At 35.6% G+C, this 217500-nt stretch overlaps 8 protein-coding genes and 2 non-coding genes across 11 annotated transcripts; 5 read left to right on the top strand and 5 right to left on the bottom strand.

Moving 5' to 3' along the window:
• Window positions 1-23321: 23321 nt before the first annotated feature.
• LOC144435182 (uncharacterized) lies at window positions 23322-46611 on the bottom strand. Its single transcript, XM_078123754.1, has 17 exons — window positions 45473-46611; window positions 44244-44323; window positions 36828-36930; window positions 35492-35566; window positions 34910-34998; window positions 32446-32519; window positions 31672-31742; window positions 30668-30751; window positions 29898-30049; window positions 29338-29398; window positions 28844-28919; window positions 27860-28065; window positions 27356-27434; window positions 26714-26793; window positions 26465-26539; window positions 25744-25878; window positions 23322-25523 (listed from the first exon to the last, which is right to left on the bottom strand). The coding sequence occupies exons 1-17, from the start codon at window positions 46283-46285 to the stop codon at window positions 25380-25382; spliced, it is 2397 nt and encodes a 798-aa protein (XP_077979880.1). The 5' UTR covers window positions 46286-46611; the 3' UTR covers window positions 23322-25379.
• A 34606-nt stretch (window positions 46612-81217) lies between these two features.
• LOC144435243 (eukaryotic elongation factor 2 kinase-like) lies at window positions 81218-116755 on the bottom strand. 2 transcript variants are annotated; one of them, XM_078123829.1, is made up of 13 exons: window positions 116566-116755; window positions 115046-115654; window positions 101368-101405; window positions 97477-97648; window positions 96137-96286; window positions 93854-93914; window positions 87961-88163; window positions 87180-87434; window positions 85533-85655; window positions 84514-84705; window positions 84068-84192; window positions 83344-83522; window positions 81218-82515 (listed from the first exon to the last, which is right to left on the bottom strand). In XM_078123829.1, exons 2-13 carry the CDS (start codon window positions 115583-115585, stop codon window positions 82385-82387), a joined length of 2169 nt encoding a protein of 722 aa, XP_077979955.1. In that variant the 5' UTR covers window positions 115586-115654; window positions 116566-116755; the 3' UTR covers window positions 81218-82384. The 2 variants fall into 2 exon arrangements, with proteins under 2 accessions (XP_077979955.1, XP_077979954.1); XM_078123828.1 differs by having other exon boundaries at window positions 87018-87434.
• Window positions 116756-117028: 273 nt separating this feature from the next.
• Trnal-uag (transfer RNA leucine (anticodon UAG)) lies at window positions 117029-117110 on the top strand. The gene has a single exon. It is a non-coding gene; the product is annotated as a tRNA-Leu (tRNA).
• Window positions 117111-122783: 5673 nt separating this feature from the next.
• Window positions 122784-133452, top strand: LOC144435813 (cerebellar degeneration-related protein 2-like). Its single transcript, XM_078124439.1, has 4 exons — window positions 122784-122917; window positions 128526-128638; window positions 130283-130431; window positions 132335-133452. The coding sequence occupies exons 1-4, from the start codon at window positions 122791-122793 to the stop codon at window positions 133245-133247; spliced, it is 1302 nt and encodes a 433-aa protein (XP_077980565.1). The 5' UTR covers window positions 122784-122790; the 3' UTR covers window positions 133248-133452.
• An 8800-nt stretch (window positions 133453-142252) lies between these two features.
• On the bottom strand, window positions 142253-157813 carry LOC144435393 (H(+)/Cl(-) exchange transporter 7-like). The gene is made up of 22 exons (XM_078123989.1): window positions 157715-157813; window positions 157412-157540; window positions 154983-155042; window positions 154436-154501; window positions 153681-153839; window positions 153119-153193; window positions 152479-152622; window positions 151788-151871; window positions 150991-151149; window positions 150062-150172; window positions 149529-149644; window positions 148837-148975; window positions 148283-148376; window positions 147415-147581; window positions 146973-147024; window positions 146528-146655; window positions 145156-145241; window positions 144807-144930; window positions 144274-144345; window positions 143041-143217; window positions 142731-142811; window positions 142253-142402 (listed from the first exon to the last, which is right to left on the bottom strand). Exons 1-22 carry the CDS (start codon window positions 157811-157813, stop codon window positions 142298-142300), a joined length of 2427 nt encoding a protein of 808 aa, XP_077980115.1. The 3' UTR covers window positions 142253-142297.
• Window positions 157814-158093: 280 nt separating this feature from the next.
• Window positions 158094-163588, top strand: LOC144435277 (large ribosomal subunit protein bL12m-like). The gene is made up of 5 exons (XM_078123865.1): window positions 158094-158206; window positions 159024-159201; window positions 159742-159816; window positions 160029-160169; window positions 160902-163588. Exons 1-5 carry the CDS (start codon window positions 158148-158150, stop codon window positions 161016-161018), a joined length of 570 nt encoding a protein of 189 aa, XP_077979991.1. The 5' UTR covers window positions 158094-158147; the 3' UTR covers window positions 161019-163588.
• Window positions 163589-169176: 5588 nt separating this feature from the next.
• Window positions 169177-187677, bottom strand: LOC144435042 (DNA-directed RNA polymerase III subunit RPC5-like). Its single transcript, XM_078123583.1, has 19 exons — window positions 187533-187677; window positions 187194-187288; window positions 185421-185471; window positions 185051-185128; window positions 184253-184368; window positions 183661-183743; window positions 183070-183180; window positions 179944-180107; window positions 178905-178987; window positions 178270-178406; window positions 177535-177655; window positions 176827-176908; window positions 176187-176246; window positions 175178-175335; window positions 173619-173689; window positions 172658-173073; window positions 171865-171936; window positions 171122-171250; window positions 169177-170538 (listed from the first exon to the last, which is right to left on the bottom strand). The coding sequence occupies exons 2-19, from the start codon at window positions 187242-187244 to the stop codon at window positions 170479-170481; spliced, it is 2043 nt and encodes a 680-aa protein (XP_077979709.1). The 5' UTR covers window positions 187245-187288; window positions 187533-187677; the 3' UTR covers window positions 169177-170478.
• Trnal-aag (transfer RNA leucine (anticodon AAG)) lies at window positions 187386-187467 on the bottom strand. Its single transcript has one exon. It is a non-coding gene; the product is annotated as a tRNA-Leu (tRNA).
• A 308-nt stretch (window positions 187678-187985) lies between the features above and the next one.
• Window positions 187986-191529, top strand: LOC144435043 (large ribosomal subunit protein mL62-like). Its single transcript, XM_078123585.1, has 6 exons — window positions 187986-188162; window positions 188954-188990; window positions 189347-189406; window positions 190048-190130; window positions 190616-190785; window positions 190992-191529. The coding sequence occupies exons 1-6, from the start codon at window positions 187989-187991 to the stop codon at window positions 191074-191076; spliced, it is 609 nt and encodes a 202-aa protein (XP_077979711.1). The 5' UTR covers window positions 187986-187988; the 3' UTR covers window positions 191077-191529.
• A 1161-nt stretch (window positions 191530-192690) lies between these two features.
• Window positions 192691-194327, top strand: LOC144435395 (testis-specific serine/threonine-protein kinase 4-like). Its single transcript, XM_078123990.1, has 2 exons — window positions 192691-192987; window positions 194184-194327. The coding sequence occupies exons 1-2, from the start codon at window positions 192691-192693 to the stop codon at window positions 194325-194327; spliced, it is 441 nt and encodes a 146-aa protein (XP_077980116.1).
• The last annotated feature ends 23173 nt before the right edge of the window (window positions 194328-217500 follow it).

Genomic DNA, 217500 nt, shown 5'->3' on the forward strand with positions numbered 1-217500 from the left:
AGAAAGGTATACGGGTATGTGCCTCCCAAAATGGGTAGCACATAAGAAAATTGATAGAGTGCCACCTTTTAGAAAACGGAATCGGTGGAGGGTCACATTATACGCACAGACTGGGCTCGATTTTTCAATCCCGGCCCACCATCACCCCTCTTGTTATTACTCGAAGGCTCCTTTATCACTAACCGCTATACTGTGTTATCCAAAGATTGCCTTGTTGCAGAAGAATATTGTATCAATACACGTACTTATTCTCCACATTAAGATATTTGTTATTATCATGACGTAGCAGTTTTAACACGTGACCTTCACGCGTGACTTGCATAATGGTGTCAATTACTACGTGACCATTTATTGTGTATGATACGGTTCATTTCATATGCTAGCGTAAAGCTCAGATCACTAATTCTTGCAGTGGTCTGAGCGTAAATTGATTGGTTCTACACTAAACCAACGTTCTTAGTTAAGTACACGAGTCCGATATAAAAAAATATTCGATATACAACAGAAACTTTCTCTTTAATTTACTATCTCCTGCCTCATTTGTCTTTCCGTTACTTCGTTTTTATCATCTTACTAGTAAGTTTGCGGTCTCATCTTATTTCTATGAGCCCCTTTTCTTGTGTTTTCATATACACATGTACATGAAAGTGTAACAAAATAAGTTTCTGCCATAATTATATTATTTTTTTTACTGTGGGGAAAATGCTTCACATAAAAACTAGATTAAAAACTAACGCTACAGCTATGCAGATTGTCGACGATATTACAGTTAAAATGATGTAGGCTTGCTTGGTGTTTCACTCATGGGACATTATAGCTAAATGATGTAAGCTTGGTGTTTCATTCATGGGACATTATATAGCTAAAATGATGTAGGCTTGGTGTTTCACTCATGGGACATAACGTTTTTGACACAGACATAGACATATTTCAACTCTAGACTAACAACAGAGACACAATAAACACAGTAGGATCCTTTGCCCAATCACATTGGACACATATAAGCTTTGCTATTCTTTCACAGTGCACTGAGTAAAACAGGCTTCTAATGAAAACATTACACTTGGACCTGATGATTTTAACGGCTGCAATTGTTTATTTTCTAACTGATAATCAACATTTCAACTTGACTACTTCTACATCCCCACTGTGTACGGCACCTATGTAATTGTTTCTTTTGCATTTAGATTAGAAGTTGTCTGAGGATGTGTATTAAATGTCATGTCACATGAGTGAAACACCAAGCCTACATCATTTTAGCTGTAAAACCCGTCTTCTGGCGTTGTTTAACAGCATGTAGTTGATGCATGGTGGCGCTCATAATTGGGATTTCGTCGACATTTTAGAATATAGTATATTGTATAGACTAAATTATATCATCGATTCGTGTAAGTTCACGTGTTATGCATGAATACGAGGTTGGAGCTCTACCAAATAGCACGTAGTGGTCAAGTATGCGTCGGTTAGTAGAATATCTCGACGGACGCATATGCTCCGTTAATTATTTCTATCATATTTTGTCTTTGTAGTTTGAGTTTAGTCTCTAACTTTAATTTTTGTAATCAAATAGTCTGCGATATAGTCACCCGCCTCCCTCCCCTTAACCCTTATCTCTCTGTCGCTGTCTCTCTGTCTCTCTGTCTGTCTCCGAGCTTTGCCTGTCTCTCGCTGTCTCTGTCTCTCTGTCTCTGTGTCTCTCTATCTATGTCTGTCTGTCTGTCTGTCTGTCTGTCTGTCTGTCTGTCTGTATGTCTGTCTGTCTCTGTCTGTCTCTGTCTGTCTCTGTCTGTCACTCTCTCTCCCTCCCTCTCTCTCTCTCTCTCTCTCTCTCTCTCTCTCTCTCTCTCTCTCTCTCTCTCTCTCTCTCTCTCTCTCTCTCTCTCTCTCTCTCTCTCTCTCTCTCTCTCTCTCTCTCTCTCTCTCTCTCTCTCTCTCTCTCTCTCTCTCTTTTTCTCTAATGGCGACCATCATGCTTTCAAACATACACCATGAGCACTAGGCTGAAAGGTTCAGTCGTTGTTTCCTTCTATGTATTATATAGTAAGTGGCGAGTGGTTAGGGGTGGACCATTTGATATCCTGGGGGGGCTTGGAAGATTCGGGAAAAAAAGATGCCAAATGGATTTGCTTGAAAAAAAATCCGATGGACCACTGCTGCTATAAAAAATGTCTTGGCAGGGTGATGATGCACAGGTTCGAGTATACTGTTCAACCTGCTCGTACCTCTCCAACCAGGACACTTGTCAAATCATGACAAACCGTTTCAAACACATGTCAGGGACCAGTCAGTTTTGTTAGCCTGTGGTACATATATATATTAATTTTGTTCTTGTCTCTGTTTCTTTCATAGATGGTTTAAATATTACTTCATGTAAGGGTTCAAACATAACTATACATAAAATTATACGTATAATACATGTATTACCTAGCTACCACACTAGTTACAGAACATGCCATGTAAGTGTTTGGCTGTTTCACAATCAGTGCTTCACTTATCTTGCACTTTGGGGCAAAAGGGAACTTGAAGGTTTTGTAATGGTAATCTTCCTACAATTAGATAGTTTATAAAAGAACTTAATCTAAATTGTTCTAGTCTCTTCAGTATGAATTTGTCAGAATGGATGCTATACTTCCTATTTCATACACTACATGTATCGACACCACAACTCAAATTCAAGTTTCTATTGTACACTAGGTATGACCTCCTAAAGTGCTCTAACACATCAGTAACTTTACTATACATGCAATATCAATGCCCCTATATCAATGTTACAGGCCCACTTTGGCCCACTTTTATAACATGGAAAACTTATTTAAAAAGTTATATTTACTTTAGCTTTTCGATGCTTGGCAATATATATCTCAGAGGCTACGAATAACCTAAAAATTGCCTAAATAGAAACAAAAAACTGCAGATCTGGCGGGGGGGGGTGGCCTTGGACTCCATCACCCCAGAGGCCACTCATTCGTTAAACCAACAATAAGATTCACCAAAATTGGTAAATAAAACTTGAAAAGCTTCTAGGGGAGACCCCTAGGACCCCCCCCCCTCTTACTGTCAAGATGCTATGAAACTTTATTTCAAAAATGTTTCAACCATGTGTAGTTGCTTTTTACAATTGTTAGAGCTGTCTTGTAAAGCTTGCAAATTATCGTCTGAAAGTGTCTGTTAATAGCCTGAAATTGCTTTAGGAGTAAAAATCCTCCAGGGCTTCTAGGGGACACCCTTAGAATCCCCTCCCCCATAAGAGGTAGACATGTTCCAGTTTCAAATCAAAATTCTTTCCTCCACCTCTTAGTGTCAAGATGCTATGGAACTTTATTTCAAACATGTTTCAACCTTATGTAGTAGTAACTGTTGCTTTTTACATGTCAGAGCTCTCTTATAAAGTTGTAAATTATTGTCTGAAAGTGTCTGTGAATAGCCCAAAACATTGCCTTTAGAAATAAAAAACTCCAGGGCTTCTAGGGGGAGACCAATGGAAAAAACACTGACATACCCCCAAGCTGGAGAAACTGACCGGTCTATCTGAATGTTTGAGCTCATGAATCAAGTTTCCGATTTGTATTTTCAGTGTGTCACCATACCATGGCATAAAAACTGTCAACGATGTTTATTTAATTGAAAATCAAACATGTATGAAATATGTAGTTTTCTAAATATAATCTGTGTGTGATAGAACAACACTTTTTTACTCTCTGTATTACCATGTGCGAAAACCAAACAGAAAATTGTGGCAACAAAAGTAGGTGTTCAACATTGATGTAAAAAAAAATCCGGATATCTCAAAGAAGCAAAGAAAAAAAAGTTGCCAGCATAGGCGAAGGAGAAAAAAAAATAATTCTCAGGCAAGCAGGTGGGAAAAAAAATAATGACTCTCCACCAATCTTCCAAGCCCTCCCCAGGATATCGAATGGTCTACCCCTTACATAAGCGGACAAACGACTGAACTATTTCAGACAACATCAGCACCATCATTTTCACTCTACGGATTCAGTAGAAATTTATAGTCTCGTTAACAATAATACTATACATTCTGAAGTGTACAGCTGTACTCCGGATCCACTGCTTGGTATAGATAGCCACAAAACAGGTGCAACTGCTCACTACGATTTTCGTCGCAATTTTTTTAAACACCAGAAACGTCCATGTTTTAGGTTTTCTGTTGTTTATGGCTTCCCATGATCTAACATACGTTGTTTTGCTGACAGTGTTGTTGAGTTCCAAGTATATAGCGAAAAGGGAGACGGGGTGATGAACTGTCTTACCCAAGATTTAATCTATTTAAAACATTGGCCTTTGTTTCCAATCCATACTAAAATACAGCAGATCGGATTATATTTACATGACAATCAAATTGTGCATGTATGTGTATCCCCCCTCCCCCCTCTCTCTCTCTCTCTCTCTCTCTCTCTCTCTCTCTCTCTCTCTCTCTCTCTCTCTCTCTCTCTCTCTCTCTCTCTCTCTCTCTCTCTCTCTCTCTCTCTCTCTCTCTCTCTCTCTCTCTCTCTCTCTCTCTCTCTCTCTCTCCAACTGACCCTAGTTAAAAATAAGCCTCCGACCCTAAACATTGTCTACATGCAAAAAGGTAAAATGGTGACATTTTACTTCTATTTCCCTGTAGATTTTCTTGCCAAAATATTTTTGGTTATTTTTTAAAAATCATATCCCCGAGAGGAATGATGTCATTTCGGTCTATAACAACACAGTCTGTATATTGTGTTTGTCTACTCCTGGATCACATAATTGTCTTCATTTACAATGGATAACACTGATCATGAAGTAAAACAAACTCGTTTATAGCATTCATATTACAACTAGCAACACTGAAGTAAAGCACTTTCTCTATGTGCTACACTCCTTTATGGCATTCATATTACAACTAGCAACACTGAAGTAAAGCACTTTCTCTATGTGCTACACTCCTTTATGGCATTCATATTACAATGGGTAACACTGAAGTAAAGCACTTTCTCTATGTGCTACACTCCTTTATGGCATTCATATTACAATGGGTAACACTGAAGTAAAGCACTTTCTCTATGTGCTACACTCCTTTATAACATTCATATCAAGTGTAAAAGTATACTGTTGCAATTCATTGATTTGTGTTGTCGGCATGTGGCCTTTCTAATGTGGTCAATTAGCAAATTAAATAGTATTACCTTTTTGCACTTGATATGGGTGTTATAAACGATTGTGGTACAAACAGAAAATGCTTTTTTTGTTATGGGTTGTAGTTCTTTACACCTCATCAACGGTTACGGAAGTATTGTGACCAACGAGTATCTTTAAATTAAAAGAAAAGTAAAATAAATAAAATCCGTACCTACCTGTCCTATTTTCTGAAGTCCTAATATCGGAAACAAACTTTTGTTTTTATTTTTGCCTTTTAATAGCATTTCAACGAAAACCATTATTTATTTCTCCTTTCATATCTCATGGATTTTTCTGTCAATGTATCAAAGACTACGTGAAAGTAAGTAAACTGAAAAGATGGGTCCGAGCGCGCGATCCAGATGTATACTGTCAACAACATAAGCTTACTATAAGAGACACTTGGAAACCTCAGAATTGACTATAAAATATGTTGTTTAATGTTCAAATGTCATCGGAATGAGGCAGCGGACTATTTAATATCTCCTTTAATTCCTTCCAAGGTCAAGCGCGCCAGACTGAGGTTAAGTAGTACTTTGGAGAGCTCCTACGAAGTTCCTAGAACCATAAACCCTACACGTGTACAGGGTATATGCTAGAACGGTCACGTGTAAAATTTGGGGACAAGGTATATTTAGTGTCCCCGGTCCATGCAGTCAACAAAGCTGTTTTTGCGAAAAAGCTGTACTTACGCAAGTTTCTGTGGGCGGGTAATTATTTTCGATCGGTAGGAGGGGAGCTAACACAAATAATTGCAGTACTGTAGCCTGCGGGGGGCGGGGTGCAGCTGCCCCCTGAGATTTTTTGTGGGAAAGAAAGAAAAAAACTACTTTTTGAATACATGGCGATGTTATTACAATCGTTATTTACATGAAGATTCCTAGCATTCGCGATTTGAATTGATGGTTCACTAAAGTCAAAAGTGACTGTACTTTGATACACTGACTCCTCGCTAATATGTATCTTATATCTCTATTGTAAGCTGGCTTAGCTTTGAATAAAAATGTGTCCAGTTAAAAATTATAACATTTTCAAGTGTAGCAAATTAAAAATTCTTAGTGCGGGGAAGTACAAAAGAAGTGCGCACATGCACTGTACATTTTCCGCAAGTAACAGTAGTCTTGAAAGTCTCCTTCATTTGAAGATAGTAAGTCGCAATAATGTCAGAGAGTGAAACTCCAAAAAAAAGACGGAAAAAGTCGTTCAACGTGAGGTCGCCTGCTGCATGCAGTGACTCCGAACATGTGCTCGATTTCATAACATCTTGTTCCTTATATTAAAACATTTACTGATAAAACGGCAGATCTCTTTTTGGAATATTTGGTGGCCCTGAAAAAAAACTATTAAACTAGGTACACAGTTTAAGATCCACTCTTTGAAGATCCGCTTTCTATTGTGTTCAACGTTGTCTTTGCTTAAAATGTTGTTTGATATAATTATCTCATTGCACTGACACTAGCGTTATTCCGCAATTCATTTTGAAGCGACAATTTGCTATTGAAAGAATGATCCTGAATTTGTAAAGACAGCTGTACCTTCGACATCAAAATTCAAACTTTAATTTCCATTTTAATGATAATGACAAGGAGAATCCACTGAGTTCACCTTGGGTTCCGACATAAAGGAGGGCCATAACAGTTTTAGTTTATAGGAGTACTAGTTGGGTAAAGAAAAGGATTATTTTGTTGTGTTACTTTAGTTGAGAAAGTACCATCCATTTTCTTTTTTATTTAAAAGTTGTTGTTTTTTCACTTTGAATGTGACGTCTTTTCGGCAACTACTTTGAAAGATGCCACATTAGGCCAGAAAAAATGAAAAAGCTGTTCAACCTACCCATACATTTCTTTGGTGATTGGCAATATATTCTCATGCGGGCTTCGCATGTCAGTAAAATGCACACTTTGTTTCAAAATCATGTTAAGGACATTTCTTTATATTTTCTGAATAGTACATGTAACAATATACATTTGAGTCTATTCCAAATTATATAATATCTTATACAGTGGTTTACTTGGCTCTGATGATGCATACAAGCATGAATTGAGATTAAATTAAATTGTTGCATATCCAATTTGCACTAAATTGAATCGAGCAAAAGTTTACGACCATGGGAGTGGGCCGAGTAGTCAGGGGTGGCTAAAATAATGCTTAAGTTTCATTTGGCGGGGCTTAACATTTTTTGAGAAGAGAGGGTGAGAGGAGCTACAACATTTCTTTAACCGTAAATTGTGTACATTTCCTAACTGTAGCTATCCAGACAAATTGCATGAGATAGTATCATGATGACTGAGTAAGTTCTATCTAAACTCGACCTGAAATATTTTGCTATCATTATATATGGTTTGTTTTATCCTGGTCAAGCATTGTGAAAAAATGAAATCGACCTACCTACCCAATGTGATGGGTTAGGTTGTCTGTTGAACAGTTTTTTTAAATTTTTTTCTGGCCTTACATATGATATTTAAATGCTTATGCTAAAATAGATATTATGTAAATTGCATGCAAAGTTATGTAAATTAGCCACCTTTCTAAATTTTAAATACATGATTGTACCAAGACAAAGGTCTGAAACAACATATACTTAATACAACCTGAGCTGATATACAACCCACAAATATGCCCGTTGGCTACACTTGAGTGTACTACAAGGTCAAAAAAATAATGAACGTCCCCCCCCCCCCCCCTCCCCAAAGAAAATCTTGCAATTTTTTAGTTTTTTTCGATTTTTTTTGTTAGGTACAATAACTTACTCGTAGAATCTGGCATCGTGAACCGTATTGCATCACCTGTGGGTAAACGTATTTTTTTCTGTAGGTACAGTATATACAAAATAAAATGCATCCAAAAATCAGCGCATGCACGATTTCAACCTGTTTCTGTACTGCTTGTTGATAATATATCGGCCACTGATTATTGGTATTGTAACAACTTTCAGTGAAAATGTTTTGGTTGTCTGATCGAAAAATGATACTTCAGTTACAACTAACACAGTTTTATTATGGTGACAGGGTCTGATTCAAAACTTAGATGTTACTCGAGTTTTAAACTTGCCACTACACTACCTACAGATAATTAACAGATACAATGTCTTTTTTAATAAGGTAAATGACCAATTTTTAGGGAATATATCTTTGTTTATTTGATGAAAAAAACTGTCCCAGTTACAGATAGTGCAGGTTTAAACACACACACTGTGTCATTTAACGCCTCAGTATATTAAACATTTGTTAGCACGTGTCTTGTTTACAATACTAGTGATATTCAAATAGATAAAAAGGACCGATCAGTAGAAACCAATACCACGTAATTTATCTGTTATCTTGTTAGACAACTGTATTGTTGATTGATCTGAGGAACACGACCTGACCCGACTCATAAACTAAACGTAGGGTCTCCAGTATTCTATGGGATAAGTGTATGCTGCGCTGTTTTGTTTTCCCTTTTCTGGCTGTGCCAGCAGTGTCTGGCGCTATAAAGCATGCGAGCGCCTTCACCGCTGCGGTGGTTCAAATGCTGTCATAAGTCGTAAATATCTACGAACACGGCTATTTAGCTGTTGAGACGGTCTTTCATACTCGTGGCAACACATACATGTAACACTCGCCGTGAAGTGACCATCGACAAAACGCGTACACGTGGTATTCGCAATGTATAAATCACTACATGGAGCTTGGATGTTCTAGTACCCGATTTACAGTGGAAAATGTTTCGACCAAAATATTTTCTCCTCAGGCCGACGACCCGCTGCCATAAACTCAGCTCGTTCCCTGAACAGTGTACAATATACCCATATATATACCCCATGCATGCATGCAAAATTATAAGTATTGCTCTGTTGTAGTTCTGAACACAATGCATTTTGGATGAATATAATAATCTGTACCTATCCACCTATCTCGTATGTTCAATTCGAGGAAAGCCTTCCGTAAAATTTGATTCACACCTGTTACAAAAGTATACTAGTAATTTGTTATGAAGTTTGAATAAAAGCAGACGGGTTTTTTCGTTATGATTAAACTAAAGACCTTGTCCTCATTTATGGAACACAAATTTAAAAGAACAATATTGTGTACGTGAACCGAGAGAGAGAGAGGGAGAGAGAGATTGTGTGTATGTGTGTGTGTGTGTGTGTGTGTGTGTGTGTGTGTGTGTGTGTGTGTGTGTCCAAGCCCAAAACTCAAAGCTCAGAGTTGCGGAAGGGTAGAATGAATGCCTCTCTCAGTTCTTGAACTGGGGAATTCAGAGGTGTTAAAGAACATGAAAGATCATCTTTGTAATAGGGAACTTGCAAACCCGCCAAGTTCCCTATTGTTGACCAGCGTCACAGGATATTCGTCAGTACTATTCAATCATGCAAACATGTACTGTTGTTTAATTTTGCATTCCAACAGTGTGTGTAGGCCCAAAAATCTATGGTTTTGCCTTATAGTACAGGAGGCATTCATGTTAGAATTGTTTTTTCTTTCACATACATTTGTTATTTACTTTTCTGCTGGTTGATTGTGCTTTCTTTTCTTATTCTTTAATTTAAGGAAAATAAAATTTCATCAGTCTTTCATTCAAAAATTTAATCAGACACAGACAGACAGACAGACAGACAGACAGACAGACAGACAGACAGACAGACAGTTGAATATCCTCAAGATTCAATATATGCCTCTCAAAGTATTATTTGGCTTCGCTTGCGTTTCACATTTGTTGTTTACCATGGCTCATCGAAATTTCTTCCCCTTTCTTTTCTCTGGAAGTAAAATGTTAGGCATTCCTTCAATCATGTAATTCATTCAATCATGCATTCATTCATTCATTCATTCATTCATTCATTCATTCATTCATTCATTCATTCATTTTGAATAGCCTCTTGATATTTTGCAGACATGATTCATTTAGATTCTACTACAACGGAAATCAAACGTTGAAACAAAACGTCGCCTGGCTCCAAAAAATCTCACTAACATTGCAACAGGTTTTTGACTGGATAAACCAACTATCTCTATGATGCTGTAAATCTTCTCGTCTGGCTCGACAAAAATCTAATTAATATTTGCACATGTTATCGTCTGGCGCAATAAGAACTGAATTACAATTGATACATTTTAGTCAATTGACTGTAGTCTCAAAAATATCAAAGAATTCGAACGCGTCAACCTTTAAGGTTTACCACGAACGTATGAATTAAATTTGGCGATGATCTCCTATAAGATAATGGTAGCTCACGCAAAGAAAATGTAACAATAATGGTAAAGATGTTTGTAATGTCTGACGATTGACGAAACGCTGTTGATAAGATTTTTGTCTAGCCAGACGATACAATGTTGCAATGTTAATGGGGGATTTTTTTTCAAGCCAGACGACGTTTTGTTTCAGGGTTTATGATTTTCGTGTAGGGTTTTACCACCAAAACCGTTAATTAAGGTCGAGAAGCAAACTTTTTAAAAGGAGAACGTGAGACAAACATACAGATGATATCGTAACAGATGTGCGGGTGTGAACTCACAATACAACATGCATGCTCAATAAATACCATCTAAGAGTTCGATACAAAGTGACAGACAGTTGGTAACAATGTAGCAAAGTGCCCCTGATTGTATTGGTTATATTGTAGCAAGTTAGACCTGTAATTAGTTACATTGTTACAAAGTGGTAACATTGAACAACACACTGTAATAGTAAGGGTTACTGAAGTTCTGGCCATTTCTTAGGTAATTGACACAAGAGGGCGCACCAGATTTTGCAAAGTGAGGGCTAAATCTTGATGTGTGTCTATAGCCACTGGTTGCATGAAAGAGTGAATGAAATGTGTGTGAAATTAAAGAACTCTATCTGAATGTCCATAACTGAATATTACAGTAGTAGTTAGGCATGTGTTGATTACTGGTAGTCACTAATAAAATAGTACTGTGGAAATAACACAGATAAATAAGAGAATGTGTGATAACTAATTCAAGTTTAATAGTGCCTGCTGTCTTTACGATGCCACAATTATATTCTACACTAATCTGGCCCTCACTTCCTGCCAAAAAATGGCTTGCCAAAAGCACTCCTAGTGGCTAAACCATGATTTTTTTTTATCTTTCCTATAATTGGAGAACTGTGGTATATAGAACTGCTTGATATAAATTACATAGCTTGCAAATGAACTCTGGCAAACGACATATATATATATATATATATATATATATATATATATATATATATATATATATATATATATATATATATATATATATATATATATATATATATATATATATATATATATATAGGAAGTCAGTGGTAAGATTATATATATATATATATATATATATATATATATATATATATATATATATATATATATATATATATATATATATATATATATATATATATATATATATCCTCCGTTTCGGGGGGGGGTGAGTGCTAATTACAACCTTTCTGACTAACTTTCACAATTCAATTAATGGTTATCCACCATTTGATTTTCCTAAATCAACACACACACACACACACACACACACACACACACACACACACACACACACACACACACATATATATATATATATGACAAATTGTGGATTCGTTGTTAGAATGATTGTCTGATAACTATAACTATAACTATATATATATATATATAAATATATATATATATATATATATATGTATATATTTTATATATATTATATATATAAAAAAAATATATATATATGTATATATATATATATATATATATATATATATATATATATATATATATATATATATATATATATATATATATAGTTATCAGACAATCATTCTAACAACGAATCCACAATTTGTCATGGATTAAGTGGTGAGATCAATAGCTCAATGTAGGATAAAACCAAAAACACTAAAATTCTTATATTAGGCCTCAGACCACCCCCACCCAACCCCACCCCACCCCACACACACTCCCACATCTAACTAAATTGGCCAAAATTGAAAATTGCTTCAAACCACACAATCAATTTCAAATCAGCATTTACTGAAGCAAAAATTCTTCCTTTTCTCAATTTGACATTTTCAACCCACCCACCCCTAAAGTTATAGAATTTAGTTAGAATTTAGAATCATACATTGAACTATTGATCTTGTCCCTAAGAAAGTTATCAGTTGATTTATAGCTTAATGCCTTCTGGAATAAAAAAAAAAGTCGATCGACATCTCAGTCAATTAAAGTGATGGATTTTACTCAAATCTAAAGTTGAGTACGTTTTTTGACTGTCACAGTTAACTACTTGCAGTGTTGGCTTATAGTAACACGGTGATCTGTAGTGTGGACCGTGGATAGTAGACAATAGTATCGAGGACTTGAATTGCACTATATTGTGACAAATTACTGTAAAATGAATGTAGTCATGAATTCAGTTGTCAAAATCATCGGCGTAGAACATTTTCCCGCCGTTTTTTCTGACAAATTTATGAACTTTTCATTTTTCTTCTTTAAACAACGTTTCTTTAGAGTGGAATTGTAACTTTTGTTCCTTACTTATTATTCGATGTCAAAACCTTTCCACATGGGTGTTCAGATTTTCCTCGTCTAGTCAACTAAATAATAATTATGTAAGTTCGTCTCCACTCCAGTGACCATGTCGTCATGATATAACCACAAGGCCGGATGACTTCAACTTAACAAGTCATATGTACCGAACTTTCCATTCATCACACTACTTTTTGTGTTTCTGTAGTGGTTTTGGTTTTGAGGGGCCGTTTTGTATTGTAGCTTTGTCGATTCAAATGCTACATTTCGCCAATTCATTACACACCCGTATAGAGTCTACAAACAGGAATGATTTGATAAGCTAAAAACCAACTCCCTGAACTTTTCATTCAATGCAATCTCAAACGGATGCAAATACAATAAACACTTATATAAACGGCATTGTAAGTGCAGCACACGAGTGTGTACGATAACATACATTCCGTATCACGTTCGTTTCCCGCCAAAACATGTGAACACCAGATGTAAACTGAATGCCTTCCATGGGGACTGTTAGTTGTATAGCCTTTGTTGTTATCAATGTATATACCAACTTAATTTTATGAAACTGGAAGTGTGAATTGTTAAGGATTTTTAGGACACAATCGTTGTCATTGTCAATGTATGCACCAAGTCATATAAAATTTGCATTAGATTTGCATACATTAGGATATTGCCTAATTACCCAAAAATATTGGTAATGCAAACGACTAATTGAAATTATACAGGTATACAGGTATACAGGTACAATTCTGATTATAGGCCTTATTTAGGCCTCTGATATCAGATCTGAGTTAACTATAATCGTATCAGTGCGTATGCTTGCATAGTCTTCAATTTAAATTTCATTTGCAAGTCCTTCCCAGTGTCTATCTAAACGTCTCTCAATGTATGTAATACCACATCATCATATGATATGTATGTATGTATGTATGTATGTATGTATGTATGTATGTATGTATGTGTGTGTGTGTATGTATGTATGTATGTATGTATGTATGTATGTATGTATGTATGTATGTATGTATGTATGTATGTATGTGTGCATGTATGTATGTGCTAAATTATATAAAATTTGAAGCTTGTATTCTTATGATATTGCCTAATTAACGGAATCACTATAATAGCTTACATGTATATAGTGTAGTGCCAAATATCCAAAGTTAAACAATGTTCAGGGGCGCTTAGAGTTACAATGAAAATGCTCTCTGCAAGATATAAGTTTTTAAGCGTCTTTTGAAAATGTTAACATTGGGAGAGGTTTTCATATCCAAGGGTAAGGAGTTCCAATGCACAGGAGCTCCTGAAGAGAAGAAGCGGTGACTGTAGGAAGCCAGATTCCATCTGGGTGTGTGCAGAAGGCATTTATCCGATGAGCGAAGAGTGCGTGATGAAGAAAGAGGTGTAATTAAGTTCCTGAGATATTGAGGAGAGAGTCCATTGAGGACTTGATAAGTGATGAGCAAAAGTTTGAACACAATACAATGGGGTACTGGAAGCCAATGAAGTTGTTTTAGAATAGGGGTAATTTCTAGTGTGGGTAACAATCCAGACATCAACTTAAACAGACAATATAAAACTGTTCTCCAATCTGTAATGGCCGTACATCTGATGGGAAGAAACCAATAACACAGAGACCATATAGAAAACAACCGAAAAAATGACTACCTGGACTAGACACTCACAAAAATATAAATCTACCTATCTCACCTATTCTAAAATTGAGAGTAATCGGAACCACACATTTGTTTTTTGTAGGCCTTAGCTAGCTTTGGAAAGACAGTTAGTGCCTCAGTAAGTGTAAATTCGTAACCATAAACCAAAGACACAAAGATGACAAAGTGTATAATTACGAATCCAAAGAATGATTCAAAAAATCGATAGAGTCGATTGCATCTAGGGTGATATCGAGGATTTTCGTATCTGTCAAAGGGCCACTGAAGGACACTTCGTTGGGCATATGTGTACGACTTTCGACTACGCGTCTACTATCTGCTGCTAGGCGTGAATAGATCAACCGTTGATTTTGTTTCAGAAGTTAGTTCAACCACCATTGTGTAACTCAAAATGTGTATCAGAAACTCTTTATTATTCAAAACGTGTATTTATCAGGATAGCCTTGAAATCTAACAAATATTTTTTTTTTAAAAACTAACAACTAAGCTAACTGAATTACCCCCTTCACATATCGACTTCCCATAACAACATAATAGACATCCATCTAGTTTTATCAAGTGAAAAGCGGGATATGAATCAGAAGTCGCTGATTGAGTAAATATTCAGAAAACTTACAATTCAAGAAGGGAGTACAACTGTGTGAATTACAGCAAACGGCAATACTGAACACATTCTACCTCCGTCACCTTGTAGCCTTCCGTCGATGTTTGCCATTATTAAATCACTGCCATGTGTTGGCCTTTGCCAGTTTACACCGTACAGTTCAAAATCGATTGCCCTTTCGTCACTTATTTTTACGTTAGCATTTTTTAAAAGACTTGCAGCGCGCCCCTCTTCATAATTCAATTTAGGTTATAATTAGAGTTGAATACACGTGAGGCCAGAGTGCATGCACTATGATAAACCAAAGCCGATAAATCAACTGCTCTTGTTTCGCCTTTTTGTTATCTTTAAGAGAATACATACCCCCCCCCCCAATAATTGCCGACATGTCTTCGTATAGCAACGTTGATATGAAGAACGGAGAAATGAAACGGGTGATCAATCATCGGTCGGCCGACGAGCATCCGTTCGTGTTTTATTGAAAGGACGTTAGGACAATTAACAAACGGCTCCTACACAGACCAATAGTAAAATTTGGAACATCGACCGTTATATATTATGCGTAAAGGCTGCACGCGGGGAAAACACAGACGATAGCATATGAAATATGGTTTTTCACTCTAGGGAAAAATGCTGTGAGGGTACGTACGGATGAAAACCCGACTATATTTAAATTAAAATACGATACACCGCAAAAGATGTTGTTGCGATATTGTGTTCAATTACGCCGTACAATCTAGGTTCCATCAAGCGAGCTAATCCGTGTATTAGAGCACACTCGTGGCTTCTCACGCAAGCTGAGCTATCTGAAAGGGACATGATAGTGTAACAAGTCGACAAGGCGAAAACAACAATGATCGCATTTCACGTGGAATGAAACATTTTTATCTGAAACAGGTGTTTTAGAAATCCACACTATCTGTAAGAAAACTAGTAATAATTGTTGTTGTTGAAATAAACATAATCCTGCCATTGATACGGGAATGTAATATACGTCGTCTTCGTGACCACAACTTGGGGTCGACCTAAACCGAAATTTAATAATTAAATTCTGAGTTTGCGTTTGTGGGAAACTTACAATGTGTGCTCAATGCCCGCTATGTATATTCAGTTTTAATTGTCTATTTGAATGAATTCGGCTGAATATGGTTGTATGCCATAAAGTTTAACCACTCCATCGCCTAGCACTCATACCATCTACATTATCTGATGGAAATTCTTGTGTATTTACTTGGGTTATTAAACCTAATGTACGTATGATGGGTTTGTAGATACGTCAAAACCATGGTACTATAGCAATATTTCAAACCATTCCCGTAAAAACTGAGTGTCAATACAATTTTAATATATGAACAAATTGAATAGCGTCACTAATTAGGTCCTCAGTCTACCAAAGTAATCGCCATACAGAATCTTTCGTGGTCGACATGATCACAATTTCCTATCTTTGCTGACACTTGATTTTCCGTTCTTTTTTTTTTTTAGAGAGAAACGCCTTCGTTATGCTGACAATGTCGAAGCAGTTCACTTTAACCTAGATGTTAGATGTGGGTGTGGCAACAAATTCTATGATCGCCACACATGACGAGAAAATTACGAACGTCGATATCGCTCGTTTTAATTTGGCGGGAAAATGGTTGGTAAATAAACATTAAGAGGTTAATTATGTAATTTATTTCAAGTTTCGAATATTTATTTTGGAACAATTTCTGTACACATTGGGGTTGCCGCCGCTCACGTTGATTATACATATAACAAGCCAGGCTGTTTAGATTTCGTTGAGCATGATGTAAGCTTACCGGTGCAGGATAAAGATGGCTGCGGTACATGTACTAACAGTACATTGCATACAATGTCATTGGCGTTTGGCAATTTGAGCACACATGTTAAATATATTTAGGTAAAGGGTTTGAGTACAACTTGATGAAGAAGTGTCATTTTTTAAAACTAAAAAAAAAACAAGGAAATACGATGACTGATTAACCGAAATAAGGTACCGGTGCTTGCTCAGTACCTGTACGGTTGCTCACTTTACGAGTATAACACGGCTAGCCCACTTAACCAATCAGGGGCCTGGATTAGCAGCGACTTATCTATAGTTGGACACACGCACTCTTGCTCAGCCATAAACAATTGCTAATTTAGATACAGTAACATTTTTAAGCAACCTTGTTTATTCCTGCAAATTTTGTAAAATTAATAAAACGCGTAAAACGCATTTCAACATTTTGTAAACCGGGGTGACCGTTCCAATAATTACTATATTGATACTACATTGTATAAACCCCATACGTCGGAATATACGACAAGAGAAATGTATATTGACAACAATATCAAACATTGAAGATATCGAGGCCTATCATGGCCGCCTGTTCATTATTACTCAGAGTTATAAATGTATTAAGGATGTTTTAAAACATATTTCTTTAAAAAAAAGCTGAGTTGTGCTTATATGCGATGTGCGTTGTTTCTAAACAGGAGAAGTGAACCTGAATGTGGTTCTTTTGGCAGACGACATTTTTCAGGACCTGTCAATAATTGACAGTAACGCTTTAATTGCAGCTGGTGTAGTACTTTCTTCAGTTCCCGCTCTTTTTTACTAGTTGTTTTTTGTTTTGTTGTGACTGGGTTTTTTTCTTTAGTTTGTTTTTGTTGTGTTTTTGTTTCATTGGCATATGACTTTTTTATTAAAAAAATACAATAAATTTTAATTTACTAGAGTTTGTAGGCTAAACCAACATTATAAGCTTATGTATGTCAGTGGGTTTTCAAAACGTCATTTTCCCCATTGTGGTTTTCTTTCTGAGGGGAGGGGAAATCATACATTTCATTTCATTGATTAAAGATAGCAATTGTTACGGATGAGAGAATACAACTTTTTAATATTCGCTAAGTTTTGATGTTTTGCGAGGTCACCGTGAACTCTCAGCTGTCATGAATTAATACTTAGAACAAATGTTTGCATATCGCGAATAGTACTCTTCTAAGGTGACAACATTAAGTTATTATAAGATCAACAGTGTCAAATAATGACTGATTACAGACAGTTGGAAGAACAATGACGTGATCACATTGTTTAGCTAGTTTTCATATTTGTCAATATCATTTGCATTGACTTAAGGCGACGGCAATACTTCCGTTTTAGTCATTTATGGTGCTGATTACTTTATCACCCAATCATTTGAGTATTGTATATTTTATGTTTAATAAGAATTTAATGGAATAATAAAATTATGGATTCACTTTTTGGAAGAGACGGTCTGAGGTCAGGAGCTTCGATCTGCTCCGTGGTCACTTCTAAATGATCCAGGTTAACCATGAACATTGTGTGTAGTTTGAGCTAATTCCCTAAAAGTCCAAGTCGATCCCGTGTACAGAGTGGAGAGATAGAGAGTAGCATTGAAGGGGGTTGCGTTAACAGTAGAGTTAACCCTCTCCAATTTGTTACACAACCAAAACATTTTTTTTTCGTAGCTAGGAGAAACTTACTACTACTACGTACAATTTCTTTCGTTGACATATTGTGTTGAGTACGAATTCATCCAATAAACGCCCTATGGCAAAATTAACTTCATAATTTGTTGATCGTCATGATTCACTCAGGGAAGCACAGAAAGACAAATGAAAGTCTAGCTACAAATAGCCGTTAGATACACTGCTGAATATGTACTGGTTTGTTGACATTTAGATTAATATTGGGTAGGGTAATTATAAAGAACTATTTTTGTTGTTGACAGGGGAGGGGGGGGGACTCGGAGTTTTGTCTCCACAGACACTCCTAGGTGGTGCCGGTGGACGCGTTCAAAATATCTGTCTGTCGGTTAAATTTTATTTTTGAGGATATTATTCGTTTATCTTGACAGAATGAGCCTGAAATTTGATTTTGAGAGTTAATTCACCAAAAGACCAACAACTCATAGTAGAAATCAAACAAAACATGTGCGTAGGGATGCATCAGTTTTTCGTTTAATCTCGGACCACTAACGTCAACCTAGGAGTGTCGACGTCTGTGTAGTGGTCTGAGGTTTAATCAGTGGAAACGACAAACAGTCTAGCAAAAGTAAAATACTGTAATACTATGAGAAAATGAGAACAACATGTGTGAATTGGTTAAAATCTTATTAATACCATTGTTTTTCAAATTGATTGTTATCATAAATGGAAGCTATGGTTGTATTGATATATATATATGATAGCTATTTTAACCCAACCCCATGGCCACTTCATCCCCATCCCCTCCACCCCCACCCCCACCCCCACCCAACTCTTTTCCCTTCTATACCCCTTCCCCGTACGAGATATATACAAAGAAATGTATAGAAGTGACTCTCATCTTAAACATTTATAGAAATGAGCAATTCTGCGATGAAAATCATTTTGTTTGTTGCCCCCAGAATAAAGTAAGGGAGAATAGCATTCGATAAATGGTGACGACATGCTGGATGAGTTATTACCGTCCTTTCTCTTCCTATCAGCGTGATATTGTGTGTAACTTCGGCTTGACCAGTTTATTGCCCCCTTTTTTTATTTTTTCGAAGGTTTCATTTTGACCACTTGACTTACTCGTACATGTCTAGACCATATGCATGTCGTAAAAGTGACGGCTGGTTCTATGTCCGACGTCTGGATTCGTTGTCAAGTGCAAACACTAAGGATTAGTATATAGTTGTACCCAAGTAAAAGTGTTTTCATAATCGGGAATATCTACTTGAATTTGTGTATACTCTCAGTTCAATAAATGGCTTCAAACGAACGACTACAAAGAGTTCGCATTTATGGGTGCTTCGTCGGGGACTTAACAACCGACAGTAAACGTGCGTGCAAAGTAAGAGGGTGGTCACGTAACACAAAGACCGTGGCACTGTTGCACACACAACAGCAATAGCCGGAGCAATAGACTTCATTCAAATTTCATCGCCTGCTCGATTATAAACTCATTAACGCTTACATAGCTTGTAAAATAAAATAAAGGTATAATTTAGTCAAATGAAATAGCTTTTCATAGAGTTAGAGGTGAAGAAGTACATGTTTCAGTACACGTATTCAAATTTAATTGACCCTACTCAGTGTTGTGTGCGCCAAACTTCCGCTGATGTACAGTCCGTTTCCAGTTACCGTTAACTGGCTCTGTTTGATCCAACCACTTATACAAAATCGTAACTTCTTGCTACATTTTGTCTAAATGAAATAAACAATTTAAACGTATTGCAACTAGACGCAGACACGCCGACGAAAATATGTTGATGTCTGCATTTGATGTTTGTGCATTGTGGTAGTTAGTTCATTTCATTTTAGATAAAATGTTGCCATCAAAGTGTAGCATGTGCAGTTTCTTCTTGGTTTCTGCGTAGTTGTATCAAACAGAACCGGTGAACGGTAACTTAAAATGTGCTATATTCATAATACATATGACGTTCAGGAAATAAAGATCTATTTTTCAGTTATAGATAATATACTTCTGCAACTTAAAGACTCTCAAATATTTTACTGAGATCGACACGAAATTTACCAGGCTACAACTGCTTTAAAAGTATTTTTAACAGGTTGTCGCGTGCCGTTATTTCAATATTTTAAAGAGCAAGCGATATTAGAAACTACAATATGACAAAGCTTTTGTGATTATTAATAAGGAGAGTATGTTAGTATGGCCGCTTTGACTGCTTTAAAACACCAATCTGAACAAAATTCCCGAGATTGTATTATCAGTACACCGTACAATAACATCATGATCAACGACAAATAACTTTTAAAAAACACGATAAATTCCACTCCAAGTTTTTTCAATTGTTCCTATGCAGCTTTTTTTCTACGCTCGGGCTCTTCAATGGGGCATCATGTTTCGTTCAAAATCAGAAATGACACAAAAATCAGGCTACTGTTAAATATACTACTGTGTGTAGGCAGTTACGATTTAGACGGGCATGGCAATCCCGCCCAGGAGTCTGGACGGTTTGGTGTCCTCGTAAACAGCTTAGAACGCGAACTGACATCAACCACTGCCACCCCCCCCCCCCCCCACGGTCTGTCGTCCTGGCGAAGGAGACCAACGGGGTTGTGTTCTGAAACCGTCCCAATCTCTGGGAGATACACGGAAGGTCACACCTTTAGAACTTCAACAGGGGTCTCCTGAATCCATCCACGGGAAAACTTCCTGGCTGATGTAGGAGCTCTACGGTAGAGGAGCACCTAAGCTGCATGTAGAATATTGACGTGTAAACGGAGCCCACAATTTAGCCCCCTGAAAAATAAGGCGGCGTTAAGCTTACACAAGCTATCATCTCACAAAGAGTTTAGATGTATAGGCCGAGTTAATAGTATGGTTACTAAAGCGAAACGACTTACATACTTAACATAGTTTAGCTATTCCATAGTTCCTAGTAGTTCTACCAGACAGTGGAGTTTAGCATCTTGATGATGGCCGGTAGACCTAGAACTTCTACTTGCCGAATCAAACTTGGGCTATTTTGCCAACTTTTACGTGATCGAACTCCCCTGACCGCGACAAGTTATACACTTAGCCGCCGATGGAAGCTTGTCATTGATCGTTTAAATAAAAGTAACACATACAGAGTTTATAAGATCTTTTACCAAACTGAAAGTATTGACAGGAACCTCTATTAAATACTCTACTATAATGTTAATTCTTCTGTGACATTACAATTATATTCTTGCTTTGTTAATTAAAAATAGTTGATTTCTTCGACATTTTATACGTAAAAAATACTATTATAATAAATGACATCATCGGATCGTTTTAATGCAGGATTTGAGTTCAGTCATTTGCAAGTGATGGTTTATACATGCATGTGTTTAAAGTGATGTTTGTGAGTAGAACTGTGACTAGCATTTTGAATATCACAAAAATGTTCACTATTACAAAAATTACGCCCCCATAGGCTATAGCGTAGACCCTTTTTATTCCGTACCTTCAAATTGTAGAACAACTTGCAGCGAGTACAGAGTTCTCTCGAATATTGCTAATGCATACACACGTAAAAAACAGCAACAGCAGCAACAACAACAACAACAACAACAACAACAACATAATTAAACAAAGACGAAAATCTAACAGAAATTTGAAGAAAGGAAATGCTCGAATCGAAAAACCAATTAAATAACATATTGAAACTGTCCAATCTTAATTATACAACCAACTTATGGCCTGTCGGATATAATTTTAATATCACTAAATTAATATTTCAAATTAATTATAAGGCGTTGGGATTTATTTACCACTTGCCTTGCCATGTTGGTGAATAAAGCTTATTTTTAAAGTTTTTTTCCCTGCAAAAGAGGATAAAAACAAAACACATTGTTCCCTTTCCATTTCATGATTATGGTAAACTCATACAACCACCTTATGGCCTGTCGGGTACAATGAACCATCTGTTTTACGATCATCTATTAAAAACATTAACCGCTATAATTCAAATTTAATGTTCACCAGTCTAGTCTTATTTGTGCGACATGTTCCTTTATTCCACATTTTTTAACAGGCCGATGATTAAATTATTTATCGTAAACTTTTTAAGTTGTGAAGTATGATGGTGCAAGACAAGACTACGTGGCATTGCTCGAGTAGCCATCTTGAGATTTATCTGGTTCTTTAGCCCGTGCCGTTTTTTGTTCTGGCATGGCTAAAGTCAACGGGCAAGACCTTACCCACGATTGTGCTTCAATCAATCCAGCTGTATACGGTGGACCTGGTAGGATATAGGTCGCTATACGCCCCAGTCCACACAGCCATACAATTGGGGACCTGGTAGGATAGTGGTCGCGATATGTGCGCCCCAGTCCACACAGTCGTATAATTGGGGACCTGGTAGGATAGAGGTCGTTATACGCCTCGGCCAGTCCACACAGCCGTATAATTGGGGACCTGGTAGGATAGTGGTCGCGATATGTGCGCCCCAGTCCACACAGCTGTATAATTGGGGATCTGGTAGGATAGAAGTCGATTGATGCCCCAGTCCACACAGTCGTATCATAATTTGGACCCTTGTAGGATAGAGGTTGTTATAAGCCTCAGTCCACACAGCTGTATAATTTGGGGCCTGGTAGGATAGAGGTTGATATTTGAATGCTTTATTTAATCCTAAGAAGGCTTTCAGCGATTTAAATGGACTGTATGCTTTCCGGGGAGTTGAGGATGTTATGTAAGGCCGCTGTACCGATATAGGTCTGTGTCATGGTAATAATTGTACAGGGCTGTGATCATAATATATTTTATGGAAGGCGCTTTAAAATATATACTGTAAGTATTATGATGAGATTATAAGCTTAGGATTTGTGATCGTACATTTTACACTGAGTTTAACTCACACTACGTCTCGTGATAGTCTTCCATAAAAAAATCAAGAAGTTTTATTTTCAAAATATGAAAATATACATTATATATTCATTTTAAGAACAATATCAAAGTTATTATGTATACATAACTTTGATTATGCGTAGGTCAAATTAACATTCGTTATTTATAATTGTCTCCACGGAATTCAAATACATATATAACGAGATACATAGTACCGCGTTACTCTAGTTATCGCCTTCTAGCGGTGGGTACTACAAAGGCAGCCAGAACTGTTGCAGTTAACTCGTCTAGTTACAATTTTGATTGTCTGATTGGCATATTGCATTCAAAATAAATACATTTTTTTTTAAAAACGAAGACTTGTGATTGTAGGCTATATACATTTACAAACTAATAACCATATAGATATATATCAACAACAAAATTCAAAATCACATGAGGTACCTTCAAGTAAACAAAGCTACCCTTCCAATTGTACGATAAGGCACTTACAGACATGATTCGCACTAAATACTGTGTATAGCGAAAACATCACATCACGTGCACGTATTATGTCAACGTCGACGTTTTCTCGCTGCAAGATAAACCAATGCTTTGGTGATGTTTACGTTCGCTTACAATAGCAAAGGATGATTAAGTATGCTTCAGTAAGTAAAACACTAAAAGTAACTCTTACTGTGCAACAAAATCATTTTAAAAAATCTATAAATTCCACTTTTAAGGTAGACTGCACCCTCGGAAATAAAATCTTTAAGCGTTTGTTGTTACTTTGTTCAAGAAAACCCAAAACCCCATTCTCTCAGTTAAAATTAAGAAAGCAATAATAAGGGGTCGCCGTACAAAAATGTGTCCAAAATTAGTTTTAAAATCATCCATTATAGACGAATACAGTGTTAACTCTCTAGGGAAGTGAGATTGTCGAAATCCTTGCAAACCAGGCGGTGAAACCTTATTTTTGTTATTACAGTTTCAAAAGGGACCAGGAGCAAGCCTTCATTTGGCAAAAATTTGAGAGATTTGATTTCGATCGATTTTCAAGGAAATTTGTCAATGAGGTGTATATCTACTCTTAATGTATATTAATACCACTGTTGATCCCCCTACGCCCAAATGTTCACAACTTAATTTCTTTGTGAGTTTGAATTTTTTTCTAAAGATACCGAAAATTGAGTATTTATGTCATTATAAGTATGTGTATTGGCATGTCTTGAAAATTGACATTAAATTTTGCGTTACTATTTTTGAAAACATCGCATCTTCGAAATGGACTCCGTGTACACTATTGATAGTGACGTAACTAGTTTTTTTCAAGACGTATGAAACAAAAACTGCAAGCCTGGCAGTTCAATTTCTAAGAAAGACTTTTATAGAACTCCTAACAAAATGATACCTTGAGTATACATCGATTTTGCCTTCAGATTATTTAGATGAAGAAATCCAAATCTAAAATCCAACTTTTTAGCATTGATTGATCGGATGTGGTACCTGACTCTAATAACGTACTCTATCAACCACCTTCCCGCCAAAATTAAGAGCATAAAGACATTTTTTAAATAATTTGTTGGCAAATCTTGACTTAATTCAAGGTAGTGAAATTCACTAACTTATACATATCTGAGATTACAATCACAGATGGGAACATGGCAACAGGAGAGTGTAAGTTACAATAGCGCCACCAACGACTTTATCTTACAATCTAATTTACATTTACAAATTCTCGAAGTTGTGGCTCCGAGTCAAAATGTGTTCACCTATGTCTATAATCTAGATGAGGTTACGGTCTTCCAGGAACATATCGCTATAGCTATCTGTCACATACATGAACAAAATCAAGAGTCAAGTTCAAACGCTCATGGATAAGTGTTCATAATTCGTGTCCAATTGACCCTGCATTTATGTTACTAGGCTGTTGCGAAACATTTCTTAAGTTCCTGAGTGAAGCCGAAAAATATTTCAACTGTGATTGTCCTTGGAATGGTTTCAGCTAATGAATGTATATCCCATTGCATTCTTGTTTCATTTCTTGCACCCATCCTATAATGTATGGTGGCTTGCATTTGGAAGAAGTGAAGGAATCAATCCGTTGTCACGGTGACAATGCTCTTTGCTGTCTCTCAGGGAATCTGTCACGTGACGGTAAACTCATCTGTGAAAAGTTTGACGTAAAAGTCTATTTGCACTAACTGTTCCCACGGTACTCGTCAATGTCTGATATTTAAATTCACCCCAATTCATGTAGTCTTGTAAACTCTTCTGTAATTCATCGTTGGATGGATATGGTTGCACCTGAAATTTGACAAAATAATGAGAAGATAATCAATACCTTTGTAAGCTTTAAAATTGTTCATAAAGAGGATACGTGCTCATTTTTCAATTTGAAATCTACCACAAATGTTAAAATGGATACGAGTAGATAAAATAAAGCGACACAGTCTGGATTAGAAAGGCTTTGCTATGTAACTATGAAAAGTAGATGATTGAAAACAAAAGATGCATGGTAACTTACGTGTCGCCGTAGATGGCGTCTGATATCTTCGGTGGTATAGTCCATGTAGAATTTCTTACGCATCATAATACACTCTGCGCCATTGCTAACAAGACTTAGACTGGGTTGATCAAAGAAGACCAATGGCGCCAAACCCTGAATATGACATTTTAAAGAGAAAGTTGTTGTTTCATTACAATTTAATGCTACGTATTATTATCATCAAATTCTTCCCCTTTTTGATTGGACGGAAGAAACTCAGAGAATGTCACGTAAAATCCCCATGTGTAACTTAAATGATGGTAACCCCAAATTGTGAAACAGCGACGCCAGATCTGTTTATGCATAGACGTTAGAGAGAGGGTTAATGTTACTTTCAATTTCAAGGAACTTAAACAAACTTAAAAGTTATCTTTCAGGAAGATATTTGTGTAAAATTTTTCGGAAAGAGACACAAATAATAAATACCCAGATCTGATTTTTGTGCAGATCTCACGGATAGGTGGCGCTATTTATCAAGTTAACGCGAAAGCAAATGGGGTTTAAGGTTAATATCCTTGTAATTGTGTACATATATAACACTGATTTGGTTGTATTTCCTTATTTTGAAACTGCGTTTTTATGTCATTTTTTTTTGGGGGGGGAGGGCTGGGTGGGCTGTCAGTTCAACTCTTACACAACGCAATATTAGTAGCCTCGTCGACCCTTTCTTGATATATTGTCTCATGACGCTGGTACTTACAAAAATCCCGCCTTTTTCAAGAGTCTGCAAGACCACAAATTCTGGATTTTTATCCGCTTCGGTGAGTTCTTGAGGCTGGTGAGATAATAAGACAACATGGTGTAAATTTCAAATTTTGTTTATGATACACGGTAACTTACAGCGGATCATTCCAAGACTTAGCCGGACGAGTTTATAATGATTTGTTATTGGAAAACACGGAATAAAGCTTTGAAGAAGGTATTATTTGAGAAAACATTCAAGACTTACCCTCTTTGCGTTATCTAAGTCTGACGCCAGTGTCCTCTTTTCTTGTACAAAGTTTTCCGGAATCGGTGCTTCATCTTCAGCTGTTAATATATTAGGAGATACATGTAGGTATTTATTTAAAAGAATGCACTAAAACAATACCAAAAAAACATCTACGTACAGAGTTGCGTGATCAGCAATATAGGAGTTTGGATAAGTAAGACAATTTGACATACATACATACATACATACATACATACATACATACATACATACATACATACATATATACATATATACATACACACATACATACACACATACATACATACATACATACATACATACATACATACATACATACATACATACATACATACATACATACATACATACATACATACATACATACATACATACATACATTGTACATACATACATACATACATACATACATACATACATACATACATACATACATACATACATACATACATACATACATACATACATACATACATACATACATACATACATACATACATACATGCATGCAGGCAGGCAGGCAGGCAGACAGACAGACAGACAGACAGACACACACACACACACACACACACACAATACGTTTATTTCATTTCCACAGGTTGAATTGTGCGCACTTACCTTTCTTTTTGTAGCCTTTTCCCTTTTCTTTCTTTTTCTTATCTTTCTTGTCATTTATTGTTGTTGATAGATATACACCCTGTAATAAACAAATGTACCACATATTGTTAGACCTGAAAACGTCCATTTGAATGGAATGTTGTAATGTGCAAGACTACAATTATTATCTTGCACATTACAATATTATTAATACTGTCTTCTGAGTGTTCTTCTTTAAATTTATTTATTTATGGTCATTGGACAGTTTTGAACTTTCATCTCAATTCCATGTATGATTGCGAAGTGTAATGAGTAAAGCACCATTACTATCATTATTCTGTGCTCATTGCACCTGTATGAGATAATCTCGGTTACACAGACTCTGGCCATTGGGGGCGCCATACTTTCGCCCGCCAACCGACGCTGCAGTGTAATGAAAACATATTACATCATCGGGTAATCTTGAAGCTCAAGACTACCGTACTCTCAGGAAATAGATCAAACAATTTGTATGTTTATTGATACCTTTGTAGTCGACGTTAGTCTTCTTTTCCTTGTTGTAAGTTCAGAGTTACTAAGGTAACCGTTTCTAGGCGACTCCTGTGACGTTTCAGCTTCATTGCTATCGTTCGACGACGAGTGTTCATCTTCTTCCCTGATGGTATCGGGTAGTGACTTAGTTTTGTTGTTTTCTCTGTGTGTATTGATGTCTTCTAGTAATCCTAAAACGCCTGCAGCATTTGAAGACAGATTTAAAGTTAGTTAAAGTTAGTTTTAAGTGATTCGTAACAAAAAAAAAACTTGTGGTAGTTGTAAAAAAAAAATCACCGTGCCCTCTAATTGAAACTCTAAAGTGACTTAATTTTGGTAGTAAGGAATAGTAAGGTACTAAGGAATACTTTTTTTCAAATATGGGGATCTGTTATTATCATTCTTTCTGCAAAAGCTGGGAAACTATTCGGAAAAAAATATGTATATGGCACAGAGTCCGTAAAATAAATCACAAGTACTAGTAACTGTACGTAAAAGAGTTCAACTTCGTAAAAGTATTGACTAGTCCTGGTCGATTATTTCTTTTGATAAAATATTACATCAGAAAAGGAAATGTTGGGTTAGTTGGGTTGTATTAGATCTAGAGATGAATTGAAAGTTGCTCGGAACTGAAGCATGATCCGTCGACTGTAAAATGCGGCCGTTGGTGGCGCTCATCACTTGGGGCCAACAACGACATCCTTTACTTGTCTAGAGTCGTGTGTAGATAAGTAAGTCACCATGTAACTACCATGTTTGCAACGAGTTTGTGTATCCCGTGACTTCGGCACAGAAAACCTCACACGATTGTTCGGCGGACGTTGTGAATAATCAAGCACAAGACGAAGTGAATCAATAGAGGTGTTAGTTTACTGGCTAATTCAGATGTTTATATAAGCTTTAAAAAGACAAATTTTTATTCTTAAAGGACAATGTTTTCACTGAGAACACGTGTATTTCATACTACATTCCCCTTACCGTTGTCGTCGCCGCATAATCTCTTTCTAATGTACGGCTTTACTTTCTTCAATTTCTTTAACACACAACAACTTCCCTATAAATGGAATCCAAATAAAAAATATATCTAATATAACTAATGTCATAGCAACAACACAAAACAATTGATGCATATTGATATTTGGTGAAATGTCCATCATTCATCAGACCACTATAGTAATATATTACCGATATTGATAATTTTTTATGATGCGTCATATCGAATGTCAAAAATATTATAGATTCATACTTGAGACGACGCGCTTTTAGAGAGAGAGAGAGAGAGAGAGAGAGAGAGAGAGAGAGAGAGAGAGAGAGAGAGAGAGAGAGAGAGAGAGAGAGAGAGAGAGAGAGGGGGGGGAGGGGGGCAGGCAGGCAGACAGACAGACAGACAGACAGACAGACAGACAGACAGACAGACAGACAGACAGACAGACAAACAGACAGACAGAGATATGGATTATTACAATACTCACCGACTTTACGATGTATATCCAATCGGAATAATTGCTATCTTTAACAAGGACATCACCTCGTCTATAAAATAAGACACAACCACAGTTAATATGGTATCAATTGGTCATAAATAATCTTTTCAATGCCGAGCACATTCTAACAAAATCAAACGAACGACAATTCATGTCTTTCTGCAAGTACATGTATGCTCGGACCACCAAACATTTGGTGGGTCTGACGTGTACGTAGAGGCAATAGATGTAAGATTAGCGTCCTAAAGTTGGCTAAACATCTTCACATACAAGAACATTTCTGTATCCTCACAGGCAAAAAAAATATCTCACCAAAAACAGACAAATTGTATGGCCACATTACTGCAACGTGACCAAAGTACATCCATCTGTAATTCGCAACGACAGTGAATTTGAATGTAATTCCAAATCTTTGGGCTCTGTTCAATTACTGTCATCGTGAAACTTGACGATTCGAATATTTCAAAAACACGTATAGAACTAAAATAACATTAAACTCATGTTTGCAAACAAAACAATTATACGCCATCCATCAGACTTTTCCTTACTTGAAGAAGTTGAATACACATTCCTTGGGATGCTTTTCCAGTAGTTCTATTGGCCAGTCTTTTAGGAAAAATAATGAATCCAGGAACTCGTGGTGATCTGGGTCATTGACATTTTTGACGCCACCTTGACACATAAAGATATCTTCAAAATCCTGTCGAAATTCCAAAAAAAAAGTATAAGTTTAAAGGTCATTTGCTGACAAAAGTTTCAGTCGTTTTTTTTTAAAACTGGAGGTCAAAATGTAATAATCAAACGATTAAGAATCCAATGGGTCCCAAAATACTGTGTTAACTTTATGGGGAAAAACAGATTGACAATTTCCTTGAAAACAAGATCAGATACCCAAATGAAATTAGTTTATTGTACGTTACTGACGTAATTCTTTATTACTCTTTGTTATGTTATTGGTACTGTTCGAGTGTGCGTATGTCTCTGTTAGTTTGTTAGTTAGTGTGTTAGTTAGTTAGTTAGTTAGTAAGTTAGTTGGTTGGTTGGTTGTTTGGTTGGTTGGTTGGTTGGTTGGTTGGTTAGTTAGTTAGTTAGTTACTATAATAGTTAGTTAGTTAGATAGTTAGTTAGTTAGTCAGTTAGTTCGTTAGTTAGTTAGTTAGTTAGTTAGTTAGTTAGTTAGTTAGTTAGTTAGACTAAAGTTTGTTTGTTTGTTTGTTTGTTTGATGTTTGTTTGTTTGTTTGTTTGTTTGTTTGTTTGGTATTTACTTCCCACTATGTCTTTGAGTTGATAACTATTCTTGAAGCTAGTTCAACTCACCGATGTTGATATTGATAAAAGTTCAACACAGTCCCTCGATATAACTGTTGATGCACGCTTGGTGTTGTTAAGAATGCCAAGTTCCTGCAAGAAAAATAGTTGAAATGAGAAGAATCCCTTGGGCAAGCTTAAGGTAGCCCAGATCTTGCGTTTACGAACATTGTTTCCACACCAAGACTCGACCGACAGAGTGCTAGCTAGATGATTAATGTAAAATACATACATGTATGTATAGAAATAATAGAGTCACAAAAGAACGTAGCATTAGCCAATCAGCAGTCTCTTGACTGTGAACTGGGGGTGATGCTAGTGAGGGGGCAAGGATTAACATCCATGTAGGCTTATTGTGAATTCCCAAGTTGTTTTAATTCATTTTGTGTTTATCACAAACATCACTGTTTAGCACGCCCCCACACGGCAACAAATGTCATTCTCTTAAAGCTTGAACTTACGGACCGATCAGAAAAGTCCTTTTATACCAGGTATGACAAAGGCTGAATACTTTGAATTCAATCAGTTTTTCTTATTTTTTTGCAAATGAAAACAAAATAATATTATGAAGTACAACTTTTTTTCTCGAACTGTCTTCCTATAGTTGTTATTGTTTGTATCAACGTTAATGTTAATGTTTATGAACTTTGCATTGAATAGTTCATCGTTAATCCGAAAACAAACTAAACGACCATTCCTCGTCTATCCCTATCATACACATTCTTAGACCATACTAATGGTAACTATCCACATTATCAGTATATCAGCTGGCAATGATTTACTGTTTAACAGGTGATGATGATCCCAAAGAGTTCAACAACGCGTAGTAAATTAGCGTTATAACTGATGCACTGGCAATAATGAGATCGGAGATTAACTGAGAGTGTACAAAGTTCATAAACACTGATAAAACAATGCCAACGGTAGAAGGAACCAGAGGCAGACAGATCGAGAAATAAGCTTTGTTCAGGTACAGATTGTGTTCGACAGCACAGTTCAATCTACAAACTCACCCCAAAACTTTCTCCTCTTTTCAGGAAGCAGACAACACGACTGTTCTCGCCATCGTTTACCGTTACCATGACTACAAAAGAAGGAATGCATTTGTTTAATTTAGGCACGACATATCCAGATAGTAAGCAGACTGAATGCCAAATGAAATGAAACACGATTCAATGATAAGAAAGTTTATCAAAAATCATTTACGGAGAGCATAATTATGATTTTGCATGGCATGATCAAAATACTGATTGGACATATGTATAAGAAATATCATATTATTATTATTTGTTGATTGAAGTTATTGTTCCAACATATTGGTAAGGTGGATTTTTGCAAATATTTTATTTTGCATTGGCTTCCACAGCTGCATTACTTTCTACTGTTCAATTTACTTCGGGTGAATTTTTTTTCTGACAAACGCAGGTAACCGAAAAAAAAACTATGCATATTTTCAAATTATCTTTAAATTTCACAATGAGCATGGCTGCGACAATATGACATCGTGGGTGGCAATAGCATATATGTAACAAGTTTGAACACGTTCTCCAATCAAAATTGTTGGTTGCATGATGTCATGCGCAGTGACGAAAGAAAGTTTTTTTTTTTCGTTTGTGTGTCCGTCTGTCTGTGTGTGTGTTTTGGATTGCTGTGGTCAGTTTGAAGATGAATGTGTATTTGAAGATGTATGGATGTTATGCAAATATACATAAATAAATTGCTTATTGAATTTTGATAAATCAATCAACATACATACAGTACTAGATAGATTAAAAGAGCTACTCTACCTGTCCCTGAAAGTATGATGTAAAATCCGTGTGCGATGTGCCCCTGTCGAATAATGCAACGATTTGGTTCGAACCTGTTGAGATAAAACAAAATCAGACTATTAATTTGGTAACTCAGGCTGAAATAGATCACTGTGGGCCAAACAATCATACCGTACTCTTGGATGTCTGGATATCCCTGGCTGCCAATCCATAATTCACTTAGATACATGGGGAGGGACGAATCATGTAGAGATAGTGCATTGGGACGAGTTCTCAGCATGCAATGGATGGTACTACCAAATTAGAGCGGGTATAGAATTTCAAATAAGCAACATAATGTCTTTTCAAAGTTTACACTCACACATTTGTTGTTACATGTTCCATAAACAAATACAGATCTAGACACTAATAGCCCGCGCACACAATGAAATGTTACATTTTATCTCACTATACACCTTGTCCGATAAAAGTTTTTTTTGTTTGAATCTTTCTTGTCTCAACAGACACTGATGTTGATTTGTGTTCACATTGAGATAAACTTTATCATATATTTTGCTAGTGCGCTATCAGTGTCTGCATTTTGTTTATGTAATTTGTAACAAAAAACTTGCGTGCGACTTAAAAATTAAAACATTGTGCTACTTAATTGAAAATGTATACTTTCTCTAGTTTGGTAGTATCACTTCTCGGACTACTTATTAATCTCATGGAGGTAACATTAGAGCGCCATGTACTGGTGTCAACTTATACACGGCACGTTATGCGGCTCTCTATCTACATGACATGTACCTATATCACTTTTGAAACATCGTTAATTAGTAAGCAGCAAATTAAATTGGGATAATTATTGAATGACAGAATGTAGATCTGCTTGGTTAACATTTTTAGATCATCTTATCTCCTCGAAGAAGACGGCAGCTTTATTTAGTTTCTCTATGCAATCATTACTTTAGCTGTATACCAAATTCAGATGTATTCACTCCATGTAGACTGCAATAGTGTTCTGGTATCTCGAGTGTTGGATCACGTGTTCAACAACGACATTAAAACTTAATGTCGTTGGGTAATAAAAAAGCAACAACTTCCCAACGGTCCCTTCCCAACAAGTCGATCAATAAAAAAATACGACAAGCATAATTCCGGATGGGAATTATGGAGGCGTTTCATTTATATTACTTATAACACTACATTGACAACTTACTAAATTTTAATCGCGTGTATTTGAAAATTTAACGAGAGAATTTGACACAAGTTGATTAAGTTGTGATCGACCTTCAATTAGTGAAGGTCGCCATTAAACACTACGATTGAATTAGAATTCCATGAACTGACTTTAAGTGAGCTAACGCAGAGAATTTACTTCCTTGATCGGTTTGCACAAGTCCATAAAAGAAACTACCTTTCAATTGTTGCTTACAGGACATTTACCATGAGCGTGCAGTTTGGATTACACACGTTACCAAGTTCAGTGAGACTGGCTACAATGTTTTATGTCGAAATAAACACAATAATATTATCACACAATCACTCTTCCAAAGTGTCTGCTTTGTATTAGGATAATGATGTGAACAGTAACAACATACACACATACACACTAGCTACTACATACCATTTCAACTTATCAATCACTGGCTCTGTTTGATACAACCACACAGAAACCAATACGAACTGTGCATTCCTAATTTTCTAGTTATATTTTGTCTATATGAAATAAACAATTTAAAAACATACTGCATTCTACAGCTAGAAACAGACTTGCAGGAGTCAATGTTTCGATGTCTGCATGGCGGCACATCGTTTAGTTCATTTAATTTAGAAAATGTTACAAAAATTGTATTCATTCAATCTTAATATTTTAAAGTGTAGCATGTGCAGTTTCTTATTGGTTTACGTGTGGCTGTCTCAAACAGAGCTAGTAGACACTAACATGAAACGGGCAGTCATGCTTATTTAATGTAGACACATAGTAAACTTGCATGGATTGTTCATGTGTCCACATCCAAATATCCAACTTAGCCATAGCGAGAGTCTCTGCTATCTTCATTATGTTTATCCTAAAAACCTAGTGGTCAGTCTCACTAAAATTGATACCTACTCCAAACTGCATGTACGTGGTAAATGCCCTGTAAGTTCTCAGTCGTTGCTTGACACGACTTCCCTAATTGTGTATTGAACAAGTCCATTCCTGCTCACGCCTCCAGTCAATTTTGGCATTGTAGTTTTATCTCAAGGAATACAAATTGGATGTAATTATAGTAAAGTGGTCATGTATAGTCAAGTCAAGATAAACGACAATGAAGTGTCAGGTGTGCGGCTTTTTATTGTTGGAAAATCGACTCTAAAACTTTATAAAACGCCGACACTTTACTGTTTTTGATTGTCGACCTCAGTTGTGGATCTTGAAGAAATACGTCATGTACCCAACGTGCGCTTTTCGCCTTGTTTGTGTAGGTGTTGGCATGTAATCATTATGTCTACTCACGCTTCAAGCCAGCCAACTTTACATAACTTTTGCTGCATTCTTACTGGATATTCGGCAAATGATTGGATATTCCGAAGGGCAATTTGTACCTGTGAAGAAGAGGTCATGTTTGTAAGCTGTCGACGAGAAATGTTAGTACACATGTTTTAATCCGCCTAAAATTATCAATAACTTCAAAAATGATAAGTTAACAAAAATGGCGAATGCTCCCATACTGCTACATTGCTAAATATTATCGTCTGACTGGACAAAAATTCTTACAAACGTTGCTACATTTTATCATATGACTCGACACAAATCTGACTAACTTTGCTACATTATATCGTCTGGGTCTACAGTGAATTTTAATACTAACAATGATACATGTTATTTGTCCGACTCAATTAAAATCTTACTAACATTGATACATTTTATCGTCCAACTCGACAAAACAATCTCACACAATGTAGCAATGTCGGCAAGATTTCTGCCGCGCCAGACGATGAAAGGTATCTGAGTACATGTACTGGTTTTAGAAGTCAAGTCACATTCTGTATCAGGTTAACTGACTTGCATTGTATTATAGTATATGACAGTACTTACATATCTGATATCAAATTCGGTACGGTGACAACTCTTGGTCGTAAGAATTCTTTTGGCGTCTTCTGATAACCTTTGCTGTAAAAGGAATTAACGTAATAATACTAAATCAATTTCGCTGTAATGTTGCTATGGTAACGCTACTATGAATCTCAAATTCTTATAAACTATGTTTTTTAAAGGAATTTCCTTACAAAAGAAATTAATATACTAGTAGAACTGACATTATTTAATTTCATAGCGTAACATTTTCGCATATTTTGTGTGTCACAAGTTTCCAAAATCATTTTTTTTTATAAAATAAGACGTACACATACAGATGGTTTCATAGTACGCGCCGTTTTGGAAAGACTACAATTTACGTGTACTGCTCAGGCTTTTTTGATTGATAGACTCTCAAAGCGAAGACCGTGTCATCTTTTTCCTACGGTAAACAAAACTGACAATGTGTAAAAATGAATGTACATGCCTGACGAAACTTGTCGACGTTATATTTCACAATCTGAACATATCTACGCTTTGTCGTTGTGGTACTAGTATGCTATCGTTACGATAAAAAAATGTCATTATTTGGAAGTTGGCAAAAATAGTAAAATTTGATATATCAGTTCACCCCAAAACGCCCAAAACCTTGTACCAGATATATCTTTACATTACAGAGCGGAGCAGCAAGGCGTTATCTATCTTAGATGTTGAGATAATTATAAATCTACTAATGCTGAGTTAATTGGAATTATCTCTAGTAGCTAACGATTATCAACTGTTTTTGTTCTTCTCCCTTTTCCATTTCCACAATCTATATATGACGTGACCAATGATGCTATCTATTACAATTGTCTGGAAGAAAGGTCGTTTCATAATTAACTTATATATTTAGATTTTGATGATGTAATTTATTTACTGTTCTTATCTTAGAATCGTACCTTGGGATGGAATATACAGTTGAATAAAAAACCAGAGGAGAGCGATATCCGTAGTTCTGTTCTGGATTTCTGTCTTGTGTTGAATCTAGCAATGTTTCGCGTGCACTAACACTATGATCACCGTTCTATATTGGTTCATGGTTTGACTAAATTGATGTATGCCGTTTTTCTCTGTGAGCAAGGGAGTAATTCTATCGAGTGAGACTGGTTAATTATACAAGCCCGACCGGAGATCCCGTACCTCGGTAGACAGTTTGAGTGGAGAATCATTTAAAGTTACGCTGATCGTCACAAAGCTCAGAGTGTAAGACTATGTCTTAGGACAACACATCAGTTTGAATCGAACTCTAAAGCCCAATACAATTATGATGAAGAATTTATGAGAGTCGGAGGCTTCAAAAAGTAGTCACACTCACCTGTCGGTTTGCTTTAAAGAAAGATGGGTTAAATGCCAATCCACCAAAGCCTTCGTTTTCTTTCGTCAGATTTTTGAAAGGGTTTATTGTCTCTCTCTGAGTTCTGAAATAGAAAATGTACAATTCGGATGAATACAGTCTGCTACCTGGCTTTACATTTCGTTTGTATTGGCGCGATGCTGATTTTATTCACCATACAATAGACACTGGTGGTACAGGGATTTATAGGAACACAGAGGTCGATGTTGTTACCGAGCATTTTTGGTGTTCAGCCTCGTAAAAAGAAAAGATACGAGAAACCTCGGAGACCGTACCTGAAAAACTCGAATTCGCAGTATAACTTCGTTATATAGTGCGCGCCTCCTTGCCAATTTAATGGTATAACGAGGACTCAAGTTGATATTGTCTGAAGTGAAAAACAGACGTTTGCCCGAAATTTTACTTCTAGAGCCATTAAACCGAAAACGAAGCCATACTATAATATTTGTAATTTTACCATAACTGTAAACTTTGAACAAAAAGTCACCGAAAATTGTAGTCTCGCTTAAAATATAATCGTGTGCTGCTCCGAGATCCTATTTGAAGTCATCTTCGATAAGTTCTTTTTTTACAGTACACATTCTAACTTTGTTTCACAGCAAAAAAAATATAAGCATTTACATTTTATGAAATGTATGTATGTAGCTTACAATAATCGGAATTAAAATACTTTCGCAAATAAGAACCAAAATATGGTCGCCAAAGCCCAGACAACAATACATAGACAACAAACAAACAAACCAGTTATGTTAGTTGTGTGAGCCATACAGAAGAATTACCCACTGATGACATATTTAAGTTAAACCTCGTTCAACGGAAATTTTAACATTAATGGTTTGAGCGCCGATTTGAAATAACATCACCTCAAACCTGGATGTTTCAGTCCCAAATTTTACTTCAAAGTAAAATTGGTCGACGTCGGCGTTGTACCAAAGGATATGGGTTAGTCTAACCTGTCTACATCGCGAACTGTGATAATAATTCCCTGTTTACTAACTGTTAGTGAGAAGCGAAGCAAATCTAAATCACAGATCGCGGTGTAGACAGGCTACGATGAGACTGACATATTTTTAGTCATATTGTAAAAGTTTAAAAACTTGCTTGCATTTACTACCAAACCAGAGTGTCTATCGAATTTAAATTAAGCGGTACGATGCTTTTTTACTTCTCATACAAGATAAGCTTGTTACAAATTACAACAACATACAGACACTGATAGCGCGCAAGCATATAAAAGATACACTTTTCCCACTGTGAACAAAAATCAACATCAACACCGGATATACCAAGGAAGTTCAAACACAAAAATGTAACGTTTTCGTGTACTGCATGCGCGTTATCAGTGCCTGTATTTTTGTAGTGCAATTTTGTAGCAAAACACCTTATGTGAGATGTGAAAAAGAAACATCGTATCGCTTAATTGAAACTCTATGGACACTCTGGTTTGGTAGTACTTCAGTGATTGTGGAGGAATTTTAATAGGCGTTTGTTATAAAGAGATTTCTTCGAGGATACCGGTAATTAGTAGTAATCTACCTTTCACTATAAAAATATACCCCGTTGTATTTATGTGTTTTGCCAGTACATTGTATGTAAGGGTTTGGACCTTGCCCATTCATCGTCACGTTGTTATTTCAAGTTTTTTTAATAGACTATAGCATTCATCAAGCTGTACGACTTCAACGTTCACATAATAAAGTTCACACACATTTCAGTATCGATATACACAGACATACCGATACCATGACTAAGACACGGTACTTTCCAAACCATATATGGTTCATTGTTTTCGATTTGTAGTCATGAAGATTCTCCTTACTACCACATAAAACAAGTTTTTTGGTTCCGGTTACCCGACTCCACCTAATTTTTCACGCGAACCCTAAATTTTTTCTACATATTCGAGAGAAAAAAATAAGAAAATCGCGTGAGTGTTACATTGTAACATTCTGTCTGTACCAAATAAACCATGTCTGTGAGTGTTACATTGTAACATTCCGTCTGTACCTAATAAACCATGTCAGATGTACAGCCATTACAGATTGGAAGAACAGTTTTATTTTGTCTTTTTTAAGTTGATGTCAGTTTCTGCATCCACTATTTCTTGTGAGACTTCAAAATTTTCGCGATTTTATTATTTTTTTCTCGAATACGTAAAAAAAATTTAGGGTCGGCAGTGAAAAGCTAGGTGGGGTCGGGTAACCGGAACCAAACAATTATTTGTTTAGGCCTTTTAATTGAACCCATTGTCATTTTTTCCCTTTGACTCTGCCGCTTAATTAATAGTGGAATTGAACCGTCATTGCAAATGTATGCAACATATAACAATGATAGTTGTAATAGGTACAGACAATGTAACACTCACAGACATGGTTTATTAGGTACAGACGGAATGTTACAATGTAACACTCACAGACATGGTTTATTAGGTACAGACGGAATGTTACAATGTAACACTCACAGACATGGTTTATTTGGTACAGACAGAATGTTACAATGTAACACTCACAGACAAGGTTTATTAGGTACAGACAGAATGTTACAATGTAACACTCACAGACATGGTTTATTTGGTACAGACAGAATGTTACAATGTAACACTCACAGACATAGTTTATTTGGTACAGGCAGAATGTTACAATGTAACACTCACCGACATGGTTTATTGGTGGAGACATTGTTTTGAATAAAATTCTCAGATATTGTGTTCGTTGTCTGAGATAACATCAACCCTTTCTGATGTTGAAAATGTTATGTCTGGTAACTCTGATTGATTTCACTTTTGTGAAACATTGTTGCAATTACTACCAACTCGTGAAAGGGCACTTCTCACTGAGCGACATATTCAAACGGAAATAAATTGATCATTGGTTCAATTATAATTATGTACTGTAGACTGTACTTTCCATGCGACTTTGATCTTGGTTGTAAGTTGGCAAAATTCGATGTGGCAATCCCAGCATACCGAGAAAATACATAGTATGCAAGTAGATGTTCCAACAATGCTAGAAGACAATTGTAAGGATATTGGGAGGCATGTATCGATATACTAACTGAGGTAAAAAATTATGTATTTTCACTTGAGTAAAAAGCTTACAATTATGACTAGTGCCAATTTAATGTGGCGCTCCGCAAGAAACTTTCATCGACAGCTAAGTGTATAATTTGTGTGGCGATCAGGGGAAATCCAACCACGTTGGCAAAGTATTAAAAAGAAACGAGTTGCAATCATGGACTACCCAGGTCGTCAGCGAGATGCTGAACTCCGTTAGTAAAACTATTAAGAAAGGTTAAGTTGGTAATGTTGTAAGACCTGTCAAACGGAGAGGGTTGTTTACATACAACGTTCAATCATTGTAACCCAGTATAGTCAAACAACAAGTGGAATGTCCCTACGTGACAAAGTTTTGAAATCAAAATGACACTTTATATGCAGAGAAACAATAAACCACTTTGTATGTAATTTGGAGGGATTTTGTTTGCAGTTTGTTATTAGAGTAATCAAAACAACACACTATATCTGAATAGGTGTCAATTACTGGATTGTCTAAATGTTGGTGTTGTTAGCCCAAAATGATAGTAGAAATTTGAAGTAGAGGATTTGTCCACGACAACAACTACCGGAATAGAAAAAACATCACCTCATCCATGCAATCAAAGTATGTTCATTTGACTGTACTTAGCGTAAACAACCAAAAATTACTTTTCTTCAAAATAGTGGCCTACTTTCCGAGATTCTCTTGAGTATGTCTTTTGTTACCCAATCAAATGCTGGGTATTTTCCTTCCAACTTTCTTTAATGTTGCAACTTTATTTTGAGTTGAAGTAGTTCACATGCATGTGTCTTTGAATGTGACTGAAAGGTTTCCTTTGCAGGCATCATCATCATAATACATATGAAGAAAATGGACGAACGGAATTTATTTTCGAGTTATTTGTCTATTGATTTCAGGGGTTCCAATGAAAGGCATACCGTATCAGTACACTTATATTTTATTTTGCAAATCAATGAATGGAATTGTTGTCTTTTATACGGTGTTAAATAACAGACGTAGTGTTAAATCTGCTGCAACGTTTTATGTCAGACACTAATTAACTGAACTTATAGAAAATGACCAATCCATTGCATGTTATAAGTCCAAATATTTTGGCAAAACAGTAGCCGATAATAAACTTTCTTTGTTGACATCCATGTATATAGCACGGTCCCCAGCGCAACCTATCCACAGAGAAATTTCAGATTAGGACCCCAGAGTATAGACAGTGACTCTCAGCATATCATTAGCCCCATCAGGCCTAAATAGTTCCTAGCATTCATCCCGGTTGCCTTGCAGCAGAGTGCTCCCCGTTCCTAAAAGTTCCTAAAAGTGCAAACAAACTTACAAGAGATCCTTTTTGTTCTATACGTCGATAAACATACTAAGGGTTTGCCGTTTCTATTTCATCAAAAATCCATGTGTTTACTTTGCTCAAGGAGTCCCCAGAGCATCTTATTATGAACAAAAAACTCTTTTATTTTATTTTTCCCCGTGTACTTTGTGAATACAGAATACCAAGATTAGTTTGTGTGTGTTTAAATTTGACCTACCAAGGCAAAGAACGATAGAGGTCGTGAGTTGGGTGGAGAAACAAACATCTTATGCTAAAAGAGTTGCTCTCAATGTGGGCTTTTGTTCAAACATTTCGTCTGCGTTATAAAAGTTGAAGAGTTCGCGCCTAAAAAGCTGACGACGGCACGAATTTCGGCTGTCAATATTTCACTATGATGAACCACGTGCGTCATTTTGTAGTCACGTTCATCGTCCCTTTTCAATGACAAATTGTTCATTTTCTGAAACAAAACAAGAAATTCCCCCGCTTGTTTTGCACAATCGCACAAATTAACAGCAAAGAATTCTACAACTGTTCTAAATTTGTTTTGCGCTGGATCAATTTCAGATATTTGATCCAAAAATGCTTGTTGGAGGATCGCACTTCATAGAATATCGCATAACACGATACACAATGCATACCAGATTTTTTGTTGTGAAGAGAATGACTCCAGGCTACACTTAGTTCAATGTTATTATTAGCTTTTAAGCGTGTTTTTCTGTCGTCACAGGTGACTTTTTGTCTAAAAGGGTACTATTTGAGATGACACCTACACGACAACAGAGCTAATACTAGGTTCGGGGTTGGTTAAAGGTCTAACACTGTTGTGGCAGCCTAGCTCCAATCAACTTTTTAAAATTTACTCACTGTTATGATTCACAACGTCATATGATGGAAGATGAAAAATTATGTTTTTGGGCCTAACAGATGTCTCATGTATTTTACAATAAACGGTCATGTATGTATGTATGTATGTATGTATGTATGTATGTATGTATGTATGTATGTATGTATGTATGTATGTATGCATGCATGCATGCATGCATGTGTGTGTTTGTGTGTATGTATGTAGGTATGTATATGTATGTATATGTATGTATGTATGTATGTATGTATGTATGTATGTACGTACGCCATGTATGTTATCATGTATCTACCCATTTATATATTATGTATATCGATATATTATAAACTTTGTATTCTAAGACTTTCATTCCCTCTTAAGACTTCTTCCAACCTGAAACCCTTTAGACTTATGTCGACAAGTTCGTTGTTAATTATTCTTGCCAATTACCATCATCCGTTGTCATCGAGAAATGTCCTAAAGTCAAAGACAGTTGTCCGCTAGCATTCACAAATCAACAACTTTACTTGATCAATATATCGACGAAGGATGGCAATGGTGCGGTGTGTGACTGGGTGTAGGCGGATTAGTATCCAGGTCGCCGCTCTAGGCCACCTTAGCCCCTAGAATGAAGCTAAGAATGCCCAATAGCTAGTGATCTTTTAAAATCTTTCAGTCTACGCTACGCATGCATAATGTCGTCCATTCTGTTTACACGTCTGGATTTGAACACAATGGAAATACTCGAAATGACATATCGAAATACATCAAACTGATGTCAAAATGCGTCAGCAATACAACATATGTACAATACATCCGCTCATCTGGTTTAACACCTTTGACCATTAAACATTATTACAGAGTATGATATTCCACGTAAAAAGGGATAAACAAACACAATGCCCCCACTGAAATACAGAGATACGTGCATCCCTAAGTTGCCAAGGAAGTGTAATTGATCCACAGAACAATATATAAATTCCATTCAGCTTGACTCAGCTATCATTTCATCACTTGAAAAGGGGTCTAGAAAATTGTAAAAACGTGAGAAGTTTGTCATATTTGTTGTCATATACATTAACAATTCGTGTGGTTGTACATGCGAATTAAACAGAAGTGCTATTGCACTCCTCGTGTTCCACTGCTGTACTCGTTGTTCGGACTGACACTATTTGTTATGTATCACTCTTCGTAAATACCCTTGGCTACAACATTCTTGTATCAACGCTGCCGAAAAACTGTGCTGACTACATTTTGTGTATTTTGTGTAAACTTTACCAACATCTGTCATCTCAATATAATGTACAACCAGCTGCAATTGTTTTCTTCTCACAACTTGAATTTTGATCGTAAGGTTACTACTGTACCATTTATTTCAAAATTTAATAGGAAAACTAAGATAATTCCCCCGTTTCATGTTAATGTTCACAGTGACAAGGAAAAAATCTCCGTGGTGTTCACTGGCTCTGTTTGATACAGTCACTCAGAGATCAGTAAGAAATGTACCTGCTACATTTTTAAGATAGCAAGATTGAACGAATGCAGTTTCTTGCTACATTTTGTATAAATGAAATGAACTTACATGCCACCATGCAGACATCAAATGCAGACGTCAAAACATTGGCCCCTATGTGTCTGCATCTAGTTGCAGTATGATAAAATGTTGTTGTTTTTCATTTAGACAAAACGTAGCAAAAATTGCAATCTTGCTATCTTAAAGTCAACTGTCTTATTGGTTCCTGCGTGGTTGTATCAAACATAGCAATGAACATTAACATGAAACGGCCAGTAATACGTGTATTCAGCGAAAAGGGTAATTAGAAACTAATATCTAAGATTGTACAAAACATAGTCCCAATTTGTGTGTTGTATTGTGTGTAAAATGATTGGCAATTTTAACAAGGAAAGCCTTGTTGGACTTTCCAGGGACGTAAATGTTTGTAGTGCTGGGTTGTCAGTATAATTAGCAATTATGTTTGGCCATCTTAAATGTACAGCTAAAATGTAACCTTTTCTCTCTCTTCACCTTGAATATGTTTGTCAAGGTCAAAGGACATGATCTTATTAGAAAGCTCACCATTGATAATGTGTGGGTAGACATGAACAATGAAAGTTTAGATGGGGCGAGAAACATTCAAGTTGAAGATGACGGAGGTACGTACCTTTGGCCTCCTCTCTTGGCCAGTACAACACACACATACACTATATTGGCTGCACGTCGAAACCGGTCAATAAGTGGAATCTGTAAAATGGAGGGGAAAAGGAATAAATAATTATTTTAAAGTCAATTTGAAGATGTGAAGCGGTCAATAAAACTTAAGTATTGTGTGGTTATATTAACTGCAGTCCTGATTTAAAGAGAGACGCGAAACTACGGACTATAAATAGTTGTATGTCGGCGTGTAACTTTTACAGATGTGCGAATACGTGCTAAACCTCTTGAATTTTTACGTCGTGACATATCCGGTGTTTGAAAATACATAGTTTCACACTTCATCTCATTATCCGTTGTGAAAATAGCGTCTTTCGATTTACTTTTGTGGAAATCCGAACGCTAGTCTCGTCGGTATTAGAGAGATACACGGGTTAAAAACATATTGCTTCCGCCCAAAATTGGTTTGATTAAATTTGGATTTTCGATTCATTTAGGTAAATCTTGACTTAATTTTGAACCCTTTTCTTAGATATTAAACCTCCTCAGAGTTGTGGGTTAGAATCGAAGTTACAAAATTGATTTGGTCAATGATTTTTGGCTAATTTTATACGCAGTATTTCGGTTAGTACAAAGACCTTTACATTTATTAATATTATGTAACTTCTACATTCAGTTTTAGTATTTGATATAATCAAAGAAAAAACATACAACATATTCTCGAGTGACAACAAATCTTTGTGAAAATGGGACTCGACGAATACTTTTAAACACCGAATGAATACCATGACGTACTAAAGAATGGTTTATAACGCCAACAAAATGAACAGACAGTCGCCCCAGGTTGTGTATTCAGTTTTCAGACAAAAACATGATTAGTTGTTACGACAATCCGAGGGCATACCGTGTGTCCACTTTGCCAATGGACGTGAAAACTTTGAATTGAATTTTCAAAAAGTAGTCGGGAGGAGACTTCACCCTGATGGAGTAGATATGTTAGGGATACGTGTTGTGAAAGGAACGTAAAGAGTCAAGGTGACCGCTGACTATTCCATGACCACTATATTTAGGTTGCAGGTGTAACTTGAATTGAAATGTAATCACTTCAAACAAAATAGGTACAAGAATTCGATCCAGACGGCCCACTTTTACTGGAAAATGTCATTCCATCAACCAACCATCTAGTTGGACAAGATACATTATTATCAAAAAGTATATCATTTTGTTTCAAAAACCAACCTCGGAAGTTTCGTTGACGGAATCCATTTGTGCGGCAACACTAGCAGACGCTACGGGTGTAGATTCGGGCATTCTGGACCGTCGTCTGCGTAATCGCATAAGTCTGGTGGGGAGTTCAAGGCCTGATGTCACCCGGCGACGATCTGGTGATATGGCTTCTAGTCTGTCCGGCAGAAGGTCTAGAATACTGGGTCCCTTTGGACCTCGACCAGCATAAAATGAAGTACGTCGTTCAATGGGTGATTTGGACGGACTACTCTTCCCATTTGCCGGAGACAGTCTTTCTTGGGAAGGTGGACGGTACGATCCTCTTCGTACAGGGGATATAGAACCAGTACTGTTGCTACGACTCTGAGAAGGTGTGGGAGTTGGTGAAAGCGAATCTGATCTCGAATCGTCGGATTTTGCCGGGCTACACAGTCGATTTGTCGAGTCTTTCAAAGTTGTCGCCCTGTTATTAGTCCGAACAGTGCGAGGCATCGGTACATTTTCATCGGGTACCTTAATGTCCGGTATACTTCCATAACCCGACGTTCGATTATCTGTATGCGGGTCCGAATCTTTCCTACTCGTTCCTTTTCCGCTGTCCGATTCTCTTGTCGCTCTATCTGATGATTTTCGTCTCGTCGATAAATATGCCTCACTAGTTGGACTCTGTGAACCATCCATGGTAACATCAGTGGTGCAATATCGCCGGTACATATGATTAGCTGGTATTGAAGATGAAAAATTAAACACGGGTGAGCGAACCCGCTTAGTACTTGCAGTTTGTCGATCAGACCCGTGATTCGGAGCAACACTCACTCCTGGCATCCTGTGTAGCAGTTTGTTGAATAATACACAGTGATTATGGGTTCTTGTATTCACAGGTATGTCCAACGGTAGCTTCAACTGAGTAACAATACACTGACTTCAGTCATAGCTGTTAGGGTAATCCCTCCTGTTGCCTCGCTTGTATCACAGGGCGACAGTCAATGTAAGCTACAGCGTGTAGTTATGTCCCCCCACAATCATTCACCATTGTCCGCATTGTGTCTTGTACACTTCGCTATAAAAAAGCCTTATACCCACAAAACAATTAGTTAACATATCACCTCATAAAATGTAGAAATGGTACAACACAGTCTTGTTATGGTCAATTATATCGTCACAGTCAATTATCAGTAGATAGACCGTGCAATGATTAAGTTTATTCCGGACGAGTCCATTTTTATTGAGAGAGGGGGCAACATGACACTCGTAACATTTGAAATATCCCGACTTGAAATACAAGAACTGACGTAATCAATGTATCATTAGCGGGATATTGTTACAAAGATAAAAGCAAACACGCAATATTCAAGAAATAATTACCCTGCCTTGTTAATTAGGCAAAAGTATTTCCTATCTTACTTTTTTTAATATCGACTGAACGAACATTTGTATATGACAAGTTTTAAAGACACCTAGCTAGTTATTGACTCCGTGTAAATATTTTTCTAGCCGTGTATTCAACTCTGAATGGTAACGGTAGGAGCAATCATTTGACTAGTACATAACACAAGTGGCTGCTTAATTAAATCGCAATTGAAAACCAAGAGTGTGTGAAAGAACCGTTTATTGTCTTAACTTCTATTAAGATTTCCTTTTGCATACAAGGCAGGGCAGTGTTTACTGTTTTTTAACATTCTTAGCCCATCGAGTCTGTTTCCATGCTGTTGCTAATACACAGAGAGGGCAATGAGTTCACTCCACCCATATCGCGGAAGACAAGTAGCACAATTGGTAATATAATCGTAAATTTTTTACATAAGCTTATGTACCCTCTTATGGAAGAAAAATATATCTTTCTTAACAGTCGACGTCTATCAGTCTATTCTATGTTATATACACACGTGTATGCATATATATATATATATATATATATATATATATATATATATACACATACACACACACATACATACATACATACATACATACATACATACATACATACATACATACATACATACATACATACATACATACATACATACATACATACATACATAAAAATGAAAGAAGATGAGTATGATATTACATTATTTTATTACGAGACGTCTTCTTTCATTTTTATGTATGAAATGCTCTCCAAGGTGATTGAGCACTCTACTTGGCGAAAGAAGAATGAAACTCTGTGTGTGTGTGTGTGTGTGTGTGTGTGTGTGTGTGTGTGTGTGTGTGTGTGTGTGTGTGTGTGTGTGTGTGTGTGTACAGTATTTGAATTAATACATGTTTACAGACATATTCAACTTATCATCAAAAACTTAACACTATCAGTACAGTTGCAATCTAACCGTGTAAGCACAGGTGGTTAAATAAGTTCCATACCCAATCATTCATGTCCCGTTTAAATTTTAATTGGTTGCGGCTGAATACAACGCAGCTCCCCTTTCTAAACAGTGCCCACAAGCATCACATGTGTTATGTTATATAATACACGTACGATAAACTATATACAAACACTGCACGTTGCAACACAAACATTTCTAGGACAACAGCTTAGAGAAAACAATGCAATCGGTAAACTGTGCGGTTAACAGTTACAATAGCAGTAACCCGCATGTACGTGTCTGTCTGGGTTTCCACAACACTGAGCATATTAGTCGCAGAAACAATGTGTGAATGACAACTTATTGAAACGGTTCATTGATTGAGTATGATACTTGTAATAATCATGCATCGTATAATACTAGTATACTCGTTATCGATAAAGTTTCTGCGTGGCCATAGAGGGCGCTATCAATTGAAAAGCCGCCACATCCAACAGTTCCACTTCCTCATTGGGGTGGTTAGAAGAATAGAAACAAATGTTTATTTTGACAACTACTCCGAAAAATTGAATAAGAATCGTTGTAATAATAAATAGTTTTTAATAATCACAGCGGTAATGGACGAGAAATCCCTGACCGGAGAGTTTCTTTTGTGTCCGGACACGTCTGTTTTCTTCGGGGCAATATAAACAAATGCAACTCGCAAAAGAAGCTTTGTCGTTCCTGTCAAAAGCCTAACCACAATTATAGTGTGGTACGTGCTATACTCGTCAATTCAACGAACATTTGGTATTATTATGAACATAACAATGCTCAGATTTGTCAGGTAAATTAATTGTAAAATTTATATTCGACGCCGTACTTCTTTCAACTAATCACAATGAACAACATTTTACATAGTATATGCTATGAATAAATACTTAGCTGCTACTCATACAAGAAAGACAACATTCCGCTATTGAAAAAACAACACGGATATGGCAATGTGTCGTGCACCCCTGTTCTAAAGAGAAATGTGACAAACTACAAAATGTATGCTAATAATACATCAAATAAAAAGATTGACGACAATATGAATATCAAATTGCGTCCCAGTACAGTTTATCTTTTTGATGTCAAAGCAAGGTAAACCCACCCCTTCTCATGTCATTAACTATTAAATACGGAACACTTTCCACGTGTCAGCTTCCAATGCTGTGTATTTGTTTGTGTAAATGAATCAGTGCCAGAATTTTCTGGGTCTCACTTTTCCAAGGCCTGTCAGCTTCAACTTGAATGTCAGCATGCGAGACTACGCTATCCATTGGGCAACACGTCCTCAAGAACCGACGCATGCGTAATGGTGACTGACCTGCACTAGATGCAACGGAGATATTCACTAGAAATTGGTCATTTACTTATAAAACAACATTGTATATTTCAATTAGTGGTCAGTATTAACTGTAGGTAATGTAGGGGCAAGTTTGAATCTTCAGCGAAAGCTCGCTTTTGAATTTATCACCATATTAAAACTATACTAGTTGTAACTACAATGTCATTTTTTCGATCAGACAACACCACAATATATATTCACTGAAAATGGTTAAAGTATCAATAATCATACAGTGTTAACAAGTGGTCGATATTATCCATAAAGCAGTACATTAGAGAAACGTGTTGAGATCGTGATGGTCGTTGAGGGCGCTGATTTTTGGGTGTGGACTTGATCATTGTAGTGTATACAGCTACAAAATACTTTCACCCACAGGTATGTGATGCAATACTGCTCACGGTGTACGATATTACGAGTAAGTTATTGTAAGTAGCAAAACATTTTTTTTGAAACCGTTCCAGTTCCAGTTGCAGGTAGTGCAGATTTAAAATTTACCAATAAAGCTGAAAGTGTTTTACAGTTACAGTATTACCTTTAGTACGAACCGATAAGGACACATCGCCTTATATACTTCCTCAAATCCCTGGGGAGTATATACATATGATACCTGTGCAATTTTGTGTGTTCAACGTAAGACCTATATATATTATGTTACCACGTCCTGCTAATAACACCCTCTGTTTAATTCCAAAAAAAACAGAAAACGTAAAAACATATGTATGTGTTTCTATTTGTGGTATTGTTTTTTGTAACACTTTTAACCAGTCCACCAATCTTATTGAAGATATCGGTGTCACAAGTTCGACTATCAAGTTTACAGCAACGTACTTCTCTAAGCTTTATACATTTACTTAACCCTTGTATGGTAAATGAGTTCAATTTACAGTTAGGAACCGGAAAAAACAATCCCGCGATTAAAGTACACATGCGATGCAGAAGTTGAACAATTTATAGTTAAAACTTTATAAGTAAACATTAAATGAGCTGCCAAATAACATGTATTCATGTACTAGTGGCCACCTGTTTTCTTTTGACCTTCACTGAAGTAGAGCTAAGCAAATTCGATTGTGATTCTGTTTGTTCTGAGGTGTATTCACTGCTGACGAAACATACGCCCCCATGCGACGGTATGTCAATGTTTTGTAACAAACGTTCTAAATATCAAGAATGTGCACTTCTAAGGTTTAGCTTTGTCTCCTCTTGTTATCACAGATATACGACTGATTAAAGTCGTATGACAAGGGGCTATGAGGAGTCAACCGTCAGTCTAATAAACTAATAGTGTGAATATTGCACGTTGAACAGGACACGTCAACGTCCCCATTTGTAGATTGGGTTGAAAAGTTCGGAATTTAAAAAGAACACAACATGTTAGTTGTACCAAGGTTACATATAGTTGTTGACGACAGGCGCTCTCTCTCTCTCTCTCTCTCTCTCTCTCTCTCTCTCTCTCTCTCTCTCTCTCTCTCTCTCTCTCTCTCTCTCTCTCTCTCTCTCTCTCTCTCTCTCTCTCTCTCTCTCTCTCTCTCTCTCTCTCTCTCTCTCTCTCTCTCTCTCTCTACGATAAAGGTGCGCGTGCTTTGACCCCGCCCCCGCGATGAATATAATTTGCATGACCACAACATCAACAATAAGATTTGTCCACGGCCTTTTCTAGAAAATCGTCTCCATTCGAATTCGTTGCTGAATGTTTAATGTTGATAGTTAATTCAAGAAAATGTAGCAGTTGAAGTAAGATGTTAGTTGTGCCAGGCGATTACATTTTTGTCACGGCAGATCATGAAATGCAGTGTTGTCGGGCTAGACTACATTTTGTTTCAGGCCGCGTGATTTTCATGGTAAAGTCTTGCGGTATCAAGTCCTTCAGTCTTCCCTAGGAAACCCTAGTTTCATTTAAATTTGTAATACAGTATCTCAAATTTATTATCGAAACAAGTAGAACACTGTCCACCCAACATGCCCAATGAGAAGAATAAACTATAGATGTGCTAGGGGGTCTAAACCTATTTCTACCCTTTAAGCTCCTACAGCCTGGATACAAAACTTCGAAAGCTGTCGGTCTACTGACTATTACCTTAGAATGGGTTCATGATAGAAACATCTCTTTAATAGCAACAAATGAGTAACTAACTGTCGTTTTAGAATAAATTCACAATTTAATACTAAAGATGATAGTCGATTGGATAGAAGGGGGAGGAGTATACATATTTTTTGCTATTAACCAAATCTGTCATGCTATACTTTATTGTTTAGCATATCTTTTCTCTATCTCAGTTGATATAGTGTATCAACTTGTGTCAATCGTTTTGTAATTAATTTTAACTAGTAGGACTGTTTGTATTGATGATTGTCTTTGAGTGGGGTCGAAAGATCGAGGACACGTGTTTTAAGGACACGTGGTAATGACCATTATATGTACTAGATACTTCCATAGGTCATCGCGAGAGACTGAGCTTTAGGGTAGAATACGCCTCGGGATGGAGTTTTACTGAAAATCTCTCCAAATGTTGCCATATGGAAGCTTGCTTCCAGTCCTTTTCGGAGAATAAAAGAAATTAGGGATTCTACCGTTTTGTTTTCAAGGAAATCTACAATATTTTATTTTCTCACTGAATATTCGGCGGCCATATTGGATTCTCAAATGGCTTAATTTTGATAACATACTGACCTCTATTTTAAGAAATTTTATGGCGACCCATGGTTTTTCCCCTTCATTTTAAATCATGACAATCGATTGGAGTATTCTTGAACAAAGTAGCAAAAAAAAGTTGAAACAATTTATTTCCAAGGCGCATTTCACTTTAAAAAACATTAAGAATTGTATAAAAATTATAGACCCATCTTTGTAAATTACAGGCCTCTTTACTGCACCATCGATCTAAGACTTGCCCCCATTTTTTTCATTGCGTCAGCAGGAAAATTTGTTCAGGCCCGCGAGAATATATGGACTCGGCCTTTAAATGTCAAACAGCCTGCATTGTTGATAAAGACACAATAGTCCTTCAGATAGGCAACGTGGGGCGATGATGATGATGATGATGATGATGATGATGATGATGATGATGATGATGATGATGATGATATAGTTATAAAAAGATCAGGCTATCATCAAACATCAGGTTCATACACACTATTAAGTAATTGGATTGTACAAAACAAGTAGTTACACTTGTGAGATAAGATTCGATTCAAGGATGGCCCTAGTAGAAAAACAGTCGCGTTAATATTAGCTTTTTTAGCGAATATTCAGAAAGTGTCGACTCCGGCCACTACATTCCAAGGTAGAGGTTTAAATAATTATAAGAATTTAAAGTTGATTTTAAAAAAAAGACATAGTTCAGTTATTTTGGGTACATTTATCGAACTGATTATACACACACCATGTATGCACATGTGCCAACAATCGCCAATCACCAACAACTTATCAATTACCCTATAGGACTAAACACGTCTTGTTTACAGATCCCACAATTGGTTATCAGTTGGGTTTTTTTTTTATCTCAAAATAGCCTTGTCAGAATAACAACCGATATTATCATTATATATGTCGTTGATTTCCAAGGTTACAAAATAAAGTATTTCATCACACCTAGGCCTCTGAACACTATGAGGTCAAACTATACAGGGATAAAGAGTTGTTTGTATGAAAAATAAGAAATATAATTACAGGTTTATTCTTAATATACAAATTCGAGTATGTATGTCGAAAGTTTGTCATCATGTGTTGGTGTACTTTCAACCAGTGTATTAATTTTTTATCAAAGGAGTTAGAAGGTTACACTTGAACTCAGCTTTCCATTATTCATACTTGCATAGCGATACATTTATGGCCAACCCTGTCAGTAATTCATATAATCATTCCATTCTTACCTATAACTGAGCCATATTGATGTGATTCGTCATTTGTTTTTTCCTTACCTCGTCTACTGCCTGGCAGCACTTTCTGAATCATAAGTGAACGATTTAAAGGGGGAACAAAGTTTAGCTAATCAGCTCTTGAAACAAGTTTGTTCGTCTACTTGTTTTGTTTGTTTGTTTGTTTGTTTGTTTGTTTATTTGTTTGTTTGTTTGTTTTTGTTTCTTCTATTCAACAGAATTAAAAGTAAAATAATAAATAAAACCACCTACAGCATCAAAATCGTGTATTTGGATAACATTGTTAAGTTGGAAGACTTATTTTCCACTGTAGTCCCGTTAAGCCAAAAACCTCAACAATGTTAGAATAACAGCCTCAACCCAGTCTACACAGAACATACCTCGTCTGAGCAACATTACCCATTTGTATATCAAACTATGCTTTAGAAAAGTCACGCTATGTAGAATTAGTGAAAGTGACTTTTCTGGGTGTCCTAAGCATAATGAATTGAAATGCAGCTAAAATCAAATCAGTCTTGCCTTTGTAATAATACTGTAACAATGGAAAGAATGTGATGCCTCGAGTACTTTGTGTCGATGAAGAAAATAAACGCTACATTAGTAATACTTTTTAGAAGCACTATAGAGGGAAAAGGGTTTACGATTTTGATTTATAAGTTATTCGCGTAGATTCCCGTTTTGTTTTCAAATGATACACATTTCAACGTTGTGCTCGAGTTTAGTATACACTACGAATGTCTATGATCGATGATTTTAGCGGCAATCGGTTAGATGTATATCCAGTTCAAATTTCTATTTGCGACGACATTCATACAAATATTTGGAGCATAGTTACTACCAATGCACATGACATATATTAAGTGTGTTACAACATTTAGTAAATACATAAATAACAGTGCATTATCGGTTGTTTGTTTGTTTGGTTGCCTTCTATTTCAGATCACACTTGCTCTAGCATACATAAAATATCTTACCCCCTGTCCGTTTAGAAGTCGCTCTGAGTTCCTTTTCATACCATAATATATGTAGCGATATGGGTCATTTTTTGTCCAACAGAAATTCATACGAGCCGTTATCAGCGAGTGTAACTCGAGGGTCCGACTATTTCGTCGCCGCCGACGATATGGTACAACTTGTATAGCCAACATCGTATCGTAGAGTATACGAAAAAAATAACTTATGAAGTATGTGAAAACGTAATACAGGATGTGCACATAAAGAAATGAAGAATGGGCGTTCGCCTTCAGGCCGCGGTAGACCCTTCGGGAGATTTCGTATCATCTTACAAGACTGTTACATAATACATACATGCTAACAATGTAATCTGTACATTATACGAGTGTTTACCAGTCTCAGCTACACCGAGGATCTCCTCAAAATCGAACATGGTTATCTATTTTTCGAAATTATATAACTCATAGACGCAATAGTCACCAGTTTTTATCACTCTTTAGGGATGAAAACTATGAAACTACAGTATGCAACATTTCGCAATTATTTTTCAGTATGTGTGTTCTACCTTGAAGTTCTATAAATAAATAGACGGCTGTACTTCAATGCTGTTCAGAAGCTGAAATCGCTCGGTGGTTGAGTCCTCCTAGCCTGGAATCCATGAGGATTGGATTGGATTGGATTGGATTTTTTTAATGTAAGAAATCCAATCCGCATGGATTCCAGGCTAGAGTCCTCCATAAAGCCTACGCGTTTACTAACAAGAGTGATGTCATTTTGCAATGAAAACAAATTTAGACCATATTAAAGACCATTATATTAATAGTATAGGTTAAAAATCTCATGCGAATGTGTGAATGGGGGAGGGGGTAGTTTTACACTATATTTAGCGGTATGATATTTTGTAGTTAATTATTCATATGTGGCAACCAAGACCTTGTGAACCTGTAGCTTGTATAGTTCCAGCACCTGTTGATTTTAATGCAGACCCTGGGAATCTGTCGACCGGAACAACGTAGATCGCGTGCACTCAAATTTAGTACATCATAGCTTTCACAATGTTGGAAGAAAACGACTGCCTGTATCATTCACGAGGAGTTGTAAATAAACCATTGGTAGGATAAATATAGTTATAAACAAACACGATAAACTGATAAATTCATTTCGAAATACCAGGTAAGGATTATGCAGGGATTTGTAAGCCAGATTGACAGTGTCCACAATCGAAAACAACACACTTACTACCCGATGTACCCAGCACACTATACTGCAATGTATGTGTGTGAGGGGGGGGGGGGGGGGTATGTATAATTAATTCTTGAATATTCATCATTTTTAACTAGTATGGTAGAATTAATCAAATTCCGAACTTTCACGTGTGAATGGGCATAAATATGACAGATTCGTATGTACATGCTCTTAGTTCGTGATATCCGGTTTACGACAAAACTGCAGTAATCCAATGACAGGTTTGAATTGTAAATCACATGACCTCCAACACAACACAACAGACAGGTGTGATTGTGTCATCACTTCGATTAGAATGTAGCAAACAAGGCAATCATATACACATATCGGGTGATGTTTGTGATATCTTAAACCCGACAATTCTTCAAATCCCGGGTTCACAATTCAAACAAAATGAACACAAGATTTGACCATGAGTAGATAAGGGACTCCGATATATGCGCCATAATATATTATTTACAGTTTCGGTTGACGGCGATGGTACATTTTAATAATCCCCTATGTAGCGATAACTAGCCTGCCTGTTAGCCTAGTCTTGAATTTAGGACTAACTCTACTTCGGTATTTTAGTTCGTCCTTCCAAGCGAAAATTCAAACGACAGCTTATATGATAGTTGAACTAATGTTGTAGCGTTAGTCCTTCAAAACTACAGGTAGGCTAAACAAAAGATGGACCAAGACAGATTTTACATGTTATTTGTATATTTATTTAACTTCTTCCTATTCCATGAGTTTCCAGCTTGAATATAGATCTTCCTAGGTAGAACCAAAGAGTCTGAAATTTATGGCGAGGTTTGGGAATTACTTTTACTGATTACGAACTGATATTTAGGATTCTAAAACATGTCGAAACAAGGTCTAACAATTTGACTTTCGTGGGGCTCAGGTATCCAACACTGTCCATCTGTCTGTCTGTCTGTCTGTCTGTCTGTATGTCTGTCTGTCTGTCTGTCTGTCTGTCTGTGTATGTGTATGTATGTATGTATGTATGTATGTATGTATGTATGTATGTATGTATGTATGTATGTATGTCAGTCTGCCTGTCTGCCTTTCTGTTTGTCTGCCTGTCCGCCTATCTATCAATCAATCTGTTTTTCTGTCTCTGTCTGTTCGTGTGTTTGGTTGTCTCTGTTTGTTTTTGCAGGGTAATAAAACATTATGATTACGAATACGTATGTAATGCGTTTCATTGTGAACACGAATAATCTCAGTAAGTACTCGGTTTACAGGTCGGTGAATTAGATGTGATTTACAAGTCTTTGGAATCGAAATGCTTCAATTAGTGAAAACATTCAATCGACCTCGGACAAAGAGATGTATTATTTGGGAAATTACATCATTATGTTATCTACAATCTTCTGTTAATTGTTGCAAAAAAACTCATTTTATCATCATTTTTCTTGTCGATTATACTGCTACAAATACAAGTATCATTGATTTAGAATATGAAATTGCCACAGAAGTGGATAAACAATGCAATAGACACACTGTCGTAACTGGTTTGACATACTATAGAGAGTTTACAATTGGAACCAGGTAAAAACATCGACAGGTATTGTGTCTTACGTAAACTGGTCATACTCTGGGTTTTTTTAAAGGCAGGAACAAGAGACAACAACTACTTTGCATAAAAAAACAACAGTTCGTAAGTGCATGCATCTCAATAACAGAACCATGGTGCATGGTACATTTTGTCTAACTTGCAAACAGAAACCCGCTATCACAAGAGATCGGTAAAAAGCGTTCCGCTTAGAGTTCCAGAACAATGCAAAGACAATTATTTGGCCATGTATATGGAGATTTCATTGATAGCATTGAAAGTGAAACTCCAACGCGATTACAAGTTGGGTGGAGGGTTAATCCAGGCACATAATGCTATCAGACTGGACAATGTCTATTGAGACATAGCCCATCAAAAGGGGGTCATTTGTGGTGATTAGTTCATTCAGGCTCGTTCAAGCATTAATTATTAGTTAGCGTTTTAAAAGACATCGAACAACAATTCCAGACAACGCGGACAATCAACTCGGGCCTCCATACTGTTTGAATAAAATAGCTGTTATTTGGTTTGTTTCATTGGAAAATTACACCACCCGGTTTGATAACAACCGCAGCACCACTATACGACGGTAAATTGTTACTATTTAAGAAATACTGTAACATGCCAGTTGATATCAATAGTGATCAATCAACGCCTTTCTTTCCTATTTGATTGTCTATACGTTTTTGGTATTGTTATTGTTTCTTTCATTGTTTGTTTAGTTTTGTGTTTAGTGAGATACTGGTTGGTTGGTTGGTGGGTGGGTGGGTGGGTTGGTTCGTTGGTTGGTTGGTTGGTTGGTTGGTTGGTTGATTGGTTGGTTGGTTGGTTGGTTGGTTGGTTACAATTGGTTGTTTGGTTGGTTGGTTGGTGGGTTGGTTGGTTGGTGGGTGGGTGGGTTGGTTGGTTGGTGGGTTGGTTGGTTGTTTGGTGGGTTGGTTGGTTGGTTGGTTGGTTGGTTGGCAGGTAATTGGCGAGGGCCTGATGTTGGTTGAGTTGGTGGGGGGTTGGATGGATGGATAGATGGATGGATGATGGATGTGAGGTTGGTTTGGTTGGTTGGTTGGTTGGTTGGTTGGTTGGTTGGTTCTGCTGGTGTTTGGTTGGATGGATGGATGGTTGCTTGGTTGGTTGATGGTGGTGGTGGTGGTGGTGGTGGTGGTGGTGGTGGTGGTGGTGGTGGTGGTGGTGGTGGTGGTGGTGGTGTTAAAACTGACATTCCGATAGACAGATAATTTTAAAATGACCAAGTGCTGCTTCCGATTCTAAAATATGCCCGAGGATTTTATCGATTCGTACAATTCTACAGTGACATAGCCAACCTTTCACGATAACACAACGTTACGTCATGTACGCTTGCGACCACGAATATGACTTGTACACATACAGTAAGAAACAACAGTAGTACATTCGCATATAATGGAAACCAGCTAAGTTGAAACAAATCGTCGACTGACTCGACAAAAGGTTTACAAACACATATTGACTGACTCCACAAAAATCTTATCAACATTAAGATTCCAGATGACAAGAACTTGAACTGTTAGTGAGCCATCATTTGTGCAGGACGATAGTTTGTAGATATGTTAGTAAGATTTTTGTCAGCAAGACGATGACATGTAGCAATGTTAGTAAGAGTTTCAAGCCAGACGATAATTTGTAGCACTGTTAGTAAGATCTTTGTTGAGCTAGACGACGTTTCTTTCAATATCTTTCAACTCAAGTGGCTTCCATTGTGACAGAAACAGAGAACACCCAAGAGTAAAAAACTCTTCGGAATGTAAAATGTAAGACAAATCGGACGGGGGAGAAAGAAGGTTTCATTACCCGAATTGTCCTTTTAATCTCACTTCAAGTAAATTTTTATCTTTTAAAGGACGATGGAATTATGTTTACTGCTTACAGTAAACCCGTGTCGGAATTAATGACTTCGAAGCACTTTTGTTTTCTTTGTTTACATGTTCTTGAGTCATTTTAGCAAAACAACTTGATCATTTCCTGGGACAATTAAGTTGTAAGTGTTTCTTTGTTTTTTAGTTAATTATGTCGATACAGAGAACGAAACTTACTTAGAGTGTCTTACAGTAGGGGGTAGGGGGTAGGGGGCGAATTAAGATGCGTAAAACTTGAAAGAAATTGTTCAACTTTTTTTAAAAGCCAAAAGCCTACCTACTAGGTTGACTACGCACACCATAGCCGCGATGTAAGATCCATACAAATGAAAAGAACAGTAACTCTGAAATGAATCGAACCTACAGAAACAGTCACCATAACAACAGACTGAAATTTACAGATACACGATGGCTTTCATTGGTTTTCGAAATGCTGACCTATTTTTTAAAAAATTGTCTAGTCATGGTGGTCACGTAGTACAAAGTTATGAAATGGACATTGATCTTAGAGAGGAGGGAATATTCCCTGTTAATAGGACGATTTCTGGTTGGTCTAAAAAGTACATGGTTGGTGGACAGTTCTCGTTGGCAACGTATTGTTTTATCCACAAGACACATGCATCTTGAATTAACGTCTGAGTAAAACAGATTGATAGCTTTAAATTTTCAACAAAGCTACGGCTGTGGGAGATGGAAATGTATTCATAAGTCTGCATAGCGTGTACAATATATTAATTCTGCTGTGGAAAACTGATAACTTCAAAAAAAAAATAAGCTGGATTTTGTTCAGTAAATATTTTTGACTCGAGACACTATTATGGTAGTCAAGTTTCCTATACGCATTACGATCGCTACAATCATATGGAGTCGAGAGGACAGTGACCGTCAACAGGTATAGAATCTTCGGAAGCATGTGACGTGTTTGAGTACACTTCTGCCACGTATTAATCAACGCTGTAAAAGCATCAACACTGGGAAAAGATTTACAGGACAGGTGTGCTTCAGAAAATACAACATTTACATTGAATTACTGACGTTTCCTTTCATTTGACACTGGTGTGTACAAAATAGGCGTTCCAGACCGTTATACCGACACAGACAAGGAACTTATCAGTGATACTATACCGACAATGACGTTTTACAAGTAGACCAAGGGATGGTGTACTCTTCGTTATCACAGTATAGGTGATTGGCAAACAAATTGTCTTAATCTAAGTTTCCCTGTCAATCTCGTAGCTGTTGTGTGGTTGGAGGAACGGTTGAAAGGAATGAAGTTAGTGACACCAAACTGTTGATGGAAAACTAAGTACTAGCATAGATGTTTGAGAGCCCCAACGTCTATGGTATTAAATACGTTAAAGACAGGACATGATCACACCATCGTGGCAAGCATACAACATACTATGTAACCTATGTTTTTGTTATCTTCAATCAATGATTTTTTATCAACTCAAACGACTTCTGTCTTTACAAGTCAGTGATGTGCCGTTGTACCCGGCGGTCCAAATATGATAACCGGATGACGTTATTGCCGATACTTTAATTCATTACATTAAGTTTCTTCTCGAATTTTTCTTTTTTGTTTTCTTACTTTGTTTTCTTATTTTTCGTGCCCCCTTTCTCTTGAATTTTCTTTTCTTTTTTATTTAATTCCATTCCATTCTTTCTTTTTTTATAACCCTTCTTTTCGGTTCTGTTCTGTTCTGTTCTGTTCTGTACTGTGATGTTCTTTTCTGTTCGTTTCGTTTCGTTTCGTTTAGTTTCGTTGCGTTTCGTATCTTGGGACGCCACGTTTAACCCTAGCCTGGTTACCAGTAAGAACACGAACTGTTGGGTTCTTTATTGTCGAAAGATTAGACCGAGTACGATTATTGTGACGTCAATGTTTATTGTAGTGATTGCAAGTTGAAATAAGCACATGTATATTTTGCTACTGGAAGAATGAAACTTGGCTATAGTTCAATACTGTACTAATAAGCTAGGCGGCATACTCTTTGGGTGAATGTGTTACTACAAATCATTGGACCAAATCAATGATCAAGACTCGATTTTGGTTAATTCAACCAATCACAACTTACATGTATGTTCCATTATAAAATATTCATATAAAGAATAATTTTCCAACAGATCGCCAGCAGTTGTATTGCGCTATTATGATTGCCATGGTAACCAATGTGAGACATCTTTGAGGTGAATAAATCATTCAACGGTTATAAAATTCACGGTGTCGGGTCGATCGTTAATAAATTTACAGCACAATATCGATCGTTGACCGTACAGTTGTTAAGAACGCGTGATATCGTGATATCGGTCTGTCAGTTGGTAAATGTTTAGACCCATAGTAAACAGCGCCAGACAACCTGTCAATACTGTGATGTTTGTGCGACATTATGACATGATTCTTTTAGAAGATTGACTGAAGACTTGGATAATGATTCCTTCACGTGAGTTGTTATTTCGATGACTTGTATCGCCGTTTAATCAAATCTATCACCACCTATCATTATCGCGGCTATGTTTGACATGTTGATATCGACAGGCCATATATAACTCACCACCAACATTCATTTAATGATCATTCTATACTCTAATAAAGCTGCATGCACTGGCTGCAACTAAAACATTTTTTTTGGAAAATGTTTTGTTATAATATCATACACTCTAACCAGTATTGACTCACGTGTACGTAAAAATATTTGTGTAGCAGTACACATCGTATATGGTGGACTATATCCAAACCAAGTTGGTTTTTTGGGTCCGCACTCAAAAATCAGCTTCTCGAATGAATTATGATTTCAACTTATTACTATACTACTTATAGATAAAAACAGACTTCTAAGGCCTAAAACAATTGTTTGGTTCCGGTTACCCGCCCCCACCTAGTTTTTCACTGTCGACCCTAAACTTTTGTTTTACGAATTCGAGAAAAAAAAATATGTCTCACAAGAAATAGTAGATGTAGAAACTAACATCAACTTAAAAAGACACTATAAAATGTTCTTCCAATCTGTAATTACTGTACATCTGATGAGAAGAAGAAACCAATAACATATATATAACATATATATATATATATATATATATATATATATATATATATATATATATATATATATATATATATATATATATATATATAACTCGTTTAGTATCAATCTGCTAAGACAGTGCTCTATACCGCAGTGGCAGAGCGTATGTATATATATATATATATATATATATATACGGGTTTATATTAATTTATAATACAGTCAACCTACCTCCGGTTCAGCAGGTTCGCCTGGTAAAAACTTTCGTCGCCGCAAACCTCGTGAGAAGGCTCCGAGCAAAGAAATCTTTTTCGAGATCGACCGAAAGCTTCTTTTTCGCTTCAATTGGGTGACTATATCTTTTTGCATAACCGCGGTCGAACTTCTTCTTCTTTCGTCGAGTCGTTTGTTTTCGTTTTGTCGCCATCTAAGATCGAGAAGTGCTTGTGTTGTAAGAGGCGTACTTTTCCGTCGATTTTCTGTCTTCCACTGGTCGTTTTTCCGATGGTGTTCTCGGTACCAGCTGTCGAGTGAACCATTTCTTTGGCTGGTTATTCGCTTTCTCCAGGCTTCATCGCTACTATCTGGGCGATTTTGAACGATTTTGGATGTGTTGAGGTAAACACTCGTGGTGCTTGTCAAGTTAGTACGCCGAGTTTGCAGATTCATCGGAACTCTCTCCAGTTTGGGTAATGTGCCGTGCGTTAACAAATGCTTTTCGTGGGTTGGTATGATACTGTTCATTATGTACAGCAACAGTTGTTACATGTAGGTTCTACGTCATTCGTTGAACCGATGCCAGTACTTGATAACTCTAACACATTGGAAAGATTGGTGATAATTGTCCACTACAATCCGGGGAGCTTTCCGAGGACATAATCGTAGACGATGTTCGCTTGTTGTTGACCAGTAACACGGGTTCGAATCTTATCCTCCTGACGGTAATCACAATCAGAAACACCGTATGGTCCAAACAAGTTTGACGATGTAACCTACTCTTTGCCAAGTGTTTTCTCATTCACTAAGCAAACGTGTTGCATATGCATTACAAGTTCTGTTAAATGGCCCGCCTTCAATCAACTCCAAAGCAGAACAATGCCCCTAGGGCACGGGACATTTGGAGGACAAGCTAAAGCTTATGACAGATGGGTTGTGTCAACACCAATAGCTTGTTCCTTTTGTATCGAAATCACCCGATGGGTTTTTTTAACAGTTGGACGGTTAAGATCTTTTCCTTTCTAAATTGGCTTTTAGCGGGCACCAAATTAGCTCCTAACGGTTGGGCATCGTACGTAGAAACGAGAACGCGTCCACCTACACCGGGGGTTGCCATGTATGTATTGATATTGTTGTAATTCATAGCATGTGTGGAGAAGAAACAGTAACGATTTGGTGTCAGGAACATTTCTAAAAGTCTAAAAATAGTTCCTATCTCAAGTGTTTGCTTTGCGATGATGCAAAACTGTATTTGTCCGCGTCCGAGTAAAGGAAATCACAGTCTGTACACCAGCCCTATTGTAAAGTAACAACAAAAGGAACGCAAAGTGTATCGTTGTATAGTTTGTAGTTAATACTTATGTAACACTACTCATGGAGAAAAGTTTGTCTTTTTTTCCAATTATATTGACTGTTATGGCTGGGGGAAGAACCTTCCCCGTGGGTATGGAATACACGAATAATGGAATAATTGGGCGAACCGTAAATTTCATTTTAACATGTAGGTGTAAATATTGGTAGCACTTTAAGTAATTGATCGCGATAAGATAACAAGAAAGTTGCGCCCAGGCTCGAAAGATGTCAGTTTCAAAACAACAGCATAGTTTTGACGTAAACGTTTTTGAAATATACAAACTGAGTGAAACATACAATTTGCTCTGAAAACTGGGAAACCCACCCAGATATATGTATGACGTCACAGAGGTGTATATTGATATATGTTGATCTTTTTTCATCACAAGGTATAGATAATGAGGTTCAGTAACCTACCAACTAAGAGTTAATTGTTCGTGCTTGTTTAAGGTACCTGTTCATTTCGCAGTCAAATATGTGGATACGGACCACTGTAATTGTGAATGGGATGATTTAGAATGACTTTGACAAGTAAACACAAGGTAAAGGACACATATCACTCTCTTGTTTCACAAAGTATCTCGTCAACCTTAAAGCAATGTACAATTCCTGTTTAATTGCAATTCCATGTACCGTTCATTAACCACTATTGATCGTTAGTAGATGCTAGACCACCTGACAAAGGATCTAGGAAGTTGATTCTAGGGTGGTTTGATACACGGCGCATAATATTTGAATTTAGAGAATGTGGAAGTAGTCAAGTGTTTGTTTTTTGAAACAATTGTTGTCGTTTACGTAATTGGACTTGAAGTTCATCAGCGGCCAGATACTATAGTACAAGAGGTGGGGTAAACTGAGGGGGCACGGAAGTGGAGGAGTGCAAAGCTTTACTGAGGAAATGAAGTGTCAATAAATAACAAACTGCAGGATAACAACCCTTCTATAAATTTACGCCTTTAAGAAGCTTATTCTTTTAATTACTGTCAACATACATAATCTTTTCTTTTTTAAAGAAAAAAACCAAACGATGGTCATCGACATTTCAGTAAATTTGGTAAATTTCTATTACGTACAAACAGAAATAGCACTTTTACATTTATAAATGCATCACATAGAAAATGAAATTTCGCTGTTTGGCCTCATTCGTTGTAAAAGGAAAGAAGTTGTCCCTTCTTTGCCACGCAATTTCCCCCTTAAAGTCCAACCAACAAATTCAATGCATTCTGTAAATTCTCGGTCACGGTATTGAACTTACTTTCTTAGATTTGAATCACAGAGAAAGTCATCATTGGAACTTTACTAAATTAAAAGACACATTATCTTTAATAATTATTTGGGTTTTCAATATCCCAGTTATGCATCTCTTGAAATCGAGACATTTCATTATTCAAGATGTTAGTTAGTATTAAGGAGAAAATGTTGCTACTTTGACTGTGTGTTGATCGGCCTGTTTTGATCAGAGACCACAGACCTTCAGACCAATTATACCATAGGGTGTTGTAATCTCAATTACTGTTTAATAAAATTTAATTTGACTCTGGGGTTACTTATAATTTCATCTTTTAACCTTGTAGGTAGGAGACTTTTACTAATCTCTGTGTGTTGTCAATGTTGACATTTCCTCTCTTTGTTAAATGCGTTTGTTATCTTTGTTTTGAGATGTTAATTTAGTTTTTAACCTCTGTTTTTAACTATAAAACTTCGTCATGCCGTCGGAAACTTGAAGGCTTTGTTGGCATTTTAATTGGCCCACGTCAATCACTGAAGAACACTTCTAATACATACCAATTATCCACTAGACCATCGTTGAGTGGCGCCTTTGGGTCAAGTTGGAAGAATGTTTAAGAGAAATCTATTATTTCGCCCGCTATTACGACCTCAATCAAGGGGAAGAATCACGATGTCTGATGACATTTGATAATCTTATAATTACGATCCCAAAATACCTCTCATGTTTAATTTTTACTTAGACCTTCAGTAATTACAAGGTGGGGGGGGGAATAACGCCTGGTCTGTGACCCTCCCCATAGTCCGTTGTGCTAAAAAGTAATTTCTTTTTCCCCCGTAAAATATGACCCTCCCCCTGTTCAAACATTTCAATGAAAAACATTTTTAACACCGCCCCTATGGCGTAGTTGTTAGAGCTCAAGATTAGTAGTCAGGAGGTTCTCGGTTCGAATCCCACTATAGACAGGTAATGTTTCTGTAGTAAGATTCCACTACACTGATAGTTTATAAAGGCATTTGTTGTTTCTCACTATTACCGCAGTGAGTTATTGTTTGTATTAAAGTGGTCATATGGATGAGAATTTGGTATTTATTTTGGATTTTTATTTGATAAAACAACTTCACTATGTTTTTATACTTGAAAAAATAATGCGAAAGAGCATATACCAAGTCAATGTTCATAACTCAATACATTACAAAAAGATGGAAAAAGTGTAAAAAGTTTGTTATTGTACGTACAATAACAAACATTTTATACATTGTTTAATGTTTTGCAGTTTATTGAGTTATGAACATAGACTTAGTATATCATATTTCACATTATTTTTTCAAGTAAAAAAACATGGTGAAGCTGTTTTATCAAATAAAAAGCCAAAATAAATACCAAATTCTCATCCATATGGCCACTTTAAATCAATGCCTGCGTTTGGATGTATTGGCTGAGCTGATGGCCAGAACTCCCAATGAGATGAGCGCAAAACTGACGACCTCGGGGCCGAGGTCAACATCTCCACTCATCACATTATCCCCAATATCTTGCCAGGCTTTCGCCCTTTACTACTGTGAGACCCGCTCCCCTCCTCACACCACAAATAAAGTTAATACACTACATTTCACTAATATGTTATGACATTACTACTTTACAATTGTGGCAGTGGTGGGATGTGGTAGCAATATGAATTGGAGCTGGTGGTAGCGGTGGGATCATGCCAAAATCACAAAAATAATGCAAAGTTAGATAAAAAGAATGAGTCAAAGCACTTCTCTAATTTCCATTTTCTAAAATATGGCGCCCTCCCCGAGGACCGATTTGTTAAAAGTGACCCGCCCTAATTCCCCCACCCCCACCCCACCCCATCTTGTAATGCAAAACAATGGGATACAATAAAATACAATTCACTACAGCACAGTGTAGCACAGCGTAACATAGCACAGCACAGCACAGCACAGCACAACACTACACAACACAACACAACACAACAAAACACATCACAGCAGAGCGCATCGCACAACACAACATAACACAACACAACACAACACAACACAACACAACACAACACAACACAACACAACACAGCACAACACAGCACAGCACAGCACAACTCAACCGAGGATCTATGGCTTTGAAAGTCGGAAATTAGCTCACACATTGCAAAAAACACACCATATTCGGACAGTCTGTGCCCTTAGAACTCAGTTACGGTTATAAGAATCATTGTGATATATTTTGCTATCGCCTACACACTTTCAGAAACTGTACCAATCAAATTATATATAGATTGTAGGGGAAAAGTCAATAATCGATCAGACAACAGAGAGAGAGAGAGAGAGAGAGAGAGAGAGAGAGAGAGAGAGAGAGAGAGAGAGAGAGAGAGAGAGAGAGAGAGAGAGAGAGAGAGAGAGAGAGAGAGAGAGAGAGAGAGAGAGAGGAGAGAGAGAGGAGAGAGAAGGGGAGGGAGGGAGGGTAGGGAGGGAGGGAGAGAGGGAGAAGAGGTGGCGGAGTAAAAATTCAAACAGAATTAAGGCAAGACATACAAATATTGCCAGTGTTCAATAATACGAACGATAAAGTAAATTACTGTATGTAAAGAAAGTTTTGAATAATTCATTTATCATACATTGTAAGAAAGTCCGCTTTTAAATTTGCTCTAACTTTAGAAAACAGTTTTTTTCGTATAGCAAATAAGACACACAGGAATATCGAAAATCGTAGACACTTTTTTGGAATGTAAAATATAATGATATTTCACCGGTAATAGCAGAGGTGTGATAATAAAATTATTCCTAAACTTATAATCTACTTACAAAGCACACGTCGAATAGAACGAGAAGAGTTTTACATTTAAGAAATTTGATTTTATTCAATATAACATATCTTTTGAAAAGGGGAAATATGCAACAGTCAATTTACCGTTCGGCTGCTAAAGTACTCGACTCTTTCATGGAGAATTATATACAATACATTTTGGAAGGTATGTATTAAAAAAATGTTTTCTCCATATTCTTTTCCTCTGACTATAGAGTGAATATAACCGTATGTTTAAGTGGCGCAATTTCATAATTTTTACTCCACTGAAAATATGTTTTGTATAAAACCTCTATTATTAAACAATTCTTAGACTAGTGTAATGTTAATGTTGATGTATGCCTTGAATGACATTAAAATCATCTTCTGTGGTTGTTAGCACAGTGAACGCCATAATGCGTGGGGGTTTCCTCAACATCAACATAACTATGCGTATGATGAATCATCTTATGGAGTCGCTATACAGGTATTTGTAACTGGTTTAGAGTTGTGCCAATAGAAAATATTGATAGTGATGAAATATGTTTTTGCTGTAAGTCGAATACTACTAACCAAATACATATTTACACACAGTAAAAATCGCCCCACAATAGATAGAAAATAAAATAAAACAAAACAAAGGAGTGACTTGAAATGAAACAAGACGCTCGACGAGACGATAGAATACCATCTTTCTGTCAGATCCAGTTGAGGCACTGAAGAATGAGGGATTTTTACGAAACATGTTTGTTTCTTTACCAAAAGTGGGAGAAGAGAAGAGAATTTATGTATTCAATATTGATTCATATCTAAAGTGAATTTCACAATACTGTTCAACTTTTCTGTTTGATACAACCACGCACAAACCAACAACAAGCAACTGGACATGCTACACTTATATAATAGCAAGATTGAATGAGTACAGTTTTGCTAGTTTGTCTAAGTGAAATGAACTACACATGCCACCATACAGACATCAAATAAAGACACCAGAGGGCATTTTACGTGCCCTCCATCGGGTGCTTGATGATAAGAAAAACATTGGCGCCCAAATGTCTGCATGGAGTTGCAATACATTTAAAAAGTTTATTTCATTTAGACTAAATGTAGCAAAAATTGTGATCTTGCTATTAAAGTATAGCATACGCACTTTCTTGTTGGTTTCTGAGTGATTGTATCAAACAGAAAAGCTGCACGGCATTGTGAAATTCACTGTAACAGCTGATAAAATTCTCTTCAAGAATTCAGATGTGTTATAAAAAATATGACTACTTTTTTGGTGCAAAAACAAAACTGAAAACACGATAATGATAGTAAACAGCTGCAGAGCAACTGTATGCACAGTATTACTGAAGTACCGCTATTACAGTACCAATGCCAATATACTCTAATTTGTAAACTTGGCTTCGGTTGAAATTAAGGCCTCGATTATACTATAAGCTGTGTCACTTTCACTTGGTTAAATACAGTATATTGAGTGCATCATTTCATGGAATTCACCTTGTCGAAATGTACAGTTTTAACTAAACTAATTGAAGCATACACACTTTAACAATCTGTGCAATAGAACTTTATCAACGTCACGTACGTATAATACATTCAATTTGTTACTATAGCAACTGAAATTTGTACACGTGCAGTGTAAATAGCATCGTTATGTATTTGATGTTCATTTCTAGTTTTCTCTTTAGCAACTAATTGTCATTTTATCTCTAAAAATGTCATCACAATTACTGACGAGTTCATTTCATAGACAAGGGTAATTAATTATTGTTAATTTCTTCCCTCGTAACTTGAACACGCATCGTGTTTGTTTCAATAAAATTGTGTATTTTGTTTGAAAAGACCTAAAAATAGTTTGATTGACAGATTGCTATTTTTCGATCGATGATTCAATTTCACTGATTTACTTAACATTATCTAGTTATAGTTTTGTGGAAGAAAAGCGTTCCAATATTTGTCTAGATTTGGAATGGCAAGGTTAGTTATAACGTCACCAGAAGATGCACGTATCTTCATAAATCAGCCATCGAATAAACCCATGTATGACGTCACTCTTTATAAGCTTCCACACACAATTACAACTATATAGTCCACTGTGTGTCGAATTTGACTCGAACTCCACTGAAATATCAAGTTGCCTATGATTGCTACGTTAGGCTATTATCTTTTTAAAGCTAGTGAGGTAAATTGATATGGACTGAAACGTCAACAATTACAATATATACAGCAATTGCTGGTATCTTTTACTAGCGGTTCATTTGGAAAACAGAATTCTATACCTCATATGTGCAATTCTACATCCGGGCAAGTTGATTCATCCTTGTTTTCATCAACCCAAACCCTGCAAGATGCTGATCTCACTCTGCTAGTTGTCATACCGACTAAACCTTACCATGTCTGGATCAGAGACTGGTGGTGATATCGGGGCAGAGACTGGTGGCACTGTCTTTAGCACAGGTAGCATCATCACAACTATTTCACTGTGTTTGGTGACACTCCTCACAATAGTCTGCAACGTCAGTGTGTTAGTCGCATTCGGATCATCCGATAAATTACGTTCACGCCCGTCTGCTATCTTCATCGCTAACCTAGCGATCTCTGATCTTCTCGTTGGGTCCTTGGTGATGCCGTTTGCTGCAGTGAGAGAAGCGACCAAGCGATGGATCTTCGGGCGTATTTTTTGTGGTATTTGGGTGTCCTTCGATATTCTTTCATGTATATCTACTTTATGCCTATTGGTTGCAAACAGTATTGATCGCTACCTGCTCGCCAAAAGACCGTTGTTTTATAAGACAAAAGTACGACGGAATCACTACTTAGTTGTGGTTGCTATAATCTGGACGATAGCTTTTATTTTTGCGTTCGGGATCAAGAATACGGGAATCATGGACTTAGACGAGCCACTGCCGGACGGTGTCTGTTTCCCAATAACAAACAAATCTTTCACATTCGTTATTACCTTTGCGATATATCTAATCCCCCTCATCACCATTCTTGTTGTCAATGTGCAAGTATTTGCAGTGGTTCGCTATCGATCTCGCACCACCGTTCAACCAATGCCAAACGTGAAATTTGAGGCTGGGAGCGCATCCACAGATCGCGGTGATCAACACGATCGAAGTACTAATGTTACGACTGTCAGCAACAACGTGAAGACCGGAAGACGGACATCGACTTCGGGCTCCATGGCAACCCTCACGAAATCAGAAATCAAAGCCATTCGGACAATCGGACTTGTGGTTTTGGCTTTTGCTATCATGTGGACACCTTTGTTTGCTACCATTTCTGGGGATGCTATCTGTGATTGTGTCTCCCTTGAAATCAAAATCTTTGTTATGTGGTTGGCTTATTCGAATTCCGTCGTCAACCCTTTCGTATATTCGTACGATCAACAGTTCAGACAGGCGTATCGAAAAATATTTAATAGACTGTTTTTCTGTAAATAATTATATTCAATTTGTTAAACTCAATCTATATGCAAAAATACGGCATGTAACATGCTACTATGACACGTAATGAAGGCTAACAGTCATATCGTTAATGATGTATTAATATAATTACAGTAAACCTGAAACAAAATGCTGTGTGGCTCGACAAAAATCGATTCTGACGATGTTCCTAAACACTAAAAGAAAAGAGAGGGTTATATTGTCCGACTCAACTTCTGACTTAGTATATTGACAAGATCAATTATAAAAACAATTTACTTGCGGGAGGGTGGAGGGGAAGCTATTTTACGTTTCATCCTGCAAAATTAATTTTACATTTAATGGAATCTGTTTTGTATCCTTAAATACAAATATTGCTTAAAAAAATGTCATCAAATTGAGAAGTGGATGAATTTTCACCATAGTAAATGTTTGGCACTAAAATACAGTGACGCGTCAAAGAGCTATTTTCCCTCCCGACCGTACCAGCTTTGTATTCATAACATTAATAGTACATAGTATAACGTACTAACATTGAACTATTTGATCTCACCCCTTAATACCCGTAATACCCTGTCTGCAAGCAGGACTACGTCCGGCTCAACAACATACCAAAAGAGATATTTTGTTGAACAAGATGATAAAATGTAACAAATATTAGTATTGATTGTTGTTGAGCAAGACGATACAATATAGCAGCTTTAGTAACATTTTTGTCGACCCAGACGATATTTTGTTCCAGGTTTTAATAGTGATTTGAAATGTATACTTTAGAAATCGTTTTAATATTAATCTGAAACAGATTATCTGCCTTGGCAAAAGTCTGAAACATTGTTACATCTGTCTGTCTGGACAAAAACTTACTACCTTGCTACATTTCATCTTTGGCTCAACAAAATGTAACCAAATTTTTGTTACATTTTAATCCATTTTAGGGTATACGAATAATCGTTAGTGATTGTTTTTCGTATATGATATAAAATAGTATACGTTGTGGTATTGTTAATATACTTTAGCAACGATCAGCTTTTAAAAAAAAAATAGGATACCACGTCAAGAAAATATTAAATGTAGCAATGTTCCTTAGTAAGATTTTTTATGACGTTGTGTTTCAGATCAATTGGTTTTTATTTTATTGGAAGGTACCAGAACAGTTCGTACCATTTATCTGTCTGACAGACTCGAAAAGTAACCTATTTTTATCTTTATTGTTAATTCATTATTTTGATCCTTGGCAAATTATGTCATAACGTTAAAGTGGCCATATGGCTGAGGATTGGGTATCTATTTTGGATTTTTAATTCATAAAACAATTTTACCATGGCTTCATACTTGAAAAGTTAATGTGAAACAACATTGACTAAGTCTGTGTTTGTAACTCAATACGTTGCAAAAAGCTAAAAACTAAAAAATAGTGTGAAATGTTTGTTATTGTGCATACAATAAGAAACATTTATTTATGTGGTTTTTTTTTCAATTTATTGAGTTACAAAAAAAGGACTTGGAATATGTTGTTCCACACTGATTTTTCAAGAAGGAAGCACTGTCACCACCACCACCCCACCCCAACCTCTGGTCACCAGGACCACCACTGTCGTACATTTATGAACATTGTAATTGTACAGAAACAAAATATTCCAGAGATGAGTATTTTTTCCTGTGTTGTATTCCAAACACTATTGATTCATAGTCTTCACACTGCATGACATGATTTCCAGACCAAGCATTACTTTGTGTACAATTCACTATCTGGACTTGACATCTCAGTATTTTTACAGCCGTTTGTACAATCTCGGGTTTGTAACTATACAATGGTACTTTTCATTGAATATTTGGTTGTTTTTTTTGAAAACTGTAGAGATGAGAGACATCCTCTATTCTTGGGAACAGTTATTGTAGTACATTAAAATAAAGAAAAAACACATTCAAAGTCACTTTCACTGACTTGCAGTTCTTTATTCAGTTCAGATCGGAGAGAAATTATTATACATAAGCTAAAGTTGAAACCAACAAATACATCACCGATTAATATAATAACGAGTTCGAACAAACCCGAAGTGCCCTCCTAAATCATAGATACATTTGGCATTAATCACGTCTTTTCGGCCAATAAAACCATTTCCTACCGCTAGATGGCGCCACACATTGGCATTGCTGGAAAACAATGACTGCATATCTGGAAATCGAACAGAATTTCGACTAAAATACTGTCAGCTTTGTCTTTCCGGTAAAATGCCACCTAGTGTGCATCAGCTAAGGTAGGAACATGGCCCATTGCAAGTAAAAATATCACCAAAACTGTTCAAACATATCAAGAAAGATGGCACATTGTTAGTCCAGTTATAGAAAGATTCAAGTGACGTCCAGATTACAGCTGGTGACACAAATTCTAAGGTATAGTTTTTTTGTGTCACAAAGATTACAGAACAGTTGGGCACCTCATGTCTACCAATACACAAGGTAGATTATAAACAGACCTCACTGGCAACTATCCCGATACAGAATGATGTATTCTCCAAATCAAATTTGACAATTATATTAAATCTGAAATTTACACCATAGTCAAGTTTTGGTCATGAAGCTCAAATTCTTCTAATACAGGCAAACATACTTATAATGTTATGCCTTATTTTCTAACCAAAAGTTTACACAATCACTAGAGTATTCTGTGTATTTTACAGAATCTAGAAATTGGAACTCTGAAAAACAGATTGCATTAAAAAGTTGAAGCGACACAAGCCGAGTTTTAATTTTATAACTTTTTTTTCAAACTCAAGTGGTTCACAAAAGATCCACAAATCAAACAGACCTAGTAAATCTAGTACAAGTGAATGTCAATACATTCCTTTGATGGTATAAAAATCATCAAATCATAACACTGTTGATGGCATAAGTGTTTTTGTTCACTTTTAAAATATATACCATTGGACTGTGTTTGTATTATACTAGGTTTGGGTTCTGCCAATAGGAAGTGATGGTGAAATATTCTTCAGTAAGTAGAATAGAACAACAGCAAACATTGCTCCCCAAGCAAAATCTAGAAACTCGGCTTGTGTCCCTTCATGTATTAAATATATCATGACAACTCTTGTCTTGTTATGTAATAGTTCTGTGGGCAGACAGAGTATGGGACTCGATTCTGACATCATCCCTACACAATATCAAAGGGAAAATATACAGAAAGGGACATGGTCAGAATTGAGTTCCGATTCACTGCATCTGTAAGCAGGACATGGTATGTAATATTCAGTCAGAAACTACACAAGTATGGAGCATCATATTTTTCTAGTATAGGCAGTATATTTGAGAGTGGCTAGCCTGTTAATACTACACTGTTGAGATACATCATTACCTGGTTGAGATTGATACGAGGGCTAGGAGACATCGACCAGCCAATGATGTATCTTGACAGTGCAGTAAGCCAGCTAGAGAGTGACATGCATTCTTCCCAAGGCTTGTTTATGTGGTTTTACTTCATAAATCACAGTGTTTCATAGAATTCGGTATACACTTCCATAAACAACTTGGGGTTGCACTGCTTTTGAAAGCATGATTAAGTGAATTTTCCCTGAATTAGGCAAGTGCTGACTTACAACACTACACATAGTGATGCCACCCACTCTCATATAACACACTGCCTGTGTACAATTTGACATTAATAGTATCAGCAGACAATGATGTTGAATCAAAGTTGAAAAAAAAACTTGCTTGTTTCCTAAACAAGGTCAATGTTATTTGCCTGCCCGACTTGCTATCACCCCTCTCAATGGATACAACCAAAACACTTACAAACGTACATCTCAGTTGTTATCATGTCATCGGATTGATCCATTCTACTAATAGGGGTGATTAGACTGCATAAAAAGATTGCTAAAATTTAGGATGTGTATGTTACCATGACAACTGTTGGAAGAATTGCGATTACAAGTAAAACTGGTACATACAATGAGCTGTGAAATGATTCCTGAAATACTAATATCGGAGCTGTACATTTCAAATTTCAATGAAATAAATTATGAATTACAATATTACAATTATCAATCGAAGAGTATTCGAGATATTCAAAACAACAGATATATCAATCATATCTAACCCAAAATCCTTGGCATATCTGTTCACCCCTATAGCTTGTTAATCAAATACTCAACCCCACCTGACAACAATGGGACAAACTATGTAGTAGTTGAAAGATGGGGGTGACCAGCATGCTTGATGGTGCACAGTCCATCAATTTTTGTTGTTGATTTGTAGCATCATCACAACGAAATGTGAAGTATACTCGCAATTAAAACCAAAACATAGCTTTCACTCCCAGTAGGCACATTTTTATTCCTTGGTCTGCAAAGGATAGAAGAATGGGTTGTCTTTCCACAGGGCACTCAGACTCAGTTAGTTTTGTTTACGAAAACCCCCAAACAAACAAACAAACAAACAAACAAACAAACAAACACATAAATTAACAAATACTGTCAACCATCAACAATAGAGTAATAACAAATCAGTAGCAATAATAATGAATGTTTCGCAGTATCAAGAATTAGTATTATGTTTTCCTATATGCAGAACAGTCACAATGGGGTAATGTGGAATTATGACTATTTCGCATATAGGAAAACATATATTAAATCTTGATACTGCTAAACATTCATTATTGTTGATACTGATTTGTGATTACTCTCTTGTTTATGGTTGTCAGTATTTATTTATTTACCTTTGTTTGGTTTTGTAAACAAAACTAAGTGAGCTTTAGTGCCTTGTGGTGTTTCAAGACAACTTTGCACAGCCAAAAAATATCTCGTTTTGACACTGTGCATGTAATTTTAGACTGCTTCAAGATTGGTAATACATGTAAGGTGGCTTATGATGAATATGTTAGATTGGCAGGGTGAACAGACTCCAGTACATGTCATTCAATACTCTATATACTGAAAACATTGCAACAACAGTTAAAACCAGACAGCGTAGTTATGCAACAGTATTAAAGGTCCCTGTAGCTGCAATTTCTATTTTTTGAGTATTTGAAGTGATGTATTTACACATGACTGCCTAGTGATCCAACTCTTTCAGCTTTCCACAAAACTTACAACTATCTATATGTAAACATGACTCTTTACAAATGGACATCAAGCTAGGGTAAACATCTAGTAAGGAGGTAAATCAGTTGATCAGAATAATTGCACCATCTGTAAAAGATTTGGTGAGTTTTTGATCAACTGGGCAAAAATAAACAAAAAATAACTCCAAAAATGCAGCTAGTGGGGCTTTAATACATAGTACTTCAAAACAGAGTTTACAAGAAAGCTTTACCACCAAATTTAAGAGAGGTAAATTGTAATTACTGATTACATTAGATTATAATTGTATAGTTTTTAAGACTTGAGGTAACACTGGTTTTTTTTTACTGTGTAGGCTTCGTATACGACTACAAAAATCTATCGTAGTCTTTGAATATACTAATACTTGTATTTCGATACTTGGAAAGCTAAAAGCAATTTTTTGGGATTTTTTAGAACAAGATGAACATGACCTGGAGTTCTAGAAAACCTTTTCTTTTCCTGGTATATGGTGTTACTATAGTAACAGTGAACCTGAATAAGGTCACGGATATATAACACAAAGAAGTTGTAAGTTTCACTATTCATAACTTTTTGTCATTTATTCACTGTAGATTGTGAAATGCTGACTGTGGTGGCGCTCTCATAGTCTATGCTACACACATGCCTTGTAAGCGACCATTTTTTCATTTCGCACTCATGTCAGTGGGATTGTACCGTTGTGTGTGAAGACTATGATAGTGCCATCAACGATATTTTACAACCTACAACTCCTTTTATCACGCTTCATTGTATCTTTTGCTGCAAATTTTCCTTTGACGTCAATGCAATGAACAATAGCATAAACAGCTCATCTGAAATGTCGCCCTCATATGATAAAAACTACCATGAAAACTCCAATCATTAAACAAGTCTGAAATAACACGTCAAAATGCAAATTCAACAAAACAAGTCCCCAATCAAATCCTGTACATAATACACAAACTTTATAACTCTCCTTCTGTTCTGATTTTTTCAACAATTTGAAGTGAAATATAAGATTAAAAGAAAGCGTAAGATTTTTAGAAAAGATAGAGTTAGTCTAGCTTAATAGTCTAGCCTAATATTATAGAAAATATGAAACAGCACACTAGGTCTGTTTTAGAGCTTAGATTTTGTACAGAAGTGTATTTACAGTTATTAGTTATAATCGTGAGTTGCCAAAACTTTTACTAAATCACAGTACACACTTTGAGGTACGATATCACCCAAAGAAGAATGAGCTTACTGCTTTCTTAAAATAACTTTCAGAGATATATAATGACAAAAATCTAGTCCTGAATTACACATAGAAATCATCATGTAACCAGAAGATAGCCTGTAAGATATGCTGTGTTGTGCCACCCCATTAGTTATCATAATTGGTATCTTACAGACCACCAAAAGGTGGAAAATCATAACGTTTTAATATGAGATCAAAGTGAGTCAGTTGAAAACAATGTATCGTATATTAGCTAAAATGGATTCAACAACCGGAACTATATCCCAACTTAAAATCACACAGGAAAACGTAACATATGGGGTTTGGGGTTTATGCAGTGTAGTCCTCATGTGGTGATTTTGATTATCATCTCCCCTCACACCTAGCTTTTCTCGAACTTCTTCTCTTTTTTTTTTACATTGTGAAGCCTCGGCCAAAAAGCCAGCACAAATTCTAACTGGGTTATTAAAATTTCCTGCTGTGTGATGATATCAGTAACGTCACCATTTGATTAAAAATCAGTGACGAGGCAAGGAGCAGTACTGGTACCATGTAAACTTGATTAACATATCTTCAAATGAAAATTCATCTGTGTTCGTAAACCATAGTATCAAATTAAACGTTCGATCCAAACACAAACTTGAAAATTGTACCTTAAATTTACGACCACACACTTCAGTCTTTGTCAACAGATTCAAGCATATGTAATGAATAATGATTAATCTGATGACAAAGACTGGAGTGTGCAGTCGACAATTTTAGGCATAATATTCAAATTTGTGTTTGGAACAAAAGTTCAATTCAATGATTACCATATTATGATTGTTGCTGTGTCTGAGTTTATAAGTCTGAATATACAACCATTAGGGAAATGCTAGACATGAGGGAAGGCAATAGTCAAAGTCTCCACATGACTTGACGCTAGGCTAGGCTTAGTGTTAGAGTCATAACACATGTCACAAATGGGTAACAGGTCTGTGTTTGGAGTTCACAAAATAAAAGCCCAGAAGCTTAGATATCCAACGGAATATCATTGTCCTAAAACACAGGCCTCTGTATCAGAGATGAAATTCACATATTTCCTATAGCATCAATGGAATAAAATGCGATGGCTTGAAAGAATTTGCAGAATATTCAGGCCAAACAATACGGTCACGCTAAATAGCCAAGTTTCCGGACTAATGAAACATGAATTACTGTCCTATTTCAGTAATTTACAATCTCAGATTACAAAACTCCTGTATAGATAGAAATGCTATGAATATAACACACACACACAACACTGGGTTCAATACCACCACAACACGTAATACACAAAACTACAAAACAATTCTTTGTCTCATTCGATAAAGTTACAAAAAAAATATTTATCATCTGACATGAATAAAGGGTAAGTATATTTCTATTAAATTACAATCTCACTACAAGAATAAATTCTCTTGACAAAAACATTTTGTGGTTCACACAAAAAAAGTCAAATAAAATGAAGCACATAGTCTAGAGTATCCTGTATGTAACATACTGTCCTTGCAAGGTCAGGGAGGAAATCAACTGATAGTACTTGGTTTATGAGGAATCTACTGCCCCTGTCATGTTAGTGTTCACTGGCTCTGTTTGATACAACCACGCAGAAACCAATCAGCAGAAGCACATTCTACATTTTAAGATAGCAAGATTGAATGAATAGTTTTCTGTGCCATTTTGTCTTGAACTTGCCACCACCATGCAGACATCAGGTGCCGACATCAAAACACTGGTGCCTGCATGTCTGTGTCTAGTTACAGTATACTTACATGATTTATTTCATTTAGACAAGATGTCGCCAAGAAATAGTGATCTTGCTATCTTAGACTGTAAAATGCACAGTTTCTTACTGGTTTCTATGTGGTTTTATATACATATGAAACAGAGTAAAGAAAACTGTCGATAAGACTCGATTTACATCGCATCTTCTTGTTTGAAGTAAATCTGTGCAATCATAAGTTGTATGTGTATGACAATTTTTAGTACAAACGTTCATAGTACCAGTATGTTTTATGCAGATTTGTGAAAATTTTTTCAACAAATCTTTGTTAGCAAAATTCAAGTTATTACAAAAATCACAAATTAAGTATTAAAAGTATTGTCAAACACTCCAGACTTAACATTCCTAAATACGTCATATTTCTTGTTAATATCCAAATTTCACTCACATCAACACCTTTGACCTGAAGGTCAATGACCTCACTGACCCTTGACATATGCCACCAAATTATGCATGCAAAATGCAGAATAACATGTTTCTCCATGACAACACTCCTATGGGCTACACTTTCAATTCACTGTTCAATAGATGTGAGATACTCTAGAAACTGTGCAAAAAATGAACTCTTTCAATATTTGTACTGGTGTATTTACTTCATTTTTTTAGATAAGTAGTTATTCCTGGAACAGGGGCATAGTGATAAGATACATGTCACTCCTAGAAAATACATCCAATTTCATTAAAATGCACCCTTCACTAGTGAATACTATGAGAGTTGGCAAAAACTTTGAACACAGAAACAGTAAATTAGTTTTTTTTTGTTTTATTTTCCTTTCTCTTTTATCTTGTTTTTTGTTTTACAATATTTTTCGAAGCATTTTCGAAGATGTAATTAAAACAAAGAGAAGAATGAAACTCCGGCTATCTCTACAAAATATGTAAATGATCATTTTATTATCAACTCTGATCGAGAAAAATATTTTATTTATCTGAGCAACACATCCCAGTGTGGTATGTAACTGGCTACACAACAGTAACACGTTACGTTCGATTTTATACATTCAATCATTCTAGTCCTGGCAGTTACTTTAGCGTTTAAAAAAAAAAACACACTCGCATCAAAAGCAGTATTCTAAACTAAAAACCTACAAAAATTATTAGGAACAAAAATAAAATATTAATCAGATAAAAGTATCACTTGTTCAGTATTAAGTGTGGTATTTCTTTCAAACATTTTGATTGGACATGTATATATATTGACAGCCAATCAGAAACCTCAGATGATATCATTCAACGAATCAGAGACATGATACTATCATTAAATTGGGAAATGCTTCCTACATTACAAGAATATTAAGTTTAAAACTTTATCCAATGTTGTTAAGTTGATCTTAAAGTGTTGCGATCACAAATAAAAGTACAACATGTGTGTACTATAAATCGCATCTGAAATTCTTAGCAAATCACCAAATTTGACAACAGCTAGCGATAATACATCACAATATTAAAATCCTACGTAGTCATGAAACTAGTTGGAAATTCAATTTTTTTTTGTACTCTTGTTAAATCAGAATTTTAAAATAAGTCAAACCTGTCCATAGTAACTGTTAAATCACTTAATTCTTAGCTTATTTCACTTGTACATCTCAGATGCTAATTTTTTGTTGAGTGCATTTCATCAAATACAACAACTTTACCACTCATTCAAAGCCATCAACGCCGACTATATCGAATAGAGAAAATATATCATAGAACACAAATGAAAAAAAAACCCATAGAATGTAAATTGACCATAGTAAAATGTAATGTGTGAACAAGTACAGCATGCTAACAATTAGCCTCCATCACAGCAAAATAGAAAATCACAGTAACTTTTCAAAACTATTCATGTTTGTTGCCATCTACTTTTAACAAATTTATGATTCTAAGACATCCCCCACCAATCCCAATTTGATTAAAATTCGATGTACACGTCACAATTTCTTTTTGGTTGTTACGTTTACTGTCATTTGTTCTTTTGTAACCACTCGTTGCATACAATACCATAGGTTTTACAGAGACACATGAGAGCACTGAGTGAATTCACTCAACAAATGAGAACATATACCGAAATATACAGGTATATATACTACAGAGCGCTCTGTTCAAAAAGAGCTCGAGCACAGAACGCAGACAACAATGTTATTGTTTTGGTTGGTCGTTTTCTTTCTTTCAATTTCGAACGTTGAGTGCTATAAAGTAAGACAGATTCTGGTTGGATACTTGTAAGTACAAGATTGGGTTCGTGAAACCTATGCTATGGTCAGATGTATGTAACGAGTGCTCACAAAAGAACAAACAACAGTAAACGTAATATCCAAAAAGAAAGCAACTACTTTCATCATTTTCTAACACAAAGAAGTGTACTTTATTTCTTTTCTGCTTTTCAATCTGTGGAAGAATAAACAATACAAAATGTTTACAAATAATTCTCATGACCCACAATGCCAATGCCAACCCCCCCCCCCCCCCCCCTGTCCGACCAGCACAAACACTTTCCCGTAGAGCGTGCAATGTATCTTAGAATCTGCATAACAGCTAACTTAAAAAACCAAAAATTCAAAATAATCATGGAAGTAGAAATCCTTCTTCCGCCATGATATAATATGATATAATATATTGATCACAGAGGTACCGGTATGTACAAGAACAACATACACACACAATATGACTAGACACAACAAACAACATACGGCAATAGTTGGTTTCAATATGCATTGTGCGAGACGACGTTGCTTTATGTTGTTACATTTAGGCTTGTTTTGTCTTTCATTACATTTGAAATAACATTTTCAACATGAAATGACGACAAGACAGATTGACCTCTTTGATTTTATAGAAGTTAGAACAAAGACTAAAGGCCATCAACGACGGCAGAGAGAATTTACAGGTGAACCCAGGGTACAGTCAGGTGACAACCATCCCCCTGAGTAACACATGTAGAACACCCCCCATCCACCCCAGCATTATAAAGAACACAAGGCATTGTTTGGAGCGATGCACAATACGTCTTAAAACCAACAACTGGTCTAAGCGCTGGCTATAAACATCAACACACACATAGTGCGGCTATCACTAAGCAACACGATAACAAAAATAGACAAAGTACAAACATACCAATGTATCAAAATTAGAAGTAAATTCACCTCTTAATCTATTCTGAATAAAAAATAAGAATTCAACAACTCTATTTACAATAAAGTAAAGTTTCACTTTTTTACATTTTTCTTGAGTTTGGAAAATAAGTTTTTTTCTTGTTTTTTTCTTGAGTTTTCTTAGTTGATCAGAGGAGCAACTATTTGGCATAAGCGTATAAGCGTTAGTAGGTAATATATACTGACCATACCCAACTTTGACAGACGCAAAGTTAAATAATTAATAATCACCTATCACTGTACCACACACATTACACGATTCAATAAGATGGTAAGAGTGAGCAAATGTTTTAAAATGTACTCCATTCACAAAATATTTTTTTAAGAGTTTCACATGATGCTGATAAAACTTTTTTTTTTCAGAGATGACATTTCATATTCTTCACATCATGACAGTGTTTCCATGGTAGTCACTCTTCTTTCATGTCATAACTTCCTCACATTCCTGATAGCATTGCCATGGTAATTACTCCCCATCTACATCTTCATCTTCATCCATCTCTCCATAGCATTCCTCGGCCAACATGTAGTATTTGTTGGCAAGTCTTCCCTTCATGGCAGCCATGGCTTCCTCAGCTGCGTCATTGTACAACTCACCTATGAAGATACAGGATGAAACATTTTGTCTACAAAAACTGACACTGTAAAGGACAGGAGTACAACAATACATACATAGGAATGAAAATATGACAGACCACATCACACACAGCACTAAACATACCACATCCTTATACCACACCCCTTCCATGGCATCCTTACCGATCCCAATCAAACACAGCACTAAACATACCACATCCTTATACCACACCCCTTCCATGGCATCCTTACCGATCCCAATCAAACACAGTGCTCAACGTACCACATCCTTATACCACACCCCTTCCATGGCATCCTTACCGATCCCAATCAAACACAGTGCTCAACGTACCCCATCCTTATACCACACCCCTTCCATGGCATCCTTACCAATCCCAATCATACACAGCGCTAAACATACCCCATCCATATACCACACCCCTTCATGGCATCCTTACCTATCCCAATCGTACACAGTGTTCAACGTACCCCATCCATATACCACACCCCTCCATGACATCCTTACTGATCCCAATTATACACAACATTCAACGTACCCCATCCATATACGTCTATGTCACAACAACACGTGTCTACATCACTGGTTCTGCTGTGTTCGAAATATGAGTCAAAACGTTCACAATTGCCCTTATTTTCCCCCAATTTTCCTATGATATTACTGCCGCTGATACAATTATGTTATTCTCCAATATTGCTCCTCATTCAGCCAGAAAGTACAAGTGACCTAAGGGTTATCGTGACAAAGGCCCCTTAGGTCACTCATATTTTCCTTGGCTGAATGAAGAAAACTGTTGGGGAATAATAACATCTAAACGTTGTAAAACTCACCTGCTTTCTGTGCATCTTTGATTAAATTAAATCCTCCTTCTCTAAACATCTCAGCTTGTCTGGCTATTAATTGATGGTTAGGATTATCCATGGTTGCATTGTATTCTCCGCTTTCATCCTCTGTTGCCATGCTAACAGCAGACTCATACCAGTGTAAGGCTTCGGTCCAACTTTTCTCTCTGTAAAGTTTTGGACAATTGCGAATAATAAAATAGAATGCTGATGTTACGACTAGCAAAAGTGATAGGATAATTTGCTATAGTCATAATGATTTGAAATTGTGACAGAAGAAGCTAGATAACTGTTATCTGCATGTATTTTACTTAGTTTTATAGTTTTGTGGAACTTGGGATAGATGCCATTCACTTTCCATGGCCACACATTACATTCTGCTTTATCCATTCATTTAGTTATAATGAATCACCTTGCACATAAACCTGTAGGGGAAGGAAGGAGGGAGGGAGGGAGGGAGGGAGGGAGGGACAGAAAGAGACAGAGACAGAAACAGACACAGACACAGCAAGGTGGTCCATTAGAGCACGAGAGAGACAACAGACAGAGCAAGAGAGACAGATGGACAGCGAGACAGTACATGTATATTACAGACAGACAGACAGACAGACAGACAGACAGACAGACATACAGACAGACAGACAGACACAGAAAAAAGTTCAATATCAATGGCAAGGAGGGATGATGAGTGACAGACAGTGGCTTAAATTACCTGTTAGTTCCCAGACCTAGACCAGTATCATAGGCTCTAGCCATATGTATCATTGATGCTCTATCACCAGCCTCAGCTGCCATCTCCATATAATCTACACCATCATTCGTATTATCTTCAGATGGCTAGATAAAAATAACAACATTTTTAAAGTTGAAGAGAGGAGAATTCAAGAATTAGGACATTGGGGTTGTTCACAAATTATTGAATTATCAATAACTCTATGTGGATTAAACGTATGACATTATTTCATTCTTACATATATCTACACCCATATCAGCCATTCTTGATGAAAATTAATATCAGGACATTTAGAGATTTTATATCACTTGTCAGTCTCACTATACATAATGGCATCACAGTGACCCCTGTACACATACATGTACCCTCACCCCATCCACCCCCACACCCAACATAATCAACTCAACAGAGCACGATAGAATTACCTGTATCTTGACATCTGGTAGGACATCATTTGGCATCTGTAGATAGATGTGCGCCATAGCAACAATAGCTTCTAGGACCCCACAGTTGGCAGCTTGTGTTAAATGAAACATAGCCGATTCCAAATCCCTGCTGTCTATATCTTTGTCGCTGAACCTACCAAGATGATGATACTTGGCCATCTCACTGTGTACCTGATAACAAATATCACAGAAAACAATAAATTTGTACCAAAAGATGTATGAATGGTGTCACTTCTATACCTGTCACTTCACACATGATGTATATGGAGGACAAGCCAGTAAGGCAATTCTTACGAGGTATGGTAAAGTACTTGGCTGACAGAACTATGCAAGAAATATGCTTTAAGTTAAAGGGGAATGCCACTCGAGGTAATAAAGGTATTTTCATAAACTGCAGGTTCTGGAGAGACATTTTATGATCCCACATCACATAATTTTGTTTTGGTACACCTTTATTGTATCTATCGTGGTCCACTGTTACCCCATAGAACATATTAGTTGAACACTGAATACTCATGACTCCTAAGTGTTTATTTCCTTCAGTTACATAGCCATGAATATGTATTGTTTATCCAATAAATATTCATGTCTGCTGAGACCCACGAGCCATTAGTGTACCACTGAAAGCATTTAGAAGTGAAAGGGTGTCAATTTGAAGTTTCTTGGCAACTGGTCAAAACCTATGTAATATATGAAATAACTCGCATGAACCCAAAGTCTATAAAAAATATCGTTATTTCCGGGAGTGGTAATCCCCTTTAGGGGGCTATGTTTCAATCCCTGGTTATCACATAACTGTTATCTTATCAGTGAAGCCATGAGGAGTACACAGGATTATTCTTTTGCTCTGAACTAACTTTTTTTTCTATATCTCTGCCAGGCAACCGTTTTTCATCCCTGAATTTTAATCCCAACCTGAATTGGGCGGCCTTTAATATTTTATCTTGCTTGATCTGAAAACACTACAACATGTGAAATTTAAAAGAGATATTTCTTACCAAGCCAAGGATAGAACCACCTGTTTTTCTTTTCTGGTTCAATAACTCACGCAGCTGAAGTTCAATGTCAACACAAGATGGTCGATGTACTTGGTTGGCTAAGAATGCTGCTCTTTCTTCTTCCTGTAAATAAACAACACATGTAAAGTGGTAAGTATGTATTCTGCCTTTAACATGCTCTTTTGACAGAAAACATGTTGTTGTTGTTTTTTTCATTGTCACAAAAAGTAAATATACTTGCCATGCTTTTGCAAAAATTGAAATGCTGGCTGCGACTACAAGTGAGCAAAGATCTGTTAGAGTATACTGTTTTGTTACTTATTTTGAAAAATATTTGTGCTCAACCCTTTAAAAGGGTGATACCCTAATATAGGGTGTAATTACATAGAGTTGCAGAAAGCAAGTCATTAAAGTAACCATATGGATGAGAATTGGGTATTCATTTTGGATTTCTAATTTATAAAACAACTTTACTATGTTTTTCTACTCAACAAAAAAAGTGAAATAACATATACAAAGTCCTTGTTTGCAACTCAATTAATTGCAAAAAGATGCAAAAAGTTACATATATTTTCAATGTTTTGCAATTTATTGAGTTACAAATAAGGACTTGGTATATGTTATATCACAGTGTTTTTTCAAATAGAAATCCGAAATAAATACCCAATTCTCATTCATATGGTCACTTTAAAAGGGTTAAGCAATAAAATCTCAGCTCAGATTACTATCATACATGTACATGTATGTTGACTTTCTATCATACTATTTTCGACCACACATAACTTTTTCTTTTTACAGAAAGTTTTTGTGTTATTCTTACTAAAGGACAAGGCAGAATATGATTACATACACAATTATGAATATGAATACATGATTATGAATATGATTACATACATGATTATGAATATGAATACATGATTATGAATATGATTACATACATGATTATGAATATGATTACATACATGATTGTGAATATGAATATGATTATGAATATGAATATGAATATGACTGAATAATGAAACCTTTGCCATACATAATTACTTCTTAATTTGTTTCTCCTTTTTCCGCTTACAACAGCCAATTTAAGTAACAAATTCCATGCTAAACATCTTAACTTCTGTAAAATAATTTCAAATTTTATGCAATACACTCTTGAACCTGCGAATTTAAATTAAAAAGTCCATGCTAAACACTTTAAAATCTGTAAATTTAAACAGCAGATCATTTTTACATGATGAGTCTATGATACAAATTAATATTCCAATGAATTTCAATGTGAAAATTCCAAGCTAAACATTTGAAATTAAAGTCAATTTTTAAGTGCATTTCAAATAGTTATCATACTCTTAAAGTGAATTTTAAGTTCAAATTCCATGCGAAACACCCCAAAGCTGTGAAAGTCTGAGATATGTTGTTAATTTTCCATTTGTTAAACAAACTTTTATCAGGTTAGTCGTTGAATCATGTAAACATTTTCATCCTTACTTTTTCAGGCAACCCATCCTCCTCATCTTTCCACCTAACTCCATCACCTCTTCGTTTCTCAATGACGTTACCTCCGTGCATGTAATCACTAAAGTTACTAAAATCATGGTGAACAGAAGGTGACTGAGAATGAAGATGTGAATCGCTGCGACAGGCGCTCACCTTAGTGATAGTTCCACTATCACTGTCATGCCGCATACGACCACGCCATGAAAACGGACTCGGTGGTGGTGAATCCATGTCGACGTCATTTGGGCTCTCGGGTGATATCGGGCTTAGAGGAGATCCGGGGGAACCAGTGGAGGTCTGCGACAAGGTGCGTTGACGACTGATGTAAGCAGTAATATCGACAGACCCTCTCACTTGTGGACTTGTGCACAGTTCTTCGGATCCTCTTACGACTGTGGATGCAGATTGCTGAAAATGACACAAAATTTATCGATGTAATCTCTATGTATTAGAACATCACCATGGTAACAGTAACACCATGCTTCCTGCATCAGAGCACAGAAATTACTTAAAAGGGTCACAAGCATGGCATTTATAGTATTCACTTACAAGAATCTCCAATAAATAGGACAGCATCAGATTAAATCAGTGTTAACACTGAACAGGTGTGGACGCCTCAACAACATATGTTAACAACTGTGCCAGGCCATATAAGTTAACACTACATAATATATACATGATGTAGGCAAGCTTGGCACTAACACCTGGTTAGCAATAATGCCTGAATTGCAACTGTTAGCAACTGGAACAGTTAATGCCTGCACCAGTTCTAGTACCACAAGACTAGTCCCATGTTAACATTGGTCTAACAAATTACAAAGCTGTACTGATGAAAGGATATGCAAGATGAAGGTAGACTGAATTTCTCACACTTGGGCATAGTAGACGACATCAACACATAGCATACAATTTTTACACTAAAACACTAACTTACCTGGATATGAGAACTGAAACTAAACTGATCTTGTTTTTCTGTTGGGGACATATCAAACGGCATCAGTCCTAAACTCTCACAGATGCTGTTACAGACATGGGAATGGAAAAACAGAGCCATTCCCTTGGCTCCTAAGTTACCATCATTGTACTCTGTTCCTTTCTCTGTATGGATCTGAGGATCAGTGTACAAGTCTCCAACTCCTGCAAGGAAAGTGATGTACAGAACAAGAGGTGAGTACATTATCAATGATGACATTTTAAAGTTGTTGCAGCATGTAGCAAGAGGTAGGAGAAGGAGTATGGGAGGAGGGGGGGGGAGGGGGGGGGGGTGTGGAGGGGGACTGAGCAATTTTACTATAAACCATGAGTAAATAAAGGCTAAGGAACCTTAGAAATCTCACACCACAGTACTAGTTTGGTGTTTGGTGATGAACCTAGAACACCTTTGAAATGTGAAATTAAATCATATAATGTACAGTACTTTACTTAATACTGCCGTATCAAAAATGCTTGTTAATTTTGAAAAGTGTGGTTCATAAAATGGCAAGTTTATTAAAACACACAGACACACACACACACACAGACACACACACACACACACACAGACATGCACACGCACACACACGCACACACACACACACAGACACACACAGACACAGACACACACACACACACACACACACAGACACGCGCACACACACACACACACACACACACACACACACACACACACACACACACACACACACAAACACACACACACACACTTTACCATACCTATAACACCACTGAACCTCAATTGATCTAGTTGTGCTAAAAATGATCCGATTCCCTAAGGGCTGCCATACATGTAATGTGTAAAGATAACGTAGAGTAAAATCAGAATATGGTCATCAGGAACTAGACTATGTAATTACCTAGTGCAATTACAAATATGTGTCATATTTCAATTATCCACATGTCATCAACTCGAAAAGCCGTCAATGTCTGACTTGGCTATGATCCAATAAGCCCTAGAAGCCACTATTGGCTACAAGTCAAAAACATGACATCTAAAGTTACTAATTGAGAGTTCAAACAGCAGGAATGTCCGTGAATATTGTGTGAGTCCATATTTAGAATTAGAATATAGGTTTTCAGGATATTAGCAGTAGGGAAATACAGCACATGTAAACAACAGAATATTATGACAGACCCCCATGACACATGAGTGCAAGTGTGGCGGTACTCTGGGTATTTGCATGAGCTTATCATGTGAAAGTGCAGAAAACATTGCAAAAACATGAGTGCAAAAGCCCCCTGAGTACCCACACTTGCACTTGTGCATCATCGGGTTCTGTTATTATTACATAAGTTTATCCGAAACAACAAATTTCGGGGGGAAATTGACACAGTGATCACACACTTTTTTGTGTTGAACGAAATATCACATCCACATTTGTATATCATTTGCATGCAGGTATGCAATAATATGACAGAACCCCATGGCCTCGCAATGGACGGTAGGGCGTACAGAAGTTATTTTCACGAGTGATTCGGTTTATTCTGCCGCGTATTTTCACGAGCGATAGCGAGTGAAAATACAGCAGAATAAACCGAATCACGAGTGAAAATAACTTCTGTATGCCCTGCCGTCCATTGCGAGGCCATGGGGTTCTGTTATTATTACATATGTACACCAAAAACGCAATAAAATGCAGGTGGGGAAGGGCGAACAACATATTCGCATGAATATGTATCAGGTCACCAGCTCATGTCATTCAGGTCAGGCAGAGGTCACAGACGTGAATTATGAGCGATGATTGGTTGTCAACAACAATAAGTATTGATATGCAAATTACGTGTTGACCTGCTCTCGCTAGCTAGCTCCGCTGTGATTCATTCACAAAACCGATCAGAAGAAATGCATACACGATTATTTTAGTAGTAGAAACAGATACAATTCAACAGCGTGGTATTCTTAGTGTCCTATATAATAGTACTTCAGTAAAATCTTTCAAAATGTACAATATTATAAAAGTTAGTCTTCATCAGAATCGGAAAAGATTACGGATTGTCTGCAGCGTTTTATAATGTAAACACACTGACAAGAACTTTGACAGAGGTGTCTCCGGCGACATGAAATGTGAAATTGAAAGATCCACCGCTAATACGGGTATTTTCAAAACATTCCGCATAACTGTGGGAATTGATTGACTGCGTTCTGGCTGGTTGATGGTCCTGAGGATTGTGTTGCACGATCTCCCATCGGCTGCATTTGTTGGGCGTTGTTGATGTGTACGAAGCATCGGTGGCCGTAGTCGCTGGGCGCGTGCCTCGGGTCAGCTTTATTTTGTTGTTGATCATAATAAAATTCACTCTCAGAAAGTTCAAAATAATTCAAATTAAACAAATCGTTATGTTCAGAATCCACCGAAATATCTTCCATTTGTAAAGTAGTGGTCGCCGGCAATATTTACAAACATAAAGTAGTTCGAAAGGTTGTTTACTCATTTGCATAATGAACAGTGAAAATATCTAACTAATTTGCATAGTTATTTGATAGGTAAGGCACTAATTTGCATAGTTATTTGATACCCCAGAACTTGCGATGGTCGAGAAAAATAGTGAAATACATTATGAACCAACAAAAAATTGTTCAAAAAGTGTGTAACAACAGGAAAGACACATATGTGCATTTAAAAAAATGCATTTATTTGCTTATTTTCATCGGGAATTGGTTTTACTTTTGGATCTATTTTATCTCATTTTATCTCATTTGCATAGCCACCAGTGAAAATACCGGTTTTATTTTTGACTGTACACCAACGTACACAATGGTACATATGTAATAATGTTTTCTACTGTGCGTGCACACCAGTGCAAGTAATCTCTGGTACATAATGTTAATCAGGTTTTGATATGGAGATAGTGTCAGGAAAATTTTCATTTTTATCCTCTAATAAAAATGTTATCCTTTCTCTTCATTCATGAAAATTATTACTTTTATTCGCGTAAATTTTCCTTCATTTTTTTTTATTTGTTAAATCTAGATAAATTTTATCTTTTTCACATCAGACTGAATACTTATATTTTTATTAGGTCAAGAATCAATATTAAACTATTATAAGTCTGGTGAATTCAGTCAATTTCTTATTTTTTTAAACTGTCAGATTAATCAATCTAAAATCTTATATGCAAGGGAAGATATTATTTCTGAGTTATTTCATTTTTTTCCCTTAAACTGAAAGTTGGCGTTTTGCACATGAAGCTCACATTTTCTATAGATTTTAGAGGTAAAGATATCTATTTCACTGGAAAAAACAAACAAAAAATAAGTAGTGACTAAAATGCCTTTTTGTACATGAACACAATGTACCAATTTGGTAATTAGTAGAAATAAATCTGAAGATTAAAATCACAAAATTTTCTAATGTGGTGAAAATGTATCAACATTTACAGCTAGCATACAGCAGGTCAAGATAAACCTGTGTTACCTTAGGGTCAAAATATACATACATGTACATCAGATAACTATACATAACAATGTGGGAGAAAATGTTGAATTCAAAATAAGTATTCCACACTATGTAGACAGACAGACAGATAAACAAACAAACAGACAGACAGAGACAAATAGACAGATGGACAGACAAACACAGACAAACAGACAGGCAGACAGACAGACAGACAGACAGACAGACAGGCAGGCAAGCAGGCAGGCAGGCAGGCAGGCAGACAGACAGACAGATAGACAGACAGACAGACAGGCAGGCAGGCACGCACGCAGACACAAACAGCCAGAGTAATAACAATGTTGGAGAGGAATTCCACTGGACAATACATATTCCACACTATATGTATCTCAAAATGTGGATATGTGACTTCAATTAGTATCAAATATAATCTTTCAAAATATATTAGATTTGCCCTATTTTAAAAATACTACTCTGGCAATTGAGGTCTCAGTTTACAGATGGTATCCATAATCTGTGTTTGGGGACTTCCAAATTTGTCTACACCATTTTGATGATAGGGTGATTTGATCTGCACAACAGAGGCATAGCTATCACACACTTACGTATCTACCACATTGAACAACAACAGCTTTTAGTTTGTGTCTATTTTAGTAAAACCAGGACCTCATTTGCCAGAGTAGTATTTTATTTACATATTAAAATTATACCAATAATATATAGAATGTTTGTCACAACAGACAGTCATTTGCATTGACTATTTCAATTACACCGTGAGAGTTTCTCTATACCCACCAGATGACTATGTGTGTCATTGCCCTACACTTGTCTTTTCAACATCAAGGTCACATACTCAAGTATTTGTTACACTGTGTCAATGCCCAGTGGTTGAACCTTTAATGTCAAGGTCAGTTCACTGCTTGTAGTAGTCTGTCAAAAGTGTTTACAGAATACTAGTAATACATTTTTTAAGCATTTTTCTTTCAATTTGGTACCTTATATGATTTTCCTATACCTTGAATTGAACTTTTTTCATTGGGTAGTTAGATTTATTAGCTATGTGACTGTTTCAGCCACAATTTTTGTATTGATTTCTAATGGTCTAAAAGACTACCATTTTATAAAATCTAGACACAATATTTTAATTACCAGTAGTGGTCTAAGTGACCTCGACAATAGTCTATCAGCTAGCCCTCGGATGTTCTTCCGATAAAATATGACACACAGCTGAACAACGCTATCAAGGATGGAACATCCGAGGTCTAGCGAATGTCATCAGGATATAAATAACTGCCAATCAGAGAACCGTATTAGTGACAAGCACAAACAGAGGACAATAGCTAAATTTTCATGCATATTCATCTTAAGGAGGGGCTTGTATAAATAACCACCAATGCGTTAACTGAAATGTGTGAATGACAACGTCTACACACTCATCAAATTCACAATTACCATAAACCCATAAGCCATAGTAATGACGTAAATGTGTTTGTCAACACTTGCATGCAGAGATTCCCCGAGGTCATAGGTTATTGAATATATTAAAGTATATATATGCATAGATGGCCCAACCCACCGCTCAATGTAATCTCAATGGAATGTCCGGTCTGACAATGACATTCGCTAGACTGTTCGGGCAAGCCCTCACATGCGAACTTCGTTCGCTTATAGTTATAGCAACGAAAGAAAGCCCGAATGTCTAGCAGCAAGACTACCTCGACAACTGCTAATTTGGTAGTCTAGATACAATATTTAGTAGTTTATGTACCCTGGACTACTGCTAATTTGGTGTCTAGATACAATATGTAGTAGTTTATGTACCCTGGACTACTGCTAATTTGGTAGTCTAGATACACTGTTTAGTAGTCTATGTACCCTGGACTACTGCTAATTTGGTAGTCTAGATACACTGTTTAGTAGTCTATGTACCCTGGACTACTGCTAATTTGGTAGTCTAGATACACTGTTTAGTAGTCTATGTACCCTGGACTACTGCTAATTTGGTAGTCTAGATACACTGTTTAGTAGTCTATGTACCCTGGACTACTGCTAATTTGGTAGTCTAGATACACTGTTTAGTAGTCTATGTACCCTGGACTACTGCTAATTTGGTAGTCTAGATACACTGTTTAGTAGTCTATGTACCCTGGACTACTGCTAATTTGGTAGTCTAGATACAATATTTAGTAGTTTATGTACCCTGGACTACTGCTAATTTGGTAGTCTAGATACTGTAACAGTATTTAATAATCTATTCACCCTGGACAACATAGCTAATTTCAAGCCCTGAACAGGTACACAGTGTACATGTACAGTATATCAATGTAACACCACCTGACACTGCCGTTAGATTACATCAACTAACACTGCACATCACATACATGTAGACATCTGACAAACAAAATAAATTCAATAAAATAGATTTCAGTCTATTACCTTGGATATCAACAACAATCAGCTTGTGACTAGACCTCTCAAATGTGAAGTGACTGAATGCCTGTAACATAAAAGAGAACGAGATGAGACAATGAACATGCAAGGTTTTATTAAGTAAAATTACAACGGTTTCTCCTCTTTTTTATCATTTTGCTTAATTTCCCATTTCCACTAACGGAAGTACTTGAATGCCAGCAAAATGCGTAAAGGGAGAAAGATCACCATCCGTTTTAGACAGAGACATGCTGACTTGATTTTAAAATAGCAATCACATGCTATCCATTCCGTTTGATGGAGAGTTGGGCTAATTACAAATTCAATATGCGGATGTTCCTTTCAGCTAACGCTTAGATTTTGAGATGTCTAAAACTAAATAAGAGTCCGTGCAATGGCATCTGATAACGTAATGATACAGGGGCGTTTGTCTAAATGATGACGCTTAAAATGCATACATGTACAGGTCTATTTGAGCAGAAGATGATACACAGTTAGACTGACTGATGCTATGAGCATTTCAGTTATAACAAAATCACACATGTGGATTATCCTATGCCTGGTTCACATCATCTCTCCTCGCCTACTTAACTTCGTCTTTCAAGTCATATTTAAATCAACCAAGACCGATCAACTACCAAATCATAGCTAGAAATTTGATGTCAACTGTGTGTCAGTAGTGTTATGGAACCATATCACCAAAGATAATCATTCCAATGAGAAGCAGATTTCAAGTGGTTAGCAAAGATTGCATTTTCACAATATATATTTTCTATATCATGCATAGTCTTCCACACAGAATTGACCACTTTACATTGTCAATATTTCTACATTTATCACTTCAACGAGAACAGATTTCAATATTTTTTTCTAAATCATGTATCCTGAACCCATGAGGGATGGCCGTCACTGGACTTCTTGGGAGACAAGTGTTTATATGCTTAAAGAATTATCCAGTATACAATGTAAATAAAGATTATTATTATACCAGTAGTCTTCCACACAGCATTGACCTATTTTACATCGTGTATACATGTGTAACGGCAATGAAATCAACATATTTCTGAACCAATCTACTCTCATGAAATTAGCATATTAAATTTAAAGTAGCTATCAAATATTTCCAACTACGTGTTCTATGAATCATACACTCATTACATCTGATGGACGACCATCTTAAATTTACATAGCTTTCAAGTGATTGAATAAGTGTCTTGCAGCCAATCTCCAGTCTCACCGAAATTACCATTTTATACATGTATGAGCATAAATTCAAAGTGGCTATCAAATGTAACTATTACCAAATAAGTATTTCAGTCACAAAGTGTAACATATGATAGCTGACAAATCTGAAATTTGCTTATCCCATTTATAGTGTGATTGAAGTACTTCCAAGCCAATCCATAATCTCTGAGAAATGACTACTTTTGGTGTACACAAATTCAGATTGCCTGTAAATCACTGTACATTTATTTTTTAAGAGTGGCACATAAAGGCAGTCATTGATATTAATGGACCCTATGGTACAACTCCTAGTCAGACTAGTTGAGATACAAGTCTTCATAGTATTACATGTACATGGCGTTGTCAAAGACTTTGATTTATAGTCTTACACCTGCTACAAATACATGACATTGTTTTGGTACATGTAATAGTTCAAACACTATCTTTCTTCAACTACTAAATTTGAATATTTTTCAAATATCATACCTTGCTGTTGCAAATTTTAAAACAATAATTGTTATTTCTTTATTTGTACATGTATATATCAATAGATCTTAAATATTATCATTTTATTTAAAACGAATATTGATCAGCATTTGGAATCTTGGTTGATTACAATGTACAACTACTGAATTTGAATGTTTTTCAAATATCACTCCTTACTGTTGCAACTTTTTCAGAAAGTAATTGTTATTTCTTTATTCATACATATATATTAATAAAATAAAATGTTATAATTTTAAATGAAATTGATCAGCATTTGGAAACTTGGTCAATTACGCTACGACTTTTAATAATTCTGCAGTAAATGAGTACAAAATCGACTTGAATGTTTGTACCTCAGTGAGCTTGTTTAGTTTTATTAATAACAATATAACATTCACGGCAAACAAGCAGAAAAAAAATTCTGCAATTTCTTTTTTCCTAATTACCTATTTACAAATTAACAAAAATGATAACACATGGGACGGCTGTTATAAGTTATAACTGAACACTATTCAAAATAACTGTATCTGTCATTAGTGACGGCAAAAACAGTAAACACACTGATGTGATGATACTAACCTGGGGAGTGCAGCGGACATTCTCATCACGTACAAATCCTGAGTTAGAGTTGTACTTAATGTAGTTGCCTTCTATCAAATGCTCAAGGTGATACAGTGGTTTGCCGGGACGGTCTGTGAATTCCAATACGCTCATTTGAATAATATCCACCTGCAAATCAAAGTCTATATATAAGTGTGTGTTTCCTTGACATAATAATTGGCATGGTTTCAAATTCTACAAGTAGAACTTTAATTTACTAGATATTAAGGAACATATGTAGACATTTTAAACGAAGTATTAAATGTTCTCTCTCTCTCTCTCTCTCTCTCTCTCTCTCTCTCTCTCTCTCTCTCTCTCTCTCTCTCTCTCTCTCTCTCTCTCTCTCTCTCTCTCTCTTCTCTCTCTCTCTCTCTCTCTCTCTCTCTCTCTCTCTCTCTCTCTCTCTCTCTCTCTCTCTCTCTCTCTCTCTCTCTCTCTCTCTCTCTCTCTCTCTCTCTCTCTCTCTCTCTCTCTCTCTCTCTCTCTCTCTCTTCTCTCTCTCTCTCTTTTTATGGCTACTGAGTAGTGTTATAGTCCTGTAAAGGAAACTATTTGAAGGAAATACAAGACTTTACAAGACATCCTCCTTCTCTAGAATTGTTCATATACTTGCATGATTGTCACAGAACAAGCTGATACAATGTTATTGTTAGTGAGAGAGTGTGTGCCTTACTTGTATTTGATATCTAGATTGTAAAAGTGTTGTGGGTCGCCCCCCCGCCCCCCATCCCAAAAAATGGGGGACAGGGGGGGGGGGGGGGGGGGGGGGGGGGGGGGTGGTTTCCAGGAAGATACATGTATCTTGTTTTGAGTTGTGTTGAATTAGTTTTTGTTGTGTTGTGTTGTGTTGTGTTGTGTTGTGTTGCGTTGTGTTGTTGTGTTCCGATGAGTTGAGTTCTGTTCTGATGTGTTGTGTTTTGTTGTGATGTGTTGTGTTGTATTGTGTTGTGTTGTGTTGTGTTGTCTTGTGATATGTGGTGTGATGTGTTTTTAGGTCACGTTGAGAAGTGTTGTGTACAGTTCAGTTGTGTTTTATGGTATTGAATAGTGAGGTATCACATTACATTGAAATGTTTTCTACTGCATTTATATTATATTATTTTCCATTACATTATATTGTATTGTATTACATTACATTACATTACATTACATTACAATACATTACATTACATTACATTACATTACAGTATACTATTCTGAATTGGATTGTATCCACATTGCATTGTTAATTTACACACATATGTACATGTAGTAATTCCAGATTACAATCACCCAATTCACAGAGAAACAGAATCAAAAGAGAAAGTGACTAAATTTACCTTCTTAGGAGGATTATGTCTGTTGTATTCTTCTCCCCATATCTTGGCATCCATCTGTAGTTTCACATCCTCAAAATACACATCTCTCTCCACCTCATCAATATAGTGCTTAGCAACGTAATTAGATGCCTGTTTCCAATTATCATTCTTGGCAAAGTTAGACAATTTCTTCCTGTTTATGAATACATGAAATATGAGTTATAGGAAATTAATTTTTACAAATTTTTACACTGATGTTGCTATAGTGGCCTGTAGATGACACCAAAGTATTGCTACATAAATTAGATTATTCATTGAGATTGAAAATTTGCATAAATTATGCTAATATTATATTCATTGGAGTTGAAACTTTGCATAAATTATGCTAATGTTTTACAGAGCACTGTGACATACATACAATATTACATGTATGTAGTATTTTGTTGCTTGATTATCATATACATAAATTCAGTTTTGAATTAAATCGACTGTGTTGGATTTTACCCCATCTTAAATCGTTTTCATTTACAATGTGATAACAAATTGTGAGATTTGGTATATATTATGAGCTTATCATTTCATTGTTTGAATATTGTCACACCACATTTGGTAAAGTGTTCAGTCACACTGACTACGTTGGATTTCAATCATACTCACTTACAATGTAATACCATAAATAATAGTACTGTATCTTTACCAATAGTTGATTTTTCAGTTTCAAGATGCACTGTGTGATATTTTTTTTTAATGTTGTTACATTAAGGCTTGTTAAGTCTTTCTTACATTTTAAACAACATTTTCATAATGAAATGATATAAAGACATGATGACCCTCTTGCATTATGTGATTTCATACAAGAAAGACTAAGTGAAAGAGACGGATTTTATGGGTAAAGTCAGTGTACAGTCAGGTGACAATCATTCCCTAAAGTAAGCATGTGTTACTCCCCTGCATTATGCATAGTTAGAGAATACATGTACATGACGCTGTATGGGAAGATGTCTGATGCATCTTGGAATAAGGAACAGGTCTATTAAAATAACAGCGAGGGTAGCACAGCTCTGGTTTTCATTACACATTACTTAGTTGACTCTTTATGTATCTTTGCTTGAATTGTCACGCCACAATTGATGATATTTCATTTTTGACATCAAATCGACTATGCTGAATTTCATCTCATTTTTTTAATGTTCATTGTCCAAGTTATAGAAAACAGTAATTGTCTCTGACAATTTTAAAATTGCAAGATTGTCATCAGAATAGTAGAGCCGTCAATATGACTGTCATTGTCAATGTGTCATCACACAGCTGACAAACAATAACATTTCCTTCCCTTGAATATAACCATGCCACACTTGCTGAAAGTTCAGTTTTGATTCAAGTCGACCACATGTATTGAATTTCGTCTCGTTTCTTAATCATGTCAGTTTACAATGTAATACCATCTTTGACAGCTGCAGAGATCAAATTAGTGAGGTTGTCAAATAAGGAATAACACAGTAATCTGTCAAGTAAACACAAAACATCACATGCAATTGGTGTATCAATCACTGACAATATGACAGATTAAGTAAACCACTATAATATTATATTTATTGCTGGTTATAACAACCAAATATGATACATCACAGCGATTTTATCATTTTTATACTGCACTAGCTGACTGACTGCTGTAAACTGTACAATGAACGTTACAATCAAGCTTGTTGATCGATGCACAACAAAGTAACTTTTTTAATGTCTAAAAATGTACTAACATCATTCTAATTATTTTGCATTCCAACCTTACTAGCTCGTTGTAAGGAGGCAGACTACAATTTTTTCTTGGATTTTCAAAGAGGAATTGCTACGTTGTTCATGGTATGTATGTATTCAAATTTGAAAATAACCTCCACAAAGTTAGGCGGCTATACAACAGGCTTTCAAATTTGCATTAAACTGCATAATTAATTTCAAGCATACATGTATATTACAAATGCTTGTAGAATTTGACAGGTTGCAATAAACATTCAACTACTCTTTAATTTAAAACTGCCACATAGTGATGGATTTTTTTAATGATGAATTCTTAATATAAATGCAGCATATGTACAGTCATGTGGTATAATGTGAGGGACAGGTGATAAAAAGGACTGATTTACAACCCATAACACCAAAAGTAAAGAATTTTCTTTATATACCACAATCATTTATAGCAGCCATATCAGGTGTAAAAAGTATACTGTTTCATTTGCTAATTGACCACATTAGCAAGGCCACATGCCAGGCTTGTAAATAAACCAATTGAAAACTATACTTTTACACTTGATATGAATGCTATAAACATTACAAGGGTAGGACTGTACATGTATGATGTAGAGAAAGTGCTTTACTTCAGTGTTACTTGTTGTATATGTGAATGGACAGTGAACTACACCTACTATACTGTTACCATGATTACAAACTCTGTGTGCATGTGTATTGGATATACATGTATGACCCCATATACAAATGTACATGTATCTTGCTACATAGTATGTTGATTACCACTATCTATGCTGGATCAGGCCTATATTTTCTAATTTGTTGTGATAAAGTCACAAGAACATGTACTGTGTTATGTCAAGTTATTGGAAAAAACATACAAATCTCTTTCATTTTTAACATTATTTCCATTCACCAAATTATCGTTTATATTTCTCATCTTAAGTTATTTTTTAATCATAAGCTGGACAATTTAAATTACCATTTGAAACAAAAGGGCAAAAAATGATAATGTTATTTATACTGCCCCTTTTCAGTGTGCTATACATATTTAATATTTAATTTAGCCAACATCAATGAACTGATGTATTACCAAGTATCATATTACAGTGTATCATCACTTCTGAAGTCTGTGAAAATAACATTTCTATTACACCACAAAGTCCACTATTATTAATTCAAATGAACAATCTTTGATAACATTCAGCATTGCCTGTGATACCCTTCAGATTTACGAGAGAGATACATGTAGGCATACCCTGGATGTGCTAATTTTAAATCACTGAATAAATACGTGCTAGTCCAGTGACGCATGAACAAAATAATATATTTTCAGTTCAATTTGGAAAATCTGCTTTACTGATTTAGTCTTATTCCTGAAGAGTCATATTTGCCTATGTAGTATTATTATTATTATTACATGTATGTGTTTTGTGGTCTCTAGTTGATCTGTAACGTCAAAGTTGAGTTAGCATTCTTCCATATTATATGGATAAATCTCCCTAAGGGATATTGGCATCCCTGGACTAGCAGCGTCACTGATAATCAAAGACGAGATACCTTAATCTGCTCACTATCATTTCAACTATTAATGTATAGTTATATACAGACTATACATTACAGTCAATTTCACAATACCATGCAGCTTTTTCTGTTTGATACAATTATGCAGAAACCAACAAGAAACTGGACATACCACACTTTAATAACAAGATCTCATTTTTTGCTACATTTAGTCTAAATGAAATAAGCCATTTAAATGTATTGCATCTCCATGCAGACATTCGGGCGCCAATGTTTTTCTTTGCATCAAACACCCGATGACGGGCGCATAAAATGTCCTTTGCGGTGTTCATTTGATGTCTGTATAGTGGTATGTGTAGTTCATTTCACTTAGACAAAATGTAGCAGGAAACTGTACTCATTCAATCTTGCTACTGTCTGTAGCATGTCCAGTTTCTTATTGGTTTCTGCATGGCTGTATCAAACACAGAAAAGCTGAACAGTATTTTGAAATTGACTGTACAGGAGTCTGATTCAGCGTTGAAAGGGTTTTATAACAATAATAATGAAGGGTATTTATAATGTCTGTCTATTCTTCACAAAGTGGAGCCCTAGGCCTAGATATATGATTGTAAATGGAACCACACAAACTGTGCATATACTTACATTCTGTAGCACTGCCTCATAGCACCAGCAGCAAAACTCTGGAAAGAAACATAACATATAGTGATATTACAATTCACATTACATCTCAATTATCTGACTGTTCAGAATTGACTTCTGAAAAAATCTTCCTGCGGAAAAAAACAAACACATTTAGATAACGATGAAACTCCATTAAGTGGTACAATACTTTTAAAACTATTGCTCAAAGTAGTACACTTGGACAAAATTGCGAATGGGGTCAGAAATGTTCTACAGGCATGAAAAAATGAAAAGACACTAGTATCAGAGAGTTTATACAAATTACAAATAAATTAGAATGCATCCAGCTTGACAGCTTTCATCAACAGAGTATTTGAAATCTCATAGTCTACAGGCTTCAGTATTCGTGGCTATGAATCATTCAAAGGCTATAGATAGCCACCAATCTGATTAAAAATTCGATGTAGTGTACACCTCATGATTTCTTTTTTGGCTGTTATGTTTATTGTTGTTTGTTTGTTGGTTAGCTCCCGATACCTACATCTGACACAATGCCATAGGTTTTCCAAGCCAAATGAGTGCGTCAAGTGAATTCACCCAACCAATGAAAATGTGCAATGCGCCGAAACATATGGGTACAATACTTCAGAACACTCTGTTCGAAAAGAGCATGCACACAGAACATACAATGTAATGATGTTATCGTTTTGTTTGATGGTTCTCTTTCTTTCAATTTCAAACATTCAATGTTATATTGTAAAATGGATTTGGGTTGGCTACTCGTAAGTACGAGATTGGGTTTGGAAAAACCTATGGTATTGTGTCAGATGTATATAAAGAGTGCTCACAAAAGAACAAACGACAATAAACGTAACACTACATTGGATTTTAATCAGATTGGATAGCCTCTAGACTACATGTAGAACTTGGAACCCTAGAATATAAGAACACAAAAAATCAAAACTATTAAAATCAAAATTACTTCTGAGCTTATTCACTCATGAATAACTAAAGACATTGTTTTATCAGAAAACACATTTTTACATGTTCTCCTGGAGAACGTCTGTTTAGGGGTGATGCAAACACGTCAAAGCAATGCATACGCTATTATCACAGTCTCTCAAATCCATCTACATAGCCATTAGTCTGTAAGATACAGACATTCGTGCCACACTCACGCTGAACAACACGATGTACCTTCCAGTCTACATAACCATCTACACATTTAGGAATAATTCTCTATTCAAACAAGCCCTGAAAATAACATTTTAGACCAATATTAAGTTATAGCTATTTTTAGATATTCTTAAATGAAATGCTTTCTGAGTAATTGCATATAGTGCTTGTCAGACCAATCTGGTCATAACCAGCCGTAAAAAAGGGTTTTGAGTACAAGTAGTCAAAATAGAAACCTGACGTCATGTGATTGCATTGGATAAAAGCCAAATATACTGTATTGTGTTCTAAATAATGAAATAAACTTAATCATGATGTGTTTTACTGATGTGTGTACTGCAGTCATGGTAAAGAAATCATATTTAAGTTCACAGAGTATAAATGTACATAATATACACATTAAATATAAACACATATCGTAATCCAAACATAACTTGCATATTTCAACCATGGTGTCACTTTAAATGTTGTTTTACTATGTGTACTTTAGTCATGATAAGGTAATTACATTAAACTTTACAGTTCATTATGTACAAATATATGTCCACACTAAACATAAATATACATGTATGACCAAAACATAACTTGCATTATATTTCAACCAATGATACAAGAAGGAACGTTTATGGATTCTGGGTTCATAGTATCAAATAAACATTTCTACTCACAGAGTACAAATTTTTTTGGAAGTATAAAATCGTAAATTTTTTGCTGACATCTCGTCAGCATTGTTAGAGGTGTACTATGATTTGTATGTTTCATTTATGTCTTGCAAATGCATAAGTATGTACTTTTGATGTAACCTAGCCTGAATGACCTTATTTTATGACATATCTATTATTCAGACTCCTTTCAAACTTCAATATATCAAATCAATATATCAATATATCAAATCAATAAAATATTGTCAACTACATGTACCAGTGAACACTGCAACAGTTCTAACTAGATCAATCTTCTACGGAGTCTTGTTACATACAGTTACTTACCCTTGAACGTGAAATTTGCATATCTACCATACTTCAGTATAGTTACATGTTTTATCCTCATACAATGCTATAACATATTAAAATAGTTGCATGTAATATCTCCTACTATGCAAGGACCAACAATTTTTTTCAAGTAACTTGTGTGCAAAGTACATGTACATGTACATGATGTATGTGTACACATTATGACGATAAGGCATAAACATGATAAAAAAAATACTTGTGGGTGTGCAACCTATATTTAATATTATACCATATTTTAAGATGTCATTCTTCATAACTTGTACATGTATGTGTACAGCTTGGGTTGTCGGTGGCTGATTGGTTAAACCACTGTTATGTTGCATCTAGAGTAATTGATCGTACTAACTACATGTACATACTGATAAAATCTAAAAATCTACAATAAAATATTGACAGATATGAGTAACTGAAGGAAAAAGTACAGGTGTTTTATTGAAATGTTTCTTAATATTGTCATCAAAATCGCTACAATATTTCCTGTGACCTAAATACGCTTAAAAAGATGTACATGTATGCAATCAATTATCGCTCTTTTATATACTATATCTTGGAATATCCTGATAAAAATTCTTGATATCATATCAATTTAAAATACAACATTTCAAAAAAAGCTCAGTTACGTATCAATTTCAAAGAAATTAGCTCTAAATTTGAGCACAAAAAAAAATTGAGTTTAGCAACATCACACAAAAACAGATGAATCTAGAGCAATACATGTCCGTGTAAAACGTACATGCCCACTTGGAATAATTTATGCAAGCTACGATACAAGCTGGATAGTAAAGTTGACGCTAAGAGTTGGAGTCTAAGAGGATTTAATTTTCACTGATATGGCCATATGATTTCCTGGATTTACTAGAAATTTATTGCAGCTATTGTATTAAATCACTGCAGATTATTTGCAACATTCATAATATATTAAAACTGTTACGAATGTCAATATGAGACAATTTTTTAGCATCCTGTGATGTACAATGTACAATGTCACTAATGTAATTCATAGAATTGCTGCAGAATAATCTAAATCAACCACAGGGGAAATTGTGTTATGTGCTATCTATCTATTCCTTGTGCTTTGAATAAACAAGAAATTGTGACAAAATGTTGTGTAAGAATCAGATATTCATTTCACTGAACACATCCACTGAACACGCGCATGTATGCACGCACGCACACACGCACATGCACACACACACACACACACACACACACACACACACACACACACACACACACACGCACACAGTCATTATGGAAGGCATTTTACAAATTGCCTGTACTACTACTATCATTCACCCGATGTGAACCCGCATCCCCACTACCCCACCCAACCCTCCAAATTGATGCCTCCTTAGCAAAAATCTGGAATTACATTTACTAAATCCATTCTGTTGTACTGTGAGCAGAAATTTCATTTATAACAATTACAAAACATAATGTTTATAATTATATTCCTAAATTAATACATTCATAACTTCAAACTACATGTATTCAGTTTTCTTCGATGTAAGAAATATATGTGAAACAATATACCATTGCAATTTAAAACCCATACGATGTATGGGCGGCATGTCCAGAGTTTGTTGTTTTCCACATGGAATCATTCATCAAAATCTGCCTGAAGGCTAAATGGCTAATAATCCAACTTTAAGCCTTGAGTACATGGCAAGGAGATCATACTTATTACACTGATTATGAATACACTTACAATGTACTTGACAATCTTCTCAGCCATTTTACCACCTGATGCTATGTATACCTTATACTCAACAACACACCGGACAATCTAGCAATTTACCTCATCATAGTCATAGTCATTCTCAATGTATAATATTTTTTGGTGGTGAGGATTTTTAACTCTGTGTGAATTTAGCCTGGAATCCATGTGTTTGAATTTATTTTCGCATCAAATCAAAACTCAAAATCTTCCATTCACTTGGATTTTAGGCTAATGTGAATTATGTTTTGTATGTATTATAAATTATAATTTGACACTGACAGTACAATGTATTAATTATTTACTGCTTGACATGGTGAACAGGGTGAAAGTTAACCAGAAAGTTTGGAAACCTTTTGAGCTGAGTTATGATGAGACCAGCCACTTTTCATTTCGGTTATTGTAATTTCAAATATACATGTACCTGTTTTCTAAGTTGAAGTTGCAAGTTGAAGTTGCACATACAAAAACATTGTATACAATACTTCTTCCCCTCCCCTTTTTTGTTGGGGGTGGGGGTGGGGTGGGGGGTTAATTCTGTGTGACTTATTTTTTTCTTTCTTTTTCAAAATGTACATATTTAAAGAAAATGAAACACGTGATTTATGTTTGTATACATTCTAATTTCAAACAAACACATCTTTTTCAAAGATTTGAAGTTTCATTACATGTATGTATACATTGTTTTACACAATCTTCTCTTTTTGGAGGGGGGGAACTTAAGGGGTTAACTCTGTATGGATCATCTTTCGATATGAAAGTTTCTAAAACGTAGTCATATGGTCAATTTTCTATTTCTTCACCTTTCTGACTGTATATTTCATGAATAGATTGTGTTCCCATTGTTCATACCAAATTAGCTTACATCATGTACAGTTGAAAGTCAGAAAATGTTGGATTTTTTCCCCTCATAATTTGAACATCTGAAATTTAACATTTCAAAACTGAATATTCCTTTATATCAACCATGATATTCTTTCAAAAGACACCTCATTTTGAAACTAACAAAGGTACAATGAATATTGGCTTATGAGACACAGATGTGAATTTTCACGTGTGGAAAAAATACATGTAATCTATCAACAAACATGTATATCAGATCTCCATGTTATTTCCCCAGTTGAAAATGAGATATAAAATAGTTCAACAATTTAATATCATAGTAAACAAATAACATGGTTGTCATTCTTTTCTTTTCAAAAATTTCACATCCATTGCTCACCTTCATCAGAATAATATCCCTTCAGTCATAATCTGATCTTTTTTTTTTTAAATTGTAGGATTGATGGTCAATAAAAAGACTGAAATTAACGATAACAATCAAAATACATTACTGTGCTCATATCACCATCTGGTAAAGTACATGCACTTTGTTATTGCCACGCATTTTTTAATATCTCTAATCTTTTATAATTTATGCAAATGACATGGAATGACATCATGCTATCACAGTACTATGTGCAGGTAGGATGAGATACATGTGATAATATTGTATCATCTTGAATTGAAACAGTTACAATTTATGGAATGTTATTCTAACAATGTTAAAATCCTGTTTTTTCCCAACTTGTAGGAACTTGTGTGTAAACAATTAACCCCCCCCCCACACACACACACACCCCCACCTACCCCGTTACAAAGAGAACTCTAATGCAAAAATATACAAAATATAGCAGTGAGAGGGATATCTGGTATTAAAATTGTCATCATTTTCGTATTCAAATTTTGGAAGGAAAATGTAGCTGAAAACCGGAAGAATTAGGTGCATTTTAACTGTTCACTGCTTAAGATAACAACACTGGGATACCAATAATACCCCTGGTATACATGTAATGAAAATGTATGCTGCTGTGTATTCAGAGCCAACAGCACTTGTTTATCTCCCACTTTTGAAATATTAACAATTTATATGCATAGCCTTCACAGCATTTGCACAGAATGACAAAAATTCAAAAGTATCCTTGCACGGATAAAATGCGTAACTAGGTAATATTTTCAATTTACTCTGGTATGTATAGATATCTCAGGCTTTTGTGTGACGAACAATTCACAAAATTACGTTTTTGCTACAAATGTAATAACAACAAACGTTTGTATAGTACGCCAGACTCAGAGTGCTCATGGGCATGTCACAGAAATGATAAAGTGGAGTGTTTATCTCAACCAAAAGAGACAAGATGAAACTGCATGAAAGACTCGATAATATTGAAATAGGTCGACTAAAATTTAAACACCAATGGCAATTTTACAATGAAAATGTCTCGAGCATGCTTGATGCCGGTTCTGTCACGCTGAATCTAAATTTAACATTATTTGGAAGGCAGGCCAAGAATCTCAATTGGGGAGATTTTTGAGAAACGATGGTAGGGACTGAATATTACATGTATGTGAAGTATCATTGAAATGTTATTGAGAAAGACATGCCCTCAAATTACAACAATGGCATGACAAACACTCTGAACATTAGTATGTGTGGTCTGATAAATTTAACAGCTGTATCTAACAGGTTATTTTTATGATACATAGAGAGGGGGAAATTACCATGACCACTTTGTATAACATTATACATAACACATGTATTTGATGGTATAATTTGTCAAGATTTAATGGAAGTACATAGATGTATTATATATAAGCAGCTAGTTGAAGTCGTAAGCATTGATTCATTTTGTAAATTGTTATTCTGTACCTAGCCCTGTACAATATGCTGCTACCCTGGATGGAGTAGGCAAATACATATTTACTTCCAATGCACCATATTGTTACATACAATTCTAAATGTAAAAGTGATTTTTTTAGTGTTTCGTTTTTTCCTGGCGTATCCGTGCAAAATGGCGAGTTATTTTAATTCATTCTTTCTAGCGAAAACGGAAATACGACATGACAAATTTTTTTTTTTTTTTTGCAAAAGAGAAATGATGAGAGCTATTTTGATGCTGATCAGGGCTAAAAATCAGCAGGCACCAATGTTACATTGACTATTACACATCATATCTTACATTGTAACTACCAGATTTATAGGGTGGTAGTATGTTTATAGACCATCATTATGGAAATCAATAGAAAATTGTAGCTGAAACAGTTTACTTGGCTATTAAACAAGATTGTCAAGTGTGAAAGTTAAAATTGGAGCGCTGGCAATTTGGGTACATTTATAAGTAAAAGAACCATGTTGTGAATAATGCAGAATTATATGCAAAAATTTAAAAGCCTCATCATGATTCTTCCTTTCCTTCGCTACTTTCTACCTTACTATTTTTCTTCTAATTTATCTACCATTTCTGGTAACAGGTATTGAGAAAGCTAGCAAAAATGGCAGCTTATAATCCTCTTGAGATGTACATTTGTACCCTCCTGGTACTGACAGAGGATTATGTGACCATGAATTATTTAGCTGTTAAGTGGTTAAATTGCATGAACAATTTGATACAGCTAAAATGGTGTAGGTTTGGTGTTTCACTCATGGGACATTACGTTTTTTGACACAAAGATAGACATATTTCAACTCTAGACTAACAATAACAGAGACACAATAAACACAGCAGGATCCTTTGTGCAATCACACTGAACACTGATAAGCATTGCCACTCTTTCACAGTACCATAAAAATAAGCTTCTAATGATAACATTACACATGGACTTAATGGCTGCTATTGTTTATTTTCTAACTGATAATTAACAATTTAAACTTGACTACTTCTACATCCCCACTGTGCACGATACCTATACATTTGTTTCTTTTGCATTATAAGTTATCTGAGGGTGTGTACATTTGTATCATGTTACCTGAGAGAAACACCAAGCCTACACCATTTTAACTATAAGTAACTATAAGTAATGGTAAGAAAATCAAAATGCAATTCAATTCCTGTAATTGGAATCCATCTGGTATTTTGTTGCAACCACTTCCAGATATCACTGACATATTTTGTACAAAATGTAGTTCATACAGGGGACGGTTATCACTGACCGACAAAGTCCAGAAGGTCGTTTCTGGTTTATCACACTACACACCTACTTGTTTTCAAAACAATACTGGGAGAGTATGAAACTAACTTCCTAAAATAGTCATACTTATTGCATGATAGTTATGACGTCAACCGAGACTTTCCCATACAAACACTCCCTGATGTATCCATTTCACAAACAAGTCACTTATTCTGTTGTTTTTTTTCAGTTTGGCAAAATCGTATCAAATCTGGTGTTATAGCCCACTTGACAGAACTGTCTGAGAAACAGGTAAACTGCTAAGTCAGCACAAAGAAGTGTCTCATAAAACTGACCTGGCCCTACATCTACGTGCAAACTACAACGAAATATATCATTTAATGTCAGAGAATTGGAACAATGCCAGAACATACTAACTGGTGTGTAACATACTGTGACAGCTATGAATATCCTACTATAGGTTATTTTTGTCTGGAATTATTTACAAACTTGTATCAATTCACCACAGTATCTATAAATACATGGTCTTTTAGACATTTGGTGAACATTCTAAACTACATTGTATATCTTCACACTGATTTCTGCTTTTACTTTTAATTTCCACTTTTAATCTGCAGTGTGTTTTACTTATATTCGCATAAAATGTTCCTCACAGTTTGTCAGTTATGATGCAACTTGACTATTTATTTCAAAATTCACAGATCATTTGTTGGATCACATTCACTACATGTACAAATGTATTAGCTTGTGTTAAACTCTGACAAAGCTGTACTCATTCAAAACAAACACAGCACTGTACGTAATATACCTGTGTTTTTGTTTTGTTGTAAACACGGCAACACACTGCTATGACATAAATACTATATTTATACTAAGATTACAAAGCAGATGGCACCCACTAAGTACTACATTGAACAGGCCAACCAACCCTTTGGCAGCATAGTTTTAGTCAGATTTCAATGCAGCATATCAACACTTTTACTTTAATTTAACTGACCTTAACATACATACACACTTTCAAATTCATTGACTGGTCAGTTGTGACCTTTGACCGAAGTGAACTTATAAGTTACATGAACTGTCTACGGTATGACCTTGATTGACCCTGACCTCATTTTTTGATAAGGACAAGTGCCTGTACATGTTTATGCATCAAAACAGTACCAACTGTGATCAGAAGTATTTCAGTATTGAATATACAACACAGTTGCATGTACATTGTACAAATATAACAGAATAATACAAATCTTCCCACGTGTATACTTGTATATTCAACACAGAGTATATCTGACAAAACTTTATGATTGCAATTTTAGTCACACATATGATTATGAACAACACTATACATGTATAGTATATTTCAGTTTGTTCATGCTTTGAAATTTCTTAATTTTTAAAAAAGATGATTCCTTGATTTTTGTTCGCAGATTTATGGTTTCGATTAGTTTTATGTACAACTTTTACGGGCACCAAAACTCATATTTCAAATTATTTCCATGAGTATAAAGCAATGACTATGTATTTAAATAAATAACAGAATTCCTGTTCAGACTTTAGGATTCTTCTAATTTGTCGTTTCCATAATTTTGAAACAAAGCGTACACTCAACTTCTACCTTTTACAGAAACATCTTCATGTGCGTGTACATAATTTTGTAATTAAGGTATGTTATTAGTCCAATCTCATGACTACCTTCCCCATGTTTATTTACACCGATCACATCATCACATCGCTACAGGGTACAAAAGTTCACCTTATCAGACACAAGGGGAAAGGGCTGCACAGTAAGCAAACAATGACACCAACAAAAACATCATGATCAGCTAATCATGTGACACGGCTCTGTATTACTAGTATTTGTTCATGGCATACACAGGTTATTCATAGCTGAGCTATTGTCTGAACCCAAATAACCCTGGCCCCGATGACGCATGAAAACAAGGTGACATTTTTGTTGTCTGCAAAACACAGTCTACGACAAAAGGGCCAAGGACATCACGTCCTTGGACTTAAATTCTTGTTCTCAAAGACTGCGAAAAATGTCACCATCTCTTTCCATGGAATTTTTTTATATAAATTGTAAATTTTCCTATTCATTTCTTAACCGTGTTAGTATTAAACTTTACATACGTGTATAGCATGGCAACATTAAAAAATAACTGCTTTACAAATCAAATCAAATCAGAACATTTCCAAAATACATGTTATAATTTACGTGTTTTCCCCAGATTAGTATTTCGGATAACATTCAACAATATGGACCTAATGATATTGCGTACTGTACTATATTCGTCTATTTTATACTTTCCCTGTTTTTCTGTCAATATACATTTCTGGTTAACATCAACCAAAGTGACAAAATTTCACCAAAATTTTCTAAAGTATCTAATCAGTCAAAATACAATCGATGCAAAGTAGGTAACAACACTTTGGGAAATCAACTACATGTACTATGATAAAAAACAGTCTACTGTATTTTACCATAATTCCTCTCCTAAAATGTCATAAGAGAGAAAAACAGAGATGACAGTGCTGACAAAATCTATTCTGGTCATGTTTTTTTTTTTAAAACCTACTTAACAGTGTTTGGATAGATTTTTGCTAAGCAATTACTCATAAAAAGTAACACAGTACTTTGTCATATCAGGTGAATGTAATCAATCTGTAGTTCAGTCAAACAGAGTTCTTCCTTTCACAGATGAAGCATTGCATTTAATCTCTTCCTATGAAAACAAAGCAATTTGTTACGTATACAACTCTACTGTGACTAAAAGCTTGCCCTTTGTAGTATCAGTGCCTTTGTCATTAAAACCATGTTTTTCCCAACTTGTAGTTTTTTGTGTACAAACAAATACCCCCACCCCCCACCCCCACCCCCATCTCGAGATATCATAAAGAAGGTATATCCCTAGAAGTATATTTCTGGTATTCCCATCAAATTTATGGTACAAGTCATTTGTCAAGATATGGATTTATTAATACTAAAGTACTAGGTTTCTCAAACTTGAACAAAACCACTGTACATTTTATCTCGCAAGTCGTCTAGGTCTATCTTTCTGACAGGAATTCAAGTATGCACAACTGATCACTTCTAGCCTCTTGACAGCACTTGTATAGCATGAAATAATCAAAACATCCACTTGTACAAAGTTGTATCTACACATTAGAGAGTTTTAGGCACACGTCAGACTTACTTACTATGCAATTCATAAGAGAAATACATCTCCAAAACAAGACATTGCCATATCATATTACTTCACACAGGCTTATCACTTTTTTGAATTCCAACTGAGCAATACATTTTGTGGTGACAACCTCCGGGGTAAAATATTTCTAACTTGGAATCCGATTTCATCCGATTACTATTTCATAAGCACTCTCCTGACATCAGCTTTCATACAGTGATTCACTCTAGGTTTAATCCTGCTTTTGTTGCCTGTTTTCAGTAAAAGACTTCCAGTGTGAAGATTTCCAAAATATATTTTTTGGTAACAAATGAACGATAACTCACTCAAATTTATTTTCATATGTGATTATTGAATTGTGAATTCAAATTTAATGTGTACGTAAATTTTTGAAAGATAATTTTTCCTGTCATAGATTTTACGCACTACAGCAGGAATTTACTACAACTTTATGAAAATTTTATCTACACAAATTCATGTATTTTTACAATTTATTCAGGCACTGTAGTAAACATCATCTCAATTCTCCATATGGTGACATCAAATTCTGAGCTTCAGGTACATTGTAGCAGCGTCCTACTTTTTCACAAACTACCAGTATGCCCTCTAAGCTAATTTGACATGCATGCCACTGACGCACACAATTTCTATTGACGCACAAACATTTGGTGTTCCCCTAACTCTTAGTGTACTATGTGGTGACTCATAAAAAATCACGGTTTTTCTCATTTTGACTCAGCAACAACAAAATTTGGCTATCATTTAGAGGGCACACTGTTGAAACAACCCCAGGTTAAGTCAACAAAAACTGATATCTCTATACATGTCTTAAAAATAATTATGTAATCATTTTCACAGCATGTTGATCTCATCGGAGTCATATTTGGCAAACCTGACCTACAGTACCATTTTTAAACTTACATTTTCAATAAGCGATGCTATGGGGGTGAACATGTTTTCTGTAAATTCTATTAAATACCTGGATGTTCTACAGTTGGGAATACCCTTAGGCTATCTTTGGGCAACTTGCCCTACAGACAGTCTTGTTCTATCTATCCATTGCTGTGTCCAGCGACTGTACATTAGAGGACATTCTTCATTATTGGTCACCAATACCCATCCTGGACTGAAACAACACCTAGAGGCTAAAGTACTCTGGCAATTAAGGTCTCAGTTTACTAAGATAGACAAAGACTAAAACTATTGTTAAGGACATGTTGTCAACATGTCTGTAAGTAACAATAGTTTTGTTGACATACATTTTGTACATGTACATTTAACATTTGGATGGGAGTTGATTAACTCTACTACTCACAGTAGTTAGTAGGGTGCCATTTTTGATGACTTCCATGATTTTAGAATACATTTTAGGGACTTCCTCTCTTTTTTTTCTTTTCTTTTTTCTTTGGCAAAAAAATATTCGGAAAACCACAAACTAAAACAGATATACATGTACAACATGACAACTATCACATTCGCAGGAAAGACAAGACAGATACATCACTGAATACCTTTTCTGAGGATGACGCCAAAAAATTTTAACAACTTATTTCCACTGTGGTCCTCACACATAAAATATCACACAAAGTAAAATATTCTATGTTTACAATACATTTATCTTGATCACAGACAGGGTGATTACATGTAGATTTGCACAAGAAGCACAGTATCAACCTATTTGTGTATGCTAGCTACACATCAAACAATAATCGTTTTAGTTCATGCTATCTTAGGAAACTAAGACCTCATATTGCCAGAGTAGTATGTTGTATGTTACCTGGGTATTCTACCATATGTGCAAATACATGTACAAATTACAAATCCATTGCCAATTTCAAAATCTCAGTCGCATCGACATCTGCCAAATACAAGGTCAATTTTATAACACACACATGTATGTAACTTACTTGCACATGTGACTTTGAAGGTAATCTTTATTTATTGGTCATTTACTTTATAATCAATATAATTATACTGAAGTGTGTGGCAGACAGAAACATTCGTTTATTAGTGCCTTGAAGGACACGTCAATACAGGTACCAAATTATGTCAATGAAATTACACAACTTGTAGAACGAGATAATTCAAATTGTTAGGTCTGTCTACATGACATCTTAGATAGCAGAAACCCAGGTTTACAAAATTCCCCTTCAAAACATTATACTCTGTGATTTTATAATATTCTAAATGCCTTCCTACTCTTGCTCTCTCTGACCTTACTGATTGCGCAGTACTACACAAGGAGTGTGTAATTGCTGTTGACAATAAACATCCCCTTAATGCATATTTTGATATTCTCCCATCTGGGTGAAGATAGTCTAGTTCCTATACTGTACAGTATCGTTATGATCCAGACTAGGGTGAAGATATTGTTGCTCCAAAGTTCGACAGAGAAAGAGTTTTGTCCAATCAGATCCATACTAAGTTGTATTAGTGTATTTGTCTTTGTTTTTACTCACATATAATTTAGTATATATTGTTTTTATTTATTCAGTAGTTGTGAACTGTAATCTATGTATCCTTTGACTCGAGGACTAATAAATGAATAATATAATAACAATAATAAATACTGAAAGTTGAAGAAAATGCTAAGTCTTCAGTTTGGGATTAATATTTTCTTCAAGATAAGGGAAAGTACTTGGCAAGTTAAGAATGCTTACCTCTGGTTCTATCTTGACTCTGACTGTATCAATAACCCATTGTTTGGAGACAGCATTGTAGCGGTGTCTCATAGCTACCTCTGTGTCTAGCGAATCAATATGGTACTCAGCCCATGGATCTTTATAACTACCACCCATAATTTTGAAGAACGCTTTCTTCCACTTTTTGGGTATTGGGTCAGTACGTGTGGTGATTCTCACTGGACAGGAGCTTGGTCTGAGTTCGTCGTCATTCCGTGTTGACTGACGAGATCGTGATTCAATCTTCATCGGCAGGCTAACCTTCAGGTTGGGACGAGGGGCTCGCTTATGATATCCTCCCTTGAAGTTATCCAACCCAAACTCCACATTGCTAAACTGGACGGCTTTACGCTGGTTTTCAATACGTTTTCCATCCTGTACATCTTCTTCATTGTTAAAGTTGTCATTATCATCATCAAAACCAAAATCAGTCAGCAAGGGGAGGAGATCAATATCATCAAATTCCTCATCTTCTTCTTCATCAATAGATGGCTGATTATCAACTCTGATATCGGACATATTGATACTTTAATAATAGCAATCGTGGAAACTTGGAGGGCGTAATCTTGACTTTTGAGTTAACAACACCTGAAAAAATAATCAAAACAATAACAAAAATTCAAATTCGAAATATTTTATACAGAATAACAAAAAGTTATATCTATCAAATTTAAATACTTCATTACTAATTTAGTTTTGCTTTTCTGCATACTATTACCACCAACGTTCAGGAGCCTGAGGCTACATTTTTGGACTATATTAATTCACGGGTCAAAAATGGGTCAACTTCAAATAACGATTGTTTACATTTAATTTTTAAATACTATCGGTGAATTCACAATGTCTGCAAAATATGGCGGCGTAGTATTTTCCCTCGCTCACTTCTCATGAGTTAATATGCTCTGGCAGTTCTCTAATCTCGCGTACAAAATTAGCAAATGCGAAATTTTCTCACGGAAAAATTGAATTGCTCGTTGTAAAGCGAGGTCACACATGTATTCAAATTACTCACGCTCACATGAACCGCCGACACACGTATGTCGGTACGTACGCGGCGTTTACAGTTTAATTCATCAAATAACTTCCGCACGTACATTTGCTTCATAATAATATTTGTACATATATGTCGACTTCCCCGTCGATTTTATGCATAAATCGCATGTTTTTGACACGTAAAAATGGAGACATCAAATTATATTATAACGGTATCACTCCATTTATCATTTTATGAAGATTCGTAAACATTCCGCGTGTATCTCAGTATTGTTGGGACGGTGACTGAAACTTCCGCTGAAAACTTGCACATTTTCCCACGACATAAACACTCTTCTAGCTATTGCTATGAGTATAGGGCTACCTCAAGAAGGCAACATCGCATCGACTAAGTTTACTAGATACCACGTGAAGGACTGAAAACGTGTAAAACCAGGCACCCCATTTTCTAAGATGCGAAAAATCCCTGCACTGTTTGCAAGCGATATATATGAACTAAAGCTTACCTGGAATCTACACTCTGCCCACTTCTTCAACTTAGTGAGCACCCAGTTCCTTCAGTGTAAATGAATTCACGTGTAGGAAGCGATGTTCAAACTTAGAAGAAACAGTGGACTCGATATTTCTGTTATTCGTCTAGACGACTCGAACACGTCGCGGGATCAGTCACACTTGGCACAGCTCGCTGCAGTGTTGTGTTCAATGTGTGTTTGAATGACGTATCTTATTTCGTATGCAAATTATGACGTCGCGCACGTACGCCTTCATTTACATACCAAAACAAATATTACAAACTTTTAAGGTTCATTTTCTATCAATGCTACAAAAGACAGAATTGTGATTTATATAGTTGTGCGTTAAATAGCTAAGGTGGGTTTTCATATGTATATACTTAAAAAAATTTAATACATTATTGTTGGCGTACGGTTTTGGGACTAAGTCCCTATGAATCATCTGATTCTAAATCGAGGTAGCGTGGCCGAGTGGTCTAAGGCGCTGGTTTTAGGCACCAGTCATTTCGATGGCGTGGGTTCGAATCCCACCGCTGCCATAACTTTTCTCTTTCTCGCTTAAAATTTCTACACATACAGACTTGTGTGTTTTCATCAGCTTTCAAAGTCAAGGTCATAACAACATTCTATGACGTCATTACAAGCCAATCAACTATAAGAAAGTGAGGGTGTGTCATGACAGGCAGGGAGGGCGACCATTTTAGAGATGATGTCACTCATCGCATATCTGTAAACAAGCTGCACCAAGAATTCTGGGCCAATGAAAGATAAGAACAAAGTGGCGTGTCTGGAGGTGTGTCCGGAAAATGAGTCACATGTCATATTTGGAAACACCCAATGTGTTCATTTTGTTCCCCCTATTTTTAGACCCGTGTAACAAGGGCTCTGACAGGAACTCAGATTTATAAAGCGCCAACAATGTTATATTTGGTCCTTAACGTAGCTTTACAACTACTGTAATTTACTCTACTTTACAACATTGTCACAATGTAAATGAATAAAAAGAGGCGAATATTTCAATCAGAGAGAACACAATAGTTCAATGCAGGATAAAAAACTAAATTCTTTGTGGGGGGGGGGTAGCGCCATTTTAGTTCTCTCAAAGGTTAGGGGAGAACCATTTGATTTCTGGGGGGGGGGTATGGAGGAAGTAGGTATGGGAGCAAATTTTTTTTCCAGTCATAGTGACAGCAATTTTTTTTCCTACTGTCAGTCCTGCATCAATTTTTTTTTTCAAATGGAGTAGCAGTGCAAATTTTTTTTAATTAGTCATTAAGTTTGTAATGCGTTGTTCATACCTATACCACGTCACAATGCTTCACAACTGTACCTCTAAATAACTTGTTCTGTGCAAGTAGAAGAATTAGCAGTTAGTATGAAAGACGTCTGTCTACCAACCATACTTCTGCTACTTAAATCTGTATGTACAAAAGATGACTGGTAAAATATCCCTGAGGAGCTGACTGATCTGGGGAGTGCTGTACTCCTGACCCCTGTGAATTGCTTTCCTTTAAGCCATCATAGTACTATTAGTAGTACCAGGAACCAGAAGAAAATATCTTGCATGTGTAATGTGACACTAGTTTATTGACTCCTGTCTTGTTTTTAAATTGTCTTAATTTACAGAAGTCCGAAATAGTCCCCTTCAGATATTGACTGTGTCATTGAGATATTGCAACAAAAATCCTGAAATATGTTTTCTTGGGTCAGAAAAGGAAAGGAAAACTTTGTGTGCACTTGGGTTTAAAGCAGAGCTATAGTGCATGCTTTAATGATAAGTGCTGGAAAAAAACAGGAATTTATACTTGTATTAAAAACATTTGCGCTGCCTATGGCGCCGCGCCGTCAAAGAATACATGAGAATAAGGTTTCCAAATTTGCTCATTTCTGGTGCATTGTGACAAATTTTTTTTTCACTTCTGTCTGTTATGACAATTTTTTTTCTCAAGCCATTACAGTATCAAATATTTTTTTTCTGGTTCACCTGGAAACAATTTTTTCTCTCTCAAAATCCTCCATACCCCCCCCCAGAAATCAAATGGTTCTCCCCTTACTTTTAATGGATGTTCTGTACTATACAAAAATATCAAATTGAGAAATGGAAAAATGTTATTGTAAATGCATGAAACTAAAATAAAGTTGGCTTTATAAATTATATTCATAGCACTACATACTACTACATACTGATTTGAAATTGAAGCCATTTTCAATTTCGGCCCAGGGGTGGGGCCGGGGTGGGGTGGGGTCTGAGGACTAAGTATAAGAATTTAGTTTTTTATCCTACAATGAACTATTGATTTCACCGTGGCTATCTCAGATCATTTGAGATAGAAGGAAAACAAGTTTGAAATTACTGTATCAATATGAAAATGGTTGATATGTGCAGGAATATTAAAGAGAGTGTTACCCGAAATATTTAATATGGACTTTATGTGGTATCATGACGTCATTAATTTGTTAAAAATTGGCAAAATTTGGAGTTACGTAAGTAAGGTTACACTGAGTGAACTTCTTTTCATTTAAAGTTGGTGCAAAGTGGTTGTAACTCATATTATAAAGTCACTATTAAACACAAGTCTGTGTTCTTCAAGTTATGAACAGTCGGGTGAACACTAAGTCCGTAGCCTTGGGAGACTACTAGTATTAAATTGGACATTTTTCTTCACAAAACTGAAAATGAATGACAAACTCAAAAATCTCCCGAGGGACTAGTGCCTGGGTCTAGGTGTTTCCGGTCGGTCTATTATATCTAGTAAACACATAAAAACGCATTAAAAACGAATATGATATTATTGATTTTTAACGTTTTATTCAAACACCTAAACTGAAAATGAATAATAAACTCAACAAGCCTTCAGTCGAAAATATGATTACAATTTTGGCAGTTTAACACTGAAATGCTTTGTTGGACTTTCAAGGAATGCAAAATTCTGTAGTGTTGGGTGTATTACACGTAGAAGGTTTACGATGAACAATATGAAAGATAACAACAAAAGTTGAAATATGGCCGACATTCGGCTATATTTGATTCATTCACAAAATAAAGTGACATGCATTGTGACAAGTTTGGTTGAATTTTAAATCGGAAATATGAGGGTGAACGCATGTGCGGATGATGTAATCAGTCACCTCCAGGCAGTTCCCGTTGAGGATAAAACCTCCCTAGGAACTAGTCTGGTGCCAGCCTAGGTGTTTCCGTGTAAACGGTGATGAAAAACGATTGTCGGTCTATTGTATCGCCCTCAGGCTATGTCGGTTTTTTATCGTGTAAACACATTAAAGTGCATTAAAATTACTATGATATTATTGATTTTAAGTTATTGAACGGTTTCAGTCAGCAATATTTGACTGACAGATATAACATCGATTGATTATACAATATTGCAAAGTTTAATGAAAGAATAGATTTTTTTCTAACCTGGATCACTAGCCTACAGTCTACATTACATGTATTAACGCTGAACCTATCACTGACCTATCGATAGCATGATTTTATGGTGAAATTTAAGTACTAATATTTACAATATATTTCTTTATTTTGCCACAGACTGGTAAAATTGAAGAATATTGTTTTCATTGTCAGTCCGTGAACGGAGTCATGGGTCCGTTTTGTGTACATATATATATACATGTGTCAGTTTACAATTTCGTCAACGATCGATATCACATAATTCTTTGGGTGACGATTCCGAATAAAAAAATAAAACAATCTAAAACCAAAAGATTTTTTACAAATTTCATTTGGTTTCTCAGTGGTCACAAATTTTCAGACACATTGATGAGTATTTCAAGAAAATTAAAAAAAAAATTGTGTTCCGGCCCAGCTTTCCTCTAGATTGACTGAACTAAAAAGGGGTGCATAGTGTTAATGCTTATGAGATTCACATATAGACAATCATTCGACTGATAAACCATTATAATATTCTGCTATTTTTATTTTCTTCATATTTGAAGACGTAATATGATGTTATTGTCTAGTGCAGGACATATGTAACAAGTGATTGACGACAACATTGCACTGGAAGAATGAGTTATGTCTGCATTGCATTATGGGTTTTACATGTTTTATATAAATTTCAAATTCAATATACATATTTCAATCTAGCGAGGTGGGACAATTCGGTGCAATTCGGTACTTTGCTAGTAATTTCAATTCTTTTTTGTTCAAAACTGAAAATGAAAACTCAGCCTCTACCCCCCCCCTCCGAAATCAAATGGTTTACCCCTACTAGTGCAGTCAGTATAAGATCCTTGACGTTTCGAATGACAATTCTTTGACAAAAAGCATACCCAACGAATACCTCTTTTTAAATATAATATTCGAAGTTTACGTACTTTAATCTGCAAGATTCCCCCCCCCCCCGACATTTCCACTGCTGTGCATGCTCTGGCCGCGGCTTACTTCAAATTCTTCGCATCTCCGCTCATGCATCTCCACCATGGTTCTTCGCTCACTTTTCTAACAGCGCGCCCTCTCAGCTCTTACATGTAAGCTTGTGACTCATTCAGCCTGGGAATGGTCACGTTTTCCTGCGTGTTCACAGCAGACCTCCGGTCAGTACGCCAGTGTCAGTGATGAACGTTTGGGTATAAACGGTCATAAACACATAGAATTGGATACAGAAAACCTTTCCTATATAATTCATCGTCTTTACATAAGTTTGGAAACTGAGTAAGTTAAGAGAACTGTCTTGTAACTTACGTTTTACATAGGCCTAGCCTAGTGTAGCTCATATCAGGATAAATTTATCATTAATTCATCAAGGCCATGAACAAAAACAAAACAAAAAAACACATATAATTATGCAATTTATGTCATTGAAGTTCTAACTATTATCAAGCTGGGGATCGTAGGATAAGGCTTATATGTTGGACGTAGAGGTCCCCGGCCTTAAACCTAATACAACTCAGATGCTAATAGCATACATATTTCCTTGATTTCCATTACATGTAACTTAGAATGGTTGTAAAAATGGGAAAATAAATGCCACATGAGTGAGAGCTCTCATACAATAAAATTGTGGTATATCAGAGATTTCGAAAAGGGTTTATTTTTTGCTCAGCTTCAATTCCTATCTAAGAAAACATTTTTTGCAGTGTTTGTGATCATGACATAATACGACTTTCCGTTTTTTTTTCTTTAAAAAGGCCGATCCCTGTATATAAAGTATGGTATACAGTCATTTCTACATCAAAAGAAATATATCAACAAATTGTCTTGAAAAATAATTGGTGATTCATTAAATAATATATGCAATTGACTTTGCCTTTGCAAAGCTGAATTAGCTTAGATATATTTGAACTGAGTCACCACAGCATCTCAAGTGGGACTTTCCAAATGCAAGTTACCAAAGTTGGCCTTTTCAAAGTGGTTAATAATATGATTTTTACGGCATCGATTATTTTTGCCATATTGTGACGCCAACCTTTTGTTCTTAGACAGGCAACTTTAAGAAAATCCCCCAGCCCATCCCTTGAAATCAAAACCCTTCCCACCATATGCCCATTAAATTCTAGGATAGGTAACGGGAAGGGAACGGGAAAGAAAATGGGAAAGGAAGGGCAAAGAGGAAGTGTTATGACCATCTGTTTACGATTTAAAATAGACCCCCGCTAGTAATGCCCACTTGTCACATCACGATGTCTTTATTTGAAAATATACGTGTAAATTTAAAGACAGGAAGGAATTGTTATCGCAGACTGTTTCCTCGAGCGCGTGTATAGAAATGCATATTTTGGATCCGACGCCCATTTTAGATAAACATTACATTTGTATTTAAAATACCAACTTCATTCACCGTTAAAAAAAGTGAAATGCATATTCCTTCAAAACATCTATCATCTCCTAGTAGGTAGGTGGCGCTATATCACGCAAACGGACAATGCGTACAGTGACTTCCGAGCATGCGGTCATCGCCAAGGCAGTCCTATTTATCAGGAGGTATGATAGTTATATCAGTAAATTTGATGACTGAGATTTTCACCATACACTCGTGATGTGTGTATTGAAAATACTTAAAACATTTATTCAAAAGATAACTATATATTTCTGACACCTTGAAAATTGCACAAAGTGGTTTCTCCCTCAGCTACACAGTGGAAATAAAGACCTATTTGGACCATTCCATTTTCCGCCTGCCACGTAATAATATTGACCCATGTGTCTGTCACTGTCAACTGGTCCGCAGCTGATGCGATCTAACGTCCAGTGATCGCTTGATGGCTTGTCGCGTATATCAAAACACAATGCCGGTAGACCAGGGGTCTTCGGAAGAGGAACATATCGGAGAGGGTGAACACAGCGTTTCAAAAGACGGAGACATGACCGATGACTGGTACAGTAACGGTAAGTGACAGCCAAGTCCATATGGCCTCATCCCGTTGAAAGGAAAAGGAAATGGTCTATGCGATGGGTGGATAAAAATATACTGTGTGAGGAATGCGACTGCGGATGCGGCTATATGCCAATCTGTGTAGACGGGGTTAAAAACCAAACCGAAACAACTGTAGAAAGGTCATTTGCCCCGATAGCGTAGTAGAGAACATGTCAAAGTGTAATGTTTTGCAGTATATATTCCCCATTGCGGCGTTCACACAGAGAAGAACATCGGTGGGTAAAATGTCAACACCGTCCAAGGTCGATCTAGATCTGCCAGTGCACCACCACACCACAGTACACTGATTTATCACATTTCGGAACATGATACAAAACGATCGTTTTACAGTGATATCAAATATCATAAACGGTTCGTAGAAAAAGAAAACCGTTACACACACTGTAGTAAAATTGACACAAAGGTCAATATTTCCGTTGCAAAAGTGTACATACAATTTGTCAACCTTGAACAATGGCTATTGTTATGGAAATATAATAATTGTAAAATATTCCATAATTATAATATTGTCAATAATATAAGTGGAATTAATCGACATTCCCTATACCATGAATTTCCATGAATAATTTAAACTTTATTGTGATGTATCGCCTGGTGAGGATTAACAACTCACATCATATTTTTCATATTTTTTGTCTAGTTCGTATTACGATCACTACAATCATCTCCAGAGGTAGGGAATGTCGACAAGTTTACAGTGCTGTAAGATCTAGGCTATTCTTTCAGAATGGTTCAGTAATGTTTATATGTTTTCTTTGTTTTTTTTTTAAATGAAAAACTCAGAATTGTTAGTAATAAAGTAATCTTAGTTCCAATAAAAAAAATAACTAGTGTTTAATATTGCAATTATATAAAAAATTATTAATTTGTAAATGACTCATAACATGTGCCATTTTACTCATATTTATTCCCTGATATAAATATTAAATTTGGTATGTATTATTCAGGATCATATTATATATATATATATAATTATCACCCGATGATCCTTCTGGTGAAATGGTCCGTAGTGTAATTCCACAATGTAATATCAGACTCGTCTTCTTTCATTTATATATATATATATATATATATATATATAATATATATATATATATATATATATATATATATATATATATATATATATATATATATATATATATATATATATATATATATATATATATATATATATATATATATAATTACTGTACAATGGAAATCTATGCAAATTTTAAAAGATTTGCCTCCTCTGTTACCATGGTTCCCAAAAGTTCGCAAAACACTGACAAGTGAAGACTGAAACAATAGTAGTTATCAAAATTTAATACAGTTACATATCACGGCCTATAGTAGTAATGTCATTAATTAGCATGTCTGCTCTTGCCTAGCTTAGTCTTGAAGGACTAACATACACTACTATGCTGTTTCAGCTATCCTGCTCTTTTGATTTTTTGATTTTTTTTTTGGTGGGGGGGGGGGGGGAATGAGCAAAAAGTCTAAATTGCATATAGGATAGCTTAAATATAGTAGCATTAGTCCTTCAAGACTACAGGTATAAATGATTGCACCATGGAAAACTACATATATGTTATGTGTATATATACATATATGTGTATATGTTATGTTAACTATACTGAGGGTGTTATACATATGTAGCCTAAAGTCAAGTTATGTGGAGATTTTTGACTTAATTATCTATACTAATTCCCACAAGACTTGACCTGTAGGCAAATATGGCTGCTAGTGTGTGTATAGCCTTGAAATTTCTGAGTTACCCAGATCAATATGTCATCAGAACATAAAGTATATAGAATTATATAATTTGTTCTGTTTACATCATGTATATTATCTTGGGTTGTCTAAGAGATAACTTATCTCCTGGAAACCAGACTTCCATATCATTGAAGTGCTTACTCAGTAAAATTTCAACAGTCCTGTGCAAATTTCTTTCTGTTGGTACTCATTAGCACAAACTATACATAGCCTGAAAGATTCCTTGTTGGGGGTATTCTTTACAATCACAGTTAACAAAATGCAAAATATGAATGATTAACAGAGATGCCAGCAATGAGGAATCATTCACAGTTAGTATGAATACAAACTCTTCCCTAGACTCTGTCACCATCCTCGGGAGCATCGCTATTAGCTGTTTTGTATGTACTGATAACTGGGGATGGGGGTGGGGGGGGTGTCACAATAACACAGAGCATCTAGTAACATGTCAACAAATGATTAGCCCTATGTAGTCAATGAGGGCCCACAGTACAAGGATATTCTAGTACAATTATGCGGTAAATATCTGTACATACAAAACAGCTGCTCTCGAGGACCGGTGAGAGAGTCTTAAACTCTTCCCAAATAAAACATCAGATGTAGAATCATTCCTTCTTAAGAAGTACCTATCTGTATCAGCTGTATAAATACGTCCAATGACCGTGACAGATAACTGGTGTATGATGGATCTATTATATATACATGCATATATACATTGGCTTCAATTTAGTATTGATATCTCTACTTGGGCTGAGGAACACTTAAAATATATATTGTGTAGAAGATTGGTTTGAATCTAAAAATCACTTTAACACCCCCCCCCACCCAAAAAAAATGAAAAAAGAAGATCTTCAGATTCACACCCAATGGCTAGCCTCTAGACTAATGCCTACAAAAATTGAGATAGAGTTTTTATGTCTGTGACTATTATAGTTATTGAGTACAGTAATCCTGTGTGGTAGAGTGAGGTTAAATAGATGCAGTTACATTCAAATTACATACATGTTATTGTAAGATAGTCAGGTTGTGTTAATAGGGAGCCTTAAGCCCTTGCAATGTTCTGTGCCTCAAATATTCACAAATTACAAGGGAGTATTGTTTGTGAGTATTTATACATGGAGGAGGGTTCAGGGCAAGGTGTTGAATAGTGACCATGCATGTGTTGTTGATTGACCTTACGAATCATGCCAGGTTTATTACTGGGGTCTGTTAATCCTTAATTCTATCAGTAATTAAAGGGCCATGTTTCAATCCCAGGTCATTGCATTAGTGCTATCTTAATAATTAGGATTACATTGATCATTCTTTTGTACTGGACTAACTTTATTGTATAGGTCTGCCTAAGAACCATTTTTCATCACTTAGAGATTTTAATCCTAATGACGATGTGAAGTGTGCCTTTTAAACCCACCCTAGCTATAAACTCCATCGCTTGGACAGTTTGGTATATCTTTTGTGTATAGACCAGTACACCACATTCTTATGCTGGTTGTGGCAAATTTCTTCATAGATAGAGGAATACACTTAGCTGACTCATGATTTTGGAAAAAAAGTGATTATTGATAAATATATACATACAGTACTGTTTGTTTTTTTAATTTTCCATCAATTGTTTTCAAAGGAAAACAAAGTAAAGGATTGGGAGAGGACACAGAGGAGGGTAGGGAAGGGGGAGTCATGGGGGAATAGACGATTTTGCATTACACATGTTATTAGTTTGTCAGTAGAGTTAGAGTTTAAGTGACCGTGTGTGGGTGATGGAATAATTAGTGTGTTTTGTTGTTTGGACTTTGCTATATATGTGTCATGAGATGACCTACTTCTGTTAATTATCAGTTTGATCCCATCATTTTAAAAGGTGACAGACCACCATGATGAGTACTGAGTATGTGTACATATCATGTTACTGTGTCTGTTTACCAACCACAATACAGTTAAGTGTGTTATCAAACACAGATGACTCATATATATACATATCAATCATATCAAGTCAAGGGCTACCTGACTTTATTATATTACAAATTATTAAACTGATCATTGACATTTCAGTTTTTCAGACGAAGACCTAAATTATCTCCGTTTGACTGACCCGACAATGATGCAACCTAGTTTCTCATCGAATACTTTGTTACACTCATTGTTTCTGTGAGAAGCTCCCACTGGTCAGAAACAGGATCAAGAATTGTCTGTAAGATAACCATTGCCTGCATAAATAGAGACTGAAGTTGATAATTACAGTAACATGGTCTACTGCACATTGACATCATTTCAACTAGTGTGCGTAATTAATTAACTTAAGTGATCATCAGTTCCGCTAAATAAAATAATATATGCCCCATTTTCTTTCTTCATGAGTACAGTCATACAGAGGAAATAAAATAAATACTTAAAATATGCTGGACCCAAAAATATGCAAATTATACCTCCATGTTTAAAGGCCCAGATAATATTAGGAGTAAAATTTAGGTGTGAAAAACTTTTGTCAGGCAGAGCTAAAAAGTTAATTGAAAACAAAAGAATGATTCTATGTAATTAGAAAATCCTTAAATGTGAACTCAGCTTCACTGATAGATAACATTTATGTGATGATCTGGGATTGGAATATGGCCCTTTAAAGAAACTGTTACTGCTAATACCCTAGACTCCCAGTCTGCTTGCTTTAAATAGTTGGGGTTGTCATTTGACCAATTAGCTGTTATGTAGGTTTTGCATAATTAGGTTCATAACATGTGCCTATAAAGTGACTCACCCATTTTTGATTAGTCTAACTGCTGACTGACAAACCTGTGGACAACTGACATCACAGATTAGGAACATTTTATGAACTTTGTAGATGCTACTGCTTTGACCAAGTTAAATTAATTTGACTATTCAGCAAAAGTAGTGAACTGAGAGTGGGTCCCCCCCCCCCGCCCCCCTTCCCATCCCTATCTCCATGCACTCCCCTCTGCACTCCTGTGGTTTGTATCTTGTAAAATTCTCCAGTCACCTAATGTACAAGGCAGGGCTAATTAGCATTCATATATGTAAATTATGTTATGAGTATTGCTCCCATATGCTAACCACACAGTGCTCATTGCTGGCTCTTACAGATCAGACACTGCAGCAGAAAAAAGACTTATTCCCAGATGTTTAAAACCATAGAAAGTACATCTAAAGTAAAACATATTTTTTCCAGAAATTGTTTTGCAAATTTCCAAGGGAATTATAACAGTCTAACCCAGTGATGATTCCTCACACAAGAGTAATAATCTGTCAAAACATGTTTTTTTTGACCAAAATATTTGAATGAAAAGTACTTGAAATCCTGCTGACCAATGGGATATCGATACAGATACATGTTAGGTTGACCAACAGTAATTTATTTGTACACAAATACAAAAAAAAACCAAAATGATTATGATAATTTCTGATTCAAAATAGTGAGTTGATGAAGTTGACAATTTGTCAGTATTGTTGTGTTAATCAGTGACATATTCTGATACAGTAAACACAACAGCACCACCCTGTATAATGACAGATTAATCCTTGGATATTTGCATAAGTATAGAGAGTGATTACATGCACGTAAAGTCCTCTTGTTAACGACCATTTTGGGTTTTGAACTGTGTGCAGACACCTCTGTTTGTGGAAGGACGGCTATGACAGACATTATTGGTGGTTATACTCATTGCTGATTCCATATAGTTTGATATCAAAAGTGACGACTAAAAACAAGATAGCAGAATTGAATAGTTCAAACTATCAGGTGATGTGATGTTTATTTTTGTATATTTTTTTTTTTCAAATGATTTATTATAGATTTACAGCTGGCTGCTGAGTTGGGAAAGACATTGCTGGAACGAAATCGAGAGTTGGAATCGAGTCTGATACAGGCCCAACATTTGAATGATGAACACACACAACATGTCCAGGTATTGTAAGGTGTAATATTTGTGCATACATACATGTAGTGTCAACAAAATGAATCAAAATATGTGAGAATTTGTCACTCTTTCCAATTTTTTTTTATCAAAAATTTGTATAAAATATTCAAGGTTTAAGTATTTTGAAAGCCTGAACGTTAATGTGTTCATTTGGAAGGTAGTAAGTAAGATTGTCTGAGTTGACCGCATGGTTACATTTATAACATATTGGGATAAATTTGAAATGTAAAATTACCAACTATTGAAATAGCAGCCATTGAAAGTATACAGAGCAGACAAGCAGTTTGGCTTTCTGCCATGAAAATCGGAACACCTGTTGCATATAGTGCAGTGCCTAGTATAGTATTACCAGAGTTTATCCTGTCATAGCAAGTCCTTACTAAAAATGTACATGTGTATTCATGTATGATTATTTTCATTTTGTTTTGTTCCCTGATTCATACATACAGAGACTGTTGTGTTTGTAAGTTTAAACAAAAGAAATGTCTATTTGTCATAAGGTGAAATTAATGGACTGAAACATGTTCTTGAATAAATTATGTAAATTAGATTACAATTAGAATTTTGCACAAGGTGAAATAGTTCCACATATGGTTGATATTTTCAGTCCATTTTGCCATATTTATGTGCAAAATCAGTAGACTTTTAAAAATTTAAATTTAAAAAAAGTTTTACATGATTCAGTTTTCAATATGCTATTTCTAGTTTGTCCTTGCTTATAACAATGATGGCAGCCATGATAACATTTGTCACACCATATGGACCGAACTCAAAAATTTGACTTTTTTTTCAGAATAAAATTTTCATGTGTTCTCACTAGCGGCCCATACTTGATTCTATGTTTCTTATCGTAACACCTTACAATGATGGGTCAGTCGGTCGGTAAAAATAAATACAATTTTTAAAAAAAAAGTGAAAAAAGTAAATGCATGTATACATGTTGGTGGTACTTTCATTTCATAGTCATACTTCAACAGTCTGAAAGACTTACACAATTAAAAGTTAGAAGGAAACTTTGAACCGTTCATTTTATTAAACTTCTCAAATTTTAACAATAATTTTCACTCAGATATTATTACTGTAAGATATACCAATCTTTATGGCCGAGATATGGGTTTTGTGGACTGAGATTGTATGGCAGAAGGGGTCCACAAAATCCATATCTGGGTTGTAAAGGTTTTATCATATACTCCATGTAGTGGCATGGAAACATAATTTTAATCACATAATCACATAAATTGGTACTGAAATATTATTTTATTCATAGAAACGTCAAAATAGTGAAGAAATTAACAAAACCAATCACTGAGCGAATGGATATCGATGAGTGTGCCACTTGCCATATTTTGGGCAAAGTGTGCAAGGGCCGTGATACGGAAAATTATTGCCCATGTTCAACTTCAGTGTGCTTGTTCTCCATTGAATTGCGTTGGAATTGATACTGGGTATATGATAATGTGTTGTACAGCCCTAATTCTCATTCAGATCATAGGATGGTATATACCTTGTTGTATATCTTACATACTAAATTCTAAATTGCCAGTACCGTACACAATTTTTGACCATACAACTTTCCGCGTACGATGAGTGATATACTCTAACTAAAATATGATTTCATTTTCCCACTTTCAGCATTTGGAGAGACAACTCGGTATACTAAGGGAAGCGTCAGAGAGTAAAGCAAGATTATACGAACAGTTGGACTACAACATACAAGAAATGGATAAGACTAATCATAAACTAGTACATGAATCTAAAACAGATAAACAGAAAATACAAAGGTACGTATCTCTTACACTTATCAGTCAAAGTAAATACTATGTGTTGTCGCAGTATCTTGACCCTACCTAATTTGTCTCTGTGTACCCTAAACTTCTGCAGACACTCAAATGTCACCAGAGAATATTGGATGATGAAATTTTTTTTGCAAAAACTTAAATGTGAAATGTAATGATATGAATACTTATACTTTGAATCTAGAGTGTTTGTTGTGCTGTTCTTCATTTTGATACCATGAAGGAAAATGACAGGCCAATAAATGTGCATACATTTTTGTCTCAAACAATATGACTTAATTACTGTCACATATGCACATGTAGTTGACAAAGCTGTTCTCATATTACAGTACTTGTTGGAACCTAGAATTATATCCAAATGATCAAACCCTATCAGCACCCAACAAAATGTTGAAAACTGTATTTGCGTGTGTTATTTACACATGGACATCAAGCCAGTGTATACTGTAAATCATTGATTAATAGACAGGTACTTCAACCTGATCAGAAGGATTGAACTGTTTCCAGCAAATGTTTTATGAACTTTTCAACGGTTTAAAATGATAACAAGGTAGTGAAAAGTCACAGTCACTAAGGCTTTCAAGTTTCATTACAACAGTGTATTTGAAGATACCATAGACAATTGAGAAGGTAGAATGATATACAGAAAGAAACAATATTCAAGCCATCTACACTACGGAGAATATACTGTTTATGGTTCCACTAATCTATAGGACACTAAAATATAGTTACTTTAATTGGAATGGTAAATTTTCTATTTACCTTTGTAAAGTGTCTATATATTACTGTCCTGTTAACTAAGTTTCGAAAAGTATGCTTGTATGTAACCGTATAAACTATTTCAAATGGCCTGATGAATAGGTGATCTATATGTGTAGCAATACAAGATATGTACTTGTAAAGGTTGTCCTAGTATCTGTTTGACCTTTACTGTGTTTGTGTATACTGGAAATAGGACCAGTCAATCTGATCAAATCTGATAGGAGGTGGGGATCAACTTGCTCTAGTTACTCAGGTTTCACATCTACACAGAATACCTCTGTAAGAGTCTTTGTTCTTTGTGCAGTGTTTTTGGTATTAGGTGTTCAAAACGTAGTAATTGGGTTGTGAGTAGTTTGATTTTAATGGACTAAATGAACAAAATGGAGTGGCTCCAGTAACTGATTTACAAGAGGCGCCCTCACACATCATTGCATCAGTCAAAACCTCAGGAGAGAGGAGATCAGTGAGGGTAGTTTCCTTGTTCAAAATGATGTGAATTTGGAGAAAAAGCTTCAAATTAAGTGAAGGTTGGAAAAGTAAAACACGTACCTTGTTTTCTCATGCTGACCCAAAAAGTTTTTATATAGTTTTAGGAAAATATTACAACCTGAAAATCAGAAATCTAAAAATAAAGATACCGGGTACCATAAAAAAATGAAAAAAAATGATGATGTCAGGACCCTCCAGATATCAATAAGATGATTTGTCATTAGAACCCCAATATTTATTTTATTTCACTTTATCAAGGCGATGAATATTTTTCCTCACCGTGTAGAGTTGTGGAGTCTTTATTGTCGAATGGTGAGAGTCTCAGATTAGAAACTCTGAAGTCTTTTGGTAAACTTTGAAACACCCTTGTAGCTCAGTTGATTCGGCTGTATAAATGGGTACCAAATAGGGTAGAGTTAGCTTTGTGATGGATTTTGTCCCATGCACTTACAGGGGGCTGCACTGGATTGTACAGTATGCTCCCATGGTCTGGGAGTTGGGGATATCTTGTTGTCGTATGTGTATGTGTTGCAACAGGGATAAAGCGCTTTGAGCACAGTGTGTGAAAGCACTGCATAAAAACATACATTTAATTTATTATTATTTATTGTATTATATTTTTGTATTTTTATGTTAGATTGACTGAAACAATTGATGCACTGGAGGCAAAAGTTGAGGAACAACAAAACATAATGCAGGAGATGAAGTTGGTGGAGAGAGAACGAGCTCGCGAACGACGAAAGAGTCGAAGCCTACCGAGGGAAATGAATCTTTTTCAGTTACGGCGGTACTATAGTACTAATAACTTAGAAGAGAAAGATTCTAAACAGAACGAGGAAATTATCCAGTTGAAAAGTACCGTAAGATATATCAAGTCACAACTCAGCGCTGAGAGACGAAAAAATGACGAACTGGAAATTGAGATCTCGGTACTCTGTCAGGAGAATGAAACCATGCGAGACCATATTAGGGAGTTGGAGTCGCGGATTGAAGATGCGAGATTAGATGACGAAATAGATGCTGTTTCTCCGCGAGCACATAGTAGTCCAAGTGTTTGCAAACTGTGTCATAAAATGCTGAACAGAAGCGACGACCGAAGCCGAAGCTTTGAAGATTCTGATAATTCTGACGACGAATCGGACATCATTGAATGGGACACGTTTGTCCCAGTTCATCAGAGTCATTCAGAACCACTTCCGGTGAATTCCTCGGAAAAAGACCAAACTGCCGGAATGTCATTGTTTGGAGAGCTTGATGCACAATACCATGACTTAATGGAAAAGTACAATAATCTGCTAACGAATAGTAAAAAAGCAACTCCACCACCACAGGAGGGCGCTGCTGGTGCAAATGGTGATGTACGTAACACAGCAGTACAAACAACACCAATGCAGGAGAAGCGAAGATCTCTTATCCTGGATATTGCAAAACTTAAAGAACAAGAATCGGCAGCGGAAGATAAAAACTTGGGAAGAATGTCTCCTCCAGAATATAAGAAATTATTCAAGGAGATATTTGAAGTCTTACAGAAATCAAAAATAGCAAAGTGAATGATGAAAACCATGGATACATTTTACCGAATAAAAATTTTTGAGTGGCTTTTTCTGAAGTCGACTCATACAAAGGTAGTGACAACACAACTTTTTATGAATTTCTAGATTAATGAAATTGAATTGTGTTACCATGGAAACGTTTCATCCACTTGAAGTATTATAATGAATTTTCTGAAATCTTTCTGTAATAAGGAAAAATTTGATGACAGCAAACGGAAATAGGATATCAGTTTATGTTTGATTGAATGATGTAACCATAGAAACAACTACTCACATGAAATATACAAGTCTAATTATTTTCTGAGGCTTTTTAATAATGATCATGTTTTGACACAAATCTTCACTTTATTGTAAGAATTTATCAAAGTATATTTTGTGTTACATACTTATTTGTAATCATCTTTGCAAAGACTCACTGGGGATAACTTGAAAATTGATCGCAAGTTCAAAAAATGGGAAAAAAGGTCATTTCTTTGAGCAGGAAATCAAATCTACTTTAATTACAAAATAATCAAATTTTAAACTTATCATTTTTTATTTACTGCAATACTGAAATGTGCATTATAGTATTCCGTAACACTATCTATAAAAGTGGTCATATGGATGAGGATTGGGTAGTTATTTTTGGATTTTGGATTTATAAAACAATTTTATCATAGCTTTAATTTCCTACTTAAAAAATTAATGTGAAACAACATATACCAAGTCCTTGTTTGTAACTCGATAAGTTGCAAAAATTACTAAATGTGTAAAATGTTTGTTATTATATGTACAATAACAAACTTTTTACACATTTTTTTTTAGCTTTTAGGAATTTATGGAGTTACAAAACACAGACTTTATCTATGGTGATCCACATTGATTTTTCAAGTATGAAGCCATGATAAAATTGTTTTATAAATTAAAAACCTAAAATATATACCCGATCCTCATCCATATGACCACTTTAAAGAGGATGTTGCTGGGATGGCAACAACTACTAACAACATGTAAATATTTTCCACTTGCTACCCTATTTTAGGAAAATTAATATTCGTAGCACTTGATTTATACTTTTTAAAACTCAAAAATTTATTTCAATATTTACAGCAAATAGGAAAGATTCCTGGAATGGAATAAAAACCAACTCAATTTTTTTCTTCAGATTTTCGATGAAATTGTAATTTGACCTGCATGAATTTTCTTTTTTTTTTAAATTATGTGTTTAACTCATTTTTGATAATTTTGAACCTCATTATCAACGCAAACTGATGAAATAACTAAAACTCCAAACTTAGAACTCACACTTTAACTCTGCAATTATGATATGAATTATTAATTATGATAAATAGCTATATGGTAGATATAAGTAGTAACTTTGAATTTTAATATAATAACAGTTGATTTATTAATTCATATATAATGCTTGATGCAGATATATTCATATGAATAATTTAAATGCTTTTGTGCAATAGCTCAAGTTAAGTCTAGTGTGTATCCTCTGATAAAAGACAAAATGTTGTTCACAATCAAAATAACGTTAACAGAATTTTCTTGTGAGCCAATGCATAGTAAGAGATAGGGGAACATTAAATCATTTAGTGGGTGACTGATAACTAAGGTCTGTTAGAGTGCACATTGCTACACAACAGATTTGATAGAATCTTATCAGAAAATGCTTTTAATTGTTGTCACTGTAAACAGCCGTATAGAAGGGCTGGTCGGCAGTTGACAGAAGTGCTGGATGGCAGTCGATATTCATGAGCGTGGCTTTTCTTAATATGCAAATCAACAGAAAGTATATTTATATTAAGTTCAAATGTGTGATTGACATAAATGATGAGATATGTTAGAAAGAAGTGTGAGGATTATTTTCGGTGTCACGGTTGGCACTGACCAGTACTTACCGACATGAGGAGAACTCTGAATGAATTTATCCTTCTCCTTTTCGTATTCTTGTCATAATCCTTTCTGTAACTTGACTCAGCCACTACCAGGTTGAAAGATTATATAAACTTATTTTTATCGAAATATTTTTGGAAGGGGTCACAAATACATCAAAATTTTGATAACAGTTGACAAACGGGGACATCCTCCATGGTCTCAATCTAAAATAAAGTGGAGATTTACAAAAAAAAACTTTCAGAATTACAAAAATTTGTTCACAAATAATTTTGGCAGGAAAATACATATTTTAGAATAGTTACATGCAACTAACCATTGTATTGTAGCTCTTACTTTCCAGTTGGAAAGACTTGGCACATAATGTTTTTTGAGTTGTAGGATTCATTATTACAGAAACCCTGCAGGTTTTAGATTCAAGGATCCTTTATGCACATACACACTACATGGTAGAAAGCAAAAAGAAATATTCTTAGCTTCCATATATTCACTTTCCACTCCTATAACACATTTTTGACCTCACCAGTGGCATTAAATTAAAGATCAAATCATTTTAATATGGAGAAGGAAAGTAAATAAATGACCTCAATTATAGTTATTACAATGATGACAGATTGTATAGGAAAAATACTGAAACATATGGTACATTCTTGTAATTTTAAAAAGCATAATGGTGTCGTATGTAAATTACCAATATGCATATAGTCTTGTCCATATATGGAATATTGTTATGATTTACACCTACACTGTTTAGAGACCACCTTGGCATCCACACTAATACATACAGTGCTGAGACTACCATTATCACAAAAATTTAAAGTCAAATTGAATTTATCAGCAAAGTTCAGGTGATATTGTTTACTTTAGTACCAAAATGGATGCATTTGTTCTAAAAAAAAAATGTGGGACCTTTGATTGTCTTTTTCAAAGTCAAGTGACAGCAAAGGTCATTGATAGCCATGATGTAGATCTTATTTGACATGCTTGTTTTTTTAAAGGAGAAGTAAATATTTACAATCTGATATCATCTTACATCTACAACTCCTATCTTTGACCTTTGACCTTTATCTTTGACCTGGGTCATCCATAGATTCCATCAATATTCACACATGTTCATGTATGAACATGTTAAAGTGTAATGTGTGCATAAAACAGAGACGTAATTATAATGTTACAGCATAGTCACTAATTGTGAAATGTATCTTTTCATTTACACTTTTTTTTTTTTTTTACAATTTCTGCAAAGCCAAATGTCATTCATGAATATTTTATTTGATTGGCTTCTTTTTTTCATCCGTATATGATTTACAGTATAGACAGACACTCCTGAAAAAATTGCGGGAAAATGAATTTATAGTCACAAAGGTCACTTTTGGTATTAGAACATTTCCATACATACTTTGTATGGTAGCTGAGTAAGCACTAACCAATCAAATGTTATCGGTGGTGTAAATGTCAGTGCAAACTACAGACACGACATATGAGGTGATAATTGTGTAAATGTTTAAAAATTACAGACACAACACGCGAGATGATGTTTAAAAATTACAGACATGATGTGAGGTGACAATTGTGTAAATGTCAGCACAATCTACAGACACGACATGTGAGGTGATAATTGTGTAAATGTCTACAAACTACAGACATGACACATGAAGCGATAATTGTGTAAATGTTTGCAAACAAACTACTGACACGACACATGATTTAGTGGTTCTATAAATGTCTGTGCAAATTACAGACATGACAGGCGAGGTGATAGTTATATAAAAGGCATGTACAAACTAAGGATTTTGAGTGTGTGATAGTTAAAAAGCAATAATTAAGAATAGCTGTATCCTTGTCATGTATATACATATCAGAAGAATCCCTTATTGTGAAATATCATTCTATCTGTGGTACATATATGTACATCAATTTCAAACTGCGTTATTCGTATGTCATCGAAATATGATTATTTGTGATATGTTATTTGTTGTTGTGTACATGTAATTTGTGTTTTTAAACTGCTGGAGAACAATCAGTACCACCACTGAAACAGATGTTAAATTTATCTATAAGTAGTGCTTTGTGCATAGCTCCTCTGACACCATAATTTGTATTACAAATTACAATGAAATAACACAGTGTGTGTGCTTATAGAATTGCTTGACCTGTATTCATCAATTTCTGGTCACAAACTCACAAATTTCACAAACTTTCAAATTTACAGTTTTGTGCAAATCAATTGGTTTATGTTTTTGAGTAACATTTATTGTTCAGATGGTGCTTTTTGTATTGTTTTTTAAGAAAAAAAGATAACTTAATTAATTTGTATTTATTATATCAGGAACTAAGATGGGGATCAGACACACCGGAATCAATTGAACTATATTTAAAGAGACTTATCAAAAATTCTTTCACAATGAAATTATTTGGATTTCCAAATTTGACTTAGATCATATGAATGTTCCACCGGCAAACAATTTTAGAGAGAAAAAAATATTTTCAACAAGTATTTGAGTGTCATGAAAATGAAATCTCCAAGAACACAGTATTTTATAGTCTGCAAGATACAATGGTCGGCCAAGGCACTCAACAATGTGTTGGCCAATGTGTGAGGGTGCCCAACCCATATATCTTGCTGCTGTGTGAGGGCGCCCTGACATAAAATGTACCATACTGACTTACGTTTTAACGGTATTTTTGTGCAAATTAAATACTTACAGGGTTGAAAGACTGAACTTATCTCTTGTGTGAGTCTAAGATTTTAAGTTTTTTATGCATTTTTGAAAACAAAAGTAGAAATATTAGAGGAAAAGTTACTGGTTTTTAACTGACATGTATCGCTCAAATTCATGCGACATGTTTTTAAGTAAATGAATTTGACATGGAATACTTATCTGCATAAAATTCAATGGTATATTGGCCATAGCCAAGAGATTCATCGTTGGCTCTCTACATGAGATCTCTGGACTTCAATGGCCCCAAGTTCCCGCCAAAACTATATGTCGTTGGAACAGTTTTGTCAGTTTTTGACACAATTGGCTCTTTTTGGATAGAAATCATAAATATGGTCATTAATTATGAATTGGTCTCAAATTTTTGCATAAAAGGTGTAAAAATTATCAAATTTTTTTTAAAAAGTGGAAATATTTTCACATAACTGTTGGTAATGAAGGAGTTTATTTGTAATTTTGTGAAGCATGTTGTTGTGTAATAAGTGCCTGTGACTCCTGAATTTTTAATGAAGACAAGCGGAAGAAATTTGTAATGTAAATATATTTATGCATGCCCTAGTTCTGTGTCTATGTATACGCATTGCCTTCAGAATAGACATATCTAATTTGCATGATTCCCAGATAATATTCATTTTCAAGTTACATATATTTCCCTTGCCATGGAAAATTTGTAAGAAGTCAATAAAATTGCTGTCAGCATGAGTTAAATCAGTTTGTCTCTTTGTATGTGTTACACCCTTGAAACTTCTAATATTAATGTAGTTACAGATACAATAAAATGATAAGACATTTCATAATTAAACGGACCACTCTTCTGGGTATAAATATACTTTTTGTACAATTGCAGCCACTTTATTTGGTTTGCTCCTTCTGAGGCCTGTCTTTGCATAATAACTTCAATCACAATAATCTTTGTTTAGAAGTTCTGTTGTTGCTATGCCCATGGTTGTGGTTACTAGGGATTTTATGACAATTTATTTGATTAGGATTGCTGGCTGAAAGATTTGGAATGTGAACAAGAAGTCGATTTATACCAAACAGATAAATTTCATAATGACAATTTCTGGTGTAACCAAGCTGCACAATCATTTTCAAAAGAAGTGTCACACAAAGCTGGGCACCCCAGATAAGGCAACATGCCGACTATAACCTGCGTAAAATAACTATTAAAATCATAAAAAAATGTCACAGTATTGAAAAGTAAGAAAGATTAGTATATAAACTAAGCAATAATGTAATTTACTGTTGTCAGGAAATACTAGTAATGGAGAAAATCCCACTCTAGGAAATAAAAACAAAGTCTGCTGCGGAATAGCGCCCCTAGCGACCATATTAGACAATCTTTTGTTTTTCCAATAATTGGCATATGGTGCTGTCTGTGTCATTCACCATGCATTGAACTGCAGATAAGCTTATCACAAAATAACCATGGCATATTTAGGTAGAATAGAGAGATATCAAGTATCCTTATAGTAATATAAAGTGGTTGCTTTTTTTGAAGAGTCGTAACATTGTGAAGTGAGGTAGGGGTTTGGAAGGTGTTTTATATTTTTTCAATAATGATACATTATCGTCAAATATCATACCATGAAAAAAATCATTACATGTAAAGAGTTTGCAACAGATTAGTAAGTGTATTAATAAGTGTTTTTAAAAATACTTTTATGTGTTATCCTCGGTGATTTTTTATCCTTGTATTTTAATATGTACTTGTATAAATTTTTACCCAAATAAAATCATATCAATCATATCATAACAGACATGTAGGGTGTGTATTATGTATGAATCTGTATAAATAATCACTCATGCATACATACACATATACACATACACACAGGCCAATCTGAAGTAAGGTTTTAAAATATCCAATTTTATTTGGTAAAAAAAAGTTGAAAGTTCCATTATAAAAGACAAAGACACAGCTAAAAATCTTGTAAGTCATTCATAGTTTATCACATTCCCTTAAAAAGAAAAGTACAGCAAATATTTCTCCTGTCAATTAGATTGCTATTACTCTAAATCAGAAATTGGTAAGAATTAAATTCAGTGTATTATTGGTTTTAGTACATGAAAGTGAAACAGCCCTTTTTAGGAGTGAATGTAAATTATCTGTACAGACAAGTTTAACAGCTAGCTGTGTGATAGGTCCTTCTGCTTATGAAATGTAATGGGGTAGGAATGTCCAATGAGTGGTCAAAATATTTCTAGAGATTAACAAAGTGTATAAAATTAAACTTTTCAATGTTGATGTTATTTGAAACTTTATTGAATCAAAATTGAGAATAGAATCCGACACCCCAATAGGCCAAGATGGCGTATCTTACATGTTGGCGAATTTTGTCTCATATACTTGCTGCAGGCGAGTATGAAACACAAATACCATGATGCGTGTGAGATATTCCATTTTAGACCAGGGGTGTCATTATTTTTCTTATGTTCTCTTTATTCTGGCAAAAAGTAACATATAATTCACTCATTGGTTCAGTGTGTGAAATCAAATCGACTCCCCACACTTCTTGTACCAAAAACACTCAGACAGCAGGGACACGACAACTGCATTTCTTTTTCCAACCAAATTCTTTGATGTCCTTCAAGGCCTGGTTTACATCATATAACAATACACAGTAGTGTTTCTGATGTACTACCAAGTATATAGATAGCATGCAATATTGGACAATGGCCTTATTTATGAAAGGAGTGGCTGATGGGTGAGGGCGCTTCGATATGGCACATCTTGTAGATTTACCAGTTGGCTCTCTATCCTGTGTCTTCATTTTCCTGTACATGTTGTGTTGTGTTACATTTCTGATGATACAGTATGCAATTAATAACTGAATGGAAGGTGAAATAACTGTAAATATACAATTCTGCAGTTATGTACCTTATACACTAGACTATAGTGAGACACTCCACACCCCTTATTAGCCTCAATAAGTCTCCCCTCCCCTCCCCTCCCCCTCCACTCATGCCTTCTACTGACCCAGCTGACATTCAAATTTTGAGTCAGTTTTCAAATTTATTTTGTGAGTGGTGACTTGATGGCAAATCAGTAATTTCTGAAAAATATGCAAAGAAGTAAATGGTGTCGTGAATAGCACAAACACTGACATTTGCATAAAATCTGCATAAACTAAAAAGACTGAAATAAGCTTAAAAGGAATAAAAGTGACTGAAATAAACTTAAAAACACATTTGCATAAAATCTGCATAAACTAAAAAGACTGAAATAAACTTCAAAGGAATAAAAGTGACTGAAATAAACTGAAAGTTGTAAATATGCTTTTCAAGTTCCAATGAAAATTCAATGTGAAAAATCCCATGAGTTTGAAGAAAAGTGAAAAGTGTCTACATTTCTATCATTTATCTACAAATCATGCAGATAGACATGTCACACAGAATGTACATTGTAACATGTAACACAGTGACACTCTATATGAAATATACACAATTCAAAATAAGTAATTAAAGATGAACACAGGAATACATTTCATATTTGTGGTCCTACATGTTAATTTCTTATATAATACTCTTCTCATCAAAATATCACATTCTGAATGACAAGGTTTGAGTTGTCACTCGTGAACAAAGGCAATATTTTAGACTTTGTTCCTGAAATATATTAAGTATAAATTTACCTTACTTATCACTCAGTTGTCAGTACAATTTTTAATATTGCCAATGAAAAATCAAACCTCTGAGCTGCCTTGGTTTAGTCAGTGATTTACTTTCACAAAATATCTGGATGGCATAACTTGTTCTTGTCATTGTCGTCACCACAGCTGTTGTCGAGATCGTCATTGTCACCGCATTTTTGAGTTGGTCATCATAATTAGTATACGACAACAGAGATGTAAATAAATGAAATGTTGACTGCTAATATACAGTTACTGAAATTTAGCCTTTACCACAGCAGTATTTGAAGGTCTGTATTATCACTTATAGTAAATATACTTTGTACAATATATACTTTTTTTCTTATAATCCACTGTGCATGAGTAAATATTGGCTACTGTGCCTTTTACATTCTCAGCGTGTCTGATAGCTTGTGCATGTGATACAAAACAATTCAATTCTAAGCAGCAAGATTTTCCATTCCCCATATTTGTTTTCTGTTACCTCATTTTCCTCTAATTTTGAAAACAAACAGAAATTTATCATGACTAAAATATCAGAAGTATATGGACTTGCAGTTTCAGCCTTTTGTACTGTTCAGACATGACACACACACACACACACACACACACACACACACACACACACACACACACACAGACAGACACACATATCATTCCTTTACCTTCCTGTTGTCTGTCTGTCTGTCTGCCTGTCTATCTGTCTGACACACAGGCACAATAACAGATACTGTCAAACACATGCATCACATACTTATGTATAGGCAAACAAATAGGCAGATGGACAGACAGACAGACACACACACACACATAATTATGATGTACTTGTTGAAATGTGAAGTTCTTCAAGTGTAAGTCGTCCATGGTGTTGGAAAGTTCTGTATCTGGCCAAGTCTTTACGTGTTACCATGCCAACAACCTAAACAGAGAAAGGTAACTGTATTATAAAGAATTTATACAAAGTTCGAATAAAATAATACAATCACCACCTTGATAGATAGTTGTTCATTTTCCATTTGTCCATATGTTTTGGTGAGAAACAGACAAGTATTTGTTTTGATGATGACCTATTACTGCAGGGTAACCCTTTTACGTCTAATAGTACCCTTTTATATTTTAGGTAAACTACTTTGAGCTGGCTTGGAATATGACAGTTTTAATAAAATGAACACCACTTTAACTTGATTCAAAGTTTGGTAATTTTCTTGAAATGTACACTACTTTGAACTGATGATAATTGATCTTACCTGATTATGATCATCCACCACTACAAGATGACGTAAACCAAGCCCACGAAATAAACGGAAAATCCTTGGCAGTGAGGCATTCTGTAAAAGATGACATTGAAATAAACATTAATACAGCAATCTCATCTCCAGTATTCTAATAATCCATTTGCCAAATAATAATATATTCTAACAGTCACTGAGTAATAATAATCTTATTAATCAATAATTAAATACTTCTAAAGTTGTACATTTACAAAGATTACAGAATTCATGAGGTCAAAGGTTATATGAATATTGTCATGGTGATGAATTACATGATTATATTTACCTGTGACACTGTGTATGGATTGGGGTTCATAAATGGTCTCAAATCAATGTGATACTTTCTGTAGTCCTTGTTGATTTTGATGTCTTCAATACTTGGATAACGTGGATACTCGTCTCGGAAGTCTTTCAGTTTTATTCTCTGTCGTAGTCCTGTCAGTCCAACCGTCTCTTTAAACACCTGTCAAATATACATAAACATGTTCTATTACAATCTTGTCTATAGGCAAGATATTAGGTGAAGGTGAAATTCATGAATTTTTATAATATGACAACCCCATGACGTGCGAGCGAAGTGCTTGCAGTGTTCTCTGCAGCAGTACTTTCTCAAGTGTAGTAAGTGAAAGTGCAGCAGAAAACACAGCAGGCATGAGTGCAAATACCTCTTGAGAATTAACTCACAATGCTACTCACATGGCACAGGGTTCTGTTATTATTTTACATGTGTTTATCCGAAACAAAATAATTCTGTAAAAATGACAATGCGATCACACGCTTTCATGTAAAAGGAACAATTGCATCCTCATTTGCATATAATTTGCATGCAGGTATGTAATAATGTTTTTGGTATTAAACTGCAGTGAAAATGTCACTAGTATTGCATGCACTGGTACAAGTAATCTCTGGTACATGTGTAATAATAGAAATGATTCAATTTCATATATTATGTTACACACAGTCTTCCCCACACATATATAAACTATAGAATAATATAGAATAGAGCCTCCAAATTCAACTGCATACATTAGTAGTCGTCCATGATGGCAGGGATGTAAATAAGGGCTGGTAGCTGGCAAAAACAAGTGGCTAATCTGGATTGTTTTGTCAACTGTTTTTTCATTCTTTATTTCAACCAGTATGTTTCCATAATTATGGGCCTCGTTCATAGATATTACCCACTTTTTCACATCTCACCAACTACTTTTAAAATTAACTGCATCTCTGTGAAGGTGTAGACACAAGCCAAGTATATATGCTGTGTTAGTTTACACCAGAGAGTGGTTTACAAAAGAAAACAGATAACATACACTGAAGTTTTAAAATAACAAAACAATATTTCAAAGCTGCCATTTTTGTAGCAACCATCATTACTGTCTCTGCACAAAATTCAAAATTTCAATCTTGTGAATGTAGTCAACTGAATTATATGGTATTAGCAATCAATGATCAGCAGTCCTTGGTATTAGTCACTCGCTCAACTTGAATGTGAATTGTGAACAAAAGAATATAAACTTACTTCTTTTTTTAACAGTACAATGAGTTGAGATCTTAAAACCAGACCACGGAAAGTACCACAGCTTGTATCAGTCTGTATAAAAACACAAAAATAACACAAATACAGCAATTCCATTGTGTCCAACTTTATTTATAGTATTCATACAAAGCATAAAATAACAGTTTCAATTGCTTTAATTATAAGCCTAGTATATGTAGTTGCCATTAAGGTAATAAATTCGTCAGTAATACTACCAGTTAGTGAAAAAGCCCATTGGTCGCTCTGAATTATAGGGTGAGTGAAAAGAATGGAGCGATGCTACTTTGAAATTCCCATAATGCATCATCCAAAATGGCAGGTTTGATAGTTTTCTCTAGTGTGATCACATAACTAGCATAAGCATTATATTACTTGCAAGCAAATTTTCTTTTTTCTGGCTTCATCAAAGAGTTCATTACTTTATCTTGGTGATAAAGTTAGGATCTGATAACTGATGTTACGTAGTTGCTGCCCTCTTGTCCCCCTGATCCTGGATACAAAGTTATGACACTTACCTGTTCATTTGGATCAACCACAGGAAATCCGTTGTAGTTAGTACTTGGACAGGACAATATGTCTACAATTCTACCAACATTTTCTATGCTATCCAAGGCTATAACAGGTTGGTTCATAACATCACTGACAAAAGGAAGGCAAACAAACAAACACAATGTTGAAATATCAGAAGAGTCACTGAGCAGTTGAATTTGAAACAATCAACCGATATACGGTTCACATTTCAACATTCAAGTTACCACAAGATTGGCCAAAACACTAGGTTGCTACTACCTGAAACAATTGCAAAATATTATATTTATAAATTGAGGTTTGTAACGAGAGACACAGCTCTAAATAGATACTCACTGTGCTGATATCTTGTGTCCCATAGATGGTGGTTCCCAGCCTAGTAGTGGTACACTTTGTAAATGTATATGAATATCATACAGACCCTGTCAACAAGAAAATTAATATTCACTTTATTATTATGGATAAATTTGATACATAATCCAGTTATGAAATTATTCACTTTGGTTAATAAACTTGACAAATATTATCCAAAATATGATTGTTTCGAAAAACAAAATGAAGTACTTCACAATGGAAGCACAATATTTTTTTATTTTAGACACACTGACCAGAATTTAATTATTCTAGGATTTAGTAGGATGCATATTAAATATTATGGCACAAATATTATTTTGAAAAATGCTTAGAGTATGGACAATTTAAAATAGCCATTTCAGGAAATAAAGGCATTTTCATGAACTTTTTAGGTTTTTGAGAGTCATTTCATAATTTTACATCATCTACATTACGTATGGTTCCACAGAAACACCAAATTGAATTCATGCCTCATTTGGTGATTTTTTGCTGTGGGCCACATTACCTCACGGGAGTTGGCAGACATGTATATGCAATAGGTGAACAATGAATATTCATGACTCCTACATGCTTCTTATCGTGAGTGATAATCCTGTGTATAATCCTGTGTGCTTCTCCAAAACTTTAAGTTTATGAAAATGTCTTTATTTTCTGGAGTTGCATTCCCTTTTAATATTTTATAAAACCATGTCTCCCCTGACTTGTATCATCAATTTTTTTTTCAAAATCGGAAAAAAATTACAATTGGTTGTGTTTGGAAACTGTGTAATACACCAATGAGGGTAGTGGTTATGTAGCCTAGATTCTATGCTTATCGTTGATTTGGGCTATTACCCACAACTCACAGCCTAGAATTTTGCAAGAAAGTTAACACACACTAATTGGCTTTCAATTCTTGCCACTGTGTCAGATTATGTTAGTAGCCATCACAATGTGATTAGAATCAATGAGAGAGGAGTTGTGCAATGTAAACATAATTACTATATTCAATGGTATAATCATAAAAACCAATCACAGAGATAGATTTCATAATGGACTTCCATGTATCTAAGTTACTTTAAGAGAAGCTGAGCCACAATGTGTTGTGTGAGATCAAGCAAAATTCTAGGCTGAGTTGTAGGTAATAGCCCAAATCAACGACATGTATAGAATCTGTGGGTAATAGCCAAAATCGACGACATGTATAGAATCTGTGGGTAATAGCCCAAATGAATGACAACACGGATAGAATATGTGGGTGACAGCCCCAATCGACAACAAGCATAGAATCTGGGTTTAATACTGGTTAGGGGAAATGAGCTCTACATACTAGAAATGGCCACAGAGGGAGCTATCACAATGTCATGAACCATACCTTATTGAAGTAATCACCAACCCACTTAGATATCATAAGGACCAGCATTAGAGGCAAACCATAGGTGACATCACCAGTGGCTTCAATCAAGATCACTGTCAAACTGATTGTCATCCTCACTATACCACCTAGAATTGACAAAGAACAAATGATAAATTTACAAAAAGTATTTTGAAGTAACTTATGAGAATTATTTCTTGATTTTATGCAGAATATATTAAATACATCACACAAAATTAAAACTGTCACACTACTTTGAGAGATTGTAAAGTTTGTTCTTGATACAGCATTTATTTTCTCTTTTACACCGAGAGAGATGATATATAACAAAAAGATCACAAAAATAGTGAATAATTTATCGATGTGATCATTGAAGGTACATAAACATTACAGTTTCTGAATGCTTACATGGATAGTTTTAGTATTGAACTTTGAGTTCACTTACCTAGCTGAGCAGCTGCACCAATTAAAGCGTATTTACCAGGGTCTGAAAATTCCTGCAATGAGAACAAGACACCAACAATTTTAATTTACTTTCAAATCACAGTCATTTCTATTCAGTAATGAATAAAACTACATTGTACAATAACCACAAGTCTCTCTGATTTGTATGCTCAGATGTTCCTTATTTCATAACTTCCTCTATCAGCAATATTTCTTGACATTTTCAACATAAACACAGCCTATTAATGATAATGACAACAACATCTTTGAAAAATCTGTAACTAAAGTACAATTACTTGTTTGAAGGAAAAACATTTACGCATTTATCAAAGAATGAATAACTTTTTTTAAAATATTGACCACAGATTTACACAAAAGAAAATTCTTCAAAATTGAGTCTTCAAATGTATTCAAAGAATCTGGATTTGAAAGGAATCACTTACCCCCGGAATAAACTGATGCACAAATATCCCAACTAGTCTACCCCAGGCAGCACCTGTCAATAAACTGGGAATAAACAAACCACTGGGAACACTCAGTCCGTATGTCCAGCAGGCAAGACAGAAATAAACCACAAAGAATAGTCCTACCGTCAATGGTCTGTATGTACCTGGTAGGAGAAGAAAAAACAAACAGATTTGTAAGTTTTCTTGTAACACTTCTTTATAATTAGCATTAGAAGTTGTGGAGAAATTTGTTATTCTGTTTTCTGTGCATGTAGTTCTTGCTTCTAGCACCAAGCAAGAATATGAAGTAACATGTGATCTGAGGTCACCTGAGTACGCCCTCTGTGCTGGGTGACTATAATATTCCAGTTTTACTTTTAGAATCTGACAAATAATCTGAAAGTGAGTACTAACGGGAATGATATAGTCAAATATTCCTTTGTGATGTTGCTAAATTGAGAAAACTTGTAATATTTCTAAGAAATTAAGACTAATGCCAATCGATGTCAAATAAGGAAAATCATAGTAGGAGTTGGTTAGCCAACTCATAGATTGTTTGTTTCTCGGACCTTTCATTTTGGTTTTGGTACTGTGGGTATTGGTACTTGGAAAAGAGGAAATTTGATACATTTAGCACAAATTTATCTATATCGTGACTGTTTAAAAGGAGGTAAATGTCAAATGAGCGATTCCAGTAATTTTTTATATCATAGATTCTTTGCTATATGCTTTATTTTTACCCACTTCTCTGTCACTCTATTTTTTTTTTCTGATTGCATTTTTTTTTCAGATGACAGACATAGGCTGAAGGTTTCCTATGTCACCTTTTATCATAAAACACATGTAGCAGCAAATGTTAACTTACCTAGGGGGTCATGAAATAAACTTTTTAAGGCAGCTTCAGGGGTATTAAAGGTAAGAGTTGCGGTTGCACTGTATTCACCATCACCACAGAAAAACTACAGAAGAGAACAAAACACAAATTTTTTTATGAATAGTGGTGACGTGTCAGTTTACATGTAGAAGTGAGAGACTCATGTATAGATTGGACATGAATGTGTAATGACTTGTATTTAGAATAACAAAATGTTTATACAATTTCTAATTCATTGCCATTTATTGAGCAACAAATACTGGATTTGGTTGATGTTGTTTCACATTGTTATTATTTTTCACATTGAAAAATAGTGAAGTTGTTTTCAAAATCCAAAATAAATCCCTGTTTCTCATCCATATGGCCACTTCAAATAAGCAGAAAGGCTGCGATTTGGTGAAAATCACTATTCTGGGTCCCCTAGGCGTACTGCAATGCAGCTATGATAAAAAAATCTGACTGTTGCTTTGTTTTAAGACCAACTGAATTAAATAATTATATTCATGGTGAGTGATTCTCACTGTGACCCTTCACCTTAAACTCACCTGTAATGGTTCTGGACTAGAATTATGACTAATTGAGTGGCAGTCATCTATGAAATAGATCAACAAGAAACAGACAGTGGTTGTAACCAGGGCAACCAACATGGCCTCCATTACACAAGACCATCGTAAATATACGTATCTACAGAAATAAAATAGAAAAACCACATGTTGCAACCATAAAATGAGCTAAAAATTTGAAATAATCTGTTGGTCATCAAATGGAACACATTGCAAAAGGGGTAGTACAATGCTCTGTATCAAGTTAAGGATGATAAAATGTCGAAGGTCATGATATAGGGTCAAAGGTCAATTTCATGTTTTTCTTTTGGAGGAATATATCCTATGCAACCTTCGTCTTTATTTCACACTCAAACATGACAAACTGAATACTTTTGCCATCCACTGTGATAGTGTACTTGAAAAAAATTCAAACTCTGATAGGGTACATTTTTCACAATCAACTCAGTAGAGATGGCAACATGCATAATATTGACATCACTTTTATATCTTTGTTTAAGACACGATTGAAACTACTGCTATGCCCTCTAGTGGCAGCAAGTAAACATGACTAGAGGTTCTAGTCAAAAGCTAAATTTATAAACTGCTTTCATATTTGCAGTTGCATGAAATTGGATAAAAATAGTGAGATAGGATTCTTACTATGCAACCATGACTGTCACAACCTTACTTACTTTAGTCTAAAAACACTGAGTTTATAATTAACACCATTGAAGAGTGCTCCAAGAAGACCTCCAAGTATACCCATTAATAGAAATATAGGGATTTCGTAACCATAGTACGCCTGGCCCTGTAATCAGTAAACATTCAATTAGTGAATATATTGTATTGAAAACATCATATCTGTCAGCTTTCTACCTATTTTTTTCAAAGACTACCAGCGTTCTCCCTACTATAGAGAAAGCACAGTACTGCAAGCGGCCTAAGTAAGTACCAACCTTGTCGACATTCAAGTCTTTCAGTTTAGTGATGAGTTCACATAAAGTGTGTGTGATTGTGATTAAAATTGAAGACATGCATTATTATGCAAATCACCTGTATTGATATGCAAATCATTATGCAAATTAATGTTATTGATGTGCAAATCATTATGCAAATTAATGTTATTGATGTGCAAATCATTATGCAAATCACTGTTATTGATGTGCAAATCACTATGCAAATTGTGCTTTATATTAAATATTGTCAATAATTTGAAAATACTTACCTCAAATTTCCCAAATGTAACAAGCCCAGGATTGGAAAGTTTCCACGGTTCACCAGAATAATAACTTAATACAACATTTAATGTAAATGTAGATACCATAGAGGCAAAGAACTGGAAAGGAAAGGTCAAAGGTCAATTAGTGATCTTTTTTGCCAGCAATCAATTTTAGGTATCATGTAGAAATCAAAAAAATATAAAGGTTAAGAATTCAATAATGGGTTTCCATAGTACAGTGTAATGTTATCTTATCTTATCAGTGAAGCCATAAGGATCACAATCATTCTTTTATTCTGGAGAAATGTCTTTTTTACAGCTCTGCTAGACAACTGTTTTCTCACTGATGTTGTCTCCTTATCTCACAAGTTGTACCTCACTGGGCTTTTAAAATAAACACTTCATACTAAAAATCAAGATTCAAGTCAATACAGCCAAAGAATTAAATCTAAATGCTATGAGAGTCCATTGTGACATTCAGATTAGGGGATCTGATGTGATCATAACGAATGATCATGATGCTAATTGCTTTAGAAATAGATTCCTAAATTAGCAACCCATTGGCAGGGAGGGACCTTTTGAATCAATTTGATCTAAGGTTAAACGGCTAAAGGTTAATGAGTTGGCTTCTCGTCCGCCATGAGACAAGAGAGATACACAGTATCTACCCAGTTTACATGTTAGCTCAGCTGTCGATGTCATAGCATTATGCCAAGAATTCAGTTGATGTTGGTTTGACTCTGACATGTGTCAGCTGATCAGCGCACTCTCACAAGAATTCAGGTGATGTGGGTTTGACTTTTACACGTCAGTTTTCTTTCCTCAATGTTCACCACAGTATTGTTCATGGAAACCCCTGTATTAAAAATGGAACTGGCCAGATTTGAAAGTCTGGACTAAACTATACATACATGGTAGGGGTGTCAGGTACTTACAATCCTCCATGTTAATGATTGATTCCAGAAACTAGCACCTTCTTCTAAACTAAACAGTACACCCCCTACTGGTGCACCAAATGCTGCCGACACACCAGCTGCAGCACCTCCTGACACAAAGTCTCTTTTTTCTGTGTCAGTACGGAAATCTTCAAACACCTAGGAGAGAGAGAAGAGCAAATTAACAAAACAGTTTACACCTTTAGTTTTTGCATAGATATGCAAACACTAGCTATTTTGACACAGAGCAGTGACACCATAGTCTTTATATTAAACTACACTTAAAGGTGGTTGAATAGGTCATTTTTGATCACAACTCTTTATTATGTAAAAAAAAATGTTGAAACTTGGAAACCTGTGGACACCTGGCGAAAGCTAATTGTAAATTTTGGTGCAATATGATTCGGAAGTTAAAACCATTAACGTTGAAACTTGTTTTCAAAAAAAGATGTTAACTCATATTTTCACTGTATACATGTGAATAATGACATCATAATTTACATAAAGAATGACATTATAAACTTATCATAGACATTGAATTCTGATAATTCACAACTGGAGCTCATTTCCTGTCATGCCTGGAGAAATGTTTGACAAGGCTTCCATGCAAATAAAATGTTCAGTACCGCTACCTTGGAAACAAACATGCACATTAAATGATTTGTGATGTAATACTAAGCTTTTGAGGCAGGCAAATTAAAATACATTATGTTACCATGGAGACAGGCAAATCAATATACACCATGTTAATATGGAGGCAGGCTAAGAGATGTTACCATGGGAACCAGGCTACTTACCCGTAAATCTGCTTTAAATGTAGTAGCTTTCCCCTGAGAGACTCCTGCAGCTATGACAGAACCTGAATGAATCATTGGTCCTTCCTGTAAATCAACAATAACACTTTTATGATCATGATTTCATTCTGATCAAAACTCAACTTATTAAGCTGACTCAATAGTCTTATTTACATACTGGCATCCTATAGAGGTGCTACATCCTTAGGTAGCTAGGACTGTTTCGTGTTTAAACGTAGGACATTAAATGCTTAAAAAAAATTCACACATGCTCACACACAGGAGATGTTCAGGACATTTTCAGGACACAGCATACAGATGTTCTTCAGTCATGACAAGTTTCAGCCTCCTATAAGGGTCCTTACACCAGGACATGTTTCATACTACCTATAGTGGTCCTTACACCAGGACATGTTTCATACTACCTATAGTGGTATTTACAAAGACACCAGACTGCCCCCTAACTCTTTCATGTATATGAGGTAGGAGTTTGATAGATTGTCATGACCATGTACACAAAATGAGTCAATAACAAACAGGTTGCAGGACCTATATACTTTATTTCAGTCATTCAAATATCATTAATAATGATTAAACTAAAATCAACGTCAAAAACCCCAAATTGTAACTTTTGAGTGATAATAAGAATTACCCAATATTTTTTTTTTCTGTTCAATAATGGACTGTAACTTACCTTGCCTATACAAAGACCTCCAGCCACAGACAAAGTGACACCAACTACTTTGGTAATTAAAGTTTTGATACGCACAACATAGGGTACCTTCACACCATTTAAATAACACTTGATTTGAGGTATACCACTGCCTGCAGCTACTGGCTGTATATGGTGAAAAGAAAGCAAGAAATTATTACTACAGAAATACAACATCTTTGAACACTTGATTATTTTGTTTACCACTGTGAAAAGCTCGGCAACATGATAAGAAGGAACAAGACAAAATTCCTACAAAAAGACTCCAAGAGAACCAGTTTGGTCTCTCGATGTGAGGTACACCAATGCCTACAGCTACCAGCTGTACATGGTGAAGCAATTAAAGAAATTATTACTATAATTGTGGATTTTGTAGTCTGTAAGGTATGCTGTGATGGGGCACCCTCACACATCACTGTATCGGCAAACCAATCTCGGTTGAGAGGAGACCATCGAGAGCAGAACAACATGACGTACCTTTACAGTCTAGGAATGATGATGAACAAAGAAAGACAATTCTAATTTACAGCGAACTGTGTGATGGTGAATTATTGTTTAATTCACATCTTAGTGTATTCATAGACCCTACGTTTAGGGTCTATGGTGACAAAGAGATACTTACAGCAATGTATGCCACAAGAATAGCTGCTACCATCACAAAACCAACATTAAACGCATTCCATATCATTAATGGTAGCTCCATACAATCGTTTCCTCTACAGTGTTTTGTAACTGGGAACACATAAGTTAAGGTAAATAATTTACAAGAAACATTCAACAACTCTACTGCTCCTCCCTAATCATCAATGAGAATCAAGGATTCACCACAAAATTAAAATTTTAGTCTAAAAAATTGTCATCTAGTAGAACTATTGAAAAATTATCATATGTAATCCTTGAGGCTTCATGATAGCACTAAAACAAGAATCTGGGATTGAATCATGGGCCTTTAAAATAAATCACAGAATCACTTCTTACGGAGTCATTGCTACCAAATTACACAATACAACACAATATATCCTTGTCACCCCTAAAATAGGTTTGGCAATGCTTCGTGCATCAAAACAAGTCTCTTGTCGCTTTTTTGAACAGCGCCCTCAATGTTGACAATAAACTAGTTTCAATGAAGTTGTGCGTTTTTTCTGTCATGTGCTTGATTACCACGATTGAATAGTATATTTTACTGTCAGAAGTATAACGAAAAGGATACATCTTCTTATTACGGAATATTTAACCTTTGCAAGTTCATCTATACATATATTAATAAGACACGCTATAAGACCAGTGCATACACCAATTAGTAACATCACCAACCAACGCTTTAAATGCATACATTGCACTTTCTGTGAAGAGAGAAACAAACAAAGAACAGTCAGTAAAAGTTCATAATTACATACATGTAGCATTACAGAAACCAGTCAGTCAGTCTTGGCACTTGATTTATATACCCATCATTGTTGTTATCTTTGCACAACAAACTGTCGCTTGGTTGTTGCTATAGATGTGGCCATGGTTGCTAGGCATATTTGAATTTATTTTTGAATGTTCATTCACTTGACTACCCCTCACTATAGGTATCTTAGTAAAGGCACTGGTTGATCCAATCACTTTGTCTTGAACTAAATCATGACTAGATACCTAAAATAACATCCACAACAAATACCATGGTGAATGGCCTAGATGATTTACACTAAAACATTCGATTGTAATCAGTAATGTGTAAGTAAGACTTCACAGTAACAATCATAAAGGTAGTCTTGTAGTAAGACCTTAGATCTATGCTTTGATTGGTTGCCTACTAAAGTTGAAAGGTCATGATATTGATAGTACCTTGTTGGGGCTAGCACCCCCAGTGGTGACCTTCAGTTACATTTAAAGTAATCAGCATAGCCCAAGGTGAAGACTTACGCAACTAGACAAGTCATGAAATTGAACTCACCCTTGAACTTTTCAGTTTTTCTTCTTGTGAGAATAAAGAATTTTCGACATGGTCATAATCTAAACTCTGGAAGGAGAACCATAATAGATTAAATCAAATTAAAGACATCATTATGCTAAAAAATATTTATTATTCGTAAGAAACTAGCCAAATCTTTGCTTTTTCCTGTATTCTAATTTTGAAGAGCTGCAATTTAAAATGATCAGATCTTCTGCAAGACTCGGTACCGTTAACAACATTTTATCTTATGCTAAAGGTCAAGATAGAATGGGGTGGGGGGTGGGGGGTTAACTTATTTTCGTGCACACCTATACTATAGTAATGCATGTGTAACACATGGGGCAGAATTTGTTGTGTTGATCAGGAAATTAAATGATTTTTATTTTTATGACACACCTAGGTGGTCAAATTATATTTCAGGTGATGAGAATTGACATATTTTATATAATGGGGGTGAGGGGGGGGGGGTTGGGGGTTGGTTGGTAGTTTTGAACAGAATTCTACATACAAATCACAATCACAGAGGTGAATACTGACCAAATTTTACCTCATATTGAGTTGACAAAACTTTCATACTTCCTACATCTTCCCTGTCACTTCCAGTCACCTGTAACAATAAATATTACTGCATTAAGGTCAGTGTACCATCATATTAACATTGCACAACTTATTTCTCGACAACTGCATATGCATGTATGTGTACCATACAAAGTAATACAGCTCTGTCATTACATTTTTTTGTAATGAAGATGACATTGAACTTGAACTACATAATGTATTGACACTTAACAAAATCAACATGCACACAAATGCCACCAGAAAGCTATCAACGAACAGAATGCACCAGGTAACTGGTGTGATATACAGTTAAACAGTTTTTAGACAGACAATTGATTCAGGTTTTTTTCCCAATATTAATTTGAACGTTGACTGAACTTACATAAAATAACAACAATCTTCAGTGCATATAAATACAAGCACACCAGCAATTCAACTATTCACTCTGATCTTTGCAATGTCCAAACAAAGTACATGTATTAGTTTCCATATATTATGGTTTTCTCCTGAGTGTTGTTAGAGGAGGACTATTGTAATGCCTATGGGGTTTACCTGGATGTGTTCACATTACTAAATTGTAATACCTATGGGGTTTACCTAGATGTGTTCACATTACTAAATTGTAATACCTATGGGGGTTGCCTGGCTGTGTTCACATTACTAAATTGTAATACCTATGGGGTTTACCTGGATGTGTTCACATTACTAAATTGTAATACCTATGGGGTTTACCTGGATGTGTTCACATTACTAAATTGTAATACCTATGGGGTTTACCTAGATGTGTTCACATTACTAAATTGTAATACCTATGAGGTTTACCTGGATGTGTTCACATTACTAAATTGTAATACCTATGGGGTTTACCTGGATGTGTTCACATTTCTAAATTGTAATACCTATGGGGTTTACCTAGATGTGTTCACATTACTAAATTGTAATACCTATGAGGTTTACCTGGATGTGTTCACATACTAAATTGTAATACCTATGGGGTTTACCTGGATGTGTTCACATTACTAAATTGTAATACCTATGGGGTTTATCCGGATGCGTTCACATTACTAAATTGTAATACCTATGAGGTTTATCTGGATGTGTTCACATTACTAAATTGTAATATCTATGGGGTTTACCTGGATGTGTTCACATTACTAAATTGTAATATCTATGGGGTTTACCTGGATGTGTTCACATTACTAAATTGTAATATCTATGGGGTTTACCTGGATGTGTTCACATCACTAAATTGTAATACCTATGGGGTTTACCTAGATGTGTTCACATTACTAAATTGTAATATCTATGGGGTTTACCTGGATGTGTTCACATACTAAATTGTAATACCTATGAGGTTTACCTGGATGTGTTCACATACTAAATTGTAATACCTATGGGGTTTACCTAGATGTGTTCACATACTAAATTGTAATATCTATGGGGTTTACCTGGATGTGTTCACATACTAAATTGTAATACCTATGGGGTTTACCTAGATGTGTTCACATTACTAAATTGTAATACCTATGGGGTTTACCTGGATGTGTTCACATACTAAATTGTAATACCTATGGGGTTTACCTAGATGTGTTCACATTACTAAATTGTAATACCTATGGGGTTTACCTGGATGTGTTCACATTACTAAATTGTATTACATGACAACAGGAAGTGAAACACAGCACATATTTCAACAGAATTCCCATTACCAAAGATCTTTCAGTCTACACTCCATTCAGTATCAACTTTTTTCATCATTTCTATCCCAGTACTGGCAGTACAAATCCTTATCACAAAGTCACAGTTCTGCCTATGCCAAATGGTACTATCCAGGACTCAAAACTGGCAACCACAACTAAGAGGTCATTTTGACCCCTTATTCAAACAACTCTGGTCACTTCAACCCTCCACCCTGGTCATTTTGACCCCCTACTAAAGCCGTCCTTGAAACTTATCAGTTGCCAACAGCAACCACTCAACTTACTTGTAACTTAGAAATAAAACATCGTTACATAAGTCACACATGTAAAGGTTTGCTAAAGCTTTAACCATTGTGTGCTCAACATCAGAGTTTCGATACCATTGTGTCTGATTGTAGCCTTTTGAATGTGTGTGACTGTTTTGTTGTAAACTAAAGTGAATAATATTAAGTAACCAAGTTTTATGGCCACACATGCATATTGTAAACAAAGTACAATTATATTTTTGTTGAGCAAAAAAATGAGGGCATACCCATCATCTAAACACATATTGAGTATTGACACACACAGACAGACTGACACACACGGTGATACAAACACTATACATGTATTAGTACTACTTGTACAAAAGACACTGTAATGTCTATCAATAGTAAGTAATTACGCCCACTACTTTCACCACTTCATTTCACGTGACCAATTGTCTGTCTTCACAAACCTTGGCTCCCTCCCACGACATTGCACGTTCAAATCTTGGGCCAAATTCACCAGCCAGCCGTCTTGATCGTGCATCTTCACTACTTGAAGTTTCGCCATCTGTATGGGGATAGTTTACGGAGTATGCGTGCTGAAATGCAATAAACAAGACATCATTAGTAGCGTTATTTTGATCCGATGCGACGCGCGATGGTCCGGCTTTTCAGACATGTTTTGGCAAATTTTTGTTCACGTAGTTTAGGAAACACGAAATGAGTTCATCATGGCAATGCACACCACGACTAATTTGTATACAGTAACTTACATCTACATCTGAATACTGGTTGTGATTGTACCGACGATCGTAATTAAGCGGTGTTCTTTCGGAATATAATACGTCTTCGTCTGCATTCAGTGTCGCCATTTTGACCGCACTGTATTATCACGTGATGAATTACAGACCCTTTAGCTTTCTAATGAAATAACATTTCCTTTGGAGACCTTTCATCACTACTTGGCCATCTCAAAATGAAGCAAATTTTAAGCCATGGAAATTATAAATTTTGATTACAAAGTTTCCTCAAGAAGTAAAGTAACAACGAAACTCGCGGTTTACATTGGGTTTGGTATACAAATTGTTTGAATATTTTTCCACTTACTTAGAGGATACTATTTCCGTTTTAACCTCCTTCATTTCGGGTCAGCCAGATCGGTCACACACGTGTATTCGTAGTTTGTGCCGCTTTGATTTCTTTAAAATGACGTCTCTCTGTAGGTGTATGAACTTCACACTTCGCCGTGCAAGACATGCAAACAGGTAATGTGTATATAGATAAATGTATCTATTGATCTCTAACCATGTACTTGTCAGTTTGCGTAAGCTGAAGGTCCCTCTCATTAAAGTCATCAATATGCGATCGCTTTCCCTTTCCAACTGCATCATTAGAAGCAGAACAGTCTGTGACGAAATAATGACACTGTAAGCAATCGAGTGAGTGTGTTACTATGAAAATAGACAATGAAGAAGTGTGTGGTGGTGGTGGTGGGGGGGGGGGGGTCCTAAAGTCCTGAATATTAATTTGTAACTTGTATTAGGTTTTTTTTAAGTGAAGAGTTTGACACACGAGTGTATGTTTTTTTAGTATTGCTTTATTATCCCTCATGGAGAAATTTGTCATGCAGCAACTCAGAAAAGATAAGTATACACAGTAAAATACAAAACAAAGTTAAGGAAAAATATGAAGAAATTGAAAACTCAGTAAAAGCGTACATGAAAATAGACACACACATCCATTACTTCATACAAAAATGTACCTTGGTTAAATATTTTGATGGCAGAAGGGTCATAACTGAGTCGAGCACAACATGTTTTTAAGCTTAATGTTTTACATCTGCGAACCCGGGAGAAACACCTCAAAATACTTAACTAACACATTGGAAGAGTCATTGGTAATTTTTGTAGCCTGATCAAATGTTCAATTTCCATACAATGATTTCATGCATTTACCTTCAGTACCACCTACTCATGTATTTAAGTACAGGTGTTGAGAACAGTCTGTTTACTGTTAAGATTTTGAAACAGTCAACCCTCCAAACCAAGTCGACTCTAATTTATTATATACCAAATTTTTCAGTTATTACAGGCATGTTACAGCAATACACAGAGTTCAACGCTGTTACAGCAGTGAAGTACTGCCATCACCAGTAGCTGATGGTGAAGTGAAAGAGTATCCCGCCAAGATTCAAAGTTTAGTTGATGACATCTCCAGACTTACACTATCAGAAATTTCAGATCTTAATCAACTATTAAAGGTAAGAAGTGTGGAATTATCAGCATGTCAATCTTATAAGAAACAAATTTTTGATGTTTTGGGTCAAATTTTTTTTTGGAAAAGTACTTGAAGGCTTTCTTGTGAGTCAATACTGTACATAGTAAGGGACAGGGGAACACCAAATTTTGGTGCAAGAAATAACCGAGTGATCAGTGGTGCATCATGGTTGCTGAGAGGACACACTGGTGATAGTACAGTGTCCTTTGCATGGAATAGATTTGTGGATATGGTTTGTTGTCACCGAAAACTGCCAAAGTGTAGTCACTAAGTTTCGCTGCTGGTGATATTGTTGTATAAAAGGGGGTCTTTTTGCAAGGTTCTGTCTGATTGGTTAGAAAAATGATGCAAAAAGTGCAAAAAATCTCGTCTCTGTAATGACATGATCACTTTTTACAAAGTAAAGTTATGTATGTATTCCTATCAGTTTAACTCTTCTGAAGGCTTCACATTAAACACTATAAAGTTACACAGAGTAAAAAATATGAGTATGTAATGTCCTGTTATGGTTTTGTATTTATAGGTTACGTTAAAAATTCAAGATGCTCCAATGATGGTAGCAGGTGCCATGCCAGCAGCAGGAGCCCCAACAGCAGAGGTAATGTCATTCATAGATCTATCAGTTGTAGATGCATGCCATGATTTCATAAATAATTCAAATTTTAGCAATTCATAGGAAAGCATTGTGATTTATGTGTGCAAAGTAGATATGATTTACAAAAAAATTAGTTTTTCTTCTTCACCTCACCTAGATAGAACTGAAGACGAAAAGTTAACTATTCTGTGTCTCTCTGTGTGTGTTTTTTATAGGCCGAAGAAGAAGATGAAGACGCTGCACCAAAATCTGTAAAGACACATTTTGCAGTTAAACTTACCAAATTTGATGCAGCTACCAAAGTAAAACTAATAAAGGAAATTAAAAGTTTAACAACTGGTATGAACCTGGTACAGGTAAGCAATAAGATAGTGATATTATTACTAAACAAGTTACTTTCCAAACATTTTTGTGTATGCAACTTTAAAGGGACACAGTCTGTAACTTATAGGATTTAGTGGTGGGGGTATTTGTTTTTACACAAATCACTACAAATGGAGCAAAACAAGACTAAATCAAAAGAGTGACCAGAGCAAATTAAATTGTCACAATATCAGAGCATTTCAAAGAAATTATTTCCATACTAACAATTATTACATATGTACCAGAGATTACTTGCACCAGTACATGCACATACAAGTGGTATTTGCACTGCAGTGCAATGGCAGAAGACATTAATGCATACCTGCATGCAAATGATATGCAATGATATAGCATGATTGTTCATTGTACACGAAAGTGTGTGATCACACAGTATGACTTTTATGGAAACTTGCTGTTTCAGATAAAACATATGTAATAATAACCCTGAAGAAGAACCCCCATGCCACTTGAGTACCAGTGTGGGCCTCAGGGGTATTTGCATTTGAGGTTGCGGTGTTTTCTGCTGCACTTTCACTCACTTTGCGCATGAAAGTACGGGCGCAGAGAACACCTCAAGCACTCATGCAAACACCCCGAGTTTGCTACACTTGCACTTGTATGTCACAGGGTTCTGTTGTAGTCAATATGATTACCCAGAATAGAAAAGAGATTCAGAAATGAATAACGTAACTATATAATCATAATATTTGTTTATTTCCAAACAGGCTAAGAAATTTGTCGAATCAGCGCCACAAGTTGTGAGAGGAGATATAAGTAAAGATGAAGCAGAAGAAATTAAACAAAAAATAGAAGCTGCTGGAGGAACTGTTGTTATAGAATAATAGTTTTAGTACTTTTATTTATTGTTTACAAATGCCAAGAAGTTTAAGGTGCACCTGTTATGTCATTTCACTGCTCTGCAAGCGTCAACTTCCACTCCATTTTCTTCAAAGGACTTGCTACCTCAGTTACCAGGAGAGACACCGGGTTGTTTTCCAAATTGGTTCTTAGCATTAGTTTTCAATATTTGAATATTTTGTATACAAAATATATCCCATAATTTTCATATTGGATTTCTTGGGTTTGATTGTCAACAAAAAAGATAATTTGGTAGCAAGACTAAAGAACATTGGACTCAATTGAAAGGTTGTGTATATTTGGCACAGAAGAAAAAGAGAAGTAGCATTAGGGTTAGGGATGGTAGTGTACCCACCATGACAAAACTGAAAACAATTCAGGGTGCAACATATGTACCTTAGCTTGTTTTTTAACCAAAATAAAATCATGGGGACAAATACATGTAACGTTAGGGTTAGGGATTTTTGAGTGCCTGCCATGGCAAGATTGAATGACATTGGGTCCAATACATATGCAGTGTACCCTTGCCTTTTTTTAACCCAGGCAAAATATAGGAGACATTTGAGTTAGGGCTGTTTTACATGCCACATCGATAGAATGATTGTTGAAGGCTTTACTCCATGCAAAATTGTTTTCAAAGTTGCCAAGTGCTGGCCCTTCAGGTTTGCTACCAACATTTGTCATTGTTTTGATGCAATCAGTGAAACCAGAGTTATAATAAGGCCGTGGGTCTTGCTTTCATATTGCAGATTCTTCTACAAAATACCAATGCAGAGTTTCTTTCTTGACGCTTCTAAAACTTATTCCAAGAAGTTGACTATGATGAAAATAGGATTTATGAAATTGGAGGGAATTTAGTAGACAGCATGGAGATGTTTAACGAATACTGTCAATAAAGGCTTAAAGCTGCACTAGCTGCAACTGGAATGTTATTTTAAAAAACTGTTTTGTGAGATATAAGACTTACTCATAATATTGTCCACCCTGAATAGTATTGAATCACCTGTTGGTAAACAATTTGTGCAACTGTACTCGTATGGTACGATAAATCCAATCAAATTTATTTTTGGGTCAACACCTTAAATTCAGCGCCCCAATGCAATTTTAATTTCAACCTATTACTGTACTACTTATGGATAAAATCAATTCCTAATTGACATGTACAGTGTCTAATTATTGGTATTTGAATTTTTCAGGGAATATATTGTTGGTTGAAAAAAATTACGCCCAGTTACAGCTAGTACCATTATATGATTGTATAAACACTCTAGAAACAAGGAACTGTAAAGATGTTATATTGTTACCAGAGAACATGGCTGACAGATGCACCATTTTGATACTTAGTAAAAATTCAGTCGAACTTTGTGTGTTTTGAAGTATTGTGGAATATATACAAATCTATGGTGCTTAGGGAACAAAAAATTATGTTGAGAATTGTACTTCTTCTGTAAATAATATCTTTGTAGTGTGAAAATTCTTGATAGTTGTAAAATAGTGCAAAAACCTGTGTGCTGGTAGTTGGATGGTGTTACTTGCTAGTATTTCTCGAATGAATGTGAATATTTTATCCATGCATCATTTGTCACAAATCAAATGACATCACAATATGCTAATGACTACACAATATGCAAATGACTGGTATGATTGATGAGACGGTTGTTGAAGTGACATTCATAGTAAACACAAATTACTAGAATTGCTGGAATCATAATACATGTATATATATGACCAGACCATTCTTTCAAAACTCATAATTGAGAAGAAAATTTAGTCTCCCTCTGTAATTAACCAAGACACTCAAAAACTATGCTATCGTCTGCTGCCGAAAGTTTGAACAAAATTTAAGAAAACTGAATTTTGTTATGTGGGGATATAAATTTAGAATCACTTGGATGTGACAGTGTATTTTTGTACATTCCAATACTCAATATTTGAGTTGCTAAACTGTTAGAGAGGTAAGCGGGTACAATGTATTAAAACATTCTAGTGTTTGTTTGTCTGTGTATGTAGAAGGGTTTCTACACGAGCAGAACTGTCTGATTATCCATGGCACTTTGCATGTATCTATCAAGAAGAAATCGCTGTCATTAAAGACAGAAAGAAAACAGAAAGATTCAGAGAGATTGCAGTGTCATACTAAGGGATTGTAAAAGTTGCATGGTGTGCTCCAGAGAAATAACCAAAAGAGCGAAGGTGTAAGATTACCTACCCCTATATTCCTGTGTTGGTGTAATCCATTTGGCAGAAAACAATAGGAATAAACCAAAATTGAGAATCGATGGGGAAGTACCAGGTTTCCTGACACTATTGTGCATCACCCCATAGTAGATGGAAGATTTTTTAGATAGATTAGCTGAGATACTAAATGATATGTTTGTGTTGTTTTACCAAAGATTATGAAAAGTAATATTTGATTTTTGCCTGTTTTATATGATTGGGCAAAATGACAAGTTTCATATATCTACCTTCAAATAATAAAGGCTGGAACTGATCTTGAAGTATTTGCTCTTGTAAATTGCTTTCTTTTCAAATTAAATAGTGGATTATTATAGAACGGTTTCGATGTATTTGTTTGTATGTATTGGATGTATGTATGTATGTATGTATGTATGTATGTATGTGTGTGTGTATGTATGTATGTATGTATGAATGTATGTGTGTATGTATGTATGTGTGTGTGTGTATGCATGTATGTATGTGTGTGTATGGGTGTACATGTGTGTGTATGTATTGGCCATTAAAAGTTTCAACATGAAGCAGTCTAAAAATAAATGCAATCCAATTTGTCTGGTACATGAGCACAATGACACATTCTAGAAATGAAATCTAATTGGCTATTGCTGTGTTGTAGTCAAGCGTTAATAGCAGTCCACACTCTGACTGATAGTGATGCTCTACTTATAATTTGAAGTAGAGAGCGCCACCAACGGTCTGAGTATAGTATGATAATAGTCTAGACTCAAAATCTCAACCCCCCCCCCCCCCTCCACACACATTTTTTCACAACTGTTTTTTTAAAGTTCTATATTCTATACAAACACACACATCCCTGATTCCATCAAGTTGTTGTGGATTGTTTGATGAATAGTATAGTATTTATTTGTCTTAAGGCCACCGGCCAATATGACACAATACATAATGCAATTTTAACAATATAGAAATATGAACAGGATAAACAAAAAAAAGAAAGTAAACGTTCTATACACTCATTGAAACAATTTTACAGAAAATATTCTTTTCTCAAGTTAATGGCTTTAAACACAAATTTACCGAGATTTCGAAAAACTGTTTGTGACTCTGACCTCATTAATGTACAAAATTTATCTTCTGTAGGAAAAATATAGTAATACTGAGGTAAAAGATATCTCAAGTTCTGATACAGTGGACATACAAATATGACATGGTATTCATCCTCTATACCCTGTGTACAAATTTCACAGATTCTGTTATCAATGTCAACACCAGTGTAAATACCCTCTTGAACTCTTAAACCGAGACATGAACATCTCAATCTGGCTAACGCATGTCTATACTTTAAATCTGTAATCTCCATCAAGTATTTCTCTGGCTCCAGCATACTTTTGAAATTACGATATGTTTTGAGTCTGTCTTTTGTGCATATTTCACTATACCATTCCTGTTTGTAAACATCAGTTACACGTTGTTTGAATTCCGAAATGAACGATGCCATGTCCCCTACACCTTGATGAAGCCAAACTATGCCAAAGCCATATGAGCAAAGGACATGTTTGATCTCTGTGGCCCATGATGAGTGACCATTTTCGTCATTTTTAAACATGAGCTTGTATGCATGCGCGGCTAGTCTGTCATCTGAGAGCCCAGTAAGGCGTAACCAATACTTAATGCATTTTGTAATTGAGTTAATAAACAAGGGATATCTTCCACATTCCCCAAGTACAGCTTCATTTGGAGTACTTTGGGTAACGCCTAAAAAATGTTTACAAAATTTTAAGTGTACCCTTTCTGTTATAACATATTGCTTATATCCCCAAATCTCAGTTCCGTACAATAATATTGGTGCAATAAGAGAATCAAACAGTTTAAAATAAACATCACGTTTGACGGTACCAACTTTTCGTTCGAACTTAAAAATTGAATACATTGCTTTCCGTGCCTGAGCGGCTAAATTACCTACAGCTTTTGTCCATGTGTTCCTACATGACAACAATAAACCAAGATATTTGTATGATGTTACAACATCAATGACCTTTCCATTCATTTTCCAAGTTTCACTCCTTGCATTATGACCCCCTTTGCGGAATACTACAACCTTTGTTTTGTCCGTGTTTATCTGGAGTTTCCACTTGTTACAAAATTCAGCAAGTACGTGAATCAATCTTTGCAAACCAATGACAGAGTCTGCGAAGAGTATAATGTCGTCTGCATAAAGTAAGATAAATAAATCATACATTTCCTGTGTTAATTGTATACCCCTAACACCAACAGTTTTAATCATGCGATACAATTCATCAATGAAAAAGGAGAATAGCACAGGGCTTAAAACACTTCCTTGTCTTACACCAATGTTGCAATTAAAATAATCTGACACTCCCCCATCTAAACGCACACATGATTTGACATCACTATACATGGATTTGACTACGTTATACATTTTGCCAGAGAGGCCAATAGACTGAAGTTTAAAAAACAGACATTTGTGATTAACGGAATCAAACGCTTTTGCAAAGTCCACAAACAGGCAGTAAAATTTCCCTCTCCTTCTTCTGAGGTAGTTCTGAATCATAGCATGTAAAGAAAAGATATTGTCCATTGTTGAATACCCTTTACGGAATCCAGCTTGGGCATTACAAATAGCATTAGTGTTTTCAGCCCATCTATATAACCTATCATTTAAAACACTGCAGAATATTTTCCCAAACACGTCTAATAAGGTTATTCCCCTATAATTATTGGGATCTGATTTGGAACCTTTTTTGTACAATGGGATAATAACACCACGTGACCATCCTTTAGGGAAATTACCTGTATCAAAAATATTGTTGAATAGATTATTCATAATGGGCAACAAGGTAGATACAGTACATTTGAAAAATTCTGACGGTATGCCGTCTGGACCAGGTGATTTGCCGTTTTTCAATCTTAATACCACTTTCATGATTTCCTCGTCAGTGATGCTTGAATTCAAAATATCTAAATACGTATCATCTGAATCCAAACCTACACTATTCTCTTCCTCAAAAGTTACACCAAATGACGTATTTTGAGGGTTGCTTAATTTTGTGAAATAGTCGACCCACTGTTTGCATGAAATTGACGGGTTATCACGTGATCCTTTCTGACTGTCTTTGATCATGGCCCACATACCATCACTACCTGAAACATGCTCCCATTGGTTTCTCAGTTTTGTCGATAATGTATCAGCATAGTTTCTTTTAAACTTCCTGCATGTATTTCTGAACAAGTTTCGACTACGTTTGTAGACGTGCAAAGATTCTTCTGTGCTATTTTTCCTAAATTCATACAATTTTTTTTTCACCTGATGTTTTTGCTGCTGACAAATACGGTTGAACCATGGGGGCTGTTGTTGGCGCGATCGCTTTTGTGTACCACTTGGACATTTCATGCAAGATCCCGCCATTTTGACAGCTTTAACAATACAATCGATCGCTTCATCATTATTGACACCAATATTTGCATTACACTCCTCTAAGAGGTTGGCCACATCACCTGTACCAAATTTATTTACAAAGGTATGCTCTTCTTTAGAATTCCATCTATACCTTGTGAACTCATTCATATTCATGTCTCCATCTGTGTGTCGATGTAATTTACACCTTAAAACACTTTCAATGGGAAAGTGATCCGATTCGTTTCTATCTCCAACTTTAAAATCCGCAATTGAATCAAATAAACAAGACGATACGACTATGAAATCTACAACACTTTTACCATTGCTGGCTGTACATGTAATGTGGCCTTCCCTGTCACCATTAAATCTACCATTTAATACATGCATTGAAAGTGTACAACACAAAGAAAGCAAACTTTTACCGAAATTGTTTGAAGTCTTATCTTTTGATTTGCGAGCCATACAAAACAGATCACCCTCGTAAATATGAGCTGGTATTGAGAGATAGCTTACGTCATCATATGTTATATAATCATTCTCCTCTGCAATCCTTGCATTGAGATCACCTAAAATGATATTGTCTACATGCTCGAAATGTGTATTCAATCGAATAAGCTCATTTTCTAAAATATTGATACCATCTTTTTCGTTTTCGTACACATGTGAACCTTCCGGTGGAACATAAACAGCTCCAAGTAAAATATCTTTAGTAGTGCCAAAATATTCTGCATTAAACAACAAAAATATCGCATCTGTCATGTTAGTGTCAATACGTTTAATACCATCAATTATACCCTTCCATATGGCTACAACTACACCCCCACTTGGTCTTCCCCTTGATCCTCGTTTTCTTTCCCTTACAGTTGAGAATATAACAAATTCGGGAAAATATGCACTAACATCTATGTCATGGGTAAGCCATGTTTCTTGTAAACAAAATATGTGAAAACTTGTACAATAGTGTATAAAACTTTGGTCCCATAAATGCCCCCTTAATCCCCTGACATTCCATGACATGAAATTTAGTTCTTTAACGTTACATGCGTTATGTGTATTTGTATTATGGCCTTGGCCTGACCCCTATCTATTAGTATTCTGTTGAACAACAGCTTCAATGCCTTCATCATACATGTATACATTTCTCCCGCCATTTTCATAACCAACCTGTGTTGGTGTAATCCATTTGGCAGAAAACAATAGGAATAAACCAAAATTGAGAATCGATGGGGAAGTACCAGGTTTCCTGACACTATTGTGCATCACCCCATAGTAGATGGAAGATTTTTTAGATAGATTAGCTGAGATACTAAATGATATGTTTGTGTTGTTTTACCAAAGATTATGAAAAGTAATATTTGATTTTTGCCTGTTTGATATGATTGGGCAAAATGACAAGTTTCATATATCTACCTTCAAATAATAAAGGCTGGAACTGATCTTGAAGTATTTGCTCTTGTAAATTGCTTTCTTTTCAAATTAAATAGTGGATTATTATAGAACGGTTTCGATGTATTTGTTTGTATGTATTGGATGTATGTATGTATGTATGTATGTATGTATGTATGTATGTGTGTGTGTATGTATGTATGTATGTATGAATGTATGTGTGTATGTATGTATGTGTGTGTGTGTATGCATGTATGTATGTGTGTGTATGGGTGTACATGTGTGTGTATGTATTGGCCATTAAAAGTTTCAACATGAAGCAGTCTAAAAATAAATGCAATCCAATTTGTCTGGTACATGAGCACAATGACACATTCTAGAAATGAAATCTAATTGGCTATTGCTGTGTTGTAGTCAAGCGTTAATAGCAGTCCACACTCTGACTGATAGTGATGCTCTACTTATAATTTGAAGTAGAGAGCGCCACCAACGGTCTGAGTATAGTATGATAATAGTCTAGACTCAAAATCTCAACCCCCCCCCTCCACACACATTTTTTCACAACTGTTTTTTTAAAGTTCTATATTCTATACAAACACACACATCCCTGATTCCATCAAGTTGTTGTGGATTGTTTGATGAATGTAGATTTCCTTAGGAGTGATGGGAATAACTACTGGGCATGTAGATTTCCTTAGGAGTGAGGGGAATAACTACTGATCATGTAGATTTCCTCAGGAGTATAAAGGGGAATAACTGCTGGGTATATAGAGGATCATATAGCCCATACTGTACATTTCATTCTTTGGATGAAATATCTATACTATTGACTTCATCACCATACTATTAGTTAAAGTAGTATTGTCCAGCACTGTAATTTAAAACCACAGGCCTTAAATACAGCAATGTCCAAGACACAATTTCCTTTTTTGTTGTGTCAGTGGAAACATATGCTCTGACTTGTGTGAAAGGGATTTTCTAGAAAAGTTCATAATACCAGCATAATCATGTGATGATCTTTGATTTGACTGCAAAACATACAGAAAGGTACAAATCCATAAAAGCCAAACTTCAAAATGCTAACTTCTCAATGACTTTATTTCATGGTATTCTTGTAATAATAATAATACTACATTCAGCTCTGTTGTCACTACCAATACCATACTATTTCACTTTAATAATACTTGTACACTCATAATATATAATAATGTTCATTGTGGGAAAAAATGTGAAAAATAAAATCATTGTCATCCATATCCAAAAAAAAATTTAGTATTCAATAAGAGGTTAACCCTGTTAACAGACTATTATGAATCTGATGAGAAAAGGTCGATAGGTCAAAGGTTGAAGGTCAAAAACCACCATTTTTGTTGACTCTGCAAAAGGACATTTTGTTGGTTTATATGGAGTACACTTTTTACTGAATTTGATGACTACTTTGCACTTGAAAAGTCTTCATATTTCATATTCTTTGATCGCAGACAAAATTATTATAATTATAGCATTTTGTAAAAGTGTATTTTCACTCTAAATTTAAAATGACACCAGATTAAAATTTAATCATGGTGGAGGCTTCATACATTTCACATATTTCATGTATACTGTGTTTGTTCTTTGAGTTCCATTTTTTATATGTATTCTCCTATATAAATAGGAGATCTCTATCATCCCTGCAGCAGTGGTTCCAGCAGGGCTGTAACAAGGTGTTTTTACATCCTTGTACTAAGAAAGCATGCCATTGTCTGTAAAAGGGCTGCTGCCAATACCCCTGCTACTGGCAATGTATAGGAATGTTGACACCCCTGCAGCGCACACCTATATGACAACCCTGTGTCAGAGATGTTACCAACAGCCCTACAGCAGCCCTGCTGATGACAAGGTTGGTACAGACTGCTTGTAACATCCCTGCAGCAGAGATATTACCAACACCCCTACAGCAGCCCCGCCTAATGGCAAAGCTGGCATAGACTGCTGCTAACATCCCTACATCAGAGATGCTACCAACACCCCTGCACCAACTCTGTCACTGCTGTGTATGGGCTATATAAACACAGAACACATGAAATATGATGCATTCAAAAAATTCTTTGATCAGATTAAATTAGATTTGCAATGAAAATGAACTATTCAACAATACAAATGTCCATCTTGTTTGAATTGATAACTATGTCTTTAAAAAATGAAAGATTTTAACAATGATATAAATGAGGATGGGACCCTGATGTCTCCATTATAAACAATTTTTGCTGAATTCACACCTTAGGTGCCTTGTATGATTGATCCCCAAATTTTCATGGTACAAATAACACTGTCCTAAGGGCAAGTTCACGCTACTGTGTTAAGAGGTGGTGAAGATTATTTCAACTATTCTGGGGTTGAGGAGAAAAGATTTAGTTTTTATGGCACTGAGTGGGATAGAGATGTAGAAATGAAATACTGATCCACTGCTATGAGACTGGTACTGTACCACGTAAATACCAATATGCACCCTTTGTGACACAGCATGTCTGAAAAGAACAACAAGAAATATATCACATTCAAACTCCAAGTAAAGTTTGTATTGGTAACTAGAAGTACGTCAAATTGTTAATTTCAAAATTTGTTGTATCAGTAACATCATAGTATGATATGGCTGAAATAAAACAATAAAATTAGTATGTGAATATCAAATCGAAGATTTCAAAATTTCCAAGTTAGTCTGTATCAGTAACATAGTATGGTATGTCTGAAATGAACAATGAAATATATCAATGGTGATTTCACACACACCATGGGGTACTGTCATGTTTTTCCCAACCATTTGCATATTATTTGCATACATGTACACAATAATGTTTTCAGTCTTGCACTGCAGTGTGAATACCACTAGTATGTCACACTGGTGCAAGTCATCACTGGTACAAATTATTTTATATTTCCGTTCTGACAAACCTACCTACCAACCTGTCAACTTCCCAAACATGTTATTACGAATCTACCAACCCACTCAACTCAGGCAGCTTTGAAACACATCTCATTTTCAGGCCTTCACACTGACCACCTTATTAATGTCAAATCACATAATAAAAGACAAAATCTGTGAAATCTTACCTTTAAAATTTTATCAAATTCTGATTTAGAAGTTGGTTCTGTGCCGAGAGTCTCTTGAAATTTTTCTGTAAATTGGTTACGTCTGTATTTAAAGTTATACTTATACATCTCTATCATAACTTTCCTGTACTGTAACCAAACAAACAAACAAATCGAAATTAATTAGTATATTTACAATAATATTTGTTTGTGCTGGGAAGTGGTTTTCTTTTTATGCAGATGAATACATCCATACACATAATTTTACAGAAACCCATTCAGGTTCGGGACTGCATGACAGGGCAATATTGCACACTCCACATCACATCACTGTGGAACTGTCACGGCTTTCCCAGTCAGTCCACAGGCAATCCCGGAGTCACCCAGACCCTGGCAACATAGCACCTGTACATGTGGGCTACATATGAGTAATTGTCTTCAACTGTTTGAGTCATTACTCCAGGAGTCGTCTTGTGAGTGAAACATGGCTAAGTGATACAGCCAAACAATTGAGTCTCTTGAACACTCACCCTGGGTTTGGGTCAGTCACAGAAAATTGTGTCTCTGGTAGGATTTGAACTCATGACCTCCCAACTGTTAATCTTTCAAAAAACTTTCAGACAAAATTTTGCTTGCTTGGGGAGTCAATAGTACTACATATCAGGTGAAATTCTCAACAGCATACAGTAGACCACTCAACTTACTCATCTTAACTACCAATATCTAGCAATGGCAAATAATAACATTATTATGAAAATTCTCACCTTATCAAAGTCATCCCCATGACTTGCTAACGCAAATATTCTCTTGTCTTCAACTTGGGCATTAGAAGGATACTGTCAATAGAAAGCATATGTCATCAAAGTTATCACTATCTTTCAAAGAGAACTCTTCCAATGTAACAATACCATTGATATTCCTAATCAAGCCAAATCCTATAAATGACTACTTTTGGTTGAAGGGGGAATGAAGACAGTTTCATGAACTTTGGGTTCCTGAGAGTCATGTCATTGTTTTACATCATCTACATTACGTGCGATTTCAGAGAAACATCAAGTTTAAGTTGTCCCCCATTTGATGATCTTAGCTGTGGGTCACATAGCCTCATGGGAGTCAGCAGAAATGTTTATGCGATGGTTGAACAATGAATATTCATGACCCCTAACAGCCTATTACCTTCGGTGAAAACTTCATGAATATTCATTGCTCAACCACTGCATAAACATTTCCGCTAACTCCCATAGACAATATTGACCACAGCATTTGAAGGGATAACATTATGCATAAATTGGTATAAAAAATACAGAAGAATTTATTATGTACAATTTCAGGGTTTCTTTCCATCAAGACTGAAATAAACACACTACATTTCCTTAGTTAATTATCACTCATTGATATGTAAATATTATGTAAATATGATAACCATATTTGGTATTGAAATTATGTAAATGAAAGTGTGCATATTTGATATGCTAATTGTATGCAAATGTGTGTAAACAGTCCGCCATATTTGGTCAATGCAAATAGGAATCCTGAGTCTGTAGCAAACCAACTTACAGCTATATTCAGAGCTTGTGCCCCAATGTCAACAGCACATTGTTCCAGTAGAGTATCGGAGACTCCTGACGCTAGTATATGTCCTGGAGGACAACCTGCTAATTTACTGACTAGTAATCTCCGCATTTCACTGATTGTTAATATGCACTGTTGTAACAGTTTCTCCTGCACAAACTTTTGAACTTCAGTCCTTAGTTGTTGATTATTGGGATCAATGTGAGGTCCATTCTTAGTCACATGATTCAAGGTCAAAGGTTGTGTTTTGAGTCCGGGTGGTGAAGCACTTAGAGATGTCTCCATTGGAACAGGAGTAGATTCATTATTTGTGGTGGCTAGCTGGTCAGCTTTAGACTTAGCCTTGGTCTTTGCTTGCTTCACACGTTCCTTTCCACAAATGAATTCTGCACTGGTTGCAGCTGAAAATACATATGATAGAGAAATTGAAATAAATGGGTTATTTTTGTGCTGATTGCTAGAAACTCAGGTACCTTCAAAGTAGAGAATTTCACAAAATTATTAAATGAGCAAAGAATACAATGTTCCTTAAAGGGTGAACACTACTCCAGAAAATAAAGGTACAGATGTAATGTATTTTGTAAACTTCAAATGGGTTCTGGAGAGTCATTTCAAGGCTTAACATACATAAATTTCATGCAAATTACTAAAGACACACCAAATTGGAATACCCTTTCATCTATTTTATCCTTTCATCAGTAAACAGGGGATGTGCAGCCCAAGTTCAAAATATTTACCCATGTATAAACCAGAAACAGACCCATTGTTAGGGTTTTCTTGTCATCAACTCTATGATTACAGATTAGGGAATTTTCAGATGAAAAACTGACTCCTGTTCAGGTTTGAAAAAGACTCATTTGGGCGGTATCCTTTTGTATGGAAGTACAACCCCCCCCCCCCCCCCCCAACACACATGTAATCATATATTATAGACATAATACCATACCTTGTGTTGTATCCTTAGCTTTCCCTTTTTTGTCAATCTCTGTCTTCCCTAATTTGAATGACTTGGATAACCTGCAAGGAAATTGCTCAATAATTTTATACGATATCTAGTAAGTACCTACAGCTACCACAATCATTTTCATTAGGCCTAAAAAAAAAATTGTTTAGTTCAAGTTACCTGACCCCACCTAGTTTTTCACTGCCGACCCAAAATTTTTTTTTTTTACATATTCGAGAAAAAATAAAATAAAATCACAAAAATGTAAAGTCTCGTGAGAAATAGTGGCCGCAGAAACTTACATCAACTTAAAAAAGACAATATAAAACGGTTCTTCAAATCTGTAATGGCTATACATCTGATGGGAATAAACCAATAACACAGAGACCATATAGAAATCAACAGAAAACATAACTACTTGAACAAGACACTCAAATATGAAAAAAAAACAAAAAAAACCCAACAGTTTTTAAAAAAGAAGATCTACCTACTCCACCTATTCTAAAATTGAGTGTAATCGGAACCACACAATTTTTTAAAAGCTTTATTAACAATGCCTTGAGATAAAAAAAAATAAGGCTGTGGAATTTAGAGCAGATATAGCCGTAAGAGTGCTTGCTATTCTAAAGCCTTTGGTGCAGTGTTCACAGAGGTTTTAAGTTGGTTGCTCAATAGATACATATAATCACTGATAAATATCTAATAACTTTTAGATTTATGACGAAATCTGTTCCTGAAAAAAAAAGTTTTTTCTTTTCAAAAAATTGTACTAACTTTACAAAATTGTCACTTTTGTGAATATGCACAAACACAGAAAGGTTTTAAAAACACAAAACCGTAAAAATAGCCCTATTGCTGTAATGTAAAGTCAATTGATAAAAAAAGACATGTCAAGATTTTCTGGAGACATTGATTTATATTATATAAACTGTTTGGTGGCTGGAGCTAAATATAAATCACTTTGATAAATTTGGTTCAAGTGGTCTAAAAACGTCATTTTCAGTTTTGGACTCAATAATATGTCTTATTAAAATGTGCATGTTTTACGTCATGAGTTATGTTTAGTTTTATATAATCATGAAATAGGATGGCATTAAACTTTAAAGACACATTAATTCGATAGATATTGAAAAAACGCAATACCAAATTACTGAGTGAACATATTCAGGCAAAGTCTGTCAGGGTATGATGCGGAAAATTATTGCACAGGTTCCATGCATGCTTTCCATTGGGATTACAATGGAAGTGATAGTGGGTATATGAGACAGTCAGGAATATCCCTAATCTGGATATGTTTCACAAAAATTTATCCCAATCCCAATTGAGATAATCATTTATCCTGCAGAATTATCTCGGTTGGGAGATATTCCTGACTGCATACCTATAAAGGTTGAACACACAGACACACAGACACAGACACAGACACAGACACAGACACATGTGCATGCACCCATGACTCCATTACTCAAGTCATTTTTGCTAGTAAAACTGCTCATTGTTACCTTAGTCTACTGATGTTCATTACAATAAAAGATCAATGTAGGAGAGTAACTTTGACTTACTGTTGATACTTAGCATCCCATAACATCTGTTGACGCTGTACAACTTCAGGATATTGTTTAACAAAGCCTGCATCGTAGTCTCGTAAGAACTGCCAACCTTTGTTCACTTGTATTCTGGACATCTGTTCTAATATTTCTTTGATGTCTTCTGAGGGAAGCTGCAAGACATACAACACAACAGTTCAGTTACTAATAGTACTAAACAGAATGTTTGATTTCAAATGCTAATATGTTACACAGTTTGTTTGGATTTACACTGTCATCTGTAACCTATGGGTCAGTCTCAATTTGTCAAAAACTGCCAACACATGTAGTATTCAAATGCAAGTACAGCACAAACTTGATAGTTTCACACTTTCAGTGACAAGACAATAAGGGATCTAATTCTAATGATAATCATAACAAACAACCAAGTCTGGCAATAATTGAGTTTAGAAACTGGGCACGACTCTGGTAGATATTTGAAAGTTACTATTAACTAAAATCTTCACATCTGTCTTGATTGGAACTGTTAAATAAGCTACTATGCCAACTTGTACAGATGTCTCTTCCTACGGCTAACTTAGCTACCGTTTGACATCTGTGAGGTCTGAGACAAGACAAGACATGGGATGAAACAACTTTACCCCTTGCTAAGTTAAACATCTGTGAAGTCCATGACATTCACAAGCCATTAACGGTCCAAGTGCAACAAACCCGCGGGCTTGCCTGACGAAAACGGGTGTCATAAAACTTGTTTGCATCTCTAAAGCTGTTTGTAGTGTTACTTATAATAGCCTAATAAATTGATAACAACTGATATAAGACGGAGATAAGGTTTGCCTCAATTGACCCACTCCTTAGAAATGATCTTACGCTGTGAACTACACTGTTTACTTGTGTTATGTAAGAGCCCATCATCACATGTGTAAATATTGGTACTCTTTGATAACAAGTGGACTTGCTTCTTTAATGGCTTGTCCCAGTAATGCTGAGGCAAGAGAAGGGATGAAGTGTTTTAACAACTTACCCTTGTGACAACAGCAACTTCTTTTCTTATAACCCATCTATTCTGAGTAAATTTCCACATCTACAAGATAGAGAAACATCACACGTCAGTGAATGACAAAATCATGATAATCAGAATATTGAACATACTGGTACATATGAATGACAGTGAGATAGACAGACACAATTGTCCTATGGTAGGAGTTGTTGGTGACCAAGTCGTTAGCTTGTGTCACTCTAACCACTTCAGTCTGGGTTCAAACCCACCCATCACTAACCGGGTTTGATAACAAATGTAAGATAGGACATGTCATTCTGCCCTCAACGGTCTGATCTTAAAAGAGGTTGCACAATGTCTTGTGTGAGGGCACACTAACACGGCATACTCTATTGTATAAACCCAAATTCATTTCTATTGTCATACATTTAGTGTTTGTTTACCAAGGCAGAAGGCTGATTCAGAATTTTAATTACAACACAACTTTTCCCAACCAATCTAAATGTATATATCTCTACTAGTAGTTTTCTGCTACACAAAAGTTCCCTTCCTCTTTGAAATTTTCATAGTTTCTGTTATTAGAAAGATGGGTGAGAAACTGTTGAAGTGATACCACTGTCATGACACAGAATTCTAAAGGTGAATTTTGATGTCAAGTACTTACTATGTAATCTCTTCCCCTGCATAAGATGTCAGCTGATATACCACTACTTGCACTGACTGTATCCTTGGGATACAACACTTCACTGAAATATCAAAATAAATGAATTCTGTAATACCTCAGACACAAATTGGGGCACATTGGTGGGTGTAATAAATGAACAAAGTAGCAAAAACATACATGTACTATGATGAATATGGAAACTACAGGTAGTAACAGCACGAATTGTTAATATTTTGCTCGGCCAATTTTGTTTGTCTGAGGTTTTTGGTTTAATATTATACATTATTGAACAATTATATAATCTGGATAGAATACAATGAACTACTGTGTGTGTGTGTGTGTGTGTGTGTGCATGTGTGTCTGTGTGTGCCTATGTGCATGCATGTGTATGTGTGTGTGTGTTCTAATGGTGAAAATTTAGCCTGCACATTTTCAAGTTCAAGTCTGGGTAAACATAATATGCAACATGTGTATGTATGCCCTTGGCAAATATGTTTAGTAACTTGCATGCAATTTGCAGTGACACTTCAAACGTGACACATCTCATATTTTCGTTGGGTGAATGTAGAAAAATATTTGGGAAAAATATCTAATTATAACATTTTTACTTCTGTGCAAGTATAGTATTGCACTCTATAAGGGTACAAAATAACAGTATCAAGAAATATGTAATGTAAAAAATAAAATTTATATATTTTTTTTTTTTACCTTTTTACAACCCATGATCCCTGCACTAATACAGCTACCTGCTGTAAAGCTCTGAGGACCGACAAGGCATCAGCATTGCCAGATATCAAAGTTAATAATTGTGAGAATCCCATCACTTTAGCTGAAAGAAAGGTCAAAGGTCAAATGATCAAGAAATCTGGGTCCGTGAATGGTTTGTATCATGCAAGATAAAACTTGGATGGGGAAAGAAACTATTTAGCTATTTGCTAAATTGACACTGTTTTTTGACCAGTTTTCTTGTGTTGCTTCAGTTCAGGACCAGCATCTTTCATAGCTTTACTGGACAATATTTTTTTTTGCAGACATATGTGCACAGAAACACAATCACACGTTTCTACAGAAATCCATTCATGTCTTGGGAATACATGACAAGGCCATGTTGCATGCGCTATATCACGATACTGTGGAGAGCCGTCTTTCCCAGTCAGTCCACAGGCTATCCTAGAGTCACCCAAGCCTGGTAAACACAGTACCTGTGGTCTCCATTTGAGTAATCATCTCCAACTGTCCAAGACATTACATCAGGATTCCCCTTGATTTCCACTTGTCTTGCACAATTTTTTCTCATTTACATTTTTATTCCAATGTGATATTAGCCTTTATTCTAAAACATTACTCTAAACCCTAACTTTACTACAGTTGTCTGATCAGGACCCCATGATAAAGTCTTGACAAAACCATAAAAACAACTTCAGCATATTATGATCTACTTACCACTGGCCATGAGTTGTCTGACTTGGTCAGCCAATGGTAAAGTCTTCAACTGTGTCATGGACAGTACATTGCTGGGCATCTGAGGCATCTTGATGTCTGAAGACTCTTCCTCAGGCATTAACATAGTTAGATAATCCCTGTGAAGACAAACAGACAACTTAAAAACTGCACACTGCACATACCATGAGGATGCTTCGAATGTACATAAAATGAAATCAGTAATTGTATGTTACACATACGATGGAAACAACGATGGCTCTTTCAGTCTTGTCAAACTCAGAATAACTGAATAAATGTGTGTTTTGTTACACTTTTTCAAAGAAATCAATATCTTTGGTGGATTCACAACAGGTCAATAGATTTTCCTTCATTTCCATTCAAATATTCTGCATGTCTTTCAAGACCGTGCAAATACTTACAAAACTGCTATCTCCTTTCAAAAATCACTGATATCTGAATCTATGACAATGGGTGTTCAGAAATTCATCAGTGGCAATTCTATGCTTCAAAAATATCACAAATATTTGTACAAAACCCTGTACAATGGTGAGATTTGCTTGACTTCAAGATAATTGTCTGAGAGTTCAAATCAGAGAGATCTGTAGGTAAAATACAGTACAGTGATTTCTCCTTACCTTGGATTAGTACTAAACTCTGTAACTTCAAAATCATTACCCTGTGAGTACAGAAAGTTACGTTCACTCTCAGATGTTGGATCCTGCAAGAAATAACAAGTCGGGGAATAACAATTTTGATGTATGAGAAATCTACAAGTTAAAGACATGAAAAAATGAAATACAAAATATCATAGATAATATGATTTACAATGTTTTGATTTGCTTAAATGAGAAATGATTTTTCATTGCCTTGATTTGGTCAGAGATACTGTAACTCTAGTAATTTGTAAATATGTTGTCTGATATTAACTGTACTGAGCTACCAATAGTAAACAATTAGCCATTCACGTGATCAACTTCTCGTGTGTATTCTCAGGACTGTGTAATAATAAATAATATATAATAATGTTGTTTTATATAGCGCTTTCCCACTTTATTATAATTATTACCCCTATCTATAGTGGCCACAATGGCCCTTTACTTCCTGAACTCTCTGGGGAGCATACAATCCATTGCAGTATCTATAAGTGCATAGGATTAAAGCATTCACAATGCAAACTCTATCCTACCAGGTCCCCAATTATACAACTAGGTTGACTTAGGCACAATCGTGGTTCAAATCTTGCCCAAGGACTTTTAGCCATTAAGAAACAAACAGCAGCGATGGGGCTCAAACCTTACCTAAACAAAGATCTACACCATGCTTGAAGTTTCAACTAGATTACCTGTAAGTATATACATAACACCCATACAAGGTTTCTGTTTACAGCTGAACTTGCTAATGCGACATGTTATACATTTACAGGGAAATGTTTCAAATGAACAAATTCTTGCTGGGTACACCAACATACACATTTCAATGTTATGGCCAATCCTAACCTGTGTTTAGTGAGTTTACAACTACCCATAATTCAGATGACTGTCACACCAGCTACACATTACAGTCAATCCCACTGTGTACAGACATTAAAACTACTACTAACTATCTGATGAAATAAACACTGAGGCAATTTGGTGTTGCAGGTAGAAAGATTTCTATTTGAGATGGTATACAGACCTTGATGTGATTGACAGTCAGATCAACCCAGGATTCTTCTGATCTTTTCTGTTCAAGGTACTGCCATGATGCTAACCGTTTAGCCTTAGCTTGGTCAGTCTCTGGTCTGGCAAACTTGACAGTCACTGGCTTGGCTTCCTCTTCTTCATCTTGGGAAGATTCTCCTGGGAGATGACAATAATGCAAATTCATAGTTTTGGACTGTTTGATAAGTAGCACCAACTTGAGGTACTAGATTTTTTTTTACATCTGTTGATCTATATTTTCAACACTAGAGGGCATGATTCATTGGAAATGTCTATTGACTGATTTTATCCATTTACATCACTGCTCTACTTTAATACAAGAGGGCATGATTCATTGGTGCTTACACCACTGCTCTACTTCAACACTAGAGGGCATGAGTCACTACTGCCACTATACTCCCTATGCCAGTCACAGTGTTTTATTGAAAAGGTCTATTTACTTGCTCTAATTCATCTCTAGAGGGCACCATTCTTTGAAAAGGTCTATCAATAGCCTAGGTACTTCTCTCCACTCCAAGTCCTCATTTTCACTCAATGATGTTTGAATTACATGCAACATTTGAAGTATGCACTTATAAATATGAATAACACTTTTAATAAACAAGCGACCTATCGGTCAGAATAGCTCCGCTGTTTTTTTTTAAATTTAATTTTTTATTTTGGTGACATGTAGAAGTGGTTCAGGTCTTCAGCTCTTCGAGTCACTATGCAGTTTTGTTTTAGCGATGCAATAAAGTGGTTAGTGGTTTCATATGATGTCTCACTATAAAACACATTTTACACAGAAGTTGGTAATGTATTGTACTTTTATACCATAGTCACCATTTTATAACAAAAATCTACTGTTATGAAAAATTGCACAAAATCTCAGAAAAAAATGACTGGGAAATGCACACAAGAAAAAGAAAAAAAGAGGATTTTGAGGTTGGCTATAAGTAATTCCAGTGTCTTACAGCTGTAACCCTGGAAAATTTTAATGAAGAATGAAATAAACTAGGGATCTAAAATAATTTTGAGGCAATTTGAATTTCAATTTTCTAACAAATTTACAAAGTCAACAACATTCAACTTGTTCTAGTTGTGGTAGATATATATAGGGAAGAAATGTATTAATCGCCATCTTAGTTTCCGTACGGCGACAATCTCAAGTACCCGGAAGAGAGTCATTCTCAGCCATACGTTACAGTGGTAACACTCGTTCATGTTCGGTTACCTTTCACAAAGAAAACACAACGAAATGGTTGAAATGGTCTTTTTTTAATTTCTTTTCATCACAACAACAAAATCTGCGTGATCAAAAGTGTTGTAAACTAAACCAGAAAGAATTATCGGACTGGCTAAACTTCCCGATGAACTGGAAGGTCCTACTACTTCCAAGTAAGCCTCGATAGTACTATAGTACGTGAGAAAATCGTCTCAAACTAGCGATACAACTTTCAAAATATAACTTGACATGTCTTCATTTGTTAGAGTTATACAATTCAAGACGGGTTTTCACTCGAAAACAACAATTCTGTGAATAATGACACTCTGAACGCAGCGATTTCTCGGACGATGTTACCACTGTAACGTATGGCTGACAACGACTTGCTTCCGGGTTAGTCCCTCGTGCATACGGGTGGATTGTCGGCGATTAATACATACATGTACATGTACATCGTCTGATATTTTAATTCACAGTGTTTTTTGTGACCGGCGCCTGTCAGCAGACTCTGCCATTTTTTTCATCATTCCATTGTATTTAAACCTTGTACTTGACATTTCGCAATATTTATAATTCTCAACAAAATACCTCAACATGCCTCACTTCGCTCGTACTCAAAGCAGCCCCGCACGTAGTCCTGCTTGCATACGGAGGAATTCGGGACTCGATTCTGACAATTGTCCCTCCCCCTCCGGTGTTTAGAGTCAAGTCAGTAATACAGACTCGTGCACCCGAGGACTACCCCGCGCGGTATGATCACTGACACTGATGACATGATGAGTGAGAACCTTTTCGGATTTACATGTAAAACGGGGAAAGATACGCAAAACATAATGCAAAGTCTGAAGCCAAATTAAAGTTGTAATTATTTTAATTATTTTTACTTGCCAAATATTTGCATTTTGGAAAGGCAAGACACGTTCATGTCGTTTAACTTTACATGTGAACTGTCGGCCATATTTAAACTTCAACCGCATGCCTGGCATGCCCTTCCTTACGCAAGTTGTCTGAATTCTGGTTCACTGTCATTCCAAATTGCACGACAATATAGAATTAACCACAAGTTACATGTTATCTGAAAACATCACACTTTTATAGTGGGTCTGAAGTGTGATTTTAGTGAGTACTAAGAACGTCCCGTGTTGATACTCAAGATACTTGCTGTGGAAAATCGCTCGGTCGAATGAGGTCACCTTCAGCTTCTGGTCGAATCAGGATAGAGTATGCAAATGAGGATGTTGCGGATTGGCTGATAATGTAGAAGGGTGCAGAATTGGATTTGAAGTTTACAACCCTGTTTCGAACAAACGCTTGTCATTTGGGCGCCCAATGCGTAGAATTATGACTATAGCACATATTACATTGCTTGTTTGACGTCAATAGTGTCTTTTGAAAAGTGGCAGTTTACTTAAAGTCTCGTCGACTGATTTCCAATATGGCGTCGGTCATTATGCTCATTAACATATTCATTTTTTTTTCAAATTACAAAAAAAAAATCATAAAAAATAAAAATGAGGATGTGCTGACTTGAAATTAACAAATCTGAGTAAGCTACCCCCTGCGCATCAACACGCCAGATATCAAAGCAATCTAATAAGAGGTTTTCAAGGAGTTGATGAAAATGACATTTTATGAAAAAAAATCATAAAAAATTGAAAATGGCACAGATCAACTTGGCATGAACAAATCTGAATAGCCTCCCCCCAGGGAACATGCACACCAAATATCGAAGAATTCCGACTGTCACTTATGGAGTAGATAGTAAAAATATAAAAGTTTGACGGACACCTATGATTCACTCTACTCTCTATACCTCAATACCCACCTATACCTAAAGCTACGCTTTCAGCTTTCGCTGACAGCGGAGCTAAAAAATGTCAACTAGTCTTCACTCACCCTCATCTGCTGCTGCTTTCTCCTGTTTGACCCTGACATCCGCCTTGTCTAAATATTTAAAACTTGGTCTAAGTTGAACGATACCATGCAGTGGAGTCAAATGTAGTTCACCTATAACAGATTTGATATCAGTTGATTATTTTTGTCCAGATTTTCTACATTGGAACACACTGATATATCACTTCATAGCAAAACAAGTACTTGTCCATGCATGGTAAATAGTGGTCACTATGTTTTAAATACAAGGTTTTCAACAATGTTTATATTAAGCATAATTCTAAAACATTGGAAGTTTGTTAGATAGATTTTCACTAATTGTCACTGACATCTTGGCATTTTGTCACTACTGCAATATTGATGTACACTGTATGTAGGAACAGATGTGTATTCACACCCCTTCACCTGTGCCTGATAATCACAATTCTTCTCCACTCTGACAAATAAATACCAACTCTATATCAAATTTTAAATTCTCCACGATCTTTCTTTGTAGATGTTTACCAATTATTCTTAAAGTAAGAATACATCTATAGGTTCAACAACAAATACAACTATGCAACCAAAAAAAATTATACAAAAAGATCGACGTACCATCTTTGAGGAGACCCACAGAGTATCTTGATACTGATGATGCAGTATGACTAGATGTCAACAACTGTTTATCCATCAAGTTACTATAATAAACAAACAAAATTAAAAAAATATGACAACTTATTTTTTAATAATTCTACATATTCCAAAATTAGAATTTCCTGATATTGATGCCATAATATGACGTTTACTTGTGGGTTCTGACCTCAGGAATACTAGTATATTTGTCTGTCTGTCTGTCTCTGTATGTCTGTCAATATGTCTACCTACCTACCTATCTATCTATCTATCTGTCTGTCTGTCTGTCTGTCACTCTATCTATCTATCTATCTGTAAGTCTGTTTGTCTGTAACGTGACTGTCTGTCTGTCTGTCTCCTTCCTTCCCACACTTTTTTTTGTAGTTTGTGACACATGTTGATAAACTCTCTTTACTCCACATACAATATTTTGCAAATAAAGTTGACTTTGGGAAATTATATCAGAACAAAGTACTGATTGCAAGCTGCACTCTGAAGAAAGAAAGAAAATTCAATTGTAATCTAAGACTTCCCAAATCTTGTTATCTGAGAAGGAATTTGAAGCAAATCTTACCTAGAGTAAACAGTATCACCAGTTTTGTTCATACCATCAACATTAAGTGCAATCTGTTCACCTTTACTCTTAGCGTAGTTTGGACTTTTGGTGTCAAGAGAAAATTCCATTTCAATCTACGGTACAAAACACATACAGAGTACATTACAATGATTGTATAAAGACATGACAGTTAGTGTTTTTGTCCTGATTTTCAAACCTAAGCTAATAGATGAAAAATGCAGGTAGAATCTAACTAGCTTCAAACCATGTTGACTATAAGTTACCTCGCTCTGGAAGGCATGTGAAATGCCTGTTCAACTCTAGTACAATTTATACGGCTAGTGTGTTTCAATCCTGGGTCATTGCATCAGTGTTATCATATCAGTGGAGCTATAAGCATTACATAGGATGATCCTTTACGTTTAGGACCACCTCCTTGTATAGCTCTGCATTTTTTAAAAAAATATTCACTGGGATGAAGAGCAAAGGTACATTATGTTAGCACTGTATATTCACCACTTTCATGACTACTGTATGAGCTACATCAGGGAATTCCTGTTTATCCGAATGGGAATTTGAATTCTCTTCAATGTCTTAGCTCACTTTGGCAGCCAATAAAAATGTATACCTTTTTCCTGAACTGGGTACGGTGGCAATTGGACACACAGTAGTTGAACAGCACATTTTTCATCAAATTGTAAATGTCATTTACAATTTGATGTAAATTTATTTTAAAATGACACCTGACATACTACATTACTAGTCCAGGGTCACAAAAAAGGTGATGAAATTCAACTTTTGAGGCAGGTATCATACCTTTTGCTGCTTTGGTTTGATGCGGGCACTGGTCACCTCAAAGTCATCATATGGCATACTTGCAGGTCTCACTGGGTACTGAAATAAAGAACACAATGAATATCACACACATTTAATACAAAGATTTGCAGCCAAAAAAACTAAATCTACCATTGGTGAAATTTCATCATGATGGACATAACACTCACATTGAAAGATATCGCATTATCATGCAACATTTTGACATGAAATGTCGTCATTATGTGAGTTTATCAAGGAAATGAAGACTAATTTATTGTATTGACTTTCGTGCTTTGAAAAGACGATTCTAAACCATGTAACTTTTAGTCAATCACGTGTTTCTTCATTTTGGCTTATAATGTCCACTCACCTGCAGCAAATACAAGTTCTCTGCTAAACCTTTGGAAAGATACACATCCACCTACAACAAAGAAGATATTATAATTACATTGTAAATAATATCTGAGTGTCCTTAAACACATACATCAGGTAATAGTAATAATACATTCTTGTACCACGATGCCTGTCAACCTGAACAGGCAAAACGTTACTCATAAGTAATAAGAACCCTTGTTGTGGTAAAAGAATGTATTATTACTATTACAATATCTGAGTGTTTTTAGACATTGTAGTATGGGCCTTGCGAACGCTACATAAGCAAACAACATATACATATTACACTTGTGATGGCCTGGTGGAAAAATTATGAATCCACATACATGGTACACATACAGTGTAGCCTTTCAGTAGTTAATTCTTTGGTTCTCATTGTAACATGTTAACAGTTATTGATCAATCAATAAATTTTTTTTTTTTAAAGTGAAAAAAGTAGTAGTGTGCGCACATCTTTCCAGAACCTGTTTCTAAACAATCGACAATTGGTGATACTTTCAATTCATAATCATATGAAATTTAACAGTCTCAATGACTTAGAAATGATAATTAAAGTCCGAACGAAGCTGTGAACATTTATTTAATTAAACTAAAAGTCCCAAATTTCAGTATCAAACAATTATTTTCACTCCGATAAACACTTGTTGAGGTGCCATCTTACGATCTGTGACATGTTTTTTTTTTTCTAATCCTGCCTTAGAAGGCATCATTTTTTTTTTAATTTCACCTGATTTAAAAAATACAGGGTCAGTTGGGTGATTTGAAACATACACGATGTAGGTGTACCCTAGTAAATTCAAATTACACCCATAAATGCTACAAAAATACAAAAACTAGGGTTCAAAAAAGTCTACATTTAACATTGAAGTCAAAAGTTTTGGAAAAATGTGAAGTTCACCAACCAGGAAAGTATGTTTTTGGAAAATCTCAAAAAAAAAAAAAATTGAAAACTCAGAACTTCCAAAATATGGTGTCAAAGGTTGTACATTCATTACAAGAGGTGGTCAAACCTCTACATAATCATGACAAATCAAGAGTCAAAAGTTTACACGAGTTGCAAAGAGGGGTCAAAACCGAGTTACATTACACCCCCCCCCCTCCCACCTCTATTCAGAGTTTAGATACATACCACAATATAATATATTACTATTACAATATCTTTAACTTTCTGACAAAAAGTGCAATAGTACAAATTGTCATGACAACCATAGTGCCAAAGAAAGCAGAAATTCCATCTCATTTACATATATTTATCAACACAACTCTTTTTTTATTGGAAGTGTGTCTTTTTCTGAGAGTCATGAGTATACTGTTTTGACAAGTTTTACTCTGAAAGATTTTAGCTGAGGACAGTTTCAGATAACTTCTACTCCTGAAATGTGTAGTTTACCCCTTAAGTTCAATAGGTAATATGCATACAGTGTATGCTGTATGTTTGGGCAGAATTCCTTGTACTCACGTCACACGTGTCTGTTTTGTTGAATCACTTCAACAAACAAAGCCTAGCACGCACGTCAACTCAATATGTGTACTGCCCTATTGGAACGCGTCGACGTACCCCTATCCGAGTTGTCACTCACAGCCATTCGACTATCAACGTAACATAATGAATGGAACTGTGGCTCATTTCACAGATGACATGTTGCTAAATCGGCAGGCAAAAAAAAGACATTACCATGTGTACGACGACCAGAGATTTCATTTCATGGCACTACTTTCACCAAAAGTTACTTATATTATTTACACTTACCTCATCGACGACGGGATCGTCGTCGCCATCGAACCTCTCGTCTTCAGCCATGTGCGGCCAGATTTCGGTGAAAACGTTCAACTAACGTGGGATACCTGCAATAACCAACCAGTGTGGTCGTAAGTAAAAATGAGTATGGTGTAATTCAATGGCAATGCCCAATGTACAAAATTAGGATGATCAAAAATATAATGGCAGCGGTGGGATTCGAACCCACGCCATCGAAATGACTGGTGCCTTAAACCAGCGCCTTAGACCACTCGGCCACGCTACCTTGCTGGACGACAAGGTATGTTCAATTGATTCGATTATTCACCTTTCCAAAACAACATCAACTACCTCAAATAAGCTTCTATTTCTTCAACCATGAATACACCGTCAATAATTTTGTCCTTTTGTGAATTCCCAGCCCCTGCTCGTTGAGATAACAGCACAATTTAAGCGATATTTTCACATGAACTCCGTTTTCAATCGAACATGGCGACTCATCCAACGAGGGTTGAAGGTCATCACGCATGTCAAGTAATGTCACCCCTTATCTTTTATACTAAATGTTGGCTTATAACATTTACCAGTTTTGGATTGTAATATGTCGCTATTTCGCAATGACAAACCGAATAAATTTATTTTTAAAAACAAAAGTTTCGTAATTAAATATTTTTTAAATAATTTAAATGATAATGCAGCGTGGCCCGCGAAAACACGGGATGTAAAATATTTACTGTAGTACCTTTTTTACCATACTTAGAGGGTCATTTCAGTCTGCTCTTTCAGCACATGAATTTCCAAGTGAACATGTTACGAAGGAGTGTGTGTCTACTTGGAGGAAGGGGCTGGAGATTTCATAGTTCTCCTTTACCGTGTAGGACTTCTAGCACAAATGAATTCAAAAGTATTTATAGTTTAGACAAGTTATATCCAAACAGTTCTGGTGATTTCAACGTTCCATATTCACCTCATAGTTCTCAGGTATGTACCTCTGATGATATTGGGGGGGGGGGGGGGTATCATCAGATTAAAAAAATTGCATGGCAACATCATAATGTAAAAACATCATTTGATTTGTGTGGGTAAGAATGAGAAGATTTTGTCAGACATTTCTTCATTTCTTCATTTGGAAAACTATTGATGGACGGTTCATATTTTTTTGTTTTCAATAAATTATATATTTATAAGATTTCAAATGGAAATTATTATAATAAAGAAATTAATAGTGTGTATTAATAAGCATAAAAACATGTTATTGGTTAAGTTGAAATACACATCATACTACACAAGCCAATATACTCTCTGAACTGCAAATATGGATTATATACCCTGTACCCTGGTCATTCTACATCATGACAGCCTACATCATTTCTTTGGTACTCAAAATATCAGTTATTATTAGTCCAAATCATCATTATATATCCAAATTTTTCTTAAATTATGCGTAAGGAGGTATAATTGGTTTATTCTCCAATATCCTTCATTCAGCCAGAAAATATCCAGACTTAAAGATTCTTCACTACTCATAATGACAAGGCCCCTTAGGTTACTTATATTTTTCTTGGCTGAATGTAGAAAATTATTGGGGCATAATATCTACTTTTATCACAATATGCATATTGTGGATTGATGGTACATGTTAAGGATTAATCAGCGCCCTAACTTTAAATTTTTGTTTAACTGAACTTGGTAGTTTTCTTGTGTACAAACAAATACCCCTGGTAGAGAGAGGACAGAAATGTGTAAATTGTTATCTCTTGTTCACTACACAGGTCAGTTCAGATGACTTCACTGGACATATACCAGTAGGTGAGTTAAAGAATTTTGGTTGCAATATCAAACAGACATTGTTTGTAGACAGAGAGATAGTAAAATATAGTCATTCTACCCTCCACTGTCTATGATTCAACGATTGTAACATTCTGGGTGTGATAGTGTATGTTACACGCATGGCACCACCAACAACAACTGTATTTCACCATCTGACAAACAGAGATACTTTTTATTTAGACACACAAGAAGTTGTTATTATTATTGTTTTTCCTCAAAAGTACAGCATTCAGTGTAAAGTCAGCCTGTGTATATTTGGATTATTCTAAAGCTTTCCAACCATCCTAAGTAACCGTCAAAATGTCCTCAGATTTTGTCTTGTTCTTCTTCTTCAGATAAACTGACAATAAAGTACAGTCGTAGTAGTGGACCAGGAGGACAGAATGTTAATAAAGGTAAGAATATCATCAGTTTTTGATAAAGAAATATGCAAAATATGCAAAATATGCAAAATGATCATGACTGTTGTAGTGATCTGACTACAGAGACTTTGAGTCCTAGCTCTATGAATAAAGAAAGTGAGGTGAGAATTTTCAAATTCACACAGCATTACACCCACATTGATGGTCATCTTCAGCAATGTTGAAGACATACATGTAGTATGGGTTGGCCTTGATGTATAATGAATTATGTCATCAACTTGTTGTGAGTTTTTTCAAATAACAAGTGATTGTTATACTTCAGTAAATAGAGTACTCTACTAGTACGTTTTACTATGCAGCACAAAAATTGCACCCCCCCCCCCCCGGCCATGTATAAACACAGCTTATGCTTGACTAAATTTTTAACCAAATGCACACAACAAACCTTTGATAAGCCGAGAGCTTTCGACTGCAGTCAGTCACTCCATGATAGAGGGCGCTGTTTATACAGCTTATTTTTGTAGCAGTCAATTAAAGAAAATTTTTTTTTGTCAAAGTATATCAATACACTGAGAGAATCTGAATACCTTGTTATCCTCTTAGCATGCAGAGATTTAAGACAATATGCATTTCTCCTTTGACATGCTTTTTGTCATTTTTTCCACAATTTTCAGTAAATTCAAAAGTTGATGTAAGGTTTAATGTACAAACAGCAGAATGGATTCCTGAAGGTACAAGAACAAAAATGTTAGAAAAGGTAAGTTTACTTTCTGTTTTTGTGGCAAATTTTATTTTTTTTAATGCAGTATATTATACAATACACAATAACTACCAAGTTTAAAATAAAAGGTTCATGGGTTTTAATTTGTGCATATCTTTTGTTTAGAATCCTCTGTCAATTGACATGTTTTGTCTGTGTTATTTATTCGTACATCAGTTGTTATTTACTTACTTTCAGTAGGTATTTGAATTATTTCATTCAACAAATTAGAAAAAGAGACGAAGATTGAAGACTTAAATAAGCTGATGGATTTATTGAAAAAATGTACAGTAAAATAATCTATCAATGCATGTGTACTCTTCTACACACAACACACATACAGACTAACAGATGGAAATATGTACATACATACATACATACATACATACATACATACATACACACACACACACACACACACACACACACATATGCACAAGCACAAGCATTGACTTAATTTTTCATACTTTTTCATTCACCAGTTTAAAACAAAGATAAATGCCAAAGGAGAGCTGATAATAACATCAGACACTACAAGAGCTCAGATTAAGAATTTATCAGAATGTTTACAGAAATTAAGAGATATGATATCAGAGGCTGATAGGAAACCAACACCGATATCAGCAGAAGACAAAGCTGCATTTAGAATGAGGTAACTAGGAGTACTTTGGTTGTTAATTTTTTTTTGTTCTAGAGTTTTTTAGATGAATATGTGTAAACAAAAAATCGTGGAAATTGACCCATGAGGGTGCCACATGACAGCATACTTTACAGACTAATTTCCTCCTCTTTGTTATCAGAATTCTAGGATTAAACAAAAATATTAACTTATGATCTTTGATTTCTTGTTTTCTGTAGAGTAGAGAGGTTTCATAGAGAAAGACTAAGGCAGAAGAAGAATCACTCAATCAAAAAAGAAGGCAGAAGTGTTTATGTAGAATAACATATCTTAATAGAATCGGTTTAGGACTTTTATACTTATTGGGAACTTTGTTTTTGTATGCGATTGTCATTCTCTGCAGTAATCAACTGTTTGTATTTACAGCTTATAAAGCAAAGGTTCGTCGAAAGACTGTGTGTACCATACACATTTTATGTTCCCCAAGAACACTTTAGATAGATAAGAAACAGGCTTCCCTCAGACCACTCACTACAAATATAAACAACACCACACTCATGCTGACAAGCAGGCACTGAATGTGTATACACATATCACCACAGGAAACCATGCAAGTAGACTCAAATTCTTGCTATTATGTATTTGTATGTGTCAAAATTTTGACACATACAAATTGATAATAGCAAGAATAGCTTGTTTGTTCCAAGGATGTTGTGTGTGTCTGTGTATCCGTTGGGGTTGGATGGTATTGTTTATATTAAATTTTGTGGTGAGTGGTCTGTGGGAAGCCTGTTTCTTATCTATCTAAATTGGTCTTGGGGAACATAAAATGTGCTAGACACACACAGTCTTTTGGCAAACGTGCATTTCTAAGTTGTATCCCTCCGTAGTAGCATCATTTGTGGGCTGCTTTGTCTTTTACAACTGCCAAATTGTGTAATATGATAAACATATTATTAGTATAAATAAAGTAATTCAAAGATTGAAAAGAGATGACAAAAAATGTTTTCTTTTTTGGATATTTTCATCCATTTTTATTTCGCCATGGAGAAGTAAAACTGAGATGTCGAATGCTGTAGTTTTGGTCAGTCTGTTTTGGTTACATATTAGTCCACAACAGGCAATGGGGAATATGTTGATAATTGAATAAAACTTATAGAACCTGAAGCAAATACCTTTTATTTCTTGCTGTTGAATGAGCACAATTCTAAATTTCTAAGTTGTATGCCAAAATCAAACTATATTAGACCAAAGACTAAGAAAGTAATTGAAGTAAATGCAACTGAAGATCCACCGAATCATGAATGTCATATGCTCAAACAATCATTGACAGAAACTGTCTCCTTTTTATACCAACATCAAAACGTTAAGGCTCCTTTGGAAAAATGCTCTACTTGGTACAAATGCAAATCAACATTCCCCATGCTATCTGCTCTATTAATTGGTTTTACCAATTAACATGAGTTTCACGTGCTCAAATTTCGGTGTCATGTCACCCCCCACCCCCCCCGTCCGTATACAATCTGTTACTATTAGTTTCAATATATCGTATACTGAATATGATCGGTGGTGGCGTTCTGTTAAGCTCCATTCCAACAACAGAGGAAAAAAACGAATCAATATAATTCACGTGTGACATTAATAACACGGACAGCTTACATTGCCATCATCAAAATTTTCTGAATCCGTAGAATGAAAGTGTGGGACGCGCGCAGTCAGCGTTCACGGTGAAGTTGCTCTGCCTCGCTCTGTTCTACGTAATGTTTTTGTTACTAAGCAACCAGCAGTGCGCGTCTTCTGATTCGATATATGACAAACGCGATTCATTTGTCACTCAAAGATGACGTCATGCCATTATTGTGTCGCCACTTCTTCGGTGCAAGTCTGACAACTTTAGTAGTACTAGTAGTCGGCATTTAGTTGCCATAGGTCGCCATCATGGGAAACAAGTGGGCGAAACCCGAGAGTGAAAAATGCGCCGTCACACTCAGAAAGAAAGGAGATATGTGGATACCTGTTCCCGGTGAGACGACACTACAGTCGCACGGCTACATCGTGGATAGAACCATCAGTAATGGCCAGTTCAGTAAGATAAAGCTAGCCCACTGCAACACGACCAATCAAAAAGTCGTCATCAAATTTATCAGCAAAAAACGCGCTCCCAGCGAAATTGCTGAAAAGTTCTTTTATAGAGAAGTTGAGATGATGAAGAAAGTCAGAGGACATCCTTACATAGTAAGTTTATGTTCTTGTAGTAAGTACTACATTAATCATGTGAACGTCGTAACGTAAAATTTCCAAGAAAGATTTACAGCCATCACGTCCTGTCAGTGTCAATTTCTTATACAAACTCGTTTCATGTTTGATAGAGGGATAAACACGAGGACATGCTAATGAAAAGTGTGACGTGTACACGGGCGGGGGGGGGGGGGTACTAACATGGTAAAGCTATGTAACACGCACACACACACACACTTTTTTTCGACTAGTGTAGACTTTTTGGGTATAAGTGAAAGAAACTCACCATAAGACTTTATGAATTTGTTATAAATGAGGAAAGAAAAGTGACACATGTAGGAATCGAACCCACGTCTCCCTAAACACTAGTGCTCTAAACGTCTAGTGTAGACGTTTGACTTGATTTTTAGGAGCAATTTGTAGAAGGTTAACATCCTTTTTTAATGCACCAACGACTTACTTTGTACCCCATGTTTTGGACAACGTAGTTTCCATTGAAGTTGCCGAATTTCTTCTTTTTTTAGAGACTCGATCGATGATACAATTTCCAAAATGCCAGGCAGATTTTAACATTTCGCCGAGACTTTGACTCATTCTGGCTGAATGTAGACATTTATATCGCTACGTATTTGAAGTTTTTGTAGCGTAATTTGACTGCACCAAGGTACAACTGTACCCATTAGATATCCAAGAACCCCCGGGTGGTATACATACTAGCATACACAAGAGAAGGGTCTTTTTTCATTTCTGCGATGATAGGTAACTGTAGGCCTATAATGTATGTGACGTTTATTACAATAAAACCCACAGACCTCTCGTACATCGAATGTGCAAGCTTTCAATTTGTATACCTTGTTGTTGTTGTTGTTGTCACGATATCACTAAAAACAATATAATTTTACCTTCTATTCAGTATTGATAGTTTAATGAAATCAGAATTCAGAAATTCTATTTTAAAAATGCATACAAGTATCTAAGATGTCTCCTTGTAAGTGTTTTACTTAGTTTAATATTGTACACAGTACATGTACCGTAATTAATCTGACCCACGATTTTAATATTGACATCAATATAAAATGTCATTTGGCGATACTTTTTATTGACGCCCATCTACGCGCGATTTGGATTGGTCAATATGACATTATGTAGTGATGAACACTATTGTATGATACTTTCACTACTTTTACCACCAGGTGGCGCTGTATGATGTTATTGAGTCGGAAAGCAATATCTACGTAGTGATGGAGTATGCACGACATGGAGATCTGTTAGATTATATCAACATCAAAAGTGAGTATTCAGTGATAGAAAAAATAGAGGTTTACAATTACTCTTAAACTGAGGAAAAAACACAAACCAAATTGGCCATAGCAAGGAATATAAAGAAAAAGATTGAGGCAGTCTTTCAACCACTTCGGATTTGGTTAAACAATTTAGAATTAAAAAAAAACAACAGTTGTCTGACAGAACTATAGTAAAATGTATGGTCCTGAATAAAAGAGCGATCCGAATTAATATATGTGGCTTCACTGATAAGATAATGCCAATGCAATGGGGATTGAAAAGTAACCCCGGAAGGCCAGATTGGAATTAAGATTTGGGTTCATGAGACGATCACGAACAGTTGACAGATAGAACTGTAGAACAGCTGCAATGGTCCAGAACAAAAGAATTGGTCCCATTCCCTTGATCGATAGATAATACTAATGTGAGAACCTGGAACTTACTCAACGGCACTTTCAACTCATTTATTAAATTCTCTCATTATCGACCGGGTCAAGTACTTTTTCCTTCACATTTCGATTTTAATACAAATTTATCACATTTTCTTCTCTGGTTGAATTTTGCGTACAGGACATTTGGACGAAGAAGAGGGACGTGTCTTATTTAAACAGATATTGTCAGCTGTCGGTTACTGTCATGAGAAGGGAATCAGCCACCGTGACATCAAATGTGAGAATATCCTCCTAGATGAAAATAACAACATAAAACTCTGCGGTAAGTCTGATAAAGGCCCAGTTGTTTGGCAGATCTATAGATTAAAAATAAAGGTGATCCAGAACAAGATAATAATCTCACTTATCTCACAAGATAACACTTATACGATGACCAATACGATGACCTGGGATGAAAACATAGCCCTTTACATATTGACAAGAAGATAAAATTATAACATAACATGTCGTTTTACCATAACTTTATATTAATTTGTTGAATTCAAACCAATAATGATCTCCGCTGTATCCTATTACGTCAACTGCTGACAGAAGTAATCTAAAACGAAAGCGAAAGTTTAGGTCAAAAGTAGTAGTGTGCACGTCATTCAACATTTTAAAAGGATATCTGTATTTTATATACTGTGCAGTGCGTGATAATTGATTACTTTGACTAGCCCTGGCCTAGCCTGGCCATTATGATACTTTTACGATAATGACCGATATTGGCGTAGACAATCTTGAGTACGTATGTAGAGTACTTTGTAGAATACGAGTGCGTCATAGGATAAGATAATAATGACCAACGAGTGATATTGGTCCTTAATTTTGAGAGCTGCAAAATGCCTAGAAATCAATTTATTACTGTTTGTATTTTTCACTTTGGCAGACTTCGGGTTTTCTAGAAAGTCCGGTTCTAAGTTAAAAACTCACTGCGGGTCATACGTGTATACTGCTCCTGAAGTGTTGGAAGGTGTTGTTTACGATGGACGTAAAGCAGACATTTGGAGTCTCGGTAAGTCAACTTACAGGCCCACTTTTATACAACGATTAAAATTGTGAACACGCGTAACTTCCAATCCGCATCGCAACCTCATAACAATATGGTTCACAGTACTTACTTTCATTTTCAAACTGAATTTCCAAATCCTGTAATTTATTATAATTCCAATTACCAAAACATTTTGTGTCGTGTCTAGGAACTGGTAAGAACTGTCCAGCTATGACATATAAATCACATTATGACGTATAATGTCTTGGTACTAAAAATCTGTAAACACGACAGTTCTGGGTTTATACTAACTAATTTTTAGGTACCACCAATTCAGAAAGCGCCAATGTTTTTACCACAGTCTTTATTCTTTCATAACTGTAATATAGTTTATTCCTCTTTCAATCGTATGAAAATAAAAAACCTGGTCCATGTAGCTAAACAGATAGAATTTTACATTGTAAAGAGAAAAGACAGCTTATGGCATATTATTCAGAAATGGAGAAAATTTTGATGAGTAAATTATTCATTGTACCGTTGCATCCTTTCTGTGAAATTGTTTTTATGTAATGTAACTATTTTCCTAAAACAAAACAAAACGAAACAGCTTCGTGGATATAATTTCGTATACACTGACTTGAACCAAAATGAGACAACAGTACAGTTCGCCTAACTATAGAGCTCTCGTGTATTCTGTAGACTGTTGTTAAATTTTTAAGGACCATTTATAAACTGCAAACTATTAAAACCACTGTTATATTAAAACTCTTCTTTCAACACAGCGTTGACTAATATTGCATGTCTGTGATTTGATTCCATTAGGCGTTGTTCTCTATGCCATGTTGTGTGGACGCAGTCCTTTCAAAGAGACCGACTTGGCCGTTCTCACCAACTCCATGAAGCGACGAATTCACTTCCATAAAAAGGTGACGAAAGGTAGGTAACCCACCATACTTATTTTCTTAGTAGCATATGGAAGTATATGAATAATTGCCACCACCATCCACACCACCACCACCATCACCACCACCACCACCACCACCACCAACAACAACAACAACAACAACAACAACAACAACAACAACAACAACAACAACATCATCATCATCATCATCATCATCATCATCATCATCATCATCATCATCATCATCATCATCATCAACGTCATCTTTAAATAGGTAATAAGTAAATTGTAATAAATACATGAATGAATAAATGAATAAATAAATAAATACATAAATAATAAATACCATAAATTTGAACGTTGACCGGCGTTCACGCAATCACATATAATGTTTTAATCCAAATCGTACAATGCTTGTATGTTTTATTTTGTGTAGATTGTCGTGAGATCATGCGATCGATGTTGAAAGTGACCCCAAAACAGAGAATTACTATGAAGAAATTGAAAGCCATGAACTGGATGCACAAACCAATTGATACTAGTACTTTGTCACATGGTACACCCGGTAGCTACTCAGTCATGTCATTGGGTGAGTTGTCCCTGTGTTCGATGCATGAATGAATGAATGAATGAATGAATGAATGAATATATGCGTGTCTATACATGCATATTTGAGTCTGTCTGTCTGTCTGTCTCTCTGTGTGTGTATGTATGTGTGTATGTATGTATGTATGTATGTATGTATGTACGTACGTACGTACGTACGTACGTATGTATGTACGTACGTACGTACGTACGTACGTGTATGCACGTACACAAGTATGAATACATACATGCATGCATGCTGGTTTGTTTGTTTGTTGTGTGTGTTAGTTTGAGGGTGTAATTATTTTTTCCCGTCTTACTATTTCCATGCAGCCTCCAACGATAGTTCGTCTGATTACATGTCGAACCCAAATGCTGAACATGGATTCACCCAGAGCAGTCACTCACGTGGCAGTAAACGAAGTTCAAGTATAGTGACCGACGTTCTGAAAGCTGTGGCTATCAAGCACTGGTAAGCGATGTCATATTAGCTCCGTTAAAACTGACACCACAAAAACCTCCTAATGCTGTCCGGGTTTCCTTTTACAATACCGGGAGAAAATGACAACAACTGTCGACTCCTTAACTTTGGAGCATTTGCCCTAAAGAAATTTTGATTTGCTGTGAAGTTTCTTATAATTAAATCAAAATAATATAACCTATTTCAAATAAAAACAGCATCTTACATTTTTGTTATGTATGGGATGGAAATGTACAGCCCGTTTCAAATTACCGTTCAGCGGTTCTGTTTGTTACAACCATACATAAATCAATAACAAACTGCATATTCTATGCTAAGATGGCAAGATTGCAACTTCTTGCTACATTTTGTTTAGTATGAAATAAACCACCTACACATTATGCAGACATACTGGCGCCTATATTAACGTTCTGACATCTGCCTGTGATGTCTGCTGATGTTGTAAGAAACTGTATTCCTCAGTTCAATCTGTTGTTTCTTATTGGTTTCTGTGTAGTTGTAGCAAAACAGAGTCGCTGAACGGTAACTGGAAACGGGCTGTAACTCTCAAAAACACTTTCAGCATATTTCAATTTGATTTCGAATATCCTAATACTCGAGTAATCACTTGTCATTTTCCTTCCACAGCGGCGGAGATAGTCAGCTTGACCTACCCTTCCACCATCTGACAGCTGATGTGTCAAAAACTGGTCTGAGAGGACCTGCAGCAAGGCGAATCAGTGTACAGCTGAGCCAAACTCAATGTAAGAAATATACTAAAAAACTTCTACAAAAAGAAGGAATTTTATACTTTTCCCACTTGTTAAAGAAGTGCAAGTCACCGCCTTCTAGTCGAATTCGGGAGGGGGCTTATAATGACCAACAGTTGTCTTCGTCCGTATCGATTTTCTTAACATTTGTTATAATATATTTGTGCTATTTTTGTCCTTTTTCCTCATCACATCTCTCCCCTCCGCCTCCCCACTATTCTGTTAAATGTCTATCAAATTTCTCTTTACAGTCAGCAAAGGACGCCCAGGTCCTGCCCAGCAGCGACGTATGAGTCTCGGTGTATCAAGTCCATCTGATCGCCGTGCTAGTCTCCGTAGAGGAAGCCTGGTGACTCAAAACTCTCAGATTCACATGCCATCGGGTGCTTTAATGGAATCCGTCACCCGTCTGCGAGAAAACCAAGTCGACAAAGACTTGCACGACCTCCACTATTGCACCGGTGCTAAGGTAGCTGCAGCTGTCGGCGGAAATCGTAGACACTCTGCCGAGTGCACACGTAGAAACTCTGTAATGACCGAATCTATGAAAGTGAAGGGCACAGATATGGATCCCGAAGAATTGGAGAAAATCGGAAGATTGAAGTCCAAAGTGGCACACTGTGTTGCTGAATAAAACAAATTAAATGTTGTTGACAATTCCATACGTATTCTACGGTTGCATCCAATAAAATCAAATCGCATAACTAAAATTTTCACGGTTCTGCTTTCTTAATAGGGAAGATGGGGTATGTAGCATGTTTATCTTCTCGTTTATCTGTCTCTCCTTTTCCTCCCATCTTCTTTCTATTGGATTCTAGGTAAACAAGGTTCCCAACTTCTCTACACATTTGGCATGTTCTCTGAAATCGTGAACAAGTGCCACCGCGCTGCCGCCATGACTGTAGATGATGTCAACAGACCAAACACTTGCTTATCATCACTGTTCATCACTAAATCATCACAAAATATACAGGGTGGACGAAAATTATTTTTAGCTGTAGGAGCTGAAAATTTGGGTCGGTCTTAGCGAGAATTAGAGAAAAAATAGGGTGACCCTAAGTAAGCACACAGCAAAATGCTTGAAGACTGTAATTCACATTTTATTGAGAAACAATTTTGATGTACATCGATATTGTAACTGTTTCAGAAAAGTAACTGGGATAGCTGTCATGTGCAAGTGAAGCTATATATTGTCAACAGTAAAATGCAAGAAAAATTAGTACTTTTTAAAACTGTGAGACGCTCTCATATTCTATCAATCTAACGATATGGAAATCATAATCATAAAAAAATTCATTTCCTGCCATAACATTCACTGGGCATGTAATATAAATATGACCCCCCCAAAAAAAAAAAATAAAAATAAAAAAAATAAAAAAAATAAATAAATAAAAAATAAAAAATAAATAAAAAAATAAAAAAAATAAAAAAATAAATAAGAAAATAAATAAAAATAAATAAATAAATAAATAAAAAATAGGCATTCAAACCTTTACATCAGGTAGTCATCCACCTTATTCATGTAGGGAGGATTATCATTCAATCCTCAGATACAATGCCACATATGTGGTGTCAATATAATAAATGCTGAGATATCACCAATGTTAATAGCTTCCAAATAAACAAACATTGAAAAAATTATATTACAATAGTTTTATGCAATATGACATTTGACCTGTTCAAACTATATGAAAACTGATCATAGATATTAGAACTCAATATCCTCAATACTAGAAGTAAAGAATGACATCACATTCAAACATTCAAGTAAAAAACCTGAAAGTGTTCAAACATACATGTGGTGATAGTGTAAAAAAGTGCAATTTAAAAGTATCAAATTCATTGTAATTGATGGCTATCAGATAATACAATACCACGGAGATTTAAAAACCTTCACTCACATAAAAAATAGTTTCCAAGTGTGACAGGTTATAAAAATAAAGTTACTTGCAAAAGCTATATTCAAATCTGTATTAAATTAAAGTACTCTTCAAATGTGACAGAAAAGTAAAGTTAATCTTCAAATTCATTGAAATTATTCACCAAATATCAACTGACTATTATTTGTGACTTCAACTTTGGTCTAGAAATCTGTAAAATGTCTATATTTCATGTTGGCTAGTAACAGATTTTACAAATTATGAATAAATGTATTTGATTTTCAGTTTCTCGGCCAATAAATGTATTTGATTTTCAGTTTCTCGGCCAATGAAAATATGTATTTATCACCTATTAAAACTTACCACTACAATTTATTTAGCATTTCTAATTTGAAAAACTAATAACTTGGAACACTGAAACATCTACTTGTGAATGTTATCAAATTACAACAAACTAAACAAGTTAAGATATATCTACATAGTAATACATAAATGATTCCATTGCTTGAAAAGATTATACATGTATTTAGTACAGGACATGACAGAACAATAGGAAATTTGATGAAATATTCAACTACTTAACCTTACAATTACAAGTCAGTTCATGAAACCTCCATACACAATATTTTGATAAAAATTTCAATTCAGCGCTGGAATACTTTAGATATTTTTCCCTAATATAAATTTTTCATTCAGCTAAGAAAATACTTACGGCCTAAGGGCCATTTGAATGAAGGCCAAGACAAGACATGACATGACAACACCCTTAGGCCACGAGTATTTTCCAGATGAATGAAAAAAAAATGATGCCCCCAATTCCATGGAAAATATTTTGAGCAGCGTAAAAACAATGATATTGATGTGATGTTGAATGGCTAGGGTTTCTATACCATATTTTTTTGCTTCAAGCACATTCAACATGATTTGTATGTGTGTATGTATGTATGTATGTGTGTGTGTGTGTGTGTGTATGTATGTATGTATGTATGTTATGTGTGTGTATGTATGTGTGTGTGTATGTATGTATGTATGTATGTATGTATGTATGTATGTATGTATGTATTAGATTTTCAATCCAAATTAAACAGAACATGTTATTTTTTCAACTTATTCAATTCCTTCTTTTGATTTCTGTTGATCCATAATGATTGTATCTCGTTCACGTCTAGTCTTCTCATTCAGTTCTCGTGCTTCTTGACTGCAATCAATAACATTACATCATTACACCGGATTGAACAGAGGATACACCTAAGGGACATCGATCACACAATGTCACATAAGCTCAATAAATGACCTTCGTTTGTTTCGTAGGGAAGAGGATCTGGTGTCAATGCAATTGCTGAACTTCATTTCACACTTTTAACCATTTTTTAAAACTGTCATGCCTTCAACGATAACAGCATTTGTATTTACTACTGAGATGTTGATAAGTTGATGTGATACACAGTGCTGGGTTTCTGGTAGTATTTTAATGTGTTTACCATCATGTTTTTACACAACATCAATCGTAGTGGTGTGACCGCTACAGTTTTCATCATGGTTTACGTCATATATAAATGTGTCAATGTCGCACTTATGATCATATGTTTAGGGGAGAGGAAGGGGTTTTGTCCTAAATGAACAAGTTTGTTCATTGAGCTTGTGCAACATTGTGCGATCATCCCTAAGTAATGAAAGTCTTAAATATTTGCTGGTCCTTTGTTCAAGAAAACTCCCAACAAATTCTCAATTTAATTAATTTAAAAAGAAAAAGGAGCATCAGTAATTCTTTAAATACAGAACAAAATGATGCAAAATAATACCCATACATGTATTATACTACAAAATGGCTACTGATACTTTTAAAATTGGATTTACAATTCCAAAACAAAATGTACATTCCCTAAGATGTTGCGGAAGTTGTGCATGCCAAGGGTAATAATTGTACCAATGCTTTGAGAATGGGCATGGGAAAGTACTATTAAAAGGTTGCATTATAGATGCTATTACCTATATTGTCGTTTATCTTCGTCTGGCAATTCTCGCCATGCATTACCCAGTGCTTTGGTCACTTCCCTACCTATCAGATGGGGGTGTTCCCTGCAATTAAGTGTAAACACATATCTCTTAGTACAGTTATGAAAGTACACATTCTATATGACCTTGTGGTTCTTATATTGGGCACTATAATTCTTTCCTTACATATTGAAATATTCGGAATAATTTTCTATCATTCAAATAGTTTTCAATCACCTTGCATGAACTTGCACCAAGGTAGGCATTCCGACATTTTGTTGGGTACGAGAATCAAAGAACACCACTCTTGGTATACCCAAGCCTCCTTGTGAACATTCAAGCACCTGTATTGTGCTGTGTTGATATCAATTTGCTGCTACCTAATGACTGTTTAAGTATATATGTACTGTGAACTGAAAAAGAGACAAGTTAAAATACACTTGTTGTTATTTGTTCATTCTACTAATTGTCTATTAGCAAACTTCAATACATCATCAACAGGAACGGCAAAGAGGTGATTAGTTTTTTATTATTAATATATTGCTAAAAAAAAACTAAATCAAATTAGCTTATACATGTATAATGATTTATATAATGATTTAAATCAAAAGTTAAGTGGCATCGGCATCAGAATAGAAAGAGTGCTATACACTTGTACCACATGATGTTGCATAATCTTACATGCTTCCTTTTGTATTGTGATATAAACTCAAGTAAACTTACATCTTATACTGTTGGTAATGTAATCTTGTGTAGAGTTGATAACCATTTATCCATGATTTTGGTGGTGGTAGTGGTGATGACAAAGACATCTGACAACCGTCTTCTGGTTCTTTCACAAAAGATGTAACATTGCTACATAAACTACAATTTCTACTTTCACAATCATGTAATGTTGATAACCTGTGATACTCGCCTGGTTGTCTTTGTACATTTTTGCGCTGTAAAAAAAAATCAAGTAAATATTTATTATAATTTAATACTGTAGTATATGTGGTTTTAATTAATAGTTTAAATACGATCGATTGATTTATTCGAATACTCAATTTCATTCTGAAACAAAATACATAATATATCCTCTATTTTAGAATACATGAAAACACTTTGAAGGAGTTGTGGCAGTCAAATGGTTAGTGATGTTGAAATGGTTAGAGGGGGTGGGTGGCCAGTAATCTGTACATTGCTGGTAGTGGAGTCAAGACGTTCAAATAGTTAGAGGGGTGGGTGGCCAGTAATCTGTACATTGCTGGTTATGAAGTCATGATGTTCATACGGTTAGAGGGGGTGGGTGGTCAGTAATCTGTACATTGCTGGTTGTGGAGTCATGATGTTCAAATGGTTAGAGGGGGTGGGTGGTCAGTAATTTGTACATCGCTGGTTGTGGAGTCATGATGTTCATATGGTTAGAGGGGGTGGGTGGCCAGTAATCTGTACATTGCTGGTTGTGGAATCATGATGTTCATACCGTTGGAGGGGGTGGGTGGTCAGTGACACACACACACACACACACACACACACACAAATATACAGTTCAGCATTCATTCTGTATTCAGCTAATATTGAATCATGTGTCATGTAGCCTTACCTTCAGCTGTTTGTTGGATGACTTTAGCAGACCAGGAAGAGTTTGTCTCTTACTCTGTCCATCACCTACATTGTTGTTGTTTGTTGACAAAGAATTGTGCTTCTTTCCATCTTGTTTATTTACCATGGCTTTAAGTACTTGAGATGACCCAATACCAGTAGTTGATGCTTTGGAGTCTAAACTCAACTTGCTTCCATTTGGTGAAAGGATGCTGAGTGAGTAGGTATGCTCAAATGGAAATGTATGATTGGATGTGGGAGAGAAAACACCTGATGAAGCAGCTGAATCAGAGAAAGTTGCTATGGTAGATGGTACGGATCCACTGATTGGTGACATAGAGACCTGAGACGAAGTCTGAGGTAGGGGAGGTATGTCTGACAGCAATGGATCATCCTTGGAAAGTAGCTGGTGATTCCCGGATAGTGGTAGTTCAGTACTGGTCAGTGACGTTAACTTGTTTCCATGCCATGGTGAAAATGTATCCTGCCAATGAACACAACAAATGGAACTATATAATAATAATGACTCGGTATTTACAAAAAAAATAATCAAAACAAACACATGCATTAAAATTAAAAGAACCAACAGACTTTTGTTGAATAATTTGAGCATTGAGACTTTCGCAATGTCAGATAAATTGAACAACAAATAAATAGTTCTGCAGAAACATTACGTTACAAAACATATTTCATACCTTTTCAGGGATGCTGTTCATGTTTACTGTATCTGTGGAAATACTCGGTACTACACTATCATCCAATACTTCTTGCTTAATGACTATACCAGCATTTTCAGAATCTGAACCTAGAAACTGTTTCTCTGCTAATAATTCTTCTTCTTCTTCCTGTTCATCATGGATATTCATTTCATCAATCAGTTCCTCTAATATCTCAGGGGTAATCATGTGTAATTCTCTGCCAGGTACAGTCTGCTGACCATGTTTCTCTGTGTTGAAGATTCAATGCACAACTATGAGAGAGGCCTATGATGCATGAGAGCCACTGCGGCATACTCAGGCTATTTGCTATTTGAGTGTTTAAGATGTTCTCTGCAATAGTACTTTCACAAACATAGTGAGTGAAAGAGTAGAAACAAACACTATAAGCACAACATACTGCAAATACTCTCAGGGTACCAACACCAACACTCTCAAGTCATTTGTTACCATGATAACATAACTTACAGTTTTTAATCAAAACAGTAAATTTTATAAAATATAATTTTATATATATATATATATATATATATATATATATATATATATATATAGTTTTGGTAGTACTGGAACTCTTTCTTGGGTGTAACTCGGAGTTTCACGAGTGTCTGATGATCGCAATATGCGTGAAACTCCGAGTTACACCCAAGAAAGAGTTCCAGTACTACCAAAACTATTACGCTCTGCCACTGCGGTATAGAGCACTGTCTTAGCAGATTGATACTCACCGAGTTATATATATATATATATATATATATATATATATATATATATATATATATATATATATATATATATATATAATAGAAAGACATCTATTCTATGATTGAAAAGTATTTACATAATAGGATTTCATTTTAGTGGACACAATAGTGGAAATACTGAAAATATATACCAACTAAAATTTTAGTGTACCATTAACCTTTAATATGTAAATTTAGCCTGCATTATAAATAGTTGTTCTAGTGACTAGTAGTGTGTCATTTCAGTTGCATGTAACGCAACAATGAAAATACTGAGAGTATACCAACTGAACTTTTGTTTTGTTGTACCAAGTATTAACCTGTATGTAAGTTTAGCTTGTCTTACGACATTTGTCCTTGCCATTTCCTTCCATGAGTAGGAGACTACTGTATATCCTTGTGCAGATACATACCTGGATCAACTTCAACAAACAAACAACCATCCTTTACATATGCCAACTTTCCAGTCTTTTGCCCAACCTCTGTTATCTTCTTTTGTAAGAAATCCACATACTCTACGGCTCGATTGAGTACCATGAACTGTCAAAAGCATAATTACATACTTTGAAAAAACAATACTAGCAAGTTCATTTGACTGTTAATTAACATAGATTGTGGCTCAAAAATAAGCTCTTTATAAACTTCTTCTGTTACTTTGTTCTAGAAAACACCAAATTATTCTAGTTAAAAGGAAATATTGAGGTTACATTGAATTTTTTTGAAATAGGTCAAAATGCAAAATTTTGTCATTACTCATTAGCATCCAATATGGCCACAGAATACTGTGTAAACACTATGGCAAAATTTAAAAAAATTACAATTTCCTTCAAAACAAGATGGTGAACCCCCCAAATTTCTTCTATTATTTCAAAAGGGTCAGGAACAAGCTTTCATATTGCAAATTTTGGAGAGAATTGAAGCACTTTTTTTTCAGGGAAATTTGTCCTGGGGTGTATTCAACCTAAAATCACACTATGATATGCTGGTTTGTTCACCCATCAATAAAAAAATAGCTATCCTTCAATCAACTGGACATAATTAGACTAAATAGGCTGTTACAGTGAACCCCCTCTGTTATCTACAAAAATTAAATCTTTCTTGTTTGATACTCAAAGATCTAGAACAACCCTTCTATTACAAAAACACTACAAAACAAAACAAAACATCCTTTCAAATTGTCTGACAGCCATACCCAGTCTGTTGGAGTCAATCCTGTTTTTTGAAAACACCCTTCTGATGGCCCTAAATTTGTGTTTCCAATAAAGTACTAAAACCTGGAAACTTTTGCTAAAGACTTATTTTTTGCTTATTTTGCTGGAAAACAAAACCATGACAATAATAAGTAGTAGCTTAAATGCCTTCATGTATGTAAAAAGAGTACAACACACTTAGAAATGTGTAAATACTAGTCTTTGGGACCCAGTTGAAGACTGTAAAATTTTCTAGTGGCGAAAGTATCCTGGTTGCAAGAATAGCTTCACTATAAAGAACACGTCATTATTTTGAACCACTTTCATGTCTCTCAATTCATTATAAAAAAAAGTCACAGAGTACATGTATATCTACAAAGTTGTCCATGACTTTTTATTTTTCTATCCCTTTCCAAGTTTAAGATGATTTGAGAAGTAAATTGATACTGATGTGACTTTTTTACCTTGGTTTCTTGTACCCTGTCATTAGTAGTTGGTAATCTCTCGGCAAGTTGATGGATGGCTTGGTTAACAGTGCTGTGACGTTGCCTACAATATAGACCAATTCTATTTAAAAGTACTGCAACTAGCTTTAAAGACACAGCCAACAAATATTTTGTTTCTGCATTTGGTAATTGCATGGTGGCATGTTTAATAGTTCATTTCATTTAGACTAAATGTTGCATGAAAGTGTAGTCATTAAATCTTGTTATTTATATGAAAGTGTAGAATGTGCAGTTTCTTATTGGTTTCTGTGTAGTTGTATTAATCATAGTCTGTAAGGTACGCTGTGATGGGGTGCCCTCAAACATCGGCCAACCCCTAACACGTCAATCGTGAGAGGAGGCCGGTGAGGGCGAAACGTCAGGACGTATCTTACAGTCTATATTAATCAGAGCCAGAGCCAATGGAGTGTAAAGTTGATGGTTATGACCAGTGTGCCCTCTAAGCCAATTTGATGCACCACTGACACACAATTTCTAGTGATGCACCAAAATTTGGTGTTCCCCTATCTCTTACTATGTGGTGACCAGTGTGCCTTTTAAGCCAATTTGATGCACCACTGACACACTTTCTAGTGATGCACCATTTTGACTCACAACACAAAATTTGGCTATCATTAGAGGGCACACTGGTTATGACTATTTAGGCCTGAATAACATAACGACAGAGCCTGTAAATTGTAATGCTATAACTTCATCAAATACTAAAATTATGGTAAATCCTTTATATCATACATGACATAAAATACAGTATTTATTTACCTTTCATGAACAGTATGTAATGCCACACTTTTCATTCTAGTACTCAAACCTCTTCCACATCGTCCAAAATGTTTGGTATGACGGTATTTCCAAAGATTAGCTTTCTTCATTCTGTGATGTAGTTGCAGTGGATGTTCTGACACTGGTGACAGATCAGGAGATTCGCAGCGAAGATTGGGTTCTGGAATGCTACATCTCTGACTTGAGGTAAAATCCATGTCTTGGAATGGAGATGGTGCTTCACGCTATATCATGCAAAGTGTACACATAGAATTAGAAACCACCAATCAATATCAACAAGTCTTTGTAGAAGACGTATCTCCTCAAGTACTTCACTTCTATGTGAATGAATGGTGGCATGGTTTAACATTTTGATAATTTTGATATTTTATATCAATTTTGATAATTGAACATGTAGGTCAAAGTCAAGCTAAATGTATTAAAAGAAAGCTTTACCTGATGGGGATAGACACGTGAATGGAGTCTCTTTGTATTAAGTTATGCAATAAATACATTTTAAACACCAAACATGGCCCCAATTCGGTCAAATTTAGATATACCACAAAACGAAGTAATGTGCATATGTCCCATATGATGTCACCTTTGTGCCAGGTTTGGTTGAAATCAGACATTGAATGTCAAAGAATGGCATAGTGTACAGTGTTTTTTTTTAAAGGGCGGTACATACGTAATAATTATCCGAGTTCCTCAGTCATTATACCGGGGTTCCCCACCAAAATTATATTACAATGTATAATAGGAATATTGCCAGTGTTACCAAATTTACCCCTGTTACCGTGACTCCCACACCTTAGCAAAAACACTGATACAGACAGATATACACACAACACACACACACACACACACACATGGACAGATCCTGTTGCAATAGTCCTCCCATTTAGGGACTGAAAATGTTTTACTGAGGACCCCTACCACAGTTAGTATATCTTGGTTGCTTGCTTTTATTGGGACCCCTTCTACATTTTTGTATGCAATATCAAAATCAAAATGCATACTACTTAAAGGAGCTGTCAGTACAATAAATCATCAGCAATATTGGAAGCATTAGATAAACAGTGCCCTCTAGTGATAGAGCAAAGAAAATTTGTTGAGGTTATACATGCCTGATGCAGCATGCAAGTGTTTTCTGTATGTCGTGTCATGTCATGTCATTATAACTATGTACCATTACCAAGCTGAATATCAGTTCATTTCTTAATTTGTGGCATAAATACAATTCTCATATTTTTCACAATAAACATGGAAAGAAATCATAGATTATAAAAATATTTTGAGAAATGCAACTCTGTCTCCTACTGCTGTATAAGACTTCTGAGGGCCTGTTACTGGGTATTCATGCTGACACCTACGTGTACCTAATACCACAGACCAAAAAGATCAATAAAACCAAGGAAATTTGAGGGATTCACCAGCACAATTCCTATGGATAAACATGCTAAAAACAAATGTCATTGCTACCAGATGCCAAACTGTAACACAATTATCTTCAAAAACTCATTCTTCCCACGAACATTTTTAGACTGGAACAATCTTGGAGATAGTGTAGTTAAAGCTGGAACTGTTGGTGCCATCAAGGCATCCATCCAGCATGACTAAGTGTCTTTTCTTTCTGTCAATCACATACCAGTTTATCTGGTTGCATATCGGCATATTCAAACAAATGCAAATACTGTTCTGAGTGTTCATTTTGAAAGAAGGTAGGCATAGGTCAAGTCACACAATATGTAGCATTGTTATCTAAATTTACTTATAGGTTTGCAATAAATAGTAATAGTGTATCAGGATACAAAAACAGGTTTTTATATGTGTGTAGTACTGCACATGAACACTGGTAGAAATGTATAATTTGTTTACAACATAGGCTAGTTGTTGTCATAGAATGTTTTCACAAGAGGGGTCATTGATCAGTAAAAATATCTTTTTGTACTTGCCATATACAAACCAGGAAGGGTGAATCTTGGATCCTGTGGATACAACAGCGCACATCTAGATCTATGTCATGGCAACACATGTCTATGTCACTCAGGGTTCTGCTGTGTTCGAAATATGAGTCAAAACGTTCAAAAGTTCCACGTCCCCGAATTGATATAGTGGTGATGGTGTAATTGTATACAGGGTTGTCACTATGAGTCGCTAGACGAGTAGTGACAAGGGCCCCTTAGGTCACTCAGATTTACCTTGACTGAATGTTGAATAATATTGGGGAATAACATCTAACAGACTAATTTGTCTTACCTTGACTACAACACCATTATACAGGTCACTTCCTACACAGCTCTCAGCTTTCCACATGTTCCCTAACCTAAATAGACACTGTAAAATATGACGTTTACTTTTAATTATTATTATTAGCTTTACCTTTAAAATAAAATAGACCTAAAGATACAAGTCAGAAAACCTACAAAATATGTGTATATTAGCTGAAGTTTTAGAACTTTGGCCATACTGTATTAAACAGATGAAGGTAATCGAGTACACTTCCACTGACAGTGACTAGACTGTGCATATACAGTGTTACAGTGTAAACTGTCTAGTAGTACTATATATTATCACGGATCTGATCAGTCACTGAGTCAGTCGGTACAGTAGACACCCTAAGCTGGGTACTAGGTTATTCGGTCGGTTCTCGTCGATCGACTAGTCAACCAGGACTAGGTTAGTTCATCATTCATCATCAAGCGACATCTTCTCGGTCATTTCTGGCTCTGGAAATATAGGCTCCGAGAACTCCGATAAATCTCCGAAGTGGAACGGATTTATCGGAGTTCTCGGATCGGAGCGTGTACTAACTATTTCCAGAGCTAGGTCACCTCGTGTTTTTTTCAACCTCTTTGACTAAATGTGTCGATACTTGGTTTGTCCATGAAATACTTTATTATCTAGTCAAGACAACAGACCATTTAGCATCGGGAAATCTGGCTAATATAAAAAACCATCATGTGCATAGGAACACCTGTGTCACACTGCAGTGCAGTGCAGTGCAGTGCAGACAGTCCAGTCCAGTCCGAACGGTTGCATAAAATTTTCACATACATGTTTGAAATCTCGCACATGATTATTCAACTGTTAATAACTGAAATTGGAATAATGTCTTCTAATTACCTATTGTCACTCAAGTATGCCTTAATATCTGCTTCATCGGTCGTATTTTTGATGAATAAAAGAAAGCGTCTGCTACACCTACAGGTCTATCGTACGATTGGGTTTCGCCTTGTTACCCAAATTTATGCAAATTTATGCAACAATTGAACTTCTAGTACAAGAAACAGGTTCTCATTCGGCGTAGTAACCGAATTTGGATTAATTCGCAAAAGAAAGTAAACAATGATTATGTACACTGTGTCTGTGTGTATGGGTTTTGAATGTAGACCAGCGACATGTACACATGAGCTAGGGACCGGTAAGTTTCTCCAGCCTTGGGGTGGATTTTTTCTATCGGGCCGACAAAAAGTCACTGACCCTGTAAAAACCAAAACGGCTGACCTCCTATCGCCTATATCTAAATATGATGGCACCCCCATATCATAATCACATGCCGGATATACAAATGTATCATCACATGACTCAGAGTGAACTGCTTGCCTAGAAAACTTAGGGAGCGATCAGTTTTTACGGCCAGGGGTGGGCCGGTGACTTTTTTGTTCGTGTTGTACTTAAAAATTGTGACACCCGCTTGCAATTCATCCACAGAACAAACCAACCCCCCTCTGACAAATAGCAAAAAAACTGACCCCCCCCCCCCATCTGTTGACAAAAAGCATTCTTATTCTTCTTGCAAAAGCACTCTATTCTCAAACACAATACAGTACACTGCAAGACCAATTTTACCTGTCACATTTACAGTAATTTTAAGTGTATCTGGTAAATTGCTAACCAAAATCCATTGCTTCACATGTATAAAGCTCTTAGACAGGAACCCTATGATCTGTTCACGGACATACAAAATATTCATGGTTTAGTAACCAAAAGTTCTAGGATATCTCTTAGCTTGAGTGAACTATTAATATTGATTATTAAATTCAGCTAATTATCAAGTGCAATATTATAAACGGAGTTGATATAATTGTAAATCCAGGTTTTTCACTAGGTTTGAAAGTAGAGGGAGAACTTTGGGGAGAGGGTTTGGGAGGGGATGCCCCCCCCCTCCCCCTCCCATGGTAATTATAACAGCTTTTTGAAAAATTACCACCTTTTGGAGGCCACTTAGAGCACCATTCAGAAGTAAAAAACTTTAGAGTTTTAAATGGTTAAATCGTCATAAATAACGAATTTCTAACATACGAGAAAACTTTCGATTCTAAATGAACCGCCATTTTGGTATTTCCCTGGACAACCTCCGAGGCTGGGTAACAGAGATAAACCGAGACTAGGGACAAGATTATTTATGGTTTCTGATACACCTGACATCATTTCGTTAGGCGTTGGCATACATTACGGTATCCTAAACCTGTCTAGGGTCAGATGTGAGAAGGCGAAACAAAACAAATGACACGACACGACACGACACGACACGACACGATGGAAACACAGGGGCCAGTGAGCATGTAATTGATCGATCGATTTATTGGTTGATTTATTATTTGGTTGAATGATTGATCAATTGAATGATCATTGTTTTGTGGTGCAATATAACTTATTTTGTGTGTGATATTGATCAATTGACATTTTTTTTGTGATACAAAAGTTGTTTTTCTTCTTTCCCTGGCTACTTTTCTCTCTTTCAATTGTATACAATTCTCTCTTTATTGACTAAATAAAGACAACTTGTCCATTCTTCTCCTCTTACCTAAATTAAAAGACCCCTTAATTTCATAAATAGCATGTATCAGTTACTGCGAAAATTTGCTTTATGTCTAATCTTCTAGTAGGAACCATAAACCCTACATGTACGAACATACTAGTTAATGCATAAATGAGTGTGATAATCTCCCAGAAGATAAGAGATAAAGCAAAGTGTCAATGTCAGTGATTTCTTGCCAATTATAAGATTAAACGGTGTTTTAATTTAGATAAGGGGAGAAGAATGGACAAGGTGTCTTTATTTAGTCAATAAAGAGCACACAGCTGAAAGAGAGAAAGTTAGGAGGGAAAGAAGAAAAAAGTTCTATATCACCACAAATCTCAATGAGTCAATTGATCAATATCACACACAAAATAAGTTATATTTCACCACAAAAATTGATCATTCATTCGGTCAATCCCTCAACCAAATAATAATCAATCAATAAATCGATCAATCAATTACATGCTCGCTCGCCCCTGTGATGGAAATAGAGGTAAATAAAGACATCTAGCCATTCTAATCAGATCGGGTATAAACCACCCCAATAATGAATGTTCGCATCATTCTATATTCACAATTTACATGTTTACTTACCATTCACGCGTGAATACCACTTGATTGTTATTTCTTGGAAAGACGGTACGTAAGGGTACGTTAGGTGTAGTAACACATCAACAGTGTTAATGAAAACTTGGAAATATTAGGATTTTATTAGCTCAGCTGTCAACAACTGGTCGCCGTCTGACCATCCGTCCATGAACTTTTCTCTCATTATATTTGCTGTTTGTTATACATACAATGCATTGTTCCATATTGTATATCAATGCAGAAAAATGTAGTCCTAAACACATAACCTTTTTTCCATCCATACGGCCAGTGACGTGGCAAATGCCAGCTTGAATTGATCTGCTTCTACGTGTTGATAATATAGGATTACCTGAATATATGGATGTGGCAACTGGATATTATTAAGTTCATGTCTATGGTTCAGGGGGATGTAGAAGTCCGACTTGGTTTTGGCAAAGTCGTCTGCAGGCTTTATGTAGGTCCTTGTTGTGGTAGGCATGCCAAATTGGACAGGTGGCTGCAAAAACGATTCTCGAAATTCTTCTCACGAAATGAACGATGAAAAAATGTCCGTGTGAGAAAACATCGTAGATGAACAACGTAATATCTAACACCATAAAGACGAGATAAGTGACAATCAGTAGCAGGGTTCCTTTTATGGCGCGGATTTCAGCGGGTGTCAACGTACTTGGTGGCAGCGGTTGGACTCGCGGATTTTGAGCGTGCACAAGATGGTTTTGCTTTCTCACTACAATGAAAATCGGGATATTTGTACTCACAATGACGACCAGTGCTAGAATATGACACACATTAAGCATGATGTCCCATAGAACATCTTCGTCGGTAAAACTGCGTATAGAACAGGAGCAAGAAGAGCCTTCCGCGAATGCTTGCAGTAGTTTGACAAGTAAGAGGACTGCTGGTATGAGCCACGATGCTGTTATTGCCATAGCGATGTTTTTACCGCTGCAAACTGACATATACCTATATGGATATTTAATATAGACAAACTTTTCTAAGGACATCATGATCACGGTGGACATAACCGTAATCTCGACGAAGACTCTCAATGCTTGCAGGACACCTTCAGAAATGATGTTTGGATTGTAGAGATTCCCAATGTTCAATGGTATGGCAACTCCACCATTTATAAGATTGCTAACTGCCAAATTGAGAAAGAAATAATTCGCCATCTTCTGTCTGAGTTCTCTAAACTTTGAAATGGCAATTATTATCAGTAGATGCCCACAAATACTGAATATGGATAAAGTTAATAACAATACGCAAAGTGTACTTATCTGGAGCTCTGTGTAAGATTCTATTCCGGGAGTATGTTTAACATCACACGTGTTATCAGAAATAGTTGCGTTCTTGCTGCCACTCAATTCAATCATGTTTGAGATGTAATGTAGAGATCAATTTATCACCGGTTGAGGTTTATCAGAAAATCAGAAGCCACTCTCAATAAAGTAGCGCTAGCGGCCTATGCCACACTCGCTAGACACAATGAGTAGGTGGACAGATGCCGTGGTAGACTTCCAGATCTGAACTGGTGTGAATATGTGCGTAAGAGATAACTGTTTTTTGTGAGACTGACGTGCTGCTGACTGAGAATTTCTCACTTGTAATCACGTGGCGTGAATCGCAATCCACGATAACTTATATTTAGATGTGTTAATTGCAGAGAAAGGTATCAAGGGATACTATTACCATTTGCCACTTTTGTGGTACTTGATATGTCGTGACCGAAAAGAAAAAAACAGAGAAGAAGATATTTCAAAGACAACAATGGCCATCAGTCGAAAACAGGCTGTTCCTATCCTTTGATTATACATAAAACCCTACAGTGCATACCACTTTTGGCCAGACTTTTGAAAGTCTAATATACTCAACTGCTAACCATTGATGCATCATATTGATGACAAAGATTGCAATATTACATAATTATGTAGCATACTCGTACCTCTAACTTACATCCGTCACTTGATCGTTTTACGGCTATATGCTCTCAATACTTGCTTAGACATTTGAATTCATAATTTTACTGTAATGAAACATTGGCCAGAAAAAAGGGCGCAAATACTTTAGATTTATCTAATGCGTAAGACGTCAGAGGCGTCATCTCGTGGTCTGAATCAAAAAAGAGAGTGAAGCTCTGCGACGTAAACATTGATTGTGGGCAGGATCAGCTAAACACAAACGGAAAGATTTTATGATGGACTTGGATATATATAAATGTGTTGATTTGTTGTGTATGTTATCTAATTTTAGTTGGGCAATTGCCTAAGGGAGCGGATATAAACCAACCGAGGGGAGGTTTCAGACTAATTTCCCACCTCCCCATCTCCTTAGTACAGTATAAATTTTTGACGATACATTTCGCCATATTGGTCTGATGAATGCGAATATGAATATCTCATGAATATAATATTCGTGTGGTTGCCTGAAATCTGAATGATTCCAGGTATATATGATTCTGGTGTTTACATTTTATCTTTATTTTATATGTCATTTGGCAAAATCAAAATTTGAAATCGAATTTCATTCACAGAAAATGAAAATCAAGCACAACAAGAAAGTAGTGCGACCTATGTAGCATATATTGAAGGTCATGTATCACTACGCCCGACTACATTCAAATATGGGCAATTTGCATTCACGATCAAATTGGTAGCATTCCAAATGTAGTGTACCGTGAATATGGCATTGGTACGTTCGTGTCTAGGCAATGACATTTTTTGAATTCGCACCTTCACTATACGAGTAAGATATAAGACATCATCATATCATTAGTACATACAATGCATTGTGGGTTACAGTTCACTCTCTAAGTTTGATGCAATCACCCAAAAACTAATAAGAAATAGCACATTGTACAGTTTTAGAAAGATCGCAATTTTTTGCAACATTTAGTCTGAATAAAATATACCATTGGACGTATTGCAACTAGACGCAGGCACGTGGGCGCTAGCGCTTTCGTGTCTATATTTGTATGATTTGATGTCGGCATATTGTGGTATGTTAGTTCATTTCACTTATTAGACAAAATGTAGCAAGAAACTTCTCAATCTTACTAGCATGTACAGTTTCTTACTTGTTCAAGCTCTACAACGTGGTTATAATCAAATAGAGTGAGTAAACAGTAATCTGCAATGCGCTGTTCGTACATTTCTCATAACAAATAAGCTGTCATATCTACAAATGCTAAAGTGTATAAAATTAGTTTATTCATTGAATGAATTGTAAAATCCAAGTCAGGCAAAGGAAAATTGGAACTTAGGGTAAAAGCCCCGGTAACAGTCTTTACAGTATCTCGCAAAACGACCGGATGTCCGAAAAAATGCTCATATGGCCGCCGTTCAATCAACTTTTATAATTGTGAGCACCAAACCAATCAAGTATATATATATATATATATATATATATATATATATATATATATATATATATATATATATATATATATATATATATATATATATATATATATATATATATATATATATATATATGAACATTACATATCAACCGCACCTATATCCCCTGTGTCAGACAAGAAGGAAGACATGGCTCGATTTCGACATATGACCCTGACAATTAAGGTCAGGGTCAAATCGGATTAAACAGGTAGTAAGGTCATATCTTTTGATATCAGAATAGACACTTCAATCAAGTATCTATGTATTATACTTTTAGCACAGGGAGCTCAGGCTCAGTTAGTTTTGTTTACAAATACAAACAAAAAAGTAAATAAACAAAACACAAACAAATAAACAAGTAAACAAACAAGCAAACAAACAAACAAACAAAAACCCAAATAAACCGATAAATGAGTAGATAAATACATGAATAAACAACAACAAACAAGCAAACAAACAAACAAACAAACAAACACTACCCCCCCCCCCCCCCTCCCCCAATAGTCACCAATGGAGAGACCCATTGGTGACTATTGCGGGGGTAGTGTTTGTTTGTTGTTGTTTATTCATGTATTTATCTACTCATTTATCGGTTTATTTGTTTTTTTTTTGTTTACTTGTTTATTTGACTGTGTTTTGTTTGTTTACTTGTTTGTTTGTATTTGTAAACAAAACTAACTGAGCCTGAGCTCCCTGTGGTTTTAGAAGCATTATACAAATCCTAGATGTACTGAGATTTTACAGAAGTTTTGTTATTTTTACAATTATGACATTTAGGATTGCTATTCTGAGTAAAGTATTAACTAACATCAGTTGCTGGCTAATGTTTCAAACCACATTACCACAAAACATGAAATGAAGCAGCAACACCTTCAAAAGGTTAGTGATATGAAAGAAATAATTTGATTTTCATTGTTGG

This window comes from Glandiceps talaboti, chromosome 5 (assembly GCF_964340395.1).
Source record: "Glandiceps talaboti chromosome 5, keGlaTala1.1, whole genome shotgun sequence".
Classification (NCBI taxonomy): domain Eukaryota; kingdom Metazoa; phylum Hemichordata; class Enteropneusta; family Spengelidae; genus Glandiceps; species Glandiceps talaboti.

What these genes read in the sequence shown, in the direction of transcription:
- LOC144435182 (XM_078123754.1), bottom strand. Translation starts at nt 46,285, where the DNA reads ATGCCAGGAGTGAGTGTTGCTCCGAATCACGGGTCTGATCGACAAACT. An exon ending in CCGTCAACGAAACTTCCGAG is followed by an intron (nt 44,324 to 45,472) that starts GTTGGTTTTTGA and finishes TCCATTTTACAG; the next exon opens with ATTCCACTTATTGACCGGTT. An exon ending in GGATATACATCGTAAAGTCG is followed by an intron (nt 28,920 to 29,337) that starts GTGAGTATTGTA and finishes TTCCATTTATAG; the next exon opens with GGAAGTTGTTGTGTGTTAAA.
- LOC144435243 (XM_078123828.1), bottom strand. Translation starts at nt 115,585, where the DNA reads ATGTCCGATATCAGAGTTGATAATCAGCCATCTATTGATGAAGAAGAA. An exon ending in ATGAGGCAGTGCTACAGAAT is followed by an intron (nt 97,649 to 101,367) that starts GTAAGTATATGC and finishes ATTCATAAACAG; the next exon opens with GAAGAAATTGTCTAACTTTG. An exon ending in GATTGTTGTTGATATCCAAG is followed by an intron (nt 88,164 to 93,853) that starts GTAATAGACTGA and finishes CTTTCCTTGCAG; the next exon opens with GAGTTGGAGACTTGTACACT.
- LOC144435813 (XM_078124439.1), top strand. Translation starts at nt 122,791, where the DNA reads ATGGCTTGTCGCGTATATCAAAACACAATGCCGGTAGACCAGGGGTCT. An exon ending in AACACACACAACATGTCCAG is followed by an intron (nt 128,639 to 130,282) that starts GTATTGTAAGGT and finishes TCCCACTTTCAG; the next exon opens with CATTTGGAGAGACAACTCGG. An exon ending in GATAAACAGAAAATACAAAG is followed by an intron (nt 130,432 to 132,334) that starts GTACGTATCTCT and finishes TTTTTATGTTAG; the next exon opens with ATTGACTGAAACAATTGATG.
- LOC144435393 (XM_078123989.1), bottom strand. Translation starts at nt 157,813, where the DNA reads ATGGCGACACTGAATGCAGACGAAGACGTATTATATTCCGAAAGAACA. An exon ending in AAAAACTGAAAAGTTCAAGG is followed by an intron (nt 153,840 to 154,435) that starts GTGAGTTCAATT and finishes CTCTCTTCACAG; the next exon opens with AAAGTGCAATGTATGCATTT. An exon ending in TGGTTGATCCAAATGAACAG is followed by an intron (nt 144,346 to 144,806) that starts GTAAGTGTCATA and finishes GTTTTTATACAG; the next exon opens with ACTGATACAAGCTGTGGTAC.
- LOC144435277 (XM_078123865.1), top strand. Translation starts at nt 158,148, where the DNA reads ATGACGTCTCTCTGTAGGTGTATGAACTTCACACTTCGCCGTGCAAGA. An exon ending in CGTGCAAGACATGCAAACAG is followed by an intron (nt 158,207 to 159,023) that starts GTAATGTGTATA and finishes CAAATTTTTCAG; the next exon opens with TTATTACAGGCATGTTACAG. An exon ending in ATCTTAATCAACTATTAAAG is followed by an intron (nt 159,202 to 159,741) that starts GTAAGAAGTGTG and finishes TTGTATTTATAG; the next exon opens with GTTACGTTAAAAATTCAAGA.
- LOC144435042 (XM_078123583.1), bottom strand. Translation starts at nt 187,244, where the DNA reads ATGGCTGAAGACGAGAGGTTCGATGGCGACGACGATCCCGTCGTCGAT. An exon ending in GAGTTTAGTACTAATCCAAG is followed by an intron (nt 178,407 to 178,904) that starts GTAAGGAGAAAT and finishes TTGTCTTCACAG; the next exon opens with GGATTATCTAACTATGTTAA. An exon ending in AGCTAAGGATACAACACAAG is followed by an intron (nt 173,074 to 173,618) that starts GTATGGTATTAT and finishes ATGTATTTTCAG; the next exon opens with CTGCAACCAGTGCAGAATTC.
- LOC144435043 (XM_078123585.1), top strand. Translation starts at nt 187,989, where the DNA reads ATGTTACGAAGGAGTGTGTGTCTACTTGGAGGAAGGGGCTGGAGATTT. An exon ending in ATTCACCTCATAGTTCTCAG is followed by an intron (nt 188,163 to 188,953) that starts GTATGTACCTCT and finishes TTCACTACACAG; the next exon opens with GTCAGTTCAGATGACTTCAC. An exon ending in AGGACAGAATGTTAATAAAG is followed by an intron (nt 189,407 to 190,047) that starts GTAAGAATATCA and finishes CACAATTTTCAG; the next exon opens with TAAATTCAAAAGTTGATGTA.
- LOC144435395 (XM_078123990.1), top strand. Translation starts at nt 192,691, where the DNA reads ATGGGAAACAAGTGGGCGAAACCCGAGAGTGAAAAATGCGCCGTCACA. An exon ending in TCAGAGGACATCCTTACATA is followed by an intron (nt 192,988 to 194,183) that starts GTAAGTTTATGT and finishes TTTTACCACCAG; the next exon opens with GTGGCGCTGTATGATGTTAT.